Source organism: Suncus etruscus, chromosome 8 (genome assembly GCF_024139225.1).
Source record: "Suncus etruscus isolate mSunEtr1 chromosome 8, mSunEtr1.pri.cur, whole genome shotgun sequence".
Lineage (NCBI taxonomy): Eukaryota > Metazoa > Chordata > Mammalia > Eulipotyphla > Soricidae > Suncus > Suncus etruscus.
Window position 1 is genome coordinate 70,809,532 of NC_064855.1, and position 288,358 is coordinate 71,097,889.

The 288,358-nt window shown below is 39.9% G+C and overlaps 4 protein-coding genes and 3 non-coding genes across 7 annotated transcripts; 4 read left to right on the forward strand and 3 right to left on the reverse strand.

The window, feature by feature from the left end:
• Positions 1 to 12,810: 12,810 nt before the first annotated feature.
• WBP4 (WW domain binding protein 4) lies at positions 12,811 to 31,247 on the reverse strand. Its single transcript, XM_049778812.1, has 10 exons — positions 31,149 to 31,247; positions 30,329 to 30,401; positions 26,271 to 26,333; positions 26,063 to 26,186; positions 24,077 to 24,244; positions 21,962 to 22,008; positions 21,046 to 21,121; positions 17,020 to 17,213; positions 14,397 to 14,560; positions 12,811 to 13,033 (listed from the first exon to the last, which is right to left on the reverse strand). Coding segments are annotated over exons 1-10 (1,122 nt in total). The 5' UTR covers positions 31,151 to 31,247; the 3' UTR covers positions 12,811 to 12,822.
• Positions 31,248 to 32,458: 1,211 nt separating this feature from the next.
• On the forward strand, positions 32,459 to 157,929 carry ELF1 (E74 like ETS transcription factor 1). The gene is made up of 9 exons (XM_049778781.1): positions 32,459 to 32,495; positions 92,849 to 93,143; positions 123,799 to 123,988; positions 139,235 to 139,342; positions 144,217 to 144,384; positions 149,434 to 149,517; positions 150,172 to 150,364; positions 154,008 to 154,454; positions 157,300 to 157,929. Exons 2-9 carry the CDS (start codon positions 93,072 to 93,074, stop codon positions 157,904 to 157,906), a joined length of 1,869 nt encoding a protein of 622 aa, XP_049634738.1. The 5' UTR covers positions 32,459 to 32,495; positions 92,849 to 93,071; the 3' UTR covers positions 157,907 to 157,929.
• On the forward strand, positions 32,526 to 32,597 carry TRNAE-UUC (transfer RNA glutamic acid (anticodon UUC)). Its single transcript has one exon. It is a non-coding gene; the product is annotated as a tRNA-Glu (tRNA).
• On the reverse strand, positions 79,205 to 79,310 carry LOC126017068 (U6 spliceosomal RNA). The gene has a single exon (XR_007498744.1). It is a non-coding gene; the product is annotated as a U6 spliceosomal RNA (small nuclear RNA).
• A 10,905-nt stretch (positions 157,930 to 168,834) lies between the features above and the next one.
• Positions 168,835 to 211,427, forward strand: SUGT1 (SGT1 homolog, MIS12 kinetochore complex assembly cochaperone). The gene is made up of 13 exons (XM_049778822.1): positions 168,835 to 168,979; positions 169,090 to 169,147; positions 176,161 to 176,251; positions 176,945 to 177,014; positions 177,515 to 177,585; positions 182,615 to 182,668; positions 183,077 to 183,093; positions 184,862 to 184,896; positions 186,831 to 186,927; positions 188,658 to 188,765; positions 195,320 to 195,410; positions 205,010 to 205,191; positions 211,304 to 211,427. The coding sequence occupies exons 1-13, from the start codon at positions 168,939 to 168,941 to the stop codon at positions 211,403 to 211,405; spliced, it is 1,017 nt and encodes a 338-aa protein (XP_049634779.1). The 5' UTR covers positions 168,835 to 168,938; the 3' UTR covers positions 211,406 to 211,427.
• Positions 185,633 to 185,739, forward strand: LOC126016910 (U6 spliceosomal RNA). Its single transcript, XR_007498595.1, has one exon. It is a non-coding gene; the product is annotated as a U6 spliceosomal RNA (small nuclear RNA).
• Positions 211,428 to 225,402: 13,975 nt separating the features above from the next.
• CNMD (chondromodulin) lies at positions 225,403 to 265,251 on the reverse strand. Its single transcript, XM_049778495.1, has 8 exons — positions 265,099 to 265,251; positions 264,851 to 265,009; positions 264,479 to 264,619; positions 258,228 to 258,368; positions 250,261 to 250,374; positions 238,900 to 239,053; positions 234,606 to 234,772; positions 225,403 to 225,656 (listed from the first exon to the last, which is right to left on the reverse strand). The coding sequence occupies exons 1-8, from the start codon at positions 265,249 to 265,251 to the stop codon at positions 225,441 to 225,443; spliced, it is 1,245 nt and encodes a 414-aa protein (XP_049634452.1). The 3' UTR covers positions 225,403 to 225,440.
• Positions 265,252 to 288,358: the final 23,107 nt, after the last annotated feature.

Consider the following 288,358-nt stretch of genomic DNA (forward strand, 5'->3'; position numbering starts at 1 on the left):
TTTGTAATGTCTTTATTATTTTCTAAATATAGTATTGTGTTATCTGCAAACAGTGAGAGCTTGACATATTTCTTTCCTATCTGGATTTTTTTCCCTAATTGCTATGGCAAGTACTTCAAGTACTATATTGAATAGAAGTGGTGAGAGAAAAAAAAAAAAAAGAAGTGGTGAGAGGAGGCACCTTTGTCTTGTAGTAAATGAGCTTGACTATACTGAGGAAGTTTCCTTCAATTCCCATTTTGTTGAGAGTTTTTATTATGATTGGTGCTGAACCATGTCAAATGCTTCCTCTGCACCTATTGCTATGATCATATGATTTTTTATTGATTTGGTGTATTATATTGATTGACTTGCATTATGTTAAACTATCTGCATCTCTAGGATGACTCCTACTTGATCATGGTTTCTGATATTCTTGTTGAATTGTTGGGTTCTATTTGCTAGCATTTTGTTGAACATCTTTGCATTTGTGTTCTCTCTTTAGTTAGTGGTGTGTGTGTGTGTGTGTGTGTGTGTGTGTGTGTGTGTGTGTGTGTCTGCTTTTGGTATCAGGGTAATGTTAGCTTCATGGAAACTCTTTGGGAGTGTTTTGTTTGTTTCCTGGAAAAGCCTGAAAAAGAATGGAAGTAGGACCTCTTTAAAAGTTTGAAGTAAATCCAGGGGGCCAGAGAGATAGCATGGAGGTAAGGCATTTGCCTTTCATGCAGGAAGTCATCGGTTCGAATCCCGGTGCCCCATATGTCCCCCCATATGGTCCCCAAATTGCCAGGAGCAATTTCTGAAGGAATAACCCCTGAGCACTGCTGGGTGTGACCCAAAAACCACCCACCCACACACACACACACACACACACACACACACACACACACACACACACACACACACACACACAAAGTTTGAAATGAATCCATCTGGGCTCAGGCTTTTGTTTTTTGGAAACCATTTGATAGTTCTGTTTAGTCATTACAGATTATCTTGGTTCAAACTCGGGAGGCTATAGGAGTCCAAGAATTTACCCATTTCTTCTAGGTTCTTTCATTCTGTGGCATAAAGATTCTCAAAGTAATCTCTGAGTACCTTTAGAATTTTTGTAGTGACATTTCCCTTTTCATTTCTGATTTAGTTTATAAAGGCTCTCTTTCTTTGTGAATCTTCATAATAATTTATCAATCTCATCTATTTTTTCAAAGAACCAACTCTTGCTTTATTGATATTTTGGATTGCTTTTTGGATATCTAGTTCATGAATTTCTGTTCTGTTTTACTATTTCTTTCTGCCTGCCTGCTTTCAGCTTATTTTAGTTGGTCATTTTCCAATTTCTTAAGCTGTGCCACTTAGTTATTTATGTAGGCCCTTTATCCTTCCTGATGAATGCTTGCAAAGCTATAAACACTTGTGCTGTGTTCCCCAAATTTTTTAATTTAATTTAATTGAAACCATTGTGATTTACAAAGTCCTTCATACTTGGGTTTCAGACATACAATGGGTCCCCCCAAAATTCTAATAATTTGTGTCTTCATTCTCATTTGTTTCCAGGAATCTTTTGGTTTCCTCTTTGACCCACTGGTTTTTAAGTAGCGAGCTGTTTAATTTTCAGATGTTAAAGTTACTTTTCCATTTCTTTTTGTAATTCACTTCTATTTTCAGAGCAGCATGGTCTGAGAAGATAGGTGATACCATTTATATTCACTTGATTTTATGGAGGCAAGTTTTATGCTACCCCCTCTTTTTTTTTTTTTTATTGGAGCCAGGAGTGTTTCAAAGAGTGCTCAGAAGGCATAGGGGACATTTCCTACAATTGCACTGTATGGTTTGATGCTAGAGCCTGGTCATGGAGGATTGCTGAGATCTAGGGGATCCAGGGGCCATTAGGGCTATTCAGCTATGTACCCAGTATTACTCAGGAGTCTCGGGGAATACACTTGGGTTTGTATTCCAGAGCCCATTTTTGTACCTACACTGCCCTACACACCCACCCACTTTGGTTCCTGTGCTATCTCATCTCATTGTCCCTCTCCATAAGTATACCAGACTAGAGCCCACCATGATTAATTCATTTAAGTTTAATTTCTAGGGCTAGAGCAGTAGAATAGTGGGTAGAGCACTTGCCTTGCACATGGCCAATCAAGATTCAATCCCTGACATTCATATGGTCCCCTGAACCTCACCAGGAATGATTCTTAAACACAACCAAGAATAAGTTCTGAGTACCGCTGGGAGTAACCCCAAAAGGAAACAAAAATTAACCTCCTCATTAAGTCTAATCGCCTGCTCGTTTTCCATGGAGTCAACCCCAGTTTTATTACTGGCACTGTATATGGTCACCCAACCCCACCAGCAGTGATCCCTGGGTACAGAGCCATAAGCATCAGAAGATATGCCTCCGGGGCCGGGCGGTGGCGCTGGAGCTAAGGTGCCTGCCTTGCCTGCGCTAGCCTAGGACGGACCGCGGTTCGATCCCCCGGCGTCCCATATGGTCCCCCAAGAAGCCAGGAGCAACTTCTGAGCGCATAGCCAGGAGTAACCCCTGAGCGTCACAGGGTGTGGCCCAAAAACCAAAAAAAAAAAAAAAAAAAAAAAAAAAAGAAGATATGCCTCCAAACTAAGATAAATTAAATTTTTGAGTATTTTTGTCTAACATAAGTAGTTTTTTAATCACCTGTATGATAATTTTTCAGCTTGTAAAGCATAACAGTTTAAGTGTTTATTTTTTATTTTTTATTTTGGCCTTACCTGAGGAGGCAGCTCTGTTCTGGAGAGGGGGTTGGGAAGATGTAGTGGGATTCCTGTATTGGAGATCTTTTATAAAAACCACTTTTTATAAAAATCATTTTATTACAGTGTGCCTTAGTGTCCTATTAGGGATTATTTGGTTTGTAACTAAGTTTCTTTCTTTCCTTTCCTTTTTTTTTTTTTTTTTTTGCAATTTTAAAGTTTTATTTAACTCTAAGTTTCTTGAATCTGGGTACATGACTCCATTTTCACATTATGGAGGTTCTCAGAAATAATTTTCCATTTCAAAATTATTTCCAAACCAAAAAGAAAAGTGGGCCTATTACATTGTCAGGCCAGGGGGCAAAGGATAGTGGTATAGGATGCATTCTGGTTTCATTGGTGAAGGGAAGGGCCCTGACTCACTGTATATTTGAAATTCAACTATGAAGGACTTTGTAGATCACAATGTTTTCAATAAAATAAAATAAGATAATTTTTTCCCATTCTCTTTCCTCTTATGGGACTTCCATAATTCAGCCATTGTTTCTTTTGAAGTTATCCCACAGTTTCTTGATTTTTGTTTGTTTGTTTGTTTTTGGTTCACATCCAGTAGCACTCAAGGGTTAACACTTGGCTTTGTGCTCAGAAATCACTCCTGTCAGGTTTGGGGGACCAAATAGGATGCTGCAGATTGAACTTGGGGAGGCAGCTTGCAAGGCAAACACCCTACCTGCTGTGCTATAGCTCTGGCCCCATTCTTTGTTCTTTTTAGTTTGTTTGTTTGTTTGTTTTGGTTTTGGTTTTTGGGTCACACCTGACAGTGCTCAGGGGTTACTCCTGGCTCAATGCTAAGAAATCACTCCTGGCAGGCTCAGGGGACCATATGGGATGCTGGGATTTGAACCAATGACCTGCATGAAAAGCAAACACCTTACCTCCATGCTATCTCTCCAGCTCCATCATTCTTTGTTCTTAATTGTCAATTCCTTTTTCTTCTTCTGTCATTTAGATTGTTTCATGTGTCTAATACTGATTGTTCCTCAACTTCATCATTCTTTTATTTTGCTCTCCACTGTGCCTTTTTTTCATTTTTATTAATTTTTTATTTTTAATTATGAGAACAAAGATGCAAAGAAAGAGGACAAAGTAAAGTTACAGTGGAAGGACAAACATCCATAAACAGAATTCTCTGTAGTCCCATTGCTGATATCTTAACTTTGAACTTTCAGCCAAAGAACATTAAGAAAAATAAAACAGAACCCATGTACAATTACTTTGTCCCTCAAGTTCCGATATTGTAGTACATAATATTTCTTAGTAGCACACAAAGCAATCTAAAGACATAAAACTTGGGCCCGGAGAGATAGCACAGTGGTGTTTGCCTTGTAAGCAGCCGATCCAGGACCAAAGGTGGTTGGTTCGAATTCCGGTGTCCCATATGGTCCCCCGTGCCTGCCAGGAGCTATTTCTGAGCAGACAGCCAGAAAACCTCCCCCCAAAAGACATAAAACTTATGTAACTCCTTAAACATTGAAGGCAAAGTACTTTTTTACATTTCCATGCACATGCATATTAGTTTAAGTTAACCTCAAAAGTTTAAGTGGGTTGTTTTTCTTAAGGATTAGAGTCAAGGGAGCAAAGTCAAAACGGTGTTAATTTGGGTCATGCCCAGCAGCTTTTAAGGGTTACTCCTGACTCTGAGCTCAGAAATCACTCCTGGCAGGCTCTTGGACCATATGGGATGCTGGGGATCGAACCCTAGTCAGCTCTGTGCAAGATAATGTCTTCTGTGCTATAGCATCAGACCCCTACTGTGACTTTAAAATTCGCTTACTATGCTCTTTAAGTCAGTGGTCTCTGGTTGAAGTCTTCTTAATGAAAGTCCCTCCTTTCTCATTGTTTGTTTGTTGGAATTCTTTGCTGTTTTCCTGAGTTCAGTGGGCACTTTACATTCCAATCAGGCCGATCAGAGTTCTTTTGTGCTTGGGGGGTGCTTCCTGGACTTTTGTTTTCATCTATTAAATCAGAGTGAATCCCTCTACTTCTTCCTAGTGTCTAATGTAGTATGAGTGGTAGTGGTGAGGATCTAGTTTTGCACAGGTCTGGGGAACAATGTGAGATTACGGTTACAGATTCCCCAGAAACTGAGCTGCTTCAAGAAAGCACTGATACTTTTGCTCCATCAGCTGACTGCGTAGTGCTGCCACCTAGTGTTCACATCTGCTGATACTTGCTGCAGCTGTGGATCCTTCTAGGATGACCCCAATTTTATTTTGGTCCTAACATGTGCCCTTGTAACTCCAAGTTGGCTAGTATCCCTTGGGTTGTCTGAGTTTTCCCACTTGCAGCTATCAGTCAAGTAATAGCTGTACTGGGAGTATCCACTTGATGTTCTGGCCTAAGTCTGACTTAGGTACCTGGCCTTAAGCCAAATATTCAGGAATCTATCATGTGCAGGGAGGAACACCAGATACAGGGAGCAACCTCAGGCTTGCTTTACCCTGGCAGACCAGCTATTAGAGTGCACGGTACAAACAAGAAAGGTAATTTGGGGCTTGCTCCACAGTTAACACCCACCCCTTGCCCCCTTCACTCTTACCCTTAAACCAGTGGTGGTTGCATGTACTACCAGATTAGGATAGAAATGGGGGATGGGGAATGAGGGGTGTGTGCTCCACCCTGGGCACTATTAATTTGGAGACTTCAGCTTCTCTCTCATCCCAAACTGCTGGTGTGACAAAGCCAGACATAATGGGAAGGGATACCATGGAGAGAGGAAGCCTGCACTTTGTTGATAAAGTCACACTGCAAATGTGCCTGTTGGGTTTGCCTGTCACTACTACAACCCAGCTTGTAATGCTGGCCTTCAGACTCCATTTTCCATGGCTGGAATTGTCCTATGGTAGTGCACCATAAAAATTCTGTGTCCAGTTCTACTTTTTCTACTTTTTCCCTGTTGTTTGGGGATGGCTCCTCTCACTTCACTCCAAACTCTACTGTTCTGGCTCTATCATTTTCCAGAAAGGAATTTTTTATTAGTTTATTTACTAACATTTTGGTGTCTTTTCTGAAGCCTTTTGTTTTGGGACCACACTCAGCATTGTTTAGGAGTTAATCTGGGTTCTGTGTTTAGGGGACCAGGTAGTACCAGGAATTGAATCCAAATTTCTTGCACACAAAGCATGTTCTCCAAGCCACACAGCTCTCATCTAAACAACTCTTCAGATGAGCTGATATTAAGGTGAACAATTGCAGGATCCAGTAAAGATGGCTGAAATAGGGAGCTGTATCTGCATTGGTCTGTTCTCATAACAAAAATTGACACACGGGTTGGAGTGATAGCAATGCAGGCAGGGTTTTACCTTGACCTTAGTTGACCTGGTTTTGACCCCTGACATCTATATGGTCCCCTGAACCTGCCAGGAGTGATTTCTGAGCACAGAGCCAGGAATAATTCTGAGTGCTGCTGGCTGTGGACTCCAAGCAGACTAACAAAAAAAATTGACACTTAGTTTTGGAAGAACAGAACACATCTGAAATGCTCATGAATGATCCTTTGTAGAAAAGGATAGGAAAAAAACACCCAAAGTGAGTGACAGAGGCACCAACTTGCCACAAATCTGTACTACATCATCTTTGGTGTGACATTTTTATCTGGGAGATTGCAGATTATGGCACATAGCTGGCTAGCCCAATTCTAAAATCATATATACTTAAAGCACTGGGACCGGAGGCAAGAAACCACAGGGTACAAATAGGGTCAGTCACCAACCGATCCCATCTTGCTGAGACACCATGTAGGATCTCATGTGCATAACAAACAGACCCTTAGGGAAAATTCCTTGGATGAGTTCTGCTCCTATCATCCCCAAACTAATGACTGGAGGCGGAGATACTTGATTTCTTAAACCGGCAAAGCCAGTTGTTCCAGTTCATATCTGACTGCTAGAGAGCAGATCACATGCCACAGAATGAAAAAGTTCCCCAAGGGGCCATAGAGATAGCATGAAGGTAGGGCGTTTGCCTTGCATGCAGAAGGACACAGTGGTTCGAGTCCTGGCATCGCATATGGTCCCCCGAGCCTGCCAGGAGCGATTTCTGAGCCTAGAGCCAGGAGTAACCCCTGAGCGCTGCCAGGTGTGACCCAAAAACCAAAAACCAAAAAAAAAAAAAAAAAAAAGTTCCCCAAACAACCAGTTCCCAAGGGGGCGCCACTGCTTGCTGCTTTCAGGTCAGCTCTAGATGACAAGCACTGTGACTGAAGAAGTCCTAGGAGTTTCTTCAGTTCTCCCTTATTCCCCACCCTGTTTCTCAGGCACACCCTGGTCTGTGACCCTGGCAGCCTGGGGAATACTAACTACTGGAGGAGACCTTGAACCCTTGTTTCCACTGTTCCTCTAAATTTTCTTAATTTTACCTCTGGGCACTTGATTTGAAACCCTAGGTTGTTCCTCAACTGTTAAACAATGGTTCATTGCTGACATTGAGCCTTGTGGTTACATCCTTGGTTATTCTCTAGGTCTGCTCAACTTGGTGCCAGTGCCCTGGGCATTCTTTATGTTTGAATTCCTGGTCTCCACTTTTCCAACCTGATGAAACTTGTTCCTGTGACCCTGGAGGACCTGAAATCTTATACCCCAGTTCAAAATTGGCAGAAAGCTGCCACTGGGCACATGTGACATTTAGGCCTGCTCAACTTTGGTGGACAGATAATCTCTAACACTGACCATCTTCAACTCTAGGTTGCAGGCCAGGCTTGCCCAAGCACTGACAAACACTTGCAACCTCACAACACAGAATGCTATCCAGGCCAACTGGGCTTTGGGTGTTCCAGTTGCATCTGCCTTGCTGTCATGAGACAGTGAGTTTTGATTTAAATTTTAGGTGATTGAGGGTTGGAAAGATAGTATAGGTGTAGAGCGCTTGCATTTCACGCAGCCAATCTGGTTTTGAGCCATATACCTATGTGGTATTCTAAGCACTGCCAGGAAGTCTGAGCATAGGGCCAAGAATTAAGCCCTAAGTAGAGTTGGGTGTAGACCCCTCAAAAAAAATTAGGTGATAGGATTAGAAAGATAGTAAAGGGGTAAGGTGCTTGTCTTGTGTGTGGCCAACCCTGGCCCCCTGAACACAGTGAGGGGTTGCTCCTGACCATAGAGCAGAAATAGTATCTGAGCACTGCCTAGAATTATAAACTTTGAATAACTTTAGATAAGTATACCTTACTCTTTTAACTACATCCCCTACCCAGGTGGATTGAGTTTAGTCAATAAAAATCATATGGGGAGGGGCTGGAGAGATATAGCACAGTGGTAAGACATTTGCTTTGCATGCAGCTAACCCAGGACGGACCTGGTTCGATTCCTGGCATTCCATATGGTTCCCCAGTCTTGCCAGAAGCAATTTCTGAGCACAGAGCCAGGAGTAACCCCTGAGTATTGCCGGGTGTGGCTCCCAAACCAATCAATTAATAAATTAAAAAAAATCATATAGGGAGAACAGGGGAGGGCAGTTAGCCAGTCCTCGAGGTTGGAAGCCTTCTGACCCCATGCTGTTCTCTCAAGTATGTCTTGTTTTTCTTAATCCTAAGGACCCCTGCTTTAGACCTGTTCACCTGGGTGGATTACAGTAAGTAGAATTACTACAAGAGATAATGGAGGGATGGAAGAAATAATGTAGGAGCTAAAGTGCATTAGGCAACTTAACATTAGAGCTGAAATCATAAAATACATTGATTAAAAAGACTAGCAATGCTTCAGTGCTCTACAGTATGGCTTCAGGATATATTTAGGGGTTCCACTGGAACATCAAGGAAAACAAAAGCAAAAATAAACAAATGGCTCTATATTTTGTTTGTTTTTGGGTCACACCCAGAAGTGCTCAGGGTTTACTCTTGGCTATACATTCAGAAATTGTTTCTGGAGGCTCAGGGTATCATACGGGATGCTGGGAATTGAACTGGAGTCCGTCCTGTGTTGGCCCCATGCAAAGCAAATGCCCTGCCACGGTGCTATCACTCCAGCTCTGGGTCTATATTAATTAAAAAAAACTTTTAAACAGAAAAAATAGGTACCTGAAAAACTGATTACCAGGGAAATGCAATTCAAAATGACATTAAACTTGTGAGAAGTGCATTTATCAAAAAAAAAAAAAGAAGACCAGAAATAGTGGCTGGAGCATAGCATAGTGGGTAGGACATTTGCCTTGCATATGACCAAACTGGGTTTGATCTTCAGCATCCCGTTTGGTCCCCTGAACCTGCCAGGAGTGGTTTATGAGTGCAGATCCAGGTCTAACCTGAGTGCTGTCAGGTGTGGCCCAAAAAAAAACAAAATGAAACAAAAAGGCCAGAAATAAGCACTCATAGGAGTAAAGAGAAAAAGGAACAGCATACAGTGTTGATGGAAATGTAACTGAAGTTCCCTCTGCATGCTCACCCTCTATGGAAAACAATATGGAGATGTCTCAAAATAGTAAACACAGATCTATCATAGGACCTAACTCTTCCATTGCTACAGATCTTTCTGAAGTACATGAAAACACTTTAGATTGATGAACTCTCAGAAAATTACAGCTCAATTTATAATAGCCATGATATAAAAAAAAAACTAATTTATAGTACTGGGGTTCATGCTTTCCCCTGGTAAAAAAAACAGTGCCCAACGACAGATGAATAAAGAAATTATGGCATGTAACAATGGAATGCTGGGGCCGGCGAGGTGGCACTAGAGGTAAGGTGTCTGCCTTGCAAGCACTAACCAAGGAAGGACCGCAGTTCGATCCCCTGGTGTCCCATATGGTCCCCACAAGCCAAGGGCAATTTCTGAGCGCTTAGCCAGGAGTAACCCCTGAGCATCAAACAGATGTGGCCGGAAAAACCACACACACAACCCCCCCCCCAAAAAAAAAAAAAAAACAAAAAAAAAAAAAACCACAATGAAATGCTACTACTCAGCTACAGGAAAAGATGGAAACTTGCTACAACAACAGCACCCTTGAGCCTGCCAGGAATTAATTCCTGAGCATCACTGGGTGTGGCACCCAAACCAAAAATAAAAAGATGAAATCTTGCCATCTCTCACAGGAAAATATGGAGTTGGAGTATACTATGCTAAATGAAGCTAACTGGCAAGTTGGAAAGAGACAAATTATATGAGTCCACTTAGGTATAAAGGAAAAGACCAAAGAAACAGACAAAACCAAACTAGTCAGCTCGAGGTTCAGAATGAAGAAGAGGATATCAGGGAGCAAAAAGGGGGTCAAAAAGGGTAATGTGGGGAGCCAAAAGAAGAGGGAAGGATTTTGACACTTGTCATATAGGCAATAGTGTGACAACTCAAAAGGTTGTTTTTTTTTGTTTGTTTGTTTTTGTGGGCTGGAGGTAAGCATGGGTTTGTTCCTTGGCAATGGCTGGTCTTGAGCACCACTGGGACGGTCCTCTGAGCATTGAATAGCTATAGCTGTTTGTTGCCTTAAAAAAGAAAAAAAGAAAAAAGCCCAACCTTTCAAAATCCACTGGGGAGGCACCTCCTCCTCTTCCCCATTTAGGATCCAACCTAGCACTGCACACATACAAGTGCTTTCAACTATTGATCTGCAGGCTACAGAAGTTGCAAACCACTGACATAAACTAATGTTACCTCAATTAAAAAGAGAAAAAGAAAGCCAGAGAGATAATACAGTGGAAAGCAAGTACCCTATCTGAGTTCAATCTTGGCACCACATTTGGAGCCGGGCATAGCCAGATGTGTCCCCAAAACCAAAATAAAAAAGCATTAGTTTTAGTTTAAGGAGATTTATCTCCAAACTTTTGCAAATAGTTTCTATTAAGGTAAGGGAAACAATCTAGACATAAGTACTTTATATAATAAGTGATAGTTTTTTTTTTGTTTTGTTTTGGGTCACACCCGGCAGCACTCAGGGGTTATTCCTGGCTCTACACTCAGAAATCGCTCCTGGCAGGCTTGGGGCACCATATGGGATGCTGGGATTTGAACCACTGTCCTTCTGCATGCAAGGCAAACAAACGCCTTATCTCCATTCAATCTCTCCAGCCCCTGTAAGTGATAATTTAAAAAATGCCTTCAATTTTGGATTTGTAGGAGCTAACTGTGGATAAAACAGAGCAGCAAATTATTGGCTTAGTGTTAACTTTTCCTACTAAGGAGAGTCAAGCACCAAAACACAGTTTAGTAGATGACAAATGAATTAATAAGAACTTAAACTATTTCTTCAGAGTGCTATAAATTCATACATATTCAAATTGGCTGAACAAATGCTAAGATGAATCTCTAAATGTTAAGATGAATCTCATCAATACAAGGTTGTCTCAGATGAAATACCAAAAGAAAAAACCAAGATTTAATTTACTTGTAGTTTTTAATAAGCTACCATTTTCTTACAAGTATACTAGCAATCTGAAAAAGATATTTACTATCAAATATTAAATACTGTATGAGTCATAAAAATACAATTTAAAGGATTTGGATAAATAAAGAAGGTACCTAACTGCAAGCAGATTACATAAAAATATCCCATGACAATAGGATAAGGGGAGAAAAATTCCACCACTTCAGAAATTTTGTCAGAAAAAAGGAAATTTCCAATTTGTTTAAAGGGAATATTATAAACTTACTGATGCCAGAACCAATAGTATTTTGGTCCAAGTTTTTATCAAAACATCTTTTAATAAATCCTTTAAAAAGTATCTTCCCGGCCCCGGAGAGATAGCACAGCGGCGTTTGCCTCGCAAGCAGCCGATCTAGGACCAACGGTGGTTGGTTTGAATCCCGGGGTCCCATATGGTCCCCGTGCCTGCCAGGAGCTATTTCTGAGCAGACAGCCAGGAGTAACCCCTGAGCACTGCCGGGTGTGGCCCAAAAACAAACAAACAAAACAAAACAAAAAGTATCTTCCCAGATACAAAAAAAAAAAAAAAAAGTACAGACTAAAAGGAGTACGTGACTGAGGAGGGGGGCGGTAAAAGGATTGTTAGAAAGTGAAGCCATTAAGAATAGGATTATAAGTCCCTAATACAATTATTACATGGCCAAAAAAATAAAAAAATAAAAAAAAAAGAATAGGATTATAAGATTTTGAAATCGAAAGGAGGAAAAAGGCCTTTTCCACAGAAACTGGGGACATTGATAGCAGGAAATGTATACTGGTAATGTGCAGGGTATTATACATTGTATGACGGAAAAACAATCATGAATAACTTTGTAATTGTAAAAAGAAAAACAACAAACCCTTGGGTCAGTGATAGTGAGTAGGGGGATTTGCATGGGATGACCCAGGACTGACCCAAGATTGATCCCGGGCATCCAATGTGGTCCCCTGAGATTGCCAGGAACAATTCTGAGCATAGAGCCAAGAGTAATCCCAGAGCACCAACCACCAGGTGTGGCCTCAAAACCCAAAACAAAAGAAAAGCAAGTGTATTGTGAACAACCTTGTAACCATGATGTTTAAATAGAATTTTTAAAAATAACAGGGTTATAATGTATACAATTATACATTCCTTTCTATTCTAAAGTTTACTTTGAAACTACTTTGCCTTGTTTATAAAGTTTTTTTTTAAAGGGTAAGCAATGGTGCTGCTTTATTTCTACCTTTGGCATCACTTTCCATGTCGAATTTCATAGTAAGTACTACTACCTTTGAAGTACTTGAGTTGTAGACCTTAAACCAACTAAGGAAAGCCAATATGCCCATACTCTTAACAACTACCTAACAGAATTCTAAAAACTTAATAATCACTGTATGTATCCATTATGAGTTGCTGTTGTTTCTTACTATTAATATGCAGAATCTATTCCAGTGCTGCATAAATATGTTCATACAAATAATTCTTAGTTTTACAGATATGTAGCATATTTTTTACATAATTAGCAAATTTTAATCACTGAACATAATAAATATTACAATGCCATGCAGTAGGCTTTCCATTTTAGGAACAAAAATAAGTCTCACATGAAAAAGATTTATTTTAAATTTACATAAAATACATTTAGCATAAATCTAAAATTTTAGCACAGAAGTATTCAGAAACAGGATTTTTAAGATATAGTTTTCATTTTGTTCAAAAACCATAGAGTCCTCTGACAACTATTGATCATCGCCTCGTTGCCTTAAGTTTCTAGATTTCCCATTTTCCAGTCTTCTCTTTTTGAAGACTGGGGCCACTCCATCTGCTATGACTCCAAGGGAAGTGACTGTTTTCTCTTTAAATACTACTCTGGGTTCCTCATCAGCACCAACTTCGAAAGATGACACATAATCATTTTCAGTGGTTGGAAGTTCTAAATCTATTTCTTCCCTAGAAAAGAAAGTAAAAACAAAATCATTTCAAAGGTTCGGAGCTAGAGCCCACCTGAGATAGATAATAGCATCATACCCAAGATGACTGGGTTTGGCCTTGGAGGCCATTGAGCATTTCAAGAGTAGCCCTCGTGATCCCAGGCACCATTGGTTGATCCCAGAAGTTCCACATCCTCAAGCCCGTACACTGGACTGCTGGCTTAGGTGGCCAAATATCACACACTGTGAGTGGCTGCCAGGGCCTCCTGAGCACACTTGGGAACATACACCCAAAATAATTATCGCTTAGAGTAACATCAACTTCTATATCTTCTGAATCCACAAACCCTTAACATCATTTAATGACAGTAAGGAGTTATAAACTCATTATTTTGCTTTTTTTTTTTTAACCACACCTGGCAGTATTCAGGTGTTACTCCTGATTCTGAACTCAGGAATTACTTCTGGAAGTACTTAAGTGGCCATATAGGATGCCAGATATCAAACCCAGCTGGCCATGTGCAAGTACTTGTGTACTAGACTATGGCCTTATAAAGTGATTATTTTAAAATATAAAGATATTTAAAATTACTGACTTTACAGCATTTATAATACTATACACTTGGGGCTGGTGATTTAATTCAATGATAGAGTGCTTGCCTTAATTTTGTAAGGTCCTAGGTTTGATCTCCAGCATCACATACTATTTAAATACTACATGTTTATGTGGAAACGGGGCAATAAGTATCCCACATAACCTTTTATTAATGTCCCATAAAGTGTTTATAAGGAAATGCCTGCTCCTGAATGTGGTTAGCAGTATGTCATATAGTGTACATTACATATATTGATTAGCCATGGACAGACAGACAAGAGCTTGGGGGGGGGGGGTTAAGCAGCACAAGAAAACAAGGCATCAAGTTGTAGAGATGAGTATCTGATTAACAGGAGCTATCCGTTCATGAACTAGCCAGTGAAAAAGCAGATTTGTCATGCTATCTCTGCCAGTCAGTCCCATCCATAAGTTCTTTGTGTATGAATTAAGAAGATTATTATGTTTACCTCTCTAGTGGTTAATAATAAAAACTGTTGGAATCTTATATTTTGTTAGGTAGAGAAAGAAACTATGTAGTAGGATAAAGATGGCATGCAGAGAAAAGTATGGCTAGGAGAAAAAAATCCTTTCAATATTTTAGTTCTGGTTCCAGTAAATTCCTAAAGCCCACACTAGCACTACATGGATCCCAATGTCAAAGGTGTAATCCTGGTAGCTTAGTTACGAGTGGTACTGAGCAGTGTGAGGAGAAGCACAGTGGTGCCTCCAGCACAACTGAGTGTTGCCCCTATTAAAATATGCCCCTACAATACTTTTAGATACTTACTGAGACTCAACTTCTTGTTTAATCTCTTGCCAGTATCCATATGGAGTTGGTTTTTTAGGAACCTTGGGCTTTTCTTCTTTTGAAACTGATGATTTCTGCTCCTGGCTTTTTTTATCTTTTTGTTTTTCGGATTCAGTTCCTTTATCATTACTTTTCTTTTTTATCTGAAAATATTAGTCAAAACTATATAAAACAAAATTTCTTTAATGTTGTCTTACTGCTTTATATTCACTTAATTTAAACTTGCATTTAATAATGGAACAAAGTCCTTGAAAGACTTAATATTTTTATTATATATATAATTTTTTTTTTGAGTTTTTGGGCCACACCCAGCAGTGCTCAGGGGTTACTCCTGGATGTCTGCTCAGAAATAGCTCCTGGCAGGCACGGGGGGCCATATGGGACACCGGGATTCAAACCAACCACCTTAGGTCCTGGATAGCAAACACCACTGTGCTATCTCTCCGGGCCCATTTTATTATATCTTAAATACCATAGTCAAGACTTTAAAATTTCCTCATATACTAATTTTTAAATTTTTATTTTATTTATTTACTGTTTTGGCCACAACTGGTGATGCTCAGGGTTTACTCCTGGCTATGTGCTCAGAAATCACTCCTGGCTTGGGGGACCATATGGGATGTTGGGGATTAAATCATGGTCTCTCCTAGGGTAGCACGTTCAAGGCAGAGGCCCTACCGCTTGCGCCACTAGTCTGGCCATATATTTTTTAAACACTCTGAGACATTGCATCAAAACAACAATTTCATGACACTTTCAAGAACACAGAATTTTCAGACTTCAATAGCAACACATACTCATAATTTAAAGTGAGGAACCCAGATACACACACACACACACACACACACACACACACACACACACACACACACACACACACACATTTTTTTTTTTAGGGGAAGGGTTTAACATGGTGTGGTGCTCAGTGCTTACTCCTTCCTGGCTCTGTAAGAGTAATTTCTCTGGACTCGGGACCATATGGGATGTGTGGGGATAGATCAAACTTGGGCTGGCCACCAGAAGGCAAGCACCCTACTCACTATTCCTTTTTCTTTGCCCATGCTTTACCATTTTTGCCAACAGTTTATTTCAAGACTCAATTTAATAAAATACACTGCATTATTTATTTCCACACTTCCCACTTAATCTCCTTCCAAGTTCTTATCCTCCTTAGTTCTGTTAATCAAAGGCAGCTTTTTAAAATACTGTGTATTATCTTAATGTTCTACAATAAAACCATATATTCTGTCCCTTTTCCTCCTCTCTTCTTCACTTCTTAGTTATATATCCAGTACTGACCTCCTCTTGCCAATGTGCCTCCTCTTCTTTTGGGAGGTGGGAAGGCTTTGGCCATACCCTGTAATGCTTGGGAGCTATTCCCAGTCTGTGCTAAGGAGTTGCTCTAGGCAGTGTTTTGAGGACTATTTGGTCTCAGGGATTGAATTAGTGTTGCTGTATGCAAGGCAAGAAAGAGCCCTAACCTGTTTTTACAATCTCAACTTCATGTCTCTCTTAACTAATTAGCTGTCTTCACATTTAAGGATAGTACCTGAAATCTCAATGGTGTATACAACTGACAACCGTAAGAAATTAGAATGGACACATCCTCAAGGTAGATGGAGCTGCCATAGGAGGCCCTGGCTGAGATAGTGTTTTTATGGAATCTTGTCTACTAGGATAACAAATCTCTAGGCTCCCAGTTCAGCAAGTGGACCATGCATGGGTTTTCAGCTGCTTTGCAAACTGTACAGACCTGAGTAGCAGTTTACTCAAATCTCTGACTGGCCAGTAACTCATTCCTTATGCATTTGTGTTCTAAGACTAGGACTCAATATTTACTCTTTCAGCAATCTTGGTTTTTCGTAGAGGGACACATACATTTTTGTTACCAAAATGAGCTGTATCTCTAGCACTACCCCAATAAAGTGTTCTGTGTATATATAATAAATAAGGTTCTTATTTTATCTAGTAACTTTTCCATCCTAAAGAGATGACACAAACACAAAATAAAATTTAGAGCTCCAAATATTGGTACTTTTTTGTTCAAAGGTTGTCATGATGGTCAAACCAACAGTGAGTTAAGAGTGATAAAGGCAACTGCCTCTGCCTGTGAGGACTACTCTTTCATACATAGTTCCAATGGATCACACTCCCTACAGGCAAGTGTGAGGAGAAGGGTGACAAATTCCTGATAGATTTCTGAACAAGACAAAACATGCAAGAGACAACAGTGAGAGCTGCAGTTCTAATGGTTCCCTCTGAACATTTTGATGATGGCTTTTAGAGTTATATTAATAGATCAATTTCTCACATTCCAAGAGGGTTTAGTTGGCCTATGGGCGATTCTTAGTAATTAGTATCTTCAAACGGATGTCAATATGTTGATGACAACTCATATTAGCTTTTTTGGTTTAGGCACTGAGACTTGCATGTTCAGCCAGAACTCTAAATACCAGAAGCATATCAAATGTAAGGGGGTTTACAAATTATTTTGTACAACCAATTATCTAGTTGTCTTTTATTTCTATCCTCTACAAAAAACTAAAAATATCTGTAGAGTTTTACTGGTAAACTTTCATAAAGAGTTAATTTAAGAACCTACCGTAAACTTTATTTTCGTTTTTTGTGTTTCTATTGAGACATCTCCTTTCTCTGCTTGCTTTTCCTCATCGGAATCACTATGTGAATCTGATGATTTGGAATCTTCTGGGGTGCCAAGTGACTTTTCATTGACCTTGCTAGAAGGCGAACCACCGGACAATGGAATAAAATCCTCAGGCTTTTCCCATCTGGATTCTATTCAACACATTTTAACAATCATGTTATTTAATAAGCAATTCTATTCAGAATTAATTTCCAATACTTCCTACCACATATATAACAACATTTCATTTATTTCAGTTTATGACTTGATCAAGAAGATAATAAAGATATGCAAATATCTTGGTCTTGTATCTTTCAGAAATTGATTTTAAACAAATCTGATTTACAGGTAAACTGATTTACATGTAAAAAATTAGGTCTAGTGTAAAGAAACCAAAGAACTGGGGCAATACTTTGTAAGGTCTCTTACAATTTACCTGATACCAATAGTTTGGAAATAGGTGATAATGAGCATACACTATTTCCTGAAATTTATTTATCACAAAGAATCCCTGATATTTTTATAAAGTGAAAACATCTTGTGAAGACTTGAGTTACTGTAATCTATCATCTTTTCTTATTTCTATTAGAAAAAACATTTCAATGAACTTTACTGCCATCTAGTGGTTTAATTGAATTTTAGTCGAATAATCAAGAATTCTGAATTATCTTATGAATTCTCTATTTCAGTTTAGTAAAAGGGAAAGGCTTTCTAAAGTATATTGTACAACTGGAACAGTAAGGTTAGAAGCAGCACTCAGCTCTGTTAATTATTACCACTGTTCTAGAAACAAGTATTGAGGTATTTTTTTTGTTTGTTTGGATTTTTTTTTTTGTAGAGGAGGCAATATCCAATGATGCTCAAGGGGTCTGGCTTTATACTTTGGTGAGTATATGAGATGCCAGGAACTGAACTAGGGTGGTTGTCTGTGAGGTCAGTACCCATACACCCTGTACTATCTCTTTCTGGCTCAAATGAAAAATGTTGAAAGCAAATCTATATATATGTGTATACACACACATATAAATGTACATAAATGTACATAGAGTTCCTTATTAATAGAGTACTTTTAAACACTAATGAAAAAAGTTTTCCTTATAATCACATTAAGAATTTCCCGGAGAGATAGCACAGCGGTGCTTGCCTTGCAAGCAGCTGATCCAGAACCTAAGGTGGTTGGTTCGAATCCCGGTGTCCCATATGGTCCCCCGTGCCTGCCAGGAGCTACTTCTGAGCAGACAGCCAGGAGTAACCCCTGAGCACCGCCGGGTGTGGCCCAAAAACCAAAAAAAAAAAAAACCAAAAAAAAAAAAAACAAAAAAAAAACAAAAAAAAAAACAAATAAAAAGAATTAGCAGAACACTTTTTAATTAAGCACCTACTATGTACTAGGAACTACTGTGGGCACTTGATCAATACCTGGACTCTACTGAATAACAAACAGCATTTTTTTCATTTAAGAGCATCTGAAGATTCTTTGACACGCCCATAATCATATAATTGGGAATAGAGCAAGCTGTGCACTGAGCTCAGATCTAATTCCAGAGCTAATAATTACATCAGTTATTATTTTATCTTTATGAAAACTGAGTACCCAAATTTTACTAGATAGAAACATTGTTATGGTCAGGCAGTGTCTACTGGGAATTTAGAAGGTCCATTCTTGGGACCGGATTGACAGTACATTTCCCTTGCACATGGCTGACCCAGATTTGATTCCCACCACCCCATGAAGTTCACCAAGCATTACAGGAGTAATTCCTGCATGCAGAGCCAGGAGTAACCATTGAGCGTCGCAAGGTGTGGTCTAAGCTCCCTCCCAACCCCACTCCTCTTAAGCATTTAATGTTCTGTAGAGAGCTCTGGACAGTAGGCAATAGGAAAACATCCTAAACTTCCAAAGTTGTATAGTTGTATAATACTAGAGCTACTTTAGAAATACTTACTGTGGTAGAAACCATACACAAATTTAAAAAGGTTTTAGGATGTTTTATGCAATTTAATAGATATTCAGATAACTATACACATTTGTAAATATATAATGAAACATTAAATAGTAAAAGAAAAACAACCAATTGTCACTTCAAAGTTTTTCTTTGTGCTTTTGAGGGGGCCACACAGCAGTGCTCAGGGTTACTTTTGGCTTTGTAATTAGGAATTACCCCTGGTGGTGCTAGGGGAGCTATATGGGATGCCGGGGATGAACCCAAGTTGGCCACATGGAAGGCAAATGCCCTACTCTATTGCTCTGGCCCTTGTTTTGTTTTTAAAGGAAAAGGTGGTTAAATCTGTGCCCAGATTTGTAGCTCAGTGCTAAAGTGCATCCCCCCAAAAGGTGGGGGCTGGAGAGTGTGTTTAAAGTGCTGGGGACATACTTTGCATATAGAATTTGATCTTCATTGCATGGCACCCAAGCGCCAGGAGGGTGAAGTCAGAACACAAAGCCAAGCATACTCCCTGAGCACTGTTGGTGCTCTGGCTCTGAAAAAAAAAAAAAAAAAAAAAGCGAACAGGTGGGGCTGGGGATACAGCTCAGAGGTAAAATCCTTGCCTTGTGTTTGTGATGTTTGGGTGCTGGGTTTGATTCTTGACACCACAAACAAAAATGTAGTGGTCAAAAAATTACAGGGGTTAAGGTGCTTACTTGGCCTACGGCTAATCCCCAGAACTGTATATGTTCCTTTAAACATAGCCTGGTGTGGCCAAAAAACCCCACACAACTCTCAAGAAAACAAAACAAAACACCATAAATGAAAGCTAAACTGGGTGACCTCTAAATGTCCAAAGTAAAGATTTGTAATACAACTAGGATATACTGGGAAATAAATATAATTATCTTTTTAGGGGCCGGAGCAATAGTACAGCGACATTATTTGTCTTCAGAGGCTGGCCACATGTGGTTCCATCTCTGGCACCCCATATGGTCCCCAAATCCCACCAAGTGTGATCCCTGAGTGCAGAGCCAGAAGTAAGACCTGAGTATTACCAGGCATGATCCCCCCAAAAATAAAGTTATCATTTAAAATTTTGTGAATACAATGGTTTGGGTAATGGCTCAGTGGTCAAAGTGCCTATTATGTAAGCAGAAGCCATGGGTTCTATTTCCAGCCCAACTCAAATATGCTGAGATAGTTCCGTTAGCTCTGAGACTTCTGTCCCTTCGTGTTCCCCCACTTGAGGTCACAACAGAATGGGTCAACTATGATGGAAAGCCAGGTTTGTGCAAATACAACTAAAAGAATTCAAGCACCATGGCTACGTAAATAACACCTACTGAATACACATGTGTACACCACATTGACTCTAGCAAGTAATACAACCAGAGAATGAGTACCACAATTAATGCAACCTCCCAGTCCTCAGCAAATATTTAAGTACAACTGAGATGTGAAACCCCTAGCAAGCACCATAGCCAATCTATGAACACCATAATCAGATGTAGGAACTTCAGTTATTGCAGCAATAAAGGAGATGGGGGTAAACCTTGAAAATGCAGAACTGAGAATAATGTGAGCTTAGTATCTGCAAAAAAAATAAAAATGCTTTCCAGGGTTTTTTTTTTCAGTCACACCTGGGTTACTCCTGGCTCTGTGCTCAGAAATCACTCCTGGCAGGCTCGGGGGACCAAATGGGATGTTGGGGATTGAACCCAGGTTGGCTGCATGCAAGGCAAATGCCCTTCCGCTGTGCTATCACTCCTGCTCCACTTTCCAGTTCTAACTTATTATTATTTTTTGGTTTTGGGCCACACTTAACGGTACTTAGGGATTATTTCTGGCAGGATTCATAAGAGGTATTCAGGAGTTAACGGGTCAGCACATGTAAGGCAAATATCCTGTCTGCTATACTATCTTTCTGGCCCCTTAGTTTTTAAATTATAGAAATATGTCTAGCAATATTTAAAAAAAATTTCAGATGATTCAACAGCAGGCTAGTAATAGTCTCAGTAAAATTTTAAATAGAACAATTAAAGGCAATACATACCTCCTGTTTCTGCATTATAATAATAGGTATGACCATCTTCACTTTCTCCTTCAACCCAAACAGTCTTCAATGCTGTCTAATAAGAGGGGGAAAAAATAGTGCATCAACTAAAGATAAAGTTGTAACTACATATTAAATAACTAAAGGCAGGATCCAGAGCAAAAGCACAGCAGTAAGGCATTTGCCTTGCATGCGGCCAACACAAGACAGACCCTGGTTGGAATCCCGGCATCCCATATGGTCCCTGAGACTGCCAGGGCAACTTCTGAGAGCAGAGCCAGGAGTAACACCTGAGCGCAGCTGGGTGTGACCCAAAGAAACATACAAAAAACCCAACCAAACAAAAATAACTAAAAGCAGAGTCAACCTTTCTATCCTTTCTCTTTGACACCTAGGAATGAAAGTTGTGGTACTGATCATGGCCAGAAAGTCTGATGTGTGTTAATCATGAGAGCTAATTTTCAAGGAGATAGTCACACCTCTGAAAATGATAGCACTGTCCTGTATAAAGCTTATAAAGACATCAGTTTTTCACTCCCCAACTTCTCCACTCCAAACTTCCAGCCAAAGAATTATAGAAAGAAAGAAACAGGGCCTGGAGAGATAGCACAGCGGCGTTTGCCTTGCAAGCAGCTGATCCAGGACCAAAGGTGGTTGGTTCGAATCCCGGGGTCCCATATGGTCCCCCGTGCCTGCCAGGAGCTATTTCTGAGCAGATAGCCAGGAGTGACCCCTGAGCACTGCCGGGTGTGGCCCAAAAACCAAAAAAAAAAAAAAAAAAAAAAAGAAAGAAACAGTAAGTGTTCTGAGGGCCAAGATATAATTCTTATCTGGGAAGTAAATTTGCTTAATGAAACCCTAGAAGTCAATCATTTTAAAGAAACAAAAACACTACTTATTAATGTACTTCCGTTACCTTTTTCAAGCTTCCTTGAAATTCTTCAGGTTTCTCCCACTGAGTTACTTAAAACAAAATACATTGAAATTAAGACATCTTTTGCTTTAAAACATAAACAATAACTTAAAAAAATTAGTTTACTAATGTTCACAAGATAATCAATTTGTACCATACCCACATGTAACTTCTGGGCAGCTCTCATTTCATCTTAATTACATTTCTACTCAAACACTCCAAAATTCCTTCTTGTATTATGAGTTGTTGCCTTCCTTCCTTCCTCCCTCCCTCCTTCCCTTTCTTCTCTCTCTCCCTCCCTCCTTCCTTCCCTTGCTCCCTTCTTTTCTTCTCTCTCTCCCTCCCTCCTTCCTTCCCTTGCTCCCTTCCTTTCTTCTCTCTCCCTCCCTCCTTCTTTTCCTCCCTCCCTCCCTCCCTTCCTTCCTTCCTTCTCTCCCTCCCTCCCTTCCTTTCTTTCTCTCTCCCTCCCTCCCTTCCTTCTCTCTCTCTCCCTCCCTCCCCCTTCCTTTTTCTTTCTTTTCTTTCTATGCTCCAGATGTTTATTTCTGAAACATGTTTCTTTTGGGACCCCCCCTGGTGTTCCACTTTTCTGCTTACTGGCTTTGTACTCAGGAGTCTCTCCTGGCAGGGGTCAGGGACTGTATAGGGTGCCAGGGATCAAACCTGAATTGGCAACATGCAAGGCAATTACCCACTATACTCTAGTGCCCAAGTGTTTGTTTCTGAACAGTAACACTAAATATATTTAAACAAACAAACAAACCCTATTCAGCTAAAAATTCATATGGAATAAAAATTCCAATATATATAGATTTTAAAAGAAAACAACAAGTACTATTAATACCACTGTGTATTCTTTTTTTTTTTTTTTTTTTTTCGTTTTTGGGTCACACCCGGCGGTGCTCAGGGGTTACTCCTGGCTGTCTGCTCAGAAATAGCTCCTGGCAGGCACGGGGGACCATATGGGACACCGGGATTCGAACCAATCACCTTTGGTCCTGGATCGGCTGCTTGCAAGGCAAACGCCACTGTGCTATCTCTATCCACTATGTATTCTATGCTATTAGAAATCAAAATACAAAACATTACTGGGAAGGGAAAAACTTTTACTAAGTTAAACAAGATAACTGTACAAAGAAGATTAAATTAGATTCTGGTAACTGTATAAAGAAGATTAAATTAGATTCTGTTTTCCTTTTTGCTTGAAGAAAACCCAAACTTATTTTATTTTATTTTTTTTCGGTTTTTGGACCACATCTACAGCACTCGGGAATTCCTAGCTTTGTATTCAGAAATTATTCCTGGCCAGCTCAGAGGATCGTATGGGATGCTGAAGATAGAATCTGGGTAAGCTGCAAGCAAGACGAGTAATCCTGAAAAATACCTTCTGTACTTTAAAAATCACTGCAACAGCTTTTTGGCTGGAACTGATGCTGAGGCTTTGGACTTCAGTCTTGTCCACCGAACAAAGCTAATATTTCCACAAAAAAAAAAAAACAAAAAAAAAAAACACTGCAACAGCAGGGGCCGGTGAGGTGGCGCTAAGGTAATGTGTCTGCCTTGCAAGTTCTAGCCAAGGATCAGGACCACGGTTCGATCTCCCGATGTCCCATATGGTCCCCCCAAGCCAGGGGCAATTTATGAGCGCTTAGCCAGGAATAACCCCTGAGCATCAAATGGGAGTGGCCCAAACAAAACAAAACAAAACAAAAATCACTGCAACTTACAAAATAGTTCTTAAAATGCCTTGTTTCTATGTAAAAGGCCTTATTTCCATGCATTTCATACTTAAAGGTGTATTGAGAAAACATAAGACAATAGTTTATCTTTAAAAAGCCTTTTATTAAGGTTTTGACTATGCAGGGCATTGAGTCACTGCAAATATTTTTGTTTGTGCTACAACAGAACCCTTATCCTTGGCATGCAAGGCAAGGAAACTGTATTACTGAGTCACATCTCTGGTTCTGAGAAGGGTAACTTTTTAAATACTGAATTTTCTTACCATTGCAGGTAAAATGTATTTATAGTTTACTATAGTTGGAATGTTTCTTTATTAACTAAAAATTCTAGTACAAAATAGTTATTGTTCTTTACTAGTTCCATGCCTAAATGACTTACCTCCTGTGTTAAGATCATAATAGTAACGGTAACCCTCAGAAGTTAAGCCTTCTACCCATCGATCTTTTGAAGGCTCTTTTTTCTTTTTCTTTTTTTCTTTTGGCTGATCTGATGAAGAGGTAGGTGGTACAGTGCTGGCTACTGGTGGTATGATTTCCTCTGAAATGTCTAAAAAAATTATAAATTAATCTGAGAATCTTTTTAAATGGGGGCACTGAATGTTAAAATTCATTTCAATGGTGCCAGAGGGGTAGCACAGCGGGTACGGCATTTGCCTTGCATAGGGCTGACCCAGGTTCAATCCCTGGGTCAACACCTCATATAGTGCCCCGAGCCTGCCAGGAATAATTTCTTTTTTTTTTTTCCTTTTTGTTTTTTGGGTGACACCCGGCGGTACTCTGGGGTTATTTCTAGCTCTGTGCTCAGAAATCGCACCTGACAGGCTCGGAAAACCATATGGGATACCGGGATTCAAACCACCATCTGTCCTGCTGGAAACTGAGCCCCAGTAATGCAGGCAAATCAAATGTTCCTGCTATACTATTGCTCCAGCCAAAGCCTTACTTTCTGAAACTGAGTTATACTCATCTTTAAATTATCTACCTTCTACAAAGGAAAATTCTCTGTTATTCAACAACATAAATAAACATAGTTTGCTCACATGAGATAAAGTATAAGGTTATTTAACAATTAACTTCCCGGTTCATATCCGGGTGCCCCCCCAAAAGAAAAAAAAGCAAAAAAAAAAAAAAAAGCAAAAAAAAAAAACAAAAACAAAAAACAATTAACTTCCTTTAGTTGACTAATTAGAATACCCCAAATAACCAAGTATTTCTAAAATAAACCACTGACCAGAGACAACTAAGAATAGGTAAATACCAATAAAATATGGTTGTTTCACATGGGGTGTTAAATGATGAAGTTTTAAATTCAAAGCCAGGGGAGAAAAATTTCAAGTCAAGGAACACATGCCTAGTATGTACAAAGCTGAGTTTAATCCCCATCATGGCCCTCTTAGCATCATGATCAAGCCTGTATCAAGCTTAGCTATTAAGCCAAACATAGCCAAGAGTGGCCCATCAATCCCATTTCCATAACATTGCTGGAGGTTGCTTCAATTAAAAATAAAACCAAAACAGGGGCATGAGTGGTGGCGAAAGCGGTAAGGCATCTGCCTTGCCTGCGCTAGCTTAAGATGGACGTGGTTCAATCCCCCAGCATCCCATATGGTCTCCTTAGCCAGGAGTGATTTCTGAGTGCATAGCCAGGAGTAACCCCTGAGTGCCACCAGGTGTGGCTGAAAAATCAAAAAATCAAAAAATAATAAAAATAAAAGCAAAACGGGCTGAAGAGACAGAACAGTATATAAGGTGCTTGCCTTGCCTACAGATAATCTGGGTTCAATCCCTAGCATCTCATATGGTCTTCTGAGCACCATCAGGAGTGATTCCTGAGTGCAGACCCAGGAATAACCTGAGCATTGCTGGGTGTGACACTAAAAGTAAAATAAATAAATTCTGAAGTCCCAGCTTAAATAAGGTTATGATGGGGTAAGGTATAAGGTTTGGTCACATGCTCTCAATGCTAGTTTGATCCCTGGTACCACATGTCCCCTTCCTCAACAAGTATTGCGAGATGTAGGCCTGGAGGCCCCTGAACACCATCAAGTTTTTCTGAGTGGCCCTTGAGTAACATCTAGGTGAATTTAGTGATTTTTGGCATAGTAGGGTCCTCACAGGATGACATCCTTGATAACTGCACTGAATTATGAATCTGGATGGAGAGAACTGCTGGGAGGGGGTCTCCCTAGAGCACTATTCGGGAATCACTCTTCCCTGCCCACCCTAAAATAAATGGGGCTGTGATATATAGAAAAAGAACTAAGATTAGACACTGAGTATAAAAGCCTCTTTGTGAAAACAATGAAAGCTCACTTAGCATGACCTCTGATGTTACTTTTAAAACATGCTGGCTGCTTTTTTTTACCTGACTTTAAGCCAAGCCTTTTCAAATCCTCTTGGTATGCTTTAAGGGCAGCCGCCTCCATTGCAGCAAACTCCTTTGATGCCTTTTCTTCTTCCTTTGCCTTATCCAGGCTTTTCTGTTTAATCTAAGAAAGACACATATAAAAGTAAAAGTTAGATAAAGGAATGACATTTACATCAAAAAAAATTGGCAAAGACAAAGCAATTACCTCACTGATCCTCTTTGCCACATTTTCCTTATGATTCTTTCCTCTTTCATGAAATTCAACACTCTTGGAAAAGAAAACACAAAGGAAAACTACATAAACATAATGTTCACAGTGAAGTAGAAGAGTAAATATGAAGCTGGAATATAACTGAAATTAAAACAAATGACAGAAAAAGATAAAAAATTTTAATGCAAAGATTATTTCATCAAATGATGCCATGGAACTGACTACACTATTATTATACTCTTTGATTTCCTTTGGTGCTTAATATAAACTGTGATGATCACAGAAATGGAAAAAAGTCTTTTGATGTTTTGAAAAGGTACTCTCATGACTAATCTAGCAAATATGATTGCAATGAAACTCGACATGAATCTTGAGCTGAAAGAGGAGTGGGAAAAAAGATCTTAACTTCAAGAAAGGTCTCTCAATATAAAATATAAAAAATGCAATAAGCCTCTAATATTTGAACTACTCTATTTACCATATTGGTTTAAAAGTCAAAGATAATACATAATGATCTTTAGAATCTTTTTCTAAATTGGGAAAACAGATATTTAAAAGTCCCTCTGAAACTGAAAACACACTGTTGGTGGGGGTGAGGATATGGGATGGGTCACACCCAGTGATAATAGAGGTTACTGCTGGTGGTACTTGGCAGGGTGGGTCATATGAGATGGTGAGAATTAAATTTGGGTCAACTCTACTTACTGTACTATCCCTTAGACTCTGTACACATACTTATAAATGTAGCTATGTTACAAATGTAATATTTACAAAATGAATAACTATTATAGAGGTCAATTCAGCTCTATCCTTGCCAAAATTATATATATTTTTACTATATGAACCAGAAAACCCATTTCTGAGAGAGAGTCTACCAAAAAACTTGTGCATATACAAAACAACGTTATATACAAGTTTATTCACTGGAGTACTGCATATAAAAGCGAAACAAATATTGATCTATAAGGGACCAGTCAGTACTAAAATACAAAGAAGCTACCCATATACTATTCTGATGAATTATTAATTTATAAAACAAAAATTAGGTAAAAGACAGTGTATATAGTATGAAAATAATTTACAAATATGGAAAAAAGCTATGAAGGATAAAAATTATATTCAATAGAAACTATGGAAGAGACAAAATAATTAAAATAATGATGACTTACTAGGAACAAAGGTAAAACTGGATAGACAGAGAAAGGTGTGTGAATGAATATTATTACCTATTTAAAAGAGCCAGAAATACCTTTAAAATTGCCGTACACAACAAATTTGGGGCAAATTTTGCAAATTAGTTTTGTCAATTAAATCTTCTATGCTGAAGAAGCTATTCTGAAGTACTACAATGAATTCGTCACCAAAATGTAACTCTCTATCATCTGTTTTTTATTTGCTAGATATCTTAGTTTATTACATTTCAAAAAGCATACTAAATATTAATATAAAATTTTAAAACCATAGATAAGGGCAGGACAGATATAGCAGGTAGGGTGCTTCCCTTGTAGTTGGTTGGCCAGGGTTCGATGCTGGACATGCCATATGGTCCAGGAGCCCTGAGTGCAGTGCCAGAAATAATCCACCACCATCACCCCCAACCACTACCAGGTATGGCCTCAAAACCAAGGTAAAAAAAAAAAAAGAGAACCCAAAACCAAAGATTTAATTAAAGTGTATAGCACTTCAAGGCCATAAAGAAAAATGATTTTGGAAGTAATTTATCCTACGTAATTAATAAAATTCATTTAACTGCCTGGGTACCTTTAAGGTAGGTAGACTGATAATGGTTTGTGTAGGTCAGGGGTCTCAAAGAGGCCCGCGGGTCGTTTGCGGCCCTCCGTACAACATTTTGTGGCCCGTGGCCAGCCTTCAAATATCACACTATTCACGATTATTCGCTTACCGAATAATCACAATAAAAATCACTTTAGTAAGAAAAAAATCGCGGCCGGGCAGTGGCGCTAGAGATAAGGTGTCTGCCTTGCCTGTGCTAGCCTTGGACGGACCGCAGTTCGATCCCTGGGAGTCCCATATGGTCCCCCAAGACAGGAGCGACTTCTGAGTGCATAGCCAGGAGTAACCACTGAGCATCACCGTGTGTGGCCCAAAAACAAACAACAAGAAAAAAATCGCATTAAACATTCGCATACCTCGAGCAGTTCCGTTTGGGGTATGCAAATGTTTAATGCGATTTTTTTTCCTTACTAATGCAATTTTTTTATTGCGAATATTCGGTAAGCGAGATCCTTTATGTAGCCCTGCCTCACCCCGACTTTGCCTCCTGCGGCCCCCAGGGAAATTGAGTTTGAGACCCCTGCTGTAGATTTTAAAATTTGTGACATTTGAAAGGATGAAGTCAAACCAGTCATATACATTAACAACTATAAAAATAATACTCAATAAAAGCATCTCTAAATTCCTCAAAGACAACAGTAAATGTCTCTCAAAATAATGTAACAACATTACTAGGTCCCATGTCCCACCTCCACCCCCCACTAGTACCGGGAATGAGACCCAGAGTCTTAGTATATGTAGAGGCAAGTATTTTGGGGGGGGGGGGGGAGTTGGGGTCATATCCGGTGGCACTCGGGGTTAATCTTGGCTCTGTGCTCAGAAGTTACTCTTAGGAGGCTTGGGGGACCAGATGGGATGCCAGGGGTTGGCTTCATGCAAGGCAAAAGCTCTACCCGCTGTCTGGAGGCAAGTATTCTTAAGTTTGTTTTTTTTTATTTTGTTTTGTTTTGGGGCCACACCCGGCGGTGCTCAGGGGTAATTCCTAGCTCTCTGCGCAGAAATCACTCCGGCCAAGCTTGGGAGACCACATGGGACCTGGGAATTGAACCCAGGTCCATCCCTGGCCAAGTGCAAGGCAAAAGTCCTATGGTTGTGTTACTGCTCAGGCCCTTAAGTGCTGTCTGGGAGGGCAAGTGTTCTTAAGTGTTCTACAGTGAAAGGCCTCATTCCCAGTCCATAGATTATTTTGGACATCCAACTCTAATAATAAAAGTGATATAAACAATATATTTAAAACATACTCTTAGCACTTATAGGGTCTGAAAAACAGTACAGCAGGGTGAGGAGATTGTTTTGAAAGCAGCAGACCAAGTTCGATTAACCTTAACAGGCGTGACCAGACAGCAACACCGAGAGTAAACCCTGAGCACAGCCAGGTGTGGTCCCAAAACAAAAAAATACTAATACAAAAATACTAAAAAACACAATCTCACATATATACATCAGTATATATTTAGTATTATGATATATACATGAGGAAAGAAATCAATGCTTTGTTTTCAAAGCTGAATCTAAACTAAAAGATCAGCAATGAGGAAAAACTACAGTGACTGAAGTATAGAAGGTAGATTTTTGCCTCATTTCGCAAGGAGTCAACCCTGGGATCTAATCCGGGCATCCTATATGGTCCCCTAGCCCTGTAAGTAGTGATCCTACAATGCCCAGCCTCTAGTATCCCTGAGCATGGCCAAGTGTGGCAAAACAAAACAAAACATCAAAACTACACAGAAAAAACACTATTCTTTTGCATATTAGAGCTCTGCTTTTATTTTTCTTTTTATATACTAGTGTTACAAATAATACCATCATAATACATTCTGTTCGTTTCTCTCTTTTTCAGTTTTTGGGTCACACCTGGTGACGCTGCTACTCAGGGATTACTTCTGGCAGTGCTTGGGGAACTATATGTGATCCAAGAGGATCTAACCTGAATTGGGTGTGCAAGGTGAGTCCTTACTTGTCCACTGTACTATCTCTCAAACCCCTAATGTAGGCATTTCCTAAACAGAGATTATTCATTCACTTAGTCCATTTCCTGAATGGGGCTGAAGGCCATAGAAAATTTAGTTCATAATGCAATCAAACTTAGCCTAATGAAAAGGAAGAAGGCTTAATAGTTTTCCTACAAGGAATTAAAAAAAAAACTTTTGATGTTTACATAAGAGCAACTATAAGAAAGCACTTTATGAACTCTGAGTTTAAGTTAAAAAATATCACGTGTATAGTTTAATAGAATCTCTAATATGGAATAATCATACAGGCCTATTGTCCGCTATCCAGCACTTGCAGTAATCACAGAATTTCTTTGGTTGTGACTTCCAGTAGTCTGCCCTGAAAAAAAGGGGAGAACAAGTCTAAGCTTACTTATAATTTTTATAAGTTCAAATTCTGCATGCTTCACATCTCAAGGAACCATAGCTTCTGTTCCCGAATCCTGTTACACACATCCACAACACCGTTTGGCTGTTTGAAGCCGGCAAGCTCATCAAAGCCAATAGAGTAGAAAAGAAAAAGGCCTGCACAGGTTTTTAAAGTCACCTCCAATAAAACCAAGCTTGGAGAAATTCTCCTTGAGGCCTCTCATCGAGGCAAAGCAAGAAACATCTCTTAAGAAGAGGCTCAATTCAGCCTTTTGAGTCCTTTTAGGGCATGGTGGGAGATTGCTAAAGAAACTTGCAAACTCTTGCTCTTTAAAAGCAAGCTTTGGTCCCTCCCAAAAACAAAGCACAAAGCTGTGGTTTCCACCCCGTGACCCGTCAGTGAATTAAATAAAGATTTTGGAGCTGCAGGGCCAAGAGGGAGTGGGTGGAAAAAAAGTCAAATGCACATTGGGGCCGGCCCAAGAGAACAACAGAAAAGTCGTCATCACACTGACCCGCGGGGTCCAGCCCCAAAGTTTCCCACTGCCCCGTTGGTTCGGGGCTCCCCGGCCCCAACTCCAACCCCTCGGCTGATCTCCAGCCCTCAGCGCCGAGCGAGTTAGGAAAGCGACGGTCACGCCCAGGGCCGGGGGGCGGGAGACACCGGCCCCGAGAGCAACAAAGCTCCGTTTGTTTCGGGGCCTGGGACCCGACTCACATGACTGGGCCCGCCTCTGGCTCAGCGCGTCTCCTCCGGGTCCGGTTTTAGGCTCGCATCCAGTCAAAGCCCGAGCCGCCACCAGGCCCAGGCCAAACGGAGGAGCCCGGACACCTCCCTCCTTCCGGGGACCAGGTGGTCCAGGGTTCCCGACTACGGGTGCCTGGACGGCTCAAAGCATGTTGGCAATCTCCTTCCCCGGAGAACGGCTTTTCATGGTTTCCAGCTACGGGTACCCGGACGGCTCAATCCTATTAGCAATCTCCTTCTCCGGAGACCGGCTTTTCACGGGTTTCAACTACGGGTACTCGGATGCTCAAACCAAGTTCGCAAGCTCCTTTCCCGAAGCTCGGCGTTTCACGGGTCCCAATTACGGGTGCCCGAATAATTCAAAAAATGTGTTCGCAATTTCCTTCCCGAGGACCGGGGTTTCACGGGTCCCGACTACGAGTACCCGGACGGCCCAAACCAAGTTCTCAACTCCTTCTCGGGATACCAACGGTTCACGATTCCCTATTACGGGTGCCCGGATGGCTCAAACCGAGTTCGCGAGCTCCTTCCCGGCAGACCGGCGTTTCACGGGTTCCCGACTACGAGTGCCCGGCCGGCTCAAAAGCAAATTCACAATCTCCTTCCCGGGAGACCAGGGTTTCCACAGTTCCCAACTACGGGTGCCCGGATGGCTCAAACCAAGTTGTCAATCTCCTCCACCTCCTCTTCCTCTCTCTCTCTTCCCCTCCCCTCAGGGGCGGCCCTCAGAGGCGGAGGGTGCATATAAAGAGGTTGAGGTCACCACCACCAGAAGGGCCGAAAAGCGCCGGGGGGACTTGAGCTGAAGAGCTGCCACCTCTCTCTCCTTAAGTGCACCCCTTTTGGCATCATTCCCGCCTTGCTTTCAAGCTCTAGACGCTCTCCCCCACCTCAGGATCCAGAACCAACCAAGCACCTCCAGATTCTAGGCTCGCTGGCTCTGGGCCCGGGAGGCTCGCGTCGCGCCTCCGCCCCAAAGCAAACGCCGATCGTTGCACAGCTGTCGCGGGGGAGCGAGGGGAGAGAGACGTCGCCGCGCGCAGCAACTGGGCCGACGCGGCCCGTGCGCACTTTGACCAGCGGGGCCCAGCAGGACCTGTTGGAGGCTGGGAGGGGCAGGAGGCCGTCGGCGAGTTGTTAGAGAAGGAGAAGGACTATAGAAGACTATTAAGGGGTGGTGAAGTCAGCAGCTTGTTTGCAGCCCCGGGAGTTGTTAGGGTTTTCCATCAGAACTTTGGCCCGGTGGCTGAGGGGGACCCCGGCCGGGCTCGAAACCGCCCCCCCCCCCCCCCGCGGAGCAGCGCTTGTCACTGTCAGGTGAGTCCTCGGCGTCGCTCTCGCCGCGCTTCCCATATGGTCTAGCGGTTAGGATTCCTGGTTTTCACCCAGGCGGCCCGGGTTCGACTCCCGGTATGGGAACATAGATCTTTTTGCATATTTTTAAATCACTCTTTCATTTTAACCCAAGTGCATTACAAATCTTTCACAGTTAATACTTTAGATAATAGTGACATTGAATCAGGGGCATTCCCACCACCAAATTTGTCCTCCCTCCACCCACCCACCCCCCTTTATTTTTAAATCCTACTGTAGAGTACAAATTTTTCACAGTTCATAGTGACATTGAATCAGGGGTATTCCCAACACCCATTTTTGTCCTCCCTCCACCCACCCATCTCCCCCCTTTTTAAAAAATCCTATTGTGGGGGAATCTAACTTTATTATATTATAAAGACATTTGATCGTGTTTAGCGGTTCCCTGTTTGTCTTTTACTTATTTATTTTTCTCCTAGTGGGTCTGTAAATTTAAAACAAAACAAAACAAAAAAAACACCCTTGAGTGTGTTCAGGTCGCTGGGTGCTTGCTGATCGCCTCCGGCTCCAGTTGAGTTTCACTTTCCCCGGGGCTGCTCTCCCCCCCCCCCCCCCCGGGTCGTCCTTATTTTTTAATCCAGACGCTGGGGTGAAGATGATTAACTAACACCGGCCTCACCTTATCGCCTCCCAGCTATCCAGCCCTCCTGGGGCCCACACCCTTCCCTTCCGCGCCGTCCCTTCTGACTCGTCCCTAAGTGACGCGGGGCATGTTTGTCTCCTGTCCCCCCAGCACCCCTGCCTGCTGCCTCCTTATCTCAGCGCTCAGAGTTCGCAGGACCCTTCATTCCCTTTCATCCCTCCCTCCCCAGCAAAACAGCCTCCTTGGGGTCGCGGGGTGCAGTGGACGGCTGGGGTGCATCCAGCTAAGTTCCCCCCGTGTCTCCCTGTAGCAGCAGAAAAGCAAGTTCTGAAGTCCCCCCACTTCTTCTTTTTTTTCTTTTTTTGGCTTGTCCATCCCCATTAGACTTTCGGAAGCTGGCCGCAGCTCAGCAAACGCACCCCAGATTTCAAAAGCCTTGGAGAAACCTGGGTGCTTTTGCTGGGAAAGGCCTCGGGGGACGGGAATTCCCTCCACCCCTCCCTTGACCCTCCTCCCTAGTTGCTGCGGAGTAGGAAAAATACCACCACGATGAGATGTCTTTAAAGAAGTCAATAGACTTTCGAAAGAGTCATGCTTGGCGTTGATAGGAGATCATGGGGTGGGTGGCTGGGGTTGGAAGGGGGAGACGGGGCGAAAATTGGCCCGGTCATAGGGAGGGGATGTTTTATAACAGAGTTTTCACTGTGTTTTTAAGTATAGTAGCCCTGTGTTTATGACAAAGAAGAGGCAGCTGTGGCAGCAGCATCGGGAGCTGTCAATGAAACAGAAGCGTTATCTTACATTTGCAAGCTTAAAAAGGAGAAGATGGGCAGAACGATAATGTTTAGTCTATCGGGCTTCTGGAAACAAACTAAAGTTTTAGCAAACGGCGCTCAGGATGGGTTTCTGCTAAAAAGAAGTTGGGTGGTTAGTGCGTGCCTTCCCAAACTGGTAGTCTAAACTGCGCAGCGAGTTTTGCAATCTCTTCAATCTGATAAGTGTGGTTAAGAATGATTACTATGGGTTGTAAATAAGCCTGCAACAGCTAAAACATTTTAAATCTTCTCTATATCTTTGAAGTTACAGTAAACTAAAAGCATGCGTTTGATAGTTACTAAGACACAGGTTCTTCTTGTTAGGAGGATGAGACCAGAAAACTAGATGGAATCAGTCGCATTTAGGCTCTTTCTGTATTTGACCTTGTGTAGGTATTTCACCTCTGTGAACTAGATTTCTCAGGTTTGGAACCTGAAGTTCTTGATAACACTTGTCATCTACAACTTAGCTAAAGTTGCAAAGATTGTTTAGCAAGGATTGGATAGGTAATGGAAACGGAAAGGTTTCTTTGAAGAGTGTCATTATTAAGAAAACACTAAGAAATTGGATCTGAATTTGGAAGACATTCACCCACCCCCACCCCCATTATCTGCTGTGAAGGCTTCATTTCTGACCTTGCACCAGCTAGCTGAGCCTTTGCTGTGTACTTGAGGGTATGCTGAGGGGAGCAGTTTGGTGACTCTACATTGGTGCTGCAGACTCATCATTGACATTGTTGTGTACCCCATGAAACTAGGTAAATAAAGCAACATTTCACAAGTGCTGCAGGAGTACAGAAATGAGAAATTGGTTCACTTAGGGAGGGGAGATGGAACAGAGACATGGAGGGAGGAGAGAGTGTGCAGGGGACCTTGAAGAACTGGTTGGATTTCTCCTTCTGTGCAGTGTGAATCACAAAGCTGAGAGTATGAAGTTAGGACTGGCAAGTAGTCTGGTTAGGCAGAAGCACAGTGCCTGGAGGGAAATCCATGGTAGATGAAGCTGAGACTGCAGAGGAAATTTTAATGTGGTAAATTTTGATTATGTCAATAGAGTATTAAGTTTAAGATTTTTATGACTGAAACCCAAACACAATCATGTATGTAATCAAGGTGTTTAAATAAAAAAAAATTATGCAAAAAAAAAAAAAAAAAAAGATTTGCAGAGATGGGGGCCGGAGAGATAGCATGGAGGTAAGGCATTTGCCTTTCATGCAGGAGGTCATCAGTTCGAATCCCGACGTCCCATATGGTCCCCCGTGCCTGCCAGGAGCGATTTCTGAGCCTGGAGCCAGGAATAACCCCTGAGCACTGCCGGGTGTGACCCAAAAACCACAAAAAAAAAAAAAAAAAAAAAAAGATTTGCAGAGATGAACACCATACAAAAAAAGAAATAAAAGCAATTGAGGTGGGGTTTCCAAGTGGTGCTCAAGGGTCCTAGGACCCCAGGCCAAGTGGGTTAAAATCCATCGAACATGGGCCTGGAGAGATAGCACAGCGGCAAGATGCGGCATTTGCCTTGCAAGCAGCCGATCCAGGACCAAAGGTGGTTGGTTCGAATCCCGGTGTCCCATATGGTCGCCCGTGCCTGCCAGGAGCTATTTCTGAGCAGACAGCCAGGAGTAATCCCTGAGTGTGGCCCAAAAACCAAAAAAAAAAAAAAAATTTATCGAACAGGGGCTGGAGATATAGCATGGAGGTAAGGCATTTGCCTTTGCCTTGCATGCAGAAGGACGGTGGTTCAAATCCCAGCACCCCATATGGTCCCCCGAGCCTGCCGAGGTGCTGCTGAAAAATCCATTGAACCTTCTGTGATCTCTGAAGCCAACTTCCAACTTACTACTTTCTCCTACTTTCTCTGACATTTCATTATATTAATTCCACACTGCTCGTTCTTGTTTTTTGAATAGCCGAGGCTGTTCTTCTCTCAGTTTTATTGCTTTCTATTTTCACTCCCTAAAATACTCCCCATTCAGCTTTTTTGTATTCTGTCAGAATGTTCTCAGAGAAGTCTTTTCAATAACCACTCTACTAAAGACTCCTTTTTATTCTGATTATCTCTGTTTTATATTATTCAATTATTTTTATCTGAGTATTCATTTGTGTCTATTTCTTGTTCAGATTCTAGAATATAAAAGTTCTTTGAAGATACTGGGTTTTGCCTTATGATAGTGTGCACAGGGAATATATTACCCCCAGGCAATGCTGGATATGGCCCAAAATATTGCCCCCATATACAGGTTAAACAGAGTTATGATTATTATTTTTTTATTATTTATTTTTTTGGTTTTTGGGCCACACCCGGTGACGCTCAGGGGTTACTCCTGGCTATGTGCTCAGAAGTCGCTCCTGGCTTGGGGGACCATATGGGACCCCGGGGGATCGAACCGTGGTCCATCCAAGGCTAGCGCAGGCAAGGCAGGCACCTTACCTCTAGCGCCACTGCCTGGCCCCGAGTTATGATTATTTTAAGTCTAGCTGCACATCAAAGAAAAGTTAAAATATAGGTCCACAAACACAAGTTTGTACATGTTAATAGTAGCATTTTCCATAAACTGTAGAAACAACACAAATGTCCATAACTGATAAATGAATATATAAAATGTTCTATCATGCAAGTTTAGCAACAAAACAGAATGAAATACCATATATATATATATATATATACATACATATATAATATATCACAGCACAGAAATCAACCTCAAGAACATGATACTGTGTGCAAAAATTAGGGACAAATATCCATGCTTAACATGAATCATTACTATACTGTCTAGAATAGACACATTTGTAGAGAAAAAGAAATTCATAGTTGTCAAGTATAGGGAGAGACTTGTGAAGGCATGCATATTTGAAGAAAGTTATTGCTGATGTATGTATAAGGGTTCTTTTATAGGTCAGTTTAAATGTCCTAAACTTTGAGACTAGAGAGATACTAAAGGAATGAGACCTTTAACAGTTGACCCAGGTTTGCTCCCAGGCACTGCATATAGTCCCCTGAGCAGAGCCATGAGTAAGCATAAAGTTTTGGATGTGGCCCCCAAAGAGAAAATAAAGCCCTAAAATTAGATGCTAGTGTTGGTATTCAATTCAGTATATGTTTTTTGGGGTCATTTCGGTGGGGATCCAGGGAACTATGTGGTGCTGGGAATTAAAACCAGGCCTGCCACTGCAAAACTTGTGTTCTAGCTCTTCCAATTATGTTCCTTCTGTCATCAATGTACAACTTGTAAGCACAGTAAATAATACTGATTTCTATTCTTCGACCTGATGATGTGTTTTTTGGTGATCATAATGAGGTCTTCCAAAGCAGTGTTCAGTGGGACCTGTGGTACTACAGACAATAAGAGGCCAGTCACTTACAGTGATCTGGCTTTGCAGTGCTGGGGGCTACCAGGCCTATCTATACCTCACACCTGGCAGTGTGATGGTCTTTAAAAGTTAAACTTTTTGCCAATGGAAAAGGTTCGTAATGGGAAACAAGAAGTTAAGAGGAAGCAAGCAAGAGTAGAGATATGTGAGCAGTTGCTAGCATATTTTGGCTGAGTTAAGGATAGGTATGGAAAATAAGACTGCACAAATAGATTAGGCGCAGTGATCCTCAAACTGTGGCCCATGGGCCACATATTGTATTTGTATCTGTTTTGTTTCTTCATTGCAAAATAAGATATATGCAGTGTGCATAAGAATTCGTTCATAAGTCTTGTTTTTATTATAGTCAGACCCTCCAATGGTCTGAGGGACAGTGAACTGGCCCCCTGTTTAAAAAGTTTGAGGACTCCTGGTAGGGTTTGTAGCAGATAATTGTCATGCTAGCAGATGTCTTCTTAGATCTTTATTATGCTCCAAACCCAAGTGTGCTTCCAGGAACTCTTACAAAAACCCTTAATCTGTAGGAAGCTCAAATGCATGCCACTGTACCTTTTTCTTTTTCTTTTATTATACCAACCTAGTACTTGCCCTTTAGTCAGGAGTACCACTTAGAGCAAGGACTTTGACTTGTTTCCTTTTGTACAGTACTAAGCACTCTGAACATTCAAAAATACTTGAAGGAAGGAAGTTGGGGAGTTACTTTTACAAATCATCTTGACTCTTGCAGAGCATTTATGTACACTTTTTTTTGGGGGGGTCACTCCCGTTTGGTGCTCAGGGGTTACTTCTGGCTAAACGCTCAGAAATCGCCCTGGCTTGGGGGGACCATATGGGATGCTGGGGGATTGAACCGTGATCCTTCCTTGGCTAGCACTTGCAAGGCAGACACCTTACCTCTAGCGCCACCTCGCCAGCCCCTTATGTACACTTTCTATGATTCTGATTATAAAGATACTTCAGTTTGGGTGTAAGGTGTTTCCTTAATTAGAAAAAGAATTTCTAATAATTTGGTAAGTGCTTATTAATTTGGCAGCTGTGTGTAGGAAGAATTGAAGAATGAAAAGATTGTCTATGGTGCCTATCTCCGTCTCTTCATACCTTTCCCTACACCCACTCTTCCTAGGTTGGACCTTGACTATGGGTCTTTTGTGACATAGTATCTAACACCTATCCTCATTCTAGGTCTCTTCCTAAATAGCAACAAAAGTGGCACGTTTAAGGAAACATTTAAATGTAATGAAGTAGATACTATTAAAGGAAATATAATACTTAGATTTTTTTTAAGCATGCAGTTAATTTTTGCTCCTGGGAATGGTCAACATATCCTTTTTCTATTCATGTGAGAGCAAATTGCATGATTACATCCTTTCTTATTTATATAATAATATAAAGTGTGAGTCACAACTTACGTGTACATACTGTTAACTACAAATTCACAAATTCCCTGAATTCACAAATTCAGGGAACTCCCCTTTTTCTTGCTGTAAACAATTTGGACCAACATCCTTTAAGTAAATGCTTTTATCTTATGATGCCATGATTTTAATTCCTTGTGATGTTCTTGCTGTACCTGTGCCTGTTACCATATTAAAACTTCTATGACTTTGCTGTACCATCATGGTAGATAAGAAGTCCCAAACCCACAGGTGCTCTGTAGAAGTGCTATTGGAACCCCTGGTCCCTGCCAATTGCTTCAGGTGCTTTGCCTACCTATGTTTCCCAGCCAGCCAGTCAGCCAATGTAAATAACGACCTCCTTGTTTTTCTGCCAATTCTTTTCTTCAAGTGCTTAAGTGAACTTGTGGTACAACAATAACTTGATCTATTCATCTGTAGCAGTGCTTCTCAATCATTTTCTGCCATGCCCCCTTAGGAAGAAGAAAACATTTTTCACACCCCCTGCGTGATTGTAAATAGTATCTTTATTAAAAAAATAAAAAACTTTAACCAGCAAAACAAAAATATATAAAATAATTTGAGCTGATTTTTAAATCAGAGGTGATGTCTCGATTAATGGCTACAGTGAGCACGCTTTGCAATACATAGCTTTTTGAAGTGGGGTTTGAAGCAGGACACAGCAACTCTCAGCTCCAGAGACATACAGAGACATAAACATGGGGCTTAGCTTGTTATGACAGTGTTTGCGGAGGTCAAACGCACCTCCCTTTATGAAGTCTCGTGCCCCAGCAGGTGTGGCCCCAAAACAAAACAACAACAAAAAATAAATTAAACTATATGACATTTAAGGGTTCCTTTCTCATCATCATATTCCCACCAATACTGGCTATTTCCAGACTCTGTTTGGATTTTATTTGAGGCTACAACTGGCAGTGCTCAGTGCTTACTCCTAGTGCTGTTTTTGCTCAGAGATCACCCTTGGCAGGGCTTGAGGGGATCACAGGGAGTGCTGAGGATCAAACCTGCTTCAGCCATATGCAAGACAATTTGATCTGACCCTATTTCCAGACTTTTTGATCTGTTTCATTTTCAGTGGTGTGAGATGATACCATGTTGTTTCAATTTGCATTTCCCTACTAATAAAAGTGACAGTGAGTACTTTTTCATGTGCTTTATAACCATTCAGATGTCTTCTCTGGGGTAGTGTTGGTTTATCTCTCACTGCTTTTGGATGGAATTGTGTGATTTTTGTTGTTGTTGAGCTATGAATGTTAAATGAGTCTTGAATATTAACCCTTTATCTGATATAATATGTGCAAATAATTGTTTAGCCATTCAGCAGTGTCTTTTTAATTTTCATTTGAATTTCTTTTGCCATGCAGAAATTCCTTTATTTGATATAGACCCATTTATTTATTTATTTATTTATTTTTGCTTTGGTTTTCTTTGCATCTGTGGACAGCTCATTGAAGATATCGCTGAGGTCCATTTCTTAAAAAATTCTACTTATGTTTTCTTCAATGTAATTTAATGGATGCTGGTCTGATCTTGAGGTCTAGTCTTTATCTACTTAGAATTAACTTTTGTGAATAGTTCAAGTTACTTTTGTTTTTTGACATCTGGATTTCCAGTTTTCCCTATAATATTTGTTGAATGAGTATACTTCATATACTTAGTTCCTTTGTTGTAGTGTAACTGTCCAGAGGTCTGAGGATTTAACTCAGGATTTCATTGCTTTTGTAAGTTGGTCTTTACTTCAGAACCACACAGTTTTTTATTATTATAGATTTGTAGTACATTTCAAAGTTGGGAAAAGCTATACCTCATTTTATTTTACAATTACTTTGGCCATTCAGAGAGTTTTATGATTGCAAACAAATTATAGTAGTTTTTTCCAAGTCTTTGAAGAAATGATTGGAATTTTAATGGACATTGCATTGAAATTGTACAATGTTTTGAGTAGAAAGGTCATTTTAACAATGTTCTTTCAATCTTGTGAACAAGGAATAATTTATGAACAAATAATTTATGAACACCTGTAATCACTTCCGGGTGATTTATAGTTTTCAATTTAGTTTTTACCTTTTTTGTTGAGTTTCAGAATTTTGGTGTTTTAGAACACTATTTTGAAAGGGATTTTACTTTTATTATTTATTTATTTATTTATTTATTTATTTATTTTGGTTTTTGGGCCACACCTGTTGGTGCCAGGGGTTACTCTTGACTCTGTGCTCAGAAGTCACTCCTGGCAGGCTTGGAGGACCATATTGGATGCCAGGAATCAAACCCAGGTCCGTCCCAGGTTGGCCACATGCAAGGCAAACGCCCTACCACTGTGGTATGGCTCCTTCCCCTAAATTTCTTTTTCTTATTGTTTATTACTTGGATACAGAAATGTCACAGATTTATCTTTTTAGTTTTGTAACTTGCTATCTTGCTGTATTGGTTTGTTGTGTTTAAGAGGTTTTTTTGATGGTACCTTTAGAATTTTCAACGTTTGCTATGTCATCTAGAAATAGTGATAGTCTTTTCCACTTATTTTGTTTGTTTTTGTCAACATTAGGCAATGCTCGGGGGTTACTCTGGGCTCTATACTCAGTAATTACTACTGGCGGTGCTTGGTGGGCCATATAGGAGTGAACGCAGGCTGGCCTACCATGCCTTACATGGTGTACTATCATTTCAGCCCCTCTTTTTCTGTTCTTTTTGTTTTGTTTTGTTTTTGGGTCATACCCGGCAGCACTCAGGGGTTACTCCTTGCTCTATGCGCAGAAATCGCCCCTGGCAGGCATGGGGGACCATATGGGATGCTAGGATTCGAACCACCATCCTTCTGCATGCAAGGCAAACACCCTACCTCCATGATATCTCTCCAGCCACTTGTTTTGTTTTGTTTTGTTTTTTGGGCCACACCCGGCGGTGCTCAGGGGTGACTCCTGGCTGTCTGCTCAGAAATAGCTCCTGGCAGGCACGGGGGACCATATGGGACACCGGGATTCGAACCAACCACCTTTGGTCCTGGATCGGCTGCTTGCAAGGCAAATGCCGCTGTGCTATCTCTCCGGGCCCTTGTTTTGTTTTTTGACTGCAATAGTACCAGTGATTATTGTTGGCTCTGTGCTCAGGAATCAAAGAACCCTATGCTTGAGATCTGAACCCGGAGTGGTTGTGTGAAAGGTTAAGTGTAAGTGCTGTACAAGATATCTCTTTAGCTCCTCCCCTTTTTTGTTTTTTTTTGGGGGGGCACACCCAGTGGTGATCAGGGGTTACTCCTGGCTATGCATTCAGAAATTGCTCCTGGCTTGGGGTACCATATGGGACACCGGGGGATCGAACCTGGATCAGCTGCGTGCAAGGCAAATGCCCTATTTCTGTGCTATTGCTCTGGCCCCCTCAGCTCCCTTTTTTTATTTTTTATTTTTTTAGCTTTTGGTTTTTTGGGTCACACCCGGCAGTGCTCAAGGGTTACTCCTGGCTCTAGGCTTAGAAATCGCTCCTGGCAGGCTCAGGGGACCACATGGGATGCTGGGATTCAAACCACCATCCTTCTGCATGAAAGGTAAATGCCTTACCTCCATGCTCTCTCTCCGGCCCCCTCAGCTCCCTTTTTTTTTTTTTTTATGGAGTTAGTTTTTGTTACACATTCTTAAAGTTTATGAACTACCTTGATTGCATTTATGTACATGATTTATGTTATATTAAGTATTATTTAGAAAAGCAGTCTGCTCACAAATTAAACTGATAAACCAACCTGATCAAAATGAAATCATGATAATGGTAGCAAGTGAGAAAAATAGATGCCTGCCTCAAGACAGGCAGGGGGTTGAGGAGGATGGACATTGGGGGCATTGGTGGCTGGAAGGTTGCACTGGTGAAGGGGGATGTATGTTTTTATGGCTGAAACCCAGTGCAAACATGTCATAATGTTTGTAAACATGGTGCTTAAATAAGTATATTAATCAGAAAAAAATGAAATTGTGATTGTAGAGACTCACTTGTTTTTGCAAGCCAGGAAATGTGTCAGTCTGAGTTCTACAAAATAAAACTTTGTGGGAGATGAGCTCTTTACAGCCTAATACTGCAAATAGCTAACACACTTGTATTTCCTGAAGTGCCAGGAAGGTGGGAAAGCCATTTTGTGTAAAGCAGAAGTGAGCTGAAGCAGCACTCAGGTGTCCTTTCTGAGTGTGATATTCAGGCTAAGGAAGAAAATGGATGAAGTATTTTTTGAACTTTAGTCCCTTAAATTATCTTCAGAGGCTTACATTTTGGTAATTGGAGTAATTTTCAAATGTAATGATGAAGGGCTTTGTGGTTTTTCTAAAAAGCGTTTATCATGAATATGATACTGTAGAAGTTTGGAGTATTTTATTTCTGTGCCTCGAAGGAAACAATGCCCAGGATACAAAGACAGCCCACAGACTGGGAGAAATTATTTGCCCATCACTTATCCAATAAAGGGTTAATATCCAAAGTAGATTAAGATCCAAGGTACACTGGTAGAATTCTGCAGGCAAAAACATCCAACCCTATCAAAAAATGTGGAGGAGAAATGAACGTAACTTTCTGAAAGAAGAAATATTAATGAGTTAAAGGGCATATGAAAAAATACATCCCTAATTTCAGGGGAAAACAACATCTTTTCATACCAGAGAGATTGGCACTTATCAAGAAGCACAACAACCACCAACTGGCAAGGATGTGGTGGGGAAAGGGACTCTCATTCACTACTAGTGGAATGTTTATTGTTTAGCTTTTTTGGAAGACTATTCCTCAAAAAGCTAGGAATTGAACTTCACTACAATATAGCTGTTCTTCTTGTGGGAATATACCCAAGGACTCAAAAGCGAATGCAGAAAAGACATTTGTACTATTATGTTCATTGTAGCAGTATTATAATAGCTAAAATCTGTAAACAGCCCAAATGCTTAAGTACATATGACTGGGTAAAGAAACTATGGAATGTATGTGTTTATGTATGTATATATATTTATGTGATATATGATATATATATACACATAATGAAATGCTACTCTATCATAATGAATAATGAAGTCATGCAATTTGCTGCTACATGGATGGATCTGGAGAGATTCATGTAACATGAAGTCAATAAGGGCTAGAAACACTCATAATGACCTAATATTGGGGATATAAGGACACTTCATAGGGAAATATTGAATACCCAAAGGCAATAGAAACAAAGAACATGAGGACTGGTTTTCAGTGGGAAGCTTACCCTAGAAAGGGTAGGGTGATAAGTTAGGGAAGGGAATACTAGGACAAGGTGGAGGGAGAAATTGCCTGCCACAGATGCAGGCTGAGGGGAGAAAGGGGGAGTGAACACTGGTGAATGAATTGATGTTGGAACATTGTATGCCTGAAACTGAATCACACATATCTAAGTATCCTTGTAATTCATGGTGATTCAGTTTAAAAAAATAGATGAATACATTAAGGCCTTTGTGAAGTTGTCTTGTGGAGTGATACTTTTATTCTCATGAATAGAGTACAAGACCATTTTTAACATTCACTCTATAATTGTACTTTTTTGTCTGTATGCGTGCTTCGAGTGTTAACATCTTTGAACATCTCTTGTATTTGTGTGTGCGTATAGTACTCCATGTTATATTAGTTCATTTTTATATTAGTTTTATATTAGTGTTTGATTACATGAATAATTGTTTTACCCCTTAACACCCCCCATTCCCCTCTACTATTTATTTTACTCCAGCCTGTCCTTGAGATTTTACCATTAACTATATACTTGCTCTAGCACATTTTTCTTAATTGCAGATGATAGTACATTTTCAGCTAAAGACTGTTGCATGCATATCACCAATTATCATTTGGGTATTTCTTTCTTTGATGTAAAATTTACATAAAATGAAGTGCCTGAGTCTTTTTTTTTTTTACCTCCAACATTTTATTTTAATTTAAAATAGAAATCAATATTCATCAGTTAGTCTTTTGGACAGAAAGACCAAGGTTGTGTTTTTTTTGAAAAAGTGTCTACAGTTTCACTTCCAATTTTGTACTGTCTGTCTCAAATGCCCACATCAATACTTCTAAGTTTTTATTAAAGTAGAAGCACTTTATTTTTTATAAAGTATTTTCTGAACTTCAAAAAATATATTTGCCCACTTAGCTCAAATTCAGTATAAGCCTTTGTTTTGTTTTCAGGATTTTCCCCATTCTCCAGGGGTTTCTCAACCACCTGGGATTAAGTTTATGGCTTTGAGCTTTTCCTTGGTGCTTCTAAGTTATTGAAGCCTTCTGGACCCATCTCACCAGGGATTCTGGCATTTCTAAATCAGTGCTGTGGGCAGCACTGGGTATTAACCTTGAGGCTTCAGTGCTTGTCAGGCAATCACTTTAAGCCACCGAACCATCTTCTGATCCCACTTTTTAAGTTTTTCTGGAAGGTTTATATTCCTTCCTCCCCACTTTCCTTCAGTTTGCCTTAGCTTTGGATATGGCACTTGAACATTTTTTTATTTGGATTGGAGATTTAACTCAACAGACTGAGTGCATATGTCACATAAACAAGTTCAGGATTTGTACCTAAAACCACATGATCGATCTTCCATTAGCACCACCAACTGTAAGCACAGAGCCAACAGTACCCGAGTATGGTACAAACATAAATAAACAAATAATTGTTTATATTTAGGGAGCTCTGTAGTGGAGGGCATGTCTTTCATAGCCCAGATCCTGGCACCAAAACTTGTTAAGTTTTTATGTAGGAGTTGTCTTCCTTTTTCTTTTCTTTTCTTTTTTTTTTTTTTTTTTTCGGCCACACTTGGTGATGCTCAGGGGTTACTCCTGCCTATGCACTCAGAAATCACTCCTGGCTTTTGGGACCATATGGGACGCGGTGGTCCTTCCTAGGCTAGCTCATGCAAGGCAGACACCTTACAGCTTGCACCACCGCTCCGGCCCCGTCTTTCTTTTTCTTATTTGCACCCCCTGCTGATTGTATTATCCACAAAAATACTCTTTACCAAATAGTACATATATGTTTATATTTTCTTCCGACACCTTTTTTTTTTTTTTTTTGTCACCTCGGGTAATTCATGGTGGTGCTTTGGGGATCTACAATCAGTGCTGGAAATTAAACCAGGATTCACTGCATAAAAGAGAAGCTCCTTAACCCCTATCTCTTTGGTCACACTTTTCAGTGATTAGCATTGTTTGAAATTGTGATACTATTGCTAATACAACCTGAGAACCAGTGCTGGAAAAGTGAGTCAAAGGGCTATAGGTCATGCTCCAGTTGGATTCTAGGCACCACCAGAAATAGTCCCCAGCACTACCCAGTGTAGTTCCAAAACTAAAATCCAACAAAACAAAAAACCTTTATTCTGCAATTTTTCACATCCTATTTTTTTAAAAAATACTCTCTTCTTTCTCCCTCCCTCCCTCCCTCCCTCCCTCCCTCCCTCCCTCCCTCCCTCCCTCCCTCCCTCCCTCCCTCCCTCCCTCCCTCCCTCCCTCCCCCCCCCCCCCCCTCTCTCTCTCTCTCTCTCTCTCTCTCTCTCACCTCTCATTTCAGGGATCTGTGAAGGGTTGGGGAGGTGGGAGGCTCAAGCAAATAAAGCAGGGGTGGCGAACAAGTTCAACACAAAGAGCCAAAATTTTTAATTGTGAGAGACAGAGCAGTGACCTGCCAAAACAGACAAACACTCACACAAAAGCATATAATGTTAATGATAATATATTAAACACATATTGCATTTTGCCATTTTGAGTGAGGGTAAAAATCCTGTTCGCCACCCTGAAATAAAGCCTGAACTCCAACCCTTTGCCCTATTCCCCAGTCCACTATCAGATTTCTTTTTTAAAAACATCCTGTTTGTTTCACCTATTCCTTTACTTACTTAAAAATTTATTGTCTGATAGTGATTTTTTTTTTTACAGTTTCCAGGATATATTTTTTTCCCTTTAATTTTATTTTTCACATTGGTTATTGTGATGGGGATGGAGATTTCTGCACACCAGGTTGTGATGCTAATGCACTTCATTTGTCCTCATCTCAGTGCTGTCTGGGCTCGTATATGTGGTTGTGGTTCTCTGAAGATGGTACACCCTTGATGCAGAGCTGGGAGTCAGAAATAATTAGTGTCTGTAGGAATGGCATGTGGGAGTCACAAAGCTGGAGGATTGCAGTCATCCTGCCTTTGAGCCTAACCTGATCTCTCTATACATTAATTCTATCAACATGAATTTTAGCAATTTTGAAAGTAGGAGATAAAGGATAGCTAGGAAATAGCTGCAAAATCAAAGGCAGAGATTGGTCATATTCTAAGATTATGTTTCTCTCATGTATAATTGGAATCTTAATGTGTGAAGTATATATCTATTTTATGATCCTTAATTTTAGGGAAATATCTTTATGGTGGCTTAAAGTAAACTATAAAGTTCAAGAATTTTTGAGGTTTTAAGTTTGTAGGGCCCATAGCCTTGCAAGCAGCTGATTCAGGACCTAAGGTGGTTGGTTCGAATCCCAGCGCCCTATATGGTCCCCCATGCCTGCCAGGAGTTATTTCTGAGCAGATAGCCAGGAGTAACCCCTGAGCGTCACCCGGTGTGGCCCAAAAACCAAAAAAAAAAAAAAGTTTGTAGTAATACTGTATTTCACCATAATCACAGAATATACAGAATATATCAGAGTTGTTTTGTTTTTGTTTTTGTTTTTGTTTTTAAAAAGAGGGTCCAGGGCCAGAGTGATAATACAGTGGGTAGGGTGTTTGTCTTGCACACAACTGATCTGTGTTCGATCACTAGTATCCCATATGGTCCCCTGAGCCTGCTAGGAATGATTTTTGAGTGTAAAGCCAGGAGTAACTCCTGAGCACCACCATATGTGGCCCCCAAAACAAAAACAAACAAAAAAATGGGGTCCTACTGTTATATGTTGGTTTTACATAAAAGTCATTTATTACTAAACTGTCTTTTGTGTAAGATTAGTACACATGGGGGCTGGCGAGGTGGCGCTAGAGGTAAGGTGTCTGCCTTGCAAGCGCTAGCCAAGGATCAGGACCACGGTTTGATCCCCCGGCGCCCCATATGGTTCCCCCAAGCCAGGGGCAATTTCTGAGCACTTAGTCAGGAGTAACCCCTGAGCATCAAACGGGTGTGGCCCGTAAAACCAAAAAAAAAAAAAAAGATTAGTACACATGGAATACTCTTTTTTTTTTTTTTTTTGGGTCACACCCGGCAGTGCTCAGGGGTTACTCCTGGCTCTACACTCAGAAATCGCTCCTGGCAGGCTGGGGGGACCATATGGGATGCCAGGATTCGAACCACCATCCTTCTGCATGAAAGACAAACGCCTCACTTCCATGCTATCTCTCCGGCCCCTCATGGAATACTCTTGATTGTGTTTTACTTAAATTTAGACCAAGGCCGGAGAGATAGTATCATGCGTTAAGGCTCTTGCATTCATGGATCCACTGAACATGGTTCCAAGAAGTTTCCCAGGAGTGACTCCCAAACATTAGAACCAAGATTGAGTTCTAAGTACCGATGGATGTGGCCTCCCAAAACTTTCTTTTCTTAGGTGAAAAGGAGTGGGAGTTTGGTGCCACACCTGACTCTATTCAGGGCATATTCCCAGCTCAATACTCAGGGATCAGTCCTGGTCATACTGAGGGAAACATCTGATGCCAGGGATTAAACCTGGGTTGGTTGTATGCAAGACAAGTACCTCACCCACTGTACTGTCTCTCCAGGTATTAGCTTGTTTTTAATTGGATAAGTTTATAGACAGGGACAAGTACAAGTATGAAGGTGGGGTCAGGGCCAGGGTCAGGGTCAGTAGGTACAATGTATGAAAATTCTGAGTTTGATCCCTGGGAATAATTAATCTAGTGCAGTGTGAACTCCTCTTCTTCTTCCTTCTCCTCTTCTCCTCCTCTTCCTCCTTCTTCTCCTCCTCCTCCCATATTTTAAAACCTTATTTTATTATACTTCATTTTATGAATTATTAAAATATAGACACTAGGACAAATCCAAAAGTTGTTCTTTCTTAATAAATATAGAACTTTATTTATTACTATAGGCTAGATATAACTGGGCTTCCAGACCCAAGTTAACTAGCCAATTCATAGAATTTGGACTATTCAGGTTGCAGAAAGGGGCCTTGCTTTTTTGTAAATTTAGATAATTAGTCAGAAACATTCTGAAAATGGTTTTGAGTATATAAAACTAAAAAATAGCATAATTTAGTCAATATTTAAATTTTTGAATTTTAATTTGTTTTTGTTTTGCAAATAATATCAAGCAGCTTTTGTGGGAATGCTGTCAGGTTGAAATAAATGACCAATAAAAATGAAAAACATCAGGGGCCAAAGCTATATATATAGCACAGCAGGTAGGGCATTTACCTTGCAATGACTAACCAGGGTTTGATCCCTGGCATTCCATATGGTTCACCAAAGACAGAAGAAAGCACCACCGGGTGTGGCCTCCAAAACAACAAAAATTTAAAAAGAAAAGTAAAACATAATAATGAAAGCTTTTCTTCACCAGATATTTCAGGAGAGGCAGGAGAAATTATGAAGCAAATGCATTTACCCTTCTGCACCCAAAATATTTAGAGTGTTTTTATATTGTAGTATTGTAAAATATTTGTCTTAATAGTTAGGCAGTGTGATTCATGCATCCTTTTAGAAGAACATCTACAAAATGCTGTGGGAGGACAAAGAAGGAAGTTACCACTTCTTAAAAATGGAAAAGGAAAAAACTTTACAGGAAGTTCACTGAATGGGTAAGGCCAGTAAAGGTGGAATATGAAAGCCTAATATCTTATAAAATAATAAGAAATCTAGGGAGAGTACAGAAATTAAGGAATTTTTTATGGCATGTGGTTTATTCAGGTTTGTTCCCTAGCACTATCATATATGGTCCAAGCCTCCACTTACTCACCCAAAGCAATTTTGTAAAATGTTTCTCTATTTGCTATGTCTGGTATTTTCTCATCAAAATGGCTGAAGCAAAGCATCTTTTGGCTACTGTGTTTCTTACATTTTACTTTCTTAAGCCTTTGATTTGCAAAGTTCTTTATAATACATTTGTTTCAGGCATACAATGTTCCAACATCAATCCCATTACCAGTATGCCTTTCCCTCTACCAGTGTCCCCAGTTTCATCACCCCTCCATCCCAGCATGCCCTCTTAACAGGCACAAAATAAACTTAATTCATATTGCTTGCTGAAAGAAAACTTAGAGGGAGGAATAGCAAATGAAATTGTCAGAAAATAAATCACTGAGTTAATTTATAATGATTGATTGCTAGATGATTTTTTGTTTTGTTTTGTTTTTTGTTTTTGGGTCACACTCAGGGGTTACTCCTGGCTCTATGCTCAGAAATCGCTCCTGGCAGGCTCAGGGGACCATATGGGAAGCCGGGATTTGAACCAACAACCTTCTGCATATAAGGCAAACGCCTTACCTCCATGCTATCTCTCTGGCCCCAGATGATTTTAATGTATGTAGACAAAGTTAAATTCAGTTCAGTATAAAACTCTCACTTACATAGATAATTTTTCAACACCTCTATTTAAAATATGTTGCATTAATTTTTATTTTGTACTTGGGTCTCATTATGGTAATAGTCATGTATTCCCTGTTATTAATAAAATTTAAAAAGTTCTTTGCTAATGTATTTTAGAGTTTACATGAAGTTGGAAAATCTACAACTCAAATTTAATAAAAGTGAAAAGAAGGGGCCGGAGAGATAGCATGGAGGTGGGGCATTTGCCTTGCATGCAGAAGAATGGTGGTTCGAATCCTGGCATCCCATATGGTCCCCCTAGCCTGCTGGGGGCAATTTCTGAGCATAGAACCAGGAGTAACCCCTGAGCGTTGCCAGGTGTGGCCCAAAAATTGAACAAAAAAGAAAGGAAATATTTAAAAGACTAATAAGACAGCATTTAAATGAGATGTGAATTTATTATTGAAAATGAATAAAATCCCTTAGCAAGCAAGACGTAAACATACCTTAAACTGGTAAAGAGCAGCCACCATGAATGAATGCCATACTCAATGTCAAGTATTGAGAAGTTTGTCCTGTCTTTTACAGAAGCTCCTTTATTTTTTTATTTTTTTTAAAGGAAACTATAAAATCTTTAAGCATCATGATTACAAACATGATCATAATTTGGTTTCAGTCATAAACAGAACACCCCCTTCACTAGTGCAACATTCCCACCACCAATGCCCCCTCCCTCCTTACCCACCCCTGCCTATATTCGAGACAGGCATTCTACTTCTCTCACTCAATAAGAGTGTCATGATAGTTGTTAGTGTAGTTATTTCCCTAACTGCATGCACCACTCTTTGTGATGAGCAGAAGTTCCTTTAATACTTATAAAACTAGTTTCAAGGGAATGAAGCTTCTAAATTGTTGCTTGTCCCTGAAGCTTTTGTTCCTTCAAATATAAATAATCTATCTAGATAGATTATTTCTGGTGACGTGTTCATTTTGTTGAGTTTTTTGTTGTTCTGTTGTTTGTTTTTTGGGCCATACCCAGAAGTGCTCGTGCTCAGGGGTTGTTCCTGGCTCTGAACTCAGAAATCACTCCTGACAGGCTTGGATTATGGGATGCTGGGGATTGAGCCTGGGTAGATCCGAAGTCAGGTATTGAGACTGAGTAGGTCCCAGTTCGACTGTGAGCAAGGTAAACACCCTACAGCCCTGTTATCGCTCAGGCCACATTTTGTTGAGTTTTGTATATATCCTTTCATTCCTTCTAGCTTTTTCGAGTCTCATTTGATCTGTTGTGAATTCTATGGGCTCTCCTTTTATTAAAATTGCTTTTTTTTTTTTTTTTTTTTGGTTTTTGGGCCACACCCGTTTGACGCTCAGGGGTTACTCCTGGCTATGTGCTCAGAAATTGCCCCTGGCTTGGGGGGACCATATGGGACGTCGGGGGATCGAACCGCGGTCCGTCCAAGGCTAGCGCAGGCAAGGCAGGCACCTTACCTCTAGCGCCACCTTCCCGGCCCCTAAAATTGCTTTATTGATCACTATTCTGTCTCTATTAAATTTTTTACTTGGAGTACAATATGTCTTGGAGTTTTCTTAGTTGGGTCCACTTTTTCTGGGATTTTTTTTTTTTTTTGGCTTCTTGGAATTTTTTGGCCTCGGTGACTGTTTTCTTGAGAATGTCACATTTTGAGAACCTTATAGTACATAATCTATTGACATTGGCTTCTTTACTCAACACTGTGTTATTGCGAGTCATCAATTTCTGAGTATGAATATATTGCAAATATGTGTGTTTATACCAATTTTTGGTGATTGGGAACAAATGATGTATTTTGGCACAATAATAAGAACTTTAAATGAATGTTTTATTTCATTTATTGTTTTGAGTTCATACCTAGTAGTGCTCAGGACTTGGCTCTGTGCTCAAAGATCACTCAATATGGAGTGCTGGGGGTCAAACCCAGGTCAGCCACATGCAAAGTTAATGCCTTACCTGCATACTGTCTCTCCAGCCTCTAAATATTTTTTTATTAAACAGGGACTTATATTATTTCTTTTACAGAAGTGAAAGCATTAGCTTAGAGAGTTTAAGTAATCATAGGGCATACAGTTTGTTAATCATGGAGTAGGGAACCCAGCCCATATTAGTTTCATTTCTCTGTTTTGGTAATCAGTATAATTAAAATTATTGTTTCTTTAGTACATTCTAAAATTCTCCTGCTCTTCTCTTTTTATTTGGTCATTTTTATCAAAGAGAAATAAATAAGATAAAAAAATTGGGACGGGGGTTTGGGTCACACCCAGCGACGCTCAGGGGTTACTCTTGGTTCTGCACTCAGAAATCGCTCCTTGCAGGCATGGGGATCATATGGTATGCCGGGAATCTAACCACCATCTCTCCTGGATAAGCTGCGTGCAAGACAATTGCCCTACCACTGTGCTATCTCTCTGGCCCCATAATAAGATAAAATTTTATTAGTTGCTGAGACTAGTTAAAAAACTTAAAGGTGGGGGTCGGGCGGTGGCACTGGAGGTAAGGTGCCTGCCTTGCCTGCGCTAGCCTAGGATGGGCCGCGGTTCGATCCCCCGGCGTCCCATATGGTCCCCCAAGTAGCCAGGAGCAACTTCTGAGCGCATAGCCAGGAGTAACCCCTGAGCGTCACCGGGTGTGGCCCAAAAACCAAAAAAAACAAAAACAAAAACAAAAACAAAACTTATAGGTGAAACCAAGAGAGAGCAGAAGGTCAGGCAGATGGTTTATATGCAGCTGATGGGGATCTAATACCTAGCACCAGAACACGGGTCCTTAAATTCCCTATAGGAAGGATCCCTGAGCACAGAGCCAGGAGTAAACTCTGACGACAACTATGTATATGTCCCCCTCAAAAAAAAATGTTTAAATGCTTGTCTTTTTTTTTTTTTTAAAGAGTATGGAATGTTGGTGTATTTAAGTGAACATTTTTGGACTTGTGCTGAAAATCCATTTATTTAAAATGATCTTTTGCCATAAGATTAAGAGTAAGAAAAAAAAGATTAAGAGTATACCATTTCTTTTTCTTTTGTTTTTTTGGGCCACATCCAACGATGCTCAGGATACTCTTGGTTCTCTGCTCAGAAATTGCTCCTGGCAGGCTTGGGGATCATATGAGATGCAGGGGAATGAACCCCAATTCATCTGGGTCAGCTGCATGCAAGGCAGATGTCCTATCACTATGCTATCACTCCAGCTCCCAAGGATACTATTTCTTAACATTGATTAAATTTTGATTAAAATTATAAACTATAACTAAGTTTTTGAGGATTTCATAAAATGTTCAAGTTATTCTTGATTTTTATGTATGTGATTTTTATGTATCACTTTGAAAACCTATGTTTGATGAACTGACTTCTTTGTAATCATAGCTACAATGTGATTTTTGTTCTCAGTTCCTCAAAAATTATTCAGAGTGTTTGGAGAGATAGTGGAATCAGAAAATCTCAGAATTAAAATGTATGTTAAAACTACCAAATCTCTTGATACCCAATATGTCACATAAAGGGGAAACTAAAATTCCATAATAGTTTTGAAGCGACTTTCCCAGTCACCATTGGTTATAAAAATTGCAGGGTATAGATTCTGCTACCAAGTACTCTCAAGTTACCATCTGGTTTTATTTTCATTTATTTATTTATTTATTTATTTATTTATTTATTTATTTATATATTTATTTATTTGTTTGTTTGTTTGTTTGTTTGTTTGGTTTTGGGGCTACATCCGTGACGTTCAGGGATTACTCCTGGCCATGTGCTCAGAAATTGCTCCTGGCTTGGGGTACCATATGGGACGCAGGGGGAATCGAACCATGGTCTGCTCTAGGCTAGCGCTCGCAAGACCTTATGCCCAACACTACTGCTCCGGCCTCACACCTGCTTTTACTGATTTTTGCATTTTAATGCAAAACTAACTGCAGTACAATATGGAATGTTTTGGACACTAGAAAAGGCAAAGCAATTCTGAAAACCTTTGCTCCCAGACTCCTCTTCATTATTGTTCTTTTCTTTCATAGTAACATTACTTTCTGTGTCTAGTTTCTCACTTCTCATTCTTTCTAATACTCAATTTAGTTGTCCTTTTAAAATTAATGTCTACTACTATTACAGTTCTTTGAAAGTCAGTGGTGAGGTCTATGCTGCTAAGTTCAGCTTTCTCTACTTCCCTAGACTTCAGCTTAATAGATTTGTCATCAGAGTTGAGCACACTTGCTTATAACTTTCTTTTGGAAACATTTTATTTGACTTATAGGCCAGTAAAATATTTGTGGTGTCTTCTTGTCTTGTTTCTGGGTATAATCCTTTTCAGTGGTTTTGCTAGTTCTATCTCACCTTTCTGACTTCTGTACTTCTAGGAATGTCCTGGATGGAGAATTAGTATAGTGGATAGGGCATTTGCCTTGCACATGGCTAACCTGTTTTGACCCAGGTTTGAAACCTAGCATCACAAACAGGTTTCCAAGTCTTATTCCTGACTCTGTGCTCAAGGAGTGATCCCTGAATCAGGAATAAAGCCTTGGACACTGTGATCTCCTCAACCCTCTCCAAAACAAAATATATACATAGGAATTTCCAAAAAAGCATTATTTTTTACCATTAATAGCTGTACCTTTAGTAACGTTCATCCAGATGTATATGTTTATCATATATACACTAATGACTTAAAATTTATCTGCCTCTACTACCAGTTTTAAGATTATGCAGTCAAAACTCAATTTGACATTTCCACAAGGAACATTTCTGACAATATGGTGAAAACTGAATTCCTGATATTTCTCCATACTATCCCTATAGTTATTGTTTCTGATCAATTTGGCACCTATAGCTTTCTAATTGTCAAAAATGGAGTTAGGAGTCTTTCCTTTACTCCCGCTTTTCATCTATTCCAAAATTGTGTTGGACATTTCTCCCTCAACATACCCGTGATTGTATTTTCCCTTTTGTTTATACTCTCTATCTTTTTTGGGTGGTTGCATTATCTTCTTCCATCCTTAGGCTTCTGCACTCTCTTTTTGACACAGCAGTTAAATAAATGATTGATTTGCTCCAAACTTTCAGTTAAAATCACTAATGAAGTTCTTCTATAGTTCTAAGTACCCTTCCTCCAATTACACAAAAGAACCATAGTATCTTCTTGCTTTCCTTGAGCCCTTGACAGGGTTCCTGTAGAGTCTTTGCATAGGTTTTATTCCTCCTAAAAACTTTCTTCCTTAAATATGCCTACGTGACTAGAAGTCTTTACTGGAAAAGACGAGTACTTCCTATCTAATCTTTCTAAAATGCTGATCTTCTCTTTGCAATTTTTTTTTATTTTTCCTTCTTTGTTCTTATCATTAACACCAAAATTTTATTTATAATTTTCACACTTATATTTAATTAATTAAGTTTATCTTTTTTTGTTAAAGTATTAGTATCATTTGAGTAGAGATCACTTATCAACAATATATCTTTGTTCACTTCTATATAATAAGGGCCTAGAACTGTGCCTGGCACAGTTCATGGTTAGTAAATACTTGTCAAATTGAAGAATGGATAAATATACTTCAAATCAGGCATTAATTGCATATGCTCAACTTGGTTTCTTTTCCTTTGTTTTTTGTTTGTTTGTTTGTTTTTGAGTCATACCTAGTTGTGCTCAGGTATTATTCCTGACTCTGTGCTCAGGGATCACTCCTGACAGAATCTCTGGACCATATGGGGTCCTGGGGAACAACCCAGAACAGTTACACCTACAGCAAGCACACTATGTGCTGTACTATCACTCTGGCCTCAAATTTAGTTTTTTGATAGACTGTTTCTCTTCTTAAAATGAAGTTGGACTGGATTATTGTGGGGTTTTTGTTTTATTTTGCTTTTCTTTGTCTTCTTTCATTTGGAGGGCACAGGGTGGGCATGAAGGGGTTCTGAAGATCATGCTGTGCTAGGGAACATATGCTTTAGTCCTTTGAGCAACTACCCCATGAGTTCTATTTGATTTATTTAATGCTGCTCACCACAGTGCTCAGGATTGCTTTTTTCCTGTGCTCAGGAGTAACCTCCCAGGCTAGGGATTGAGCTGTCATTAGCCTCATACAAGGTAAACACCTTGCATTCTGCATTATCTCTTTCAAGCCAACGTGAATGAGTTCTAGTTTAAAGCAATAAATTAACCACATATTAAATGTTGTTATTTCATAATTTTATTCATTTGACCTATTTTTTTAGCCAAGTGTTTGTATACAAATGCCAAATATTGGACTAGAGGTATAGTACAGCCATTAGGCACTTGCCTTGCATGTGGCCAACCTGGGTTTGATCCTTGGCACCCATGTGGTCCCTTGAGCTCTGCCAAAAGTGATCCGTGGGCATAAACCAGGATAATCCCTTAGCACCACAGGGTGGGGACCCCTCCAGAAAAATAGTTCAGTGTTTCTACTGGAAACTACAACTTTAGAATGATATATACCTACATGATAAAGCTAATTTTAAATATAATTAATTTTAGAAATAATCATGAACACAGTGTATTTAGATATATTTTATCTACAAATATAAGGTATTATATTTTATTAATATAAATGTTAGAGATTTAAAGTTTATGCACTGAAATGTTTGCTACTTGTTTCTCCCTGTAGCATAATAAAACTTACATTTTTGAATTACTTGCTAAGTTCTCAGTACTATCTTCTGCATTTTATGCAAATGAAGTGTACTTCTTTTATGACTTACATTTATTGAGGTATATTTTATATATAGTGCAACTGGCTCTAGTCATATAGCATGTGTCTTATTAAACATTTAACTGAATTTGGTAGTTGTTTAAAAATAAATTTTATTTATGATTTATTATCAGTAAATATTTGACTTAATGATATCCCCTAGGAACTACAAAAAATTACAAAAGTGCCCTCTGCACTTTTATGTTCATCATAGAACTATTTACAATAGCCAGAATCTGGAAGCAACCCAGGTGCCTGACAACAGATAAGTGACTAAAGAAACTTGTACATCTACACAATGGAATACTACGTAGCCGTTAGGGGAAAAATTAAGTAATGAAATTTGCTCATACATGGATGGACACGGAGAGTATTATGCTGAGTTAAATGCATCAGAGGAAAAGGGATAAACAGAATAATCTCACTCATCTACGGGATATAAGGAAAATAAAAGGCAGAGTGTGAATGATATCCAAAGACAATAGAGATGAGGATTAGTAGAACCAGTTCATGGTAGGAAGTTTGCCACAAAGAGCTGAGAGTGCAGTGAGAGTTAGAGTAGGGTCTAATATGAAAGGAATATTTATGACACCGCTTCATTAGCAGTAGTGCAAACCACAATGTCAAAGAAGAAAAGAGAGAGAGGGAGGAGAGAGAGGGGGTGAAAGGAAGAGAAAGAGAGGGAGGGATGGAGAGCAGAGAGAGGAGGGAAGGAAGGGAAAGGAGAGAGAGAAAGAGAGAGAGAAGTAAAATACTTAACCAGAAGCAGGTGGGAAGGAATGGGTGGGAGGGAAGAGGGCATCAAGGATGGTGAAAGAGAACATGTTGACACTGGAAATGTGCACTGGTGAAGGTTGTTATACATTGTATGGCTGTAACTCAGTCATGATCAACTACTACTAACATGTAGTATGAACAACCTTTTAACCATGATGTTTAAATTGGAAAAAAATGTTTCTACTCTTATAGGTAATAAAATAATACTAAAATGAATATCTCTCACCAGAGGTCAATCTTTTTATCTTAACAGTAACTCTGGGATTTCCTTCTTAGGAATAGCTGAAATATTGGCTTCTCTTGAAGAATAACTGCAGTTATCCTCTCTTACCTTATTTAACTTGTGACCAAATTCCTTTAAATCTTTTAAATTGCAAAATCACAGGCCTGGGGATATCTCAGGGGCAGAGGGCTGCCTTGCAGGCATGATGCTACAAGTTCTATCCCAGTCCTGCCCCATGAGTTGAGAACCTTCCTAGTAACATGGCCATGTATGACCCACAGTGCCCCAACAAAGTGCACAATCACCAATACATCACAGTGACGTGTTCAAGCATAACAACTTAAATGTTTGAGCTTCACAACCAAGTGTGTGACCCTGTCACAAATGGGAGGAGAAAATAAATTACAAAATCCAAAATCTTCTTTGAAATCATATTCTAAAATCTGTCATTATTGTTGTGAACTTTAATACAAATGGATTTTCTCAATACCAGAAGCTTATCTGTTTATGTATACATACTTACTAAAAACATATTTTACTATTGGGAAGAAACTGAAGAGCTGAGCTTCATGCCTGGCATGCAGAAGGCCAGGACTGCACATGGTCCCTTGAATACTAGTGTCATGGGTGTAGCCAATGAATACTGTTGGATGTGACCCCAAAATAAAAAACAGGGGCCGGGCGGTGGCGCTGGAGGTAAGGTGCCTGCCTTGCCTGCGCTAGCCTAGGACGGACCGAGGTTCGATCCCCCGGCGTCCCATATGGTCCCCCAAGAAGCCAGGAGCAACTTCTGAGCGCATAGCCAGGAGTAACCCCTGAGCATCACAGGGTGTGGCCCAAAAACCAAAAAAAAAAAAAAGAAAAAAAAACAAAAACAATAAAACTCTACACACTAACTTTATCTTTTAAAAACCTTTATCAGAAATAATATTGACTTGAGGCAGTTTATCCTGATATATTTAGGGATTATATAAACTATTTTGACATAATATGGCTTCAGATCCCCTTTAAAGCTTTATTTATAGGGGCCAGAGAGATAGCATGGAGGTAAGGGATTTGCCTTTCATGCAGAAGGTCAGTGGTTCGAATTCCAGCATCCCATATGGTTCCCTGAGCCTGCCAGGAGTAACCCCTGAGCGCTGCTGGTTGTGACCCCCCAAAAAAAGCTTTATTTATAGTTTTATAGTTGTTTTGATCTTAACTTACCTGTCACTTGTTTATTTTTATATCATCCTTTCACTTTTTTTTTCTTTTACCCCTTGTGATTTCTATTTCTTTTTGCAAGGTGGTTGGGGTTGTGGTGGGTGATCATACCCGGCTTGCTCAGGTCAGAGCTTACTCCTGGCTCTATACTCAGGTATTACTCCTGAGTGACCAGGCTCAGAGGACCAATATTGGGTACCCAGGATCAAATCTAGGTTGGCCACCTGCAAGGCCAAAGCTTCCTACCCCCTGTACTATTTATTGCTCCAGCTCTGCAATTTCTATTTCTGATTAGCTAAAAGATAGTGAAATTATTAGACTCCTGGTACTAATTCTGGGAAAGTGCTAGAGGTTTTTCAGTAAACATATCCTGTGACTGTTCAGCAGATCTGTTTTCTTAGTTTTGTGTTGTTACTAGTCATTCTAGATAAACACACTTAAAGCTAAATTTGATATTTAGCCATAGGGAAAAAGACATCAAAAGCATTTTTAAATGATAAGTCATTAAACAGTGGATATTATTTTTAAATAATAGTAAGTGATAGTATAATAACTATCAAGGGTTGAAATTAATAGGTGCTTCATGAACTGAAAGGTGGTTTATAATTATGTTTTGAAGGAGTTTGTAAAATTCTTAATCAGTGATAGTCTACCTGTACTATAATAAGATAGAATGATTATCTTTTGGTTGTTGGGCCACACCCAGTGGTGCTCAGGGGTTTCTCCAGCTCTGCACTCAGAAATCACTCCTTGTGGCTCAGGAGACCATATGGGATGCTGAGTATTGAACCTGGGTCGGTGGCATGCAAGGCAAATGCTCTACCTGCTGTGCTATGGCTCTAGCCCTAGGATAATTTTTTTCAAATCATTCATTTAAGGAAGAATGCTTGCTATTTGTATTTTCCTTTTGTAAAATATTGGGATAAAGGTTAGGTAGCGTTTGCACTTGATTTAAAGCATTTTTTAACGTTTTTAAAATTTACTTTTAAATAAATACATTTATAACTTAAAGCATTATTGGAGGTGCTCTCATTTATGGCTATTTTTCAGTTCATGTTCTTAGAATAATATTTATCCACTGAGAGGCCAAGGTTAATAGTGATAAATATGTTTCAACTGCTTAGGTACTTTTTCAGAGGTAAGATAATTTAGTAAGACTTACTACAGTTTTTTGTTGATATTCTTAGGCTTTTAGTGGGATTACTGACACAGGCAAAGCTTTGATTTGCGGAAATTTTTGTTTGAAAAGTAAAGAAAACAGTGACTTGCTTGGATGTTAGAATTATGAACCTATTTGCATTGATAATTTTTTAAATAAATTTTTATAAAGCTTACAATTATATTTAAAATATTTTTTGCTATGTCAGATTTTAGTTTCTAAGCCTTAAGTTTTATTTATTTATTTATTTTTAATTTTAAAAACCAGATTAATGCATACTTACTTTGGCACTGAACTTTGAATTTTAAGTGGATTTTATCTGTTTAGTAAACTTAGAAATCTGCATCTGTTATTGCACTTTGCTAGCTTTTTTAGATTACATAGCAATATACCTCCTTCATATAAGGGTTAATGAGTAGCCAGGTTAGACTTGCCAGTCCATTGTTAAATTAAAAGCCAGAAAGTTTGCTGTCTCCTTTTCAATCCTTCCCTTACATTTTTATTTTCATACTTAAATTAACTCAGTGCTAAAATAATTTTTTAAATTGGGGATTTTAAGCTCAGCATGATTTTTAATTTTTCTTTGCTATAGATTGTTTTATTGTTATATTTATTTAAATTATGTAATTAATGTACTGGTTAATGGTTTAATCAAGGTAGATTTTGATCCTTGGCTCTGCCTCTCTACTTTTCCTATCCCTCTCTCTGTTTTTTTTTACCTGTAGATTTGCATGTTTGACCTAGCAGAATAATTGGGTTCACAGCAACATGGGCGTGCCTCCCTTAGAAACACTTAGTTTCACGTATGACTCATAAGCTGAAGCACAGACACCACTTCCCCAATCTACAGGAGCCATTTTAACAGCATAAAACTTGCCGGATTGCTTTTTTATTTTCGAGCTCAAGGACAGTATCTAAAGAGGAGACTATTTGAAGGTAACTTGCTGTGATTTTTTTGTTTGCTTCTGGCTATTTTCTGAGCTGATAAACTGAGGGTGGCTCTTACCTGTCGAAGAACATGGCTGAATGTGTTCTTTAACTCTGAAAAAATGTGCAGTCAGTCACATGCTTGATTACACTTAACTACTTGAACAAAGCATTCAAACTCTGGAAAGTTAGGTCTTCTTAATAAAACATCATTAATAATTTGTGTAATTTCCTCCCTTTTCTCTTTATGATAAGAATGAAAGAGGTTTTATTTTGTTTCTTTAACTATGTCAGATTTTATTTTTTAAAAATCCAATTGTAGTTATGAAGGTAGCTAGGATTTTACTATAGTATATTTATGGGTAAGTAGGGTGCTAAGAGAAAAATTTAGAGGGCCACGACTTTGATTTTGCTAAATTAGCTAAGAGCAAGTTTTGGGACAATTGGGTTATAGGTGTGTTACTCACTGACTTTCTTTTGAGTGAAAGGAATGATTCTGAACATTCAGTTTAAAAAATGGAACTTTTAAATAGAATTGTTAAGTGAAAGGAATGGTTCTAAGTAAAGGAGGTTATTAAGTAAAGAATAAAAGACTAGAAAGATTAATTTACAATTAGAAAAATTGTTATGCAATTCACACTGAATCGAAAGTAAATTTGGGTATACAGTAATTACAAATATTTTGTTTTGGAAATAAACTTTCCAAATTATTTATGAACTGATGATATTAGGTAGTTCTTTGGTAACTAGTAACTTTCTAAGTGCTTGAAAGGCTGTTTAGGTGAAAGGTAAGACTTACAAAAACAGTTATTACTATTTCTTGTTTTTTCAAAGAAATGTTGCTCTTAACAGAGATCAGTTTTGTGGGTTTACAGTAAAGACAGCAGACATTTTACCAGTTCAGTCCTGAGCCAGTTGCAAGCATCTTTGCATATTGTTCTTTTAGTCAAGCTATTTGAGAACACTGAGGCTATATTTACTTCTAAACTGATCTGTATGAGGAAGCTAGTGAAACTTATCTGCCCCTTTTCGTGTATAAGACAGCAATCAAGGGATACACAAATAAGGGGAATCAAAGAATTTAGTTTCCTAAAATTAAGACACTGGTAAATTTTAAATAAAGTACATATTGGCAACGCATATCTGTGGGTTTAGATCCTGTGACTTGCTCAAGGTTGTACAGTGCTTAATGGCGGGGTTTCCAGTCTGAAGCTGCTCTGGCTAGTCCACCCCAACAATTGGCGCTTTGTTTGAAATGAACCGTAGTTTCTAAAGAGTAAATAAGACCTTAATTAAGTTGTTTAATGATAAGATGCAACAAAATGAATTCATAGTTTTGAAAAAGTATTCAAAATAGTTTCCTTTTTTTATTGTAGATGTATTTGTTCAGTTTCTGTTGCTTTCACTATTATAACTTTTTCATTGTTTGAAGCATTGTGACATTAAAATGAGCATGGGTATATGGAAAACAAGGAGTTGGGAATTTGTATACAAAAACATGTTTATTTTTGCTTTAGTTTTACCTCATATTTTAGGAGGGTAAATACTGCTTAATGTGATGCCTTATATTAAAATATGTTATGCAGGGCCCGGAGAGATAGCCCAGCGGCATTTGCCTTGCAAGCAGCCGATCCAGGACCAAAGGTGGTTGGTTCGAATCCCAGTGTCCCATATGGTCCCCCGTGCCTGCCAGGAGCTATTTCTGAGCAGACAGCCAGGAGTAACCCCTGAGCACCGCCGGTGTGGCCCAAAAACCAAAAAAAAAAAAAAAAAAAAGAAACTTTGTGTATGAATTTTTTACATTCAGAGACTATAGTTATCTTAAATTTAACTTTTTCTTTTTTTTAAATTTAACTTTTTCATAATTAATAAATTTTTTGCATTTGACTTTTTGTTTTTGAGCCACACCCTGCATGATCATGAGTTACTCCTGGCTTTGTGCTCAAAAATTGCTCCTAGCAGGCTTTGGGGACCATATGGGAATTGAACCCGGGTTCATTCTGGGTCGGCCGCCCTGGATCGGCTGCATGCAAGGCAAATGCTCTACTGCTGTGCTATCTCTCTGACCCCCAACATTTGACTTTTTTTTTTTAAAGTCAGTATATACTATATTACAAGTACTATTATATTACTATATATACAAGTACTATTCTTTCAATTTAGTCTTCGGTTTACTTCACCCAGTATTGTTTGGGCTCATCTTGTTGCTGCTTGGGAGACTAAATGCTTAAGGAAATTAACTTTAGCTCTTTAAGTCATCTCTCTGGCCATATTCATTTTTTAGTGTGTTTTATTGAGATGGCTAAATTTTACTTAAGATCTACTGTTCTTCAGGTTTGAAATTTGGATTCTCCCAGCCTCATCAACTCTCCTAGATTTTTTAGTTTTTTAGTTTTTAGTTTTTTTAGTTTCAGTTTTTGGCCACACCAGTGGTGTTCAGGGTTTACTCCTGGGCTCTGCACTACCCCTAGTAGGCTTGGGGAACCATATCAGATGATGGGGATGCAACCCAGGTCAGTCATGCTAAGACATCTAAAGCAACCACCCTACTCACTCTACTATTGCTCCTGCCTCAAATCTCCTAGATTTCTATGTCTCCTCACACAATTCAAAATTAGATCCTCTAAAGTTGGTCATCTTTGCCCTAGGCAGGAAAACATACACTGTTTTCTCAGAATCTGAGATCTTCCTGGGAAATGGGCTATGGTAATCTAGATTAAATAAATCATTAAATAGTAAAATTTAGGTTCAGACTGCTTAGAACGCAAAAGTGACTGAAACCTTTAACATTCAGGGAAGTTCATGGATCTTTAGTATTTATTATTTGGGAAAATGAATATTGTTTGTCTAGGTTATTTTCTTTGGGCCACACAGCACTCAGGGTTACTCCTGGCTCTGCGCTGAGAAATCTCTCCTGGTAGGCTCAGGGGCATATGGGATGCCAGAATCAAACCTGGGTCCGTCCTGGGTCTGCCATTCCAGATTGGCCGCATGCAAAGCAAATGCCCTACTACTGTGCATCTCTCTGGCCCCCTGTGTTGGTTATTTTCACCAAGGTTGGAGAGATGATGCAGCTGGTAGAATGCTTGCCTTGTACACAACCATCAGGGTTTGATCCCAGGCATCATGTGTGATTGCTTGAGTACCACCTGGTTTGACCAAAACAAGAACAACAAAAGAGTAGGTTCTCCAATAAGATATAATATAATTGAAATTAGAGATAATTTATCTTATTTCTTCTGCATTTTTCAAGTTCTGGTATCTAAGTACCAAGAAATTGAGTAGGCTGCTTTTAAGAGTGCTGATTTTTTTTTTTTTTTTTTGCTTTAGTTTGGGCCACAGCCAGTGCTGCTCAGGGTTAGTCCTGGCTCTTTGCTCAGAAATCACTTTTGGCAGGCTCAGGGGACCATAATTGGGATGCCAGGGATTGAACTGGACCCAGGTCAGCTGCATGCAAGGCAAGTGGCCTACCCACTATGCTGCTGCTCTGACCCATGGGTACTAAACTTTTTAAAGGCCTGTGACCATTGGCTTAATCTGTTTGATGAGCCAGTTTCCAAATTCAGGAATGACTTGTCTTTTTCCTTATGAAAAAGGGATTGTCCTTGGTCATTCCTAGAAACTGCTGAGAGAAGCCATGTAAAGCTTCTCTTCCCCAGTAATACTCTTTAGTTTATAATAAGCTTAACTCATAAACCCAGTGAGATTTGCATTATAGGAACCTGGGCAATGATCTGAGTTTCTTTAAAGCAGGCTTTGGGAAGCATATGGATCTGGTTTTAAGTGTCACAAAAGTTCTGAGAGAGGAGCATTAAAGAACCAGAATTCTTGGGGCCAGAGAGCACAGCGTTAGGGCGTTTTCCTTGCACACAGCCGATCCAGGACAGACAGTGGTTCGAATCCTGGCATTCCTTATGGTCCCCTGAGCCTGCCAGGAGCGATTTCTGAGCACAGAGCCAGGAGTAACCCCTGAGCACTGCTGGGTGTATCCCAAAAACCAATCCCTTCCCCCCAATAAAAAGAACCAGAGTTCTCCAGGGCCCCATCTGACCACCACTCCAGCTGAGGGATTCTTATGAATAGATTGAACTGCCCCCACAATGGTTTGTGAACTGCTATCCTGGGTGTTGCATTTAAATTCCAATATATATTTCATAGTGTAAAAATTTATATTATAATGTATCTTAATTTTCAGAAATGGAAGTTCCATAAGAACCCTTTAAAAACAAATCTGACTGGTATCTGTACACTGTAACCATTAATGGAAAAAATTAATACTTTCACAGTAGTATTTCATTAAAGCAGTAATTTCAACCTTTGTTATAACAGTATTTTTTGGGGAGATCATACCTGACAGCGCTCAGGGGTTACTTCTGGCTCTATGCTCAGAAATCGCTCCTGATAGGCTCGGGGGACCATGTGGGATGCCGGGATTCGAACCACCATCCTTTTGCATGCAAGGCAAATGCCCTACCTCCATGCTATCTCTCTGGCCCCTGTTATGACAGTATTAACTGACTTCACTCAGATTATGATTCATCATGATGTAGGTTTGGCTATCAGTCCTCATTGAATAAGGCCATAGATGATCGTGATTCAAATATTTATTGTGATTCAGATACTCATTGTCCTTCAGAAATGGAGATTACAGGTGTAAGAGCTCATATTTAGTAGATTAATATTTGAATTTTAAAGCAACAACAATACTTTGAAGTCCATTGTCTCTATAATAAAATAGAAGTAATTTATTTTCAGTGTTAGAATTTCTTTAGCCTTTTCTTCCGTATTCCTTTATCTGTTATCTTTGATCTTGTGTATTACTCTTTTATTTTGCTCTTTCAACCTATTGACAATGGCCACAAAAAACTAACTAATTAATTTATCATATTTGATTAATGTGCTCTTTATCTTTCAAAGGATCATATTCTATATTAGCTTTTTGTTTTGTGTTTAGTTTTGCAGATCAAACTTATTCCCTTATATTCTTATTCATTGAGACGAGGAAGGTGGGTTTTTGTTGTTGTTGTTGTTGTTGTTGTTCTTTGGGGTCACCCGGTGGCACTCAGGGGTTACTCTTGGCTCTGTGCTCAGAAGTTGCCACTGGCAGGCCCAAAATACTATATGGGATGCCAAGATTCAAACCACCATCTGTCCTGGGTTGGCTGTGTGTAAGGCAAGTGCCCTACTGCTGTGTTATCTCTCTGGCCCAAGGATAGTGTTTTTAAAAACAAATTTTGGGATCATATTCACATTGCTCATGGATTTATACCTGGCTATGTACTTTCATTTTTTTTAATTCCACAAACAACTTCTTTATTCCTTTTTTTCTAATTTTATAAGAACTTTTTATGTATACTTTTTATTGATTATTTTATTTAAACACAATGGATATGAGGTATTTAATAATACAGAAGTTCTTTTTCACAAATGCAAAGTTATTCATGATTGAGTTTCAGTCATGCAGCACCCATCACCAGTGCACAATCCCTTCCACCAATGTCCCCAGTTTCTCTCCCTCCCTCCCCCCTGCCTGCCCAAGGGGCAGTTTTCTTCTCTCTCTCTCTCTCTCTTTCTCTCTCTCTCTCTGTCTCTCTGTCTGTCACTCTCTCTCTCTTTCTCTCTCTCACTTCCTTCCCCCTCTTTAAATACTATGGTTTGCAATTTTCTTAGTGATGGGTATTGTGCCTATCACTTTATCACCTTTCAGCATCCAATTCTTGTCCAGAGTTATCAAGTGGGACCCTTTCTGATGGGACTCTGGTGATCATTGTGATGCTGGGAATCGAACTAGGGTTGGCAGCATGCATGAAAAATGCCTTACCTCTTCTACTCTCTCTAGCTCCTGGCTTATTTTTTACTACCAGATGCTGAATATTATTTTTGAGATTTCATTCTTATGAGAAATATACTTCTGAGTCCAGAGCAGATAGAACACTTGCTTTGCATGTGACTGACCTGAGTTTGGTCCTTGGCATCACATAGCTTGCACCATTAGGAGTGTTCTGTGAATACAAACCCAGGAGTACGGTCTGAACACTGGAGTGTGGCCCTCAAACAACAATAAAATAAAATAAAAAAAAGAAATAGACTTCACTTCCAGCTTTTCTGGTATGCAGGCATCAAACTGAGGACCTCACACTTATGAGCCATATACTTGACCATTGAACCACATTTTTAGCACTGTTTTTTTTTAGAAAATTTTTTACATTAAATTACTTCATAAACTACTTGTTTATAGTCTTTGCTTTATGTTCCATCTAACACACATAGTGTTTAACAAATTTTTGTAAGAATGGGAAAAAGAATATCATTGGTTGAATTGTTTAAAATGAATGTTTTTTCATTTGGTTATACATTATTTTACTTCTTTGTTTGGAGCTGCTTCAAGAGATACTGGAAATTAATAATGCCACTTAGCTTGATTATGGAAATTTTTAACTAGCTGAGCAAAGTATTGATCTATATTACACATATTAAGGTACCCCACACTTCATGAAAAAATAATAGATGATGATTGCTTTGTTGGAATAAAGTTAAGAATTATGCTGCTTGATTTTGTTTGTACAGATTTCTGTGCAGGACATTTTTATTTTTATTTTTTGTTTTGTATTTGGGCTACCCAGATCCATCCGGGTTGGCTGCATACAAGGCAAACACCCTGTTACTGTGCTATTGCTCTGGCTCCTGTGCAGAACATTTTATTTATTTTTTCATTTATAAATGTGCATGGAAGAAGAAAGAAAAAGAAGGAAGGAAGGAAGGAAGGAAGGAAGGAAGGAAGGAAGGAAGGAAGGAAGGAAGGAAGGAAGGAAGGAAGGAAGGAAGGAAGGAAAAGAAAGAAGTGAAAGAAAGAAAAGGAAAGATTTTTCATTTGCCATTTAACTGCAGTAGGGTTATCAATTCTCTTTTATGTCCATATTTTAATCTCCTAAAATTATTTTATCTAAATAAGATCTACAAAACTAGAGGTATAGATCAAAGATCTAGAGCTCATGTTTTACATGTGGAGACCTTGGGTTCAATCCTGAGACACTAAATTGCGAGTGATCTCCAAGAACTATTGGGTGTGGCCCCAAAATGAAAGCACCATGTTTTAGGGTTAGTTTTACACATTTTAAATGTACTCACAGTACTTCATCCACCAAAATTATTACTTCTCTAGCAGAGTCCATTATACCCCTACCTCCATTTTTTCAACTCCTTTCCCCTTCTCTCAATTATAGGGCCAGACTCTTGGGTTTATTTTCATTTGTCTTTGTTGTTTTCTTGAAATGATATTTTAATATCCCACATATGAGTAAGATTATTTGGCTTTTGCATTCTGACTTTGTTCCTTGGTATGAACATCATTTAACTTCACACACATTGTCACAAAGGGCAGTGCTTATCTTTTCTTATAGCAGAGTTATATTACATTATGTAAATATACCACATCACCATTTTGTTGTTGGGTTATACCTGTTGTTGCTCAAGATTTACTCCTAGCTCTTTGTTTGAAGGTTGCTCCTACAATGTTCGGGGTCCATGAGATGCAGGAGATTTAAATGGTGCCTCCCAAATGCATAATATACTCTCAGCCTGTTGAGCTATCTTTCTAGAGTCTAGAACCTATAGTACAACTTTTTTACCCTCTTCTTTGACATTACACCACTATAGTAAGAATAAATATATACATCTTTGTGTGTGTGTGTGTGTGTGTGTGTGTGTGTGTATGCGTGTGTGTCTTTGGGCAACACCTTACTCTGGCTCTGGATCACTTTTAATTTAACAGATAATTCTTTTTTTTTTTTTTTTTTTTTGGTTTTTGGGCCACACCCGGTAACGCTCAGGGGTTACTCCTGGCTATGCGCTCAGAAGTTGCTCCTGGCTTGGGGGACCATATGGGACACCGGGGGATCGAACCGCGGTCCATCCAAGGATAGCGCAGGCAAGGCAGGCACCTTACCTTTAGCGCCACCGCCCGGCCCCAACAGATAATTCTTAACTTTCTTCCAACAAAGAAATAAACACATTTTATTATTATTTTTGAATTGTAGAGTGCCATATATAATGCCAAGGATCAAACTCAGATCAGTCACGTTGTTGGGGATCATGTGGAGTGCCAAGGATTGAACCTGAGTCAGCTGTATGCAAAGCAAAATCCTGCTCTACCTGCTGTACTGCACTATAGTTCCTACCCCAATATGTTAGTTTATAATGCAATTTCACACTTCTGTGTGTGCATAAACTTCACTGCACCCAAGTTTAATGCCATTGTCATAATTAGATTTATCCATTGAATATTTTAGTTTTGTTTTTGAGACACATTCAGCAATGCTCAGGGGTTATTCCTGGCTCTGCACTCATGGATTACTCCTGGCAGTTCTCAAGGGATGATATGGGATGCCAGGGATTGAACCCAGGTTGGCTGAGTGCAAGGCAGACTTCCTATGCCTGCTGTACAACCTCTCAATATCCTCCCCCACTGTACCCTTTTTTCTGCCTCCTCTCCTCAGCCACATATTTTCCCCTTAGTCTTAGAATTTTTTTGTTGTAATTGCTTTGGTTATTTATATTCCTCATGTGAGTGAAACCATCTGGTGATTGTTTTTAAGATTATGACTTAGGCTTAGCATTATTATCTCAAATTTTATCCATGTTACACCAAAAGGCTTGATTTCTTTTGCTCCAGCAGTGGATTGGGGTGGATTGTGGGCATACCCAGCAGTGCTCAGTAATTACTCCTGACTATACTCAGGGATCACTTGGCAATGCTCTGGAACCATTTGTGGTACTGGGAATGAACCCAGGGTTGACAGTAGGAAAACCTTAATCTTTGTACTGTTTGGTCAAAAAAATTTTTTGTTGTTGTTGTTTTGGTTTGCTTTTGGGCCACAGCTGACAGTGCTCAGAGGTTGCTCCAGCACAGCACTCAGAATTTAATATGGTTTGGAGACCATATGGAATGCTGGGGATTGAACCTGGGTCAACCACATGCAAAGCAAGTACCATACCTACTGTACTGTCACTCCAGCCAATGATTTCATACTTTTAAACATTAGAATATTTTATTTCACTCCATATATAAACTTCAACTTCTTTATCTAGTCATTTGTGAGTGCATATATGTTATTTCCATGTCTTGACTACTATGGATAATGGTGCTATGAACATAGGGTGTATATATATTTTCAAATTAGTGTTTTCATATTCTTGGATAAATACCTAGTGTTAGTATTTCTAACCTAGTGTTAGTATTTCTACTATTACTAACCTAATGTTAGTATTTCTGCATCGTGTTATTTCTTTCCTTTCCTTTGTTTTTTGGGCTATACCTGGTGATGCTCAGGGGTTACTCTTGGCTATGCTCTCAGAAATCGCTCCTAACTTGGGGGACTATATGAGTCACAGGGATCGAACCAAGGTCAGTCCTAGATAGACTGCATGCAAGGCAAATGCCCTTCCGCTATGCTATCTCTCTGGCCCTCTTCTCCATTTTTTATTGGGTAGTTTGTATTTTTGTTATATGAGTTTATTATTTAAAAATATATTAATTCTGGGGCCAGAGAGATAGCACAGCGGTAAGGCATTTGCCTTGCATGCAGGAAGGTGGTTTGAATCCCAGCATCCCATATGGTCCACCCCCCCACCCACTCCGAGTCTGCTGGGGGTGATTTCTGAGCATAGAGCCAGGAGCCAGGAGTAACCCCTGAGCGCTGCTGGGTGTGAACCAAACAAAACAAAACAAACAAAACTATATATATATATATATATATATATATAAATTCTTTGATCTTAGATCTTCTTCCAGTCAGTAGATTTTTCTGTTGTGAGTTCTTTCACTATGTAAAATCCTTTAAGAAAAATATAATAAAAAATATAATGGAGCCAGAGTGATAGCACAGTACCTTGGGTTGGATTCCCTGGCACCCTATATGGTCCCCCAAGCACAACCAGGAATAATCCCTGAGTACAGCCAGGTGTAAGTCTGAGCACAGCTGGGTATGGCTTCCTAAAAAAGAAAAATATAAATACATAGTCCCTTTTAGGTATTAATTCTACATTTTACATTTATTTTTGTTTTGTTTCCCTTGCCTTTCTTTGGAGTCAAGCCCCCAGTGGTATCTTTGGGGCTGATTGACCATAAATATATCACCTGTGTTTTTTTTTTTTTTTCTCCTTTGGTGGTAGTGAGGCACATCTGCTGGCACTCAGGGGTTATTCCTGAATCTGTGTTCAGAAATTGGTTCTGGCAGGCTTAGGGAACCATATGGGATGCCTGGAATCAAACATGGGTTTGCAATGTGCAAAGGCAAATACCTTCTGCACTGTGGTATTGCTCAGGATCTCTGTGTTTTTCCTTTGTACTTTATGGTTTCAGTTGTTGTCTCCAAAGTTCATTCTGTTATTTGTTTTTGAATTTATTACTAAATGATATGATGTATATCAATCTATGTAATAAATTGACATGAAATAACAATCTAGTTGAGAAGAGAGAAAGAGAAGAAGAGTAGCTGTCCATATTTTCCTTTACTATTTTATTGAAGAGGGGTTCCTTACTTTTTTATTAAAACATAGTTATATATGATTGGGCTTAATTCTGGACTTTCAGGTTTTTTTTTTTTTATTGATCTGTGCGTCTATTTTTATTTTAATACACTATTTTAATTATTATAGTGTAGTTTGAAGTTTAGGATAGAACCTCCATTTTCATTGGGAGGGGAGCCATACCTAGTGGTGTTCAGGGAATTATATATGACATGCTTAGAGATGGCTTCTGACAGTACTCAAGAAACCAGAGTATCCGGGATGAAACCTGATGATCCCTTCTGCAAAGCAAGTACTGAAGCCCAATGTGCTATCTCCCCAGTGTTTGCTTCCATATTTTTCTTCTTCCCCTTCTCTCCTCAGGATAGTTTTGGGTGTTATTTGCTGTGGATTGCGTGGTCTTTTTGGTTTTGGTTATTTTTGTTGTTTGTTTGTTTGTTTTAGCAATGCGATATCAGCATTGCTTAGTGACTATTCTCAGCTTGGTGCTTAGGGTTATTATTCCTGGCACTGCTTTCAGGATCATGTAGGGCCAGCAATTGAACTCTGATCCCCTACAGTCAAAACTTGCACCCCACCCATTGTGCTATCTCTTTGATCCAATGTAACTAATTTTCTCCTAGTTTATGAACACTGAATGTATTTACATTTCTTTGCCACCATTTTATTTCATTTTTAGCAGTGTCTTGTCAGTATATAGTCTTTTACAAAACTCCTTTTAGTTATGCTTAGTTATGTTTCCAGACATTTTGTTTTTGATTGACTATAGATTATAGATTCTTTTTTTCTACCTAATTGTTTCTGGACAATAGCCTCTTGTAAATAATTTGTATATTGGCAAATATATACTTGTTTGTTGATTTTTTTTAAAGCCTCTGCTTTTTTATTAAATTTATTTTGAGTATTGAAGGGAATTGACAATGAAATAGGACTACGTGATTACAACTCTGTTGTTTATATACCATTCTTAGAGATGGATCTTTTAAATTTTGTTTTTGAGCCATACCTGACAGTACTCAGGGGTTTACTGCTGGCTCTGCCCCCGGAAATTACTCCTGACAGGCTCTGGGGACCATATAGACCATATATAGACTTGGGTTGGCTGAGTGCAAGGCAAATCCACTGTACTATCACTCTGGCACCCAGAGTTAAATCTTTTTTTCTGGTCTTAGCTTGATGTTTATTTCTTAATACATCATTTTTTGTATCCTTCCAAGTTTTTTCTATAAAAGAAAAATTCACTAAAACTGGGGGGAAGATATTCAGTTATTATATTTCTATTAACATATTAAACTCGGTAGTAACTGAATGCATATTAAATGGGAAATGTTTTATTATTTATCTACTACAGAAGTAAATAAGGGTTAGTGACTGCTATTAGAATGTGCATGTAGATAGACTGCTTAAACAAACTTCTCATTTTATTACTTAGGTTACTGTCAAAATGACTTTGAGATCCTTCCTGTAAGCTTTTTATTCTTTGTGGCATTAAAATTGGTTGGTCTTACACTTTAAATACATTTTTCTGATTTTTGTAGTCATTCATTGCTTATTTATATTTTAGATGTTGACATCATTTTTTTTGTCTTGTTTTGTTTTTTGGGACACACCCAACAGTGCACAGGGGTTACTCCTGGCTCTATGCTCAGAAATTGCTCCTGGCAGGCTCAGGGGACCATATGGGATGCCGGAATTTGAACCACCGTCCTTCTGCATGAAAGGCAAATGTCTTACCTCCATGCTATCTCTCCAGCCCCGTGTTTTTTTTTTTTTAATGCCTGAAACTGAACTTCATGCCTTACTTTTGCCTAGGCATTGCTTCTGCTTTGCCACTGAGCCATGTAAATCCCTGGCCCCTTGATGTTTGATTCAAGATAGGCCCTAGCAGTTATTTATTTTTCACATGGTATAAAAAGGCAAGTAATTCATTAGTATTTTTGAGAAAGTAGTTGTGGATTTATGAATTCCCTGAAAGAATTTGTGGGTCTGAGGATTGCATTTTGAGAATCACTGTGAGAAAGCAGCATTGGAAATAATTCACGTGTCCAAAAACAGATTGATTTAATTATGGTATATACAATTATGTAGTAGAACAAAGTTTATGTTAAATGTTTGTTATATGGTATTTTCCCATTTTGATCTTCTAATGAAGATATTGACATTTCTCAAGGAAAGTGAAAATGTCCTTTCTGAACTTTAGCCTCTCTGTAATTGGGGACCCTGTGATTGAAAGGAAACGAAGAGAAGAAAACTAAGAAGACAGGTCATTACTGTGCCCCTTCCAGTGTAAGGAATTTCTCTGTATTGATTATAAGTTTACTTTCTTGCAGTAATGGGAATTGGCAGTGATCACACTTAAATTCTAATCCAGCCATTTACAAACTGTACTTAAGACTATTCATTCTCTGGGCTAGAGTTGTGATGCAGAGGTAGGCTTTTGCCTTACACGAGGCTGACCTAGGGCAGACCTCATTTCGATCCCCTGGTGTCCCATATGGTCCTCAGGCCAGGAGTAATTTCTGAGCACATAGCCAGAAGTAACCCTGAGCATCACTGGGTGTGGCCCAAAAAAAAAAAAAAAAAGACTATTAATTCTCTACAAACTTCCTTTCAGCATCTTAAAAGTTGTACCTAAGATTTGATTTTACTTTATAAAGTGCTTTAAAATTTTTGTTTCTGGGCCACACCCTTTGGTGCTCAGGGCTTACTCGTAGCTCTGCAATCAGGCAGACTTGGGGGAACCATATGTGGGGTGCCAGAGATCAAACCCAGGTCAGTTGCATGCAAGGCAAGCATCCTACCCTCTCCTCTATACTATTGCTTCAATCTTGGCTTTTTAAAAATATTTTAAAAGTCATAAAGAATCTTGATATATCAAAAAAGTTTAAATACTAAAAGTCTGATCACATAATTAAAGCCTATCATTTTGTATTGAATATTCATCTCAAATGAAAATTTGAATGTGAATCTTTTGTGCCAGTAAAAATACAAAAGTAATAAAATGAACTATGTAAAAAATTACATTTTCTATAGCAAACACCTCTTTAGAATCCACATTATATATTTTATATAAAATTAGTTTGCATAAATACTTAGAATCAATGAGTGCCATAATTTCAATAAAACAAGCTTTATGCTCGACTAGTCTCTCTAATGGGAAATTAAAGAAGTAATTGTACATCTGTGTCTCTGTTCCTCTCATCGTGGTTTAACTGACAGGAAGCAGAGAACAAGATATGGCACACAAATGTCAAGTATTTCCTGCCTTCTCTGCGACATCTTCATATTGTTTTATAAATAGCCCAATTATTTATGTAAAAACATATCTAAGTATGGTGTCAGAAAGACTATATACAATGGGAAGAGTGTTTGTGAAAACAACAAATAAGATATTTAAGTTGAAACCAAATATTATGCATACAAACATTTATAGTTATCTGAAGTATTTTTAGGAGTAAACACTTTTACTATTAAGGCTTGAAAACCACAATGACAGAGAAAAAAAAATCTAATGTTTAAAAGATAGAACAGTCCTCAAACTATTTTAACCTGCTGGATAGATAAGTCAACTTGAGCTCTTAGATTATAACCCACTCTCCATGCTGGCCCTAACCTCTCAAAAAAAAAAAAAATAACTACCATAGCAAATAAAATTAACCTTTAAGAATCTCGCTCAAAACAAAGGACAAAAACCATGCCTTTTAGATCTCAGTCCTTTTATCATAGCTTCTTATCAGCACTCTCCCAGACTGTAAGTTCTGTCCCATAATATCAGCACTTCCTTGCTCATTTCTCTATAGTAATATCTTGACTTCCATTATTTAATTATTATCAATTATTAACTATACACAAAGCAAACAGAACTCTTTCCTTCTTTTTATTTTTTTGTGGGGTGGGGTACTGAATCCAGGGCCTTACATATGCAAGGCAAGCACTCTTATACTTAATTACATCCTAGCCCTACAAACCAATGTGGATAGGTGAATCCTTAAGCAAACTTCCAATTAATTGAAATTCTAAATTATGGTGCTAACAATTTCCCCTAATTTACCACTCATATTTCTACAAGTGATAGAAATCATAGCTACAATACATTAATTTTCTCCATTCATAATGGTCATTATTATCTAAACTGTAAACTACCATAACTATAATTAACCAATATTTAATGCTCTTACTCTAGGTCAATGTCTAAAATGACTCAATACTTTACTGCACATAAATATAACCTGAACTTTTTGTGATGTCTCTGTCCTAAATATAATTTAATATATGCTAAGAATCACCATTATGTATGACACCATACTACTAAAGTAATGTTACTTAATCCTGGGAAGAAAATGTCATTTTACCTAGTATTTTTCAACAAAGAATCTAGCTCTTCACGCTTTTAGAAGATATAAAAAGAGGGCTGGGGTGATAGTATAGTGGTTAAAACACATGCCTAGCACATTGCCTACTTGGTTTTAATCCCCAGCACCCCATTTAGTTCTCCAAGCCTGCCAGGAGTGATCCCTGAGCACAGAGCCAGGAATAAATTCTGAGCACCCTGGAGTGTGGTTGTCCCTCAAAAAAAATATGCAAAAGGAAAGTAGTCTATACTAAGTTCCCCCAAGTTCTTTTCCTGTCTCTTCTGCTTTCCAATAAACCTTTATATTTCAAAAATAAATAAAAAGTGGAAAAGTCAGTAGTGTCTTTTAACTTAAAGTGAAACATATATCTTCAGTATTATGTCTGGTCTTACTTGTAAATGTAGTACTCTCAATTGTTTCTAAAGTCTAGGAAATATATGTTGCCAGAAAGCTGAGAAAAATGTACTTTTCCACACACACATCCTTCCCACATTGCCTACTTGGTTTTAATCCCCAGCACCCCATTTAGTTCTCCAAGCCTGCCAGGAGTGATCAAGCCAAGATTGAAGCAATAGTATAGAGGAGAGGGTAGGATGCTTGCTTGTTGTAGAAATAAATGCAAACCTGATAGTTCTTTTTCTCATTCCAGAATCAGTCAGCTAATTAAATAGTTATAATTTTCTTTATGATTTATATGTAAGAAAATTATTACAAGTTTTCTTAGCTGTTTTTTCCTGTCTCTATTTGTGTTAATCTTTTACTGAAATTACGTTTCTTAGTGAAATTATCTGTTTCCATCCCTGTTAAAAATGTGATGGTTAATGCTTAAATTAAGGGGAAAAAGTGTTGTCTATAAGGACCAGAGCACTAATACAGCAGTTAAGGTGCTTGCCTTGCATGCGGCCAATCCGGTTCCATCCCCAGAATTACATTGGGTCCCCTGAATATTGCCAGGAATGATTCCTGAGTGCAGAGCCAGGAGTAACCCCTGAGCAGAACCACTGAGTAATCTCTGTTTTGATTAAAAAACAAACAAAATAAAGTGTTGGTAATTTATTAGTCCTCTAAAAAACATGGCTGAGAATACTTTCATTATCTTAAATTGCAGAGCATAAGAAATCGTTTGTTTTTGTCTTAGATTAATTTGGAGAAAATGTCTGTTGCTTCATTGAAGTTCTCTAGATTTCTCCACTGAGTGGAAAGGATGATTTCGTGTACAACTATTTGCTTCTCTCCAATTTTTCTAGTGTAATCATCAGTGATTTTTGACTTGTAAATTATAGTTTGAGGGCAATTAGTATATTCTAGTAGTATATTATAAATCCTATTGACAGTTTCTCCATAAAAATACAAATAGGTAATTATCTTTTAACATCAAATTTACATGATTAAACAAAAAACAAAGTCAGATTGAAGAATTCAGATCTACTTTTAAGGGATTGAAGGAAAAACTATAAAACTAAACCAGGTTAAAATAATGGGGGGGCAGGCACACTTGACAGTGATTAGGACTTATTTCTGGTTCTATACTCAAAGTTACTCCTACCAGGTCTTGAGACCACATGGGGTGCCAGTGATCAAACCCAGGTTGGCTGCATGCAACCCTACTCACTGTACTATTGCTCTGGTCCCATAAATCAATTTTATTTTTAAGAATTTTATAAGAACCAATGGAATAATTATTTAGTAAAAACCAATTTAGGCCAAACACCTGTATAATAAATTAGGCATTTGTAGAGTATAGCCTATGTAGGGATTCCTGTGTTAGTGAGATTTATTGTTGGTTGTGTGCTTCTGGAATTCAATCAGAATATACACATATATAGCCTACTATCAGTTGTTTCTGGCAAACAAGTACATCTTGTAATTTAATAAAATGGTAAAAGAAAGACATGAGGGCCCGGAGAGATAGCACAGTGGCGTTTGCCTTGCAAGCAGCCGATCCAGGACCAAAGGTGGTTGGTTCGAATCCCGGTGTCCTATATGGTCCCCCGTGCCTGCCAGGAGCTATTTCTGAGCAGACAGCCAGGAGTAACCCCTGAGCACCGCCGGGTGTGGCCCAAAAAAACCAAAACCAAAAAAAAAAAAATTAATAGGCATGGGAGTGTTAATATTAAGCAGCTTTTTGTGCGTGTGTGGTGGATATTGGTGAATGAAACTTTATATATTCCTGACCTTATGGGCACCATACATAGGGCCTCCATGCATGCCTGGCTCTCCTTTACTGTTTCATTCACATTTGTATTTTTTTTTTAGGAGTCTCTTAAGCAATGCCCAGGTGACCCAAGGGAAGTTGCTGATTGTGGTCAGTGTTTGACCTGCTAGGGCCACACCTGATAGTACTTGGGTGGTCTTAAGGTACATGTAGAACTTGGGACCTTCTACCTGCAAGATAGAAGCACTTCAGTCCTTTGAGATTCCTCCTTTTACCATTTAATTTACTTGTAATTTATTATAGTTAAGATAATGTGTTTGTTGCAGTTACCTCAACTTTTTAAAAGTTTTGGTTAGGGACTGAAATGATAGTATAGCAGATAGGGCATTTGCCTTGCATGCTGCTGACCTGGGTTTGATTCCCCAGCATCCCATTTGGTTTCCCAAGCACCATCTGGAGAAATTCCTGAGTGCAGAGCCAGGAGTAACCTCTTAGTGCTGCTAGGTGTGATCCCAAAACAAAAAGTTTGTTTTGAGGGTGAAGGTGAGATCAGTTAACCATGGGGTACTTGAGATTCATTCATGAAAAGCATGCATGTTAGACCTTTGTGTTATCTCCCTTGCCCAAGTTTTAAGGGGTTTTGTTTTGTTTTGTTTTGGTTTGGTTTTGCTTTGCTTTGCTAGGGGTTAAACCCAACTCCTCACCTATGCAAGGCAAGTGGTCTATGACTGAGTATATTTATAATTTTTGTTTGCTTGTTTTTGGGTCACACCTGGCAGCTCTCAGGGGTTACTCCTGGCTCTATGCTCAGAAATCACTCCTGGCAAGCTTGGAGGACCATATGGGATGCTGAGATTCGTACCACCATCCTTCTGCATGCAAGGCAAACGTCCCACCTCCATGCTATCTTTCTGGCTCTACTTCTTCTATAATTTTTTTAAATATGAATGCTTCACAAATTTATGTGTCATCCTTGTGCAGGGACCATTCTAATCTTCTCTGTATAATTCCAATTTATTATATGTGCTGCTGAAGCAAGCACTTCTTTTATAATTTTAAGGAATAACTTTATTAAGTATTTTTAGTTAACAAAAGAAAATTTTCTTGATCTAATGAACTAATTTGATTTTTTAATACAATGTACTGTGAATAGTAATTTTAATTAATGCACTTAATAAAAATAAATATAAAATATTTTTGTATTTTAGTAGCTTATAATCTTATGCATTTAGTAATTATGGAATAACATCTGGAATGACTTTGTATCTACTTTCATATCATTTGCAATAATGTAATATCTTAATTGATAGATTGTGATTGTCCCATCTGAAAAATTCTTATTGAGGGATTGGGAAATAAAATAATATAGAGAGTACTGGTATGATTTCTGAAAGCCACCAAGTACACAGTATTGGACAATACAGGTATATTTTTATTTTATTTTATTTTTTTGCTTTTTGGACCACACCCAGTGATGCTCAGGGGTTACTCCTGGCTATGCGCTCAGAAGTTGCTCCTGGATTGGGGGACCATATGGAATGCCAGGGGATTAAATCGCTAGGTCAGTGCATGCAAGGCAAATGCCCTACTGCTTGTATCACCACATTAGCCCCTAATTTTTTTTTTGTTTTTGTTTTTTTGTTTTTGGGGTCACACCCATTTGATGCTCAGGGGTTACTCCTGGCTAAGTGATCAGAAATTGCCCCTGGCTTGGGGGACCCTATGGGACGCCGGGGGATCGAACCGAGGTCCTTCCTTGGCTAGCGCTTGCAAGGCAGACACCTTACCTCTAGTGCCAGTAAACAATGAGTGTTTTTTTAAAAAATAGCAACCAAATTATTGTAGTGCTAGAGATGAGCATTTACCATTGAATCACACCTCTAAGCCCAGTTGTTAAATATTAATTCATTAAAAGTCAAATAAAAAATTCAAGTAGGGGCCAGGTGGTGGTGCTAGAGGTAAGGTGCCTGCCTTGCCTGCGCTAGCCTTGGATGGACTGCGGTTCGATCCCCGGGCATCCCATATGGTCCCCCAAGCCAGGAGCAACTTCTGAACGCATAGCCAGGAGTAACCCCTGAGTGTTACCGGGTGTGGCCCAAAAAACAAAAAAGAAAAGAAAAATTAAAGTAAAATGGAGGCCCCCAAGCATCACAAGGAGCAACCCTTGAGCACTGAAATAGGAATAGCCTTTATGCATCTCTGGGTATGGCTTTAAGCCTGGCCCCTCCCAAATAAATCAAGGTAAATAAAACTTTAAGCTTTTCTGTGAAAGGGGCCAGAGTGGTGGCACAAGCAGTAAGGCATCTGCCTTACACATGCTAGCTTAGGATGGACTGTGGTTTGATCCCTCAGCGTTCAGTATGGTCCTCCAAGCCAGGAGCGATTTCTGAATGCATAGCCAGGAGTAACCCAAAAACAAAACAAAACAAACAAAAAGATTCTCTGTGAAAGTTAATTAATAAAAAATTTAAGGAGGGTTGGAAGCTAATGATGTCGCAAAGCTGTGGAATGTTTGTTTTAGCTCTCCTCTTTATAGTAAGGGTAGTTACTGGATCCCACAAATATGACTTACACTAAGCTTTGTAAGCATAGGGACTACACTATTACTGAAATGGATTTGAAAACTTCTAGGAACTTTCTACTTCTGAAATCAAACCTAAATCATATTGCCTGACCTTCAAGACTTTCAAAACTTCCCATAATTTTTTGCATATTTTATTTTTTATCTTATTTCACATTATTTTCTATGATCAATTCTTAGCTCTTGTTAAGTCATTAATTTTCTTTAATTTTTGATTAATTAGATTCTCAGTATTTTTGACTTGTCATTAATATCCATGCCTATACATCCACATTCTCACACAAAGTATTTTTTATACTCTACACTGTTTCCATATTCTACATACCCTTCTAAGATTTAAGTTTAGGTCTTTTGTTGTTTTTGCAGTATTCCTTGACATAGGGTTTATCTTGCATACTGTCAAACATGCAAGGTTTGATGTCTGGCATCCCATCAGGTCCATGAGTTGTAGAGCTAGTAGTTCCTATGCACCCAATATTTAGATGAAGGATTATAAAACCAGAAATGGTAGAATTTTTTTTGAAGTGGGAATGAAAAGTAGTCAAATTGTGACAGGTGTAGTTAGAGGGTTTGTCCATAGAATAATCCTGCTCATCTTTCCTGTCCAATAGGTTAAATTCTTTTATAAATATGACTGGATATGAGGTTCTCATACTTCATCCTGCTTTAGGAAAGCCACTTAAACCCTGTTAATAGATTTAAAGTTTTTCCCATGGGTAGTGGAAGCCACCAATGAATGAGTTTTACACTTGATCTTAGCCAAAGGGCCGAGAAGTTATATGAGTGAGGTTTTTTGTTTTGTTTTTGCTTTTGGGTCACATTCGGTGGTGCTCAGGGGTTACGTCTGGCTCTTCACTCAGAAATTGCCCCTGGCTGGCTCGGGGACCAAATGGGTTGATGGGAATTGAACCAAGGTCTGCCAAGATTGGCCACATGGAAAGCAAACACCCTACCACTCTGGAACAATATATGAGTGAATTTTAAGTAGAGAAGTAACTTGATCGTTTTATTTTTGTTGGTTTTCTCTTCTAGCACTGTGAAGAACTACTACAGGTAATCTAGGTAGAGTAAAGTTAGTAAGAACCGTCAAATGAATACATAGAGCAAGTAATACCAAATAAGGCATTCTATGACTGGTAAACTAATTGTATGACCTTTTCAGCTGATATGTCTATTTGACGGAGTGGAGCTTTTTATGACAAAATAGCCTCTTCTAAAATAGTATCGTGTCATGAGGTAATTCAAATGTGGAGGCAAGGAGCTGCAGACACATTTCCTGAAGGGTTTTAAACAAGCTATTGCTGGCTCCCCTATTAATTTATATTGAAGTGAAACATTTCTGTTGGAAACCTATTTTATTGTATTCTTCAATGGGGGAAACACTGTACTAGTGCATGTATTAGTCTAAGACGAAAATATTAACTTACTGTTAAAATTGTGAAAAATTGTTTCCTCACAAATTGACTATTGTTTGTTGCTGATAAATACATTTTAGCATGTTTGTGTTCCCTCAATGCATGTGTTTTTGCCAGATTGTGGATGCCAGAGGATTGTTCCGTTAGTGACTTTTTGCATAATTAAAAAGCACCTATTAAGTGATTACTTTTGAGAAAGGAGTTAAACTTTTTGTTGCTGAAATGATATCTGATTGCTGTTGGACATTTCTCTTTGCTCTAAATTTCTCTTGTTTTAAAAACATTCTGGAGAAGGGTTTAGTTAATCTTAAAACCACAGGTATGGACAGGTCTAGGTATGTGATCTGTTCAGCTGTTTTGCAAGGTGCTGTAAATGCTCCCTGCTTGTAATCTGATACCAAATAGGCCCAAGTGGCCAGTGATGGAAAGTGGAGAACAATGTAAAAGAACCAGAATTTCAGGTCTGGATAGTGAGTAATTGCAACCTGCTCTCAGAGTTCTGGAACCGGTCATCAAGGTGTCAGCAAAAAGGTGAAAGCACAAGAGAAGTCAGCCTCTTTGGTTTGTGCATGTTTACTTTAAAACAAACAAACAAACAAACAAGAAATATCACCTTAGCATAGTTGGAAGCTAAGCTGGGCTTATTGAATTTCTTTGTTCTACTTTGGCTTTATATGTCAGCAGAAGGCTAACACTGGGGCTCACTACACAAAGAAAACATTAAATTATGCTTCTTTCACACAAAAATAAAATTAGACTTTTCAAAACGTTCTAGATACCTGACTTTCTTTTCTCACTCCTTTCCACACCCAAACTGTCTCTCAAAGAAAGATGCCTAAGGCTCAATAGTTACTTAAAGAGTAAATAATACATCTGATAATATATAGGGAGTTTATGTGGATTTCAATACTTTTTTTTTGTGTGTGTGTGTGTGTGTGTGTGTGTGTGTGGTTTTTGGGCCACACCCGGCGGTGCTCAGGGGTTACTCCTGGCTGTCTGCTCAGAAATAGCTCCTGGCAGGCACTGGGGACCATATGGGACACCGGGATTCGAACCAACCACCTTAGGTTGGCTGATTGCAAGGCAAACACTGCTGTGCTATCTCTCCAGGCCCAATGCTTTTTTAAAATTTGGTCAGGGCTTACTTCTGGCTCTGCATTATGGGAGCACTCTGGTCAGGGGACTGTATGGGATGCTTCGAATCAAACTAGGGTGAGCCACATGCAAGGCAAGCACCCAGCTATGGCAATTTTCTATTTCTTTGGCCTCTCAAAATTATTTTTGAAACTTCTGTATTTGATTAATCCCTTGAATGTTTGAAATAATTTAAATGAAAATGGGGTATAGAAGCTTTCTTTTTAAAGTTAATATAGGAGAATGCAGAATACTTTGGGAAACAATTTGTTCTGTGACAAGATTTAGAAATAAAGTCATTAAATTTGCTTATACCTGGATGGACATGGAGATTATGCTGAGTGCAGTGAGCCAGAGGGAAAGGGATAAATATATAGTAATCATAGAATAATCTCATTTATTTGTGGAATATAAGAAAAACAAGAGATAGTACGCTGATAATTTTTAGAGACAATAGAGCTAGGGTCAGGAAGTCCAACTCAGGGACTGAAGGGGAAGAAAGTGACTGTACTCCTCCATTAATAATAGTACACACCATAGTGTCAAAAAGGAGAGAGACAGAAAGAGAGAAAGAGAAAAGAGAGAGAGAGAGAGAAGTGTCTGCCATAGAGACAGCTGGGAAGGTGGGAGGGAAAGAGGAGACATTGTTGGCAGGAAAGATGCAGTGGTGAAGGATGATGTACATTGAATGACTGAAACCCATCAATGAAAATTTTGTAACCATGGTGCTTAAATAAAGCAATTAAAAATAAGATTTAGGGTCGGAGAGATAGCACAGCAATAGGGCACTTGCCTTGCATGCAGCCGACCCAGGACAGACGGTGATTCAAATCCCTGTATCCCATATCGTCCCTCGTGCCTGCCAGGAGTCATTTCTGAGTGCAGAGCCAGGAGTAACCCCTGAGCTCCGCCCGTGTGACCCCTAAAAACAAAACAAACAAAAAAAAAAAAAGAAAAAGATTTCAAGAGTGGCTATATAGCTTGCCTTGCATATAATCAACTAGGGTTTGATCCTGGCACTTCATATGATTCCCTGAGCCCTGCCAGGAACCTGATCACGGTCAAGTGTGGCTCAACTACATCATACCTACCCCCTGCTCCCACTATATATAATAGGATTTCTTACAGAATCCTTTTCAGTAGGGCTAAATTACCTTGTTTGAGGAAGTTTAAATTTGTTCATTTTAACTGTCTTGCTGTTTTTTTTTTCCCAAACCCACATTTGAAAAATGTAGGTGATCATAAGTTTATTCAAAGAATTAGGAAGAAAAAGGTCAGTAAAATTTATCGGAGTATTTTAGTGGGTTATTAAATCCTACAAGACTTTATGAAAAGATTTAATGTTTTCTTTTATTTCCTTTTGGGGCCTCCTCAGCAGTGCTAACATCCACTAGGGCTTCATCCAGAGCAGTTTTGGGAGGGAGAGGCTAGAACTATGGGGGACTGTATTGGGGTGGAAGTGGAGTTGTAATGCCAACCCTTTGAACTATCTCCTCCACTGTTCTTTTTTACTTTGTTTATGTGATTGAAGGAAAAATTAAGATGGCTTATATGATAGGGCTTAGGAATGAATAAATATTATAATATTTAAAGATGTAAGTATGGGGGGCTGGAGTGATAGCACAGTGGTAGGGCATTTGCCTTGCTGCCAACCTGGGATGGACCTGTATTCGATCCCTGGCATCCCATATGGTCCCCGAGCCTGCCAGAAGTGATTTCTGAGCACAGAGCCAGGAGCAGCCCCTGAGAACTGTCAGGTGTGGCACAAACCCAAAAATAAACAAGCAAATGAAGATCTAAATCTGTAATAGAAAAACCTACAAATTCTTATGCTATAGGTAAATATGATTGAAAATTATCTACTGGGTATAAATATATTACATGAAATAATATAGAAACCTTTGCTATAGGTAACTGTAAGGGCTTTGCTCCTTTTCATATATTATGCTAAAGAAAAATTCTTTTTTTTAAAAGAAAAATTCTATTGAAATTTTACTAATGTAGCTGTAGAGGCAAAAGAAGAGAATTGAACTGGGAATCTGAACCTCTCATGTTCTTGTTCTTTCACCCCTCTCCCCACTTAGCTGTTAAATTTGGTTCCTCAAGATTGTTAAATACCCAAATACAACTGTTCAGAGTGCATTGTCTGTCCTAAGTAATCCCTATTGTTTTTTCGCTCCTAAACTTTTCCACTTAGAGAATGGATAGACCTTATTTTGTTACCTGTGTTTAATATTTTCACTTCTTCTGTTTGCTAATATAAGACATTCTACTATAATATAAAATACATGTAAAGGCCAAGTATCTACTCAAGAATTTCAGTCATTGTAGTTTATGGCCTTGTGCCTTGCATTCATTTATAATCTGTGTGACTTATAATCTTTTAATTTCCTTATCCTCTTTTCTTTCATTAATATTTATTTTTTCCAGTATAATTTTTCAAAATATTCTTGTTTTTTATGGTATATGCCTATATGTTGAAGAGTAATTTCTTAAACTATCGTGTAAAGTATAAAAATACATTCTGGTAAAAAAAAAAGTGGGGAGCCAGAGCGATAGCACAGTAGTAAGACATTTGTTTTGCATGCAGCTGACCCAGGATGGAGCCGGAATGGACCAGGGTTTAATTCCTGGCATTCTATATGGTTCCTCAAGCCTGCCAGGAGCGATTTCTGAGCACAGAGTCAGGAATAACCTCTGATCATAGCCAGGTGTGCCCCCCCCCCAAAAAAAAAAAAGTTTTCTGGTAACTGTAGAGTAAATGATAGCAGGTAAGGTTTTTGCTTTGATAATGCTATGGACCCATTTTCAATCCTCAGCACCGCATCCAGGAGTAAGCCCTGAGCACCCCCTCTTTGTGGTCACCTGTCTGTCTGTCTGTCTGTCTGTCTGTCTGTCTGTCTGTCTCTCTCTCTCTCTCTCTCTCTCTCTCTCTCTCTCTCTCTCTCTCTCTCTCTCTCTCTCTCTCCTCACACACACACACACACATACACACACGCACGCACGCACGCACGCACACACCCCACCACCACCATCACCACCACCAAATTACCAACATTTTGTTCAGATATTTGGCACCTGAAGTTATTATAGAAATCTAGATCTTAAGATGCTCCCAACCCTACATAAGTACAAATGTTATCAAATAATTTATTAAGAATACTTATTCAGGGGCCGGGAAGGTGGCGCTAGAGGTTAGGTGTCTACCTTGCAAGCGCTAGCGTAGGAGGGACCACGGTTCGATCCCCCGGTGTCCCATATGGTGCCCCCAAACCAGGGGCGATTTCTGAGCGCATAGCCAGGAGTAACCCCTGAGCGTCAAATGGGTGTGGCCCAAAACAAAAAAAAAATAAAGAATCCTTATTCAGGGGGAGGAGTAATAGCACAGTGCTAAGGTGTTTGCTTGGCACACATGTGGTCTTCTGAGCCTGCCAGGAGCAATTTGTGAGTGCAAAGCCAGGAGTAATTCCTGAGCGCAGATGCTAGCTGTGACCCAAAAGACAAAAAAAAGAAAGAAAGAGAGAGAGAGAGAGAGAGAGAGAGAGAGAGAGAGAGAGAGAGAGAGAGAGAGAGAGAGAGAGAGAGAGAGAGAGAGAGAGAGAAAGAAAGAAAGAAAGAAAGAAAGAAAGAAAGAAAGAAAGAAAGAAAGAAAGAAAGAAAGAAAGAAAGAAAGAAAGAAAGAAGAAAAAGAGAGAGAGAGAATAGTTGTTCAACCACCATATGCTCTAACTTGTGTGTTTTGTCGTCCTTGGGCTAGAATGATCTTTCTAAACCTTGCTTTTCCATTTGATTGGTTTTCTTTGCTAATTTTCTTACTGATTTTAGTATATTGGTACCCTACTAACTTCTAAAGGGTAGCCATGATGTTTTAAAGTACCATTATGTTGGGCTGGAATAATGGGACAGTGAGTAGAGTGCTTGCATTGTATGTGGCTGATCTAGTTTTTATCCCTGGTTTTATGTATGGTCCCCTAAGTCAGTTAGAAGTGATTCTTAAGTCAGTAGAGGTAAGCCCTGAACACTGTGAGATGTGACCCCAAGCAAAACAAAACTCATGATTTTTCGTACTAGAGTAAATTTTTTTTTTTTTTGGTTTTTGGGCCACACCCGTTTGACGCTCAGGGGTTACTCCTGGCTATGTGCTCAGAAATCGCCCCTGGCTTGGGGGGACCATATGGGACGCCGGGGGATCGAACCGCGGTCCATTCCTTGGTAGCGCTTACAAGGCAGACACCTTATCTCCAGCGCCACCTTCCCGGCCCCGTACTAGAGTAAATTTGAGGAATAAAGTAAGTTTTTGTTTTGACAGGTTTGACACATTAACATTGAAGAGCCTTGACAGGGACTTATTTAATGGTTTAGTGAGTGAATTTGGAAGCCAAGAGCTGACTAGAGATGGACTTTTCCAAATTGATTTGTATTGGAAATGTTCTAAACTATTATGAGCATTAAGGGTTTGGGTAGACTTTTCATGATGAGTTTGTGTCAATTGAAGTCATGGATAGAGTTTTGATTTAGAAAATCAGAATTCTAGTTGTAGCTATGTCATGCTGTTACACTGAAACCTTTGACACTGGCATACAATTTATTAATAAAATGGAGTTATTGGTACTCAGTCTCATATGTTACCAAAAAATCAATACCATAAGACTTTGTTATTTGTGTACCTCTAACATATATAGGTGATATCTCTAAATCAGAAATCAGAAAATGTCTTCTTAGGAACCTCTGTAGTGAATGGAGAAATGGCTCAGTGTGTTAGAATGCATGCTTAGTATGTCGGAGACCTAAGTTGTTCCTAGTATGTCAGAGATTCAGGTTGTATCACTCATATGGTTCCTCTAGTAATACTGTATGGTCAAAACATGGAAGCAAAAAGAACTATCTTGGCACCACAACCATTATAAATTTTCATAGAGAGAAATAGGAAGGAATAAAAGAAGGTAGAGAATCAGAAACTGGATTAAGCCAATAAAATAATACAAGAGCTTTACTCACACATTTTCAGTTTCTGAACTTCTACTTGAAATTTAGAAGAAATACTTGTCTGTATCCCGGAGAAGAGGCTTTATGATTACAGGCTGTCATTTAAATTTTGACTAATTACTGTTGATTGCTATAGTGTACTACTACTGTGTAAGATATGGGTATGTGGATTGTTTGTCTCTTTTTAGAACAGAATGGCATTGTGGAAGCACTAGTGAATCAGTACGTAGGAACTGTGGAGAGAGCTCAGTAGGCTAGAGCACATAGTTTGCATGCTGGATGCCTGGGTTCAATCCCTAACACAGCATGGGCCACTAATTAGCATGCTGACCCTCTTCCTTGAAAAAAAAAAGTTATATGATTTCAGTGTAAAGAAATGAAACTTTACATAAATTTGTTCACACTGGTCTTTGTTAGAGTGTCATTTTGTACTTAGAACAAATAGTTCTGGGTGTCTTTTACTTTATGGGCCACACCCAGCAATTTTCTGGAATGCTCAGAGAACCATGGATATAAACCAAGGCCTCCCACATGCAAAGCCTGTCTTCAGCCTGTTGAGTTCTTGCTCCTAGTCATGGAATAGACTTTTGGAAACTAATCTTTTATAGAAAAACTGATATGCCAGCAATACTTAATTCTAGACTTTCTCTCTCTTTTCCTCCCTCCCTTCCTTGCTCCTTTCTCCTTCCCTACTCCTCCCCTCCCTTGATTCCTTCCCTTTCCCTCTCTTTCTTGTTCTTTTTTTTTCTTCAGATCAAAGCAATTTATTAGGGGGTGTGGGGGAATCTTCAGGGGAGATAGGCCAATGTCCTTGGCAAGCCAGGATCTCCAGGCCCTATGGCCACTGAAAACACCCTTTCTTGTTCTTTTCTTTCCTTCCTCTTTTCTTCCCTTTATTTCCCTCTATCTTTTCTCTTTTCTTTCCTCTCCCTCCCTTGGAATGGTCAGGGGACAATATGGTACTTGGGATCAAATACTGGGTCTCTCACATATGAAACAAGTGCTTTACCACTAAGCCACATCTGTGATTTTCAAATTTGGAATAACGACTTTTTTTTTAACCAAAACTATTTATAAATAATATATAGAAATACTTTTGGCATTTAAATATATTATTAATATAATTCTTTTTTGGGGGGCCTATACCCTGTGGTGCTAATAGGCTATATCTTACGAGGTTTTCAGGGGATTTTTTTCTGGTGGTATATTCTTGGTGTGCACAGGTTTGGAAGGTACAGAAGAATTTTTTATTTTTTATTTTTGGGGCCACACCTGGCAATGCTCAGGGGATACTTCTGGCTTTGCACTCATGAATCACTTCAGGCGGAGCTCAGGGATCTTTATAGGATGCTGGATATTTCATCTGGATTGGCAACATGAAAGGGAAGGGTCCTATTGCTCTGACCCAACAAGAACTTTTAGATAATTGTAACTTACCCCAAAAGGATGTGTGTGTGTGTGTGTGTGTGTGTGTGTGTGTGTGTGTTGCTAGTGATAGAATCTAGGAGCTCACATATGCAAGACTTCTCTTCCATTAAGCTATATTCCTGGCCCTAAGCATTATTTGAAAATTACCATAATATGTTCAAAAGGTTTTTGTAATATTGGAGTTGAAGTCATTATTAAAAGAGAAGAGAAACAGAGTATGTAACTGCTGAAGGCGAACTCAAGGAGTAGAAAGATTACCCAAACTGAATTATTTAAAACCTGTTTTCCCTTCTCTTTATGGCCTTTGCTATTTTAATGACTAAAATCACATGTACTTGATTGATGTTTGCACACTGTTCTGGAGTTAGGGATCCCAGAGAGTGGAAGCTCTAGAACTGTGCTTGCTGAAAGTGGACCACATGAGGCTGCCAAGGCAGATGCTTTTAGCCACTGAACCAACTCTTGTCTTTTTTTTTTTTAATTATTATTATTAAAATAAAATCTCCTCCCTTCCTTTTCTTGCTGTTCCTTCCGATGACCAGGAATTGCACACATTTGATTGTGGTGCTCACTGAGGATCACATATTTGGTTGCAGTGTGTCAGAAATCAGACAGCTTCTATGGGTATGGTTCACTGTCAGCAGTGTTTGGGGTTGAAGTCCTGAATTTTATGCCTACAGGGAAGGTACTCTGCCAAAGAGCACATGAAGGCCTGAGCTCTAGGGAAGGTATTCTGCACTGAGGACATCTCTGGGCCAAGGGTTGAATTCTTTTTTTTTTTTTTTTTTTCCGGAAGTGGCTGGTATTCAATGGACCACTCCTGGCAATTTTTGACTAACCAGATCAGTGGGATCAATAGGCCAGAGAGGTTCATGCTGCTCTGACTCCAAAGTGAGTGCTCAGGGCTTCCAGGACTATACCCAAAAATGCTGGAGGGGGTCCATTCCATGTGGTGCCAGGGATCAGATTAGGGTCTGTGTGTACATGATGTGAATCCTAACCTCTATAGTATCTCCCAGTCCTTGGACTAATTCTTAACTCTTACTTTATATTTATACCCAGTAAGGGATCTACAATCATCTATTTTTATTCCTAGAGACTAAAACTCATAGGGAATTGATTTTACTAAAATTTGAGGACTGAGGATGTGATTTGGTTAGCTCATACAAGCAAGATTTAAGTTTTCAAGAAAACTAACTCATGTTTCAGTTTTTGTTTTTCTGTTTTGGCTACCCCCGGTGACACTCAGGGGTTACTTCTGGCTCTGTACTCAGAAATTGCTCCTGGCAGGATCAGGAGACCCTATGGGATGCTGGGGATCGAACCTGGATTTGTTTCAGGTCAGCTGGTGCAAAGCAAATGCCCTACCTCTGTGCTATTGCTCTGGTCCATGTATCAGGTTTTTTTTTTTTTTTGGTTTTTGGTTTTTGGGCCACACTCGGCGGTGCTCAGGGATTACTCCTGGCTATCTGTTCAGAAATAGCCTCTGACAGGCACAGGGGACCATATGGGATGCTAGGATTTGAACCAATGACCTTCTGCATGAAAGGCAAATACCTTACCTCCATGCTATCTCTCCGGCCCCCATGTATCAGTTTTTATTCATGAACTTGTTTCATTAAAATTGTAGCCATAATTATAGCTCAATTGATTTACTACATGGTATGTGTATAGGAAATTCAGGTTCAGCATTATGAGCTTTAAGCATTACTGGTATGTCTATCCTTCCTTGTCCCCTGCAGGTCCCCTCTTAAAACTGTAAATGCTATTCCAAAAAACTAGGTGGTATATAGTTATTTACTATTTAAAAAAAATAAAAATTTTGTAGTTTCAGGAATAGACTCAGGGTGTCACACATTCAAGGTATTCTACCTAACATTCAGCTACATTCCTAGCATTTAAATGATTATTTCTAAATTTTTGTCTTATCATGTCACACTATTAACTATAAACAGGTGTTTCAGTATTTAATAAAACTCTGTATCTGTGTGTGTGTGTGTGTGTGTATTGAGCCATACCAGGTAATGTTCAGGGTTTTCTGCTGACTCTGTGCTCAGGAATTACTTCTTGTATAGCTGGAAGACCACATAAGTTGCTGAGAATCAAACTGGGTTAGCTGTATGCGAGCAAGTGCCTTCCCTATAATGCTACTCTGGCACTTTTTAATAAAACTCTTAACATGGTATGTAAGACACTCTTAAATTTAAGAAAAGTTTCTTTTTCTGACTATTAATAGTGGTATATAAAAAATCATCAAATACCTTTGGTAGGCATTTCTTAAACATCTATCTTTCGACTATGAGATTGTTTTCACTCTTAAGTTGTGTTTCTGTTTTTCTGCTATTGTAAAGTGCAGTTCTTTGCATGTTCTAATTTGCCATGACGTGGTCAAGTGCCGTTTCCTTCCTGTTGCTTACAAGCCTGTGCTAGAGATAAGGTACACTGCAGTGCATTAAAAGAAGCTACTGCAGACATGGTAAAGTGTTCTACTTACCAGAAACCTTTTTAAAAAGAGCTGAAAGGCTGAGCTTAATTTCTGCTGCTTTATTAAATTTCTTAAAATAATATTTGATAAATTTTAAATGTATTAGACAGCTTCTATCTACCTCTCTATCTTTGCATGTATCCTAATAGGGACACTCTCTAATGTTTATATTAATTTTTAAAACATGTGAAATTGTCATGGAGTTCAGTTTCTTAAGTATGATATTGTGTTTGTAGCCTTTATTATAATCAGAAACAAAGTTGATTGATAGGTGGCCTTTTTCTTTTGAAACATTTGGTATATTAACTCTAAGAGTGAAAGAGAACAGCTTTATTTTCTGTAGTGAGAGATTATTTGATCTTATTAATGATTAAAATATGAGAATTATATATATATAACTAAATTTTGTGAAAACCTGTGTTCATTTGTCACATTGATTTCAATTAACAACTGTTACACAAAAAAATACCTTAGAGTCACTGTACTAGGTATTGTTATATTCTAAATTGCTATGATTGCCTTTCTTTATAACTAAAATTTTTGCTTTTCAGGTCAAAAGTCCTAGAGAAGAAAACTTTCAGAAGAAGTTCCTTAGTGTGATTGAATAGAATTATCAGTGGACTGAGAAAATTTAAACACCTTTCCTAAAGAAAACCCGGACATACAGTAACTTCACAGACGGAACTGGGGATTTTACCCTTATTTATCTTTGGGCTTTGATACTTGAACCTATTTGGAATTTTTCTCATGTGGATCTAAGAGGAATGCTTTATTATGGCTGCTGTTGTCCAACAGAACGACCTACTATTTGAATTTGCTAGTAACGTCATGGAGGATGAACAACAGGTATGAGAATAAAAAATAACATTTTAATAAGTTTTTATGATTTATTCATTTGTATAAAAATAAATTACTTCAAAAGACAGTTATATACACTCTGTAAAAGTTTGGGGGTAATGTGATTTTATATTTTAGTTTATTAAAAATCTTATCCATAGCCTTGATTTGGTAAAAAGAGATTAAACTACTTTTTTCTGTAAAATGAAACTTCATAGTGAATACTTTAATTATTTCAGAGTACTTTGAAAAGTTAGAAGACATTCTAACTAGGCATATGATTTTTGTGGAGGGGACACACCCAGCAGTGCTCAGGGGTTACTCCTCACTCTCCACTCAGGAATTACGCCTGGCAGTGCTCAAAGGACCATATATGGGATGCCAGGGATCAAACCAGGGTCAGCTATTTGCAAAACAAATGCCCTGTCTGCTGTAGTATCGATTCAGCCATAATATAACGAAATTTTTATATTTGTTTTCATAATAGTTTTTTGCACTTATGCCATTTTAATGTATGTGTTTGTTTAGTATTTATAATCCTAGGGTTTTTTTTTAAGCAAATAAAAATGTTAACTGTCACTCAGTCATATATTTCAGTGTAAAACATGTGATTCTGAGGAAGTTACTTAACTTCTCTACAAAAAAAGTCATCATTTGTTGTATGAGACGATTGAACAGAAGCATTTTTCTAAATAGCTTTTATTGAATTTGCACAAAATGGGAAAATTTCTCTTTCTAAAGATTCAAGAGATATTGGGGGAAAGGTCTAAATTTATTCTAGCCTCCCCTCACTTTTAGAGAAGACTAGAGTTTGGGGGAACTATATAGTTTAAGAGGTCATAATCTAAAAGTTTCTGTAAACAATAAAATTGTTTATTGCTTTTGGTAGGGTGTTATACATAATTCCTTTGCTCTTCCCATTGTCTTTTTTTTTTTTTTAAAGGCAACAGAATAAAAAGAATCTACAAGACTAAAAAAAATGAATGTTTTTTATTCGGGGGGCAGGTATTTGGTTCACACCCAGCAGTGCTCAGGGGTTACTCCTGGCTTCACACTCAGAAAACACTCCTAGCATGCTCGAGGGACCATATGGGATGCCGGGATGCCAGGATTCAAAACAATGACCTTCTGCATGAAAGGCAAATGCCTTACCTCCATGCTATCTCTCCAGCCCCAAATGAGTGTTTTTTTGTTTTGTTTTGTTTTTTTTTTTGTTTTTGTTTTGGGTCACACCCGGCGATGCTCAGGGGTTACTCCTGGCTGTCTGCTCAGAAATAGCTCCTGGCAGGCACAGGGGACCATATGGGACACCGGGATTCGAACCAACCACCTTTGGTCCTGGATCGGCTGCTTGCAAGGCAAACGCCGCTGTGCTATCTCTCCGGGCCCAAATGAGTGGTTTTTAATTGGGCTCTTCTCAGTACTGCTAAATTCAGGAGGTCCCGGCAGTTCTGGGGCTACAAGGGCAAGCTTGGGGAAGGCTTCAAAAATAAGAGGAAGGGCACATGCCCTTTGAGCTATCTCCTAATCCCTAAAAGATGAGAGTTTGGATTAAGGTGATTTATTATCAAGATAAACTTTGGCTAGGAAAGAAAAAGGTTTTAAAGACAAGACTATTTGATATCTAAATAGCTTTAACCTAAAGACTTTATTAAATTTTAGGAGGAGAAAGTGTTTTTAAAACATGTTTCTGTATATTTTAAGACTTGAAAATAGTGTATTACATAGCTCTCTTAGATGAAAGATTCAAGCTTACTGTGGTGAGATTTGTGTTCAGGATGTGGCCCCAGAAGACAGAGCTCTCAGCCACTCTGCTATGCTTTGGGACAATGGTGTTGACTTTCTTTTGACCAAGAAAAATCCAATTCATACTATAGTTCAATAGTGATAGATGTGTCTACAGAACCTTAAAAGAAGTTACATAAAGCATTGCTTATCTTTACTACAAATGAAGCACTTTGTTTTCCTATGAGAGGTTATTAATGCCTTTGGGTAGGAGATGGTACCCTGAGCTTTACATTAAAATATACCTATGTATTTTCTTATTATTTATACTTCTCTAGTAAAATGAATTGTAAAATGAATATGTATTGGTTTTATAAGGCCTTTACAAATATATATCCTCTGAAGCAAATACTTTTATCCCTATTTTATCTGCGGGGGAGGGAAGAAGCACCCATGAATGCCCCCTTGTACTATCTCTTTGGATTCAATTATCTCCATCTTATAGTGATGAAATTTAATTAGAATCAGAAAGAGGGTGATAATAGAGCTGCAGTTTGAACCTAACTACTTTGACTTTCACTATTTATTGATAGTATTGATTTCTCTTATAAGGGTGTGTGCCAGTCTTATTTTAAGTACCGTCAAAATGTTTGCAACAATTGGCCACATATAGAGTTCTTTAATCTGTGATCATGGGCATAGCAAATTGTATTGGTTGACATGAGTGTAACTGTTTTTAATAGTCATTCTTCTTATCTAATCTGTGGCTCTACTTCATTATTGTTAAATTTTTTAACTTAAATTTAAATTATTTATTTTGGAGTTTTGGAACACCAGGGTTTCTCAGAGGTTATTCCTGGATCTCTTCTTAGGAGTGACCCCTGGAGGTGCTCATACCTTATGTGGTATGATATGTTTACTGTACAGAAATATTACAGTAGATTTATATTTTCTTCTAAACCAAACCAAGTAGGTAACTCATGTTCTCAAGTAGAAATAACAGGTATTTTTTAAACTTGGAACTTAACAAAAAGCATTAGATTGATTATACAAGTGTCTGTATATATGTGTATGTATATATATCTTTATTTTAATTTTACTAGACTAAAACAATTGATGGAGCAAAAACAAAAACAAAGCCACCTAATATAGAAATATTTAAAAGTCTCTTTTCTTCTTTGTTCCCTAATTCTATTCTCTCCAGAAATTAACAGTATTAACCATATGGTGAGTGATTTTTTTAGACAGAAGAGTAAATGTACCAAAAAGGGCTTACATGCAAATATTACTTTTAAGATACAAATGATTATGTTTCATCTTTTTGTGACTTGTTTTCACTTGACGTAACATATATTTCTGTGTATCGGTTCAATACAACTGATTTCCACATTGATAAATTAATCATTTATTTTACCAGTCTTAGATCAGGACAATTGACTATTACCACTAATTTTCTTAAATTAATGGCATTAAATAAATGACATTGCTGTGAACATTTTTATTTGGAAGGCAGGGTACCTATAATGGTTAAGACCTCATACGGCCAGAGATATATAGAGGATGGAATATTTGCCTGCCTTTCCATAAGGGTGGCCTAGGTTCCTTCTTTGGCACCTTAGATCTCCTGAGCCCTTCCAGGAGTGATCCTTGAGTCTAGAATCAGTAGTAAGCCCTAAGTATAGCCAAGTGTGGCCCCAAACAAAAACAAATTAATGAAAAGCTCAGATACAGGAATCAAAACATTTGTATTTGCATCCTACTCCATTACTTGATAAACTTATAGCCCTGGGCAAGGAATAAAGGACTAAGACCATTATAAGACTAGAATTCTATATTTTAGGGTTGTCTTTAGTATTAAATGAGTTAGGGAATTGAAATCTATAGGGCCATATATGGAGTATAGCTAGAAACTTAGCATTGTCATTTCATTATTGGATCAGTATACATAGTATATCTCTGTACATGTGTATAGGCAAGTACTATTAACTTTATAAAATTGGATTATTGGAATTACTAAAATCATAAAAATCATAACACCAAATCATTATTCAAAGAGGCCATGTCAAATTTTGCTATTGCCAACACTCATATTCCTTGCCTCCCCTCCCCTCCCCTGTCTTCTCTCCCTTTTTTTTCCCTTCCTTCCCTCCCAGATTCTCCCCTTGTTCCTTTTTTTCTCCCTTTAATTTTAGGCCATACCTGGCAGCTCAGGGGCTACTGTGACTTTGTGCTCAAGGTTATTTCCATGTAGTGCTGGAGATTGAACCAGGCCTCCTGCATTTGAAGCTTAGGCAACAATTCATTGTTGAGCTATCTCTCTATTTCACTGCTGTATTTTTCACAATAAGTACTAGAGATTACTTTTCCCTTTTTTTGGGTAAAATTATATTTTGCTATTTTAATTTGCATTTCCTAATGATTAGTTATAAGGATGTTGATTTATTTTATGTATTGTTCATTGAATTATTTAAATTACTTATATTCTTTCCTCCAATAGGAGTTCTTTATATATTAAGGAAATTGCATCAGTATCATTGCCTACTAATTAATTTAAAGTTAATGAAAAATTCTTTTTGTAACACATTCTTTTTGTACACACTGCTCAGAATCTCTAGTATTAATCTTTTAACAATATAATAAAATTTACCAATATTGGTATATGTGAAATAGTACAGGGAGTAAGGTGCTTGCCTTGCATGTACCTGATTTAATCCTTTGGTCTCCTGAACACCACCAAAAAATGACCAGCGACCACAGAGCCAAGAATAGTCCTCAAGCACCTCTGGGTATGTGCCCACTCAAAACAACTAATAAAATTTACCTTTTTTAATTTTGGTTTCTGCTTAAGATAGTGTTTATCCCTTAAAATACTTCTATTTTGGGACATGATACTATAGCAAGTAGGGCACTTGCTTTTTATGTAGTTTATCTTTGTTTAATCTCTAATACCACATATAGCCCCCTGAACATTCCCAGGAGTGATCTCTGAGCACCCCTCGGTGTGACCTCAGAACAAAAGCAAATCTTATTTTTTTTATTTTTATATATTTAATTACTCGTTTAAACAAAATTATTTTTGTAGAGTATGAGATAGTAGTGATGAGACCACTCCCACAAAATGGAATTATGTCTTTTCACCATTTATTGACTGTTTCATGGATTCCACACTAAGAATGTTACCTCTACTATATACTAAATTAAATTCTGTACCGCTGTAAAGAATAATTGAAATTATTAATAGTATTGCTCCTAAGTAAAATTTGGGGGGAAAACAAAGATAGACAGACATTAGTTTTGAAATTACTTGTATATCTTGTTGCATTTAACGGTTTCTGATTATGTTAATGGCATATTGCTTTTATTAGTTTCACTTTATAAATTTGATATCTGATAGGATCTTCTTTTTGCCTTCAAATAGAAAAAAGGGTGTATATTTTTTAAGGGTGTATATATTTTTTTTTTTTTTTGGTTTTTAGGCCACACCCTGTGACGCTCAGGGGTTACTCCTGGCTATGCGCTCAGAGGTTGCTCCTGGCTTCTTGGGGGACCATATGGGACGCCGGGGGATCGAACTGCTGTCCGTCCTAGGCTAGCGCAGGCAAGGCAGGCACCTTACCTCCAGCGCCACCGCCCGGCCCCAAGGGTGTATATTTTTAAATGAATTATAGAATTAGTTTGTTTAGTTATATTATAAAAATTGAAATGCTAACTTTTCAAAATTAAAAAGTATTTGTATTTTAAGGTGATTCTGTATTATAATTCTTAGTTGGTTTGACAGACTCATACAATCAGAGTTTAAAGCTACCAGTTTTACCTGTATTTATTGTTATCTGTAGTTATGATATAGTTGTCTAAAGTAACTGACAACATTTGTTTCTGGTTGCTATCACTTTGATAATTTCCTTTAAATTGATTCATATACTTATAATAACTCTTATATTTGTGATATTCAGATATTTGTAATAACTCTCTTGGGTAAGGATGGAGGTGGCAGTGTAAGGAAAATAACAACTTTGTTGTCCCTGCCTCTTGTCACATTTACAAGTCTTTTCTTGTTGTCACTTCCAAACTGGGAATACCTGTAGGTAAGAGTGAGATGACTGGGATAGAGAAAGAGCAGTGGGCTGGGACTTATGTTTTGTATGCAGAAAACCTGGGTTTGATTCTTGAGAACATATGGTCCCCCAAACAAACAAAAAAAAAACAAAACAAAATATGATGCATCTATAGGAATGTTCTAATCACCTTTCAAGATCTAAGGTTCTCTCTCTCTCTCTCTCTCTCTCTCTCTCTCTCTCTCTCTCTCTCTCTGCTTTTTATTGATCAGAGGTAATAACAGTTGACCCTCCCAGCTGTTGTTTTTCTTTTCTTGTTTTTCATCCCTCTCTCAAATCTGATTGACAGACTTGTAGGGAAGAGGACTTTTGACTGAATGTTCTTTTCATTCAGTATTTTGTATATACTTATCTACTCCCCTCTTGCATGTAGAATTTTATTTGAGAAATTTGATGTGAATTTATTTTACTTCTCCTGTATTTCAGACTTTGTTTTAAAGTCTCTTTGGTTCTTGCCAGTTTGATTATTGTGTATCCTGGTGTTCTGTTTGGGTTTGTTTTGTTGGACAATCTTTGAGTCACCTAGATCAGTGCTCATGTTACCCTCCTCAGAATGGTAATTTTCTCAGCTGTTTCTTTTCCACTAGCCATTATTTGCTAGCTGCCTCTCTTGAAGTTTATTTCTCTTGTTATTGTCCATTAAGTATCTTAAATTATTTTTATTTTATTTTATTATTTTGGTTTTTGGGTCACACCCAGCAGCGCTTAGGGATTACTCCTGGCTCTATGCTCAGAAATCGCTCCTGGCAGGCTCGGGGGACCATATGGGATGCTGGGATTTGAACCACCATCCGTCTGCATGCAAGGCAAACACTCTACCTTCATGCTATCTCTCTGGCCCTATTTTTATTTTATTTTTAAGTACTTTATTCAAATGCCTTAGTTTACAAAGTCGTTCATAATATAGTTGTTTCTGAGCTAGAGCAATAAAACAGCTGGGAAAGCACTTGCCCTGTATGCATCTTGTCCTGGTTCAATCCCCAGCATCCCATATAGACCCTCCAATCCTTCCAGGAATGATCCATAAGCTTGAGCACAGAGCAGGTATAGATCAAAAGCAAAAAGCCAAACATCATACAGTCGTTTGTCATTCAGTGTTCCAAAACCAGTGTAACATTCTCTCTACCTTTGTCCCAGTTTCCCACCACCTCCAAGATTGACCCCTTGGCATACGCAGAATGATTTATTTTCTATTGTTCATTGCAACTAAATGACTAATGGAATTATTTTTTTAAAATATTTTAGTAAAAGAAAAATTATGGAAATTGATTTATCTTACAATAGGATCATTAAGTCATTATGAGGGTTTATTAAATGACTAAAGAAATTATAAAAAAACTCTTCAGTAGAAGAAAATTTGTGGAAATTTGTTTATTTCACAGTAGGATCATTAAGTCATTATGAGGGTTTACAAAACTGAACATTCTGGGCTGGAGAGATAGCACAGGTGTTTGTCTTGCATGCAGCCAATCCAGGACAGACGGTGGTTAGAATCCCGGCATCTTGGTGGTGTCACCTGTGTGGGCTATATAGTAGGGCAGGGATTTGGACTGCCCCTCTACTAAGAACAATTCAGAGTTCTCAGTAGGAAGAGCAGTGTACCTGTGAATTTTAGTGGCCTGGCTTCTGAGAATAGTCCTCAATCTGTGAAACTGGGCTGATGATGAGTTTACATGATGGTTGCTATGGGATGTGAGTGTGTGGCCAAATTTTTATCATTTAGAAAAAAAAAATCTCTTCAGTTTCCTCTGATAATTTATGTGCTTTGTCTTTAAGCTTACTGATTTGATTTTCTTTCATGCTCAATCCAAAGTCTCATACAAGCAAGACTAGTATTCTACTACTAAGCTATATCCCCCCAATTATATTTATTTTTAAGCACAGTAACCAAAATTCTCCATGTTAAGACACTTTTTAATAGAAGTGTCCTATTATTTTGTAATGATAAGTAGTGCATTTATGAACTCTTTTGCATGATCTGTTCCCACTTGACAATATTCAATAAAGGAATGCAGAAGGATTGGACAAGATCGAGGAAGTTAGCTTGGAATTGTATTGTCTGGTTAGGAAGGAGATTTTTTTTTTCTCCTTAAAGCTAATGGGTTTGGGGTCTGAGCAATAAATAGCATAGCGGGTAAGGCTTTTAGGTGGCCAACTTGGGTTCATTCCCTGGCTTCCTGTATGGTCCCCCAAGCACTGCTAGGAGTAATTCTTTTTTTTTTGGGGGGGGGGCACACCTGGTAACACTCAGGGGTTACTCCTGGCTATGAGCTCAGAAATTGCTCCTGGCTTAGGGGATCATATGGGACACAGGTAATTGAACCGTGGTCCATCCTAGTTTATTGCATGCAAGGCAAACACCCTACCACTTGCGCCACTGCTACGGCCCCTAGGAGTAATTCTTGAGCATGGAGTCAGGAGTAACCCTGAGCGCTGCCAGGTGTGGCCCCCAAATAAAACAAAATGAAAAACAGGTGATAGGGTTTTGGGGGGGATGTGGGGTAAACAACTGTCTATTCAGAGATGCTCCTGGGTGGGGCTTGGAAAACCATTTGTGGTTCTGGGGAGCAAACCTGCACTGGTCATTGAAAGGTAAACGCTGACCCCTACACTTTCTCTCTGGCTGCTGAAAGGTGATGCTTTAAGGTTTTTGTTTATTTTGTTTTTTGTTTTGGGACCACCTCTGGCTATGCTCAGGGGTTACTCCTGGCTCTACATACAGGAATCACTCTTAGTAGTGCTCAGGGGACCATATAGGCCAGGTATCAAATCCTATTCAGCAATGTGCAAGTCAAGTGCCCTACCTCCTGTACTATCTCTCAGGCTCCTCTTTCTAGTTATTGATTTGTCATTTTTTTGTGTAACATTTGCACTTCTTTTTTTTGTTTGTTTGTTTGTTTGGGGACTATACCTATCATTGCACAGGGGTTACTCCTGGCTCTGCGCTCAGGTACCACTTTTGGTAGGTTCAGGGATCATATGGGATGCCAGGGATCAAACCAAATTTGGCTACATGCAGGGCAAGCACCTACCCACAGTACTATAACTCTGGCCCCACATTTGCAATTCTTTTATTCTCTTCTACTCCTTGTTCATAGAAAAATTTAAAGAAGACCTCTCTATTTATGAAAGCATCTTTTGGATAGCTCAAATAACAGGTTCCTCTTTTTCTTTCCCTGTTCCAAATAAAATAAGCACATTCAGAACAATGTAAAATTAATAATTACATGGAGGATTTTTTTGGTTTTGTGTTTTGGTGTTTGGGGTGGAGTGCAATGATATTTAGACCACACGCAGTGTTTCTCAGAGGCTAGGTATTTTGGAAATCACTCCCAGTGTTCAGGGGACCATACAGTTTCAGGATTGAACCCAGAGCTATATCTCTAGCCTGGGAGATGGATATTTTGTTGGATCACACACGCAGAGGTGCTCAATTACTACTACTGTGCTCATTGATCATTCCCACTGTTGTTCAGAGGACTATACGTGATGTTGGGGATCAAACTGACGTTGACCCAAGTGCCTTAAATCATATTTTTTGTTAGTTAAGAACCAGGAGTCTGGCTCAGTGGTAGAGCCATATATCTTGCATAGGTGATGCCCTAAGTTTGATACCTAGTAGCACATATCAGAAGTGAGTGATCGGTAATGAGGCATCATGAGTATCAGCTTGGTAATTAGGTTCCTTCACTTACTAGTTGTGTGACTTTTGGCAAGTCTAATTTCATTGCACTATTGGAATAAAATAATACCATTAAGTAACTCAGACTTTTAAAATATGGTATAATTTGGACTTTAAAAATGTGGTATATTTGTTATGTAGAGGAATACTTTCCTTAATATGGTACAATTTTATTGTGACATAATTTGATCTGCAGTTGTTTAGTTTTGGGGGGGTAATTGATTTCAACAACTGTTGTTTATGATCAGTCAGTCTTTGTTGCAACTAAACTGTCTATATTCTGTAAAGCTATGTCTCTTTGTTTAATATCATGTAAGATTATTGTCAATGTACATTTTTAGTAATTGACCTTTATGTTATTTTGAGTTACATAATATCCACATGTTTACAACATTTCTTAATCTGATAGTGACTTCTGCTTATATTTACTCAGTTTGTAACTAGACATTTAAAACTAGTTAAATTGTACTTCACCTCTCAAAGCACTTTTATTAGATTTTTGTTTGTTTTGTTTCATATTTTGGTCACACCTGACTATGCTTGGAATTGAACTGGTGATTTCTGGGACACCATATAGTTTTAGGGATCTATTTTGGGCCTGCTGCATGCAAAGCATGAGTTCCAGTTCTTTGAGCTGTATCCTTAACAAATATGCCTTTTTTTTGGTAACTTTATAAACTGCTTCTGTTTACATTTAATCAGTGAGACATACACACTCTACTTCTATTTTAAAGTTTTATTTAAAATTAAGAAAACTGAGGGGCTGGAGAGATAGCATGGAGGTAAGGCATTTACCTTTCATGCAGAAGGACGGTGGTTCAAATCCTGGCATCCCATATGATCCCCTGTCCTGACGGGCAATTTCTGAGCATAGAGCCAGGAGTAACCTCTGAGCGCTGCCAGGTGTGACCCAAAAACCAAAAACCAAAAAAAAAAAAAAAAAAAAAAAAGAAGAAGAAAAAGAAAAAAAAAGAAAACCGAGGTTGGTTTGAAGTACAACAGGTAGGGCACTTGCCTTGCCTGTGGCTTATCCATGTTTGATCCCCTGTATCCCTTGTTGTCCCCCAAGCCTGATAGGAGTGATCCCTGAGCTAAGACATGAGCTAAGACCTGAGCACCAGTAGGTGTGGCTCAAGAAACAAAAAGAAAACAGATTGTATTGAGTAACTATTTTACTTTTTTTTTTTTATGGTCAAGTTGTAATTTATCCAGGCTTAAAAGAAAGGAAAATCTGAGCGGAGTTAAAGAAGGCTAGTTACTATGAATGTCCTAAACTAGCATTGGATTTGGCTAAATAAACTCCACAGGGATTTACAATGGAATTTCAAACATTATCTTGGGGAAGTTTGGAGAAAGGACCATTTTACGTAGACCTTTTTGTTTTTGTTGTATTGTGCAAGAGAGAATTAAGCTAGATGTTTCTTCAGAAGCACTTATCTCTGTTGGAGCCAACAGACATTAAAAACACTTTCCCAGCTATAGCTCTATTCTTCAGTGTTCATGAAGAATATATATGTATGGTGACTAAACTTGTGGACTTGAATCATTTTACATTCAAATTTTATCTCTTCCTCTTCCTTACTGGCAGACCCGTATAAACAAAATAGCATCATATTATGGGAGTTAATTGGGATATCCCATATGAAATACTCCATTCCTTCATCACAACTACATTAAAGTATCAGTTGATTTTTTTATTTTAATTGTTCATTGTATTAGGAACTCTCAAAGAGGTTGGGTTCATGTTTTACATGGCAATGTAGTGAAATTAAGGAAGTACTTTATGTTCTCAGAGATTTGAATAATTTTCCCTTTGAATAAGTGGATTTTTTGTTTTTGTTGTTTTGTTTTTGTTTTTTGGGTCACACCTGGCAGAGCTCAGGGGTTACTCTGGCTTCACACTCAGAAATCGCTCCTAGCAGGCTCAGGGGACCATATGGGATGCCGGGATTGGAACCAGTGCCCTTCTGCATGAAAGGCAAATGCCTTACCTCCATGCTATCTCTCCAGCCCCTGAACAAGTGGTTTTAATAAAACATTTACATCATGATATTTATTTATGATCCATAAATCTTAGAATATTGGAAAAAAGAGCCATTAGTAAATGAGGGTACAAATAGAAAAATACTACATTTTGTGCTCTGATGTTGCTTTATGATGTTAACTTTTGTGGGGACTAGGGTATTGTGGGTAAGGTTCTTGCCTTGCTCTGGCTGACCTGGGTTTGATTCTCCAGCACCACATATGTTCCCCTGAGCCTGCCAAGAGTGTTTCTGAGTGCAAGAGTAAGGTCTGAACACCACCAGGTATAGCTCCAAAACAAATGAACAAATGTTAACTTTTGTGTCAAGAAAACATTAAACATTACCTGCTGCAATCTTGGGAATTCCTAATCATTTACTAAGTTTTCTCCACATACTTATTTTTCTCCCCTACTCTGCCCTTTTATTATAGCTGCTGTTGCTTCTGCTGGGTTTGCACAATTGACCACAGTGTACTGAAGATAACATACTTGTTATGTCAAGATTCCTAACAGTAGTGCTGCTACAATGATATTTGATGATGTGGAGCATTGCAAGGGATGAAACTCTGAGTTTCATGTGGATTTTCTGATGAAACTCCACAAGGCAGATATTTTTACCATTGACTACATCTCAGGGCCCTCCACTCATTTGATTCACACAGATCACCCAGTGTCAGAGATAGTATTATTATTATTATTATTATTATTATTATTATTATTATTATTATTTGCTTTTTGGGCCACACCCAATGACACTCAGGGATTACTCCTGGCTATGTGCTCAGAAATCACTCCTGGCTTGGGGGACCATATGGGATGCCAAGGGATGGAACCCCGCCCCGTCCTAGGTTAGCATGTGCAAGGCAAATGCCCTGCCTCTTGCGCTACCACTCCGGCCTCAGTATTCCTATTTTTAATAGTAGAGTGTTATATTGAATTTACTAGAACTATAAGACCCACTGTTGAACCCTACAACAATTTTTAGGAGCCAGAGAGGTGGTGCAGCAGGCTGGGCTCTTTCCTTGTATGTAGCCAATGCAAGTTCGATCCCTGGCACCACCTGAACCTACCAGATGTGACCTCAAATCCAAAAAGTTAAAAACCTACAAATTCTAGGATGATAGAGTTACAAAGACATTTTTTTCCATTTTTCCTATTTATTTACCTAGTTAATTACTAAAGGCACTTGGATTTTGAGCCAGAACCCGAAATAGTATATGGTCAACCCAAGCTCGATCTCTGGCATCACTGTAGTTCCTCAGAATTGCTAAAAGTAATCCCCAAATGCAGAACCAGGGGTAATCCCTGTGAACAAAATTGATTATGGCCCAAAACCAAACAAAAAAAGACAATTGGATTCCAATTCTGATTTAGTGTCATTTTTTTAGAGCAGGGGTCTCAAATGCGCGGCCTGCGGGCCGTTTGCGGCCCTCCGTACAACATTTTGTGGCCCGCGGCTGGCCTTCAAATATTGCAGTATTCACGATTATTCGCTTACTGAATAATCGCAATAAAAATTGCATTAGTAAGAAAACAATCGCATTAAACATTCGCATACCCCGAGCAGTTCCGTTGAGGTATGCAAATGTTTAATGCGATTTTCTGTGATTTTTTTCTTACTAATGCGATTTTTTATTGCGAATATTCGGTAAGCAAAATCCCTTATGCGGCCCTGCCTCACCCCGACTTTGCCTCCTGCGGCAAAGACCCCTGTTTTAGAGTATCTGTTCGTGGAACCAGAAAGATAGTATAGGGATTAAGGTAATTGCCCTTTACTCACTGACCTCAGTTAGATCCTTGGCATTGTAAGTGGTACCCACGAACTGCCAGGAGCAATACCTTCCACAGAGTCAGGAGTAAGTTCTGAGCACAGCCAAATGTGGCTCAATTTCTCTTCTTCCTATGAATAATAGAATATTGATTAGAAGATAATTTTCTGTATGCTTATTTTCTCATGAATTTTCTTGATTTGTTGGTTTACATTTCTATTAAGAAATGATGCTGATAAGTGTTATGGTTTAATATATCAAAGATAATGATTTGTAATATTTTTGCTTTAACTTTAATAAATCACTTAAATATTTTCAGTGCAGGGAGATTTTCTAAGTTTTTGTTTGCTTGTTTGTTTCTGAGCCCACCCAACTATTCTCAGGAGTTGCTCCTGGATCTGTGTTCAGGAATTACTCCTAGCAGTGCTCAGCGGACCATATAGGATGCCAGGGATGAAATCTAGTTTAGCCATGTTACAAGGCAAATGCTATACTTGCTGTTCTATTTCTCTGGACCATCCTAATTTATTTTTACGAAGCTAGCATAACATATATCTAAATCTGAGAGATCTGTGTATGTATAGGTGTGAAAACTAGCAGGCTAATTTGAAAATAGATTATGTGTTTATGTATTTAAAAATAGACTCAAGATTTAATGAAAATCTAAACATTTCAGTTGGAGTGAGTTTTGTTCAAGATGGATTTTTTTTTAAATACTAAGTAAGAGCTAATGTTTAGGAACCTAGATGTAACCTGGTTTAGGTTGCCTGTGAGGGGAGGAGTCAGATGGAGAAGCTTTGATAGGTCTTGTAAGTTATATGCGTTTTCTCTTCTGATCTTTATAATAACTCTGCACAGTACGGTCATTCTTATTTTCCTCAATATTTGAATAAGAAAAATCTGTGTAAACCAAAAAGACATCTCAGAAAGATTAAACGAAGGAGTGAATGTTGCTCACGAACATAGCTTTGACTCAAAAAGTTCAAACTCTTCAACTTTATGTCTTGTAAGACTATAAGAGATAAAAGGAACCTTGAAAGAAATAAGAGAATCTGGAAGAATATTAAATAAATTGTCTTTTATAATGATTTTGACTGAATTATGTAGTATTTTCACTTTGTACCAAATATACTCATCTATTAATAAAATTAAAATTTGTATAACTACTATGTTTTAAAAGGTAATTGGACATGTTCTATGATGATGTAGACTATTTTGCCCTATAACTAAAACTGCTTTTCATTTTAAAATAAGGATCATATGGAATATGTTTCTATAAGAAGTTTGAGTTAATCAAGAAGCTCACTTTAATTTGCAAATAATGAAGATATTTTAATGACCAATTAGACAAGTTTTTTTTTTAACTCATGTGTGATAGAGTTAAATAGTTGTTGATAGTTGAGTTTTGGTTGTACAGCATTTCAACATCCATTTCTTCACCAGTGTTCATTCCTGCCACTAATTTTTCCAGCTATATTTCCTTCCCCCAAACCCAGGCTTACCTGTATGGCAGTCTCTCTCTCTCTCTCTCTCTCTCTCTCTCTCTCTCTCTCTCTCTCTCTCTCTCTCTCTCTCTCTCTCTCTCTCTCTCTCTCTCTCCTCTATCTCTCTCTCCTCTCTCTCTCTCTCCTCTCTCCTCTCTCCTCTCTCCTCTCTCTCTCTCTCTCTCTCTCTCTCTTGCCGTACTGTTACTGAAGGGGTATCATACATATCACATTATTTCCTTTCAAGTTCCAATACTTAGACCAATTTTTTTTTTTTTTTGGTTTTTGGGCCACACCATTGACGCTCAGGGGTTACTCCTGGCTATGCGCTCAGAAGTCGCTCCTGGCTTGGGGGACCATATGGGACACCGGGGGATCGAACCGCAGTCCGTCCTAGGCTAGCACAGGCAAGGCAGGCACCTTACCTCTAGCGCCACCGCCCGGCCCCAGACCAATTTTTTTAAGAATGCAGATAATAGACTGAAGAATCCTTCACAAAGGACTATGTTGAACCTGAGATTAGACATCTATTCACAGCTCTAGCTTGTATAGTACTATATCATCATCCTTTAGACCTCCTTTTAAGTTGTTTGTTTTCCTGTGGGGTTAAGACTTCCAAGCACTGTCCAGACAATATTCTGACAACTGGGCTGAATAGTTCAGTGCTAGGTCCCCTGCTTGGAGAATGCTGCTTTGTCTAATGATTCTTTGTTTTGAGGCGAAGGTCACTAGGACCACACCCAGGTATGCTTAGTGGAGCCTCTAGGCTACATAATGGCACCTATATGGTTTGAGGTGGGATGTGCTCTACTGGGAATCAAACTGGGTCCTGACCATGCAAACCATTTGTCCCTGATCTCTGTGCTATATCTAGTTCTAGATTTTTCTTTTAATTTTTGGTTCATGTGAGATAATAAAGGAATATTGTTGTAATATTTAATCTGATTCCAATTTTCTCATCTCAATTTATGATTTTCATCCTACCCAAGAATAAATCCCACAGTTGAGAGCCCCAGGGTGATTATGAACTAAAGTTATTTTGAAGTTTTCTGCTCTCCTCAGATGGACTTCTGCTTTCTAAACTTTTTATTAAAGTTTAACCTAACATATACAGATTGTATGTATACAGTCTTCACAAAGTGAACACATGTATGTGGCCAACTTTTGCTTTTAGCTGAAAAAAAAAAAAGAAGGCTACTGATTAGCTGTAAATGATTAAGTTTTTATTCACCAGTTTTCTGAAAGGGCTATTCTCATTGAAAACAAAACCATGCCTGTCAATGAAAGATTGTTGTATGCCAAGTTCACCCCCCAGTTTTGTTGAGCTATAATGGTCACATTGTTTAAGATACACACTGTGATGATTCTGTATAGAATTAGAAAGCCAAGTTTTAAGTGTTTTTATCTAAATCAAATATTAAATAACTTGCATCCAAGTATTTTATTGAATAATTATTATATGCCATGCATTATAACAAATGATATGTTACATGTTATTTACTTCTTATAAGTCTGGAAGCTATTTCAATTTTTAATTTTACTGGAAACTCTTTCAATTTTAATTTTAGATGGATATGAACATTAAAGACACCCATTTCATAGAGCTGAGGGAATCCTAAACCTCACCATTCTAATTCCAGAATCTAGGCATTTACTATTTGTTCTAATCTTTTTTTTTTTTTACAACATGCATACATAATATATTTGCTCAATGGTAAATACTGCCAGAGTGTTCCTGCTAGTGTAAGGTGCTGGCCCTTTTTTTCTTTATATCAAAGAGTAAGGAAATCAGTTCAAATATGAATAGAGGATCTGGGTTGTTTTTTTTTTGTTTTGTTTTGTTTTGTTTTGGGGCCATACCTGGTGGCACTTGGGTTACTTTTGGCTCAGCGCTCAGAAATCATTCCAGGCATGCTCAGGAGACTATATGGGATGCGAGGAACAAACCTGGGTTGGCCACATGCTGGGCAAACACCCAATCCACTATGCTATCGCTCGGGCCCCTGATTTGGTATTTTTTTTATTGGAAGAGAGGGCCAAGAGTTTATAGCAACAATTGCAGTGTTTAGTTTATTTAGTGAAGTCACCTCGAATGAAAAGGTGAGTTGTTGAAGACTCTGGAAGAAAAGTAAGGTTCTTACCCACTCTGTTACTTACTGTCCCTTACACATACCACACTACATTCTCTGCTCTGGTGCCTGAGATTGGACCCGTCTTGTGTCTGCAAGGCATGTGCTTTACTGCTGAGCCATATTGCCAGTCTCTACTACCTTTTCTTGAGAAATAGAGATGGTATAAACTACTCGAAAGTGTTCTTATTTGCACCTATATTTAAAAAAGATTATCTGCACTGTTTCTCCCTCTCATGTGTGTAATTATTCATTCCTCCACAGTATTCATATAACCTTGAACCTTCTACTTTTTTATTTTTACTTTTTTAGATTATATTGCAGTTTCCATTGGTTCTGTTTTAGATCTACAGTGATGGGACTAGAGAGATATGAGCATATATTTTGCATGAAGGAGTTGAAAGTTTGGTCCCTGACACTACATGGAACTCTGAATACGAAAGTATTCTTATTCTTTATGAACATTCATAATTTTTATCATTCTTGAAATGAATTTAGCATTATTAAAGTGATCTAGCCTTAAAAGAAAATCCCAAAATTTGAGCTGCTACATATGTTGAGGGTAATTTTTAAATCTTCCTCTTCCCCCTTCCTTTTGTTGTTGGTGGTTGTGATGACTGATGGTTGCTCACACAAGTGCAGATGTGTTCCTTTACTAGTGGTACTTGCTCTACAGGGTCAAAGCATACAAGTTATATCTTGTACACCAGGGGTTGGACACTGTGATATACTTGTGATAGAGTTTACACTTTTTTTTTTCTTCTTGGCCATACCTGGAGGTGCTCAGGACCAACTCCTGGCTCTGCGCTCTTAGATAACTCCTGAGGGGATTCTAGGGATCATATAGGGTATGATCTAGGTATCATATAGGTCAAGCCTGGGCAGGCTGGTCATGTGTGTAGAAGGCAAGCATTTTATAGGCTATATATACTACCACTGACCCATACACATATTTTTATTTGTAGTACTCAACTGGAGTACATCTATTTTTTTTTGTTTTGCTTGTTTGTTTGTTTTTGGGTCACACCTAGCAGCTCTCAGGGGTTACTCCTGGCTCTACACTCAGAAATCGCTCCTGGCAGGCTCCGGGGACCATAGGGATCCCGGGATTCGAACCACCGTTCTTTTGACAGGCTTACAGGTAACACAAGTGGGGCACTTGTGACTGTATGTTTGCACAGCAGATACTCTAATCCCCTGCAGTTTAGTTTAGGGAGTGTGGGTTGGACACTCACAAGTGGTGTTCAGAAGGTCCTGGGTTCCATCAGAAGCTCTCAGCATACCAAGTTGGTTACTAAATGCTGGAGGATGCAATACTGCTCTGACCCCGTGGTGTTAGAGGGCCACCCTGGGCCACCCTGGTGTGCTGGAATCTCAAGCACCACACCCAACTATGGTCAGAGACCTCCAAGTCTGCACCCAGCAATGCTCGGACCATGTGGTCTCAAGACTCATATCCAAGTCAGGCACATGCTTGGCCTGGAATCTGACTTCTGTACTATTTCTTTGTCTAGGGAAAACTTTTTTTTTTTCATTCTTCTTTTACACCTGGCACTGTGCTCAGAAATCACTCCTGACAGGCTCCAGGGAACCTTATGGGATGCCAGTGATTGAACCTGGGTCACCATGTGCAAGGCAAAATGCCCTACCTGCTGTGCTATTGCTCCAATCCAAGGGGAAATAAAAAAAAAAAACAAAAAAACAAAAAAAAACCCAAACTTCTGAATCTGATTTATTTTAGGAAAATATTTGATAATTATTTAACTTTAACTGTGTCATAGATGATCTTAACTGGGTGTTTCACAACAACTTAAGTACCAGAGTGAGCTATGATAGAGAAGCTTGGCAACATTTATTTTGAAAATTCTTAAGCTTTTTTTTTTTTTTTATTTATATCTCTTGTATTACACAAACTTTTATGGCCCTTGGACAACCATAGAAGGGGTCTGTCTTTTTAAGGGCAGATAAATCAGTTAAAAAGGACCCCCTGGTAACTAGCATTTAAAGGCAGGTATGTGTAGAGAGGGGATATAAACCCCAAACTGAGTGTGGTGGTTAGGGGGAGTGGCTGTTTCTCCTGGCTATTTCTCCCTGACACTGCCTGAATTTCCCTGATGACTTTACTGGAAAAACTGTTGGCTGTATTCACTGTTTCTGCTACCCTGTAGAAACTGTGCCTTTCTGTCTCTTTTGGTCCTCTCTCTGACTGACTCCTTGCCCTGTTCCCTCTCCCTCTCCCTCTCTCTCCCTCCCGCTCTCTCCCTCTTTTCTTATCTCTCTCTCTCTCTGCCTAGGGGTCAGCTGTATGGTTCTTGGCTTACTTATACCCTGCCTGTTTCCCTATTAAACCTTGTTCCAGAAAAAACCTTTCTTGTCAGATTTGTGCCTGCTCGGGCAGTTGGACACTGGCAGCGGGAGCCCAGAGTCTGGTAAAAAGTTTCTCCAGAAATTCAGCAAAGACTATCCAGCAGGATCAATCTGGCAGGGGAAACAGCAGCAGAGTCTCCTAGCTCCCCCTAGCACTTCAGCCCAGAGCTTTATATATTTCCTGGGCCAACTACCATCCTGCAGCAGTTACAAACAGCCACTTGAATTTGTGTAACCCAAGAAATATCTAACTACCTGTTGAGTACATTTACTTAATAGAGTTGGTCTAATGATCTCTATCTTCTTAAACATCCTCCTAGGGCTTAGGTTGATGGTATACTGAGGAAACAAACAAGCCTACTCACTCCAGTAATATAATATACTTATTTCAGATTCCTTCCTCCCTCCCTCCTTCCCTCCCTCCATCCCTCCCTCCTTTCCTCCCTCCCTTCTTCCCTCCCTCCCTCCCTCCCTTCCTCCCTCCTTCCCTCCCTCCCTCCCTCCCTCCCTCCCTCCCTCCCTCCCTCCCTCCCTCCCTCCCTCCCTCCCTCCCTTCCTTCCTTCCTTCCTTCCTTCCTTCCTTCCTTCCTTCCTTCCTTCCTTCCTTCCTTCCTTCCTTCCTTCCTTCCTCCCTTCCTTCCATATATGGAAACAACCCAAGTGTCTTAGAACAGATAAATATATAAAATAAATAATGGTACATCTACACAATGGAATATTATGCAGCTGTTAGGAAGAATGAAGTAATGGAATTTTATTATATGGATATGGATAGTATTATGCTGAACAAAATGAGTCAAAGAGAAGGATAGACATAGAATGATTGAACTCATTTGTGGGAAATTAAAAACATAGTATGATAATAATAATAATAATAATACCCAAGATAATAGATATGAGGACCCAGTACAGTTAGAGCAAAGAAAGAACCATTATGACAAAAATAGTTGGGAATGGTCACTCTGAATAAAAACTGAAAGGTGCAGAAATGAGGTAAGGTGCTGAAATGGGGTATGGTGATATGCATGATACTCTTTCAATAAACCATATTGCAAACCAAATTTTAAAATAGAAGAGAGAGCATGTGTGTGTGGGGTGTGTGTGTGTGTGTGTGTGTGTGTGTGAGAGAGAGAGAGAGAGAGAGAGAGAGAGAGAGAGAGAGAGAGAGAGAGAGAAGTGTCTGCCATGGAGGCAGGCATAGGGAAAGGCCAGGGGAGAGGATGGGAAGCAAATTGAGGACACCAGTAGTGGGAAATGTGCACTGGTGAAGGGACAGTTGTTGAACAATGTAACTGAAATTCAGTCATGACCAACTTTGTGACTATCTCTGTAATTCAAAATAAATCTAAAAATAAAGATCTCTAAAAATAAAGATTATAATTTATGACTTATTTTGGTTCTGTTCCAAAAACAAATCTGCAAGTTCCAAAACAGAAAGACCTTATAATCATATAACGTTTTTTCTTTGAATTACTAGTGTCTCAGTCTAGTATTGGCATCTTTGGAATTGAAGTAATTTAGGGAATATAGCTTTAGTTTATGCAATTCTTATTTTTTGAACTAAAAATAATTATTTTGAGGAGTCTCCCAAGTGGTTCTGGGGAGGTTGGAGGCTCCTCCCATTGAGATTAGGCCAAGGGACTTATTGCTAGAGGTTACACCCAATATTTTCATGGAAGCATGTGGTGTCATGCAGCTTAACCTCTGTACTATTCCTCTCTACTATTTCACTGACCTCAATCTTGTCATTTTTTAGAACAATGGTCTGAGCCCTGCATATACACTATTGATAAGATGTATTCATTTGCTTTGGTCAAATATGGAAAGCAAGCACTGAGATCTGACACCTTAATAGCCTTTATTGTTTTGTTTTTCAGCCACACCAGGTGACTCTCAGGGGTTACTCCTGGCTATGAACTCAGAAATCGCTCCTGGCTTGGGGGGACCATATGGGATGTGGGAGGATCGAATTGCGGTCCATCCTAGGCTAGTGGGAGCAAGGCAGATGCCTTACTGCTTGCACCACTGCTCTGGCCCCTGACACCTTAATATCTTAAAAGGGGTGGTTAACAGGGCCAGAAAGATAGTACAGTTCAACCCAGGTCCCATCCCTGGTATCTTATAAATTCCCCCAGCCCTAATAGCAGTGATCTCTAAGTTTGGGACACCAAGCTTGGGACACTGAGCTGGGAGTAAGCCCTGAGCATCTACAGGTGTGGCCCCATCCTCTAAAAAGGAGACAATAACAGATCTAATCACTTATTATTAAGAAGGTAGCCATTTGATGCATAACTCTTTTTTTGTGTGTGTGTGTGTGTGTGTGTGTGTGTGGTTTTTGGGTCACACCCAGCAGTGCTCAGTGGTTATTCATGGCTCCAGGCTCAGAAATTGCTCCTGGCAGGCATGGGGGACCATATGGGGCGCCGGGATTCGAACCGATGACCTTCTGCATGAAAGGCAAACGCCTTACCTCCATGCTATCTCTCCGGCCCCCTCATGCATAACTCTTAACTCTTCTTTTAATTATATATTTGGAAGGGGCCTGGTTGAAATTATGTAGGAAAAAATGATATTGGTAGAATTTGATTTGTCTTCAAGCAAAAGAGTTGAAGAAGAATGTATAATCTCAATTTATTTATTTATTTTGAATAGTTTTTATTATGACCAAAAGTGAATAACAAATCTTTCACAGTAATGTTTAAGGTACATAGTGACAATGAATCAGGGCCATTCCCACCACCAGGGTTGTATCTCAATTTAGAAATAGTAACTGTCAGATGACACTCAACTAATATAATATTTAAAAAAGGGCCCGGAGAGATAGCACAGTGGTGTTTGCCTTGCAAGCAGCCGATCCAGTACCAAAGGTGGTTGGTTCGAATTCCGGTGTCCCATATGGTCCCCCGTGCTGCCAGGAGCTATTTCTGAGCAGACAGCCAGGAGTAACCCCTGAGCACTGCCGGGTTGACCCAAAAACCAAAAAAAAAAAGTCAGTTTGGGCTTGGCACTCAGGACACCATGGGGGAGAAGCCACAAGAAGCCATTGACTCCTTGACTTTCCTGACTGGCTTGGTGTATTATTTCTTTGCTGCTGTCCTGCTTTTTCAGACCTGTCCACTTAAGGGGTTAGAAACACGGTTTGTGGGGCAAGCTCACAACTTGTAGATTTTTATTTTACAAGTAATGCACACATATATTCACAATAAATAATCAATTTTTATGCTACATATGTCTTTTGGTCACATCTCGTGATACTCCTGGCTCTGTGCTTGGGTGTTACTCTTAGCAGTATTTGGGGGATTCTGTGCCAGGAGTTGAATGTAGGTCTTCTGCTTATAAAGTATGTACTAAGTTCATTGAACTGTTTCTTTAGTGTATCTTTGTGTTGACTGTCATGCCATAAAGTTATGTATAGAAATTATTTAGGACAGAGAGACCCAGTTCTCAAATGGTAGACTAAAGCTAAATGAAATTGAGTACTGTTGTGGTTAGATTCCATTCTCAGCTCAATGTCCCCTGCTTACTAAATGTTTAAGTATATCAAAATGTCACATTATTTGGGGATATTGTTATTGTAAATGTAATTGATTTTAGCTGATAGCTAGTCAATCACTTTTAAAGGCAGGATTTTATTATAAGCCCAAACTGGTTATTGTAATGTCTGAAGTGTATGTTTTTCTAACAATCGTAGTTATAGAGGGGGGACTCTCCAGTGACCTGAGGTGTTTTTGACATATATTTTGTACATACAGATTCAAATGTGTTCTAGGAGTCAGAGTTGACAGTAGGCTGAAGCATATACATAGCATGTGGGAAGTACAGTTGTTTTTGCTGTTATTTTGGTTACAACTGGCAGAGCTCAAAGCTTACTCCTGGCTCTGTGTGAAGGACCACTCCTGGTAGTGCTCAGGAGACCATGTGTGGTTCTGGGAACTGAACCTGAGTCAGCTATGAGCAAAGTAAGTGCATCACTCTACTATATCTCCAGCCAATGCAACACAGGTTTGATATCCTGAACCAGTTGGTTCCTGAGCACTGCCAAGAGTAATCACTCTGATCACAGAACGGGCAATAGTCCAAATATTGAGAAGGGAGTGAGAGGTAAAGAAAATGAGAGAAAGGAGAGAAGAAAGTATCAGAATTGGTCTGTTTCTTATATTTGAATTATTAGCACTATGGATAATTTAAAGATGAATATATTTGAAATTATATCTTCATTTCAGTGGGCTTAGCAATGTAAGAACAAGCACCTTAGTATAGGAAGAACAAGCACCTTAAAAAAACAAGTGGTTAGCAAAATTGGAAAGCTGTGATGAACAAGAGAAACAGGTAGTGATCATGAGAAAGTTTATAATAGAGTCTAGTAGGCTCAGATTGAAGAAATCTCACAAAAGATATTTAAATTTTTTTTTATTAAAATCATTGTTATTTACAAAGTTCTTCATAGTTGGGTTTCAGACATACAATATTTCAGGGCCAATCCCACCACCAGTGTCAACTTCCCTTTACCAATGTTCTGAGAGACCATCCCATGTTCCCCAGCATGCCAGCATAACAGGCCCGTTTTAAACTTTGATTATTTGGGTCTCATGATTTCATTGTTGTTGACTCTGGTTTGGATATTTAGTTCTGTCCTTTCTTTTTTTTTTTTTATTTGGTTTTTGGGCCACACCCAGTAACGCTCAGGAGTTACTCCTGGCTATGCGCTCAGAAGTTGCTCCTGGCTTGGGGGACCATATGGGACACCGGGGGATCGAACCGAGGTCCGTCCAAGGTAGCGCAGGCAAGGCAGGCACCTTACCTTTAGCGCCACCGCCCGGCCCCAGTTCTGTCCTTTCTTAACACCACCAATGTACTTGAGTCCTCTTGGCCCCTGTCCCCATCCTTTCATATTTGTGCTTCTCCTCCACTCAATTTCTTTCCTTTTCTCCTCACTATACACTGGGGCTGTGTGTTCTAGACAACTCCCATTTAAACAATTGCTTTTCTTCATGCAGTTATTCTAAATACCACATATAAGTAATTTCATTCTGTATTTATCCTTCTTCTGACTTACCTCATTTAACATAATACGTTCTAGTGCCATCAATGTCACAGCAAATTCCATGATTGTATCATTCCTTACAGCTAGGTAAGGAGTATATTTAGGTATATATTCCATTGTATACATTTATCACATCTTCATGATTCATTTGTCTGTTGTTGGACATCTAGGTTGATTCCAAGTCATCGCTATTGTACTGTGTGCTGCAATGAATAGCAGTGAAAATATATTATTAAACCATACTTCATGTGCAACTTTTTACCTATTATTTATTTTCTAAACAAGGCAGCTAAATGAGTCAACAACAACAAAAAATATTAGAACCAGATTGCTCTTCAAGCTTGTGTTCCTCACTAAACATTCATCTTGTTTGCTTTTCTCTGTCTTTTTCTACTCTGGAGAAGCTGTGTTCTCTCTTAAATACATACTTCCTCATTCTCTCCCTTGCATCTTTCTAAGTAAGTTTTATTCTATAAAAATAGAATATTTTTGCTTCATTAAAATTTTTTTGTTTTATTAAAAATAAAAAAATCAGAACCTTATTTAAGGCTTACTATATATAATAGTACAGGTTATGAACAAGATCAATGAAAATACAAATTTTACCACAAACTAGCTCTATGATTTAGTTTAAGTTTTTCTTCCCTTGGAACCTCCTTGCCTCCCTTTCCCACCACACATATATGAGATGATAAGTCAGTGTTTTGACCTTATAGGTTTTGTGGTGAATAAATAAGATTATCATCCATGCAAAATAATAAATAGGATGGCTGGTACCCGTAGAGTTAATAGATGTTAACTTGTAGCTAGTATATGCATATCCAATACTAAATTATATATGCATATGCAATACTATACTATATGCAAAGGCTGTAGCTATGTAGGTACTATATGCATACTACTTCCTTGCCCAAATTTACTCCATATAAATACATAATAATTTCTATTGTGATGTGATGAGCTCAGATTTATGATCCTTAGAGTGTCCTTCCAGGATCTGATACCCTTGGACTTCCTTTTTGTTTTTGGTGTTTGTACTACATCCTAGTTCAGTGCTGAGTGATTGTTACTGGTGGAGCTCTAGTCCATTTGATGCTAAGAATTGCACCCTGGGTCTCCTAAGGCTTGCACACCCATTGACTTATCTCTTTTTTCCATTGCTCCCTCTCTCTTTTTTCTTTTTTTGCTACTCGTGGCAGTGCTCAGGGGTTACTGCTGGCTTTGAGCTCAGAAATTACTCCTGGTAGGCTCAAAGGAGCATATGGATACTAGGGATTGAACCCCAGTCAGCCATGTGCAAGATAAACACCCTACCTTCTGTGCTATTGCTCAGATTCCATCTATTGCTTTTCCTTTGAGAAACTCACAACAGTAGAATTGAAAAAGAGCCTGGATCTCTTGTGTCTTTAATTTTTGTATGTTTCCTTCTAAATCATAGAATCATATGTACCTTTTCACTTTGGATCAAACATTTTTTCCAAGGGAATTTTTTTTCTCCTCTATTGGTTTGAATTTTTACTTATTAAAAGCTTTAAAACTATTAAAAATCTAACTGAAATTAGAAGCAATTGTTTAAAGCAAATTAGAATACACATAGGCTGTGTATTACTTCTTGATTACTCATAGACAATGAATTGGTTAACTGGTTGTGGAGGTGGGGAAACTGGAGTAGTAGTTACAGTTTAAAATTATTTGTGGCTTTGGAAACCCTTGAAGTTCTATAGAATAATCAGTTCCTGTAACTCTACTACAGGTTGGTAGAATAGAACAAGGAAGAAAAAGGCAAGTAAGCGTCTGTGAGTACTGAAACCTGCTAATTAAATTCAGATAAAAGTTTGGAGATTCCCACTCACTTTCTGAAGTAAAATAGATTTGCATAGATAGTTTCTTTTGTTCCATTTGGTTGAGGAGTGCTCTTATGTATTGTCATATGCTTCTGTTTCTAGTTTATGGGTGACCCTGAATAAAATGGTGACCCTGAATAAAATTTTTAATCCAGTTCCTCTTTGTGATGTAAATTAGTAGCCCTGTCATTATCTAGTGTGTTAGATTTTTGCATCATAAAGTGAAATCATGTGAAACTTAATCCAGTTCTGAACTCATCAGGGCTTAAAGACTATTTGCTTAACAAATTGTAGCATTTACCTCTCAAAGAAAGAGGGGTTATGGAGGCCAAGCGATAGCACAATGAGTAGGGTGCTTGTCTTGCATGTGGCCAACCTGGGTTCAATCCTAGGCACCCTGTATGGTACCCTGAGCACCTCCAGGTATATTCCTGGGCTCAGGGCCAGAAGTAACCTCTGAGCATGCTGGGTATGGCTCCTCCCCCAAAAAAGGGGGTGAGTTGGAGCTGGAGTGATAATTTAGCTGGCCTTACACACTGCAACCCAACTTCAGTTCTCAGCACCTCATATGATTCTCTAAGCACCACGGGAATGATCCCTGGGCACAGAATTATGTACACAGCCAGCTGTACCCCCCCCCAAATAAAGGGGAATTGGGTAATAACTATATTTTGACCAGTTTATATGTTTTTTGTCTCTGTAGTATATGAGTTACAAGGTACTTTTTGAACTTTCTGGGATTCTTTTTATTTGTTTTGTTTTGTTTTGGGGACACACTCAGTGATGCTCAGGGGTTACTCCTGGCTATGTGCTCAGAAATTGCTCCTGGCTTGGGGAACCATATGGGACACCAGGGATTGAACTGAGGTTCTTCCTTAGTCAACCATGTACAAGGCAAACACCCTACCACTTGTGCTATCGGTCTGGCCACTCTACTTTCTGTTTTATAACTTTATTTTGTAAACTCAGTTACAATTTTTCCCAAATAAAATCATTTTGAAATAAGATGTTTCAAATGTCTTTGAAGACATGAATTTTGTTTAGCATTTATTATATATCTAATTTATATAATTAAGTTTTTATATTAGAAGTAGTACTTATGATCTTGGGGCCGGGCGGTGGCGCTAAAGGTAAGGTGCCTGCCTTACCTGCGCTAGCCTAGGACGGACCGCGGTTCGATCCCCTGGCGTCCCATATGGTCCCCCAAGCCAGGAGCGACTTCTGAGCGCATAGCCAGGAGTAACCCCTGAGCGTCACCGGGTGTGGCCCAAAAACCAAAAAAAAAAAAAAAAAAAAAAAGAAGTAGTACTTAACCTCAGTGGCATATTATAGACATTAATTTTAAAAGATTGATACAGATTGAAATAGCTTAGTTGTAATGAAACTATTATCTATTATTATTATCATGATACCTCCTATCATGATAGCTGACTAACTCATGGAAAATAATAGTATCTGATATTACAGGCAGTGACATTTTTTGTATTTTATTTTTGTATATTTTAGATAGTATTTAAGGTATTTTTGTTTAATAAGCAGTAGATATAGGCTGGAGTGAGAGAATGCACAGGTGAAAGCACTTACCTTGCATGCAAGCTAAAGTCACATTTCAAATCATGATTCCACATATGATCTACTGAACACAACCAACTTTGACTCCTACTCATAGAACTTGGAATGGTCCTAGAGCATAATTAAGTGTGGGCCTCTAAAACAAACCCAATATATCTACAATTCAGGGGTCTCAAACTTGCGGCCTGGGGGCCGTTTGTGGCTCTCTGTATATTTTGTGGCCCTGCCCTAGAGGAATCTTTTTTTTGTCTGCTCAGAAATAGCTCCTGGCAGGCACGGGGGACCATCTGGGACACCGGGATTTGAACCAACCACCTTTGGTCCTGGATCAGCTGCTTGGCCACTGTGTTATCTCTTTGGGCCCTAGAGGAATCTTTTTTTGTTTTGTTTTGTTTTAGTTGTTTGGGTCACACCCCCCAATGTTCAAGGCTTACTACTAACTTTGCACTCAAGGATAACCCCGACTTTGCCTCCTGTGGCCCCCAGGTAAATTGAGTTTGAGACCCCTAATCTACATAGTTCAACTCTCTTCCCTTAAGATTCTTATTATTAACAAAAGAAAAAAATATCAAGGTCTTTAATCCATTTGGATTTTACCTTCGTACATGATGTTAACTGGGGGTCTTTGTTCGTTTTTTTGCAAGTGGCTAACCAGTTCTGCCAGCACCACTTGTTGAAGAGATTTTCCCTGCTCCACTTAGGATTTCTTGCTTCTTTGTCAAAAATTAGGTAATTGTATATCTGGGGGACAATGTCTGAGAACTCAAGCCTATTCCACTGATCTCAGGGTCTGTCTTTATTCCAATACCATGCTGTTTTGATAACTATTGCTTTGTAGTACAATTTAAAGTTGGGGAAAGTAATGCCTCCCATACTCCTTTTCCCTAGGAGTGCTTTAGCTATTCGAGGGTGTTTATTGTTCCAGGTGAACTTCATAAGTGTTTGATCCACTTTTTTTAAGAATGTCATGGGTGTCTTTAGAGGGATCGCAATAAATCTGTATAATAGTTTGGGGAGTATTGTCATTTTAATTATGTTAATCCTGCCAATCCATGAGCAGGGTATGTGTTTCCATTTCCGTGTGTCCTCTCTTATTTCTTGGAGCAGGGCTTTATAGTTTTCTTTGTATAGGTCCTTCATGTCTTTGGTCAAGTTGACTCCAAGATATTTGAGTTTGTGTGGCACTATTGTGAATGGGATTGCCTTCCTGACGTCCATAAGGTATATAGAACAACATGTTGGTAAAACACTTCATGACATTGAGACTAAAGGCATCTTCAAGGAGGAAACTGCACTTTCCAAACAAATGGAAGCAGAGATCAACAGATGGGAATACATTGAACTGAGAAGCTTCTGCACCTCAAAAGAAATAGTGCCCAGGATACAAGAGTCACCCACCGAGTGGGAGAAATAATTCACCCAACACCCATCAGATAAGGGGCTAATATCCAAAATATACAGGGCACTGACAGAACTTTACAAGAAAAAAACATCAAATCCCATCAAAAAATGGGGAGAAGAAATGAACAGACACTTTGATAAAAAAGAAATACAAATGGCCAAAAGGCACATGAAAAAATGCTCCTCATCACTAATCATCAGGGAGATGCAAATCAAAACAACAATGAGATACCACCTCACACCACAGAGACTGGCGCACATCACAAAGAATGAGAACAATCAGTGCTGGCAAGGATGTGGAGAGAAAGGAACTCTTATCCACTGCTGGTGGGAATGCCGTCTAGTCCAACCTCTTTGGAAAGCAATATGGAGATTCCTCCAAAATCTGGAAATTGAGCTCCCATTCAACCCAGCTATTCCAATCCTAGGGATATACCCTAAGAACACAAAATTACAATACAAAAACCCCTTCCTCACACCTATATTTATTGCAGCACTATTCACAATAGCCAGGCTCTGGAAACAACCAAGATGCCCTTCAACAGATGAATGACTAAAGAAACTGTGGTACATATACACAATGGAATATTATGCAGTCATCAGGAGAGATGAAGTCATGAAATTTTCCTATACATGGATGTACATGGAATCTATCATGCTGAGTGAAATAAGTCAGAGGGCGAGAGAGAGAGAGATGCAGAATAGTCTCACTCATCTATGGGTTTTAAGAAAAATAAAAGTCATTTTTGCAACAATCCTCAGAGACAATGAGAGGAGGGCTTGAACACCAGCTCACTTCATGAAGCTCACCACAAAGAGTGGTGAGTGCAGCTATAGAAATAACTACTCAGAGAACTACCATAATCATGTGAATGAATGAGGGAACTGGAAAGCCTGTCTGGAGTACGGGTGGGGGTGGAGTGGGATGGAGGGAGATTTGGGACATTGGTGGTGGGAATGTTGCACTGGTGAAGGGGGTGTTCTTTACATGACTTAAACCTAATCACAATCATTTATGTAATCAAGATGTTTAAATAAAGAAAAAATCTTAAAAAAAAAAAAAAGAAAAAAGTAACCATTGTGGAGAAACCTGATAAATGCCACCTTAAATCAATGCTACCTTCTTATTTTTATACTGTTATCATATGAAAATTATTTGTATATTAAATAAATTTACACTTTAGGGTTAAAGAAGTATGCCTGCCACTTTCAAACAAGAGAAAAATATATAGACAACATGCAAATAGAGTGATACATGATTATGTATTTAAATGGAATATGGATGAAAGTTGTATGCAAATATTTGTTATTTTTGAAACATTCCTAAGTGTGAATTTTTTTAATGGTAAAGGTAACAGTAGTGAGAGGTGGAATTGTAGGTCAGTGGTAAACTACTTGCCTTGTATGTCAGAAATACAGGTGTGATCCCTGACACTATAAATATTAGTAACGTAAGTATATGTATTTCTACTATGTCACAACTTAATTTTTCCCTTTTGTCCTTCCTAGCTTGGTGATCCAGCTGTTTTTCCTGCTGTAATTGTGGAACATGTTCCTGGTGCTGATATTCTCAATAGTTATGCGGGTCTGGCTTGTGTGGAAGAACCCAGCGACATGATTACTGAGAGCTCCCTAGACGTTGCTGAAGAAGAAATCATAGATGATGATGATGATGATGATGATGATATTACCCTCACAGGTATGCTATCCCTACATGTGTGCTCCCAATAGCAGATCATTTTCATATAGTTTTAGTGTATTACACTCCTATTTTTTCTGGAATGTGAACCGAGACTATAAGATATGTAAAAAGATTTTTGGAGACCCAAAAATAATTAAATGGAATTACATCAGAGAAAGAAGTTATGCACCACAGAGGAAATGGTGACGAGAATTAAAAAATACCCTATGCACTAGGAGGAAAAAAATATTGCTTACTACATCTGACAGAAGGCTAGTATCCAAGATATATAAAGCACTTACAATTCTTTTTTTTTTTTTTTTTTTTTTTTTTTTTTTTGGTTTTTGGGTCACACCCGGCGATGCTCAGGGGTTACTCCTGGCTGTCTGCTCAGAAATAGCTCCTGGCAGGCACGGGGGACCATATGGGACACCGGGATTCAAACCAACCACCTTTGATCCTGGATTGGCTGCTTGCAAGGCAAACGCCGCTGTGCTATCTCTCCGGGCCCGCACTTACAATTCTTGATTAAAAAATTTAAGCAACCCCATTACAAAATCGGGGAAAGAGCTAAACAAGCATTTCTTCAGAGAAATACGGATTATCAATAGGTATATGAAAAAGTATGGTTTATAACTAGACAAATACAAATAAAATTAAAATCATAAAACTGAGAACTGGTCTTCAGTGGGATGATCATCATGGTGGAGTTGAATGTGAAGAAGGTAGGAAAGGGAACACTGGAACAATGGTGGAAGGAAGTGGGCACTCTGGTGAAGAATGTGATGCTGTTATAATTTATACAAGAAATAATATTGTCAACCATGATGCCTAAAATAAAAAAAAAGTGTAAAAAAAAAGATTGGGGGTCAGAGCAATAATACAGAGATTAGGGTGTTCTCCTTGTACATGACTGACCCTTGGTATCCCAGAAGGTCCCCTGAACCTGCCAAGAGTGATACCTGAATGAAGAGCCAGCTGTTGTGTGGCCCCCAAACAGAAAAGGATAAAAGGAAAAAGAGAGAGATCCTCTTATACCTGTGAGAATGACATATATCAAAAAGAATAGAAACAGTGTTGGTATAGATGGAATATAAAGGAGTCCTCTTCCACTGCTAGGAACATCATCAGATTCAGCCTCTAGAAAACAGAATAGAGACTTAGAAGTGGGATTTAGACTTGGGAGTGGGGTGAGGCAACTCTTCTGCCCTGCTGAAGCCTGAAGTCTCATCAGCTGCACACACATCCCACAATAGAAACCACACCATTGGCACAACTTCAGTGCTTTTCTACTAATCTCTGCAGAGATACCTAACTACCAAAACTTTTAGGTATGCATTTTTGGGGTCTGATATCTCTGGGGTCATTTTGGAGTCAGGGTGGGTGGCCTCACTCCCCCTCTCCACACAATACCCTAGAAGCCACAACCATGACCTACAGCCCCCATGTCAGCTCATTGTCCCAATTCTACTGATCCTTGAAGTCCTGGAGCTTGTATGGCCATGCAACACCTCCATGTTTTTCAATATTGGCATCTCAGTAGGAATATACTGAATTAGATGTAAAATGATCACAGAAGCCACCTTAGCTCAACAAACAAAACCAAAAATAGAATGCTCAATTAGCAATGAACAGTTTAGTAAACCTTCACACAATGACTTAATAACCCCATTGTGAGAAGCTACAATTTCCCCAAATTTTCTTTTAAACAAGTTTTTTTTTCAATAATTTTATTACTATTTATTTGTAACAAGCAGTACTAAGTAAATTATATCTGACATGGGGCGGTCTTGGCGAAGTGTGGGAAACTGGTGACAGATGTGGAGGAAATGTTACAGTGGTGGTGGGATTGGTGATGGAACATTGAAAATCCAAAATAGGAGCCAGAGAGATAGCACAGCAATAGGTCATTTGCTTTGCATGTGGCCTACCCAGGACTGATGGTGGTTCTATTCCCAGCATCCCATATGGTCTCCTGAGTCTGCCAGGAGTGATTTCTGAGCACAGAGCTAGGAGTAATCCCTGAGTTCTGCCAGGTGAACCAGGTATTTAAATAAGGAAATTAAAGAAAATTTAAAGTTGTATTTCGATAGGACCTACCAATTCTTGACATTTTCCCCAATAGATCAGTAAAGTTATTTTGAAATATCTGAAAAGATATTTTTACTCCTATGTTCATTGTAGCACTATTTATGGTGTCAAGTTCTTGAGCCAGAGAAACAGTAGAATTAGCAAGACACTTATTTTATACCATAACAACCAGTGTTTGATCTCTGGCACCAGATATGGACCCTAATGCCATCAGCAGTGATCCCAGAGCACAGAGCTAGGAGTAAGCCCTGACTACTGCTTGGTGGCCCCAAAAGCAAAATAAATAAATAACTTTAAAAAAAATTATCAAGATCTGGAAGCAACCCAAGTACCCAAGAACAAATGAGTGGATAAAGAAATTGTGTATATACACAGTAAAATACTATTAATCTATAAGAAAACTAAAGCCATACAATTTCTGCTTTGCCATCCAATACCTCTTTGTTGTTAAATGTAGCCCATTGATGTCAGCAAGATTACTGAGATGAAGGAATTTTGTGTGAATCATGAGGTGAAAGTTGTCTTGCCTTTTAAACAGGCCATTTTATAGACTTGAAAATCTGGTTTCAGAGTTGTGAACTTAATCTGTTGCTTATCATGAAACTTTCTGTCATTCCTTTGATTAACCAGCCTTGCTAGATATGATATTCTTTTTATAATGTTTGTTTTTATAGAGCTTATTTGCTATGTCCACCCATTCTCTTTGATACTGTCAGAAATCTTGTGGGAGATTCCTTATATGTTTCTTTTTTTTTTATTCCTGTTGCTCTCAGAATTCTTTCTTTGACTTTTATCATTATTTTTTCTTTTTATTTTTGGTTTTTGGGTCACACCAGGTGATGCTCAGGGGTTACTCCTGGCTTTGAGCTCAGAAATCGCTTCTGGCTTGGATAACCATATGGGATGCTAAGGGGATCAAACCGTGGTTTGCCCGAGGTTAGCTCGGGCAAGGCAGATGCCTTACCCCTTGCACCACCACTCCTGCCCCAGACTTTTGTCATTTTAATTACAGTATTTTGGAGTTTTCTTGTTTAGGTTTATTTTAACTGGAACTATTTTTGAACTTCTTGAATCTGGGTGTATGACTCAATCTTCAACTCTGGGAAAATCTGGGATACAATTTCTATGACCAACAGTCCTTCCTCCACCTTGCCTTCCTGTTCCTTAGGGACTTCAATGAGTTTTTTATTGTTCCTCTTGAACTCTTCCCATAATTCTGATATATTCTTCATTTCTTTTTGGACATTTCTCTATCCTCTGTTATTTATTGATGATTTCTTGCATTTTGTCTTTGCTCTCACTGTTTGTTTCTCAGTTTCTCTCACTGTGCCTTCCAATGAGTTTTTGATTTCACCTACCATGCTTTTCAGCTCTGTCACTTCTATTATTTTCTCATGTTTTTTCTCCTACCTTCTTTTTTTTATTGGAGGTCTGTACTATTATTTCTTTCATTTCATTAGACAGCTTCCTCTGAAGTTGTCATTAAAGGCTAGAGAGCTATTGGGTGCTAGGGGACCAAAATTATCGCCACTCACTAATCTTGGTAGACTTCTGTGTTTCTTCATTAGATCTACTGAGCACAAGAGCTCTGCATGAGGATCTGGTGTTGTGTAGACCTGAGTAGCAATCTATAGCTCATGTTTGCCAGTTTTGCCTGAAGCCTGTGTTGCTGTTTTTATGGTGAGTCCAGCTGCTAAGGAAGGAGTTTCAGTTACAGGAATCTGTGCTTTCTTCTTTTATATTAAGTTCCCAGTGACTCACCCTGGTCCTTTGGCTGCAGTTCTTGGGTTTTGATTGCAGGCACTCCAGCATCCGAAGTTCTTCATCCCCCCTCCCCAATCACTCTGACTCAACTTATTCTGTAATTAAGTTGATGAATTTCTAAAGATGGAGTTGTGGGGGTAAGATACTTTCTTTTGTTTTTGTCAGATGTTATTTAGGGTCAGAAGACCCTGCCTGAAGTGCTGGTGTATGCTTCTGTGCTGTGGCTGCAAAAGTGCATACACTCCTTTTGCCTAGGAGACTCTTGGGCATTGAACCAGCTTCCAAGGCTGGGATTAGCTAGAGATCTAAAAGATTTATGCATTTGCAACCTACAAATTTCATTGTACTCACAGTGCCACCATGGTTATTCTTGGCAGATTCCTCTCTGAAATTTTTATTTACAGGATCTAGTAGATTACTGTGCCTCAGCTCTTCCTGCTCAAGAACTCTAATATAGATTACAGGGATACTTTCTATACGGGATCACCAAAGAATCATTGGGTTATTCACAGGGCACATTTTCTGACATCTTGGTCCTGCCTCTGCTTAGTTGTTATTTGTTATTCTGTCATCTAGTTTATAACAAGTTTGTTTCTTTCCATGTCTCATAATCTTAATACTTTGAAGGAAATCGCAGGTCAGACATTATAGCATGTCACTAAATTTTAGCTGTGTGCTTTCTCAATTGGGCTGAGATTAAGTATTTTAGCCAAGAATACCACCAAAGGGCTGAAGAAAATAGCTCGGTTGGAGAGCATGTTTTGCATGCAGAATGCCTGAGTTTGATCCCAGGAACTGTAGCACCCAAGCAAGGAGTAGCCCCCAAGCTCTACTGAGTGGCTATTAAACAAAAAAGTCACTGTAATGTGTATCAGCACAATATATATGTATATATATACATATATATACATATATATGTGTATATATATGTAGTGGATAAGGCTAACAATGGATAAGCTGGTCCATATGGCTTGGTTGACCCAAGGTCTGTCCTTGGCACTGCAGATGGTCCCCTGAGTGAGTCAGAAGTGATTCTGAATACAGAACCAAGAGTAAGTCCTGATGAGCCTAGCAGGGTGTGACAAATCCCACCGAACCCCCAAATCACTTGTCAACTTTTTAGTACATATTAATGTGCATTTTAAACTTTTGTTTCTGGGTCACATTAATATGTACTAAAAAGTTGACAAGTGAATACAATCTTGATTGGTATTATTATATTTTTTTGGTATTTAGGTCTGATCATTTTTTATTTCCACTCAATATTTATGCGACTGTTTGCCCCTGATACCATCCACTTTTTTTGTTAATGAAACTTTATTTACTTTTGTTGTGAATAACCTAGAGAAAACTAATTTAGATTTGTTTTCCTTTCTTTATAGAAAAAGAATTATGTTACTTAGTGATGTATACCTTTATTATGTAGCTAGTACATATATATAGTACTATATATGTACTATATATATATATATATATATATATATATAGAGAGAGAGAGAGAGAGAGAGAGAGAGAGAGAAACAGAGAGAGACAGGGATGCACACACATATTTTTTTGCCTGGCTTTAAGACTATACCACCTATGCTCAGGAATCATTCCTGGTTGTGCTCAGGGTACCATATGTGATGCCAGAAATTGAACCCAGATCAGCCATATGCAAAGTAAATGCTTTTCCTGATGTACTGTCTCTGTGGCCCCACTAGTGAGGTGTTTGCTGTGAAAACTTGCAACATTCTATTGGAGGATAGCCAACATCTTTTCCCTGAGGTATTTTCATTGATTTTAGTCATCAGTGAAAAAATAAACTAGGAAAGCAGATCTGGGATCTTAAAGAGAAGGAATTGCTTCTACCTTTCAGTGCTTTATTTTCTTGATCTTCAACTTGAAGGAAGGCAGACAGGCTCCTTTATTCCAGAAAAATATAAGTGGGTACAGAAAGCAAGTTATGTCTTGAAAGTCAGATTTGCTAATTGGCTATTTCTTCTCCTGCCTCTTATTGTCCACCCCCCCGATTTTATTTTCTCTTCCATACAATGCCATGAGAAAGGAAAAAATCTTTTTTAATTTAAAGTGGAGGAGGGAGAATACCACTCTTTGAGAAACAAAAGAAGAGATAGAATTGTATATATATTGGATTGCTTACAAGGTTTTATTTGTTTTTTTTTCCTATTAATTGTTTTAATCACTTGACTATTAACTCTTATCTATGTGGTTATTCTGTTGCCAGTCTTTGAGGATGAAAGTGAAATTGCTGTGGGCCAGAGATCTGACTGAAGTGGTAGAACACATGCTGTGCATGTGCTAGGCACTGATTTTTATCCTTAGTATATGGCCCCTAGCACTCCAAGCACCACAGTGGTGCCCAACCCACAACACTGTTGGCTATGATTCCTACAACTAACAACCAGAAAAGTGAGTTCTTTCTTTGTATTGTCTGTGTATGGAGTGAGTCAGGAGGGGATGACCAAGCTGCACTCTGGACTGAGGTCCCATTCCCACTGATTTTTCAGCCAACCAGATGGCTCAATGCTAAATAAGAGGTTGCAGTACTATGTGACAGATTGAATTATAGGTATAAAAAATTTATTATTAAAACAAGTCTCAAAAAACTTATATGCAACTTTTGTTAAGTATTTAATGAAGAATCAGTAATTAAAAAAACAACTAGATATTGCTTTTAGGTTGTCTTTTTTTTTTTTTTTTTTTTTTGCTTTTTGGGCCACACCCTCAGTCATGCTCAGGGGTTACTCCTGGCTATTCACTCAGAAATATCTCCTGGCTTGGGGGACCATATGGGATACTGGGGGATCGAATGGGATGCCGGGAGATTGAACTGCCGTCCGTCCTAGGTTAGCGCATGCAAAGCAAACACCCCCTACTGCTTGTGCCACTGCTCTGGCCCCTGTCTTCTTGTTTTATGTAGCACCACCAATTTATTTTGTGTTTACGTACCAAAACTCAACTGAATGGAATAAATAGGTTTTACAAAGCAGATAATTAATATTAAATGTGATTAAATTGTCTCACATGTTTGAAATTCAGAAGATAAAAACCAAGGTGATATATCAGATGGTAGAACACATGCCTAACACTTGGGAGAACCCTGAGTTCTATCCTGGCAATACATAACCCTGAGTGCATGATCTCTGGATATAAAGATGAATGGATTCCACTGCTCTCTCTCTGTTTGGTTCAACCAGTGATGCTCTGCTGCCATTCCTACCATGGTGCTTGCTGGGGCTGGAGGCAGGGAAGTACTCCCAGATCATATAGTGCCTAGAACTGAATCTAGAGCTCTTGCATGCAAAGCTGTGTCCAGCCCTTTGAGCTGACTCATTGGCCCAATTCCATTGTATCAGAAAAGCAGGGGCAAGCTAGTGTGGGTAGTTAGCTACATTTTATTCAAAGTAAAATTTCATTTAAGATATAAATGATGGTGTTTGCTTATAAAGAAGGAGGGGAAACAAATGAATGATAACATTCATCGAATATATTTGTTTTATATTTTTTGCTTTGGAACCATATAAAGGTTTTTTTTACCAATTATAAAACAGTAATAATCCAAAAAATAGTCGTTTCTAAAAATTGAAGTACAGTGATCATAGTGTAACATCATCCTAGTTATCCTACTGTTAGATAATCATACAAAAAATTTCTTAGGGAGGTTGTTTTATTTTGGGGCTGCACACCTGGCAGTGTTTGGGATTTACTTCTGATGGTGCTCAGAAATCATATGGGATGCCAGAGATCAAATCCAAGTCATGCAAGACAGTTTCCCTATCTGTGGTGGTTCTATCTCTACAGGCCCAAATTATTTAATTCATAAATAATTAATTTTTAAACTGGAGGAAAGCTAAGAGAACCAAAGCATATGTTTTCATGCAGGTAGCCTGAGATTCACAGCTCTACATGGGCTCCAGAGGCCACCTCTGGGAGCAACTCCTAGAGCACTTCAATGGTGGTGGCTGAGTTCCTGCTTGCCCCCAGCCAACATTGATAGGTGTGATCTAACAATAAATGACAACAGTTAATTTTAAAACAACAAAAATGACTCACACTGGGGCCTGAGCAGTAGCACCGCAGATAGTGTGTTGGCCTTTCACACAGCCAACCTGGGTTTGATCTTCAGAATAACATATGGTCCCCCCAGTCTGCCAGGAGTGTTATTGGAACACAGAGTCAGGAGTAACCCTTGAGTGCTGCCAGGTGTGCCCCCAAAGCAAAAAAAAAAAAAAAACAAACAAAAAGGACTCAAAAATCAAGGTGGTTGGTGGTTGTGGTTATCAGAGGAAAATGGGAATGAGTGAGTAAAGAAGTAGAGGAATGGTATGTTTTCTTGAAGCCAGAGCCTCACATATGCAAGGCATTTGCTGCCTTCTGTCATTGTTAATTGGAAATTTGTGTGAATATGTGTATTTAAGAAAGATATTAATGTAAGATAAAATAAAATAATCAAGCTTATGCCATAAGAATTTAAGATTTAGGGTTCGGAGATAGCTCAAAGTCAGAATCCTGCCTTGCCACATAAAAAATTCTTCACATCACTAATCTCAGGAAGATGCGAATCAAAACAATACTGAGTTATCATCTCACACCACAGAGACTGGCACACATCAAGAAGAACAAGAGCAACCAGTGCTGGCACAGATATGGTAAGATAGGGGCTGTCATTCGCTGCAGGTGGGAATGTAGACTGGTCCAGCCTTTTTGGAAAACAATATGGATATTCTTCAAAAAACTAGAAATTGTTTTTATATGATCCAACAATATAACTCCTAGGGATATACCCTAGTAACCCAAGGCACCATACAGAAAAGCACTCTGCATTTTTCTGTTAGTCACACACAGTTTACAATAGCCAGTATCTGGAAACAACCCAAATGTCCTAGAACAGATAAGTGGTAAAAGAAACTGTCATATATCTACACAATGAAATACTACACAACTGTTAGGAAAAATAAAGTAATGAAATTTGTTTATACATGGATGGATATGGAGATTATTATGCTGAGCAAAATTAATCAGGGAGAGGAATAAACAAGGAAAGTCTCACTCATTTGGGGGATATAAGAAAAATAAAAGTTAGTATGGTAATAATATCCAGAGACAATGGAGATGAGGATCAGGAGGACCAGTCCATGTAGGCTTGCCACAAAGAGTGATGAATGCAGTTAAGGTAGTACATAGTCCACTGTGCCAATGATAGTTGGAACTGATCACTCTGGACAAGAACTGGGTACTGAAAGGGATAAAATGACATGCATGGTACTCCTTCATTAGCAATAGTACAAACCACAGTATCAAAAAAGAAAAGAGATTAAGAAAGATAAGTAAAATGTCTGCCCTAGAGGGAAAGAGTGGGAAGGAGGGAAACTGGGGACATTGATGGTTAAAAATGTGCACTGGTGAAGGATGGTGTACATTCTATGACTGAGAGTCAACCATGAACATTTTTTTAATATTCAGAAACAAAGCAACACAAAATCAGCAATAAATCACTTAGAAAAATTCTAATAAAATTCTAACAGTGCTTAAGTTAAAAATTTAAAAACAAAAAAAGGTAAAAAGAGCTGAAAAGATAGTACAGGAGGAAAGGTTTTTGCCTCATACATTACCACTTCTGCTGACCCTTATTTGATCCCTAGCTTGTACAACATATGTTCCTCCAACTGCCAGAGGACACTCTTGACATTGAGCTAGGAATACTCCTGAACATAGTCAGGTGTGAATAAATATATGGTCTTAAAAAAAAAAAAGACCTTTCTTGATTACTTGAGATGACGGAATTCAGTCTCTGACACCACCCTACAGGCTCTGATCATTATCCCAGCAGCAGGACATTTGGAATCTTTGAAGCCACAATAAGGCATGCAATATCTGGCCCACATAGATAATGTGTGGTAAGGCATGCTGGTATTTGGCCTGATGTCACCAAGACTTCTTTGCAGTGAGTGTAGGCAACCCCCTTCTCTCTCCTTCTCCTACTTCCTGAAGGCCTGGCTGCTGAAAACAAGCCACACAAAACCCACAATATCAGCTATAGAGTTTGGATTCCTGAATTAAGCAGCCTCAACAACTCCAAATATTTTCAATACTGTCATGCCAGTAGGAGCACATTAATTTAGATGTCAACGTGAATTCAAAGTCATATAATGTTCAGAAACAAAGCAAATAACAAAATCAACAATAAATCACTTAGCAAACCTTCTAACAATGACTTGATTGTAAGATACATTTTCACAAATTCTCTTGTTACTGTACTTTTAAAAATAATTTCATTACCACTTACCTGTAAATAAGCAATATATAAAATATATTATTTTGTGCCTGCCAAGGGGGTAGACTTTGGAATGAGTCATTATCTGAGGATAATAGTGGAGGGAATTTTACTTTGGTGGTGGGATTGGTCTTGGAACAGATGTATTATAAGCAATTATGTAATATATTATTTTTAAATGAAATAATAAAAAATATGTGACATGGCACTAAGAAAATGGAAATCCTCACCACCTAACCTGCAAAAAAGTAGCAAAAAGAAAACCTTTATAAGGTTTAGAACCACATAATTAATCTACCTTCCTTATTGAACTATATCACTGAATAACTAAAATTTTAAATTAATAGTTTCTTTTTTTTTTCTTTTTAGTTTTTGGGTCACACCTGGCAGCGCTCAGGGGTTACTTCTGGCTCTGTGCTCAGAAATCAGTCCTGGCAGGCTCGATGGACCATATGGGATGCTGGGATTCAAACCACTGTCCTTCTGCATGCAAGGCAGATGCCTTACTTCCATGCCATCTCTCTGGCCCCTCTAATTTCTTTATTTACAATAAAAACATACATGAAGGTGATGAAGAAATGAAAAATAAACTTAAGAAATATATCATTCAGGTCTGAAGAGAGAGAATAGAATGTAAAGTTCTTGCCTTGCATGTAGCTGAGTGCTAACCATAAAAATACACCTTGACCTTCTTCAAAAGATAAAAATAAAAAAGACAATCTTTGCAGTGAGAAAGTATGTTTGAATTTTGAATCAAACAAAAACTATTAACTATAATTTGAGTACCTTTTGATATTAAAGGAATAATATTTCTGAATGTGTGAAAAGTGATCCCTAAGCACCACTGGGCATGCTGTATTTCCTTGCTGCATACCCTCCCCCCCAAAAAAAAGAAGTGGTTTGTAATTCTTGGCTTTTTATCAATTGATATGTAAATAAATTGACAGACACATTAATTTTACCATTTATACAGCAGACTTTTTTTTTCCTTTCTCCAATACTGGGAATAAAAATCAAGTTCTCACATTAGCAAAGAAAATACTCTAGGGGCCAGAGAGATAGCACAGCGATAGGGCATTTACCTTGCATGCGGCCCACGCAGAAGTGACACCATTTGATTCCCAGCATCCCAGATGGTCCCCCAGCCTGCCAGGGGCGATTTCTGAGTGCAGAGCCAGGAGTAACCCCTGAGCACTGGGTGTGGCCCAACAACCAACCAACCAATCAATAAATAAATAAAGTTTAAAAATAAAAAACAAAATATCTCCTACTGAGCTACATTCTACCTATAAACATTGAATACTTTGAAAGTTTTGCTTCTGGGTCTTGAGATAAAGCTCAAAATTGAACTTCTGATTCTACATCAATGCCCTGCAATCCCACATGTTAAGTTCTGTGAATTAAAAATAACTAACTAACTAACTAAATAAACAATAAATAAATAAATAAATAAAAGTGTAAATACTGGTCCAATACATGGTGCTTTTACTTAGTTTGTTTCTAACATAAAATCAGTTGCATTTTTTCCTGGAATATCTTGGAACCAGTAACATATAAGGAAAAAGATCACATATTTTATTTTCCATGTTTCCTAGAATTGCATGTGAATTTATGTGTGTATGGGGGTGCCTCTCACATGTAGAGCATAGCCCTACTCCAATGGTTAAAAAGTGATCAGCATTGAATATATTATTCCTAATTTGGAACTTGGAGTCAATTAAGAATTTTGTAGGATGGCAATTTTTAATGCTGAATGCCTAGGATTAAAAATGTATACAACACCAGGAACTAAGCTCCCGTTGGGAGATTTACTTGTGCCAGTATTAATATGACAATGAGGACAGCGAGGAAATGACAACTTGACCTAAGACCAGGAGGTCCTATCACATCACCTAACACTAAGTGGAAATCAGAAGATGTATTGTCCTTTGAAATATGAAAAATAAGAGCACTAACTACAGAAAACTGACTTTGACAACCGTGACTGGGTAGAACTTACTTTGAGACCAATAAGGAAAACCCTACCCTAGGCTGTAGCCCAGGACTCTTACAAAAATCAAGATTTCTTAGTACAGAGGCCCAATTTTGACAACAGAGATGAGCAGAACCTTCGGAACCATAATTTCCTAGACTTCAGCTTAGGGACCAAGCAAAAACATGGAGCACGTGATGCAGAAGACTGAACACACCAACAATGATGGAACAAAACCTCTAGAACCGTAAAGACTCTATCCTAGACCTTGTCCTAGGACCTGCACAAATACAAAGATTGCTAGCTACAGTGGCCTGATTTTCTCATCCACAACTGAGAGGAAAGTTTCCTGACAACACACACACACACACACACACACACACACACACACACACACACACACACACACACACACACACAAAACAAACAAACAGAAAAAACAACCTGGGATATGGCAATGAGTATGTATGGAGCCAGTGATTGTTCCCATGACAGTATGCTTCAAGAGCGGAGAAACCCTGAATCTCTTAGGCCACGGGAATTTCCTTCCTTCCCCAATACTTACTGTGCCTATGCAAAAAAAAAAAAAAAAAGTGGGGTGGGGGGACACCAAACCCTGCCACTCCAGCATTCCTTTTTCTTGTTTCGTTTGTTTTAGTTTGGTTTGGTTTGGTTTTGATTTTTTTTTTTTTGGTTTTTGGGCCACACCTGGTGGTGCTCAGGGGTTACTCCTGGCTGTCTGCTCAGAAATAGCTCCTGGCAGGCACGGGGGACCATATGGGACACCGGGATTCGAACCAACCACCTTTGGTCCTGGATCGGCTGCTTGCAAGGCAAACGCCGCTGTGCTATCTCTCCGGGCCCGGTTTTGATATTTTTATTCTCTTTTTTCTTCTACTTTTTTCTTTCTTTTTCACTCTTGTGGATATTATTTGGTGAATTTTTTTTTTTAGTAGTTAATACCAATTTTTTATTCTCTTTTTCTTAACCTTTTTATCTCCAACAGAATCGCATAACTTGAATCATTCAGCCTCATAAATTGAGAGGGGAAAATGATGATACCAGGACCAGTCATATGAACATGTAGTGAAAATAAAAAATGATCAGACTGGAACACCAAACCCAAAGTCAATGACAACAGAATAGATACCCAAGCTACAACAAGCTGTAAAGTGGAGACCAGTTACACTAGTATTCTTGTGGGGGGGAGGGTTAAAGAAGGGAGATATGGGAGACATGCTGAGAACAGGAGTGGAGGGAGGACAACATTGGTGGTGGGAATGCCCTTCATTCATTGTCACTATGTACCGTAAATTATTCTGTGTAATGAACTTCAGTCACAATAGAACTTTAAAAAAAATCAGGAAAAAATGTTGTTGTATAATGTTATTTCAATAAAAATATTTAAGAAAACAAAATACCTACAAATTAAAAATACAATTTAAAAATGAGAGGAATAACCATAAAAATTTTTATATGTTCTTGGAACTCTTTATTTTACAGAGAATATAAATTTTAAACATTAAATGTAAACAATTTAAAGAGAATATTCTGAAAATATTTAGGATAATAGGAACTTCGCTAATTTCAAAAAACTAATTCTTGATAATCTGGTTATAGTCCTAATAATGAATAGTAAATAATTTTATTATACATGTTTGGGGTTGAAGGCCACCAGGACCACTCTAAGAGAGCTGAAGTGAGGGCAGGAGCAGAATCACTGTAGGACTATGTAGTGTATGAGTACTTGCAAGGCATGTACTTTGTCTAATAGCCACATACTCAATCTCTATGTTCCTTTTCTTTGTTTTTTTGGGCCACACTCAGTGACACTCAGGATTTACTCTTGGCTCTGTGCTGAGAAATTGCTCCTGGCTTGGGGAACCATACGGGATGCCAGGGATCGAACCCAGGTCTGTCCTGTGTCAGCTGCGTGCAAGGCAAATCCCTACTGCTGTGCTATCACTCCAGCCCCTCTATGTTCCTTTTTTAAAGACAAATAGGAGTGGATAAAAAGGACATTGTAGAATGATCTCTTTATTAATTTCAAGATTTCTTTATTGGGAAAAAGTTTTTTTTGTTTATTGTTGTTGTTGTTTGTTTGTTTTTTGGCCATATCTAGCAGTGCTCATGAGTTACTCTTGGCTCTGTGCCCAGAGATCACTTCTGGAGGGCTTGAAGAATTCTGTGGGGTACTGAATTTAAACCAAGGTTGAGCCAGAGAGATAGCACAGCTGTAGGGCATTTGCCTTGCACGCAGCTGATCCAGGACGACAGAGGTTCGAATCCTGTCATTTCTTATGGTCTCCCGAGCCTGTCAGGAGAGATTTCTGAGCACAGAGTCAGGAGTAACCCCTGAGCACTGCCAGGTATGACCCCAAAACAAACAAACAGAAAAACCTGAGGTTGACCCACATATAAGATAAGTATTCTGCCTGCTGTAAAATCTTTCAGGTTCTCATTTTAATTGAATCCGTATGATTTGCTATACTTGGAGGTGCTCAGGGTTTCTCCTGACTCTGCTCAGGGATAACTCTTGGTGGTGCTCAGGGATCATACGGGGCACTGGAGATTGAACCCAGGTAGGCCACTGCAATACATGCACCTTGCCAACTGTGCTATCTCTCCAGTCCCATTTTTTGTATAAAATTAAAATACTTACACTTGTTAATTTATATTCTATCAACCCAATCCTGAGTCTAAAATATATCCTGAATCATAATTATATTTATTATATATTTATATTTGTGTATATGTGTATATATATATATATATAATTTTTAAAATTTATACTGAGCCTTTGGGGCAGGGGTGATAACTCAGGAGTTGAGTGCTTACTTTGCATGAGGGAGACATAGGTTTGATCCCTCCTCTCCACATGGTCCCTTGACTTTTTATATGTTGGTATCAAAAGTACTACATATATTAGACCAGAGTATGGAAGACATGCTAGAGATCTGGATTTGATACCTGGAACTGAATGGTTCCCTGAACAATGCTAAGTATTGTCTCCAAGCCAAAAAGTAATAATAATAAAATAAATTAAAAGTATGTATATAAGGTAAGTATTAAGGGATGCATTATGGTTTAAACTACCAGAATGTGTTTCAGAGAAATATGTCTTATAGCTAAGCCCTATTTTTCTCTTAATATGTTCTAGTTGAAGCTTCTTGTCAAAATGGTGATGAAACCATTGAAACTATTGAAGCTGCTGAAGCTCTCCTCAATATGGATTCTCCTGACCCAATGCTGGATGAAAAACGGCTAAGTGAGTGGTGAATTTTTGATTTTTTTATGATTTTTAATGATTATATACTTTGGAAGTCAGTTTTACCTTCTTTTTTGTTTTTGGTTTTGGTTTTGGTTTTGGTTTTTGGGTCACACCTGGCAGTGCTCAAGGGCTACTCCTGGCTCCACACTCAGAAATCGTTCCTGGCAGGCTCGGGAGACCATATGGGACGCCGGGATTCGAACCAATGACCGTCTGCATGAAAGGCAAACGCCTTACCTCCATGCCATCTCTCCGGCCCTTTATCTTCTTTTTCTATAGATTATATATGTTAAGAGACAATTGGAAGGGGTCAGATAGATAGTAAAGTGGGTAAGGCGCTTACCTGAATTTGATCCCTTACCCACGTATGGTCCCCTGAACATTGTGACTTAAAAAAAAAAACACAACAAAATAAAACAAATAGGGAGACCATGGGTCTGGAGAGATAGTATGAGAGATAAGGTTTTTTTTTTTATTTTAATTATGACAACAAAGATGTAAAGAAGAGGACAGGGTAAAGTTACAGTGGAAGCCCAATCACCCATAAACAGAATTCTCGGTAGTCCCATCGATGATGTCCCAGCCTTGAACTTTCAGCCAAAGAGCATTTAGAAAAACAAAACTGAACCCATGTACAGTACAATTACTTGTCCCTCAGATCCCCAGTTGTAGTACATACTATTTCTTAGCAGCACACAATATAATCTAAAGACATTATACTTATGTAGCTCCTTAAACATTGAGGGCAAAGTACATTTCTCTAGTTCCATGCACATACTAACTAGTTTAAGTTAACCTCAAAAGTTTTAGTGACTTGTTTTTCTTAAGGGTTGGAGTCAAGAGAACATAGTAAAAAATGGTATTCAAGTGGCATTTGTTTGCATAGGCCCACCAAAACATAAGGGACATGGAAAGACAAATTATGGTCTAAATACAAGGAGACCCTAACCCTGAGGTTTCCTGGCACAGGATTGACTCTAGGCTCCAGGCAAATTAGTTTGTTCAATTCAAGTCATCCTTTGTAGTGGCAATACACCTCCATTCCTCACATAGTCTCTGTTGTTGGTATCATGCTTCTGTATTAAAGATCCTGGAGTCTGCATGTCCCATATTGCAGTCAGGATGGTGCATGGCATCCTCTCGTTTCACCTCCCACTTAAGGGGCACTAGAGAGAACCATGTCCTGTAGAGCAGGTCATTGTTGCTGTCAAGTCTTCTCGGTAGAAACGGAAGTCTCTTTATAAGAGGTCGATGTCAGACCCTTGGTAGTGTCTTTCCTGGTAGAGGACTGCTTCCCGCTGTTGCTCTAAAAGACCTTGGATGTTTCGTAGATAGCTTGCCTGGTTCCGGCGTGTATGGAGGATGCCCATTCTTCTGAAGCCTGTGCCAGTTCATTATATCAATGTTCAGGGTGTAAGGTACATTGTACTGAGATTTATTAGATAAGAACTTATCTGTATGTATTTTTTTCCCATTTTAATGTGTCTATGCAAACAAGGATCAATGCCATGGGGCATTATTGGTGCATCTGAAGGCAATAGGGACAAGACCAGAAATTTCCATGACATAGTTCAATCATAGGCATCAAACTGAGGGACAGTTCCACCAACAATCCTTACTTAACAGCTTACAAAGAAAAGATAAGATGAAAAGTGAATAGAAACATCATGGTAGAAGAATATATACAGAGTTACATCAGTTAAAGAAAATACCCATAAAATATTCAAAAGATATGTGTTCAATTTGTGTCCTTCTAAATAGTTCTGGGATTTGTTAGATATACTGTATGTCTTAGGTTAGAGATAAGAACTATGTGTTACTGAAGTTAAAGAAGGGTATGTCGGGGGTACTGAAGGTTGGAAGGATCAAATGTTCGCGCGGGGGCACTAGCCCCCGCGCGGTTTGCAAAATGTAGACTGGTATGAGATTACCAGTGACAAACTGAGTATAGCTGAGCCGCTCTCTGCCACCCACCAGATCCAGCTCCACCCCCTAAGCCCAAACCTAGGCCAGTGTCCCGGTCCGGCCTGGGGGTGGGGAAAAACCCAGAGTGCCCCGTCAGCTCCTCCCAGAAACCCACCTGGAGATCCGGAGGAATGGGGGAGAGGGAGGTCGTGTGACCCAATTGCGGGCCCCCCTGACCCTGGGCTGGACTTAAAGGCCGCTGGCCCATGAGGGGCCTGCCAGCTGGCCGTCCATGCCGGCTAAAATCTTGCTCCGGGAAGGGAGAGAGACCTCCCAAGCCCGAAGTTCAGGGACTGGAGCCCCCCCCCCCCCCCCCCCCGCCAGTGTCCCGGTCTGGCCTGGGGGTGGGGATAAACCCAGAGTGCCCCGTCAGCTCCTCCCAGAAACCCACCTGGAGATCCGGAGGAATGGAGGTAAGGTTTTTTTTACTTGTATGTGACTGACCCTGCTTCATGTCCCCAAAAAGCACTAGGAGTGACCACAGATCAAAGAACCAGGAATAACCCTTGAGTACCACCAAGTGTTTTGCCTATTTACCCTTCATGAATATACTTATAGTAGTAGCTAATGTGCCTTTGCTAAAGTATTTTGTTTAAATATCTTTTACAAAATCTGAGGAAGCTTTTGCAAATAAAGTAATTTAGTTGTCAAATGCCAGTTATACAGTATTTCTCCTATAAATCTCATTTTAGGATGTGTATGACCCACACTGTTAGAATTTAATAATTTTATAATTTCTAGCACTTTGTATACAATTTATTGTCACATTTTGGATCTGTTTATAGTTTAATTTTGCTGGAGGTTTAGCTAGGCCTCATACATTCTAAACCTGGAGTCCATCAGCTATTCTGAGCTATGTTCCAATCCATATTGTTCTTTTAAAAAATTTTAGTATTATGTGTATATGTGTGTGTGTTTGTGTGTGTATCACAAGTAAGTATTCAGGGTCTCCCACATGCCTTATCAGGGAAGTCCTTTACTACTAAGCTATAGCCCCAGACCTTTGTTCTGCTTTTTATTTTAGTTTGTTTCATATTTATTTATTTATTTGGCATTGTATTTTTTTTCTGCACCCGGTGGTATCAGGTACTACCTTTGGCTCAGTGGTCAGAGATCATTTCCAGAGGTACTCAGTAGTGTCAGGGATTGAACCTGGGTCTCCCTCATGCAAAGCATAGCCTTCGATTCATTAAGCCATCTCTGGCCCTTGTATGCTTTAAAGTCTATGTTCTCAAAGCCAAAGCAATAGTATAGTGGGTGGGGCGATTGCTTTGTACATAACCAACTAAGGTTCAATCCCCAGAACCATATATATCGTCCCCCTAGCTCTGCCAGGAATGATCCATGCACAGGTAGGGCCTTTCTTTGTATGCAGCCAACCCCACTTCAATCTGGTCCCCCCAACCCCCAGAAGGAGTTATTTCTGAGTACTGCCTGTCATGACCAAAAAAATAAAAAATAAAAAAAAGAGAGTGTAAAGAAAATCGTCAAACTCCTAAAAATTATTACTAAGCCAATTAAAGGTATTATTTTTTACAGTAATGCATTAATAATAATGTGATGTACTAATGAATAGATAATGTCTGTTTAAGCTTATAATAAGTTTGAAGGAAGTATTTTGTGAATAACTTTAAAATGACAAATAAAGGTCATGAATATGCAACATTATCTGAACATAGAGATCATTTTAGTTGATAATATTCTTGGGCATAGAGAATATTCCAATTGAGATAGACTTTTCAAGGGAGAGTATTCAGAGTGGGCTATAAATGACAGTAGCTCTTTATAAGAGAGGAATCTAGAAAGGGCATTTAAGATTGACAGGATGGAACTGAGCCAAAGATCACAGGCCTGTGGGTGGAAAAATTAAGTGTTTAAAGTGGGTGTAGCCAAAGTGATAGTGTGTTTAAGGGTTAAGACACAGACCAGTTAAAACATACAGCCAGTTCATAGAGAGACTGGTTCAGTCCCTGGCACCACATACAGCTCCTGAATGCTGCGAGGAGTGACCCCATAGCTCAGAGCCTCTAAGCAAAATCAGGTGTAGCCCAACCTGGTGAAATATGATTTTTGGTTTGTTTTTGAGGCCACACCTGGCAGGCAATGATCACCATCCAATCCTGGTTTTGTGCTCAGTGATCACTCTTTGTGGGATTCAGGGGACCATTTGGGATTGAATCAGAATTCACCATGTACAAGCAAGTGTCCTACCCACTGTACCACCTTTCCAGCCTCCTGAATTGTAAGACTCTCAAAGGTTAGGAGATGAAATTGAAAAGGAAAAGATAAGTTTGATTTAGACTGTGTAAACTTAAATGGCTGTGGATTTTGGATTCTTAACTATCCACTCCACCACATATACAAACTATGAAAAGATTTGCCAATTTTATTTTTCCATTTTCCATTTAAAGCATTTTTTATTTGGTTTTTGATTTGGGGGACTTACCCAATGATGCTCAGGGAGTACACTTCTGGCTATGCACTCAGGAATTATCCTGGTGGTACTGGGAAACATATGAGATGTCAGGGAGGGAGCACAAGGCGGCCATGTGCAAGGCAAGTGCTTTATTTGTTATACTATGGTTCTGGCCACCCAGGTTTCAATCTAAAGTTTATATAGAACATGATCTAATCATAAATAGAATCAAAGAATAAATAGCAAAGTCAAGAAAGGTAAGAGGAGGTAAGACTGTTTTATGTTTTAGTCAGTCAAGTAAAGATGACATTGGAATTATCCAATGAAATCTGGACTAATTTAGGATACCTGATTAGGACTAAAGAAAATAAAAGACAGGGATTAGATTTCAGGATTTCATTTCTACTTTATGTAGAATCCAAAAATTATTTTATGAAATTTTATTTATAAAACACAGTTGATTATAATTAGTTGATTTTATTTCCATTAGATAATAATATATTTAGTTCATCTGAAGATGACATTATTGTTGCCCCAATCACCCATGTATCCGTCACAGTAGATGGAATTCCTGAAGTCATGGAAACTCAGCAGATTCAAGAGACATATGCACATTCACCAGGAGCTTCATCACCAGAACAGCCAAAGAGGAAAAAAGGTGGGTGGTGAATTTGTTTAGGGTATACAATCAAATCTTAGTGTATAATTAATTACAGCTTTTATTCAAAGGTATTTATTTGCCAGTTGAAACACAAGTAAGAGGAAAGAAAGCATAAAGTATAAACATAAGAGGTATTTCTTTGTATATGAATTTTTAAAAAAAAAGTTTATTGTTTGTTTTTGTCTTTTTGGTTTTTGGGTCACACCCGGCAGCGCTCAGGTTACTCCTGACTCTACACTCAGAAATCGCTCCTGGCAGGCTTGGGGGACCATATGGGATGCTGGGATTCGAACCACCGTCTTTCTGCATGCAAGGCCTTACCTCCATGCCATCTCTTCAGCCCCAAATATTTTTTAAAATTTTATAAGTTTAAATATTTTATCATTCTCATAGAAAAAAGATGTATTTTGCGGGGGCAGAGCAGTAGCACAAGCTGTAAAACATTTCAAGTGCTAGCCTAGGACAGACTGCGGTTCCATCCCCCGGCGTCCCATATGGTCCCCCCAAGCCAGAGCGATTTCTGAGCACATATCCAGGAATAACCCTTGAGCGTCAATGGGTGTGGCCCCAAACCAAACAAACAAAAAACAAAAAAAAGGAAAAAAAAGAAAATTATGTATTTTTTTAAAAACTTCTATAAGGTATTGGTCTTTTTAGCCCTTTTATTCAAGCTAAGAGTTTAGGGTTAAAGCATATCAGCTTTCTTTCTGGAATGCAGTTTTAAAACAAACAACACAGATTTGATCCAAGTTCCTAGTGGAGAAAGTTTGACAAGTTAGAATCAGCAGGTAAGTAGTTTGAGGAAAGTGTTAAAGAGGATTTTTTTTGTTTGTTTGTTTTGTTTTTGGGTCACACCTGGCAGCACTCAGGGGTTACTCCTGGCTCTAAGCTCAGAAATTGCTCCTGGCAGGCTCGGGGGACCATATGGGATGCTGGGATTCAAACCACCGTCCTTCTGCATGCAAGGCAAATGCCCTACCTCCAGCCTATCTCTTCGGCCTCTAAAGGGAATTTTTTAACTTTTCACAAAATTTAGGGAGTTTTTTTTTCTTGAGTGTCACACCCATTTTATTCCATGCTATCCTGAGTCTAATTCAGTTTATTTAATTTTTTTTGTTTCTGTTTTTGTTTTTTGGGGTCACACCAGCAGCACTCAGGGGTTACTCCTGACTCTACACTCAGAAATCATTCCTGGCAGGTTCGGGGGACCATAAGGGATGCCAGGATTCGAACCACCATCCTTCTGCATGCAAGGCAAATGCCCTACCTCCATGCTATCTCTCTGGCCCAAGTTTATTTAATTTTTAGGTGTTTGTCTTAGAAAATGATCTCACAAGTCATCCAGAAACATTCCATGAAAATGAAGAGAAAAATAAAGAGTAACAATATGTGGCTGACACTGTGTTAGAAAGAAGAGTATACCAGTCTTGATATTTAAGGGGCTGTGTTTTATTGTTTGCTCTTAATCTAGTACAAGGTATGGTATTGATCAGAGACCCCAGCATGTAATTGAGATCCTTGAAAGCAGGAGATCCTAGAAAAAAAAGCTCTTCACTTTCTGGCACAGAAAGCTGTCAAGAAAATTTGTATTTCTAATCTGGGGTTCATGAATAGGAAGAAAAATATATTTTTTTGAGAATTCATAAGATTTTTTTGTCTTCACCTGGATGTACAATTAAAGTTTAAATATTCACTGACTTTGGAATTCTTGGTCAAACATTTAACATAAAAATGACCCCAAGGGGCTGGCGAAATAATTCAAAAGGATGAAACATAAGCTTTGCATGTATAATCCCAGGTTTGATTGCTGCGCTACATGGTTTCCTGAGCATCATCGGGAGTGACCCCAAGGATTGGGTGTGGCTCAAAATATATATGCATTGTATATATATGTACATATATGAATGTAAATAGCCCCATAGACTGGGGAGATAGCACAAGAAGTAGTGTACCTTCTAATCATCTGCAAGATCCTGAGTTTGATCCCTGGCATAGTATAACCCTCTGGTTATGTGCTTATGGTATCTGTGTAACATAGGGAGTAGCCCCAAGACCCCTCAATCATCACTGGTGTTAGACATTATAGAAAATAAACTGTTTAGTTAACTCCTAGGCTGGCAGCAACTTTGGGATGCTGGCAGTTAAAGTCATTTAATTTAGGCTGTACTGAAATTTTTTAAATAAAGACTACTAAAGAATAGGGCCAGAGCCATATCACAGTGAGTAGGGTGTTTGCACTTGGCCAACCCAGGATGGACCCCGGCTTGATTCCTGGCATCCCATATGGTCCCTTGAACCTGCCAGGAATGATTTCTGAGTGCAGAGCCAGGAGTAACCACTGAACGCAGCCGGGTGTGACCCAAAAACCAAATAAAAAAGAAAAAGAAAAAATAATAGCAAAAACTACAAAAGATGTATAATGACAAAATGTGTGTAGTTTGTTACCTGTGTGCTCTGCAGCTTAGAGAATATGTGACATAAGGATTATGAATAAGTGGAAAGTATTTTTAGGGGGGTACATATGTAGTGGAAGTTTCACATATATCAGAATTTATTACATTGTAAATCTCACATATGTAGTTGTTGTATGTCAACTATATTTTGAGCTGTTTATTTTTTTGAGGGGTGGGCCACAACCAGCAGTGCCTGGAGCATACTCCTGACTCAGTGTTCAGAGACCACTGCTGGCATTGCTTGGGGAACCATATGTGGTACTGAGCATCAAACTGGGGTTAGCTGCATGTAAGGCATATACCTTTACCCCATTCTATCTTTCCTTGACACAAGAGTGATCTTTTCGACTCTCTTCACTAAGACTTTTTTTTCACCCAAATAACTTCAGAAGTATTTTCTTATTCACTTTGTCAGGAATGAATAGGTTGTTAACTAAGTTACTGTCCTATATTATATTAATCCTGAATTGACCCTTATACAATCCTCAAGAATGTATGAGTGCAGGCTAGAGCAATAGTACATTGATAGGGCATTTGTCTTGCAAATAACTGACCCAGGTTCGATCCCCGACATCCCATATGGTCCCCCTGAGCCCGCCAGGAGTGATGCTTGAGTATAGAACCAGAAGTAACCCCTGAGTATTGCCAGGTGTGGCCCAAATACAAAACAAAACAAAACAAACAAACCCCAAACCAACAAAAAATAATATATGAGTATTACTTGGGTTTATGAAGTATGGATTGTAATAACCTTTCATTCTTAATTTCTATTATTTCTCATTACAGAGTGGTATTCTGTTCAGCCTACATGACTTTCTCAACCCATAGGACAGACGAATTGCCCCTGAATTGTGACTCTAGTTGTATGTCAAAAACAGATCACAGCTCTTACTCATGGAGTAAGGCTAAATATAGCACAATTTCACACTGTTGAAAGGAATGTTAGTAATTCCATTATGGAGAAAAATGATTTTTGTTTTTTGTGTCAATCACAAGTTTGCCTCATTGATTTTCTATATCTTTAGGGTTTTGAAATTTTAATATTAAAAATTGCAGAGATGTATTCAGAAGAGAGAAAAGCTAACATTCACTTTTCTTACCTTATACAACAACATATAACAGATTAACAGACAAACCTAAAAAGTTTTTATTGTTTGGTTTTTGGGTCACAGCTGGCTGTGCGCAGGGCTTACTCCTAGTTCTGTACTCAGAAAAATCCCTCCTAGCAGGCTCAGGGGACTTTATGGATGTTGGGGATAAAATATAGGTTGGCTGAGTGCAGGGCAAGTACCTGCCAGGGGTCTCAAACTCAATTTACCTGGGGACCGTAGGAGGCAAAGACGGGGTGATCCTTGAGTGCAAAGTCAGTAGTAAGCCTTGAACATTGGGGGTGTGACCCAAACAACTAAAACAAAACAAAACAAAAAAAGATTCTTCTAGGGCAGGGCCACAAAATGTTGTACGGAGGGCCACAAATGGCCTGCGGGCCGTGAGTTTGAGACCCCTCACTCCAGTCCCAACATTAATTTTTGAGCCCAGGTTTTATCATTGTCAACAATATTTTTGCGGGGGCCAGAGAAATAGTATAGTAGGTAGGACACTTGCTTTGCATATCCCAACCTGTGTTTGATCCCCAGCACTCCATATAGTTGGTTCCCTAAGTTTGTTACTGAAATAAAACTTAGATGTATACGATAAATTATAATATTTTAAACAGCCTCACTTTACAAATCAACATCATTTATTTCAGAGATGATGTAGTAGGGGCTGTAGTGACAGTACAGTGAGTAGGGTGCTTAATTTGCACTTGGTCAACCCGGGTTCGATAGTCCTGAGCACTTTGGCTACATTAACAGGTGTAGCCAAAAATAAATAAATAATAAAGAAAGAAGTGTATTTGTGATCACACCTATATTATTGTTATTTTTTTTCTTGAGAGGTTGCACCTCTTTAGGATAAAATTAAAAAGTTTTTCTTTCTTGAGGCTAGAGTAGAGTGGTGGCATGGAGCAGTAAGGTGTCTGCCTTGAACTGCGCCTAGGATGGACTGTGGTTCGATCCCCCGGTGTTCCTTATGGACACCCAAGCCATATGTCCCTCAAGCCAGGAGCAATTTCTGAGAACATAGCCAGAAGTAACCCCTAAGCATCACTGCTGTGGCCCAAAAAAACAAAACAAAACCAAAAGTTTTTCCTTCTTTTTTTTTTTTTTTTTTTTTTTTTTTGGTTTTTGGGCCACACCCTGTGACGCTCAGGGGTTACTCCTGGCTATGCGCTCAGAAGTTGCTCCTGGCTTCTTGGGGGACCATATGGGACGCCGGGGGATCAAACCGCGGTCCGTCCTAGGCTAGCGCAGGCAAGGCAGGCACCTTACCTCCAGTGCCACCGCCCGGCCCCCAAAAGTTTTTCCTTCTTATTTTTTTTCAGTATTAGCATTTTAGAAACATTGTATATGGTCCTATGTGTAAAATATTTAACATCTGAATTTAGAGTTAATAAAAGAATAGCATTTATAAATAACTAATTTGTCCACTCTGATTTTTTTCAATCATATTTTTGAGAATAACTATTTATGTAGAGGCGTTCTCATTTCAGGAAGAAAAACTAAACCATCACGACCAGATTCCCCAGCCACAACTCCAAACATATCTGTGAAGAAGAAAAGCAAAGATGGGAAAGGTAAATAATACTATAATTTATCTACATTACTTAAATGCCAAGTAACATTCAAATTGCTTTGAAATACTGTGGTTTATAAGTAGAACTTACCATCTTTCTTAACACATTGAAGTGAATCTAACTGCTACCTTAAGATTCCAAGATAGAGTTGCTTCTTTCCATAAGAAAACTGATAAATAAACTAAAGAACATTTTATTTTCTTGTAAAACAACTTCTTTTTCCCTTCTTTCAAAATGGGTCTTTTGAAATTTTGAATTCAGGTAGGCTGGGTTTTTAGTTCAAATGTATCTTATTGTTATGGAGTTATAGAATTTTATAACTGCTCCCAAGACTGAAGAATGTTGTTTTATAATCTGGGTCTCATATTTTCACTGTTCTATCACATTGCTCAAAGAAACAAAGAAGAAAAAGTGATCTCAGAGTACTTTATTACTAAGCTACCAAAAATCAAACTGGCAAGATTGTTTTGATGAGGCATCTATAGTACTAAGAAAAAAGATCTATATTAGTTCCTGCAATGTATAACTGTATGTAAGCAATACTAATATAATTGTATAAAGTTTTTGTATTATTTTGGATTAAACGGAAGGATTTTAATGTATTTTATTGTATTATTCCAAATAAATTTTACTTAAAAATTTACTTTGTTTTAGGAAATACAATTTATCTGTGGGAGTTTTTGCTGGCATTGCTTCAAGACAAAGCTACTTGTCCTAAATATATCAAATGGACCCAGAAAGAAAAAGGCATTTTTAAATTGGTAGATTCCAAAGCAGTATCCAAGTTGTGGGGGAAGCATAAAAACAAACCTGATATGAATTATGAGACCATGGGAAGAGCTCTCAGGTATGTGAAGTTGCATAGTGAAAGTTAAATATATCTTTTCTGAGGCAGGGTGATAACTCAGAGGTGTAGTGTGCAGACTTTGCATTTACCGTACTTGCCGGCGTATAAGACGACCCCCTAATTTTGCAGTTAAAACATAGGTTTAGGCCTATATTCGCTGTATCAGACAGAAAGTTCCTTGCTGCATGTGCTGCATGTGTCCCTGTGCTCATGTACCACAGTGAGCCAATCACAACAAGCAAAGGTTCAAAGGTTATACTATAATAGACTTCCTCTCTGACTCTGGCCAATCTGAGCAGGCTTTTTACAGTGTAGATTCTTGTCCAGAACATTGTCTAATTTGCATGCATAAAAAGCCTGCTTGGTGACTGAGTTAGAGAGGCGGTCTGAGCAGCCTTGCAATGATTGGTGCAGGATTGAGTTGGAAAATTCGTTTTGTGGCAACCCCTGATTTTCGGTTGACTTTTGTTTTGTTTCAAAAGTCATCTTATACACCGGAAAATACGGTAGGAGTCCTGGTTAGATTGGCATTTTATGGTTTTCCCTCTTACCTGGAGGTTTGATAAAATCCCTCCCCAAACATGGAACTGGGATTGACCTCTGAGGACTGTAGAGGGAGTCCAAAAATAAACAATAGCAACAACAAAACAATTCTTAAATACTTTAAAAAATATTTTAAAATATTTAAAACCATTTAAAAATATTTTAAATGCTTTAAAATTTGAGAAATTTTAGGGCCAAAGTGATAGCACATCGAGGGAAGGCAGATGCCTTGCACACAACCAACCTCGGTTTGATCCCTAGCATATAAGGTCTTCTATGCTTGACAGGAGTAATCTCTGAGCACAGAGCTTTCTGGGTATAGCCCAAAAACCAAAAGAATATTTATTTTTTATTTTAAAATTAGGAAAAGTTTTAAATAAAAAATGTAATGAATTAAATAAATGGTGAGTTTTATCTTAAATGCTAAACAGCACTAAAGAAAATCTCTTATTTTGGAGGATATGGGCTTGAGGTCACACCTCCTATGCTCAGGGTGTCAGTCCTGGTGGTATCTAGGGAAGTGAACCTTGATTGGCCATGTGCAAGGCAAGCTCTTTATCTGCTTATTCTGCTCTATCAGTACTCACTTAAATTGAAATCCTTGTCTAATCAGGAAATGTTTTACTCCCAGAATAAAACAATGCAAACAGATGTCATTTTTTTGTTTGTTTGTTTTGTTTTGTTTTTGGGTCACACCTGGCAGCGCTTGGGAGTTACTCCTGGCTCTATTCTCAGAAATCACTTCTGGCAGGCTCAGGATCATATGGGATGCTGGGATTCGAACCACTAACCTTCTGCATGAAAGGCAAATGCCTTACATCCATGCTATCTCTCCGGCCCCCAGATGTCATTTATAAAGGAATCAGAAAATGTTAAGTCATACCAGGATTAGAAATTGATCACAAGGTTTCTGTTTTGGGCTGTTTAACATAAAATTCACAGTGAAATATTTAATAAGGTTTATAGGAAAGAGAGTTTAAATATAAATGTGATAAATTTGTGGGGTTGGTTTTTTGGGGGGATTGGTTGTGTTTTGGTTGGTTGGTTTTTGGGCCACACCTATCGGCATTTAGGTGTTACTCCTGGTTATGCACTCAGAAATCACTCCTGGCAAGGACAGGGGGTCATATGGGATACCATGGATCCTACTCAGATTAGCCACTTTCAAGGCAAACATCCTATCTACCTGCTATTGCTATTTTTTGTTATTGTATATGTGATATGTTAATGCCTTGGAAAGTTTAACATTGTAGGGTTTTTTGTTTGTTTGTTGGTATACTATTTCCCAAGCATTACTAAAGGGGCTAAAATACTCAGCCAGATCTCCACCACCAGCCATCAATAATTGATTCTCAGGGCTATATGCTCAGTTCAAACTATCTCCCTGCCTTCTTCCCCATATTAGTTTTGGAGTGTTGGGTTACACCCCGCATTGCTCAGGGGTTACTTCTGGATCTACACTCAGAAATTGCTCCTGGCAGGCTCGGAGTACCATATGGGATGCTGGGGACTGAACCTGGGTCAGTTGCATGAAGGGCAAACACCCTACTGTTATGCTATCTCCCTGGCTCCTCCCCATAATATTCTTTTTTTTTTTTTTTGGATTTTGGGCCCCACCCAGTGATGCTCAGGGGTTACTCCTGGCTATGCGCTCCTGGCTTGGGGGAACCATATGGGATGCCGGGGGATCGAACTGCAGTCTGTCCTAGGGTGGTGCTTGCAAGGCAGACATCTCACCTCTAGCACCACCACTCCAGCCCCTCCCCATAATATTCTTAAACTGACTTTTGGTTTCTTTTCTGTAATACCCTTTTTGTCACAGTGTTCAAGTATTTGAGAAAGATTGATTAACAGAACTATGATCTCATAATTTGTTAACCTAAAACTAGAACCAGTTATAACTTGTATTGGGGCTTAAAGATCTTTATAAAAGACTTTATAAAAGTTAATTAAAATTATCGACAAAAAGGGGCCGGGTAGGTGGCGCTGGAGGTAAGGTGTCTGCCTTGCAAGCGCTAGCCAAGGAAGGACCGCAGTTCGATCCCCCGGAGTCCCATATGGTCCACCCAAGCCAGGGGCGATTTCTGAGCACATAGCCAGGAGTAACCCCTGAGCGTCAAACGGGTGTGGCCCAAAAACCAAAAAAAAAAAAAAAAAAAAAAAAAATTATCGACAAAAATGTAATCACTTTTATTTGCACATCATTTAATTTTATGCAAAAGTAAATTAGGTTTATTTACTATTTATAATTTATCCCATTGGGATAAACCTAATAAATGAAGTTTATTTACTAAGTTTATTTACTATTATCAAAGGGTTATTTTGGAAAAAGTAGGCCAGTGGTTGGTGTATCAGTTCAAGGAATTACTAGGAATTAAATTTTAAAAATTGGCAGATATGTATGAAAGATCAGACACGATAGGTAGGACATTTGTCTTCCATGTGGCTGACCTGGGGTTCAATCCCTGGCATATTATCCCCCACCTTCCAGGAGTAATCCCTGAGCACAACTGGGTATGCTAAAATTGTCAGGGACAAGATAGAAAAGCAAGAACATAAATTGTTGAAATTTGTAATTGATTTGATTATTTCAGAAATTTAACAGAAGGGCATAGAAAATGGAATAAAAAAAGGCAAGAATAATTCTTTATTTTATTTTTTTATTTTTTAAATTGGTTTTTGGGTCATACCTGGCAGTGCTCAGGGGTTACTCCTGGCTCTATGCTCAGAAATCGCCCCCCCCCCGCAGGCACGGGGGGTAGGGGACCATATGGGATGCCGGGATTTGAACCAACGTCTTCTGCATGCAAGGCAAATGCCCTACCTCCATGCTATCTCCCCGACCCCAAGAATAATTCTTATGCTTTCTCAGAGATTCCCTAATCAGAGTTAATTTTAGGTTGATTTGGTAATAAGGAGCTTTACCTGTGAATAACTGTATATATTCAGATATTTAGAAAAGAACTTTTAAAACTATGTTCTTATGTATTATCTTGCTTTTAAATTTTTTCATGAATTTATAATTTTAACCTGTGACCAACATTTTTTGACTATATTTACATTTAATGGGATAAACTAAGAAAGTGTTTGCTTTGACTAGGTACTATTACCAAAGGGGTATTTTGGCAAAAGTAGAAGGTCAGCGGTTGGTGTATCAGTTCAAGGAAATGCCAAAAGACGTTATTTACATTGATGATGAGGATCCTAGTTCCAGCGTAGCGTCTCCAGATTCTTCACTGTCTTCCACAACCACTTCAAATAGAAACCAACAAAATCGATCAAGAGGATCTTCAAGTCCGGCAATTAAAGGAGTCACTGCAGTCCTAAAACCTGGGAATTCTAAAGTTGCAAAATCCAAAGATCCTGGGGAAGTGACACAGACACCAGAAATTCTGAGGACAGTGCAGCCCACACAGTCTTCATTTCCTACCCAGCTGTTTCGAACTATTCACGTAGTACAACCAGTACAAGCTGTTCCAGAAGGAGAAGCAACCGGAACCAATAATGTGCAGGATGAAACATTAAATTCTTCCGTTCAGAGTATTAGGTGAGAAAATTAAAGTTACCAATGCATATCATTATGGGATATTTTTATTAGAGCTTTTGTTAAGTGATTCAAATTTAGAAATGAAAATACAGGTTTCAAGCTAGAACTCTTTATCAACCAATTGTTTCAGCTACAATATATTTAGTATTTATCTTCTTGTATTAAAAGTTCGCATTTCTTTTTTTCTTTTTTTTGTGGTTTTTGGGTCACACCCGGCAGTGCTCAGGGGTTACTCCTGGCCCCATGCTCAGAAATTGCTCCTGGCAGGCACGGGGGACCATATGGGACGCCGGGATTCGAACCGATGACCTTCTGCATGAAAGGCAAACGCCTTACCTCGATGCTATCTCTCCAGCCCCAAAAGTTCGCATTTCTTATTTTTAAACTTTACTTAATTTTAACCTATTGGGCCCGGAGAGATAGCACAGCGGCGTTTGCCTTGCAAGCAGCCGATCCAGGACCAAAGGTGGTTGGTTCGAATCCCAGTGTCCCATATGGTCCCCCGTGCCTGCCAGGAGCAATTTCTGAGCAGATAGCCAGTAGTAACCCCTGAGCACCGCTGGGTGTGACCCAAAAACAAAATAAAACAAAATTTTAACCTATCAATTTATCTAGTCCACTATACTTTGTGCTTATGTACCAGTATATCCTCATAGATCCAAGGTACACACTGTTCTACTGAGCCACATCCTGGACCTATTCCACTATTCTTTTAAAATTTAATTAATTTATAAAAGAGGTTATAGTGAATTTACATGTAAGAAAATTTTAGATATTTTTTAAACCAGGTGATAAACTGTACATTTAGTATAATTGAGTCATAATGACCTTTTAGGATACAGTGAGGTCTAGGAACAAAGTACTCTCAAACTCAAGTAGAAGGGAAAATTTCTTTAAGGCTTTTAAGAGTTATAACAAATGATAAAATCTGCTAGTATCCTAACATCCTGCTATAGACTGATCTTTGCTTTAGTGATTTGGGTGACAGTTTGAACATTGGTATCAATATTCTATATGAATGGGTAGACTCTCGTCATGTCATGTTTTCCCAGTTCCTTTGTTGTACTGAGCCTTCTTCTTTTTTTTTTTCCTTAAGGGAAGGTGGGTTAAAGAATGTTTAATAAAAACTATATTTTATATTTTATGACTTTCCCTTTCACTTCACTGTTATTACGAGGAGATTGCATTGCACACACTTGGTTGTTGGGGATTGCACATTTCAATTATGTTATGTAAGCCATTTGGTTTATTGGACTCATATGTTGTCCATTTGAAGTAGAAATTATCTAACTTTTATAAAATAACATTACAGAATTCAGAAAAAACAAAGTAGAAATGAAGTTGCTGTTTTTCAACTACATGTGTTGTCTATTAACATTAGGCAAAAGGACTGGAACCAGAATACAGTGGTAGGACATTTGCCATTTACAAGGTGCCTTAAGTCCTAGCAGGAGTGATCCCTGAGTGCAGAGCCAAGAGTGAGCCCTCAGCATTTGGTGTGGCCAAAACACATACACACAACAGAACAGAACAACAATAAATAGTCAATAGGCAGTAACTATAAATTCCATGTCAGAGTGATAGTATGGCAGGTAGGGCATTGGCCTTGCATGGGTATGATCCCATCCCATTATGGCATCCCATATGGCCATCTGAGTGCAGAACCAGAAGTAACTCCTGAGCACCACTGGGAATACCTTCCCAATAAAAGATTTATTCATGCTATCATTATGAATATCTTCAATAAATAGAATAATAAATAATAAAATAAATTATAATAACCAATAAATAAGAAAATGAAATTTACATGAAGCAATTTTATGTTAATTGTAACTTTATGTAAATTTTGTGCTTGAGTGTATTTTTTCCTAAAATTGCTCATAAGAAATTTCATGAAATAAATATATTTTTGACGTTTTAGATAATATGCTATGAACTGTGTGAACTATGAGTACTTGACTTGTATGTTTTAGGTCCTGAGTAGAATCGCTGCACAACAAAAGTGATAAAATTTTTAAGATTCTATCACATGCACATTTAATCTGCGGTAGCTTTGTTTTGTTTTTGTTTGTTTTGTGTTGGGACTATGACTGATAGAGTTCAGGGCTACTTCAGGCTTGGTGTTCAGGGCCTTCTTTCTGTGGTGCCATAGGGATCATGTGCTGAGGAGGGTCCCAAGGGCTCTCACGTGTAAATCATGTACATCTGCGCTTTGAGCTATTTCTCTGCTCTGAACAGGCCTTTATATTAAATTATTGAACTTTTTTCCCCTCTCATTATAGAGAATGGTTAAAGATAATGACAAGTATACTGAATTTTGGTAACTGTATATGAGCAAATTGATGATAGCATTTCTAAAATATTAAAGTGATAAGTGTGAATCAGATACATTTTCTTTAAAATATAGCCTCCTCCTTCCCCTTTCCCATTTGTATTAATGTGGTAATTGGAATAGACTTTTTGGGGGGTTGTGTTTTTGTTTGTTAGTTTGTCTGTCCCCAGCTATGCATGGGGACCACTGTCAGATCTGTGCTCGTGGGTCTCCAAGTGGTGCTCAGGATATGATGTGGTGTTAGAGATTGAACCCGGGTTTTTTTGCCTGCAGTGCATAGGGTCAGGTCACTGAGTTCTGTATCTGATTCCCAGAAATTTTTTCCACCAGATTATATAGTTTAATTTCCTAAGAGTTTTATATAGAAAATCTTTATGTACAGTAGTTAATAAGGATTTTATAACTATTGTTATGTTGAAAATATAAAAGGTAACATGAGATGTGTAATTCATATTTTGTCAAACTGGCTTGTAAGTATGCTAATTTTCCACTTTTATTTTGTCATCTCAATAGGACCATACAAGCTCCAACCCAAGTCCCAGTTGTTGTATCTCCTGCGAACCAGCAGTTACATACAGTAACACTCCAAACAGTGCCAATCACAACAGTGATAGCCAGTAGAGATCCATCTTCAGGTGCTGGGTCTCAGAAATTTATTTTACAAGCCATTCCATCATCACAACCTTTGACTGTACTGAAAGAAAATGTCATGATACAGTCACAGAAAGCTGGTTCTCCCCCGATTGTCTTTAGTCCTGCCCAAGTTCAGCAGGTTCTTACTAGCAATGTCCAGTCCATTTGTAATGGAACTGTCAGTATGACTTCATCTCCATCCTTCAATGCTACAACACCTACAACACCAGTAGTGACCTTTTCTCCTCAAAGTTCACAAGTTGCTCACCCACCTGGCACTGTAATCACTTCAGTTATCAAAGCACAAGAAACAAAAACTTTAACACAAGAAGTAGAGAAAAAGGAGATTGAAGATAATTTGAAAGAAGACACTGAGAAAACTGAGCAACAGCCACAGCCTTATGTGATGGTGGTGTCCAGTTCTAATGGATTTACCTCTCAGGTAGCTGTGCAACAAAATGAACTGCTGGAACCAAACTCTTTTTAATTAGCATACCAAAGAAATTGTCTTTTTTTCCCTTTTTTAGTTATTTTCAGTTCACAAATTAACTGATTCTAAATTCTCTGGCCTTTTAATTTTGTAGTTAATTGTAAAAAATAATTTAGAGTTAATTTAGATTTTGTAAGATGGTAGGTAAAACCAAGTTTTTCTCTTTGTTTTTCAAGAAAAGGCTTTTTATACTATGAAGCTATTCTGTTGAGATTTTTTTCCAGTTGCTATATCATAAGCTTTTTTAGTTTTTGTTTTGTTTTGGGGCCCCACCTGATGAAGATCTGGAGCTGTTCTCCTCTCAGTACTTAGAGGTTGCACCTGGTGGTGCTCAGGGGACCATGTGGTGCTGGGGATTAAATCCAGGCCTCCTGCATGTGAAGCATGCACACCAGCCTGTTGAGCTGTCTCTAGACCCTCATGTGCGTTTGAACTATTTTTCCTTTCTAGAAATTTACCATTGTATTACTTTTTTGAATATTTTGTGGATACTTAAATATATGACAACAGGAAATTTACATAGGGACTACTTTCATTCCATTTAAGTCTTGACTCCTTCAAGTACAAAATAGCTATTAAAATTAGGGTTTCATCTAGATTGACTTTAGTTGACTGCACTATATATTAAGCAATGAATATATAAAATATAACATTTAAATTAAAACCTACCCATGAAGTGGCTAAAACTGTTCTCGGAAGCAAGATAATGTTACGGCATCAGCCTGAAAGTGACTTTCCTACTAACTCAGTAAATGGGAATGCCATTTGATCTCTTGGGTGTCAATTCTCTCTAAAAACAAAGGGATGCATTGAGACTAGATGATATCCTTTCTTTTTCTAATTTGTATTATTCTAACTGCTATATTTATATCAATTAAGACATTATGAGCTTATTTTCTAATGTAAATATAACACATATTTTACAGAAAATTATCTACAAAATTTATTCTTTCACTATCCATATATTTACATTGAATCTGAATTTTCCTACATAGTTCATGAATTTTCTAGACCACTAGAATGTGGTTTATTAATAATTGTTGAGGGCTAAATAATATAATGCTGTTCTGAAAATGCTAAGCCTGCTTTTACAGGCTCAGAATGCAAACAAGCTTTGGTCCAATCTGGCTGAGCAGTCAGTTGCTGTCAAATGTATAATTGTTCTATATTTTGGATCATTTTGTATTGGGGTTGAGGGGGGAAATTGCCTATAAAGAATATATATATATATATTCAAATTTCTGAAATAAATTTTAGATTAATTTTTCAACTGTAAATAATGTACATTTAATTTCACAGGGAAAATTGTTTTCTGCAAATTTTCTAGTATAGAAAAGAAATTTTTGTAGATCAAAAAATTATGTTTAGAGTCTAATGTATGTTTTCATATTACAGAGTAAATTTGTATTTAAACAAAAATTTTAATTTTGGAATCCTAAACTTTTTGTATCTTTAATTGGTTTATTATTAAATAAATCATGTAAAATTCTCTGTATATTTTTGAATTTATATTATTTTGAGTATAGTATACAGAAAACACTGAAAGTATATCTGGTGTTATTAAGTGATTATATAATAAGCTTCATGAGTGAGATTAGAATTACAGAGTTTCACTCAGGTATAAGAAAAGATGAAATCATGCAATTTGTTTTGTAGGTAGGCCTGGAGGGGATCATGCTGAGTGAAGTTAGAAGGAGAGAGACATATACAGAATATCCCTCATATCTGGGATATAAAGAAATATACAGAGACATGCTTAGGGCAATAGAAGCTGACAGCTGGTCTATAAAGAAGCATAGGATGGCACTGCAGGAGAGAATGGGAGGGTGGACATTGGAAAAATGGTCTCAAAGGGCAGCTGGCACTGGTGGAAAGTGTGTGTTTTTGGAATATTATGCATGAAACCATGCCATTATCAATATTATAATAGTGCCTTAAATATTTTTCAGAATTTCATCTTCTGTTTTTCTTTTTTTTGTTTGTTTTTAAAATTTAGACAAATGCTTTATTTGTCGAAGCTCAGGTTCAATCCCGAGTACTGCAAGGATCTCCCAGCACTCCTGGGCCCCATTACAATAACAAGATGGGAGTAGCACCTGAAATCACTTGCTATAACCAAAAGCAAAACAAAAAAACTTGGAAAACACAGATACACAAAAATATAAACAAAAATCTTGGGTCAGAAGATGCCTTGCCTATGGTTAACCCTATTTCAGTCCTCGGCACTACATGGTCCTCCCAAGTACCAATGGTAATGACCCAAACCCTTCAAAAAATAAATAAATAAAAATAAAAATTAATTTAAAATGTAATCCAATACTTTCTCCACCTTCCTCCATTCTTGGGGGCCAAACCCAGCAGTGTCAGAAGCTATTTCCGGATCTATGGTTGGAGGTCTCTCCCAGCATAGGGAGCCAGACCTAACCAAGAAAGGCCTCACCATTCCTCTAACAGGGGTCTCAAACTCAATTTACCTGTGGGCCGCAGGAGGCAAAGTCGGGGTGATCCTTGAGTGCAAAGTCAGTAGTAAGCCTTGAACATTGGGGAATGTGACTCAAACAACTAAAACAAACAAAACAAAGATTCCTCTAGGGCAGAGCCACAAAATGTTGTAAGAGGGCCGTTTGCGGCCCACGGGCTATGAGTTTGAGACTTTAATTAATTTTATATAAAAACACACTTTCTATTGGGCAAGTTTTTGTAGTTTTTTCTTTTTCTTTTTTTTTTTTTCAGGCCACACCCGTTTGATGCTCAGGGGTTACTCCTGGCTAAGTGCTCAGAAATTGCCCCTGGCTTGGGACCATATGGGACGCCGGGTGATCGAACCGTGGTCCTTCCTTGGCTAGCGCTTGCAAGGCAGACACCTTACCTCTAGCGCCACCTCGAGGGCCCCAAGTTTTTGTAGTTTTTTGTGTTTTTTTTTGTTTGTTTTGTTTTGGTTTTTGGGTCACACCCGGCGGTGCTCAGGGGTTATTCCTGGCTCCATGCTCAGAAATTGCTCCTGGCAGGCACGGGGGACCATATGGGACACCGGGATTTGAACTGATGACCTTCTGCATGAAAGGCAAACGCCTTACCTCCATGCTATCTCTCCGGCCCCGTTTTTGTAGTTTTTTAATGCACTTGTAAGTAATGTAAGTGAATGTATATCTTTGTGTGTGTGTGTGTGTGTGTGTGTGTGTGTGTTGCTGGGGATTGAACCTAAAGCTTCTCACATGTAGGGCCAATGAGCCCTTTTTTTACTTAATGAGGTCTAACATTCTCTTGAACACATAAGTATTGTTTTTTAATTGTTACTTATTCAGGGGTGTTTGGGCCACACCTAGCAATACTCAAAGGTTTCTCCTGTCTCTGTTTCCATAAATTACTCCTGATGGTGCTTAAGGATGCTAGGGTTTGAACCCAGGTTGGTCACCTGCAAGGTAAGCACTTTACCTATGATACTATTTGGTTCTGCCCATACATTTTTTTGTTTGTTTGTCTTCTGGTCCACCCCCAGCGGTGCTCAGGAGTTACTCCTGGCTTTGCACTAAGAAATAGTCCCTGGAAGTCTAGGGGGACCATATGGGATGCCAGGGATCAAACCCAGGTCTGTGTGCAAGGCAACTGTGCTATCACTCCAGCCCTGCCCATACATTTTAAAGAAGCTCTTATTCACGGTTTCTGGAATGTCACATACAATTACCATAACACTATTGTTCAAAAGATAAAATAAGCCTAAATTTTGAATCATAAATTTTTAAAGCTTAATAAAATGAAATCTTGATTAAAACTATCAGTTACTAAGATCTCTAGCTTTCTTTTCCCTACTTTTCATGTTTATTGCCATAGTTTTAATTTTTTTTTTTTTTGTATTTGAGCCACTTCTGGCTCTCTGTGCTCAGGTTTCATTCCTGGAGGTGCTCAGGGGCCATATGGGATATCGGTGATTGAACCATGTTGGCCATATGCAAGGCAAATGCCCTAACTGCTTTGTTACTGCTCTAGTCCTATGTTTTAATTCTTTTTTTTTTTTTTTTTTTGGTTTTTGGGTCACACCTGGCAGTGCTCAGGGGTTATTCCTGGCTCCAGGCTCAGAAATTGCTCCTGGCAGGCACAGGGGACCATATGGGGTGCCGGGATTCGAACCGATGACCTCCTGCATGAAAGGCAAACGCCTTACCTCCATGCTATCTCTCCGGCCCCCTATGTTTTAATTCTTAAGCTGTTTCTGTCTGGGTTTTTCTGTTTTGTCTTCGTGGTGCTAGCATTTGAACCCAGGTGTCATACATGCAAGGCAAATACTTTTTTTTAGGTCATATCCCTGGCCCTTGTATTTTGCTGTTTCTGACACAATTAATTTACTAAAATTTTGAGGCATTGTTCTTGGCTGTGTGAGAGTTATAAGTTCCTACCTTCAGGCTGCTATGATAGCATAGTGCATAGAACACTTGCCTTGAATGTGACCAATCCAATTTTTTCAATATTTGACATCCCATTTTTCCTGAGTACAGCCAGGAGTAAGCCCTGAGCACTACCAGGAATGGCCCAACATCCCCTACCTGCCCACACACAAATGTTCCTACCCTATTAGTTATATTTTGAAATCAACCATAGCCTCCTCAGAGACTTAGCATTCAAATTCCTCCAGCAAATGAGATTCTTAGGACATTTACTGCATAATAATTTTTGTTTTGTTTTTTGAGCCTCACCTGGTGGTGCTCTGAGACTATGTGGTGCTAGGATTGAAACCTGACCATCTTGCATGGAAAGCATGCTCTCAGTCATTAGAGCTAACTTTCTAGTCCCAAATTGAATATTAAGCCAGAGTGATAGCACAGCGGTAGGGCATTTGCCTTGCATGCAGACAACCTGGGATGGACCCATATGGTTCAGGAATGATTTCCGAGTGCAGAGCCAGGAGTAACCCCTAAGCGCTGCTGGGGTTGGCCCCAAAACAAAATACGCACTCAAACACACACACACACACACACACACACACACACACACACACACACACACACACACACACACACACTTTAAAGTACAAATTTCTGAAGCTGGAGTGGAGTGGTAGTGTTTTTGCCTTGCATTCAGTTGTCCCAGGTTTGATCCCTGGCACACCAGATAGGTCTCCCAGAGCACTGTCACATGTGCCCCCAAAAGCAAAAATTTTGGTCCCATTATTTACCTCCAGACTTTGTATCATGGGAAAGGTCTATAAGTTTGCATTTTTAATCAGTATCATGTGATTCTTGTTCTTCAAACTAGTCTCAGACAAGCCACTACAGATCTATAAGAACTTAGTAGAAATTCAGAATTTCAGACCCACTCAGATTCACATGTAAATTCAGGATTAAGAACTCCTTGTGGACCACGGCCACAAATGCAGTCACCATGATATGTGCATTTGAACAGCATCACAGACTCACTCTGTCTTCGAAAGAGATGTATAATGAATAGTGAAAAATCATTGGTTTACTGGCCCACAGCTGAGAACGGCAGTCTCAGGAGGGCAGACCAATGAATGCCACAGCAGCTGCATCCACCACCCACAATCATCACTTTGCCAATAGCCCAGCTTCACCCTCAACCATGTAGCTTTGCAGAGTTGACAAACTGACCAAAATTCCAGGTATGCCGTGTTTGGGCTGACATCGCCAAGACTGTTTTTGAGTTAGTACAGGCAACACACCCTCCCTGCCTTCTGCTACTTCCTGAAGGCCTGGCAGCCAAAATCATGCCCACAAAATTCTACAATCTTAGCCACATCTTGGAAATTCCTGGAGCATGAGGCTGATCTAAAAGTTTTTTTAGTATTGTCATTCCAATAGAAACACATCAATTTAGACATCAACAAGAATTTGAAGCCACCTAATGTTCAGAAACGAAATAAAAAATAGAAAATCAATCAGCAGCAAATTGGTTAGCCAGCTTTCTGACAATGATTTTATTCCTCACTGTAAGATACATTAACTTTCACAAAAAATTTATTGTGCTACTTAAAGAATTTTATTACAACTGCTTATCAAATGAGATACAATGTATTATTTCCTGCCTGCCTAGGAAGTGGGCATGGGAATGGGTGGAAATCTGGGGAAAATGGTGGAGGGAATTTTACACTGGTGATGTGATTGGACTTGGAACAAATGTATTATGAGCAACTATGTAATACATGATCTTTAAAGTAAGTTTTTTAAAACCCCAGGGTATTTTAATAAACACTTGCAAATACTGATCTAGCTAATTGCCCTTTTAAATCCCTTTAGTAGCTCAATATTGTTCTGAATTCACTCAAGTAAAATATAACGCTAGAAAGATAGTATAGCAGGTAGAACTCTTGCCTTGCATGCAGGGTTTGATCCCTGGCATCCCATATGGTCGCTGAGCACTATCCTTAGTGCATAGCCAGGAGTCACCCTTAGCATCATTCAGTGTGGCACCGCCCCTGCAAAGTATTGGGTAGAATATCAATCATAGCAAGACATAGTCTTTGAATTTATTAACCTAAAGCTTAATGAACATACCATTTAACCCTGAGCTACCCAAGAGGCTGCTCACAGTTGTAAGTAATGAGATAGTTCTCATCAACCATGAGAACCAAAGAAGAATTGTGGATCATTTTTGCTACAACCCATTCATGGAATTTGATTAAGAGAGCTTTGCCTCGTGTTCTGGTATTTTTCAAAAAATTATTCTAGTTTTCTCTCTCTCTCTCTCTTTCTCTCTCTCTCTCTTCTCTGTCTCTGTCTCCCCTCTCTGTCTCTCTCTGTTTCTCTGTGTCCATCTCTGTCTCTCTCCTCTCTCTCTCTCTCACCCCCCAGCCCCATTTGGGTACACAACTTCTGTGCTCAGGGCTACTGCCACATCTGTGGATTCTGTATTTGGAGGGTTGCTCCCAGCTGTGCAGTGAGGACTTTTAGTTCTGAGTTCCTAACAACAAAGTACACATATTACCCCCTTTGGGTATCTCTTATGGACCCACCTTTGATAATTTAAATCTGTGGTTTAGTCACATTTGACATTCATGTAAAATAATCATGCAATCTAGGTAATTTTTCTCCTAAAAAGTCCTTTTAGACTTGGAATGATTATTCTGAAGGTTGGAGTGCATGCTTTGAACACAGAAGCCCTATGTTTAATAACTGGCACCAAATGTTCACCAAGTACAGCATAGCATTAAACATGGCTCCCAAGCAAAATATCCCACTCCATCTTCTTGATTCTACCCTAGTCTAAGAAATCAATTATCTTTAATGAGAATATTGGTTGATTTATGAATTTTATTCTTGTGTGTGTTGGGGATTTGTGGTCACACAACCATGTCATGCTGAGGTTCAAACTCAAGAGCACCTACATTAAAAAAAAGCAAATGCTCAGCATTCTGAACTCTCTAGTCCTTCATCTGTCTATAACTAACTTCTACTATTTTGTTTTGGGGCCAAACCAGCAGTTAACTCTTCTATGGGTGATTTCTGGTAATGTACAAGAGACTGAGCCCTTACCTCTAGGCATGCAAAATCTATGTACACTCCAGCTCATTGAACTATCTCTTCAGCTTCAGATGGCAAGTTCAGTGAATTTCTGTAGACTTTATAGATCACTACAGCAGGAACTAACATTTTTAAAATTAGCCTCACAAAAAAGAAGGCCTCAAAAATGGGTAAAAACTCAGAATTGGGGCCCGGAGAGATAGCACAGTGGCTTTTGCCTCGCAAGCAGCCGATCCAAGTCCAAAGGTGGTTAGTTCGAGTCCCAGTGTCCCATATGGTCCCCGTGCCTGCCAGGAGCTATTTCTGAGCAGACAGCCAGGAGTAACCCCTGACCATCGCCAGGTGTGGCCCAAAAACAAACAAAAAAAACCAAAACCAAAACAAAACAAAAAACAAAAAAACCCAGAATTGTTCCTCTTCATAGAATCTGTAATAAAAGGTAAAAGATGTATACAATCTGACAACAAACCAGCATATGGATATTATTTTGAAATATTTTATTTAATTCATACTTTAAGTGAAGTAATGTGAGCTATGGAGTTACAAGTTGCTTAAGATTGAGTTGAGTTTGTCAGACAATGTATAGTACCCTTCACAGTGTACATTTCCCACCACCAATGTCCCCAGTTTACCTCCCACCCACCATCCCCCACCTGCCTCTATGGCAGATATTTTTCTTATCTTTCTTTTTCTTTTAGACACTGTAGTTTGCAGTCTTGCTATTGAAGAGGTATTATAAATATTACTTTATCTCCTTTCAGCACCCAGTTCTTGTCCAGAGGGATTATTTCCAACTATCATGGTCATAGTAATCCCTTCTCAGCCCTTACTGCACTTCCCTGCTATTTGTATCAAGTTTTGTACCAGGTTTACCTGGCCCTCATCGCTATTGTTCAGGATATTATCACAATACTATCTTTTTTTTAATAGCTCACAAATGAGTGCAATCATTCTATCCCTATCCCTCTAACTCATTACTTCAGCATAATGCTCTCCATATCTATCCATGCATAAACAAAATTCATAATTTCATTTTTCCTAACAGCTAAATAGTATTCTATTGTGTAGGTGTACCATAATATCTTTATCCACCCATCTGTTTTGGAGCACTCTGTTCTTTCCAGGTTCTAGCTATTGTAAAAAGTACTACAATGAACATAGGAGTGCAGGGGGCTTTTCTGAATTCTAATTTTGGGTCCATAGGGCATATTCCTAGGAGTGGTATTGCTGGATTATATGGAAGCCTAATTTCTAGTTTTTTGAGGAATGTCCATATTGTTTTCCAAAAAGGCTGGACCTGTAAACATTCCCAACAGCAGTGAATGAGAGTCCCTTTCTCCCCCACATCCATGCTGGCACTGTTGTTCTTATTCTTTTTTTTTTTTTTTTTGGGCCACACCCTGTGACGCTCAGGGGTTACTCCTGGCTATGCGCTCAGAAGTTGCTCCTGGCTTCTTGGGGGACCATATGGGACGCCAGGGGATCGAACCGCGGTCCGTCCTAGGCTAGCGCAGGCAAGGCAGGCACCTTACCTCCAGCGCCACCGCCCGGCCCCGTTCTTATTCTTTTTGATGTGTGCCAGTCTCTGTGGTGTGAGATGTTATCTCATTTTTGTTGTGATTTACATATCCCTGATGATTAATGTGGAACAATTTTTATATGCCTTCTGGCCATATTTTTTCTTCTTTAACAATGTTTCTATTGTTCATATTTTTTTCCTATTTTTGGATATGGTTAGATGTGGTTTTTTTTTTCCCTCTATCAGTGCCTTATATTTCTTAGATATTAACCCTTATCAGATGGATATTGTGTGAATTGTTTCTCCCATTCCATGGGCAGTCTTTGAATCCTAGTCATTGTTTCTTTTGAGGTGCAGAAGCTTCATAATTTAATTTAATCGTATTTATCTTTGCTTTTACTTGTTTGGTCAGTCAGTAGTGTTTCATCCCCAAAGATGCCTTTAGGATTCAATGTCATGGGAAGTTCTACCTGTGTTTTCCTCTATGTACTTCATGGTTTCAGGTCTGATATCAAGGTCTTTAACCCAATTTGACTTGACTTTTGTGCATGGTATTAAAAAGAGGTCTTAGTTCACTTTTTTACATATAGCTGACCAGTTTTTCCAACAGCACTTGTTGAAGAGGCTTTTCTTGCTACACTTCGTATTTCTGACCTTTTTATGAAAGGTGAATTAATCATATACCCGAGGGTCAGTCTCAGGATATTTAAGTCTAATCTATTGATCTGAGGGTCTATATTAGAGTATCATGCTGCTTTTGGTGCCAGAATGATAGCTCAGAGGGTAGGACTTTTGCCTTGCACACGACTGTCCCAGGTTTGATCCCAGCATCCCATATGATCTCCGAGCCTGTCAGGAGTGTTTTAAAAGAATATCATGCTGTTTTAATGACTACTGCTTTATAGTACAGTTTGAAATTAAGCAAAGTGATGCCTCCCATCTTCTTTATCCCAACTATTTCTTTATCAATTGATAGAGATTTATTATGCTATATGACTTTTAGGAGAGTTTGATCTATTTCCTTGAAAAATGTCATGGGTATTCTTATCCTTATTGATCACATCAAATCCCTACAATGCTTTGCTAACTATTGTCATTTTAATGATGTTAATCCTCCCAACCCACAAGCAGGAGATGTGTTTCCATTTCCTGTGTCCTCTTTTGTTTCTTAAATCAGTTAAACGAATACATAAATTTATGTTTTAACTCCATACTTTAGTTCCTTGTCTCCTGACGGTGAGTCCCATACTTTCCCTATCACCCTGGAACATGCTGGAAGATGTAAGAAAACCTCCATAGGATCCAAAGGTGCTATGGAAGAAAATGAGCCTTCTGGACACCGCCCTTTCTCCAGTACTTTGGGCCTAACAGGGTTTTCCTCTTGGGCTATTTACTAAGTCAGGCAGGAAGAGAAGGTGGGCCCAATGTAGCTATGGGGACGGGAACCAACACATCCGGATAGGAACGAAAAAACTATCGTCCTAGTAGTGTCTTCACGGACAAGACGATTTCCGGCCGGGCGGGGGCGGGGGGAAAGAATCCGGGTACCCACATCCTAGTAGTCTAGCAACATCCCACCTTCCGGAACTGCGCTTCCGGAAAAAGAACTCTTGGCCGGAAATACGTCACGGACCACAAAAGGCTTCAGTACCCGCGGTAGTCATGATGCAAACTGTGCAGAGCCCGGAGTTCCATGTGACTGGTGTCATACATACACACAAACGTCCCCCTAGTCCCGAAGGGCTAAGGGCGCGGCCTCAAGGAAGGATTTGGGGGATGCGGCCTTAGTCGGGGCGCAGGCGCAGTCAGTCCCCAGGGCGGGGAGGGGCGGGGCCGGCGCCTCGCGGTCCTCCACAGTCCCAGCTTGCCCCGCGCTCGCCCCTCGCGCCGCTCGCTGCGTGGCTGCTCGCTGGTACTTCCGGGCGGAAGCTCGGTCGGTGTTTCTCTAGAAGTTTCCCCCTAGGGCGGCCCCGGTGCTCAGCCGCAGCTACAGCAACTGCAGGTCCGGCTTGGGCACAGCTGGAAGGCAGGTCGAGGGATGGCCATGGCAGCTGCAGCAGGACCTGCCACAGCCCCCAGGTGCGTGTCGCCCTCCTCGCGCTCGTGTATCGACACCCGCCCCCTCCACTCCCCAACCCCTTTGCCTTGGTGAGGGGTCCCCCTTGCTCAAGGCGTTGTTGTCCTCGCAGGCTCTTCCGAAGCTTCTCGGACGCGCGCATCGACGAGGACCCGCAGGCGGCACTGGAGGTGAGCGACGGGCTCGGCGCCCTTCGCCCTGGGAACGCGGCCGCACGGGCTCTGCTGGCCGGCGGGGCCACGTCGCCTCCGCCCGGGATGGATGGATGGATGGATGATGGGCGATGGATGCACAGATGCATACCTCCCTGTCTGGCATCGCTGTCCTCGGTCTAACGGGACCCCCCTGGACCGCTGGCTCCAGCCTGGTAGTTTCTTAGAAAGTGTGTGTGTGTGTGTGTGTGTGTGTGTGTATGTGTGGTTTCTTAGAAAGTGTGTGTGACCATAACATTTTGTACCAAGAAACTGTGTGTGTGTGTCTTTCATGACATTTTTGACCAGGGTGTGTGTGTGTTTGTGTCTTTCATGACATTTTTGATCAGGGTGTGTGTGTTTGTTTTGACAGGCTTCAAGGGACCAGGGAGTGTTTGTGTACATTTTTTTTTTTACCAGGTTTGTGTGTGTTTGTGTGTGTATTTCATGACATTTTTGATCAGGGTGTATGTGTGTGTTTGTGTGTTTTGACAGGCTCCAAGGGACCAGGGACCAGGGTGTGTGTGTGTACATTTTTGACCAGGTTTGTGTGTATGTTTTCCATGACATTTTTGACCAGGAAATGAATTTCATTTGACAGTCGCTTTTGCCATTATATTTTGACCAGGAAACTGTGGGGTTGTGTGTGTGTGTGTGTGTGTGTGTGTGTGTGTGTGTTTCATGACATTTTTGACCTGGAGAAAGAGCTAAGGTAGGCTTGATAAATTTCATTTGACAGTCACTTTTGCCATTATATGTGTGTGTGTTTTCCATGACATTTTTGACCAGGAAACTGTGGTGTGTGTGTGTGTGTGTGTGTGTGTGTGTGTTATGACATTTGTTTGTGTCTGTGTTTCATGACATTTGTGTGTGTTTCATGACGTTTGTGTGTGTGTTTCATGACATTGTGTGTGTGTGTGTGTGTGTGTGTGTGTGTGTTTCGTGACATTTTTGACCAGGAGAAAGAGCAAAGGTAGGCTTGGTGAATTTCATTTGACAATCACGTTTGCCTACAATGTACTTTTGGTACATTATTGTGTACCAGGCACTGTGCTCTGGAACTTTGCTTGGAAGGAATGAACAAAATCCTTTTTCCGTGTGCTACCAAATATTTGCCGATGTATTCCAGTTGTTGATTACTTTTCTTACCTGTTTGTTCACCAGACATTTGTTTTCTTTTGGAATTGGCGGTGTACAAGTCATTGATCGCTGTGAATTCTAGTTTATTATATAACTCTAGTTTAAAACACCTTGTGGTGCTTGCAGGAAGACTGTAAAACACCAAGAAAGAAATAAAAGGGAAATAGTTAAATACTTAATTAGCAAGTTAAGATCCCATCATGCAGCAGGGCTGATCACAAAATTTGAACAGGTTTGCCTTGTGTTGAAAGTAATTTTTTTTTTTTTTTTTTGCCTGAGAGCAAGAGGACCTTTTCCCCTAGCTATGACTTCTGAGAAAGATTTGCAGTGTGGGTGGAAGTCTCCATGGAAATATGTTTTTGGTTAGTGTTTTGTTTTGGAACCACACCCTGGCAGATCTCAGGGCTGTGTTTAGATTAGAGCTCTGGAGATCATAAGAGGTGCTGGGAATTAAAACTGAGTCTGCCTAAGAAAATTTTAGAGTAAAAGGCATTGATTGAGGACAGAAATTCTGGTAAAAAAGAGCATTTAAGGTAGAAAGAAGAGCCAGGGCAGAAGTCCTGAGGTGGGAACAATATTAACTTTAATGAGGCTGGAGAGATAGTGTGGAGGTAAGGTTTGCCTTTCATGCAGAAGGACGGTGGTTCGAATCCCGGCATCCCATATGGTCCCCTGTGCCTGCCAGGGGCAATTTCTGAGCATGGAGCCAGGAGTAACCCCTGAGCGCTGCCGGGTATGACCCAAAAACCGGGAAAAAAATTAACTTTAATAAGTAACAGCTCAGGGATCATATTGGGTGCTAAGAATTGAACCTAGCATGTGGGTTAGCCACATGCATGTGGGTGAACCTTGCATTTTGGCTAGCCACATGCAAAGCCAATGTCCTACCCTCTGTACTATCACTCCAGCCCTTCTATATCTTGTTTTGCTAAATTTTTTTGTATAGAAATAGTAGAACTCAAGTCGACAACTAAGTTGAATCATGCAGATCAGGATTTTTAGAATGTGTTCTTTAGCAAGCCATCAATTTCTCAAAATATTTTTCTGACTTATCAGGTAATTCCTGTGCTCTCTTATCTCTTAGGATTTTTATTCTTGGATAATCATATAGGAGGGAGAGGGGAGAGGAGGAGGGAGTGGAGAAAAATGTCACAGAAGCAGGCAGGCTGGGGGTGGGGGCGGTGTGGTAGGCAAAGTGGGAACATTGATGATGGCAAGTGTTGCACTGGTGAAGAGTGGTGTACATTGTTTAACTGAAATCCAATCCTGAATAACTTTGTAACATTGGTATTTAAATAATGGAGCTAATTAAAATTTTTCTTTAGGACTTTTGACCTGGAGTGAAAACTCAAGGGCTGAGTACAGGCTTTGCATATGGGAGGCCAATGTTCAATAATACATAACATTGTCCTCTGGGCACTCCAGGAGTGATTCAAACTTCCAAGGCCCAAAAAGTTAGGCATTCCAGTGAAGTTGTGTATAAACTATACTGAGATTGTAGCAGAGTACAGGCTGGAATAGACAAAAAGTTTCACTTTCTTAGAGAAGAAAGTATAGGATTCATGGGATCATAGTGATAGCACAGGGATAAGACATTTACCTTGACCTGGATCAAACCCCCGCATCCCATATGGTCCCCTGAGCCTGCCAGAGCATTTTCTGAGTGCAGAGCCAAGGGTATCCCCTGAGTGCAGCTGGGTGTGGCCCCAAAACAAAACAAAGACAAAAATTATTGGATTCAGTCAAGAGGAGGGGGCAGACATATAATAATATTTATCATGTCTGATAAAAACAATCATATTAGGGAAATAACATGCCCAAAGACCCAGAGACTGAGCCTACTGCTTTTCAGTAGGAAGCTTTCAGGTGATTGAGAGGGTGGGATGTGACGCCTTGTGGATAAAGGACATCTAAACCAGGTCATTTAAACCAGGACATCTAAAATAATACTTAAAATCTTGAGGCCTTATATGAATACTTGTGAAGATCATGGACTCTGAGGTCAAACTAATTGGATCCAGTTCCTAGTTTCATAATTGTAGTCTCAGAAAATTTCCTATAGTACTCGGAATTTTATTTTTTCACTAGGAAAACGGGATCTATGGAAAAAATATTTTTTCTTTTCATAGAGAGAAGTAATTTTCAGAATGAAGTCTATGGAGTGTTTGTGCCTTTTTTGCTCTCTTGAGTACTAGCTACACTTTTTTTTTTTCCTAACTTAAATTTGTGTGTTGAGCCCAGTCCGGTTGGACTTTGGAATTCCTTTGGAATTACAGTTTCTTTTGCCTGAAATGTTTTCTCTTGACATGACTCTTGTATGGAAAGGCTTGCTACCTTAACTTTCAGTTGAAATGTCACCTCTAAAGCTCTATTCTTTCTTTAATCACTCTAATTCAGTCCCTTGTAAGTAAGGTTGAAAAGAGCAGGGATTTTGTGCATTTTACCACTGTGTAGTGGCCCAGCATGCATCGTCATTGAGATTTGTAAATGTTTGCTGCCAGAATTCTTGAAACAATGGTGTGCACTTGCATTTTACTGACAAGGCTGAGGAGAATAACTATATTGATAGGTTTATGTCAGTTTAGAAGTAACACAATTCTGGGTTCAGGCCATCAAGGTTGTTTTCTGTAGAAGTTTGGAATGCATAGTGTAATTTAAAGTTTGTGTGAGGGGTGGATAGAGATAGTATAGGGTATTAAGACTCTTACCTTGAATATAGCACACCCTGGTTTGATCCTCAGCACCACATAAAGTCCTGAGCATAGAGCCAGGAGCAGCCACTGGATGCCATTGATGTGTTGTTTTCCCCTCACCCCTATACACTCAACAATAAATGAAAAGTACTAACTGACTGGGATAGATTTGTTGATAGCATTATTAGCATAAATGTATGATATCATCTCTACATGATTGTGTGATTTAATTCAGTGGAGGTAGGGATTTAGAAAGGTATGAGATGGATTTTTCTTTATCTATAATTGAGCATTAACGGTTGCTAGAAGAAAAGTGGAATCAAGTTGAGATGTCCAGGACTAATCATATAATGATTTTCAGACAGTTGGCCACAACAGTTGCTTTTGTCCGTATCTCTGCAATAAAATTTTAAAAGCTCCAAAAACTTTAAGGACTTTCTTCTTCTTCTTCTTTTTTTTTTTTCTTTGGCGGCACTCGGGTTACTACTGGCTATCTGCTCAGAAATAGCTCCTGGCCCTTCTCCCTAGCCTGGGGAGTGCTGGGATACTTGGCAGGCCCCCAGCCATCCCCCTCTTGCTTTCCTGGACTCCAAGCCTTCCCTGGGCGCTGGTCCAGGTGGACTCTATAGGGGTCATCAGGCTTTTCTCCTTCCTCTCCCTACACTAATGGGAATGTGCTTTGAGGGGAGGACAGGCCGTTCTAGCACTGGTTTATGTTGGGACAGCCACTGGAAATATTTTCTCCTTTTTTCCTATTGATAGTATTGTATGCATATAGTGTATATATGCATAATATCCATCTTGTATTGTGACCTTGATACTGCCCTACAAAGCTCATTTCTAATCTTTTACTGACTCAGTCCCAACCCTTATTTTCCCCCATCTACCCATGTACGTGGAGCTCATGACATGAAGCTCACCACATAGAGTGATGAGTGCAGTTAGAGAAATAACTACACTGAAAACTATCATAACAATGTGAATGAATGAGGGAAATAGAAAGCCTGTCTCGTTTGTGTACAGGTGTGAATGAGGTGGGGAGGAGGGAAATCTGAGGAATTGGTGGTGGGAATCTTGCACTGGTGAAGGGGGTGTTCTTTACATGACTGTAATCATACAACTACAGTCATATTTGTAATCACGGTGTTTAAATAAAAATAATTAAAAAAAGAAAAATGAAAGAAATAGCTCCTGGCAGGCACGGGGGACCTTATGGGATGCCGGGATTCGAACCAACCAGCTTTGGTCCTGAATAGGCTGCTTGCAAGGCAAAGCGCTGTTCTCTCTCTCCGTCCCCGACCTTTTTTTATTTTTTAAATTTTATTGATTGGTTGATTGATGGTTTTTGGGCCACACCTGGTGGTGCTCAGGGGTTACTCTTGGCTCTGCACTCAGAAATTGCCCCTGGCCGGCTGGAGGACCATAAGGGATGTCGGGAATTGAAGGGTTCCCTCACAGGTTGGCCGCATGCAAAAGCAAATGCCCTATTGCTGTGCTGTCTCTCCAGCCCCTGGCTTTATTTTTCTAAGATTCAGGCCTTAAGAAAAATTAATACTTTGAGCAAAGTTTGTCTTCTAATTATCTGAATTATCAGATTACCACTTTCACCAAATTGGTAAAAATTTTCTTGTGCGTGCATTTTATTCACCAGATTACTTTCAAGAAACTTAAATTGCTTGAATTTAACATAATTTTTGTAAGTAATTGTTGAACACATTTACATAATTTTTGTATAGGTCCACACTCAGTAATAGCCTTTGCCATTGAGTTTAAATATTGACATTGAATACTTAGCATTTGTGGTACCATGCTTTAGTCCTTTTCTAGCTTCATAGCCAAAACTGTTGTCACAAAGCATTGCTTTCACTTCACTTTCCTTGTTATATTGTTTATTCTGAATAAACTGTTTTATGGGCTTACATTTTAATGTGTCAAATGTTTAGTTTGTGCTCAACTTTTTGCTAGTAATTTTTTGTGGGGAGTCAAATCACCATAGCAGGTCCTTTGCTGTGGAATGCATTGTTTGGGCGGGAGTCTCCCTTGGTGGTGCTTAGAGACCATATAGGGAGCAATTTAAACAGGGGTAGGGCATGCAAGTACTGGTCCCTTGTTTTAATCAACAAATGGTTATTATCAAGCTTATTAAAGGTATCAAGGATTATCAAAGGTAGGTAATTATCAAGTTTAGTAAACTAATTTATGAGAATCATTATCAGGTTTAAGCAAATGACATGCTTCTTGAAATATTATATTGTATATAGACCAGAAAATAAATGCAGTGTGTGATATTAATAGTGTTTTCTGCTTGCCTACATTTGCTCTCCTCACTAGTACAGCTCTCTCTCAGATCTTTACATACTGTTACTATCCAGGGTAGTAAAAGTTTCAATCTATGCTATATTAACAGTTGGTCTGGTAGTTGAGGTACATGAGGAACATGATCTGAGCTTTCTAGTGAATACTTCTTACCTTTGATAGTTTGCCTTTGATAGAAGAGGGTCAGGTAAGTCAAGCTGTGTATTTATGGATTCTGTTAACTTCCTTGACCTTAGATTTAATTTCTAGATTTTTGTTTTTTCTACTGGGCAGCCTTAGATTTTCTTAGCATATCAAATTCTATACTGAGTCTTTAAATTGGAAGGAGAAAAGTCTGTGATTGTCCATGTATAACAGCTAAACTCTTTGGAATAAATAAGGTGATAATAATGATCATTTATTGAGGTGCTACTATAGGCTAAGAATAAAAACTAAATGCTTTACACAAATAACAGTTGGTGAGCATTTGTGTTAAGAATGGAGGAGAGGGGCCGGAGAGATAGCACAGCGGCATTTGCCTTGCAAACAGCCAATCCAGGACCTAAGATGGTTGGTTCGAATCCTGGTGTCCCATATGGTCCCCCGTGCCTGCCAGGAGCTATTTCTGAGCAGACAGCCGGGGGTGGCCCAAAAAACAAAAACCAAAAACCAAAAAAAAAAAAAAAAAAAGAGGAGAAAGGGATATATGAATACTAAAAGTTTGAAACTCGAAGTTCTGGCATATTTCCTTTCATTTTCCTCCACTTGGCTTATGAGAATGAGTTTAATTTGATCAAAAAATCACTTAATTAAAATTAAATGACTTAATGCACATTTGCCGACACTTTATGTTTGTTTTTATAGGAGCTGACTAAGGCTTTGGAACAGAAACCAGATGATGATCAATATTATTGTCAAAGAGCTTATTGTTACATTCTTCTTGGAAAATACTGTGGTAACTTTTTTAAAAAAATTATATAATTTTCCCCTTTATGTTATTTACACTTTTAATCCTAAAGGTACTGTGAGCCAGAGATTTCTTTGACTGGAAAATTGTTCTTGGGTAGGGGAGATAGTTTGAAGGATTGGACCATATATTTTGCATATGGGAGAGCCAGGTTCAGTCCTTGGTATACTATAATTGCCTAACATATAGCTGAGAGTAAACCCTGATCACCATCAGATAAGGCCCTCAGGTCTGCACTCAGGAATTATTCCTGGCAGTGCTTGAGGGATCAGATTGGATCAAACTCAGGAGGGTTGCATGGCCTTCCCGTGTCCTATCATTTTGGCCCCCATATTTTAATTTTCCAATGTCACCTTTGTAATTAATTTAGATAAAGTGTAGGGAAGAAAAAATTACATATAAGAAGTCAAATTATGTAAGTGATTAATGAGACTATAAGATAAACTTTGTGATATAATGCTTTATATTGGCTCAGATTTAAGAAGAAACCTCAATATCAAGGTACAAGGTACAAGGTATTATTTATTTGAATTATATCTTAGGTTAATTTTTGCTAATATAAAACAGTTTGCTCATTCTCTAAGCTTGAAGTATTTAGATATAAGACTGAGTTTAAATGTTCTCTTAATATTTGTTAGGAATGATAACTGAATAAAAATACTTATGTTTTTTCATATGCAGATGCCATTATTGATGCAAAAAAATCTCTTGAACTTAATCCAAATAATGCCTCTGCTCTGCTGAGAAAAGGGTATGAATAACTACTGTTTGATTGTTGGGTCTGTACTATAGATAATAGGATTCTTTTTTTAATAGATAATAGGATTCTTTTAATAAAATTACTGTATTGTAAGCTTTATGTAAATAAGTGTTTTTGCATTTTATAGATAAGATGGGATTTAATTTGAAATATTTATTTTTTTGTGATGAAAGATCCATGAGTTAGTGTGTTAAAATAGAGAAGTTTTTCTTTTTTGAGCATTACTTAGTAGTGCTCAGGGGCTCTTTAGTTCTGTCAGTGCTCAGGTTGGTGGAGGTTGAAGGATCATGTGCAAAGAATTGAATCCTGGGCGCCTCTATGCATAGTAAGCTGTCAGCCATTGACTGATCTCACTGGCTTACTACTTTTTGACAATCTATTTTTTGCTATCTTACTCTATTGACAGATTACTCGTAATTTTTATCTAGAAAAGCTTTGTATTATCACCTCGTGTTGTGTACTTGATATTTGTTTTTAATTTGCTTATGCAGGATTTGTGAATACCATGAAAAAAACTATGCTGCTGCTCTAGAAACTTTCTCAGAAGGACAAAAATTAGATAGTAAGTATTAGGACTTTATATTAATAAGTTAATTAAGTTAATGCGTTGTTTCCATTTATTTTTTGTTTTTGAGCTGCAACCGGTGATGCTTAAGGATTGCTCTTGGTTCTCTGCTCAGGAATTAGCCCTTTCAGTGCTGGGGGAATTATAGGAGTTGCCAAGTTGGCTGTGTGCAGTTACTCTACCCATTGTACTATCACTACTGTCCTTAATCCGTTATTTCTCTGGATCTGAATGCCATCACTCAATTTTTTTACGTACAGCTTTAAGTTTTATTATAGAAACTCAACACCTCTTTTTTCTAACCTTAATGACATTTTGTGTTGATTGCCAAAGGTGAATTTAATTAAGTGATTAAATTGGCCTTTAACATTCAAATCACAGATAAAATTGATCATTTGAAGATTAAAGTATGAACACTCAGTGTTCTCGCTTTGGTGTGACTTATTTTTTAATGGAAAATTAAGTGTATTTCCTCATTTTCATGAGTATTTTTATTAAGATTGTTAAGATTGTTGAGATAGGAAATCTTTTTGGGTGGTGGTTCCCAGGGTTTACTACTGAGCTTCAGAAGTAGGAAATAAAAAGGGTTTTATTGGGGCTGGAGAGATAGCATGGAGGTAAGGCGTTTGCCTCACATGCAGAAGGACGGTGGTTTGAATCTCGGCATCCCACATGGTCCGCCAAGCCTGCCAGGAGCAATTTCTGAGCATAGATCCAGGAATAACCCCTGAGTGCTGCCAGGTGTGACTCCCCCCCGCCCCCGGGCAAAAAAAAAAAAAGGGATTTTATTGAAGTGAAATGTAAGTTTTGGTAAATTATGAGTGGATAAAGAAGTACAAAAGCATGGAGCTGTAAGAGTATTGAATGTTTGGTTCATTTTTGTTTGGGGCACCACATGTGGCAGTACTCAGGGCTTATTCCTGGTTCTGTACTAATCGATTACTCCTGGCAGGGTTTAGAGAACCACGGGGGGGGGGGGGGATCAAATTTGAGTCAGTTGCATGCAAAGCAAACATCCTATGACTTCCCTGTGAGAATATTTCTTTTCTTGTTTGTTTTTGTTTTTGGGTCACACCTACCAGAGTTTACTCCTGGCTCTGCATTGAGAAATCACTCTTGGCAGGCTTGGGGGACCATATGGGATTCCAGGAATTGAATCACCATCCCTCCAGGGTTGGCTTTGTGCAAGACAAATGCCCTACCGCTGTGCTATCTCTCTGGCCCTGAAAATATTTCTTTTTTTTCGTTTGTTTGTTTGTTTTTTGAGTCACACCTGGCAGCGCTCAGGGGTTACTCCTGGCCCTATGCTCAGAAATCACTCCTGGCAGGCTCAGGGGACCATATGGGATGCTGGATTATAACCATCCATCCTTCAGCATGTAAGGCAAACACCCTGCCTCCATGCTATCTCTCCAGCCCTATTTCATTTTTTTGTTTTTGTTTTTGTTTTTGGGTCACACCCGGCAGTGCTCAGGGTTACTCCTGGCTCTACGCTCAGAAATCGCTCCTGGCAGGCTCAGGGGACCATATGGGATGCCGGGATTCGAACCACCGTCCTTCTGCATGAAAGGCAAATGCCTTACCTCCATGCTGTCTCTCCGGCCCCATATTTCATTTTTAATGTCATCTTTTGAGAGATCTAGAAGAAAAATATCACAGCAATGTGGATACCTAGGTACATAATATAAAAATGGAAATAATCAAGAATAAAATTTGCAAGATACTGAAAGAAATCATAATCAGTCTCATAGATAAAACTGTGCTACAAATATATATATTTTTTGTTTGGTTTTTGGGCCACACCTGGCGGTGCTCAGGGGTTACTTCTGGCTGTCTGCTCAGAAATAGCTCCTGGCAGGCACGGGGGACCATATGGGACACTGGGATTTGAACCAACCACCTTTGGTCCTGGATTGGCTGCTTGCAAGGCAAATGCCACTGTGCTATTTCTCCGGGCCCCTGTGCTACATTTTTTTTTTTTTGTTTGTTTGTTTTTTGGGCCACACCCGGTAACGCTCAGGGGTTACTCCTGGCTATGTGCTCAGAAGTTGCTCCTGGCTTGGGGGACCATATGGGACACCGGGGGATCGAACCGAGGTCCGTCCGAGGCTAGAGCAGGCAAGGCAGGCACCTTTCCTCTAGCGCCACCGCCCGGCCCCTGTGCTACATATTTTGCCTCAGCTCTCCTCTTTGTTGTTGTGATGGCATGATTACTTATACCCCTGGCTGTAGTGTCATTGTCGTGTTATTGGGAATTATCTGTGTCAGTGGGAATTGCACCTCTTTTTCAAGCTTGTACACTCAATGGCTTTGGTCTAGCTGAAAAATCACTTGTAGTGATAAGGATCATAGACTTGAAGGCTACCAGGCACAAACAGCAGAGCTGTCAGAGGCAAGCTTTAGAAACCCTGGCTTTCTGCTTCGAGAGCTTGTGGAATAGACGCTAAGTCACTGGCTGAACTACCTCTGGGGCTCTGTTTACTCTATTTTTTATCTTTGCTGATCAAGTTCTTAGTTTATGGTTTATAGTTCTTTAAAGCAGCGGTTCTTAACTGGGCATGAGAATTTATTGATCACTGGTGGATTGGGGCAGGTGGTGGGGGTTATATTACTGACATCTGGTGAATAGAGGCCAGGATGCTGCTGAACATCTCTAGAGCTCAGAGCTCCATAATAAAGAGCTTTCTAGTTCACAGTGACTGCAGTGCCTGAAATATAGCCATATATAGTCCCCAAACAAAGCCAGTTATGACTTCTTTGCTTAAGAATATATGCTTTTTTGGGGCCCAGAGAGATAGCACAGCGGTATTTGCCTTGCAAGCAGCTGATCTAGGACCAAAGGTGGTTGGTTCGAATCCCGGTGTCCCATATGGTCCCCTGTGCCTGCCAGGAGCTATTTCTGAGCAGACAGCCAGGAGTAACCCCTGAGCATCGCCGGGTGTGGCCCAAAAACCAAAAAAAAAAAAAAAAAAGAATATATGCTTTTCTGCGTTTACCTACCTACAACTTTGCATGTGGAACCTAGAAATTAGGAAAAGAAATCTAGATGATAAAAGCTATTTTCAGCCTGGTTAATCAAATTCTGGTACATGTGTGATTCTAGTACTTATGATTCTTTAGATATTCTGAGCCTCGGAAGTAAATAATTTGCTTACATATGTGTTTACGTTGGTACTTGTTAGTAGATAATTCTATATAAAAACCTGGTTGATAATGCTATTCAAAAATAAATATGACACCTTTACAAAGTGTGAAGATGCTTCTTGGTATTTGTAGGAAAAGTATGATCACAAGTAGAGCCGTTTAGGGAATAGAATGAGTAGCTAGCTGCTTTGGAGAAAACTTGGGCTAGAATGGACTTACAGACCTCAAATTGTGGTTAAGAAAGACTTATGGACCAAACTTTCATGTATAGAACCAAACTTCCACTGCATTCTAATTAGTGTGTTGGGAATCTGACTCAAGTTTGGGGTGGGAAGGGAGAAATCTAGACTACTTGCATTTAGGAACTGTAGATTTGGATGTAGTTAAAACTTCTTGTAGGGGTGCATAGTCCCTTATCACACCCATCAATGCTCTGGGGTTACTCCTGGCTCTGCATTCAGGAATCATTCCTAATGGTGCTTGGAGAACTGTATGGGATGCCTGAGATTGAACCTGGCTTGGCCATGTGCAAAGTAAGTGCTATACTTGCTCTACCACCTCTCTGCCCCTTATATTTTTGTATTTAAATTGGGCATTTTTAATTTTTGCTCACCTCTGCTGGGGGCCAGAAGATTTGTTGTTTGAGCCTTGCAGTGCTGGTGATTATCCAACCACCCTGTTAGTGCTGGGGGGCAGGGGAAACAGAAACGTTAAGGGCTCTACCCTGCTTTGCTTGTAGTAGGTGGAATGTGTTGCTAGGGACCAAACTAGCTCGTGGGATGATACTATATTGTCCCTAATATATATATAAATTTTTTTTGTTTTGGGGTCACACCTGGCAGCGCTCAGGGGTTTCCTGGCTCTATGCTCAGAAATCGCTCCTGGCAGGCTCTGGGGACCATATGGGATGCCGGGATTCGAACCACCATCCTTCTGCGTCTAAGGCAAATGCCTTACCGCTGTGCTAGCTCTCCGGCCTCCCTGCAAAATCTTTATTTTGGTTTTTGGGCCACACCCGTTTGATGCTCAGGGGTTACTCCAGGCTAAGCGCTCAGAAATTGCCCCTGGCTTGGGGGGACCATATGGGACGCCTGGGGATCGAACCGCGGTCCTTCCTTGGCTAGGGCTTGCAAGGAAGATACCTTACCTCTAGCGCCACCTCTCCGGCCCTCTACAAAATCTTTAATGATTAAACCAACTGGCATAATTATAGCAAAATTAAGATGCAGGCTATAACTAATTTTGTTGGGACAGTATTTTTTGTTTGTTTTTTGGGCCACACCTAGCTCATCACTCATGACTTAATCCTGGTGGGCTCAGGGGACCTTATAGGATGTTAGGAACCGAATACAGGTTGACTACTTGGAAGGCAAGTGCCCTACCTACTCTACTGCCTGTCAACAGTATTTTCTCAGTAGTGCTCAGGCGCAACTCATGGCTCAGGGCTCAGGAATTACTCCTGGTAGGCTTAGGGAACCATTTGGGATGCTGGGGATCAAATCTGGGTCAGCCACATGCAAGGCAAATAGCCTACCTACTGTGCTATCACTCTGGCCCCTATAAACAATTTTTTTTTGGTCACATTTGGCAGTGCTCAGGTTATTCCTGGCTCTGTGCTCAGAATCTGCTTCTGACAGGCACAGGGAACCATATGGGATACTGGGATTCAAACCGCCATCCGTCCTGGGTTGGTCGCATGCAAAGCAAATGCTCTACTGCTGTGCTATCTCTCCAGCCCCAATCCACAGTATTTTTATCTGTTTAATTCACTATTCAATCTCCAGAGCCTATAGAAGTATTTGAAACACAGTAGATAATCAGTAAGTACTTCTTAAATGGACATGTTCTTTTGTGTAGTGATTATAATAATTTTATTCTCTAGGTGCAGATACTGATTTTATTGTTTGGATTAAAAGGTGTCAGGAAGCTCAGAATGGTGAGGATATTTTTTTTCATATCATTTTTAAATTAAAAAAATGTTTTGCATGGGTTGGTTTTAAACAAATTTATTTGTTATAAGACTTATAGTTTAAGAAACATATTTCCTCTGGATAAAGATTTCCATAAGTATTCTATTTTTATTGAGGTAACGTGATTCCAGAGGTATGTTGATATTTTGTCTAGTTTAATTGGAGATTTGGACAGATTTTTTTTTTTTTTTTAAATAGTATTATTGGGAAGAAGTTACAAAGGGTTCTAAAATGACTCCAGGAACCTTTTGTTTTTCAGATTATATGGTTTACTTATTATTTACCTTTATTTTTATGTTTATTATGGAAATCATGTAATTTTGCCTGTGAATGTACTTGTTATCTGATAATGCTTTCTTTTTATGTTTTTTTAGGATCACAATCTGAGGTGGTAAGTCTAAAGTTTTTTCTTTTTTCTTTTTGTTTTTGCCACACCGAGTGGTGCTTAGGTCTTCTGTATTGCAGATTGACTTGTTTTCTTTCTCTGATTCTCATATAGAGACAAAACAGGGCAAGTTCTTAATATTTTTTTATTCCTGTCACACAGATCACATCAGAGTTTAGGATGTGCTTTGAGGTCATGGTTAAGCATGAAGGTTATATTGTATTACAACAGTGTTTTTTCAGGGATGCATGACTGAAAATGTTGGAGTGCATGCCTTCAATGCAGGAACCAAAGTTTAATTCCTGTCACCATATTGTCCCTTGAGCACTTCTCAGCGTTACTCCTAAGCATGTGCTAAAAAAAGCCTTTTAACCTGTGTGTGCATGATTCTGTCCATCCTAGCCACAATACCCACTAGAAAAGAAATTATTGATGTGAGAATAACTTTCAGTTTAGTGTGTATTGTAAAAGTCATATAAAGTTAGAAAATAAACTAGTTTGTGCCTGCTAAGGGGTAGGAGTGGTGGATAATGTGGAGCGGACAACGTTTGTGGAGGGAAAGTCATACTTGTGACTTTTGGAAAGATGTTTTTAATATTGAATCTTAAGAGCTTGTAATCTAATTTGAAGGTGTGATTGGTCTTAGAACATTGAATTTTTGAAAGAGTTGAAAATACGAACAATGTATATATATCATAGTGTTTGAATAAAGTTCTTTTTAAAAAAATAAAACCTGTTAGGGGCTGGTGAGGTGGCGCTAGAGATAAGGTGTCTGCCTTGCAAGCGCTAGCCAAGGAAGGACCGTGGTTTGATCCCCCAGCGCCCCATATGTTCCCCCCAAGCCAGGGGCAATTTCTGAGCGCTTAGCCAGGAGTAACCCCTGAGTTACAGGTGTGACTTGAAAAAACAAAACAAAACAAAACAAAACAAAAACCTGTTACCATCACTGTGTATACTACACTTCTCCCAAAAATTGGTTTTAGTTTGTTTGTTTTCTCCAGCAAAAACTTTAAAAAAAAAAAACCTGAATGTGAGGGAATATGGCTGGAATTATATACAGTGGATAGGGCTCTTGCCTTGCATGCAGCCAACCAGGGTTCAATCCTTGATATCCCATATGGTTCCCTGAGCAAAACCAAAAAAAAAAAAAGGGAAGGAGGGAGGTTAGGGAAGGGAAGAGGTGGGATGGAGAGAGGTGAATGGAGAGAAAGAGGAATAGATGTTTTGAGATGAACCATTGCCTTTTCCAGAGTAGAAAAGGCCCATCCCTTCCAAAATGTTTTTCAATGCTTTTTCAGTCTTGACAGAACTGTTTTTTCTTTTTCTTTCTTTTTTTTTTTTTGATTTTGAGTCACACCCAGCGTTCAGAAATTGCTCCTGGCAGGCTCCAGGGACCAAATGGGATGCCGGGAATTGAACCAAGGTTCATTCTTGGTTGGCCATGTGCAAGGCAAATGCTGGCCCAAGAACTAGGTTTTTTAAATGTATATAATCTTTTCCATTGATGTATTTGATAGTATTCTGTTTTTTATGCTATTGCTTTAGACAGTCAAAGTTGAAACTAATGCATTTTTTAAAATGATGAATATTCCAGCTTTGGTGAAGATTAGCTATTTAGTACTTTCCCATGCTTTGTCTTTTAAGAAATTTTTCATGTTACATTCTATAGAAAAGTAACTACTAGCATTAAGTAAATAATAGATTCATTTTAATTTTAATTTATGGCTGATAAACTAACTTGTAAATATCTTTCTCCTTCAATTTGTTGAAATAGTCTGCACCCCAGCAGACTCACCAGTCAAAAATCAAGTAAGTGTTTTTCTAAAACAGTATTTTTCTTTTTACATGATTAAGAGACTTTGGGGAGATATGGGACCTTGTTTAATAGTAAGTCATTATGCTGTTCTGTTTCATAGTTAAACACTTTTGTTGTAAGGCTGTTTACTGACTGGCATATATGTTTTTATTTTTTACTAGCATTTATTTTAAGGTTAAATTTAAATGACTTCTCCACTAATACTAGTCCCATTTGGTTCCAATTATGTTACCTTTCCAGCTACTAAGGGGAGCTTTTAGGTTAAGTTATTACCCCAGTTGATTAATAGTAGGCTTGATAGAATTGTAACTTTACCGGACTCTTTGGTCAAACCCAGCTATGTTCAAGTGCTTCTCCCAGTATGCTGCTTGGGAGACTGTGGTTTTGAGAATGGAATCCAGGCTTCCTGCATGCAAGGCATGTACTAATCTCTTGAGTTCTTTCTGTAGACCTAGAATAAATGTTTCATAGAATAATTTTGTAAGAGTTGGAAATGACAATTGCTGAGGGCAGCAGTTATATAATGAAGAAACATTTAGCAAGTATTTGAATTTTAAATTATTCATTAGCTATGTGTACAACTTGGAATGGTAAGAGAAATACATTTGTATATAGCTCTTCATCTTCACTAAGTTTCAAAGGAAAACTGTGAAGCTTTTAAAATTGATTTCTTTAATGAAAATACTTTTGGACATGATTACCTACAATAGCTTAGAAATACTGAAATATGTGCTCGCTTCGGCAGCACATATACTAAAATTGGAACGATACAGAGAAGATTAGCATGGCCCCTGCGCAAGGATGACACGCAAATTCGTGAAGTGTTCCATATTAAAAAAAAAATACTGAAATATTTTCTTGTTCTTACTGTAGATAAACAGGATAGCTTTGAAAGCACCTGTAGACAAAAACATTTTTGATTAGCATGGTGGCATCACCAGAGGAGGGGCAGGACAAAATAAACATTAAATAATGTTTGAAGCATGAAGTAAAACATTGATTTAATAAATACACTGTGTTTGAGAACTCTACTTTGTCTTAGAAAAGCAACTATAGCAGAATGGATAAATAGCTAAGAGTTTGTAATCTAATTTGAAGGCAAGTGAATTCCTACCTTTTGAAAGCTTTCAGTGAGAAAGATATACTAGGCCCATAAGTTTTTCTACATACCTTGCGATTTTGAAAAGATGTATTTAATATTTAGTTTTAAGTTTAAATTACTATACTTCTGCTTCCATTGTGAATGCTCCCTGAGCTATGGATGTTTATGTTCATCTGTTAGATTTAGGAGTTAATGGTCTGAGGAGATAGCTTAAAGGTCTAGTGTATGCTTTGCATGCTGGAAACTCAGATTCACTGGAACCACATGGTCCCCAGACACCCAAGCCAGGAGTAGCCCCTGGTAAGACTCCCCCACTCCAAACCCAGAAATGAACAGATCTTATAGTCACTCCAGTTCTACCTGCTGACCTGAGTCCAATGTAAATAAATACCTGCCCTATAGCTTCTGTGCTTTAGGGTTTTTCCATCTGCAAAATAGAATAGATGTATAAAAATGGCTAAGTGTGAAAATTATAAAGATGAAATGAGTTTAAACTATTGGTGCTGTCTTATTAATTTAAACTATATTTTTCAACATCAGCCCAAGTGTAAAACTTTATTAGGGATATATATCAGAATCCAGAAAATTATGTAAGTATTTACAGACACTAGGTAGGCATTATCTGCCTCCTGTAACTTATAGTTTTCTTTCATAGCACAGATAAGATTTGATTCTCATAAAATTATATCTGCCAGTCAACAACTGCTTTGCTGTGTTTTTCCTCAAGGTGGCGCTCTGGTGTTTTTTTGTTTTAATTTTGATAAAATAAAGTAGCAAAGTGTCTAAGAATTAAACATAGATATTTTCTCTCTTTTTTTTAAATAGGTATGATTGGTATCAAACAGATTCTCAAGTAATCATAACACTTATGATCAAGAATGTTCAGAAGAATGATGTAAACGTGGAATTTTCAGAAAGAGAGGTCATTATAAACTTTAAACTGTTTTGTGTTGATTAATTGACTTTTTTAGATTTTTTTTGATTAATTGATTTTATTTGCAAATGTAGTATATTATACAAAAGTCTTTGGGAGAGTTGGGTCATAACCATTGGTGCATGGCACTCTGGGAACTTTTGGCACTACTTGGGATAACCATAATGTGGTGCCAGGGATTGAATAGAATGGGATTTGCGATAGGGCAAGGGCCTTAACTGCTGTACTGCCTCTCTGGACTCTGTCTTATTTATTGAAAAAAAAAAATTTTTTTTTTTTGCTTTTGTACTATATATTGCTCTATTAAGGGCTTACTCTGGCTCGATGCTCAGGAATCACACTCATAACAGTGCTCAGGGAACTGTATAGGATATTGAGGATCAAACCCTCATCAGCCACATGTAAAACAAGTGCCTACCTATTATACTGTCTTTCTGACCCCAGGACCCTGCCTCTTCTAGCAGATTGTCAGATTCCATTATGAAATAATACGGGAAATGCTACTGAAATTCTGAGAAATTGATTATTATGTATCTGGATATGCACTTTTAATTATGAATTACATTTGAATTAAAAATGAAACAGGAGCTGGAGAAATAGTTAACAAAGGTTAAGGCACACTTCTTGTATCTAACACCTCAATTCAGGGAAAACCAGATACTCTGAGCATCACTGGGTGCAGCCCCGGAGGACTCCTCATTGCCCCCTGCTGAGCACCTTTAGGATGGCTTTGCTAATCCCAAACATTGCAAAGCTCAAGGAGCACTGGAGAACCACAGGTCCAGACAGATGAGAAGCCAGGAAGGACTCCTGAGCACTGCTTGGGAGAGCCCTTCAAAAAAAAAGAACCCACACACACACACACACACACACACACACACACACACACGGATTGATGATTATAGTAGACAAAATAATGTTTTATTTATATGCGATTCTTAGTGAAAAAGATGTATTATGTGATTTAGAATTTCCTGACATTAAATGAGTAGGACTTTAATAATTTGATATCTAGTAGAAAACCTTATGAAATATTTTTTAAGAGAGTAGTGACAGAACTAGATTTGCATTTGAATACTTTTCAGTATATACAATGTCTTTTGTTATTTTATATTGAGGGACTTTGATATTTAGACAAGTGTTCTTCAACATTTTGTGTCTGCAGACCAACACTTGTCCTGCTTAGTGGTCCACAAACTAGCAGTTCACAACCAAGGCAGTAGACCAGTGGTTTTTAGCCTTTCTATGCCCATAGACCAACACTGGTCCATGGACCTATGGTTAAAGACAATTTAGATCTTAAATATATATTTTGAAGCATACTGTTTTCTGCTATTATGTATATGAGTGTGTGAAAGCTTTTAGATTAAAAGGATTATTTTAATCTTTGATGCATTGAGGTGTTTTAAATTTTTGCAATATTGAAGTTCTGTTATTTTATTTTATTTTATTTTATTTTGGTTTTTGGTTTTTGGGCCACACCCATTTGATGCTCAGGGGTTACTTCTGGCTATGCGCTCAGAAATCGCCCCTGGCTTGGGGGGACCATATGGGACGCCGGGGGATCGAACCGCGGTCCGTCCTACACTAGCGCTTGCAAGGCAGACACCTTACCTCTAGCGCCACCTTCCTGGCCCCTAAGTTCTGTTATTTTAGCTTTGAGTATTTTATCTGTTATACAAATTTATAAAATGTACTCCTAATTTTGTGTTCATTAGTTGTCTGCTTTGGTGAAGCTGCCTTCTGGAGAGGATTACAATTTGAAACTGACATTACTTCATCCTATAGTTCCAGAACATAGCACATTTAGAGTACTTTCAACAAAGGTAAGATATTTGAAGGGATTATATATAAAAAACCACTATGTATGACCCATAATACCATTCCTGGTTTAAGGACCATACATACTGGTGCTCAGGGTTTACTTTTGGCTCTGCTCAGTAATTTCTGGCAGAGCTTAGAGGACCATATCCAGTGCTGGGGATTGACTTAGAGTTGTTGCATGCAAGTCAAGCACCTCAACTCTTGTGCTTCCTTTCTAGTGTCCAATAATATTTTCACAATTTAGAAATGTGGCTCACTTCTCTCATGTATTTCTAAACTAATAAAATTTTACTTTTTTTCTTTTGGGGGTGCAAGAGCTACTCCTGGCTCTGCACTCAGGAATTACTCCTGGCAGTGCATGGGGGTCTGATGGTCCTCAGGGTTATTCCCTGCACTGTGGAGGTAGATGCTCTGGTGTGTCATCTGGCAGTACTTGGGAAGCTAGGTAGTACTAAGAATCAAACCCAGGCTTCCTGCATGTAAGTATGCACTCAAACCTTTTGTGCTGTCTCCCTGGTTCAACTTGATAACTTTTTGAATTTTTATTTTATTTTAATTTTTTGATTTCAGGGTCACACTCAATGATGCTTGAGTTAGTCCTGACTTTGCTCTCCAGTATCACTTCTAACAGAGCTCAGGGTATCATAGTGATCTGCTTGTGTGTGAGGGTTTTTTTTTTTTGTTTGTTTGTTTGTTTTTTTGGGGGGGTCACACCACGCAGCGCTCAGGAGTTACTCCTAGCTCTACGCTCAGAAATCGCTCCTGGCAGGCTCAGGGGACCATATGGGATGCCAGGATTTGAACCATTGTCCTTCTGCATGCAAGACAAATGCCCTACCTCCACGCTATCTCTCCGGCCCCCTGCTTGTGTGTATAACTTAGATCTGCCCCGTGCAAGTCAAGTACCTTCACTGTCCTATTTTCCTGACCCATCAGTGTGATAACTTTTGAAAACAGTTTTTCTTCCCCAACGTTTAGGTCACTGTAGTCTAGAAATATAAACCTCAGTGGTGTTTGTATACTTAGGTGCACATACAGTTTTTCAAGAGATGTAATTGTTCTTCCTTTAACACTCAACACTGACAGTTTAGTTTTGAATTAGTCAATCTGACTACTTTTGATATACAGATTTTTTGTTTGTTTTTTTTGAGCCACACTTTTGACACTCGGGTTCTGCGCTCAGAAATTGCTCCTGGCTTGGGGGACCGTAATGAATGCTTGGGTTTGTCCTAGGTTAGCTGTGTACAGGAAAATGCCCTACCACTTGCACCACCCCTCCGGGCCCCAACAGATTTTTTTTTTACATATAAAAATAGAAACTATTGTAAAGATGAATCTGCTATTTTTAGTTATGTTGAATTTTAGCTTACTTGATTTTGAAATATTAACTAAATAATTTAAATTTAAACCCATCTCCCAGAAAGAAGAATCAGGGCCAACTGTGTCATGAGTAATAGTAACTTTGGCAAAAAAAAAAAAAAAAAAAAAAATAAGACTAACTTTGCAGGGGTATAAGGCCATGTATTTAAAGAAAACAAAGAACAAAACTTTGTTAGTGATTAGGTAGTGATCGGATGATAGAAAACAAGGAAAGAGATGAAATCTTTTTTTTTTCTCTTTTCTTTTTTTTCGGCCACACCCGTTTGATGCTCAGGGTTACTCCTGGCTAAGCACTCAGAAATTGCCCCTGGCTTGTGGGGGACCATATGGGACACCGGGGGATCGAACCACGGTCCTTCCTTGGCTGGCGCTTGCAAGGCAGACACCTTACCTCTAGCGCCACCTCACCGGCCCCAAGAGATGAAATCTTAACCTATTTTAGGATAAAACTATTGAGATAATATAGAATTTGTTTAATATGTGGTTATTGATTGTGTAAACCAGCACAGAATTGTAAGTCGATTTGGGAGGGAAACAAGTCAGAAAATTGTTTTGCATTTTGCTCACATTTCTTTTAAGTTGTCAATGTATTTACTTTGGAAGTAATTTTATGGGAACAGATTGTAAATGGCTTGTGTTACTAAACCTCCCCAAATACTAAGAATGTAGTGTATGTCGGTTGGAAAATGACTCACAGGGTTGGAATGTATGCCTCACATGTGGGAACGCCAGGTTTCATAGCCACTACTGCATCCCCCTCTGCACCTCCCAGCACTCCTGGGTATGACTGTAAAAGAATAATGTGGGGAGGCCGGAGTAGTGGCACAAGCAGTAGGGCATTTGCCTTGTACATGCTAACCTAGGATAGACTGTGGTTCAATCCCCTGGCATTCCATGAGGCCCCCGAGCCAGGAATGATTTCTGAGCACATAGCCAGGTTACCCCTGAGCGTCACTGGGTGTGACCCAAAATCCAAAAAAGAATAATGTGGGGCTGGAGCAGTGGCACAAGCGGTAAGGAGTTTGCCTTGCACGAACTAACCTAGGATAGACTGTGGTTCGATTCTCCCAGCATCCCATACATTTCCCCAAGCCAGGAGCAATTTCTGAGCGCATAGCCAGGAGTTAGCCCTGAGTGTCACCAGGTGTGGCCCAAAAAAGAAAGAAAAAAAAGAATAATGTCTGATAAATTCATAAAACTAGAATTGAAGGCGTCACTAACCATTTTCATTCCTTATTCTTTGGTATCCTTGTATCCTTTAAGTCTTGTGAATACTAGTTAATTTTTTTTTTTTTTTTTGGATTTTGGTTTTTGGGTCACACCCGGCAGCGCTCAGAGGTAACTCCTGGCTCTACGCTCAGAAATCGCTCCTGGCAGGCTCAGGAGACCATATGGGATGCCAGGATTCGAACCACCATCCTTCTGCATGAAAGGCAAATGGCTTACCTCCATGCTATCTCTTTGGCCCTGATGAATACTAGTTAATTCTTACCATTTCCCAGGACTCCTTACTATAGTCCTTTTTGCTCCTTTTCCTCTTTCTTTAAATATTACAATTTTTTTCTTGTATTTTATGTGTGCATTTCCTTTGCCTTTTAGTCCTTTGAATGGGGGCGGGCACACTCAGTGGTGCTCAGGTGTCATTCCCATGAGTGCTCAGGGGTCAAACCTAGATCTGTCCCGTGTAAAGCAGGGCTTCCCTGTATTTTATCTCTAGCCCAGCTTTGAGTTTGAGACTAAGAATGTCATGCTTGTCTTTGTACTTAAACATAGGGTTGTCAGATGAAAGTGTAGAGGATTCCCACCTAGTTCAAAACAATTTTTTAGTATATGTAGATTTCATTTGCTAAATTTGGCAATGTTAGCACTATATATTATAATGAATAGTTAGTAATTATTCAGTGAGTGAATTTAAGTTGAATATTGATGTTAACTCAATAACATTGGCAGAGGATATATTTTCATACTTAGCTTTACTTGCAAAAAGAAATACGTTCACGGACTTAAAATGCTTTCCCCAGGCTTACCCATTTATTGTTAATCCTGCCTCAGGAGAAATACTTTGATCTCAATAAAACTAGTGCTGCTTTGGTTTTTTTCTCATTTTGGGTTAAAGAATTTGTCATCTGAGGATGGTAACTTATTTTTCTTTCCCTAACCCAAAGTAGTGTTTTGTTAAATGACAAAATCTTAAGCTGTATTTTATGAGAAGCAAAGACTTATACTTGAGTATATCTATGAAAATGAAAAATTTTAATCTTTTTTTATACAGTAGGGGGAGATAATAAAATCTGTGAGTTGCTGTGGCTTATTTAGTGATAACACTAACAATAGTAAAGTAAATTAATATATATTAAACATCATAAATACATGAATTGAGTGAACGATTTTTTTTCTAGAGAACTTGCTTAAAATGCGAGGTAAAGGGGGACTAAAGCACTAGCACAGCGGGTAGTCACTTGCTCAGGTGCAATCCTCAGCATCTTCTCTGGTCCCTTGAGCCCACCCGAAGTGATTCCTAAACACAGAGCCGGGAGTAATCCTTGAGCACTGCTGGGTATGGTCCAATAACAAAAATGTGAAGTAAAACCAAGAACTTAGAAGGACTATTTTTTGCTTTTCAGAACACTATGTTGTCCACCTTCAAAATTGAATAATGTTGTATCTTTGTTTGTAACCAACCCCTGATTAAGTATTTTTTTTTAAGTCTTAATGCAAAAATAACCTATAACAAAAATTAGAAATAGGACCCTACACTTAACGAAATAGTAGATTCCCCCCCCCACCCCACGCCCCCCCCCCCCTCCGTTACATAAAACTACTAACATATTTTAGAAAATAGTCCACTTAAATCTAGCTTGTTTAAAGCTGAAACAGGTATAAAAGTTGGTTGATGGGCTGGAGTCATAACACTGCTTTAGGGCATTTGCCTTGCATGCTGCCGATCTGGATGGACTTGCTGGGTTTGATCCCCAGCATCCCATATGGTCCCCGAGCCTGCCAAGAGTGATTTCTGAGCGCAGAGCCAGGAGTACCCCCTGAGCACCACCAGGTGTGGCCCCAAAACCAAAAAAAAAAAAACCAGATCTCCTAAATTTCCTAATATTCAGGGTGGAGCACAAGGAATTGGTCAGAACCAATTGAAATGCTCAGTAGCTACTCAATACTCAAGGCTTTGTGCTCAGCAGTTTTGTCCTGCATTACTGGGGGCGGGGGAGGGTGGAGGAGATTATACCTTGTTTTACCAAAACAGAGATCATCCTGATTTCTTTGTATCTATTTACTTACAACTTGGCTCCACCCAAAACAATGATCATCCCTGATTTCCTTGTATCTGCTTGTTAAACAACTTGTTTAACCCAAAACAGAGATCTACTTACAGGTCTTACAGGTAAACCTGGGCAGGACTGGCTCAAGGTAGCCTCAGATATCTGTCCTTACTCCCCAGGGTGGTCTCTGTACCCAATAAAAATGACAGCTCTGGCAGGTAGCTCACTCTTGATAGGAGGTAGAAGATTTTCAGACTGTATATGTTTTACCCTCAGCCTGGTTCGAATTATTTCATGCAGTGACTCTGCTTCAGACCTACTCACTTGGGGTTGGAAATACGGTTCTTGGGGTGATTTTACAGTGTGGTACCCTACATTGAATTGAACTAGATTTGGTTGCCTGAAAAGCAGGTATTTTAACCCCTGTATTATTATCTAGTCTTTTTTTCTCCCCCCACCCTCTACCTTCCTCTCCCTCCCTCTCCCCCCTCTCTCGTTGACCAAGTGCAGGGCAAACATCCTGATCGCCCTGCTGTCACTTTTCTTGCCTCCTGATATCTCACACTTTGGGTTAGGCAGGACCAAACTTGGGGTCATGTGCACCAATGTAGATTAAGCTCATGGAATCATTCCTGCCTTGAACACCTAAGCTATGAACCATTCTATAAAGCTGTCAGGTCCATTTCGCCACTTGTGGACAGCAACAGCATTTGAACTCAAGGCCTTGGTTGCACCTACCAGGCAAATGCTTTTGATCTATTGAGTCATCTTCTGGACCGTGAATGTGAACTTTTTTCCCCTCCCTTTTAAATAACTAATACCTAGTAAGTCTTATATAAAAAGACTTAAAAAGTCTTATATAAAAAGATCTCTTCAACCTGTACCAGTAAGTGGGACCTACACTGCGAATTAAGAAGGTGTTACTTAGCATAATCATTTAGGTTATCTTTAAATCTTGAATTCCTTTCTTTGGGAAAAAAAAATCAAACTCTTATGGCAAGCTATGAGCTATGTAGAGAATATTGAAGACTTAGAGCATACTACAGAATCTTAGTAACCTTAGTAACCCAACCCCCCCCCCCCCCCCCCGCGCGCGCGCGCGCGCCAGGAAACTTACCTTTTTGGGGCGGGGGAGGATGACCATACCGGGCAGCGCTCAGGGGTTACCCCTGGCTTCTTGCTCAGAAATTATTTATTTGGTTTTTGGGTTATACCCAGCTGTGCTCAGGAGTTACTTCTGACTCTGTGCTCAGAAGTCACTCCTTGCAGGCACGGGGGAACATATAGGATTTAAACCAGCATTTGTCCTGTGTTGGCCGCATGCAAGGCGAACACCCCACTGCTGTGCTATCGCTCTGGCCCTTGCTCAGAAATTATTACTGTCAGGCTCAAATGGGTTGTTGCAGATTGAACCCAGGTCAACTGCATGCAAGGCAAGCCTTATTGGAATCTACCTTTTTTATTTGTCTCTTGGATTTTTTTGGTCACACCCAGCAACATTCAGGGGTTACTCTTTGGCTCTGCACTCAGAAATATCTCCTGACAGGGGGACCATATGGGATCCTGGATTCAAACCACTGTCCTGGGTTGGCTGTGTGCAAGGCAAACACCTTACCGCTGTGCTCTCTCTCCAGCCCTGGAATCTACCTTTTTTATGAACAAACAATAGTCAAATTGCACCAGAGATTAGATTGTTTTAGTGCCCAAATGGTGGTTATGAAACATTGGTATATATGTGTGTTTGAATGATAGCATGTAAGTATAAATGTTTCAAAGCTTTTCATATTCTTGTATCATTAGGAAAGTTGTCTTAAGGACAAAATTCTAATAATTCACGGGAAATTTGCAGATTTTCACTATGTGTGCATTTTACATTGAATAATGAATTTTATTTGGTGTTTCCTCAGATTGAAATTAAAATGAAAAAGCCAGAGGCTGTGAGATGGGAAAAACTAGAGGGGCAAGGAGAAGTGCCTAAGCCGAAACAGTTCATAGCAGGTTTGTTTCTGGCATCTTTTGAGTTTTAAATTCATGTTGTTTCATGTAGTTAACATTCAATAGTAATATGTATCTACTTACTACTTACATTATTTTTAAGAACTTTTAAGATCTGTTCTTTTTTTTTTTTTTTTTTTTTTGGTTTTTGGGCCACACCCGGCGTGCTCAGGAGTTACTCCTGGCTGTCTGCTCAGAAACAGCTCCTGGCAGGCACGGGGGACCATATGGGATACCGGGATTCGAACCAACCACCTTAGGTCCTGGATCGGCTGCTTGCAAGGCAATTAAGATCTGTTTTGTTGTAGATAGTAAGTGTGTGATGGAAACAGAAATTATAAAATTTCATGGAGGATCATCATGTTGTTAGCATTCATTTATACACATTCATGTGTATCTACTTGCATTATTTATGTTTCCAATATCTGATACATTGATGATAGTATGTGATGGAAACAAAGTAGCTTTATAAAATTTCGGGTGAGTGAGTAAGTTTTGCTAGGGTTTGCCTATATAAGTTTTGCTAGTTTTGCTTGGCTACTTGGATGGAAAAGGTTGAAGAGATTAAGCAGGTGAGGCATTTGCCTTGTACAGGCCTGGGCTTGATTCCTAGCACCCCATATGGTTTCCCTAAATCCTGCCTGGAGTGGTCTCTGAGCCCTACTGGGTGTGGCCCTTGTCTCCTTGCCCCACCCTTCAAGAAAAATAAATAGAATAGGATTTAATGACAACAAAAGCCCAGTATTTGGGATTTATTCCTTGGCTTGTATGTTTATGACACTGGTTGGAAGTTGTTCTTGTGTCTTGGTTTTATTGCTTCTTGTAGGTGGTAAGTTTTGCTGCCTTGTTTTCTTAACTATCTTTTTTTCCTACGATAATGTCATCTCTAATTTCCTAGATTTTCGGAGTTTTACAATAAAATTTTTAACTAGGTTTTAATTTAGATGTGGACACAGAAACAGGTAATGAAAATTTAGGAAGAGGACTAGCAAATTAGGGTTATTTAAACCTAGGAGACAGACAACTTTGTCAATGCTATATATATACATATATATATATACACACATATACATACATACATATATACATATACACATATACATACATATATATGCTATATAGTCAGGTAATTTGGTCACACCTGACTTTGGGAGTAGGGAATGCCAGGGGGTTGTCACTCCCTTAAGGGCTGGGGAGACTGTATGTGGTGTCTAGGTTTCAACTGTTCTCAGCTAAGCTTGCAAGGCAAGTACCATAACCTCTGTACTCTCTCTTCAGTTCAGGCAAGTTATTTTTTGGTTTGGGGCAATATCCAACAGTTGTGATTACTTCTGGCTCAGTACTCAAGGATCACACCCAGCTCTTTGATCAGGGTGCTGAGTCTGAACCCACGTAGGCTGCATGCAAGGCAAGTACCCTATTTACTACCCACTATGGACTACCATTATAACTTCAAGGCAGGTTATCTTCTTTAGCAGATTAATTGAGCTGAGGAGTTCTAGAACTATCACCTAAGATTCTTACAGCAAGGACCTCATTAACAAGAAAAGAGAAAGTTCTTTTTTATTGCAGTTAATGCTATGATTGATTATATAAACGAGATGCTGTGTTTCAGTTGCTTTTATGTTTTTTTTTTTTTTTTTTTTTGGTTTTTGGGCCACACCTGGTAATGCTCAGGGGTTACTCCTGGCTATGCGCTCAGAAGTTGCTCCTGGCTTGGGGGACCATATGGGACACCGGGGGATCGAACCGCGGTCCGTCCAAGGCTAGCGCAGGCAAGGCAGGCGCACCTTACCTTTAGCGCCACCGCCCGGCCCCTGCTTTTATGTTTTTCATTTCTATTTCGGTTATAGAAAGCACATTTCTTGAGGAAATACTGAAAATGGTCAGTAGATCACTCATATTTGTTCTTCTTTTGAAATAATTTTCCAAAAGTTATGAAAATAGAGTTCACCTGTACCCTTCACCGAACTTGCCTATATAATACTATAGTATTATAGTAATATGTAATATAATTAGCAAAGCTAGAAATATTACTCCAACAGGTAATTTCATAGATTGGAATATCGGTTTTGGGGGTTGGTGGATTTTTGTTTGCCCACCCAGTGATTCCCCAGGGTTACTCCTGCTGCTGACCTCAGAATTACTCCTGGTAGTATTTGGGGACTCTGGAAATCTGGGAATAAACCTGAGTTAACTGCATGCAAGGCAAATGCCCTACTCACTCTACTATCACACCATTCCCTGTTATTTTTCTGTGGTTATGAATATCTGCAGTTATTTGATCTTACTGTGAAAGCAGAGTAATTAACCCATCTTAAAGTAGTTCTACCATTTATGGGGATTAGTTTTCTGAGATAAACATTATTTGGTGTTATAGTTTGAAACTCAAAACTCAGTGCCTTGGATATTAAAGATGCTATTCCTCTCTCCTTTACTTAGTATTCGTGTTAGGTTCCTTTGTGTTACAAGCTGGAAACTTACAGATAAAGGCAGGTTGTTTAACTTATTTGGGCTACTTCTCTAATCTGTAAAATGGAGATTAGAATCTTTATACTCTTCCTTCAGAGGAGTCAGCATTAGGATTAATTAAACTGTATTTTCTAGTCTCTTTTTTTTTTTTTTTTTGTTTTGCAGGTTAAAGTTTTTTTTTTTTTTAATTTTTTTTTATTTAAACACCTTGATTACATACATGATTGTGTTTGGGTTTCAGTCATAAAAGGAACGCCACCCATCACCAGTGCAACATTCCCATCACCCAAGTCCCAAATCTCCGTCCTCCCCACCCAACCCCCGCCTGTACCCTAAACAGGCTCTACATTTCCCTCATACATTCTCAATATTAGGACAGTTCAAAATGTAGTTATTTCTCTAACTAAACTCATCACTCTTTGTGGTGAGCTTCCTGAGGTGAGCTGGAACTTCCAGCTTTTTTCTCTGAAAATTATTATTACAAGGGTGTCTTTCATTTTTCTTAAAACCCATAGATGAGTGAGACCATTCTGCGTTTTTCTCTCTCTCTTTGACTTATTTCACTCAGCATAATAGATTCCATGTACATCCATGTATAGGAAAATTTCATGACTTCATCTCTCCTGACAGCTGCATAATATTCCATTGTGTATATGTACCACAGTTTCTTTAGCCATTCGTCTGTTGAAGGGCATCTTGGTTGTTTCCAGAGTCTTGCTATGGTAAATAGAGCTGCAATGAATATAGGTGTAAGGAAGGGGTTTTTGTATTGTATTTTTGTGTTCCTAGGGTATATTCCTAGGAGTGGTATAGCTGGATCGTATGGGAGCTCGATTTCCAGTTTTTGGAGGAATCTCCATATCGCTTTCCATAAAGGTTGAACTAGACAGCATTCCCACCAGCAGTGGATAAGAGTTCCTTTCTCTCCACATCCCCGCCAACACTGTTTATTCTCATTCTTTGTGATGTGTGCCATTCTCTGGGGTGTGAGGTGGTATCTCATCGTTGTTTTGATTTGCATCTCCCTGATGATTAGTGATGTGGAACATTTTTTTCATGTGTCTTTTGGCCATGCGTATTTCTTCTTTGTCAAAGTGTCTGTTCATTTCTTCTCCCCATTTTTTGATGGGGTTAGATGTTTTTTTCTTGTAAAGTTCTGTCAGTGCCTTGTATATTTTGGAGATTAGCCCCTGATGGGTATTGGGTGAATAGTTTCTCCCACTCAGTGGGTGGCTCTTGTATCCTGGGCACTATTTCCTTTGAGGTGCAGAAGCTTCTCAGCTTAATATATTCCCATCTGTTAATCTCTGCTTTCACTTGCTTGGAGAGGGGAGTTTCCTCCTTGAAGATGCCTGTAATGTCCTGTAGTGTTTTGCCTATGTGCTGTTCTATATATCTTATGGTTTTGGGGCTGATATCGAGGTCTTTAATCCATTTGGATTTTACCTTTGTACATGATGTTAGCTGGGGGTCTAAGTTTAATTTTTTGCAAGTGGCTATCCAATTGTGCCAACACCACTTGTTGAAGAGGCTTTCCCTGCTCCATTTAGGATTTCCTGCTCCTTTATCAAAAATTAGATGGTTGTATCTCTGGGGAACATTTTCTGAGTATTCAAGCCTATTCCACTGATCTGAGGACCTATCCTTATTCCAATACCATGCTGTTTTGATAACTGTTGCTTTGTAGTACAGTTTAAAGTTGGGAAAAGTAATTCCTCCCATATTCTTTTTCCCAATGATTGCTTTAGCTATTCGAGGGTGTTTATTGTTCCAAATGAATTTCAAAAGTGTCTGATCCACTTCTTTGAAGAATGTCATGGGTATCTTTAGAGGGATGGCATTAAATCTGTATAATGCCTTGGGGAGTATTGACATTTTGATGATGTTAATCCTGCCAATCCATGAGCAGGGTATGTGTTTCCATTTCCGTGTGTCCTCTCTTATTTCTTGGAGCAGAGTTTTATAGTTTTCTTTGTATAGGTCCTTCACATATTTAGTCAAGTTGATTCCAAGATATTTGAGTTTGTGTGGTACTATTGTGAATGGGGTTGTTTTCTTAATGTCCATTTCATCCTTATTACTATTGGTATATAGAAAGGCCATTGATTTTTGTGTGTTAATTTTGTAGCCTGCCACCTTGCTATATGAGTCTATTGTTTCTAGAAGCTTTTTGATAGAGTCTTTAGGGTTTTCTAAGTAGAGTATCATGTCATCTGCAAACAGTGAGAGCTTGACTTCTTCCTTTCCTATCTGGATTCCCTTGATATCCTTTTCTTGCCTAATCGCTATAGCAAGTACTTCCAGTGCTATGTTGAATAGGAGTGGTGAGAGAGGACAGCCTTGTCTTGTGCCAGAATTTAGAGGGAAGGCTTTCAGTTTTTTCTCCATTGAGGATAATATTTGCCACTGGCTTGTGGTAGATGGCCTTCACTATATTGAGAAAGGTTCCCTCCATTCCCATCTTGCTGAGAGTTTTGATCAAGAATGGGTGTTGGACCTTATCAAATGCTTTCTCTGCATCTATTGATATGATCATGTGGTTTTTATTTTTCTTGTTATTGATGTTGTGTATTATGTTGATAGATTTACGGATGTTAAACCAGCCTTGCATTCCTGGGATGAAACCTACTTGATCGTAGTGGATGATCTTCTTAACGAGGCATTGAATCCTATTTGCCAGGATTTTGTTGAGGATCTTTGCATCTGCATTCATCAGTGATATTGGTCTGTAATTTTCTTTTTTGGTAGCGTCTCTGTCTGGTTTAGGTATCAAGGTGATGTTGGCTTCATAAAAGCTATTTGGAAGTGTTTCTGTTTGTTCAATTTCATGAAAGAGTCTTGCCAAGATTGGCAGTAGTTCCTCTTGGAAAGTTTGATAGAATTCATTAGTGAATCCATCTGGACCTGGGCTTTTGTTTTTCGGCAGACATTTGATTACTGTTTTAATTTCATCAATGGTGATGGGGGTGTTTAGATATGCTACATCCTCTTCCTTCAACCGTGGAAGATTATAAGAGTCCAAGAATTTATCCATTTCTTCCAGGTTCTCATTTTTAGTGGCGTAGAGTTTTTCAAAGTAGTTTCTGATTACCCTTTGAATCTCTGTCATATCAGTAGTGATCTCTCCTTTTTCATTCCTGATACGAGTTATCAAGTTTCTCTCTCTCTCTTTCTTTGTTAGGTTTGCCAGTGGTCTATCAATCTTGTTTATTTTTTCAAAGAACCAACTTCTGCTTTCGTTGATCTTTCGGATTGTTTTTTGAGTTTCCACTTCGTTGATTTCTGCTCTCAGCTTTGTTATTTCCTTCTGTCTTCCTATTCTTGGGTCCTTTTGTTGAGCATTTTCTAGTTCTATTAGCTGTGTCATTAAGCTACTCAGGTAAGCTCCTTCTTCCTTCCTGATGTGTGCTTGCAAAGCTATAAATTTTCCTCTCAGTACTGCTTTTGCTGTGTCCCATAAGTTCTGAGAGTTTGTGTCTTTATTGTCATTTGTTTCCAGGAACCTTTTTATTTCCTCCTTGATTTCATCTCGGACCCACTGGTTATTGAGCATGAGGCTGTTTAACTTCCAGGTGTTAAAGTGTTTCTTCTGAGTCCCTTTGGAGTTCACAAATAATTTCAGAGCCTTGTGGTCAGCGAAGGTAGTCTGCAAAATTTCTATCCTCTTGATCTTATGGAGGTATGTTTTATGTGCCAGCATGTAGTCTATCCTGGAGAATGTCCCATGTACATTGGAGAAGAATGTGTATCCAGGTTTCTGGGGATGGAGTGTCCTATATATATCCACTAGGCCTCTTTCTTCCATTTCTCTCCTCAGGTCTAGTATATTCTTGTTGGGTTTCAGTCTGGTTGACCTGTCCAGTGTTGACAAAGCCGTGTTAAGGTCCCCCACAATTATTGTGTTGTTGTTGATATTATTTTTCAGATTTGTCAACAGTTGTATTAAATATTTTGCTGGCCCCTCATTCGGTGCATATATGTTTAGGAGAGTGAATTCTTCCTGCTCTACGTACCCCTTGATTAATATAAAATGTCCGTCTTTGTCCCTTACAACCTTCCTGAGTATAAAGTTTGCATTATCTGATATTAGTATGGCCACTCCAGCTTTTTTATGGGTGTTGTTTGCTTGGATAACTTTTCTCCAGCCTTTTATTTTGAGTCTATGTTTGTTCTGACTATTCAGGTGCGTTTCTTGTAGGCAGCAGAAGGTTGGATTGAGTTTTTTGATCCATTTAGCCACTCTGTGTCTCTTAACTGGTGCATTTAGTCCATTGACGTTGAGAGAAAGAATTGTCCTGGGATTTAACGCCATCTTTATTTCAAAATTTGGTGTGTCTTTTGGGTAGTCTTGTCTTAGATTAGGTCTTTCAGTTTTTCTCTTAAGACTGGTTTTGTGTCTGTGAAGTTTCTGAGCTGTTTTTTGTCTGTGAAACCATGTATTCTTCCATCAAACCGGAAAGTGAGTTTTGCTGGGTATAGTATTCTGGGTGAAGCATTCATTTCATTCAGTCTTGTCACAATATCCCACCACTGCTTTCTGGCATTGAGCGTTTCTGGTGACAGGTCTGCTGTAAATCTCAGGGAAGCTTGCTTGAACATGATTTCCCCTTTTGATCTTGCTGTTTTCAGAATTCTGTCTCTATCTGTGGGATTTGTCATTGTGACTAGGATGTGTCTTGGGGTGGTTTTTCTGGGGTCTCTTTTGGTTGGTACTCTTCGGGCATGCAGGATTTGATCACATATATTCTTTAGCTCTGGAAGTTTCTCTTTAATGATGTTCTTGACCATTGATTCTTCCTGGAAATTTTCTTCCTGGGTCTCTGGGACTCCAATGATTCTTAAGTTGTTTCTGTTGATCTTATCATAGACTTCTATTTTCGTCTGTTCCCATTCTTTGACTAATTTTTCCATTGTCTGCTCATTTGCTTTAAGTTTTTTGTCCAATCTCTCCTGCTGTATGGAATTGTTATGTATCTCATCTTCCACAGCACCAAGTCTATTCTCAGCTTCTGATACCCTGTCCCAGAGCTTATCCATTTTGTCATTCACTTCGTTTACTGAATTTTTCAGTCCTGTTAGTTGACATGTTATTTCAGTTTGGAGTTTTGTCATTTCTGCCTTCATATTTTCTTGGTTCTTATTAGTGTTCTGTTCAACTCGATCCATGGTTTCTTGGAGTCTGTTGAGCACCTTCCATATTGCTAGTCTAAAGTCCTTATCTGAGAGGTTGATTAGTTGTTCAGTCATTATCTGGTCCTCAGAATTGTCATCTTCATTCTCTATGTCTGATGCTGGCCTGCGTTGTTTCCCCATTGTCACACTTGTATTGTGGGTTTTTCTACGTGTTGTAGTGGTATTCATTGTCTATATGATGTAGGCAGCACACTCCTCTGGCTCCTCCCTTTCTGGATGGGCTGACTTGCCTCTAAGGGAGGGGAGTCCTCCGTGGATGAAGCCTCACACTGGGTCAAAATCTTAGGCCCGAGCATGCAACAGAGAAGACAGTCCAGAGAGAAATGTTTGCTTCTGTGATATAGCGCCGTTCTTAGTGTGATTTTTCCTTCTTGTTGCAATGGAGTTCTTTCCTTAGAAAGAGTGCACGGCCGCGTAGCGAGCGGAGCGGCCGTGCTCCTCTGAGCCTCTTTTTGCCCCACTCGCAAGAGTTTCACGCAAGAGGACAGTAGACAGACATAGACAGGTCACACTCACAGTCTTTCACAGCTGAGCCCCACTGGGCCGGTGTACTTTCGCGGATTTTCCCTGCCTGGTGTCACACACAGGGAGCCAGCTTTTGCAAAGGTTAGCCGGTTTTTATGCTCTGAAGTCCCTCCCTGAAAATGGCGTCTGGGCGAGCGAGGTTTCTGGAGGCTCTTTTTGCCCCACTCGCAAGAGTTTCACGCAAGAGGACAGTAGACAGACATGGACAGGTCACACTCACAGTCTTTCACAGCTGAGCCCCACTGGGCCGGTGTACTTTCGCGGATTTTCCCCGCCTGGTGTCACACACAGGGAGCCAGCTTTTGCAAAGGTTAGCCGGTTTTTATCGCCTGAGAAATTTTGAATAATTCCATCCACTTCTCCATTTAGTTCTTCCAAGGAATAAGACGCTCAAAAGACGTCTGTGTATTTGGATGTCCGTAGGCCTGCATTAAGCCCGCGCTCGGCTCGGCCGCGCAGCCGCCGCCACCGCCCTAGTCTCTTTTTTTTTTTTCTCCCCTCCGCCCCCCATTTTCTAGTCTCTTAATTTACCATTGCACTCTTTTTTTTTTTTTTTTTGCATTGGAGGGAGGGGAGAGTCTCTCAAGTGGTGCACAGGAGGCCTTTGGGGTGAGGGTGGGTGGAATCCCACTGGAATTTTTGGCTGAGTACCTCAAAAAATCATATTTTTAAACATTTTATAAAATCTTGAGTTTATGGGACTAGAGAGATAGTGTCACAGGTAGGATGCTTGTCCTGTCTTCAGCCAACCAAGTTCATCCTTGGTGCCACATATGGTCCCCATGCCCTGCCAGGAGTCATCTCTGAGCAGAGTCAGGAGAGAACGCTGAATACCACTGGCTGTGGTCCAAAATCAAAAAATAAATAGACAAAATCTTGAATTTGTAAGAGAACATTTTTAGGAAGCATCTTTTTAAAATACCTTTAAATTTTAAATATTGATTATAATGTGTTTGCAGTTTCTCTGAAAATTAAAGTTCCTCTTTGGTTTTTTGCCAGTTTTTCTCTTTATTAAAATAATCTGTTTTTTTTTGGGGGGGCCATATGGTCTCCCCAAGCCAGGGGCGATTTCTGAGCTCATAGCCAGGAGTAACCCCTGAGCATCAAATGGGTGTGGCCCAAAAACAAAAAAAAAAATCTGTTTTTAATACGATTTTGCATTATGTACCAAAGGTTTATATATTCAGTTGTTTTGCTCAGAGGACATTTCCAGATTTTACATTATGTAAACTGATTCAGTTTTTAGAAGTAAAAATCAAATTACTGATGTATATGCCAGAAAGACATTTATCGTAAATATAAAATTCAGTGATCTGAATTATTTGCCGAGATGTTCTTACACAATATGACTGTAGTGTTTGCATATTCTTGACATATGTTGATTAATCACTTCTCTCTGTTTCACTCCATAGATGTAAAGAACCTATATCCATCATCATCTCATTATACAAAAAATTGGGATAAATTGGTTGGTGAGATTAAAGAAGAAGAAAAAAATGAGAAATTGGAGGGGGATGCTGCTCTAAACAAATTATTTCAGCAAATCTATTCAGATGGTTCTGATGAAGTGAAACGTGCCATGAACAAATCATTTGTAAGAACATTAAACTTTAAAAATAAATATTATGATATTAAATTTCAAAAATAAAAAGAATTTAACAAATTGATAACCAAAAAATCACAGACAGTAGTTGGGGGCTCTTTTTCCGTAGGTTTTGTTGTATGGCTTTTTCTTGCTTTATAGAGGATATGCTGAAGTTGGAGATTTGAGAAGATAAGAAATGAGCTGTTTAGTTTTATTTTGAGGTCCTCATCAGAAGATCTCATCATTGATACTCAGGAGATTTCTAGTTAGTTGTGTGCTTAGGAGAGACAGACCCCTGACTGCAGTGCTTGCATGAACTCTCCTTGGATCAAACTCAGGTTCATTGAATACAAGGCAAGCACCTTACCCATTAGATACTATAATGGTATTATCTCTGCAGCCCTAAATTACTATCTTTTTATAAAGTTGAGAACTATATGATATGATCATTTGATTTTGACCATAAAGTCCATATCCACTTTAGGGCATTTGTGTTTATTGTAGTTATTTAAAACTTAATATTTAATAATTAGATTTGGGGCCAAAGTTCAGGCTGGAGAACATGCTTTGCATGTAGGCAGCCTGGGTTCCAACTCTGTGACCACATTTTCCCCCAAAATCCAAAATTAGGAGCAGTCACTGAGCACTGATGGGCTATTAACCAAAACCCCAAATAATAATTAGGATAAAGGTAAATGTGTGTGTGTGTTTTTAAGTAAAACTGATTTAAGAAGCTGCTTCTAATACAGTTGTTTCAGACATTAAATGGTCCAACACCAATCCGTCCATAGTGTAACCATTCCTTCATTAGTGTTTCCATTTTCCTACCAACTGCCCTAGCCTGTACCCAGTCAGGCATAAACAAATCTACTTCGTATTGTTTGTTACAGCACAAAGGCAAATGGATTTATCAAAACTTAGATCGATGTGGGTTGATTTATAATAATCGTTATCTGTCTCCATTGTGTTACTAATGTCAGTGTCTTAAGGATTTACTGGGCTGTGGTTGGTTCTAGTTGAGCCTTCTGAGTTACTGTTTAAGGCTCACCGAGCTTGGTAGATTTCTGTGTAGCTTTTCCACCAGATTTCCTATGATACTATTGGGCTGACACTACTAGTAAATTTTGAGGTGTCCAGGAACTATATCTGGAAACAAATATGGTGAATTGGTAGTTTGATACAAATAAATTGTGGGGTACAGCGGGAGAGTCCCATTTCTAGCTATGATCAGGGTGTAGAATTGGGCCCAATAGTATATATGTCTGCTGGGGTCACACCTAGAAGTTCTGAGGATTAGTGTGATTGGCAATGAAACCCAGGACCTTGCTTATATGCCTGGTCCCTAAAATGAAAGATATTTTAAATTTATTTTTGAAATTATTACAAGTTGACATGAAGTTGTAAAAAGTGATGCAGAGAGACTACAGAATATCATCACAGAGTATTCACCTGTGGAAACATTTTGAAAAACTAGAGTGTAATATCACAACCATCATATTGACAGCTAAGATAGAGAACATTTTTATTTCTGGAACTGAATCCTTTTCCGTTGGAATAAAATGCACATTAATCCTTTGTTGTTGTAATGTTTTAGCCATACCGACTTCCTTTCCATCTGGAAAGTACTTGTTTGGTCTGTATTTTGAAGCAGTTTCTTCCAGTTAACATTTTTTTCTCTTAAGTTCAGTGCTGGTGATTTTCTCTGCTAGTAAAGCATTCTAACTGAACCATGTCCCTGCCTGTTTACCCTTTTATATTTATATTTGGGGGCTGGCTTATACCTGGCAGCGCCTGGAAGATACTTCCTGTTTTGCTGGGGATTGAACAATTTTCTCCTATTTTTGTCTTTTAGAATAACTTAAGTTCATTAAAATTATTGTTTTGGTGAACCAAAGTAATTTTTATTGGCTGTAATTTGCTTTAGATGTAAGGAAAAAGGGGAAATATGTTCAAGAAAAAACACAGGTTTCTATAAAGTCCAGTAAGCAAACAAAGAAACTAGTGACATGAAACTAATGATCCATTTTGAGAATTTTGTTTGGTTTGATTTTGGGACCTTACCAGCTGTGCTCAGGGGTCACTCCTGGCGGTTGTTGGGTACTCCAAAGAATAAACCTGGATTGACTGCAAAGCAAATGCCCTACCTGCTGTGCTATTGCTCTGGCCCCTCCAAAAATTTTTATACTAGTTTTATTGTCATTCTGTGAAACAAAAAATAGGATATTTTGTATGTGTTTACAAGCCTCTTACTAGGAATTTTGCTGAACTTATCATTTTGGGGAGATTGATACTTTTTTGTTATTGTATATTAATCTATTTAGATCATTTCTGATTTTTTTTGAGCATTTTGCAGTTTCAGCATATAAATTCTGTAAGTTTTGCTGAATATGCTCATGTATTGAAATTTCTTACTGTTTTAGGCTTAAGCTAGTTGGTTTCTGGTGTTTCTTCTAGCTTTTCATAGGGACCATATGGTGCTGGGGATCCAACCTGGACCTCAAATTGATCACATTGGAGCAAAGCATGTGCTCCTTTCTGTTGAGCTATCTCCTGAGCCCCAGAACTTTTTTGTTTTGCTTTGTTTTGGGCAGCACCTAGCTTGATTTCTGTTGAGCTATCTCCTGAGCCCCAGAACTTTTTTGTTTTGCTTTGTTTTGGGCAGCACCTAGCTTGATTTGGGCTTACCGCTGGCTCTACACTCAGGGATGACTACTGGTTTGTGTTCTGGGATCCATATGGAGTGCTAGGGATCAAACCCATATCAGCTGTATGTAAATGCTTGACCCGCTGATTTTTTAAAGTGTTGTAAATGGTACTGCACATTTAGTTTTGGTTTTCATATTTTTGATAGAAAATTAAATGCAATAGAACCTTGTTAATATGACCCTGTTTTATTTGATATGATCTTGTTGAACTTTTTTGTTTTGGGGCCACATCCAATGGGGCTCAGGGGTTACTCCTGGCTCTGAATGCCAGGGATCAAACCAGGTCGGCCATGTGCGAGGCAAATGCCCTACTTGCTGTGCTGTTGTTCTGTCCCCCTTTTGAACTTTTTTTTTTTTTGGTTTTTGGGCCACACCTGGCATTGCTCAGGGGTTACTCCTGGCTGTCTGCTCAGAAATAGCTCCTGGCAGGCACAAGGGACCATATGGGACACTGGGATTCGAACCAACCACCTTTGGTCCTGGATCAGCTGCTTGCAAGGCAAACGCTGCTGTGCTATCTCTCCGCCCCCCCCCCCCCTTTGAACTTTTTAATTCTAGGAAAATTTTTGGTAGATGCCATGTGATGTTTGATGCAATTACACTATTTTCATGGGAACAGGTTTTCCGGTGTCCCATATGGTCCCCCCAAGCCAGGGGCGATTTCTGAGCACTTAGCCAGGAGTAACCCCTGAGCATTAAATGGGTGTGGCCCAAAAAAACAAACAAAAAAAACTTCATTAAAATTACTCTGTAGACCTATTTTTCTGAGCTTATTGTCATCAGTAATTGTTGACTTAATTTAAATGCTTCCCCTCTGCATTGATTAGTACAATTTGCAATTTTTTGACTATTAAACTTGCATCTCTGGATAAACTCCCCATTTGACCATTGTTATTAGGATTTTTAAATATATTGTTTAATTCTGTTTTTAGGTATTTAAGTATTTTTGTGTCTACTAAGAGAGATTGGTTTGTATTTATTTTTAATAAAATATTTATTTTCAGAAGATAGCATCTGACATCTGTTAAGTAAATATTCTTTATCAGTCTTAAAATTCACATCATTGACAAGTCAAATTTCTGAGATTTAGCAAACATTCCTGTCACATTTTAGAAAATTGAATTTAATTATATTTAATTGCATTTAATTATAAAGAAATTAAAAAATTGTCCATTGCTTTCTTTTCTTTTTTTTTGGGGGGGGGGAGCACACCCTGCAGCCACTCAAGTTACTCCTGGCTCTGTGCTCAGAAATTACTCTTGGCTTGGGGGATTAGTATGTAATTGGGATGCTGGGGATCAAACCTGCATCCGTCCTCGATCAGCTGCATGCAAGGCAAATGCCCTACTGCTGTGCTACCTCTCCAGCCCCCATGGCTTTCTTTTCTTTTCTTTTTCATTTTTTCTTTTTTTTTTTTTGTTTTTGGGCCACACCCGGCGGTGCTTAGGGATTACTCCTGGCTGTCTGCTTAGAAATAGCTCCTGGCAGGCACAGGGGACCATATGGGACACCGGGATTCGAACCAACCACCTTTGGTCCTGGATTGGCTGCTTGCAAGGCAAACACCGCTGTGCTATCTCTTCGGGCACGCTTTCTTTTCTTAGTTCCGTATTTTCCAGCGTATAAGACGACTTTTGAAACAAAAAAGACAACCGAAAATTGGGGCTCGTCTTATACACCGAGTATATCCCGAAAAATGTTTCAGTATGCCGCTAAACGAAAATTGTCTGAATATTGCCACAAAACGAATTTTCCAACTCGATCCTTCACGAATCACTGCAATGCTGCTCGGACTGCCTCTCTAACTCAGCCAATCCAAGCAGGCTTTTTATGCATGCAAATTAGACAATGTTCTGGACCCGAATCTACACTGTAAAAACCCTGCTCAGATTGGCCAGAGTCAGAGAGGAAGTCTATTACAGTATAACCTTTGAATCTTTGCTTGTTGTGATTGGCTCACTGTGGTACATACAGTTGCAGCACAGGAACGTTCTGTCTGATACAGCGAATATAGGCCTAAACCTATGTTTTAACTGCAAAATTAGGGGGTCGTCTTATACGCTGGAAAATACTATGTTTTGGGGGGTTGATATTGGGGCCACATGTAGCTAAACTGAGAGCTTACTCATAGATCTGTGCTCTGAGTTTGTATTATTTTTAATATTGTTTTGGCATCAGGGTTAGTACTCGTTTAATAAATTGGGAAAGTACTTAATGTTCATCTAAGTTTTGGATGAAATAATGTAGAATTGTTAACTTTTTCTTGAAACTTTTATTTTTGCTTGTGTTTTTGTGTTTGGCCACACGGCGGTGCCCAAGGGTCACTCCTGACTGCTTGTGCTTTACTCCTGGTTGTGCTGGAGGGACTAAGACATATATCAAGACTGGAGAAATTGGTATAGGGCTTAATGGCTTATTTCCTGCCTGTACCCAACCTGATTCAATCCCTGACACCACATGGATCCCCTGAGCTTAGCCTTGGTGGTCTGGGTAATCCCCAGCACCCAATCAGTACTGTGCCCTTGGACTCTTGTATTGAACCACCTGCATAGTTTTCTGGGAATCAGAAGAAGGGGTCACCAGTTCCCCTGAGAACTACTTGGGATTTCCCCTTCTCCCTCCCCTAATAAAAGGCAACCCAGGCAAACACTGCCAGAAACACATTGGATTCATAATGCAGCTGTGAATTTGTTTTTTGGCCATTGCACATTAAGAAATCTTTAATTGGGGCCAGAGCAATAGCACAGCGGTAGAGCATTTACAGGTTCAACTCCCTGCATCCCGCATGGTCACCCAGCCTGCCAGAAGCGATTTCTGAGCACAGAGCCAGGAGTAATCCTTGAACACCGCCGGGTGTGGCTCAAAATCTAAGTTAAAAAAAAAAAGCTTTAATTGTGCCGAAATTTTCATAACCCTCTCACATCTCAACTGTTAACTTACATGGGCTCACTTGCGTAATATGACAATTCATAGATTTTTAAAAAGCTAAGCTTTGGGGCCGGAGCTAGAGGTAAGGCATTTGCCGTGCCCACGCTAGCCTAGGATGGACTGAGGTTCGATTCCCTAGCGTCCCATATGGCTTCCTCAAGCCAGGAGTAATTTCTGAGTGCATAGCCAGGAGCAACCCCTGAGTGTCAAGCAGGTTTGCCCCCCCCCCCCAAGAAAAAGAAAAACAAACAAAAAAAAGAAGCTAAGCTTTATTGACATGTGAATCTGATGCTCCTGTCTATTCACTTTAGATGGTTCAGAACAAAGAAATGTCTCTAAAAAGTAAAAATTTAAATTAAAATGTCTTAAGTTTATATTGACTCAATGTTAACTTAATTTGTAGCTCAGTACTTGTGATATATTTTAGAAAAGCATTTTGTTTTGATTGCATAGTTGAAGAGTTAATCTATTTTTATTTTTTATTGCAGATGGAGTCTGGTGGTACAGTTTTGAGTACCAACTGGTCTGATGTAGGTAAAAGGAAAGTTGAAATCAATCCTCCTGATGATATGGAATGGAAAAAATACTAAATAAATTAATTTGATATCACTGTATTGCATACATTTACCTAATGCCCATTGTGTATTAATATTGCATTCTTGAATTTTGAACACTGAATATTTTTTTGAAAGAATACAACTCTTTACCTCTGTGGCTTAGAAATTATTTTCATTCAATTAAGAGTAATGAAGAATGAAGATCTTATTTTATCACTTTGTCTATGAGGGTTAATACAACATGCTGAAATGGAATGAAGTAATATTTGCTACTAGATAGACTAGTCCTACCTAGTTGTTGTGGGAGTAGCGATCAAAAATGGAATATCTTGGGTTATTGATTTACTTTGGGTGCACTATTCTGTTAATAACTATTTTTTAGACTTGGCAACTGTGAGTGATCATAGAATTGTTCTGTGTCAGTGGGAATTATTATTTTTTATTTTTGCTCTTAAAAACTGCTTTTGAATGGAGTTGGAAATACAGTGTTTTTAATCAAGAAGTTTGTTTTATTTACCATTTTCTTACATTTCTAATGAGAACTTAGATAAATTATCACAAAATTCTCATTTGGCTCTTTTTATGGGAAATATATGCAGTTACCTGAAGATTTGGATCCCTAACTCCAGACTCCTATATAGAACAGAGAAGATTAATCTGAGAAACTGGTGCAGGAGTAATGGGTTTGGAGATTTCAAGTCCACTTTTTGTACTTCTTACCATAGCTAGGGTTCTTTAGGAAAAAAGCAGACACTGGTAGTTTAGTAGTTTAGTTTGATTTGGTTTAGTTTTCATTTTGTCGAATTTTTTATTACTGGAAAAGTTCTCACATTTCCATAATTGCTTCAGTTTTCCTTTGAAGGGTGCAGCTGAAAAGAGTAAACATGTATATATTTAGTATCTATAATAGATACCATGGGATACAAAGACGCCAAGACTTCAGCATTAACTTCAAAGAGCTTATTCACTAGCAGAGCAAGTCAATATCCACAGAGGAATTTTGCAGTGGTTAAATGCTCAACTCATTTCCTGGTTTAAAACCAAAGAAAAAGGTTTTTCTTGGTTAAAATTCTTTTCATCTAAGCTGTTGATTATAAAGCATTGGCCATGGATGGCCTATAGTTCTGGTTTTATTTTCTTATCATAATTCTGATTACAATGTCCTAGAGCCAGCCATATAGCCCCCTCTATGATAACCCCCACCCCCAGGATATCCCTAGGGAACCAAAAGCTAGTATAGGTGTGGAAGACACAGGAAGGAAGCAAGGTGAGAGGGCTTTTTTATTTCCCCCCTCACTTTTGTGAGAAGGAAGACAAGTGCTGCTGTTAGATATTAGGGTTCTTGGTCGCAGTTTTTGTGGCAACGCAATCCACTCTGCCCTCCTAGTTGAAGATGTGTCAATGGGCAGTCAAATGAGTAACCATTCCCCCCCCCCCCCCAGAGCAGGAATTCAACCCTATCTGGTCATTTGTGTATAAGGGTTTTCAATAAGAAAAATGAGGGTTTAACAGATCATATACAAACCTATTATTAAAATTTGTTTAAACAGTGGGTGTGTGTGTGAGAGGGTTACATTGACCTCACAAAGCCACTTTATGGGTTACTTTGTTTTGGACTTTGGAGGTGGTTGCTACTCCTGGCAATAATTTAGGAGTCATCAGGGTTACTTAGAGATAAATTATGGATCTGTAATATCATACAAGATAAAAGAATATTTTTGTGGAGTTCGGGCCACATCAGACAACGCTCAGGATCTACACCTGGCTCTCTGCTCCGGTGTCACTTCCTGCAGTGAAGAGACTAATGCCAGGAATTAAACCAACCCTGTAAATTAAAAACAATTTTTTTAAGGGGCTGGAGCGATGATAATAGCACATAGGGCATGGGTGCCTTGCTTGCATCCAACCTGGGTTTGATACTTATCATCTCAGATGGCCCCTCTAGCACTGCCAAGAGGAATTTGAGTGCAAAGCCAGGAGTAACCACTGACATTAGATGTAGCCCCCAAACAAATAAAAATATATGGCCATATTTGGCAATTCTCCGGGCACTCCTGCTGGACTTCAGGGACCAAATGTGCTGGGGATGGAATCTGGGCCAGTCGTTTGCAAGAGAAGTGTCTTGCCCATTGTACTATTGCTCTGGCCTCATTTATCCTGTATTTATATTAAATGTAGCGCTATTTTTTTTGTTCTGGATTACTCCTGGTTGTGAACTTGGAGATTACTTCTAGTGGCTCAGGGCAACATATTGGATGCCTGGGGCTGAATCCAGATCAGCTATGTGTATGGCAAATGTCCTACCTGCTATACTGTCACTCTGGCACCAGATAATTTTTTTAATGTTGTAGAATTCAGGATTTTGCTGAGCCCAAATGAAGTTCCTAGTGTATTGGACTATAAAATCAAGCTGGTATAGGTATAATTTATGGGTGAGGGAATTTCAAGATTAGATTATGACCATTCTAGATAATTTCTTGCCTAAAACTCCAGAGGGCTAGTGCATAGTTTTGCATGCAGGAGGCTTAGACTTGATACCTTGCACCACATGGTCCCCTGAGCTGCCAGAGAGCACTAGGCTAAGAGTAGTGCTTGAGTACTGCCAGGTGTCACCCCAAACAAAAACTTAAGGACCTGGAGAGATAGCTTAAGTGGTAGTATGCACCTTGCCTTGTTCCTGACTGGCTCAGAGTTCAATCTCTGTTACCAAATGCTATCCTCTTGCAGCTATTTGGTTTGGTCTCATGGACCCTGGTTAAAAAGGGGATGGCATAATTGAAAATGCATTGGGTTGGGTGCTTGCATGTATATTTGCTCTCCATCATTCTATATGGTCCCCTGAACTCAGAGCTAGATATAGTAGATCCTGAGCACCATCAGGTAGGTTTCCTTGCATACAGCATCCCAAATGGTCTCCCCAAGCCCCACCATGTCACTGAGAACAGCCAAACTTGCCCTTCACCTCCGAAAGAAAAGCAACTAATAGCCTCTTTTGGGGGTGTCTGATGAAGGTTTAACACACAGCAGGTAGTGCTTGGGTCACTCCTGGTTGTGCATTCAGGAATCACTTTTGGCAGTGCTTATGAATATTGGGGATTGAATCTGGGTTAATAACATGCAAGGGAAATACCTTACTCACTGTACTGTCACTCTGACCTCCAAACAGCCTCAACACATTTTTTCCCTTCTATTGTAATTGGTCTTTCTGTGTGGGTTGAGACTTTTGTTTGTTTTGCAGTGTGTGGAGTTACCCGCCAACTTTGTTTTAGACCTACTCAGATGGGTTTTCAGTAGTTAATTTTGGTGGTATTAAGGACCATGTGATGCCATGGGTCCAATCCTGACTTCCCTCATGAAATGCATGTGCCTTAACCCTTTGAGGTATTTATCTACCCAGCCTTCTTTATTTTTTTTTATATTTTCATTTCTCAAATATTTATTGTAGCACTCTAGATAATCTTTGTATATTCAGAATATGTATCTTACCCTCAGCTTTTGGACTACACCTGTGCTCAAAGGTCACTCCTGACAGTCTGCTGGAAGGCTAAGGGGGCTATGTGGGGTGCCAGGGATCAAATCTGGGTAGGTTGTGTTCAAGGCAAGTGCTCTACCCACTGTACAACCCTCTGGCTCAGCTCCTCTCCCTTTTATAAATGCTGGAGATCCAGGCATACCTGGTGAAACTGATGATTTAGTGCCCAGGCTAAAAGTCGGAATTTCAGTTTCATGCTTGGAACATTCAATCACATGCTCGATGCCTTTGAGCTGTCTTGAAGACCCCTCTTAAAAAGTATCCTTTCTAAGATTTAGTCCTGGGATACCTTTAAAATTTTTTTCAATTAGGGACTGGAGCGATAGCACAGCAGTAGGGCATTTGCCTTGCACACAGCTGATCCAGGATGGACCTGGGTTCAATCCCTGGTGTCCCATATGGTCCCCAAGCCAGAAGAGATTTCTGAGCACATAGCTAGGAGTAACCCCTGAGTTGTCACCAAGTGTGACCCAAAAACAAAACAAAAAATTTGTAACTAAGTCACAGTGAAATACAGGATTAAAGAGTTGATAGTTCAATTTCAGTCATATAATGTTCCAACACCCATTTCTTCACCAGTGTTCATTTCCCACAACCAAATTCCCCTCTTACCTTCCTGCCTTCCTGCCCCCATCTCCAGCCTAGTTTATAACAGATATACCCTTCCTCCCCCTTTTCCTTTCTCCCTGGTTTGCACCATAATTTGCAATACTGTTACTGAAGGGGTATCATGCATATCACTTTACTTTATTTCAATTCTCAGGTCTTGTCCAGAGTGATCTTTTCCAAATATTTTTGTTATAGTGGTCCCTTCTCTGTCTTAACTGCATTTCCTTTTTGTTTGTGAGTATTACTCTCATACTATGGGTTGAATTATTTTTTCTGGCCACACCCGGTGACACTCGGGTTATTCCTGGCTATGCGCTCAGAAATCGCTCCTGGCTTGAGGGACCATATGGGACGCTGGGGGATTCAATTGCTGTCCGTCCTAGGCTAGCACGGGTAAGGCAGATGCCTTACAGCCTGTGCCACTGGTCCAGCACCATGGATTTTATTTTTAATATCCCAAAGATGAGTGCAAATATTCTATATCTATCTCTGACTCATTTTGCTCAGCATGATACTCTTCATGTCTATAAGCAAATTTCATGACTTTATTTTTCAGAATAGCTTTTTTAAATTTTAGATTATCTATTTTCCTGATATGTATGGATCTTCTAGAATTCTCTCACTGTCTTCAAAGAATTTTATGAATTTAATAATCTGCTTCTTGAACTTTGCTACCTAATAATCACTTTAGATGACTATACTATACTTTGAGATACCAGGGCCAAATTCAGTAATTTTTTTTCTTATATCCTATTCCCTATTCAGAATTGTTTTGTAAACTTGAGTTCATTCTTCAGTAGGGGCATTTACTAGTCACTTTAAGTGGGTAGGGCATTTACCTTGTATGCAGCTAATCTGCATTTGATTCCTGGCATCTATTACGTTTTCCTGAGCCCACAGGAATAATTCCTGAGCATTGCTAGATGTGGCCCAGGCTGGGCAGATAATTTGAGGAATTGAACACATGCATAGATCTTGGGTCTTTCCATGGCACTGCATTTTATGTCGGGCACTGACACTGGCCCCGGGCTAGTTTTTTGGGGTAGACCCAAAAATAAATTAATTCAAAAGGGAAAGGTTGTTAAGGTGAGAAATTTGACAGTTTCTCCAAGGAGAATTGACCCCACTGATATTCCTTTTTTTTTTTTTTTTTTTTTTAAGTTTTTGGGACATACCCGGTGGTTCTCAGGTGTTACTCCTGGCTCTGTACTTAGAAATCACTCCTGCCAGGCTTGGGGAACCATATGGGATGCTGGGGATCAAATGGGTTGGTCATGTGCAAGGCAGATGCTCTACCTGTTATGCTGTCACTCCAGCCCCAAATTCTAGATACTTATTTACTCATAGCTGTTAACTATTTGAGACTATTCTGAGTGCTTTATGTACATCAACTTGTTAGAACGGCCTTGCAAAATGACCACATGATTGTAGTTGGGTTTCACTCATAAAAAGAACACCCCCTTCACCAGTGCAACCTTCCCACCACCAGTGCCCTTTAAACTTGTAAACATCACCAATTTTATTTTATCACAAGTGTTCATTATATGAACACTAAGATTATTTCAAGGTTTCCCCCTAGATACTTAGATTATGATTAGCAGGTTACTTTAATAAAATAGGAATAATTAAAATGAGCCTCTTCCAGCCATGCTAACATTTTATGAGCATTCTCAATTTTGGCTCTTCTGGTATCTTTTAAATAAGAACATTTGCTGTCTTCAAGTTTGAATTCACTGTTGGAGTTCTGGGGGGAAAGGCCATGACTAAAACCAGTGGAGCTCAAGAGTCATATGGCTAAGTATTAAACCCAGGGCCTCAAACATGGGAAGCTTGTACTTGAACCATATTCTTGGCCCCAAATTTGAAGTTTTGGATGGAGAGAGGCTTACTTTTGTTGATCACAGGATGAGATAGGAGCCTGATAGTTTTGTGCACAGACCCTACCAACTATGCTAGGTGCCACTGAAGCTGTTTCTGTTGTGCTAGGAGATTGAGACTTTTGAGTATCTTTCTAACACCCCAGATCTTTAATTCGTGTTTCAGAGCTGAGTCTTTTTTATATCTGTCATTTTTACTTTAAATGATAGGATTCATATTTATGGAAAGATGCTTCAGAAATACTACTCAGGCAGATTTTAGTTGATTTAAAAGAATGGGACCAGAGAAAGATATACAGATCTTCTAGTGTGGCCATTCGTGCTGCCTGCACACCCTTTGCTACTACTTGTGGTCTTGGTGGCCTCCAATCACAGATGAGAATGGTACCAATTTTTTGGTTTTATGTTTTGTTTTGGGTCACACCCTGTGATGCTTGGGGATTATTCCTGGCTTGGTACTTAGAAATTACTTCTGGCAGTGCTCAGAGGATGATATGAGATACTGGAGATCAAACTCAGGTTGAACCACATGCAAAGCAAATGCCTTTACTTCTTATTCTATCGCCCTGGCCTTCCATTTGTAATATGTCACTGTGTGTTTCTGTTTTTTATTTTTTTGCCACACCCAATGGTGCTCAGGGTTTACATCTGGCTCTGCACTCAAGAATTGCTGCTGGCAGTCTTGGACACCATATAGGATGCGGAGGGTTGAATCTGGGTCAACCAAGTACAAGGCAAATGCCCTATCCACGGTACTATCACTGGCCCTATGTCAGGGATGGCGGACACGCGGCTCTCGAGCCGCATGTGCCCCCGGCCAAAATGAATGCGGCTCTTTGCCCCATCATTATTTTGTATACTGTGGCTCTTTGCCAAGTTTGGATTTTGTTCTGCTGCTTCTGAGGAGAGATCTCCGAGTGTGTAGTCCCGCCCCCAGGCTGCGCCATCTCGTCTCCCATCCCTCGGAAATAACTGCACGGGCTAGCGAGCGGGGACCCATGTGGCACATACTGGGTCACTTCTTGCCGTTAGTTCTTAGTTTGGAGGACGCAGCACACCCTCACCCTCTCTGCAGGATTTTTACCCTCACTCAATATGGCAAAGTGCAATAGGTGTTCAATAGATTATTAAAATTAGATGCTTTTGTGTGAGTGTTTGTCTGTTTTGGCAGGTCACTGCGTGATGTGGCTCTCTGACTCTCACAGTTTCAATTTTGGCTCTTTGTGTCGAACTTGTTCACCACCCCTGCCCTATGTGTTTCTATCTTATCCTGGTTTCACTTTTATCTTTTTTTTTTTTTTTTTTTAATGGAGGATGGGGTGGGGATTGTATCTGGCAGTGCTCAAGGATCACTTTTGGTGCTTGGGGATTATGGAGATTGACCCTGGGTCAGCAGATGCAAGTGCCATATCAGCTATACATCTAGTCCTCTCTCAGTTTCCTGTATATTATGGGTATTCAAATAAAGTTCTGACTGAAAATGTGTGACCATGTTACTTATTTAAAAACCATTTTTGAATCTTAGCCCTCTTGAATAGTGGAATTCCTTATTTCTTTTATTTTCTTTTTTCTTTTGGAAGGAAGGAAGGAAGGAAGAGCGGGAGGGAAGGAGGTTTGGTTCAAATACAGCAGTTTTCAGAAACGGTTCCTTAAAGAAAGGTAATAATTTTGCCTTGTCCTGCTGTTCAACAATTTTCTAATTTAGCTTGAGCCAGTTTTGTAAAACCCTCTCATTGATTCACAAATACCTAAAGTCAGTCAGGCAGGAATAGAGATTGCCAACATTTTTTTTTTGTTTTTGTTTTTGGTTTTTTGGTCACACCTGGCAGCACTCCAGGATTACTCCTGGCAGGCTCAGGGGATATGGCGTGCTAGGATTCAAACCACCGTTCTTCTGCATGCAAGACAAACGCCTTACCTCTATGCTGTCTCTCCAGCCCCACCAACATTTTTGATACTGTATCATTGAACAAATATTTCAGCCTTTTTTGGACCATATAAAGTTTTTTATGTGTTATTTTTATTTTGCATATCTTTGCTCTGAATATCAAACATTTTTTCAGTTTATTTTGGATCACCATGAGCTACAATTATGTTTTCATGATTAAATTTCAGTTATACAATGTCCATCACCTATTCCTTCATCAGTGCACATTTCCCACCTCCCCAGTATCACCAGTTTGCTTCCTGTCCTCCTTCCTACCTGCCTCTGTGGCAAAAATCTCTCTCTCTCTCTCTCTCTCTCTCTCTCTCTCTCTCTCTTTCTCTCTTTCTCTCTCTCCCTCTCCCCCCCTCTCTCTCTCTCCCTCCCTCTCCCCCTCCCCCCCTCCTCTCTCTCTCTCCCTCCCTCTCCCCCTCCCCCCTCCTCTCTCTCTCTCTCTCTCTCCCTCCCTCTCCCCCTCCCCCCTTTTTATCCTTTTAAACAAATCAGTCCTTCTAGTCCTCATCCCTTTAGTCTTTGGGAATTATTGCCATGCTATTTTTTTATACCACAAATGACAAATGACTATGATCATCTATGTATATACTTCTCCCTCTGGCTCATTTTGCTTAGCATAATACTCTGCATCTCTATCCAGATATAAGCAAATGTCATGATTTCATTTTTCCTAACAGCTGCATTGCTTTCCATTGTGTAGATGTACCTCAGTTTCTTTATCCATTTATCTGTTCTTGGATACTTGGGTTATCCAGATTCTGGCTGTTGTGACAGGAATACATATGTCTTTCTGCATTGATTTTTTTTTTTTTTGGGGTCACACCCGGCAGTGCTCAGGGGTTATTCCTGGCTCCAGGCTCAGAAATTGCTCCTGGCAGGCACAGGGGACCATATGGGGCGCCGGGATTCGAACCGATGACCTCCTGCATGAAAGGCAAATGCCTTACCTCCATGCTATCTCTCCGGCCCCCCTTTCTGCATTGTTTTATCACAGATTTCAGTTCTTCATTTACTCACTTGAAAGCTCCAATGTCCTACCCTAACATTGATTTTATATGCCATACCTCTGGTAATTCAATGTTTTTTAGTTTTTTAATTTCATAGGTTTTTTTGTACAAAGCTGACCCAGGTTTGACCCCAGCATCCCATAGGGTCTCTGAGCCAAAAGTAATTCCTGAGCCCTAACCATCACAGGGTATGGCCCAAAAACCAAAATATAAAGTGAGATTAGCAGTAATTTCCTCTTAATGCCTTGGTTTTGGTTACTTGCTGTTTCTCTCATTACATATGAGAAACACTCTGAATAGTTTTGTTACTCTGTCACTAGAACCTTTCTATGTTATTAAAGCCATTAAGTCCATGACTGGAGAGCTTTCTCAAGATCTGGAGCATAGACCCAGGTTAGATCCCTGGGTCACCTGGAGTGACCCCTGAGCATTTCTAGGTGTTACCTAAAAGAAAGTCGTTGATCCTATATAATTATGGGGCTACTTTATGTAATGGATGAAAAAAATATCTCAGTGTGAAACATTGAGAGCATTGAGATGAGTTGCTAGTTTATCACTGCTGAGCTATTACTAAAATTGAACGGAGAATACTAGACTACTCAGTCTTCATGGAGATCCATAGTTTAAGACTGATTTACACACTTTCTTTTTTTAGCAATTGGAATATTCTCTGAAGCTGCATGATTATAAGTAGATGGCTAAGTGAATATTAAATTTGATAATACTGATTGAGCAGATTGATTAGAAAGTGTGTAAAGGGTATTTCCTGTGGAGATTTTTTTTAACCACTTAATTATATAGTTCTATAACTAACAAGCAGGAATATGATTATAATTGAAACCACTGGCCTTTAAATACATCATACCTTTTAAGGGAAAGTTCATGCTTGAATAGTTTATTCCAGGTCCTTGACTATGTCAGCATAAAACTAACTATAAAAATATGGGTAATGGTCTAGGGTAATGGAATGTGGGTGATTGAAAAGAAACTTCAGCAATTAAGTAATCCACATTTGCAAGGCTGAAAGACTGAAGCTGTAGAAATAAGGTTTTTTAAAATGGTAATTGCAAGTGAATTTGTAAACAATGCTATTTTTAAATGTGTAAGCTATTTCTTCCAAGTCATTTCATTATTTACTAAAGATTTTTGTAGTCATAGGGATGAGAAAAAAGGGGTTGAACTTTCTGGGGTTCTGATTTAATTACATGGATTTGGTGTGAAGAGAATTTTTATGATAGATTTTATGGTCTCCATCTACCTTCCTCCTCAGTAAATTGGCTAACTTAATAACAGCCCCCCCCCCCCAACAAAAACAAAAGTCAAACAACAACCCAGAACAACCCTGCCATTCCTAGAAAACCTCATAAGACAATAGCTTACTCAATTTATACCAAAGTAAAACTTACCAGATTTATTTTGTAAGAATGAGACTTGGGCTGGAACAATAGCACAGGCATTGCTTTGCACACTGCTGACCAAGCTGAGTTTGATACCAGCATACCTTATGGTCCCCCAAGCCCACCAGGAGTGATTCCTGAGCAGAAAGGCAGGAAGTACCCTGAGCACCTCTGGGTGTGGCACAAAAGACAAAAAAGAAAAGAATGGAATTTGTATTTCTGTTGAGCCTCTTTTGCTCAGCAGTCAAGGACAGGAGCTTTATGTAGAAGAGCTCAGAGATAGCGGTATCGACACATGATTTGGGCACTACCAGAAACAATAGCCCCCTTCAGTTGTCCCTCCACTCAGCTCCCCCCAAAATACAGGGTATGGGTAAAAACAAATGGAATGGTTGATTATCTTGAATATTTTCTTTTTAATGTTATCAATTGTAGTGGAATGGACATATGAATCTAGAGTCAAAAAGATAGTACAAAGGGAAAGTGCTTACCTTGCATGCAGTTTCAGTGTGAACACTGGTTCTAACCCTGGTATCAGTTCTTGGAACACTGCCTTGTGACCTATCATCTCTGGGCCCTTTTGTTATGGGCTTTTCTTAAGAAAGTTCTTTATTTCTGTCTCTTTTTTTTAGTTCTATATTTCTCAAACTGAATGGGTTCCATATTCCTCTCCCAGCTTCACCGGGAGTGAACCCTGAGCACAAAAGTTAGCAGTATGACCTGACTATTGCCAGCTGTGACCCCAAAAATAAATGTTTGTTTGTTTTGGTTTTGGGGTCACACCCAGCAGCACTCAAGGATTACTCCTGGCTCTATGCTCAGAAATCTTCCCTGGCAGGCTCAAGAGACTAAATGGGATCCTGGGATTCAAATCACCATCCTGCATGCAAGGCAAATGCCCTACCTCCATGCTATCTCTCCAGCCCCAGTTTCTATTTTTTGATGTCTTCTGATAATTAATTTTTTCCTTTGTCCCCTTGTTTCTTCTCATTTATTTATTTTTTTGGGAGGGGGCACACCCAGTGGTGCTCATTGAGGTGACCATATGGGATGCTGGGAACTGAACCCAGGTCCTTCCTCGATTGGCCAAATAAAAGGCAAAACGCCCTATTGCTGTGCACTTACTCTTTCTCCTTGGTGGTTCTCTTTTAAAGTAGACCTGTAATTTTCTTCCAGTTGATTCCTCCCCAGATTTAGTGAGTTTACAATACATTGTTATTAGGAAGTAAGTTTTCCTCCACTGCCTATTTTTGTTTAATTATGTAGCTTTGAAAAGGGACTGAAGCAACAGCACAGTGGGTAGGGTATTTGCCTTGCATGCAGAGGACCTGGGTTTGATCCCTGGCAAACTATGATCTCCAGAGCTTGCCAAGAGTGATTTCTATTGGGGGGGGGGGGTTGGTTCACACCCGGCAGCGTTCAGGGGTTACTCCTGGCTCTATGCTCAAAAATTGCTCCTGGCAGGCTCAGGGGACCATATGGGATGCCAGGATTTGAACCACCATTCTTCTGAATGCAGGGCAAACGCCCTACCTCCATGCTATCTCACCGGCCCGCCAAGAGTGATTTCTTAGTGCAGATCCAGTAGTGACTCCTGAGCACCACTCAGGGTGTGGCCCAAAACCAAAAAGTAGGGTCTATCTCCTCAAGAATCAATCTTGAGTCCTTATGATGTGCAATCCTTGATGTGTCAGCTCACCTCACCTAGAAAATACCACAGTAATCCTTCCATAATGGAAACTTAATATGACCTGAAACCTTTTCCTGGTTTCCAAAACAGATTCAAAATGAAAACACTCTAAAATAAATCCTCTGCTTGTTTTTTTCATTTTGATGTTTACCAACTGAACCTGAGTGCTTTATTTGCCTATTTGTACCATGTAAATTCACACCTGTAGTTTTACTGACAGCAGCTACTTCCTCTTTGATTTCTTTGAAGACCCAGTAAAGTTCTCTTCCTCCAGAACATTTGGGGCTCCTGTCATTATCAAAACCTTGGGCACCAAGGGGCCTGCTAGATAGTACAATGGAGAGGGCTCTTGTCTTGCACGTGGCTGACCTGATACCTGGTATTCCATATGGTCCCCTGAACCCTCTAGGAGTAATTTCTGAACATAGAGCCAGGAGTGAAACCTGAGAACCTCCAGGTGTGGCTCCAAAACTAAAATAAATACATTTTAAAAAACCTCATGAACCCTGGTGTGACTCAAACCCTTCCAAGGGCAACTGTTTGGGGTCAGAGCAACATTACAATGGGTAGAGTGTTTGCCATGCACATTCCGAGCCAGCATCCATCCCTTACAGTCTATATGGGCTTCCAGGCACCACCAGAAATGTTCACAGTGCTGAGCCCTGATATAGCTCAAAATCAAACCTCGAAAAATGACATGCTTTGATGACTAAACATGTAAAATTCATACATGGCTAGAAGTAACTTGTTGCCTGAGAACAGTGTAAACAGTTACAAATAATTCCATGTCTTTTCATCATTGCTTTTTCTTCTTAAAGCGTAATTGTCTTATTCTCTTAAATGCAGACATGTGAATATTCATTTGATAACTAAGTTTTTAAAATTCTTTTTGACTTTTATAAACTTAGGATGGCAACTAGTGAATGTAGAATATGGACCGTGAATGAGGTCATGGTGTCAAGACCATCCTGTCATCTGAGTTGTTTTGTTATGGAAAACTTAACTTCTCTTAAGAAAAATTTTTATCTCTCGAACTGGGATCCAGAACTTAAAAAAAGGAATGCCACAAACTGAAATTGCAGTTATCTTCTTGGTCTAGTATTTCAATTTGTAAAGATAGTACATGTTCCTGGGAGATTTTTGTCTCATTATAAATAAATGAGATGTTCTGTCTCAGAACTATCTACTAAGCAGCACTGTCAGCCCTATTACTGGGTGAAGAGCTTAGTGATAATTGGACTGTAGCAGCAGCCTGATTAGTACTATAAAGGTAGAAATCCTTGCCCTTCTTTGTGCCCTGACCACTTACCAAGAGATTGAAAGGCTGTGAAGGCCTACTTTTGAGAATGTCAATGAAAGACTTTCCCCACGTGTCTGAGTTATCTTCAATACAATTTCCCCTCTTTATCCTAATGCTCTTTTTCTGGAAGTGTCTCTTAAACCGGAGCAGCCACTGTCAATCACATGCAAATGTGTACTAGGGAGAATGTTCCATGAGCCACCACTCAGAGGCCTACAACGTTTACTCACATTATATCTGCTTTTCTTTGTTTTTATCTGGAGACTTGGGATGGCAACAACACATTTATTTGCAAGACTGAGAGGAACAGTAGAGGTTAAGAATAATTGAGGAATACTGTACAAATAACAAAGCAATTATTTCAGTCAGTGACTAAGTTAAAGGGGACAGTTGAGATCTCCTAATAAATTCTAAGTAATTTTTCTTCAAGTTTATTTGAAAATACTTCCATAGTCTTATAAGTAGGTCTTACTGGCAGAGAAAAGCAAATAAAAATAGCAGTAATATGATTACTATGACATTTTTGTATTTAAAGGCACTCTTTCAGGATGTTTGCACATTAGATAACATTCTGTGAAGCAATTGTGAGATTCTGTTAACAGTTTCTCAAACAACATTGACTAGATTGAGTATAAAATGCTTTAGTATCAAGATGCTTCCTGCTACTTTATCTTTTAGTTAATTCTTATTTTGTAGTACCTGTTACATGAAGTGACTTCATACCATGCCCAAGATGCGGGCCACCCACCAGCTACACGGCATGACAACGCTGCAGGCAGACCTGCAGCCTTGGTAATTATATGGCCATGGGTAGTAACCCCCCAGGGGCTCACAGATCTTCTGACAGTGGGTGTAACTCCGCCTACATTCTATACAGCAGATTCCCTCATGATCCAGTCGTGGGTCAAATGTCATTCCTTCCCCTTCCTGCTGCTGTGAAATAAAAGAACATTATTTAGGTTTTCTTCATAATAAATTTATAGCATGTACACTGTTTCAGATAAGATCCTGAATATATTTCACTGCTACAAAAGAAATTTTGTAAATGCTCCAGAGTGTCACTTCTAGTTTTTAATTTTCCCTTTTTGTTGTTGAGGTGACTAGAGATTGCATTATGCTTAGTCTTGGTGCACTGGTTACTGTGCCCGGTGGTGACTGTACATAGTATGTGGGTCAGTTCTGGGGTTGATTTTGTGATTCACTCCTACAGGATAGCCAGCTTTGCCACAGAGACATACCTCTCAGCCCCAGAAATAATTTTTTTTAAGTATTCAATCTTTCACATTATTCCCCATGCAATTTACTGCTGAGCCACACCAGTCACTATAACATTTTAACACAAAGGAATTCAGGGGTGGAAGTATGAATTTGTATGTTGGAAGGCTTGGTTTTATTTGTTTGTTTTCTGGAGGGCCACACCCGGTGGCACTCAGCGGTTACTACTGGCTATGCGCTCAGAAATTGCTCCTGGCTTGGGGATCCATATGGGTCCGTCCTAGGTTAGCGCATGCAAGGCAAACTCCCTACAGCTGTGCCACCGCTTCAGCCCTGGGAGACTTGGTTTTGATTCCTGGCATCATCTGTCCTCCTGAGCAGTTCCAGGAGCTACCCCAAATCACTTCTGGGTGCAGCTCCCCCAAAACAAAATAAACCTTAACATGTAGGAACTTCAACCCCCCTAATCTATTAAAGTTTCTCCATGGCTTTAATGAGCCATTACTACTGAATAATGACATTTAAAATAGGCAAACAACAAAAAGAAAGATGATTCTACAGCATTTCTGCCATTGCTAATTTTAACTTAGTCGTACACAGGTGCCTTCTTGTAGTAAAGGCTTCCAGGGCTCTTGGAAGCATGTTTTAAAATAACTGATCTAGGCTAAAAAAAAGTTGCTCTACTAGTACTGGTTGGGAAAAAAAAATTTAGCTTTTGCCTCTACTTCAATATTAAAATTTTTTTTTTTGGTTTTTGGGTCACACTGGCAATGTTCAGGGGTTACTCCTGGCTCTGCACTCAAAAATCGCTCCTGGCAGGCTTATGGGATTCCGGGAATCAAATTCAGTCTGTCCTATGTTAGCAACGTGCAAGGCAAATGCACTACTGCTGTGCTATCTCTCTGACCCTGAATATTAAAGTTCTTTTTTTTTTTTGGGATCACACCTGGCAGTGCTCAAGGGTTACTTCTGGCTTTAGGCTCAGAAATTGCCCCTGGCAGGCTCGGGAGACCATATGAGGTGTCGGGATTCCAACCACCATCCTTCTGCATGCAAGGCAAACACCTTACCTCCATACTATCATCTCTCCGGTCCCAGAATATTACAATTCTTAAGGGAAAAAATCGCCATAAAATTTGTTAAAGATATAAAATTTCACTAAACTCATTTCTTTTTTAATAGCATTAATAATAAATAGCTTGTGGGGCAGTTTTGGGGGTTGAACTTGTGAGCTTATCCCAGCAGGATAGCCAGCTCTACCATAGAAACATACCTCCCAGCCCCAGAAATCATTTTTTTTAATATTCAATCTTATGCTTTAATCTTACACGTTTGATTTTTGTTGGGCCATAGCTGTCTCTACTGAGGGCTTACTCCTGGCTCTGTGCTCAGGAATCACTCCTGGCAGGATCAGGGATGCCAGAAGATTAAACCTGGGTTGGCTGTGTTCAAGGCAATCACCTTACCCACTATCCTGTCTCTCCAGCCTCTAAACTCCTAGTTGTTGTTGTTGTTGTTGTTGTTTTTCCTTTTTGGGCCACACCCAGTGATGCTCAGGGGTTACTCTCTGAGCTATGCACTCAGAAATCATTCCTGGCTTGGGGGACCATATGGGACGCCAGGGGATCAAGCCGCTGTCTGTCCTAGGTTAGCGTGTGTAAGGCAAATGCCCTACTACTTGCACCACCGCTCCAGCCACTAAACTTCTAGTTTCTGTGTGCTACAATTACTACAAATTTTATTAATATTAATCAAATTAATATTACAAATATTAAAAATTACAAATTGTTACAAAATCATATTAATAGAACCAGATAGCAAACTTCAAGGGCCTTTACATTCTGGAAGACCAGATTTCAAATCTGGCATCACTTGGTTCCTTTAATCATGGCTAGGTGGCCCTAAAATATTAACAAGGTTAAAAAAAATCACAAAAATTTCCCCCACCCCATTTTTTTTTAACTGCTGGAGAGATCACAGAGCTGGAAGAAACTTGACCTGCAGCAAATTTATGTGTTTAGCTTTCCCTTTTATGGTTTTCAAATGTAGATTCTGTAGATTGTATAACATTGCCAAGAGGCCCTATCATTAATGTAAATTCTTGATTCAACTTAGGTCTCCTAGAGGTAGATGAACTTTGGAAGAAGCAGCATTAAATGTAGGTTATGCCTAAGCAAAGCAACCTTAAGCAAACCTTATCACCTTTTCATATGCAAGATTACAATTTTTGGTAGGAGAAAAGTTATTAGGAAAATCTTAAAAGTGGGAAGTGGATAATAGTATACAATGAATATCTAGATTTGATAGTGCTACTTTTTTCTTTATTTTTTGGGTCACCCCATGACACTAAGGGGTTACTCCTGGCTATATGCTCAGAAATCGCTCCTGGCTCCTGGCTTGGGGGACCATACGGGACACCAGGGGATAGAACCGCAGCCTGTCCTAGGTCAGCCACGTGCAAGGCAAATGCCCTACTGCTGCACCACTGCTCAGGCCCCTGACAGTGCTACTTTTTATCAAAAAAAGCTTTTTGTTTTGTTTTTGAGCCATACCTCTTGGTGCTCAGAGCTTACTCCTGACAGTGCCAGGGGCTATATATGTTGTCTGGGCTCAACAGGGCAGATTGACCTTGCACCTTACTGTTGTATTCTCTGAGGCCCAAATGCTTGACTCTTTACTGGAGGTTTTTTTTTTAAGTTGTAAAGTGAAATAATAAAGACATAGTAGCATCCACTCATAAATATATTAGAATACCTCCATAGCTCTACGCAACCATACCAAATAAAAATCCTAAACACCATGTGATAGTTTGTTCAAGTTCTATCATTAAAATACCTTCTTTTGCTAGCACCTTTATTCCATTTAAAATTTTTTTCAGATGTTTTTCCCCCTATTGCTCAAAATAGGTTGGTCTGGAATAATAGAAAGAAAACCACATCATCAATGGTAGCAGACACTTTCTGGGGCCAGGATGGGTGTCAGCTGCCTAGTGACTGAGACATACCCTCATAGGTGCTACAAGAAAGTTTTGGTTTTTTTTTTTTTTGGCTTTTGGGTCACACTTGGCAGTGCTTAGGGTAACTCCTGGCTCTACGCTCAGAAACCACTCTTGGTAGGCTCGGGGACCATATGGGATGCCAGGATTCGAACCACAGTCTGTCCTACTAAATCAGCTGAATGCAAGGCAAACACCCTACCGCTGTGCTATGTTTCCTGCCCCAAGAAAGTTTTGTTAAGATGAACATGTGGGGGCCCGGAGAGATAGCTCAGTGGCGTTTGCCTTGCAAGCAGCCGATCCAGGACCAAAGGTGGTTGGTTCGAATCCCGGTGTCCCATATGGTCCCCCGTGCCTGCCAGGAGCTATTTCTGAGCAGACAGCCAGGAGTAACCCCTGAGCAACGCCGGGGTGGCCCAAAAACCAAAAAAAAGATGAACATGTGGGAGAAATTTTCAGGTTGTTGCCTTAATATAGTTCCTCAAAGGACTATGTAAAGGATGGGGTCTGAGTTCACTGGGGCTTGAGGTGTGCTGGGATGATCCAGAGGGGGACAGTAATAATGTTGGGTAGGGAAGGATTTTGTGTTTGACTAATAAAGGTAGATTTTCCAGGAGGGTGCTGAGTGGTTTGTTTTTACTGTTGTCTTTGTTTTTGTTTTCCTGAAAGTGCACTCAACTAACTAAGTTTGGGAACCTGGGAACCACTGAACTATATCATGAGTGGTATTTGTGCATGAAGTTCCACACCTTAAAAAATGGAATAGGGGGCCCGGAGAGATAGCACAGCGGCGTTTGCCTTGCAAGCAGCCTATCCAGGACCAAAGGTGGTTGGTTCGAATCCCTGGTGTCCCACATGGTCCCCCGTGCCTGCCAGGAGCTATTTCTGAGCAGACAGCCAGGAGTAACCCCTGAGCAACGCCAGGTGTGGCCCAAAAACCAAAAAAAAAAAAAAAAAAAAAAAAAAAGGAATAGGAAAAAAAAATGGAATAGGGAGGCTGGAGAGATAGCACAGTGGTAGGGCATTTGCCTTGCACACAGCCGACCCAGGATGGACAGTGTTTCGAATCCCGCCATCCCATATGGTCCATCGTGCCTGCCAGGAGCGATTTTTGAGCACAAAACCAGGAGTAACCCCTGAGCACTGGCAGGTGGACCCCCCCAAAAAAACAAAACAAAAATAGAGTTTGGTGAGATAGTATGGCAGGTTAGGTACTTGCCTTGCACATGGATGACACGGGTTTGGGCACCTCATTTGGCTCTCTGAGCACTGTCTAGTGACCCCTGAGTACAGAGCCAGGACTAAATCCACTTGTTGTGGCTCAGAAACCAAAAAAAAAAAAAAAAAAAAAAAAAAGAACTAGGAAGTCAGAGAGCTGAGTGGGCTGGAGTACATGCTATGCAGGAGGAGGCCCACACGACCATCTACGGTCCACTGAGGACCGGCCAGAGAGAACCCTGAACAGAGAGCCAGAATTTAACAAATGCTCCACATCACTAGTCATCAGGGAGATGCAAATCAAAACAACTATTAGGTACCACCTCACACCCCAGAGATTGGCACACATCACAAAGATTGAGAACAAGCAGTGTTGGCGGGGATGTGGAGAGAAAGGAACTCTTATCCACTGCTGGTGGGAATGTCATCTAGTTCAACCTTTATGGAAAGCAATGTGGAGATTCCTCCAAAAACTGGAAATCGAGCTCCTATATGACCCAGCTATACCACTCCTAGGAATATACCCTAGGAACACAAAAATACAATACAAAAATTCCTTCCTTACACCTATATTCATTGCAGCACTATTTACCATAGCAAGACTCTGGAAACAGCCAAGATACCCTTCAACAGATTAATGGCTAAAGAAACTGTGGTACATATACACAATGGAATATTATGCAACTGTCAGAAGAGATGAAGTCATGAAATTTTCCTATACATGGATGTACATGGAATCTATTATGCTGAGTGAAATAAGTCACAGAGAGAGAGAAAGAGAGAGAGAAAGAGAGAGAGAGAGAGAGAGAGAGAGAGAGAGGAGAGAGAATGCAGAATAGTCTCACTCGTCTGGGTTTTAAGAAAAATGAAAGATATTCTTGCAATAATAACTTTCAGACACAAAAGAGAAAAGAGCTGGAAGTTACAGCTCACCTCATGAAGCTCACCACAAACAAGGATGAGTTTAGTTAGAGAAATAACTAAGTTTCGAACTATCCTAATAATGAGAATGTACAAGGGAAATAGAAAGCCTGTCTAAAGTACAGGCAGGGGTTGGGTGGGGAGGAGGGAGACTTGGGAAATTAGTGATGGGAATGTTGCACTGGTGATGGGTGGTGTTCTTTACATGACTGAAACCCAAACACAATCATGTATGTAATAAAGTTGTTTAAATTAAAAAAAAAGAAAAGACATATTTTAAATAATACGTAGAGACAATAGAGATGAGGGCTAGAAGTACTGGTCCACGATATGAAGCTTCCCACAAAGAGTGGTGAGTGTAGTTAGAGAAATAACTACACTAACAACTATCATGATAATGGTAGTGAGTAAGAAAAATATAATAGGAGGTCGGGGAGGAGGAATATCAGGGGCAATGGTGTGGGAAGGTTAAACTGGTGAAGGGGGTTGTTCTTTTTTATAACTGAAACCCAAATACAAATGTGTTTGTAATCATAATGCTTAAATAAATATAAAAAATTAAAAAAATAGAATTATTCAAGTTGGAAGAGAGGCAGGCAAGTTGCAGCCCTGCATTCTATAAAGGACTTGATGTCCTCCTCCTTTGAACTAGATTCAGCTAGTTACCCAGGGAATGAACGATATTAAATTTTCTGTTTGCTTATTCAGATTTTTTCTCCACATTTCATTTTCATTCTTTGAGCTTTAGGGAATGAAGTACTGTGGTGTCCTGAATTTTCTGATAAGTTTTGGGTTATTTAAAAATACTTTTACTCTAAATATTTATAAAATACATTGGTCTAAAATGATAAACAAGAAAATATATTTGCAGCTGTATAGGGTAAAATATACAAATGACTTTATCTGTCACACAGTTGTTACAAGCTTTACAGACTACTAGGAGATACAATTTTATACCCAAAAGACTGGAAATATTTTACATTTGATAGCAAGAGTCCTTTGATTACCATCTGAAGACACAGTGCTGTAAGACAATTTGGTACCCACCAAAACATAAAATTCAATTTACTTTGATACAAGAAATCCATGCATCAGTACTTGTGCAAAAAATACACTGTATTCCCACAGGTGTGCAAGAGGTATAAGACTAAACAACACTGATCATGTGGCATAAGTGAGTATTAAACAGCACACTGTGTTCAAGATCATGCCCTGTACTGCCTGTCACTTATCATAACCCTGTGAGGCATGTACAAGATTGTTTACTGTTAAACTACTCAGAGGCTAGGAAGATAGCAAAGAGGTTAGGGAGCATGTGTCTCTGATGCTTGCTCCCCTCAACATTGCTGGGTAAGGCCCTAAAGGCTCCTCTCAGTACCACCAACATGGCTCTGGTCATCTCCAGCACTGTGTGCTCAGGCCCTCACACTGAACAGTTACGACCTGCTGGCAGATTTACTGCTGGGGTCCCCTTGATTCCTGAGCACTGCTTGCAGACACCCTCCTCCAAAAAACAAAATGATTTGTAACTAGACCAGGGTGGTGTGACTCCTGGGTTTCATCTCCAGCACAGAGAGAGACTATTAGCGTCAGCCAAAGATAGAATAATTTACAAGTCTACCAAAGCAGAAGTGGTTAAATACTTGTACATCTTCACTCAATGTTAACTTCAAAGCATGCTTTGGTGTTTTGGGCTTGTTTTCATTTGGGGGCTACATCTAGCAATGCTTGGATGGAGTTCAGCTCCTGGTGGAGCCCAAGGCTGAAGGACCACTCCTGATGGGGCTCTGGAGACCATTTAATTGGCTGGGATATGAGCCCAGGCTAGCTGCATGCAAGGCAAGCTCCTTACTAGCTGTACTATTTTTGGCCCCAACAAGATTGTGAGAATGTGTGTGTGTGTGTGTGTGTGTGTGTGTGTAGAGACAGAGAGAGAGAGAGCTTTGTATGTTCTGTGCCCCAAATGAGCTGAGAGAGAGAGAGAGAGAGAGAGAGAGAGAGAGAGAGAGAGAGAGAGAGAGAGAGAGAGAGAGCTTTGTATGTTCTGTGCTCCAAATGAGCTGGGTTTGTACAGTGTGTGTGTGTGTGTGTGTGTGTGTGTGTGTGTGGAGAGAGAGAGAGAGAGCTTTTTATGCTTCTCTGTGCCCCAAATGAACTGAGTTTGTAGAGTAATTGCTAATAGTTTTCAGTGGGGGAGTTTCTTAGGTAAGAGAGAGATGTGTGTGTGTAGGAGTAGTATCTGGACCACACCTGGCAATGATCAACTCATTTGGATCTATGCTAAGGGATCAATCCTAGTGAATGCTCTGGGAACTATATGCAGTGCTGGGATTGAACTAGAGTCAACTGCATGTAAGGCAAATGTACTTAACCCCTGTACTATCTCTCTGACCCAAGAAATGTGTATAATATTATACTATTCAAAATATATATTACTTCTTTAAAATAAGATACTGGCTACCTCTTTTACACTCAGTGCAAAATATTATAATGCTAAACACGGTAAATTTGAGAATTTATAGCACATGAACATCCTTGCAAACACCATTTGTCAGTATTTAGTCTCTGAGTCTGTCTCCGATTTGGACTGAGCCTGGGGCAGAGTTTCTCAAGATTGACAGTGTGCAGAAGGCCTGCACAGGACAGGCTCTTGACAAATGTCTGTTGATTGTGATGGCATGAATAAAGTGGTGAAAAAGGAAGAAGGGAATCCTTTCTACTGCCTCCAAGGTACTTTTAGATTCATTTAAATGATCCAATTCCTGATGTGAATTCTTCTCTATGGATTTGCCTGTGCTTCAAAAATGGGGACAGACAAAAAGCAAATGGGTACAGAAATCTCCTTTGATTTTTATTTACTTATTTATTTATTGGGGAATGGGGGCCACACCCAGCTGTACATCAGACTTACTCTACCTCTGTACTCAGGGAATCACTCCTGGTGGTCTCTGGGGACCAGAAGAGGTCTTGTCAGCCCTGTCAGCCACATGTAAGAAAGAGCCTACCCAATGTACTATCCCTCAGACTACAGGAAACACCTTTGAATATGATTCAATCAGAATTTCACACTGCAGTGCCTAATTACCCTTCTTATTAACTGTGCAACAAATTAAGATGGAAAATTATGGTATAATTAAGTAAAAAAAAAACCTGCTTACATACACAATGTTTATATGAAATAGTATAGGACTACTAAATATTCTTAACAAAAAAATAAAATATTTAAAATAGAAATATTAGTTGCTTATTTGAAATAGAAAAGAAGTACTGCCAGTTAGCGGTTAGGGTTCATGCACTGCTCTGATAATGCTGAAAAGCCTAAGGGCCGGGCGGTGGCGCTGGAGGTAAGGTGCCTGCCTTGCCTGTGCTAGCCTAGGACGGACCGCGGTTCGATCCCCCGGCGTCCCATATGGTCCCCCAAGCCAGGAGCGACTTCTGAGCGCATAGCCAGGAGTAACCCCTGAGCGTCACAGGGTGTGGCCCAAAAACCAAAAAAAAAAAAAAAAAAAAAAAAAGAAAAGCCTGGTACTCACGTGGTAAGGATTGTCTGGGTTGAAGGGCACTGAGTCCTCTTGAACATTGGGTCTGGACTCATTATTTACTAATCCAGAGCCTGGGTTGCTCCGGGGTCCACCAACTGGTCTTCTTGTGGCGGTTGTAACAATTTTTCTTACCAGTTCTCTTCTTTCTCTCCGGATTTCTGCTGCCCAAATGGCTACGTTAGTTCCTTCACTGAATTTTCAAGGACACTTTGTGCTTATCAAGATACAAAATAAGGAAAATGTGTCCAGACACATATATCACTAGCTGCTGCTGAGGCCAGAGCAGAAGGGCTGGAGAGAACTCAATGGGCTGAGCATCTCCTTTGCAGATGGGAGGCCTAGATTCAATATTCAGCACCAAATGGTTCCCAAGCATCAAATCAAATCAAATAATATGTTACCTGGAAAGTTGTGGCAAAGATGAAATGAGGACAAAGTATAAAGTTCTAGCACAGTGATTGACACACAAAGTGAGGCTCTTGCTCACCTTCTAGCTTTGTTCAGTCAGAATTCACTGTCCCTGACAGTACAGCTCTGTGACATGGGAGTCCTGCCAGGTTAAAGTACCAATAGCACTTTTATCAAAATTGAAGGGTGGTGGGAGGACCAGGGATGTCATGACTGAAGCACCTGCCTTGCAAGTGTGAGGTCCTGGGTTTGAGCCCCATTGTCACCACATGAACCAAGTAAATCAGATTCCTAACAACTCTTGTTTGTGCCTGTGAGCTCTGCTGTTGGCTACCCAGTACCATATACAGGCTCTGCAGCCAGCTGTGTACAAACAGCAAGAATGTGGCCCTCAGTAGCACAAGGATGACAACCCCTGTGGGAACAACGATAATACAACAATTTGTGTGTGCATGTGTGTATAACCACCCATCTTGGTCATTACAACAGTAATATCAACAGAGGGAAGAAACAGAGATGGAGGAATTAATTAGGTGGTGGGAAACCAGGCATCCTCAGGGATTTTTATCTTAGTGATTTTTGTTTTAAAACATGACTATATGAGGTAATGAATAAGATATTCCATTACGGGTATCCAATCCATTGATGCCAATGAAACATCAGGGTACAATGAGCAGTTTCTACATTTCTGTTATATGTGATATGTTATTCTTTGCATGTTGTGATTAAACACTTTAGGGGAAAAAACTAATCTGAGCACCTTAAAGTGTGCATACATTTGGGCTATGAGGGGCCAAGCTGTATCTTGGATGCTGGGAGCAGGATCTTTCCCTGTGTGGGGGCCTTATTTTACCAGGTCTTCTGGCACTGCCAGTGTCACTGTCTTTCCATCCCAACACCTTGCCCTGACCCTCATTTTTTCCCCTAGTATCACACACAGCTTTCATGTCTTATGTCAGTGTTTATATACTATCTTCCCTGGCTGTCACCCCACCCCATCTTCTGCATAACCTTACCTGATGGTTAAGACCAGCCCATTTCTGGGAGGGGTCCTTGGTAGGTAACAAAAGAGTTGCCTGAGGTGCAGAAAGGGAATTCAGCGGGACTCAGCAAGAGAGACAGAGGAAGAAGCAGCACTAGGAGTGCTGGCAGGATGGAGAGTTATGAGACAAGTTTGAATGCAGGGCTGATAATGGATCCAGAGTAAAAGGTTATGATAGAAGCCACACCTGTTGGCTAGGGCCTTGAATAAAGAAAGCTTCATGTCGGGGCCGGTGAGGTGGCGCTAGAGGTAAGGTGTCTACCTTGCAAGTGCTAGCCAAGGAAGGACCGCGGTTCGATCCCCCAGCGTCCCATATGGTCCCCCTAAGCCAGGGGCAATTTCTGAGTGCTTAGCCAGGAGTAACCCCTGAGCATCAAATGGGTGTGGCCCAAAAAACCAAAAAAGAAAAAAAAAAGAAAGCTTCATGTTTCCTGAAAATTGACTGCTTGTGGATGATTTCCTCGCTGCCACCCTAAGACCCACTGGCTCGAAGGAAAGGGTTGGAGGCACATGGCCTGGGCCAGCAGAGAAAAGGCCCCTCTATCCATCTCACCATCATCCACCTCCATCCAGGACTTTTTAATACAACACCTGGCCACAGTGTAAAACTCCTTAAGAGGTTTGGTTCTTGTCTTTCATATTACCAGAACAAGGATGGCAAGAATGGAACAAGGTACTATTTTGGGGCCTCTCTCCGACCCTGCAAGTTGGGTCGAATGGGTTTTCAGGTTGCCTTTGGGTTTTCCTTGCCCCCTTTCAGGAAGCTACCGCTGGTGGATTATCAGTTGCCTCCTATTTGCCTGCCTTGAACTAGGTAGGCATCATCTCCTGTAAACTTTGGAACAGAACAAGGCTTCACTGTAGAAACAAATTCATTCTGGCAGACTCAGAAGTGGAGGTCAAATATACATAAAATTTACTTTTTTTTTGTTTCTTATTTTGGCTTTTTAAGTCACACCCAGTGGTGATAAGGGTTCTGCACTCAGGAATCACACTTCATAGTGCTCAGGGAATTAGATGGGATGCTGGGAATTGAACCCAGGTCAGCTGCATGCAAAGCAAGTGCCCTACCCATTGTGCAATTGCTGTGGTCTCACAAAATTTACCATCTTAACCTATTTTTTGGGAGGGGCTGTTGGGTCACACCCAGCAGAGCTCAGGGGATACTCCTGGCTCTGTGCTCAGAAGTCACTCCTGGCAATCGAACCCGGGGCCTCCTCTGTTGGCTGCATGCAAGGCAAATGCCCTGCTACTGTGCTATTGCTCTGCCCACCATCTTAACTTTTTGTTTGTTTGATTTGACCACACCCAGGATGGTATTGGCATCAAGTGGGTGACCTGTGGTGCTGGGAGGTCAAACTTTCTCCCATATGCAAAGTGTGTGCTCCAGCCCTTCCAACTCTCTCTTGAGCCCCCACTTGGACTTTATCTTTTAGGGGGTGGGGTTTACACCACATCCAGCAATTTTCAGGGGCAACTCCTGAAAAATCTGTAGTCAGCGATCGCGTTTGGTGGTTGCTCTGGGGATCTTATGTGATACCAGGGATAGAGCTGGTGTTTGCTGTATTCAAGACAAGTGCTTTAACCCCTGGGCTATGTCTGGGCCCCAAGGACCATCTTTAAATTTGCTCTTCAGTGGCATTAAGTACATTCACAATACTAGACAACCATCACCTCATCTTTCTTCAGAATGTTTTTCTCCCTCCAAAGCCTAGTAGTTTTAATACTCTGTCTCTGTTCCTTGCTCTCTATTCAATAAATTCATAAAACATAGTCTGTCTTAGCTCTCTTAAAAGAAGCTTTTTTGCACCCTTGTTCCAGAGCAGGCCTTTGGGGTGGGGGCTAGCTGGGTGACTAGTGGAAATGAGAGCATTCCTGGGAACAGAGGAATTCAGGGCAAATAGCTTGCCCTGCAGCTTCCTCTTTGCCCTTTACCCCAGAAATAGCTCAAAGGTATCCCCCAATCTAGTGCAGAACTCCAGGGTCTCCCTCATTTATTTTTACTGTACTTGGAAGCTAAGATTCAGAAGCCCCAAACTTGAGAAATCGTAACCTATGCCTACATCAGCTTTCAGCTGTCTCATAATTTTAGGTTTGAACATAATAAAGATTCGGAAGCATGACAACCTCTTAGTCCCTTGACTCTATGCCTTAGGAGTTAAAAAGAAAAAAAAGTAAAATTGTAAAGTACAAAATGAGATGAAAGGCCAGAGCAGAAATGAGAGGCTCATAAATAAAATCTCTGGGGCTCCTGTCATCCCCCCTACATCCCCCCTCCCCAGTAAACCCAACTGCTCTGGCCTTCCCTCCCTCCCTCCCTTCCTCCTTCCTTCCTTTATTCCTTCCTTCATTCCTCCCTCCCTTCTTTCCTTTCTCTCTTCATTCTTCCCTCCCTTCCTCCCTCCCTCTCTTCCTTCCTCTCTTCCTTTCTCCCTCCCTTCCTTCCTCCCTCCTTCCCTCCCTCCCTCCCTCCCTCCCTCCCTCCCTCCTTCCCTCCCTCCCTCCCTCCCTCCCTCCCTCCCTCCCTCCCTTCCTTCCTTCCTTCCTTCCTTCCTTCCTTCCTTCCTTCCTTCCTTCCTTCCTTCCTTCCTTCCTTCCTTCCTTCCTTCCTTCCTTCCTTCCTCCCTCCCTCCCTCCCTCCCTCTTTCTGTCTGCTCCTCTCTCAGCTCTCCTGACTGCCACCTTCCTCTCTGATTTTTCCATGGGTCACCCAGACACTGATACACTTCCCTTCCCAACTCATCCCCCTCTTTCCAGGAGCAGCCTGAGGATGGCTCACAAGAGCCTCACAGGAACAGGAAGAATCTGACTGAGAAAGAGAATTGAAAATACTACCTTTTGGATATGTGGGTTTAAGCCAGAAAATAGGAAGGTCACCACAGAGCTCCAAGACTTTAGCACTCAGGAAGCTGTTGTCCTTCACAGGCTGGTCTACAGCCACCCAGATTAGAGCGTTTTCTTCATATTTAACTGGCATGATCTTCCCTTCCTAGAGGAAACACAAAGGAAATGCATGTGAAGTTAGGAAATAAAAGACAGTGGAAGGACTGGCTGAATATTGTGATTGATGTGTGGAGCTAAAGAGATAATACAGCAGGGAGAACTCTCGCCTTGCACATGGTTGACCCTGATTCAACCTCCCATTACCCCACCTGGTCCCCTGAGCCCCACCCAGAACGATTCTCGGGCCATAGCCAGGAATAAGACCTGAGCACTGCTGGGTATGCCCACCTCCCACCCCCAAATGATGTGGTATGATTTTGTTTGTGGCCACACTTGGTGGTACTCAGGGGCAGTAACTCCCAATTGGGTGCTTAGAGGTCAATTGGCAGTGCTCAGAGGATCATTCAGAGCTGGGGATCAAACCAGACCTCCCACATGCAAAGCATGTACTCAGTTCTCCCTGCTGTCTGTCCTCACAAGAGCCTATTATATCTTATAAAAATGTCATTGGTTCATTGCTTCCTTCCATATTTTGAATGCTTTTTCTCTCTTCCTTTTTTACTTGTAAAGTTCTGTCCATGATTTATATAGCTTAAATCTTTTTATATATATATGTGTGTGTGTATATATATATATAATATATATATATATGCTTGAATCTTAACCCTTTGATGGTAAGGGTTAATTTCTTCTAAGTAGGATATAAATAAAGAAGCATAGTAGGGTTATAACAGATGCCCAAAGACAACAGAAACTGGGAAACTTAAAGGGGCCAAAGCTGTGGCACAAGTGGTAGGGCATTTGCCTTGCATGTGCTAACCTAGGACAGACCATGGTTCTCTCCCCCATCGTCCCAGATGGTCCTCCAAGCCAGGAGAGATTTCTGAGTGCATAGCCAGTAGTAAACCCTGAGCATCACCAGGTGTGGCCCAAAAAGAAAAAAAGAAAATAAAAGAAACTGGGAAGCTTAAGCTTCGGTTCAGTTGAAAGCTTAAGCCCTATTAAAGGGAAAGGGAGCATAGGATGGGGTTGGGGGCCACTGGGAAGGACAACAGTGGAAGGAAGTGGACCCTCCAGTGGAGTGCAGTGCTGGAAATGTTCTATGCATGAATCCCTATCATTGACAGTACTGTAAATCCTAGTGCCTAAAATAAAACTTTAAAAAATGTCCTTAGTGTCTTTGCAATGTACATCCTCTCCCACCCCCGCAGGAACTTTCTAGTCTCTTCTTTGTTGCTCCTTCCCTCCACACTGCTGTCCCTCCCTCTTGAAGGTCTGCCTTTTGATGGCTGCAATGTGAATATAAGTGTCCTGAGTAGAAGTGAAAATTACTTGATACCAACTTTGAGATTTAGGTTAATCTGATGTTTTTGATCAAAGATGTTTTTGAGAAAAAGCAATTGAATGGACCCTGGACTCCTATAAAGGATGGAGGAACCTTTCATTTGAAGTGAAAATCCTTTGGGGTTTTGTTCTGCAGCTTCCGAACAACAATGGAAAAACAAGTGATTGGTTCTTTAATGTCTTCAGTTCAAAGTATTATTTAACATAAACCATTTCTACATTTCCCAGCTCTCACAAAACATATTTCAGATGTTCCTTGCATCAAGCACACCACTGAGATTTCAAAGCTAAACCCTGGATTTACTTCTACAGTGAGATGCTGAGAACAGTTTGATAACCCAGGAGACAAATTTATTTTGCCAGGTTGTTCCTCTCATGTATTTATTAGTTTGCAATAGGTTGGAGAAATTAAAATGTTTTCTTCTTATTTTTAGCTAAAAGCAGCATTTCATTTATGCTCTCTCCCCCAGGCTTATGGCTGCATTAAAACAACTTAAAAGTTATTGAAGGAAGCTAACATTCAGGTAATCCAGTTATTTACCTTAAATTAAATGGCTCCATCCAGGAAATAAATACTCACTGGGCATAGTAGCTTTTAAAAGTTATCCAAAACTGATGAAAATTTTATGAGAGCAAATAGCGCATAAATCGACCCCATCATAATCTAAAGCTTTGGGTGGGATGGGGGAGGGGGAGATGCCTCTGCCCCCTGTAGTAGGAACTTGTGGTCCAAAGGTGCCTTACCACCCATCCAGTCTCCTTCCTCCCTCCCTTCCCCTGCAACATAACCCAGTTTTTGCTTGAGGCAACTGCACTGCTTTCCCCCAGAGATATACTTGCTTTTTCAGCTTCCTCAGAGAGAGTCTGAGAACAAAGTGCCATTCTAGCCAATGAGAACTGTGCTGAAGTTGACCCCCACCCCCCCAGACCACCATCCCCAAGACTGCTATTTCAGGTAGAGGGGAAGTAACAGTTGGTACCGCTCAACCTTTCCTGGCTTCCTAATTGAATATCTGGTTAATGTTTGGAGCTGGAGGGAAGCCCCAACTCCACCATCACCATCATCAATAACCTAGGTCTAGAGTATATATTGGTTACTGAGCCAATGCCTTTGGCCACCACCCTCTGCTTACTGTAGGGAAAAACATTCCTGTTTGTCGAAGGCATTTTAAAATGCCATTTTCTCCTACTGACAGCAAATACATTCTTAATTCATACAAATATTTCTGAATTTTGTTTTGTTCACCAATGGATTCATCATGCACAGTATAAACAACTTAAATGCAAGAAAAAATGATCTACCTCTCTGAAGTTAGGGTCTAATGCAAAGGATTTAAACAGGCGCCGGGAGATGGCCTGGAAGAACCAAGAGTTTGCATTGCAGGCAGGAGGCCAGGCTTAATTACCTGCACTGCATGGTTCCGCCAGTGCATGCTGGAGCAACCCTAGAGCAGCACCGGGTAGCCCCCAAACAAACAAAAAACCCCAAACAACTACATTTTAAATAGAAAACTATTCATAGTGAACACAATGATTTCAAATGATTAATAATTGATAGTACAAGGGGAAGCCTTGTAAAGTATTTGAGGACAAAAGATTTTAAAATTATAATCATAATGTATCAGAATAATCAACATTTATTTTATTATTTTTTTGTTATTTGGATTTTGTGGGGGAGGGGACTTGAGCCACACTGGGTTGTCCTCAGTGGTTACTCCTTGCTCTATGCTCAGGAATCAGTTCTGGTAAATTTGGGGGACTCTCACATGGGATGCTGTGGACTGAACCCAGGTTGGCTGTGTGCAAGGCAACTACCCTACTTGCTGCACTATCTCTTCAGTCACTAATACTTTGGTTTTGGGGCTACCCTGGAACCTATTCTTGACTCTGGTTGAGGTTTGTTCCCCAGGTTCTTGGGGGACCCTGTGGTGCTAGGGATTGAAGCTGGGGCTTCTGATGCAATGCCTGTGCTCCACTGAGCCATCTCTCTGGCTCCTAATTACATAAAAAATTATTTAAAAGGTGAGTCGCTGACTCTGGTTTGATCCCCAGTATTCTATAATGGTCCCTTGAGCCTGCCAGGAGCAATTTCTGAGCACAGAGTCAGGAATAACCTCTGAGCACTTGCCAGGTGTGGCCCCCAAACAAATGTATAATATATATCTATATATAAATTGTTTTAATTAAATAACATTGAGAGACAGAGAGTTAAAAATTTATGGATAGTTGTTTCTATCATACAATGATCCCACAATCATTCCTTCACCAATATTCATTTCCTGTCACCAGTTTCTCAAGTTATCCTCTAGTTGTCTCACTCTCAGCTTCAGCCTGCCTCTATGGCACACACTTTTCTACTCTCTCTTTTTCCTTTTAGGCACCATGGTGTGCTATACTGTTACTAAAGGGATATCACACATATCACTATACTTTCTTTCAATTCCCAGTTCTTGTCCAGAATGATCATTTCCAACTGTTATTGTCATAATCTACACTTTTCCTAGTCTACACTTTAGAAGCCCTACAGTTAAAAGAAAATAAGGGTATAACAGTATAATCATAATTATAAAATTTCACACATCCCTGTACAGGAAGTAAATTCACTGCAGTCTATTAGCTATCTGTAGATTATGCAATAATGGGTAATTTTTTTCTCTGTTCTTTCAGGTATTGCCCTAATCTTCTATGATAACAAAATCTATTTTTCAAAACTAGAGAAAATTTTATTAAAAAAAAAAAGTAGGGACATAGTGATAGCACAATAGCAGAGTCTTTACCTTACACAGGACTGACCTGGGTTTGATTCCCAGCATCCCATATGGTCCCCTGAACCTGCCAGGAGTAACCCCTGAGTTCTGTCTGGTGTAGTAAAAACAAAACAAAACAAACAAACAAAACAACAACTAAAAGCAGGACAGGAAAAATACAAATAGAGGATTCAATCTGGGTCAGCTATGGTTAGGGGAGGAAAACCAAGGATCACTTTTCATGACAAATAACAACTGAAGCCCTGTGACAAGACAGTAGAAAGGGGCACTGCAAAGGAGGAGGCCAGTATCAGGAAAAGGGTCCTGGTCAGTTCCCCTTCTATGTGCCAGAACAATCATTCTGTAGGAGCAGATGGCAGAAACACATGGGAACAGGAGCTGGGAGACTGAAGCCATGAGACTTGGGAAGACCCTTGACTGAATGGATGTGTTGGGGAGACTGGGAGTAGACAAGAGAAAACAGACCACTATTAAATCATGTAAATTGAGGTAAGGTAGTCTGTTTGAAGAATGTCTTGGATTAAAAAAAAAAAAAACACTTGTTTTTAGCTTTTGTTTTGCTTTGTTTTGAGACACCTCCAATCACTGCTCCTAGGAGGGCAAACATTTGGGCAGTTTCTATGCACTTTTGCTTACCCTTATTTTTCCTCATTGGCCTGGAGGGAGCAGAGATTTGCCTCACCTGCCTCTCTGGGGAATTAGGAGGCTCAAAGGTGATCATAATAAAATTAATCACTGCAGCAGCAGCCATCTATTCATCATCATCCAGCAGTTTCTAGGGCATGGGGTCAATAGATGACAAAATTGATGCTCAAAAGCCACTTCAACACATAACAAATGTCCTAAGATTTGGGTCCAGCTAAAATGATTGCAAAGTCCATTTTTTTCCTCCATAACTTGTCACCATTCAAACAAAATGATAATGAATGTGACCATTAGGCATCAAATGAAAGTTGGGAATTACCTCCAGGTTTGTCTTAGAAATTCTTTTTTTTTTTTTTTTTTTTTGATTTTGGGCCACACCCGGCGGTGCTCAGGGTTTACTTCTGGCCATCTGCTCAGAAATAGCTCCTGGCAGGCACGGGGGACCATATGGGACACCGGGATTCGAACCAGCCACCTTTGGTCCTGGATCGGCTGCTTGCAAGGCAAACACCACTGTGCTATCTCTCCGGGTCCTGTCTTAGAAATTCTTTTTTTTTGGGGGGGGTTACATCCAGCAGTGCTCAGGGGGTTACTCTTGGCTTTGAGCTCAGAAATAGCTCCTGACTAGCTCTGGGGACCATATGGGATGCCAGGATTTGAACTGGGGTCCATCCTGGGTTTGCTGCATGCAAGGCAAACATCCTACCACTGTGCTATCTCTCCAGCCCATGAAATAATTCTTAATATAATTTTAAAAGTTTAATTTTGGATCAGAGAGAGAGAGAGAGTACAAGAGTTAAGGTACTTGTCTTGCACCAGCTGACTTTAGTTTATATCCCTGTCACTACATATGGTTTCCTGAGCCCTATCAAGAATAATTTCTCAGCCATTGGAGGGATAGCATAGCAGGTATGGCATTTGCTTTGCACAAGGCCAACCTGGGTTTGATCTTTGGCATCACATATGGTCCCTTGAGCTAGCTGGAAGTAATTTCTGAGCATAGAGCCAGGAGTGACCCCTGAGCACCATTAGCTGTGGCCCCCAAAACAAAACAAACAAATAAATAAATAATAGAGTGACTTCTAAACGGAGCAGGAGTAAGCGAAGTGTAGTCAAAAAATAAATTAAATATAAAATAAAACAAGAAAGATTAAACTCAAAGGCAACTTATTGATCATAAATAGAAGAATAATATTTGAGAATTTTATTCAGATAAAAAGCACCATTTTAAATTGAACTGAGGTATATGGCCCAGCAGGAGCAACCATGGGCTGTGGTCATAGTTTGGACTAAAAAATTTTGTATTTTGAATTGAACTGCAGTGTGTGAGCCCAGTGGGAGTGGCGAGGCTGTGGGTGAAGTCTGGACTAAAAAGCACCATTTTAAATTGAACTGAGGTGTGTGTACCCAGCCAAGTCTATAGCTGGGTCCATTTTACTCCACTGCTGTGAATTTCTTCTAATCAAGGAACCCCACCACAGCACATAAAAAATAGCACCACACTATAAAGGTCACAATGGGAAAACAATGCAAAACCCCACCACATTTTGTGACTGAAGATGCTAGTCCTTTAAACAACCAATATTAGCCACTTAATAACCTTTCTGATCAGGACTTTAGAGAGGAAATGTTAAGGCTGTTCAAAGAACTTAAAGAAGTCATGGGATGGGCAGCCTATAAGACTCAAGAGGATATGAGAGTAGAAATGAGAAAACTTCAAACAGAAATATCAGGGATAAAAAAACATGGTAAGTGAAATGAAAAAAATTCACTGGAAAGCCACACCAGCAGAATAACAGTTGCTGAGGACAGAATTAGTGAGCTGGAAGATGAGCTTCATAGCACCTCCATTCAAAGGAAGAGACTGGACAAGAGCTTTAAAATAAACAATCATAAAATGTAAAAATATCCTCAAAGAAAGTGAACAGATGACAATAGAACTCTGGGGTAAAATCAATAGAAACAACATAAGAATCATTGGAGTCCTAGAGATCCAGGAGAAAACCCCCATGAAGAATCAATAGTAAAGGACATCATTGCTGAGAAATTCTCAGAATTAAAGAGTGCATTCAACCATATCCTGGATGCCTGAAGAGTATCAAGTAAAAGAGATTCAAAGAAAAGCACCCCAAGGCAATCCTAGTCACAATGATGAAAACCACAGATAGAATACTGAAAGTAGTAAGATCAAAAAGGGAAATTACATACAAAGAAGCATCCATAAGAATTATAGCTAATTTATCACAAGCAACCCTCAAGGCCTGAAGCCAGTGATAGGACAAAACTCAACGAAATTAATACTTCACCCAGCCAGACTTTCATTCTGGTTTGAAGGAAGGATTCACAGTTTCATGGATAAACAACAACTTAGAAACTTTACAGACTCAAGACCAACCGTAAAAGAAAAAAAATAAAGAAAAGCAGGCTCAAAAAACACATCATACTTCTGCAAAATGATGACACTTAATCCCATGACAATCATCTCTCTCAATGTCAATGGACTAAATGTACCAGTTAAGAGACAGGCAAAATGGATCAAAAAATTAAATTCAATTTTTTGCTACCTGCAAGAAATACATCTGAATAGGCATAGCAAACAGACTCAAAGTCACAGATTGGAGGACAATCATTAAGCAAACAGTTCCTTTAAGGAGTTGGAGAGATAGCACAGAGGTGGAGCTTTTGCCTTGCATGTGGCCGACCCGGGACAGACCTGGTTCAGTGTCCTGCATCTCATATGGTCCCCCAGTCTGCCGGGGCAATTTGTGAGTGCAGAGTTAGGAGTAACCCCAGAGCGCCTCTGGATGTGGCCCCCAACCAATCAATCAATAAAGTTTAAAAAAAATAAATAATAACTGGGTGGTCTACTAATATCAGATGACACAGGCTTTAGACTTAAAAAAGTTATGAGACAGAGATGGAGGAGGCTGGAGGGGTGGTGCAATAGTAGGGCATTTGCCTTACATGCTGCTGATCTAGGACAGATCGTGGTTTGATCCCCCGGCATCAATATGGTCTCCCAAGCCAGAGTGATTTCTGAGCATATAGCCAGGAGTTACCCCTGAGCATCACCAGGTATGGCCCCAAAACCAAAATAAATAAATAAATAGATACAGATATGGACATTTTTTAATAATCAAGGAATATATACACCAGGAAGAAATCATAATTCTAAACATATATGCACCCAATGAGGGGCCAGCAAAATATTAATATATTAAAATGGTTGGTGATAGATTTGAAGAAAGATATCAATAGTAACACAAAAAATAACCCTGTGAATTCACTTGCTAATACACAAAAATATACAAAAATAGTTAATATGGTAAATTTTATGCAATGTTTTTACTATACTTCTTCAAACCATAAAATAAATAAAACTGTATTTTATTGAGGGACAACAATTCAATGATTTATTATTAATTCCTCAAATAAAGTAAATGCAAATCAAAAAAAAAAGAAAGATATCAATAGTAACACTATAATAGTGGGAAATTTTAACACTGTCCTCTCAACCCTTGATAGATCAACCAGGCTAAAAATTAACAAGGATAAGGGCCCGAGTGGTGGTGCTAGTGGTAAGGCATCTGCCTTGCAAGTGCTAACCTAGGACGGACCATGGTTCGATCCCCAGCGCACCATATGGTTCCCCAAGCCAGGAGCAATTTCTGAGCACATAGCCAGGAGTAACCCCTGAGTGTCAACAGGTGTGACCCAAAGACAAACAAACAAAAAATTAAAAAGGATATACTTGCTCTGAAGGAAGAAATGAAAGAGAGTGGCTTAGTATATTTATATCTACATTTATATTAGGGTTCACCATCCCCAGAAAGCTAGATATATATTCTTCTCCAATGCACATGAGACATTCTCCAAAATAGAGTGCATGCTGGTTATAAAACATATCTTTATAGAATTAAGAGGATTAGAAATTGTATCAACTATCTTCTCAGATCATAATACACTGAAATTAGAAAAGAATTTCAAACAGACATAGAGAAAAAAATTTAACACCTGGAAATTAAACATCTCACTATTGAATAGCCAGTGGGACAGAGATGAAATCAAAGAGGAAATCAAAAGATTTCTGGAAATAAATGAGAATGAAGACAGGAATCATTAGAATTTGTGAGACATAGCAAAAGGCATATAAGAGGAAAATTTATAATTTTGCATGCATTCAACAGGAAGGAAGAGGCTATATAAATAACTTAATGGTACAACATCTTAAAATATTGAAAAATGATCAACAAACTAAAAAATGCAGACAGAAAGAAATAAAGTTTAGAGCAGAAATTAATTAATTGGAACTCCCTCAAAAGCAAGAGTTGGTTCTTTGGAAAACAAAAACAAAAACAAAAACAAGATAGACAAACTATTAGCAAGACTCATAAAGAAAGAGAAACTTAAAAAACTGAATTATAGGGCCAGAGTAGTGGCATAAGAGGTAGGGCGTTTGCCTTTCATGCACTAACCTAGGACAGACTGCAGTTCCATCCCCGAGTGTCCTATATGATCCCCCAAGTCAGTAGCAATTTCTGAGCACAAAGCCAGGAGTAACCCTTGAGCGTCACTGGGTGTGGCCCAAAAAGCAAAACTAAAAACAAAACAAAACAAAAACAAAAACTGAATTATAAATGAAAAGGGGAAAGTACTACAAAATTTCTAAAGGCAATCAGATTGTTTTGAGAAACTTTATGCCACAACACAAGAGAACCTGGAAGAAACAGATAAATTCTTGGACTCCTATAATCTCTTGAGGTTAAATCAAGATGATCAGGAATAACTGAAAATCTTATCAATACTGAGGCAATTGAAATGGTAATCAAAAGGATTCCCAAAAAGAAATGTCCAGGTTCAGATGGATTTACTAGTGAATCCTTTCAAACCTGTAAAGAGGATCTACTGCCCATCTTTTTCAGGCTTTTTCAGGAAATTGAAGAAACAAAAACATTCCCAAATAGTTTCTATGAAGCTAACATAACCCTGATACCAGATGTAGACAGAGATGAGATTCTCTCTCTCTCTCTTTCTCTCTCTCTCTCTCTCTTTCTCTCTCTCTCTCTCTCTCTCTCTCTCTCTCTCTCTCTCTCTCTCTCTCTCTCTCACACACACACACACACATACACACAACTACTGGCCAATATCCTTGATGAACACATATACAGTGCTCCTCAACAAAATACTAGTAAATTGGATCCAATGGCTCATCAAGAAGGTAATATACCATGACCAAATAGATTCATTACAGAGATGCAAGGATAGTTTAACATGTGCAAGTCAATTTATATAATAAACCATATCAACAAAAGGAAAAATAAAAATGGCAAATATTATACTCATGGCAAATAGAATATACTCAAAGGGGAAAAACTAAAAGCCTTTTCTCTAAGATCTGGCACAAGACAAGGTTGCCCTTTTTTTCCCCTTCTATTCAACATAGTACTGGAAGTACTTGAAATAGCAACCAGGCAAGAAAATGATATCAAGGAAGTCAGATAGGAAAGAAAGAGGTCAAGCTTGCACTGTTTGCAGATGATATAATACTATATTTAGAAAATCCTAAAGACTCTACCACAAAAAAAAAAAGACTCTACCCAAAAGGCTGCTAGAAACAATAGATTTGTATAGTAAAATGGCAGGCTACGAAATTAACATGCAAAAGCCCATGGCTTTTTTTTTTTATGGCTATTTTTAAATATACAAATGCTCGGGGGTTGCTCATGGCTGTGCTTTGGGGGACTATGTTTTGATGGGATCAAACCCAGGCCTCCCACACGCAAAGAGCACATTTTGAATATGTTCCCTCCAAACTCTTAAATATACTATATTATGGCAGTTGGACTTGGACATGCCCCTTGGATGCCCTCACTTGGCAGTTGGACTTAGACACCTTTTGGATACCCCCACTGTAATGACTGCTGAACCTGGACACGTCCCCTAGACACGTCCCCTTGTCATACCTGTATAAAAGGAAAAATGGATCTTTGTGGGGGGCCCAGAATAGTGACCAGAACAGTGTATGCTGGCTCATGGGTGGTGGTGGTGGTGGTGTAGATAAAGCACTGAAGAAATGCTTTCTTTGTATATATTCTTTTTTCTTTTCTTTTATTTCTTCCTGACTTCCTGGCTGGCCAGCGATCACTACATGTTGGTGTCCCTGGGTTTCTTCCTGACTTTCTGGCTGGCCAGCGGTCACTACATGTTGGTGTCCCTGGGTGGGCTCTAGGTTTACCCAGCAGCTGGGCTCCATGGGCCCCTGAGAACCTTGCAGCACCAGATCCTGGCAGCCTTTGAGAATCTGCAGCCTGCAACCGTATAGCCCTGCAGCCCTGGCAGGCTTGGAGCTTCTGCACTGTATCACGTGAGAATAGTCACCTGGAACAAACTAGTATGAACAAAAGAATCTGAACATGCTTGGCACAAAAGAAGCTGATTGTGAGTCTGCGCAGGAGCCAGAGATGTCTGCCAAACCCCTCCTGCATGTGGTACTCACCATTTCGGAGGAGATGCTTTGTTTGGCCACAGTGCCCACCTCAGGAATGCGAGCCTTCACCTGTGCTTTGATGTAGCACTTCTCTCCTCCGGCAAAACGGATTCCAGTGATGCCCTAGAAAATAAAAGCTTATCTATCCAGCTCCTCATTCAATTTTTATAGATGCAATGTATTGAGCAGGCACAGTTCCAAGCATGGAACATGGGGAAGAACAAAGATGAAGTCTCTGCCCCCACGAAGCTTATCTTTTAGCATCATTTATTAATAAGAAAGGAGATAAAAAAATGAAAAGGCTGGAGAGAAAGCTCAATGGTAGGAAATATGCTTTGTATGTAGGAGGTCTGAAATCCATCCCTGCTTCATGAGGTTTCCTCCCACCCCCAGAACTGCTGGGAGCAATCTCCAAGAAATTATTCAAGAGTAGCTCTTAAGGGCCATGATGCATGGTTAAACAAACAACAACAGAGAATGCAAAAGGCATGCCAGTGGTTGGCACTTTAGACCATGTGGTCATGAAAGGTGATCGGGGTAGCATTTTTGTTTTTGTTTTGCTTATGTTCTACTCTAGGTTTGGTGCTTGCGGGGTACTCCTGAAGTGCTCCAAGGGCCATGATGTGTCAGGACTGAACCCTGACTTCAAGCAAGCCCAGCCAAAGCACCCCAGCCTATTGAGTTTTCTCTCTTTCTCTGGCCTGGTGGGGATGGAGGTGTGGTGGTATTCGAGCTGAGATAGAGTGCATGAATTCTACATCCACAAGGCCTGGTGAAATGGTATACTTTTTTTTTTTTTAATAGCAGGTGGGCACACTAACAGCACTCAGTGGCAACTCCCAACTCTGTGCCCAGGTATTATTCCCAGGGGTGCTCAGGGAACCATGAGGTGCTAGAAACTGAACCATGGCTACCTGCATGCAAAGCATTCAGACTCAGCTATCTCCAAAATACCACATTTTCATTGCAGCTTTCTTTGACAGTCTTGGGCCAAGCAGACTATCTTACACTGACTTTCAATAAACCCTCTGGTTTTCTTCCCAAGTCAGCACGGAATTCACACAGCCTGTGTGGCAGGTCCCTGGGACTGTCATTCCCTTTTTACTTATAAGCTCTCAACTGGAATGTTAGCACAGCAGTAAGTTATTTGCCTTGCATGCTGCCAACCCTGGACTGACCTGGGTTCGATCCCTCTTGTCCCATGTAGTCTCCTGAGCCTTTCAGGAGTGATTTCTGAGTGCAGAGCCAGAAGTAACCCCTGAGTGCCACTGGGTGTAGCCCACCCCCCAAAAGAACCCAAAATCAATTAAAAGTGCCATGAGATTGGTATATAAATTTGAGGGGTGGGATTTGGATTGTACCCAATAGTGCCAGGTGGGCTGTACCTGGCTCTCTGAGGGGTGTATAACTCCTGGTGGTATTCGTTACACCTGGCAGTGCTGGGAATTGAACCTGGGTTGGTCACATGCAAGAAAAGCGCCTTAACCACTGTACATCTTTCTGACCCTGACATCTAAATTTTAAAATAAAATGGGCGAGGGACAACTCCACAAATGTATTAAAAGATGCTGCTCCAGTCAATTGATTGCAAGTAGTTCAATTTCTCCTCACTGATTGAGCCCAGAACAGTCAAGCTTTTACTATGACAGTGGTCACAACTAAATTTGTTCCTAAGCTTACCAAGGATTTGAATGTTCTGTTTTGTCCCTTGTGAGATGTAAACAGTGTCTCCTCATATGCCAAGGGATGCGCCTCAAGGGAAAGCTCAGCCACAAGGCACCAGCCCTGGCAGACATCTCAGCACTGATTCTACACGCCGCGTTCAGCAGGGCTAGCAGCAGGCTTTGTCCCTAGAGCATTTACTCCCCCCTGCTGATTAATTTCTGAACTAGCAAGTGACAAAAGAAATTCAGCATTAAAGATCTCACAAATGGTATTCCATAATAATGGAGACACCGCAGAACTTTGCAGCTTGTCATTCTTCTAAGATCCAGAACTTAGAGCAGTGATGTGAAAATGTGGGAGTAGAAAAGTATGTAGAAAGCAAGGAACACCAGTTCAGGATGTAGTCTTAAATGAAGAATGAAGTATGACATGCTGAGGGTCTTATTCAGAGACTATTAGACTGTAGGTCATCTCAGAGCCAGGAGTGATTTTTTATTATTGTTTTGGGGTCTTACCCTATGGTGCTCAGGGCTTACTCCTGGCTCAATGCTCAGGGTTATTCTTAGTGGGGCTCAAGGGAACATAGGTGCCCGGCACATGCAAGACTTACCCCTGAATTATCTCTCTACCCAGGTAGCAAAGTTTTTTAAATGATTGAAACTGGCCACTCAAGACTGTTTTTGTGCTGCTATGTTGGAACAAAACCCTTGAGGTGACAGTATGAGGAAGGAGGCCTCTGATAAGTGATTATACCTTGAGACCTCTCAGGAGTGGGGCCTTACCTCACCTCTTCCGCTAGGTGAGGGCACAGTGAGGCAGGTCCTCACTAGACACCAAATCAGACAGTGCCTTTAACTTTGAACTTCCCAGTTCCCAGAGTGAGGGGCAGAGACTCAAGTCATTAAGCCTCCCAAACTGTGGTGATCAGCTACAGCTTAATGACATGGTCCAAAACACAGGCTCAGGAGCAAGACTCCTTTGGTCCTAAGCTCACACACCTGCTGAAAAATCACTCAGGAGGCTTGTTAGATATAGCACAAAGAATTACACCCCACTCACAGAGCTCCAGGCTCAGCAATTCGGGGGTGAAGCTCCACTTTGTGCTTCCAACAAACTCCCAGGTTAACTGCTGCTTCTCAAAGCCGGATTCTCCCTCCTGGTAAATCTAGGATTTAGGATTTGAAAAAAGAGAAGGTATAGGAGGGAGACTGGCCATTCTTTTTTACTGCCATATGGAATGTTCTCTTAGCTTTGAGCCCTATATCCTCTGCATGGGAGGAACCATCACAGAACATTCCCGTATCCCCCAAGAAGGAAGTGGATTCTATTGAAGGCAGCGCAGCCCCCGGTATGGATCTAGACTGAGTGAGTTCTGACTGTCACCTCGACAGAAGTGAGGCCTCAGGGTTGGTCCCATGGGCAGTGTGTACTTACCACCACGCTGAGCTCCAAATCCACATCAAGCAGCAGAATATATTAAAAAGATGAAAGAGCAATGAAATTCTAAGGACTTGGTTTTGCAAGCAAACAAGGCTTTAGAAGCTACTAGTGATAATGAAGAAATTTGTCCATAAAGAGAAGAAGAGAAAAGTCCGAAGATCTAAAATTCTTTTATCAAGTCTAGTCATCTCATTTTAGTGGCTATTTTTTTCTTTTGAGGTACCCCACTCTTGCTGTGACTTAAACAAGATGCTTCCAAGAAGGGCACAGTGTCCTTTCTCCCAGGAGCACTCTAAAAATCTTGGAGAGAGTTCTGTTAGTATCACAAGGATTGGGGAACATTTCTTTTCTGAACAGACAGACTTTGGGGGAGTCTTGGGATTTGCTGTGTGTAGTCTGAGAACCAGAGCACCATTAATACAGAATCACAAAGTAATTTCTGCATAGACTTAATGGACAATGGATTTCCTAAGAAAACTATTACTACAAAAGTGGAGACTAAATGTTACTTTTTGGGTGAATTCACTGTTGGAGAACATGACCTCCTATTTAACTTGCCTAGACTGTCATTCTGGACTTTAAGAGGTGGCACTGGCAGTGTCCCAACTATAGTGACAAATATATATTCAATGATATTGTGAGTTCTTGGGCTGATCCTTCACATACAGGAAAATTAAAATTGATGATCACTTTCTTTTATTTTCATTTATGCTATTGTTAAGAGTCATATTGATTTTTGAAATAAATAACCTATTCACTTACTAAGTAACCTTTTTATTCCATTTTTTATTTATTTATTTTGGCAAGGAGGGAAGATCAATTGGTCTTGAACCCAGGGCATCCAGATGCAAAGCATGTGCTTTAGCCCTCTGAGCTATCTTTCAGGGACCTCTCATCAGTTTTCTAAATTATAAATTTCAAGTACTAACAAAATTAAAGAATTACATGGTGAACATTTGTGTGTACACATCAATTTATTCTATTTGTTTAATTTTTGGCCCACACTCAGAAATACTCAAGAGTTACTCTTGGCTCTGCACTTAGAAGTAACTCCTTGTGGGACTCAGGGGACCATATTGGGGTGCTAGTGATTGAACCTGGGTTGACTGTATGCAAAGCAAACATCCTACCTGCTGGATCATTTTCTTTATTTTTTTATTTTTGTTGTTGTTCTTTTTAAGGACACATTTCATAATTCATAATCTCTATTCTGGAATTGCTCCTTTTGTTACTCAGAGGACCATGTGATGTGGAAATCCAACTTTAGTCTTCTGCATGCAATATGGTCAGCCTTTGAGCTATTGTTCTGGCCCTCTATCTTAATTTTTTTATTATTTATTTACTTATTTATGTGTTTGTTTGATTTTTCAACCACACCTGAGCAGAAAAATCCTGTAAAGTAAGCTTTGTTTGTTTGTTTGTTTGTTTGTTTTGTTTTTCAAGCCACACCTGCTGGTGCTCAGGGGTTACTCCTGGATCTGTGGTAGGCCATGGGGGCCATATGGGATACCAGAGATTGAACCCGGGTCAGTTCCAGGTCGGCTGCATGAAAGGCAAATGTCTTACTGCTGTCGCTTGGGGCCCCTGTTAAATTTTTGATTTTTTGATTTATTTTTCTTTTATAGTGCTGGGGACTGAACCTAGGGTCTCACAGATGCAAGACAAGTGCTCTATTGCTGAGCAATACTCCCATCCTCTCTGTCAAATAAATTTCACCAAGGATTACTCTCCTTCTTATTATTTTTCTACCTACCAATATCTCTATCCTGTTCGTTGGTTGTCTCAATCCATACCTTAACTTCTTGGAATCAGACTTAAGACCAATCTCTTTATCCTAATGTGAAAAATCTCCTGGAGTATCCCTTTTGAATAAAATCTGCCTTCCCAGGGGCCAAAGAGATAGTACAGTGGGTAGGGTGCTTGCTTTGTATGTGGTTCACCAGAGTTCAATTTCCAGCATCCCATGTGGTCTCCTGAGCCTGCCTGGAGTGATTCCTGAACACAGAGCCAGAAGTAAGTTGTGAGCATTGCAATGATTGGCCCCAAAACAAAAACAAATAAATAAAAGTCATACTTCCCACCTCTCTCTGTGTCACTTATTTTTTATTGGCTTTTGGGCCACATCTGGCTGTGCTCAGGGGTCATTCCTGGCTCTGCACTGAGAAATAACTCCTGGTAGGTTCAGGGGACCATATAGGATGCTGGGGATCGAATCTGTGTCAGTCACATACAAGGCAAATGCTTTACCCACTGTACTATAGCTCTGGCCCTGACTCCCTTCTCTAATAAGCACCAGGAGTAATTTATTTTTAATAGGACAGAGTTTAGAGTTCAGTGCCTTCTCTCCTGCAGTTTTTTCTCCACTAAATTATTGGTAGGCTCCTACATTTAAAGGGCACAGCAGAACCTTTCTGAATCTGATCCCACACTTTCCCTGTGGCCAAGTTCAACCATAGTGCACTACTGAGAACTCCAGACAGGGCCTGTGAGTTTGTGTGTGGGTTTTTTCCCTAGACCTGGTAAACTGTGTTCCCACTTCTTTGCTGCCTGAAATTTTCTTTTGTTATTTTATTTGTCCTTCTGTATGTGACCCCCCCAGTCAGGGTCATACCTGACTGTACTTAGTGGGGATTGGGGTGCCATATGAAGTGCCAGGAATCAAACCTTGGTCGATCACACAAGGCTAATGCTGTACCCATTGTACATGTCTCAAGCCCCAACTGAAATCTTCCTCAAGTCCTGACTCAACTATCACTACCTCTATAAACTTCATTTCATTGCTGGGGTTCAGTGTCTTAACTGCTCTGCACAGCTCACCTGGCAACAGTTCTAGGCAGGGAATGAATGAGCACTGAAGGGCAGTTTGGCATCCCCATATATGTAGCCCCACCTTTCACATACAGTAGGCCTCAACATTTACTTCATGCAATTGACTAATAGCTTAAAACGTGGGAGAAAGTAATGGCATAGGTACTGAAATGACTTGATTGATGTGTTTTCAAAAGTCCAGGCTTGCCTATGCCCATAACAAGTTCTATCCATCAAAGAAAACCATTCTATTTTCTAGTTCTGACTTAGAGAAATGTGGAAGCTATCAAAGAGAATTGATCAGTTTCTAAAATATTTGTGGTCCTGTTGGCCTATGAGAGCAAAATACAATCGATATTGGTATTAGAACTAAAGGATTATAAAATAGAAATATAGGTGTGGGATTAAAATGTTTTTAAGCCTCTATTTCTAATGCATGCTCATCAAGAGAAAGAGGAAGCTTTTCTTCTTCATTTGTGTAGCTGCCTTGGAAAATCTTGATACAAGAGTACATGATGGTACTTACTCCATTTTGTTCTGTTTTAAATGATGTGGGTGTTGGCATCATATTTCTTCATTGTATATGGAGCTGTACAAGAGGGAAAAATTCTTTCCTCTGTCCTGGCACTTGCAGGAAAAGCCTTTCATAGGTACAGAGATGCTATCCAGAGCCACTGACCAGAGCCACTTGCGAAGGATGACTGAATGAAGAACAGCTGGACACTCAGGCAGGCTGGGCTGGGTCTATGCTGAGCACAGCTGGGCTGTGTCATGTCAGAGCTATCTAACATCACCTGCGCTGATGTTAGCATCTGCTTGGCATTCAAAGGGACTTGCAAAGTGTTTCTGTATCAACAAGAGGAGTTCTTTCATTCAAATAAAAACCGTTTTCTCATCCATCAGAGAAAGACAGGTCGATGAGATGTTTGTAGGCCAATATACAACCAGAAGAGACATTACTTTCAAGAGCCTTTTTTCATTATGAAGTCTCACCTACTCTGTCGACAGATATAAAGAACACAAACAGGGATGCTTCTCCCTCGTCTTGGAACATGAAAGGGAATAAGATATTTATGTTGGCCAACAGGAAGGTAGGTCTGAAGTGACACTGTAGTTTGTAGACATACATGGCAGCATCGGTGCAGAGCTTAAATGTTTCAAATAGCCTTGTAAGTTGGATTTCTGAAAGGAAATATGTTTGCCCTTTTCAAAGGAGACAGGCATACTTTATCTATAATAGGTTATGACCAGACAGCATATTCTATCATATGGGAATTTCTCTGGTCTGATTTTATGGAATAAATGGGGAGTGTGAACTAGGAAATACATAACCTTTCCAATGTAGATATGTAAGTATGTAAGATCCCACCTGTTATCCATGAGATTATTATATCTGTAAGAACTCCCTGCTCTTTGTAAATTCAAATCCCAGACCTTGCAACATTCTAGGAAAGTCTGAGCATTTTACTCACCATTTTATACAAGGCTTCTTAGAAACCTACAGTGCTCTCAAGCACCGCAGGTTTAGGGCCTGGTCTTTTGAGCACTGCTGGGTATGGGCCTTCCACACTACAGCAACAAGGGCAACATAAAAGCTCTTTCAAGTTTGTCTGCCAAGAATAATTCCATGAACTTCTTTTCAACATCAAGTTGTTTTTATTTTACAAAAATTTCTTCTTTTCCATTTTATTTGGGGGTGGGAGGGCTATACCCAGTTGTGCTCAGGTCAGGGCTTACTCCTGGGTCTGGACTTATATAGGCACTGGCGAACCTATATGTGGTGTCAGGGATCACACTCAGGTTGGCTGTGTACAAGGCAAGTGCCTTACCTGATGTACTATCTGTCAGGCCCCTGTTCCCTTTATTTTGAAAATTTAAGGGACAATGTATGATCCTTTTCCAGAGAGAAAAAGCTGCCAATGTATGAAGATTCAATAGTACTGGAAGAGCCATAAAGAAGAATTACCATTTGGATGTGTGTAAGAAATGCTGCTTCTCCTGGAATTAGAAAAGTCTCCCAGGCTTGCCTGGTTAAACTCTCTAAATGCATGAAATATACTTACATTCTGGAAATCATTAACTTCAATTGCTTCTTCAGCTCCACTTCCCATTTTAAAGGTCTCCACATTGTTCCTGGCATCTATTTCCATTGACCCATCTTGTAATTTCCCATTGATACTCATGGTGTAATGGACATTGTAAATCTGGAAGGGAATAGAAGAGTTAGTGATGCTTTCCTTTTAGAGCAATTCAAGCCTTATCTTTACACCTGCAGCATACAAGGCAGCTTTCATATTTGTCAGAGATTACTGAAACATCCTTAACAGCAAGATTTATAGACAGGAACTTTCCCCATTTACCAATCACCTAACACAATGCTTTAAAAAAACCCTCAAAGGTAAAGTCCCCAACACTAATTGAATTAGCCCAGTGGTTTGTAATCCTGGCAGCACATAGATACTCTGCAGCTATCAAGCCTGGGCTTTCTCCTTGAATATAAGGAGAAATTGTGGGATGGGCTTGGGAATAGATCATAAAAAACAACAATTAAGGTTATGAAGTGATTATAGTTGAGATCCACTGATAAATAAATCGAAACCAAATACATAAATAAATGGAAATTGAAGAGGCAATAGGGTAGCTGGGTTGTTGACTGCATAAGAAGATACTGACACCTGAATCTAAAAGATTTCTTGTCTGCTGGCATGATTTGGCCCAGTGCATGAGTGGCACTGCAGAAAAAACTGGGTTTAGTTTCCTGCATAGCCTCATTTGTAGACTGCAAGGTCAACGTGCACATCTGTTTCTGCTGGAACTGGAACCTTCTCATGTTAATGACTATGGGACAGGCACATAGTGTTATAGGGCACTTTGTTAGATATGAAGGAAAGGAGAGGGAGTGTGCATGAGCCTGACCCAAGGCTCAGGACATGGATGGTCACACTGATTCTTCCTGGCTCTTGGGAGCTCTTCCAGAATGAAAGTTTTACTGATGTCCTTAGAGCCTTGAGGCTTCACACAGGTGCCTGCTGAGAGGCTGGGGGCTCTTCTGGCCTCAGTACTCCCCCCTAGCTCAACAAGAGTGACATTGTCTTTTACTTGTTCTCTGTGTTGAACTTTTTTTTACTATTTGGTGGGTAAAAACTGTCATTTTAATTGAGGGACTAAAGAGATACTACAGGGGTTGCCTTACACACTGAGTTCCATCCCTGGCACCAAGGTCCTCTGAGCCTGCCAGGAGTGATTCCTGAGCACAGAGACAGGAATAAATTCTAAGCACCACCAGGTGTGGTCCCTAAATAACACACACATAAATTGTTATTAAAAGATATATTATTTTGTTTTTGGGCCACACCCAACAGTATTCTGAGTTTTCTCCTGGCTCTGTGCTCATAGATCACTCCTGGTGGGCTTGGGGAACCATATGGGCTATCAGGGATCGAACCTGGTTGAAGGCATGAAAGGCAAACACCTTCTATTACTCTGGCCCCACAAATTGTTATTACTTTTTTTTAAAGTTTATCATTAAGCCAGAAGATCTGAAGTGTACTCTTAGTGTAGACAATTAGCATAATAAGAATTCACCATATTCTTATGCTATGTGTTGCTCTGCCCTGCTAGAACTTTCTTTGGCTGTAAGGTAATAGATTTCTTTTTTATTTTTCCTTTATTGTCTTAGAGGCATATGTATGGGTGCACGCACACACACACACACACACACACACAATTTATCTAGTGGTGTTGGCAATCAAACCTAGGGCTTCACACATGCAAGGCAAGTGCTCTACCACTGAGGCACATCTTTGCCTCTTTGAAGTATTTCAAGGCAGAGAAACAAGAATTGAAGAGAGACACTTGCTGCCTAGTGTTAGGGCAACAGTCCTAAATATGATCCCACTCAATTCAGGTCTGATTTCCCTCCTCACTTAGAAGAACAAAGATGCATTGAAGAAAGAATCTATTGCTGTTGACTCATCATAGATAAAAATACCCCTCATGATCACCGGGGCATTGTTTATTTTTTTCACAGAAATGTAAAAATGACTTTGCTGACCAGCATCACCTTTTGGTCACAGTTTTCTTCTAGAAGATACAATCTCATCATTAAGGCCAGAGTAATAGTATAGCGGGCAGGGTTTTGCCTTGCACAATCCCTACTTGAGTTTGATCCCTGGCACCCCATTGGATCTCCCCTCTCTAGCACTGCCAGTAGTGATCCCTGAGCACTGCTAAGTGTCCCCCCCAAAAAAACTATAACAAAATCCTACCATCATCCTATTTCAGCTTGGCTTTTTTATCAGAGCCCATCCTTCCCATTGATGGGCATGCATTCTTGCATTCTGAAGTAGATCTTTTGAGCTTGCCTGTGCACAAGAGCCATTCAGGGTGGTTCACATACAGTTGGAGCAGAGCCCTCCAATCTGTTTTTACTTTGCACCTCGGTGGTCCTCACCACCACCAGCTCATTTTGGGAAACCTGTTTGTATTGGCTAAGCTAGTGCTTTCCATAGGCTTAGCAAACAGGCTCTTTTCTGACCCTTTGCTCCTGGAGCTGCCACCATTCACACAGTTAAGAGTAATTGCCAAACAGCATGGCGGCAACATGTGTGCAACTTCCTACTGGCACATGAATTCTTCTCTCATATGACAAGAGGCCGTTTTTCTTTTGAAAGATCTGCGTATATGCCTTTTACTAATAAAGCAATGAGAAACTTAATAAATGTCACTGTTTTCAAATTTTTTGGGTTATTTATTTTTATACTTAGGCCACATCAGGTGGTGCTCAGGGTCTATTCCTGACTATGCACCCAGGAATCACTTCTAGTGAACTTAGAAAATCATATGGGATGCTATGGATCAAACTGGGCCATACACTTTATCCACTGTATTATCTCTCCAGCCCTATCCTATTTTTAAGTTATCATCATAGGCCACAACTGTAAACTGGGGTTTACTCCTGGTTCAATGCTTAGGGATTATTCCTGGGGGACTTGAGCTGGTACCAGGGATCGTCGAAGCTGGTTTGGCCTTATGTAAGGAAAGCTACCTTATCTCTTTCCAGCTCCTGTTTCTAAAATTTTAGCCAGTCTTAAAGAGACAGGACTATAATGCCAGGAGAGAAGTTCTTGGTCCTGATTCACTGCTCTTTTGTACCACAGACCCACACACACACACACAAACCTTCCAACAAAAGTCTCTCCTAAGCAGCACACTGTCAGCAGGGGGCAGCATTGAGCAGTCGGTGTCCTGAAGTGAGGGAGATGAAGGGGAGGTGAGGCCAAAATTATTTCTTAAGTATCTGGGTCTTGAACTCAGAAGGAGCCTGGGCTGGCTGAGCAGTAATCGCGTTATCTTTTCTGAGTTCTTGGAGCGATGGCACTTCAGGCTAATTCTACTCAAATACAGTGGAGTTTTTTTTTATCTGCCAACATTTTGCTCAATATGGTGCTGTTTACAGCCAAGGATATTTGCTAATGAGTTCCTAATACAGCCTCGGTTTCTCTAAGACTCATGCCATGTTTGGGACAATGCCCAGATGAAAGTAGTCTGAGATGAATGGTCTCTAGAAATATTCTCATTTCCTTACCCCACAGGGTAAGCTTGTCAGTCATCTCATATTCTTCATAGGTAGTTCCCATATTTCAATACATTGCTCCATTTACAATAATATGGGTGAAACATGACCTCAACTTTGAGCCCAGTCTAGGATTCTGATGAAATCACTTGAATTCTTTAGACCTCAAATTGACTTTACATTAACCAGCCTGGGAGGTGGGGTGACCCATAGGAAAATTTAGGATAAATTGCAGCTGATTCTCTTCACAAATCAATACTGAGTCACAGACACAGATAATCCCCAGAGTGGGAAATACATCGATTGAACAGGACTTTCTCTCGATAGAGACTTACCTTTCGGATTTTTTTGGTTTCTGCATTTAGATTTGCACTTAGGGGAAGCACTTAGGTACACAGATCTGTGTATCTGCTATGCAAAGGGAGTGCAAAATATTCACAATGTAGTGTTTTGTGATTTGTTTTCCAGACTTTTGGATGAGTAGAGTATATTTGGGGAGAAAAAAAAACTGTCATAAAATTCTTCATACCCCTGTCTATATTGGAAGTAGCAATAACTTTGATTGCTGGCAATAAAATGTGATTCAGTATTTCTCTGTATTCTTAGAATTTAATACTGTTTTCTTGAACCAGACAACCATTTTGTGGCAAAGTAGAAAATATTTTAAAAAGTCATGCTTATTCAATATGAACATTCAATCTTTTTTTTGAGGCCTGCCAGTTAGCTGTTTGTCTTGAATAACTAAATGATAAAAGGCATACATTTGAGTGTACAGCATGTCTAAAACCTTTATTTTCCCCTCAAAGCTATATATATTTTTTATCCCAAGTGTCTTATACCATGATGGTATTGTTATCTAAAAGATTGCATTCACATTCAAACATCATACAATTTCTCATAGGATGACAATGCCAGCCTGGATATTAATGGAGATATGTATAATGAAATATTCTCATGTTCAGATTTGCAGCTTTCAGATATGAGCATCTGGCCCATATTCTACATATAAAATACAAATGCATTAATGCACGTTTTAAATGTACACAAAATAATGTGCAATTCTGATCTTCCAAATCAATGCTAGTAAATTTGATATAGTCTCTAACACAGACTTAGTGCTAAATGGCATGCTTATGTACATTAGGCATTTGACTTTAAAATACAAATTATGTAGTGACTTCAGAAGATGTGATGTATAAAATGGTTGAATTGCTTTCAGCACCATTTTCTCTAAGTACTGGGACTCGTTCATGCTTTGAATTTCATGTGGTTGGGGGGGATAGACGTCTCAGATCCTCTGAGGGTAGTGATTAAGAAATAGCCCTTTGTGTGCACTCTGGACATGGAATTCTTTCCCATTAGCTGAAATAAGCTTAGACCAGGCCTGGCAGTGGCCATCAAGATAAAAATGCCCTCCTTTACACAGGTGAGTAAAATTTAGAGTATTTAGAGAACTTGCTGGAATGCTGCCCAAACAAGGTAGAAGTACTTTTTATACTCCTCTAGAGCCTTTGGAGCTTTAAAATAAGTAATTGCATACAAAGAAAGTAGGGCAGCAGTTAGTGAAATATTTACCATTCAATTACGTGTGACTAGGCCAGAATTGATTTAGAAAGACATTAGTTACCTTTAAGGAAGGTGAATGGAAGACCGCCCTGCTACCCCTTATAGCAAGAAATGTTAACAAACAAAACAAAAACATAAACAACTTCTGAAAGTCTAAATTTCCCTCCAATTATTGAATCTAAAATTTCTTTACCTAGGTTTTTAAATTCACAGCCATTCTTTTTTTCTTTTCTTTTCTTTTTTTTTTCTTTTTAAATTCACAGCCTTTCTCAGCTGGCAGAGCCTTCATCTAGTTTCACCACCAGTCCCCTATTCACCCAAGGATAAGTGACTGAGCCTAGAGGGGTGAGATGCTTTACCAACAGTAACAACACTGCAAATTGGGAGCATTAGGCTGAAATCCATCAAGTTTCCTCGAATCGTCCACTGAATTTTCCAGTAACTGTGTTTTTATATTCTCCCAGAAATCTAGAACTTAATTTTAAAAATACAAAAAACGAAAAACAGCGGTGTCTGGGGCTGGAGAGATAGGTTGGATGTAGTGCGTTTGCCTTGCACGCAGAAGGACGGTGGTTCGAATCCTGACATCCCATATGGTCCCCCCCTGGCCTGCCAGAAGCGATTTCTGAGTACAGAGCCAGGAGTAACCCCTGAAAGCCACTGGGTGTGGCCCCCCCCCAAAATAAGCCAACAACAACAACAAAAAAAACAAAACAGAGGTATTGGGGCCGGAGCGGTGGCGCTAGCGGTAAGGCGTCTTCTGCCTTGCGCGCTAACCTAGGACGGATTGCGGTTTGATCCCCTGGAGTCCCATATGGTCCCCCAAGCCAGGAGCGATTTCTGAGCGCAGAGCCAGGAGTAACCCCTGAGGGTCACTGGGTGTGGCCCAAAATAAATAAGAAACAAAACAGCGGTGTCTATGAGCAGAAGGCTGCGTGCTTAGTGGAGATGTGTGGAAGACTGGATGATGGAGAAGAGAAGATGCACCGGGAGGACCCGGGGTACAGGCTGCAAAAGGGCCCCTTTGAGGATGAGCGCTTGGGCTCCACCTAATGGAAAACAGGCTCTTCACAACGAGGACCCGAACACCCGTCGCGCCCTGTAGTCCCGGGCACCTCCGGGCGCAGATCTCGATTCGGGTCTGCACTGCGCGCGCAGTCCTGGAGCACTTACGTGGCTGTCGCTCTCCTTCCAGAAGTAGAATGCCCCGATGGCCCCAAACAGCAGCAGCACCGCCCCCGAAATAAGCACCACGGCTCCGACCTTGAGCAGCCGCGTGGGGCTGGAGGGCTTCCCCGTCACCGTGGAGTAAGCCTGCGGGCCGGGAGCGCAGAGATTAGGATCAGGTCCCCGCGCAGCGCTCACTCTCCCCACTCACACCCACTGTGCGCCCTGGTCTCCTGCTCATGCACACCAGGCGGGGGTGAGGAGGTGCCACCCCACGCACGCATCTGGGCACCCACCTCTCAAGCCCCGGGCTCACCGATCGAACCCCCACTCCATGCCCCAGTTTGGGGGGATATAGGCATCCCAAGCTGCACTCACCGGGGGGCTGCAAAACTCGACATCATCAGGCCCCACCAGAGCGATGGGCACTTTGTCGGAGCTCTCGGTCAAGGTCATGGCAGCGGCTGCAGGAGAAGACCCGGGTGGACTCGGTGCGCGCCCTGGGCTTTGTCCCGCCGCGCCCCACGACGTGCAGACCTTTCAACGCGGCGCACACACACAAACACACACACATTCCCGGGCCAGCCCAGGCCAGCCCCGCCGTACCTCCCCGCCCAGGGCCTCACCTCTCTCCTGGCTTCCTTCTTTTCGTCCTTCCCAGAGCAGTCCTGGGAGCTCCCCCAACTAACTCTGCATTCCAAGTCGCCCCACTCCTCCCCCTGGGTCCGCAAGCCTAGGTGAACTTGGCAGTGTCTGGTGGGGATCTGTGAATTCTGCATGCGGAGTCCCGGACTCCAAGCAGCTTTGTCATGCCAGCCTCCCTTCTACCATCCTGGGATCTACCATCCTGGCTGAGGACTTTGCAGAGACCCCCGGTTTGAGGCCTGTTTTTTTTTTGCTGCGTGACTATACAGGCGTAACTAGTGGACAGTGTGTAAGGCGGGTGGGGTTGGGGTTATGAACCATGACAACTGAAGCTCTTGCTTGGGGTAACAGGGTCTGGCCTTGTGGAACTGTGTCTGGAATTGTCTCTAGTGTCTGCAGGAAAAGGAGGAAGAGGAGGGAGAGGTGGGGAGGGGAATAAAAGGGATGTGTGTGAGGGGAGACAGCCACAAGCCACTAAAGGGAGCAAAATTGGGGGTGGGAGGTGTTGGGAGACTTGAATAAGGCACGCAGGTGGGTTGACTGGCCAAGCAAATCAAAAGTTAATGAAGCCTGGAGCCCAATGAGGTGTGTGTCACCTCGAAATGGCAGATGGCATTTCCCGAAGTGAAAAATGCTTCGGGAAATGCCATTTAGTTTTATAAGGGGAGAGAGAGCTTTTCAACTTTGGAAAAGCATCTGCCAGCCCCCTTGCTGGGATGTAGGCTTCATTCTTTCATACTGGGTTCTGTATGTATGTGTGTGTGTGTGTGTGTGTGTGTGTGTGTGTGTGTGTGTGTGTGTGTGTATTCGGTTCCCCCCACTGAAGTTGTGTGTGTGTGTGTGTGTAATGAAGAATGCCTACAAGCAGGCAGTGAGAGGCTGAGAAAGACCGAAATTCTAGCAGGGCTCTAATATATATTGCTTTGAAATAATTTTATTTTTTCTAATTTTGTTACTTCGTCATAGCACCTTGGCAATGTTGAGACAAAAAAATACATGAATGTACTCATTTAAACATGTACGAGCATGTTAATATATATATATATTTAATTTTGATTTTTTGAGGCCATATTCTGCAGTGCTCAGGGCTTATTCCTGGCTCTGTGCTCAGGGATCAAGGATCACGCCTGGTGGGGCTCAAGGAACCCAGTGGGGTGCTGCAGATTGAATCTGGATTTTGCTGGATGCAAGGCAATCACCCTACCCATTGTACCGTCTGAGCCCTCACTAGAGAGGTTTTTTAATGCTTGGCTTTTGGCCTATACTCTATGGAGCTCAGAGTTTACTCCTGGATCGGCATTCAGGGATCCCTCCTGGTTGGGCTTGGGAAGCATCTGGGATTTGGTGGGAATGAATACATGTTGACAGCGTGCAAAGCAAATGCTTTACCTATTGCAGTATCTGTCAACCTACATGCAGAAAAATTTTTATGTGACATGGTATAGAAGCATGTCTATAGGTATACACAGCAAACATTTACTGATAACAAACTACAAAGAAATTAATTTGAGAACAAATGTTAAAATATTTTAAACTCCCACAGTTTGTGGCCCATCAAGGTTCTATGGACCAGCATCCAGGGGTGGGAGGAGAAGAGGATTTAGACCTGTAAGGACTGGGAGAGAGGGAAGAAACTGAAAGAGATGGGGAAGCAGAGAGGGACAATTTTGACATTATAGATATGGTCACACTGATTTGCAATATGTTAGGTTTGTTTGTAGATTGAGAAGGAGAGTTGGGGCAATTGAGGGGAGTGCTGGGCTTGTTTTGGCTTTGGAGGAGGTGATGTTGCTGGGAACCTGCTTTCAAGGATCCCAGCAAGGACCAGCCCAGGGCACTTTGGTACCCCCTTGCCCTAGGACACCTATGAGAGAGTTTCAGGAGGAAGAGGAAAGTCACATACTGGTGCAGTGGGACAGCTCACTGCTAGACCCTGGCTAGTATGCATACAGCCAGGAGTTGGATCAGGGATACCCCTGATGATGAGAGTGATTTTATTGTTTTGAAGTCTTCCAGAACCACTATAAAGTATGCCATTTCCTGTGAGCACTGTAACCCAGCTGTGAGTGAAACCACAACTAAATAAAAAATGTGAGCACCACAGCTAAAGTGTATGAGTCGGCAGCAAAAGTTCAGTGCTAGAAACCCAGACCCTGGAGATTAAGATAACTACAACAACAACAACAACAATAAAAGGAGCAGACTGGGATTCAGTAGGAGAGCGGATGTTTGAGATATGTGAATCCCTGGGTTCAACCTTCTAGTACTGCAAGAAAGGAAAAAAAAAAAACAAAACAAAACAAAAACAAAACAGTGGGATGGAGAGATAGCACAGAGGTAGGGCATTTCCCTTGCACATTGCTGACCTGGGAAGAACCCAGGTTCAATTCCTGGCATCTCATATAGTCCCCTGAGCCTGCCAGGAGTGATTTCTGAGTGCAGAGCCAAAAGTAACCCCCTGAGCACTACTGTGTGTGGTCCAAAAGCCAAAAGCCAACACTCCCCAAAAAACTCCCAAAACAAAAACCAGCAAAACAGTTACCAACAAAGATGATAAAAACATTTACACAGACAAGTAAGATATGGACCAAAATAAAAATAATTTAAAACAATAATAATAATAATATTGTTATTATGCCCCAAATCAATAATAAAAAATAAAATATAATTTATTTTTGGTTTATTAGGTCATTCCAAGTGGTGCTGAGAGAGCTACTTAATACCAGCTAGATGTTTTGGGGAACAATACTGTACCAAGGATTGAGCCTGGTACTCTTGCATTCAAGCCTGCACTCCAGCCCTTTGTGCCATCTTCCTGGCTTGCTTTTAAAGAGAAAGTGATTGCCTTTCATGCACCAGACCAGAGTTTAATCCTTATCACTCCATAGGGACCCTCAAGCCTAACCAGGTAATCATAGAACCAGGAGTAAGCCTAGATAGTGGCAGGTGCAGAACTCAAAACACAGTTTAACGGGCCCGGAGAGATAGCACAGCGGCGTTTGCCTTGCAAGCAGCCGATCCAGGACCAAAGGTGGTTGGTTCGAATCCCGGTGTCCCATATGGTCCCCTGTGCCTGTCAGGAGCTATTTCTGAGCAGACAGCCAGGAGTAACCCCTGAGCACTGCCGGGTGTGACCCAAAAACCAAAAACCAAAAACAAACAAACAAAAAAAACACAGTTTAACAAAAACTCACACTCCTTACATGTGTGAGGGCTTTGGTTTCATCCCTGGCCTATTTACTGACAAAACTATTGATGCATTATTGCTTTACAGCATTATATAGATTTTAGATATTCTGTGTTATAACTCATCTCTCTATATGTACATTAAACTGATTTTTCCAAAGTTTTTTTCCTGAAGTTCTAGGAACGGAATTAATGACTTCATATGCTAGACACTGAATCCTAACACTTACAAAATAATTCTTTTCTGAAGTCTATGCACTCATTATTACCATCTTTGACTCCATTGCCTTTGGTCAGGAGCTTCTCTTCCAAACCTCCCCTTCTGCTTTCCTTAACGATTTCTGTCACTCCTTTGAAGCTTTTCCTTCCATCACTTTCCTCCCAGACCTCTGTAACTTCAAAATCCACACTGATTCTGATACTGTGACCTCAATATCCTTAACTCCTAAAAGGTCAATTTAAATCCCCTCCATAATAAGTTCACTCTAGAACATAGTTCTACAAAGACCCAATCTATCTCTGTGACCTTAAATTTGATTTATTGTTTCTCTAAGTAAAACCTCTGGTAGTTTTTTCCCTTTCCTATGTCCCATCCACCTCACCCCAGACTGATCCTTCCATAGACTCCAAATCCTTTCTCATTTCATTTCATTCTCTATTCTCAGTTTTCTCTTTTGTTGAATGCCAAACTTTTTATCATCTCATGTCATCTTCTGCCCCGCAGGATGTTCTGCTACTTTACCAACATATTTTTTGCAATCCCATTCCCACCTGGAAAATACAGTTTTCTTTCCATTTAAATGTCACTTCCTTGGTGCCAGAGAGAGCACAGGGTTTAAATCATTTAACTTGCCTGCAGCCCAACTCTGGTTAGATCTGCAGAACCACAATGTCCCCCAAGCACAGAGCTAAGAGTGACCTAGACACCCCAAAAAACTTAAATTAATTAAATGTCACTTTGTTGGGTGCTTCCCCCTTCCCTGTGCAGTGTAGACGGAGTGCTACATTATCTCAGGTAGTTTGCACTTTTTCCTCAGACTGTTTATCAAACTCAGTGACACCATTATTTTGTGATTATCTGCTCAAAGACCATCTTCCCTATCCCTCCAAAGGCAATTCAAGAGCAGACACCATGGCTCATTCGCCCACAGCTTGGAACAGTGCCTGGCTCAAGATCACAGTACTGAGCAAATAAAACATGGTCTTAAAGTGGATTCTAAGCCCTAGGGAGTCTGACTTTGATTTGGGTCCTCTAGGAGAATGGGTGTGAGAAGACAGGCAAAGGAAGGCACTGGGATCCCCAAATCCATGAGTTTTGCTCCTTGTTGCTGCATTGGTGACTTTTAATCACTCTTAACCATCCTCATGTAACCATATGGTGGTGATGGTGGTGGGGTGTTATGGCATTCCATTACATCTATCTGAGCTCAGGGATTACTCCTGGTAGAACTTGGGGAACCATATGTGGTGCCAGGGATTGAACAAAGTTTAATCTCACATAAGGCAAGTGCCTTATCCCTGTACTATCTCAATGATTATACTATTTTTAAATTGTTGGGAAGACTGGGTAGGACACATTTGTAGGAGACTGGGATGATAGAATGCATTGATCTTGTCCACTTCTTGTTCCCAGTTCTGCTCCCCACATCCGCTGCTCTCTCTCAACTTTTTGAAGCATGTGGACTGCTTATTGTGCATGAATGAGTCTGTGTGTTTCTCTTCTCTCTTTCTCTCACTCACACACACATATAATCACATACTACTTTCCATCTTCCCCAATGTCCCCCCAAAGACTCCTATCATAGCTGTCTTCTCCAGTTCCACTCTCCTTCTCAATGGGAACCCTCCTTGCTTCAGATCACTGCTTTCTTTTCCATTATCTTTCCTACTTACCCTTTAACTCTCAAATACATTTTCATTCCAGGAGTTTTCAGGCACTTCTTTTAATTGGGACCATCCCAGTGGAACCTTGGGACCATGGCCAGTCGTGGTCTCGTTCATTTAGTGATATGAACATGGCCATGCAGTGCTGCCATAGCATACAGTGCTAAGAACGTACTCTATGGGGCCGGATTGATGGCACAGGGATAGGGAATTTTTCTTGCAAGCAGCAGACCCAGGATAGACCTGGGTTCGTGGGTTCAATCCCTGGCATCCTATAGGGTCCCCTGAATCCTGCCAGGGGAGATTTCTTTTTTTCCTTTTTCTTTTTTCTTTCTTTCTTTTTTTTTTTTTTTTTTTTTTTGGGAAGGGGGTCACACCTGGCAGCGCTCAGGGGCTACTCCTGGCTCTATGCTCAGAAAGGCTCGGGGGACCAGATGGGACACTGGGATTCGAACTACCGTCCTTCTGATAGCAAGGCAAGTGCCTTACCACTGTGCTATCTCTCAGACCCCACCAGGAGTGATTTCTGAGCACAAAGCCAGGAGTAGACACTGAGCACCAGGGTATAGCCCAAAAACAAACAAACAAACAAAAAAGAATATACACTAACACCTGAGTTATCTCCTTGGCCCTGATTTATTCTTCAATTCCTCTGACCTACTGGCCTAACACCTTTTCTTGAAATTATTTTACTTCTTTTGAGCTGTCATTTCCTCCCCACTTGCTCACTATTACTGTTTTTGTTAACTTTGTTTTATTTTTAATAGTTAATATGTATTCACAATAGAGAATTGAAAATATTTTAAAAGTACATCAGGAGGCTTCTTCCTCCCATTGGTGTGCCCAGGCTCCACCAGTTTCCTCAGAGAAAAAACACTGCCAGCCTTTTAGATGCCTTTTCAGGAGGTTTTGTGTATTTTCTTCTTCGTACTTTTCATACAAGTGGAGACATCAATGCATATTTCTGGCTTTTGGATTTTTTTATTTAAAATGTCTGAGTGTGGGCTGGAGTGATATATCAATACAGTGAACACATGCAAAGCATATTATATAGGTTTGATTCTCAGTACTATTCCTCTGAGCACTGCCAGAGTAGTTTTTGAGTACTGCTGTGTGTGGCTTTGCAACAAAAAAGGGAATGTAAGTAGGGCTGAAGCAATAGTATAGTTGGTATTGTTCTTCCCTTGCAAGTAGGCAACCTAGGTTTGATTCCTGGTACCACATACAGTTCCCCAAACTTTGCAAGAGCCATCCTTCAGTACAGAGTCAAGAGTAAACCCTGAGCAGCATCAGATATGGCCCCAAATTTTTGAGTTTTCTGCATAAGTGTTTTCAAAACAGTTTCATACTTTTAAATAACTGTCAAGATCCTGTGAAGCCTGGAGCAGAAGGGACTCCATTTTGTCAATCTAAAGTTAAATTTACATTTAAGGCTAACATCTAAGGCTTCTATGCAAGGGCTAAGTTTCTATTCCCTGTTGCTATGTAAATATTTTAGGGGGTTATTATGTTACTGACCCTACCCTGATCGGTGATTGTGCCTTACCCTAGGGTGTGACCTGGCATTCTGCCCCCACCCTAGGGTGGTACCTGATTCTGCTTCCACCATTGGGTGGTATCTGATCCCACCATTGGGTGGTACCTGATTCTGGTGGATAAAAACAAGTATCTGTGGAAGACGAAGGGCTTTTTGGCTGGAACTGAGGCTGAGACTTTGGACTTCAGTCTTGTCCACCGAATAAAGCTAATATTTCCACAAGCCTGACTGTCTGCGAGCTATTTACCTGCCGTTTCACCTCAGAACCGTGGGCTGGACAGGGTGGCAGACACGTGCTCCGAGCTGGAGGGGAAAGACCTCATCCTCCATCCCTCCATCAGGCAGCCTCTTCAGGGGTTGACTTGCAACATTCCCAACAATAATGACACAAACTTTAAGGCTCTATAAACCACAATATACCACTCTAGATATACCACTCCATTTAGCTATGACTTCCTGCTCAAGACTTCCTGCTCCTAGCTCTATATAACCTGGCTTGAGACCCCAGGGCAGGGTCATCTCCTGTGGGATGTGGCCCTGATTGGTCAGTTAGTAGCTTGTTGGTTGCTTTGCTTTATTCAATTCTGCGGTTTTCTCCTTCAGACCTTAACAATCCCTCTGTGAAGATGGACCATAACTTCTGTACTGTGGACAATGAAAAACTTTCTTTAGTCCTTTAGTCTAACAAAATGTGCAATAAGTATCTTTTCATATAAAAGTTTTTCCCTTTTTATAAGCTCATGTATGAGAAAAACTGAGAAATAAAATTTCCTTTTGTACATCGAACTTAAATTGCTCTCTATAAAAGTTGCACCAATTCACCTTCTCCCAGGAATGATTTGGGAGAACTTCATTTCCTCTCATTCTCTCCCATAGGTTTTGTAAACAAGTGTTTTTATTTTTGCTGGTTTGATAGGTAATAAGGAATGGTTTCAATTTGCATTTACTTTATAAGTGTGTCAAGCAGTCTCCTGCTGAAGTTTTTCCTTCTATGGACTGTAGGTCCCTGTCCTTTGCTCACTTTTGTATTACATTATTGGTCTTTTAAAGATACCTCAGAACTCTCTACACAAGAAAACTCACTTCTCATCTGTGCTACTAGTCACAAATATATTTAGTTTCTCTCCAATCCTTTGCAATCTGTCTTTTGTGCCCAATAAAGCAAATGGAACTGCTGTCTTATGGTTCTCAGAGCCTCTTCATGTGACATCCAAGACCTCTCTATGCATGCACGCTTCTGTACATTCGACAATATGGCCCTTCCCCCTGGAAAGCACCCTTTTTTCCTGACCTTTCATTCTGAGTGGTGCTCAGAGCTTACTCCTGACTCTGCACTAAGGAATCACTCCTGGTGGGCTTGGGGGACCATATAAGATGCCAGGATTGAACCCATATTGCAAAGCAAGTGATCTATACACTGTATGTCTCTCTGTCTGTACAAAAACAATTTTTTAAAAATTTGGTTTTGAGGCTACATCTTATGATGCTCAGAGGCATCAGGGGCTACTCCTGGCAGAGCTCAGGGGAGTAGGTGAAGGCAGGCCTCCTGCATGCAAGTATATGCTCAGCCGATTGTGTGCTCTCCACTACTAACTTCCTTTAAAAAAAAAAAAGAAAAGGCAAAAAATTTATACGATCTGAAGAAAGGTCCAGCTCACGATATGAAGCTCACCACAAAGAATAGTGAGTGCAGTTAGAGAAATAACTACACTGAGAACTATCATAACAATGTGAATGAATGAGGGAAGTGGAAAGCCTGTCTTAGAGTACAAGTGGGGGTGGGGTGGGGAGGAGGGAAATTTGGGACATTGGTGGTAGGAATGTTGCACTGGTGAAGGGGGGTGTTCTTTACATGACTGAAACAACTACAATTATATCTGTAATCAAGGTGCTTAAATAAAGATATTAATATAAAAAAAAGAAAAGAAAGGCTTTTGTTTCAAGGCAGAAGTGAGACAAAGTTTGGGATAGACAGTGGGGATGCCCAAACAGCTCTAGCCTTGGAGAATAGTTTGTAGGGGGTCTTCCTCTTTTAGAAAATGGATGCTCGCTAGCTACAGTGGCTTGATTTTCTCACACACAACCGAGAGGAAACTTTCCTGGCATCACAAAAAAGCCTTTGGGATGGGGTAATGAGTATATATGGAGCCAGGGGTTGATCCCATGATGGTATGCTTCAAGGATGGAGAAACCCTGAATCTCTTAGGCCAGGGAATTCCCTTTCTTCCCCAATGCTTACTATGGCTATGCAAAAAAAAAAAAAAAAAAAAATGGCGGGAATGCCATTCCAGCACCCATACTTTTTCTTGTTTTGTTTTGATTTGTCAGTTTTTGACTTTATTTTCCTTCTCTTTTTTCTTCCACTTTTTTCTTTCTTTTTCACTCTTGTGGTTATTATTTAGAGATTTATTTTTATTTGCTGGGTCCATTTATTTTCTTTTTTCTTCCATTTTTCTTTTCTTTCTTTTTTTCTCTCTTCCCTCTTTTTTTGGTAGATATCACTACCAAAAAAACACCCCCCTTCACCAGTGCACCTTTTTTCTTATCCTTTTCATCTCCAATGACGGTGGAATGGATGCTCAATCTACAAGCTGTAAAGTGGAGACCAGTTGCATTAGCATTCTGGGGGGTAAAGGAGGGAAATATGGGATGCATACTGGGAACAGGGGCGGAGAAAGGACAGCACTGGTGGTGGGAATGCCCCTCATTCATTGTCACTATGTACCATAAATGATGCAGTGAAAGTTTTGTAATGCACTTTGGTCACAATAAAAAAAAAAAAAAAAAAAAAAAGAAAAGAAAATGGATGGCAGTGCAACACATAGCTTTCCTGATTAGTGTGGCTGATGGAGCTGCTCTTAGCCATTGTTTTCTGTCCCTGCCACTTTCTGCATGCTTTGGTATGTAGAAAAAGGCAACTTAAGGGCAAGAGATTAAAGACAACAGAAGGGGGTTTTGTGGTGTCACCAACACACAGAGGCAGCTATGCTTCTCTAGAATTTTCTGAAGGTGACAGTAATGTCAACAGCCTTGGGGAACAGAAAGGCCTGGCTGGAGGCTGTCACAGGCAATGAAGCCTTTCTTGCATAGTCCTTCTGCTCACCCACTGGCTCCTGGGTTCTATTTGCTTTTCCTTTCCACTTCCTGCTAGCCAGCCAGTTTGGAGTTGTCAAGGGCATACTTTTCTATCAGCTAGATAAAAAACATTGCATTGATGAAGGATGTATTCCCAAAAAAGGAAAAAATGTTGAGTGCCAATGTTAAATACTAGAGATTGGTTTATTTTCTGACTTTGGGGATAATCTTAGCAGGAATAGTTTTTTTTTTAGCTTAGCCAGTTTTGACTTTTTAAAATTTATGACCATCTACATAGACAGGCTAATTTTCAGTTTTTCTTTTTGCTTTCTTGGACCATACCAGCAGTGCTTTGGAACTTACTTTTGATTCTGAATTTAGGGACCACTCTTGGCAGTGCTTGAGGGATTCACTTGATGTCAGGGATTGAGCCTGATCTCTTCATGTACAAGGTATATACCCTCCAGCCCCTAAAATAATCTTTTAAAACTACTTGTCCATTAGGTGCTCCTTTTTTCCCCTCTTGTTTTGGGTTGTGTGACAGGCTCTGGCCCTATGTCCAGTGGTGCTCAGGGCTTACTCCTGGCTCTGTGCTCAGTGTTCACTCCTGGTGGTGCTCTGGGAAATTGTATGTGGTGCTGGGGATTGAACCTAAGTTGACCATGTGCAAGTCAAGTGCCTTACTCACTGTACTATCTTTCTAGCTCCATAGGATGCTCTTTGTTATGCTTTATTTGTTTGGGGGCCACATCTGGCAATGCTCAGGGTTTACTCCTGGCTCTATGCTCAGAAATTACTCCTGGCAGGCTTGGGGGAATCCTATAGAATGCCAGGGACCAAACGTCAGCCAGATGTGTGCAAAGCAATCACCCTACCCTCTGTGCTATCACTCCAGCCCCATAAGTACTCTTTTTTTCTTCCTCTGAATATGCCAGTTATACAAAAAGTATGAGGAGTAGAGCAAAAGAGAACATTGCTTTTATTTTTGGGATGTACAAGTGATGTTCAGGAGTTATTCCTGGTTCTGCACACAAGAATCATTCCTGGAAGGCTTGGGGCCCCAGATAATTTGTCAGGAATTAAACCCAGGTTGGTCATATGCCAGGCAAGTATCCTATGCACTATAATATCCAAAAGAGAACATTGTAGTGATAACTCATTCCATCCTTGAAGATGGATATTTCTTGGTTCATTGATGATTCTCTCTTTACCTTCCCCTCTTAAGAATAGAAATTCTACTGGTGAAGTTGTATGAGGTGAAGCTGGATCTCTAGGATGTCAGGAGAACTCTGTTCTCTGTCTGCTTCCCTACAGCCTTGTTTTCCTATCTTTCTGCACCATTTCAAGATTAACTTCTCAAATGCAATTCACATTTTTTTACCTCTGTGGAGAGCCCTGCAGTGACTCTCAGTAGTGTCAAGTAAGAGTAAAAGCCAAACTTATTCTCAGTAGAGTCTGGGTCAAACTCCTTCAAAACATATAGTAGGCTCTGGTTGTTTTCTCAACTTTGCCTATATTTTTGCTTTTTCTACCAGTCTGTCCAGTAAGCTTTGGCAGATCAGGACTATACTTTATTTCCTATCATCTAGAGAGATTATGCATAATTCATTAATAAATAAAGCATGCAATGGCCTTTGAAATAGCTTGCCCAAACTCAAGAAATCTTGAGACTAATGCTTGTTAAGAAGTAGTGTTTCGGGCCCGGAGAGATAGCACAGCGGTGTTTGCCTTGCAAGCAGCCGATCCAGGACCAAAGGTGGTTGGTTCAAATCCCCGTGTCCCATATGGTCCCCCGTGCCTGCCAGGAGCTATTTCTGAGCAGATAGCCAGGAGTAACCCCTGAGCACCGCCCGGTGTGACCCAAAAACAAAACAAAACAAAAAAAACAAAAAAAAAAACAAAAAAAAAACAAAACAAAAAAAAAACAAAAAGAAGTAGTGTTTCATGTACATCCATGTATAGGAAAATTTTATGACTTCATCTCTTCTGATGGCTGCATAATATTTCATTGTATTTATGCACCACAATTTCTTTAGCTATTCATCTGTTGAAGGGCATCTTGGTTGTTTCCAGAGTCTGGCTATTGAAAATAGTGCTGCAATGAATATAGGTATAAGGAAGGTATTTTTGAATTGTATCTATTATGCTGAATGAAATAAGTCAGAGGGAGAGAGATAGACAAATAGTCTCACTCATCTATGGGTTTTAAGAAAAATTAAAGACATTATTGTAATGATGCCCAGAGACAATAGAAATGAGGACTGGAAGGACAGGTTCACAAAGAGTAGTGAATACAGTTAGGGAAATAACAACACTAACAACTATCATGACAATCTTAATGAGTGAGAGAAGTAGAATGTCTGTCCTGAATACAGGTAGGTGTTGAGAAGGAGGGAGGGAGGCATTGGTGGTGGAATGTTGCACTGTTTATGACTGAAACCCAACTACAATCATGCTTGTAATTATGGTGCTTAAATAAAGATTATATATTAAAAAATTCAACTGGCAGGGGGAGGGTCGAGTTAGATCTAGGTGGACTTTTACATATTAAAGGGATAGATGAAAATGAAAGAGGAAGAAGGGGGAACACTTTTATTTTGAATATTACCTGGGTGTTCTCTAACAATTTCACCATTTTTTCTATTTATTTTATTTTTTTGGGTTTTTGGGCCACACCCGGCGATGCTCAGGGATTACTCCTGGCTGTCTGCTCAGAAATAGCTCCTGGCAGGCACGGGGGACCATATGGGACACCGGGATTCGAACCAACCACCTTTGGTCCTGGATCGGCTGCTTGCAAGGCAAACGCCGCTGTGCCATCTCTCCGGGCCCCAATTTCACCATTTTTGTTTAAACAAAATTAATTTGAGAAGGGCTTAAAAAAAAAGAGCTAGTAGTTCTTACTTTATGGTAGCTACTCAGTGACCAGCAGGGGATAGTACAGTAGTAAGGCACTACTTGCCTTGCATGCAGTGGATTCTGTTTTGGCCCTTGGAAGTGCACATAATCTCCTGAGCACCAGCAGGCATGATCCTTGAGCACAGAGCCAGGAGTAAGCTATGAATACACTGGGTTTGGTCCCCAAATCAGAACAACAGCAACAAAGCAAAACAAATAAACAAACAAAAAGCCATATACAGAAAAACCCAAAACAAAAAAACAAAAAACCCCAAACAACAACAACAACAACAACAAAAAGTATCCAATTTTGAATCGATGGTTTGAGAGGAGTGCTAGTACTGAGATCGAATCAGCATTGATCTCATGAAAGGTAAGTACCTTAACCCCCGTACTATCTCTCAAGCTACTAAGTTCCTAAGATCACTTATAAAACAGCAAGCTCTGGTTTACTCAGGATTATCCTGTACTTCTCTGAACCCTTCCAACCTTTAGTATGAAGTGTTGAATACTGTACGTCATTGGTAAATGTTTATTGAATGGCTAAATAGGAACTATGTTAGTCATCTCCTTTGGGTCACATATGATTGCTCAGGGGAATAGAGACACAATACTCAAGAACTTCTAGACACTGTACAGGGCAATTACCACCTGCACCCATTCACTGGGATTTACCCCTTGTTCCCCTCAGGAATTGCTTATCCAATTAACAGACAATTCAAATGGCTCTAACTTTCATTTACCTTGCCTTATGACTAAGGTGAGTGGGTCAACCTAATGATTTTCTCTATCTTTTTTTTTTTTTATAAGCTAATAATTTTCAGGTGCCATTTTCCTGGATCTTTGTGGTTTTCTTCATCCGAATTCAGATACTTTCTGCCTGTTGAACGTGGGAAATTCCTTCGGAGAACAGGATTATGGAAATAGATAGGGACAAACCAATTGAATTCTCTGCTGAAAGAAATAAAACTGAGCATGGGAAAGAAATGAAGATGGGGCATTCTGAAGGGTCATTAGGTCTGCCTCCTCTTTATCATTGCTGAATGGCTATTGCGCACCAACCCACAATGGGAGAAGTAAGTGGATAGGATCTCTGCACAGCAAGTTAATCCATATGCAAACACAGTGACCCCAATCGCTTTGCAATAGAGAGCCACATGGCCTGTGCCCTTAAAATACATCATTTGGGCAGCTGCCAGAGGGCTGATTTATCCCAGCTGGCCCAAAACAGCCCTGAGATCATCAGCGCTTTTGTTAATTGGGAGAGAGGGGCAGAAGAATCAAGATATTCCTGGGCACCAAGCATTCATTAGCCACCTGGCCTCCCTAAATTATGATCCTGCCATGATTTTCCCAGTGCTTCGGATGAAATTTTAATGTTTGGAATGTATTAATAACTCGGAACATGTCATTTCCTAAATAAGCAATGCCCTTATGGACTCATTGGGGAAGAGAGCCCAGAGAATGGTTAAATAGCACCGAGCTTGGCATCCCTGCAAAATGAGCAGTGTGGGGGTGACCCTGAAGTTCCATGCACAGCAGCAAATACAAACAGAAGTGATGTATGACTCGACCTCTGGGTTAATGCCCCTGATTTCTATTCATCTGTTCCACCCATACAGTGTCTTAAGCCTCAGGAAAAACAGTGAAACAGAGGATTATTCCACAGCAACTTACTATGCACAGCCACTGTGCCATGTAGATGATATATACCATGCATGCAGCAGAGCAATCCACAGGGTATTATCTCTCCTATGGCAGATAATATGCCTCACGAGGGCAGGGACTTCTCCCTAGAACATAGAACAGTACCTGGTACATGGTGACTTTCAATAAAACATTTGGTGAATGAATGAATCATCAGTTTAGTTGAGGTACCCTAAGCTGTGCAGCTCTGGAAAGTGATAAAGCCAGGATTCATACCCTCATTTCCGGTCCTTTGGCACCTTCTTGATCTTGAGTTCAGAGGCTCCAGCCACTTCCCAATTAGATCTTTTCCTATATAAACCTAGTTCCCACTGCTGTTACAGACCAGATGTTGTGATGCCCACAATTCTTTCTTGTTTGTTTTTGAGGCAGGCCTACTGTTGCTGAGGGCTTACTTCTGGCTTTGTGCTCAGGGATTCCTTCTGGCAGGCTTGAAGGATCATATGGGATGCCAGGGATTTAACCCCAGGTTGGCCACACTTAAGGCAAACTCCTTACCTCTGTACTATTACTCTGCCCCCTCCCCTGATTCTTATGTTGAACCCCTGTACCCGACATAAAAGTGTTTGAAGGTGGGGCAATTGGGAAGAAATAAGTTATGAAATAACTTATGAAGAAATGAAGTTATGAGGGTGAACCCCATGTTGATGTCACTGTCTTTATAAGAAGAAAAGACATCAGTGCTCTTTTTTTTTCCACATGCTGAGGACACAGCAAGGAGGTGATTGTCTATGTGGGAGTAAGAGGATCCTTAGTAGGAACAAGAATTTCCAGCACTGGGGCCAGAGCAGTGGTATAGCAGTAGGGCTTTTGCCTTGCAAGTGGCTGACTTAGGACTGATTGCGTTTTGATCCCCCAGCTTCCAATATGGTCCTCCAAACCAGAAGCGATTTTTGAGTGCATAGCCAGGAATAACCCCTGAGCATCACCAGGTGTGGCCCCAAACCAAATAAATAAATAAATAAATAAAGCATTTATTCTAAATTAAAAAAATTCTAGCATTTAGGTCTTTTTTTAGGGGGTGGGGTTCATACTCTGGGGTTCATACTCTGTGATGCTTGGGAGTTTCTCCCAGAGAACCAAGCATGCATGGGATTGAATCTACAGTTCTTAATGCAAAGTATATGATCCATCCTTTTTTTATTGTTTTGGGTAACCTTGTGGTGCTCAGGGGTTACTTCTGACTCTGTGCTCAGATATTGCTCCTGGCAGGCACAGGGGGTCATATGGGATGCTGGGTTTTGAACCACCATTCGCCCTGAACCAGCTGCATGCAAGGCAAACTCCCTATCTCTGTGCTATCACTCTGGCCCCCAAATCAGATTTTTCAATCATTCAAAGGACAGAGTTAGTTACTGTTCACACTTGAATCTGGAGCAGCATCATTTTAAAATTTATTTTGGGTCATACTTAATGATACTCAGTGCTTACTCCAGGCTCAGGGATCCATATAGGATGTTGGGGATCAAACACAGGTTGGCTGAGTGTGAGGCAATACCCTACCTACGTTATTATTGCTCCAGCCTTGTAGAGATATCATTTTGCTGAAAGTCTTCAAAGGACTTTGAAGCAAGGCAATAGCAAGGGCAATAGTCTGATGCAAACACCTGGTTGAATTATGAGTCCTGACCATTCAAGTCTCAGCACCTGTGTTGGCCCCTTATGATCCACCTGCTCTATCTGCCATTGATGCTTCCTCCCTTGTGATCCTGCCTGAAATCCTGCAGGTCTCTTCCAGTGGGTTTCAGGTAACATACACCTTGCCTGATTGCCTCTCATATGTGCAAAGGGAATTCCTGGTCAGGGAATCTGAAGCCCCAAACTCCTGCTTAAAATGCTGCATCTGGACAAGGCTCTTGAATTACATTGTGAACCACCTGGATTGTCTTTCTGGCACCTCAAAAGGTCCCCTGAGCATAGAGCCAACAGGAAAATAAGCCCTGAAAATAGTTGGTTGTGCCCCCCATCTCACACACACACACACACACACACACACACACGCACACACGCACACACACACACACACGCATGCACACACGCGCGCACACACACACACACACACACACACACACTTCCTGTGCTTGAAAAGTTACAGGAGGCAAATATCACAGACTTAAAGTTAATAAAAATAAGAACATTTTTTAGTCAGGGTGGGGAGGTGTTGACATTTTCCTTCTTTTATTTTTATTTTTACTTTCTCTAGAAAGTAAGCTCACTGGCAGCAGGATTTTTTTTTTATGACACAAAGCTGTTAGATACCTCATAATGAAGTAGTATGGGAAAGAACATCACTCGATGTGAATTCTCTGAAAGATTTGGTTCTTAATTGTTCTTCTCTTTCAGGAGTTACTGATAACTAAATACCAATATAAGATGTTACATCTTTTATTATTACTATTATTCAAATATAACTTATCTATAAACTATATAAAGACTTAAATCTTCATATTTTTTCTTTGAGAGAATATTGGTACACATCATTGTATATATCTCAGGGGTGTCTTTTCACATCTTTTTTTTTGGGGGGGGTCACACCCAGCAGTGCTCAGGGGTTACTCCTAGCTCCATGCTCAGAAATTGCTCTTGGCAGGCACGAAGAACCATATGGGATGCCGGGATTTGAACCAATGACCTTCTGCATGAAAGGCAAATGGCTTACTTCCATGCTATCTCTCCGGCCCCTTTTCACATCTTTTTTAAAGTAAGTTATCATTCCATAGTCCCACTAAGGCGCCAACCTTCCCATTGATTGGATTCCCATCCTCCCTCCCTTTTTGCCATATGCATACTACTCCTTAGACAACTCCTGGTCTGTGATCCAAATCCAGAGGTTGGTTTTGTTTGTTCTTTGGCTTTGTGTCTTTTGCTGTTGTTGTTTTGGGCCACACCCTAAAGTACCCAGGAGTTCTTTTGGCTCTGTGCTCAGAAATTACTCCTGACAACCAAAAAAAAAAAAAAGAAGAAGAAGAAGAAGAAGAAGAAGAAGAAGAAGAAGAAGAAGAAGAAGAAGAAGAAGAAGAAATTACTCCTGGCAGTGCAAGGCAAACGTCCTACCCACTGTGCTATTGCTCTGCTTCAACTATGTGTCTTAATTGTCCTCATGTAATGAGACAGGGACCTTGAATATTTGCTATGCCATATTCTTCTTCTTTTTTTACAGTGCCTGGGAGAGATTCAAGGCTCCACACATGCAAAGCAAGTGCTCTTCTGTTGAGCCACATCACCGGCCCTATGTCACCAAATTTGAAGCTGACTTTATGTTTTTTTTAAAAGAATATTTCAAGTACACTAAGTATTCACTCCAAGGAAATAATCCTAAAGAAGAAAAAATCAATAAAAAGAAAGATGATCATTGTGGAGTCACTTACGGGAAAGAAAAACTAGAAACAACTTATGAGAGAGTAGTTAACTAAATTACGCTGTGTCAATTTGATGGACTCATACAGTCACTAAAAATTATAATTATGCAGACTGTGTAGCAACATAAATGCTTATGATATAATGTTAAGCATGCAAAGCGGAATAGCAAATTACACGTATACTTGATTACAACTCTAAAAAAATCATGTTTACATGTGGGTAAGGACTAGCAGGAAGTAAGAAGAATGAAAACAGATGATTAGTTTGGCTCATATGATTGCAAGGCATTGCTCTTCATCTTGAATTGTGTGTTATATTTTTCATGTTGTTTGTGCATTTTCAAAAGGATGCTGTTCAACCCTTATGGGGACCACTTTCAAGATTGTTGGTCCCAGGAAGGCTTATCAACAGCAACAAGGACTGCAGTTCCTGATTATTCTTGGCTGCTGGGGCTCTCCTGGGTGCTTGTACTACAGGTGGGAATACTCCTGCTCCAACCCTAGGCCTGCAGTTTGCACAATTGTTCCAAATAGTATGTTGCTGCAGAAACCCAACGGCTGTATGGATATTTATGTGTAAATGAATCCTGTTCACAGACAATCACCTTATTTTTCTTTTCTGTTAAATACAACTCAAGGGGGATGGAAAGATAATGGAGTGGGTAGAGTGTTTGCTTTGTATGGTCACTGACTGGGGGTTTGATTCCCAGCACCCTAGATGATCCCCTGAGCACACCAAGAGTGAAAACAGCCAGGAGTAAGGCCTGAGCACAGCAGGATGCCACAAAACAAAACAAATGAAAACTCAAGCACAGGCTGGAAAACTGCTTATCTGGACAGTTGCAGAGGAGTTGCTGTCTGGTGGTGGTGGTGTAAGTTTGAGCAAGAAAGTCTTTTCTTTTAGGGGAGGACACACCTAGCAGTGCTCAAATCTTATCCCTGCTTGTACTCAAGGATAGTTTGGTGCTCAGGGGACCATATATGGTGCTGGGGATTGACTAGCAAAGGCTGGCCAAAAATTGCAAACCAAGTGATCCACTCACTATGTTCTCTCTGATCCATGAACTTGATCCTGAAGACCTCTTCAGTCTGAGTTTCACTCATAATTCGGGTCTATTTATACAAACACGGTTGAGAGTTAAGTTGTGCACAAACTTTCCTTCTCCAAGCAGGTGTGACACAGTACAGATTGGTAAGCATACTGACTGCCAGAGGAAGGCTTGTTCCTGAGGAAGCCTTACAGTCAAATCCCAGCCCTCTCACTGACACCTTTAGTCATTGTAAACAAGTATTTAAAGGCTACTCCTGATTCCCTGCTTAGAGGAGTTTGGAGGACTCTGTGGTGCCTGACATCAAATGAAGGTTATAGTAGCCTGCAAATCAAGTATACCTAACCCCTCTACTACTTCTCCAGTTTTATTTTTGATCTCCCTGCACCTCAGTGCAGTCATCTGTAAAACGGGGCTATCAACACTAACTGATGTGGGTTGAAAGCATGTAGTAAGGGGTTGAATTAAATTGGAATGAGACCGGGAGACAAACTGGAAGCCCACAGTAGCAACACACTGAAGTGAGCTGGGGGTCTGAGGGACTCAAAGGAAGCTGTGAAAAAGATAGCATTTTTAACTAGGGATTTAAAGGAGCATATCAAGTGCAGGAGAAACAGAAAACTGTTGCTAACATATGTTGCAACATAAAGAAAATATGGGAGTTACTGCCAACTTACAGATGGCAAAAATACGGTTTCTCCTGGGAGCAGCTGCTGCAAAAACAAACGTGAGCAATCAAGAGGTTCCTAGCTTTTAATTTAATTGCAAAAATAAATCAAATGCATCACCTGAGAAATTCCATAGGCACCTGCTTTACTGCCTCTATGTCATCACCCGCTCTGTGACAACTAGATCAGCCTTGCAGGCTGCATTTCAAAAGAAAGCTTCCCTAATAAGGAGGCTGCTTAGATTTATGCCAGACTTCTGTATCAGGTGAACACTTTTCTGTTGTAAATCCCCAAACATTCCCTTGGGACCAAGATTTCTAGTGACATTGCTATTCAGTATTAATTCAAAGACTCTCTTCAGAGTTACACAAGAATTAGATCAACCAAAACAGGAGAACTTTCACATTTGCAACCCAATATTAAGTTTTCCCTGTTTTCCTTGCCTATGCCTTCCCTTTGTTTAGGAAAGTAAAAACATTGAAAGAAAGACGTAATGTTTTCATTTTGCATGCGATTGGAAAAGCATTGTGATTTTTCAAAAGTGTACCCAGAAACACACAAGAAATTTTTAACATGTTGGGAATGTGAAAACCAACTCAAGAAGATCACGTCGTGTGTAAAGAGAAACTATGGTCTGCGGCATTTTCAGAATCAACACAAAACCCACTGGGCATTTGTGGCATCTGAAGATTGGTTTTAGGAAACTTACTGAGCCAAGTTTTGTGCAGCAGCCAGCTCTGGATAAGCAGTCGGACAGAAGCACTATTCATAACACTGGGGAATTTGTGTGGAAACAGCCTACAGATTTTCTGACAACCTTGTCTTTCATTCAGATGAATGAAGCGCTATTGTTTGGTCATGAAGAACTTTAATAAAAAAAGGTGTCACCAATGCTGTTTCTCATTGGGTGCAAGTGTGTGGAGATGACAGTTTTAAAATTTTGCTTGAGAAATGAAATAATATTAGACACGGAAATCAATGCCAAAATAAGGTTAACGTTGAATGAGAAAACAAAAATAGCAACAGATCGCCAAGTTCAGACTAATAACTTTGGACTTTGCTAGAAGATACACTCATTAAAAAGTTTTTCCCCCCCTTGGGGAATCCCACCTGACAGAGTGTAGAGGTCTAGGGTCACTCCTGGAGGTGCTTAGGGGACTGTGCAGTGTTGGAGATTAAACCTGGGGCACCATGTGAACATAGCATGTGTACCTTTGAGTCGTTGCCTCAGTCTCAGAGCATCACTTTTATTTTTGTGGTTGGACTCTGGTGCAGGATCCTGTGTTTGGGATATTTAGAGTAAAATGGATATTTTACCAACCACTCCTTGAATATCATATTTGATGCTACTTTAGTGATTACTGTATTGCATTTTAGTATGTTAGCCTGATTCAGGGCTCAGATATGCATAAGTCTTTCTTGCATGGCAATAAATATTGACTTATTATGTGAACATGTTAAGATTTCTAAAGTCTCTAAGGAATACTCTTTTAGGGACTCCCAAGTGGTACCCAAGAGAATTTGGGGGCTACTTCAGGTGATACTTGAATAGCTCAGCTGTGATTCAGAACTAGGCTCCAAGGATGTTGTGCTGCTCAGTCCCTGTGTGTGATATCTGTGATCACCAGGGCCACCCAAGCGATGCTGTGATTTCTAGGGCCACATTGTAATGCTCAAGGGGTTCTTAGGAACCTCCAGGGCTACATCTGGGGATGCTTGGGAGTCCATGTGGGTATGAGGATAGAACTAAGGGTGTACTATCTCCCTGCACCCTCAAAGGCACCTTCTTTTGGGGAAGGGTTGGATCACACCCAGTAATGCTCAGGATTTACTCCTGAACCATCAGAAATCACTCAGAAAGTGCTAATAGGACCATCCAGGATTCTGGGGATCGAATCCAGGTCAGTTGCATGCAGGCAAGTGCCTTACCCACTTTACTATCTCTGATGACCCATCTAAGGGATGGTCTTAATCCAATTTAAGTTGACTGTTGGGTCAAAAGTTGTTCTAGAGCCCACCCTTTGCAAGGATCAATATTCTAAGTTCCTGGATTAACAAGTCTGTTAAGGAGAGTCCATTTGCTTCATGGACCAATGGTATATAAAGAACAATGGTCAGTAAAACTGCACTCTAATTCAAGTCAAAAGAGGGTGAGGTTTGAAATCTGGTACATAAGATGTAACATCTTTTCATCTCTTAGAGTCTCATGTTACTTCTTAGAAATTAGTCTCCTGTAGCCAGCATTAGTTTTATGGGCTTATTATGAGATTCCATAGGTGATGATGTCTACAAAAGTGTTTGTGTCATGTAACCCGAGATACTAATTTACTTATTATTTTTACTCACAGTGAGATCTTGGACTCATCTCTTAACCCAAAACATTTCCTTCTTTGTAACGTGAAGAGAGTTTATTCCATTTAACTCTAAAGGAATTCATATGAAAAAACTGGGTAAATTATAAAATAATATCTTAGAAATTTAATAATTTTTTAAAAAGAAATTTATTTTGGGTAATGGTTTACAGGTGCTCAGAGCTTACTGGGTCTGTGCTCAGAGATTACTCCTGGTGGTGCTCAGGGGATCATATGTGATGCTGGGGTCAGCTGAATGCAAGGAAAGTGTACTAACTCTCCAGCCCCAGAAATTTAATGATCTTAATTAACTTAAAGTGTCCAAGTAAAATGCCTGCAAGTACAGTCACATTTATTAGTTTTCCACCTTTAATTCCCTTTGTTGTTTCTATGATGGCATGGTATTGCACACTTATTTACATGCCCTAAAGATGGTACACTCTGTTGTGGAACCAGAATCCCAAATAGCAGAGGCAGCTGGATTGCAATTATGCATCTGAGACTACTGCATTGGACATTGGACAGTGAGAGGGATCAAACCCAGGTTTCACTGGCCTCAGGCTTTTGAGTGACTGTCTCTGGGCATCATCTTCTCCCCCAGTGCCACTCTTCCCTCACTCAAGTATCCATTTTGAGGTGAGTTAATGATTTCTATACTTTGCTCAGTGTTGCCATTTATTTACAGGTAATTTACAAGATTGGAATAATTCTCTAAGTACTAATATTAAAGGCAAAATCATGAATTGGTGGCGTCAGAAAACAATGTTCTCCATATCTACCTTGGAGAGGGCCCTGTGTTCAGGGATTATGGCTGGCTCTGTGCTCAGGAATTACTCCTGGTGGGGCTCATATGGGATGCTGGAGATTGAACACAGGTCAGCTGCATGCAAGGCAAGCATTCATTGTACTATTGCGTTGGTCCCAAACTGGTCTGATTTTAAATATGAATAAATGAATTGAAGAGAAAGACTCTTTATCTGAGCTGAAAGAGCCACCTTCTCTTTGAAATCTCTGTAGACCAATTTCTCGTTATGCAAGCCTCTTATTCAGACCTTCTGCAACCTTGTCTCATGCTGAAACTGTCTTTTTGAGGTCAGAGGACCTGGTGGACAGCCTTTGGTCAGGTCAGGGGGGGGGTGTCATTTTTTAATGTGACTCAATTCACCTGATGAACTAAAGAGAGTTCCCTTTGCCCAGGGCTCCATTATTCATTCATACAATGAATTTCTGGTGGATAGGTTGCCTTCTACTAGGGTCATCAGAGCTGAATCACTTTGCAAGAGCTGTAAGCGGCTGCTGGGCATTGCAGATAATAGTTTCAAACATGAATGAAGCAAATGGATTCACCAGCAACACCCATATTTCACATGGGGATTGCTCTCAAAATGTTTATATTGAAAGAAATATTTTCTTTAGCCCTAACTGAAAACTCAGATCAGAAAAAATATAAAGTAACAACAACAACAACAATCAAAATTCATAGAGAAGTTTAAGAAAAGGCATAATCAGGGGCCAGAATGATATGAG

Excerpts from the sequence above, each read along its gene's own strand:
- WBP4 (XM_049778812.1), bottom strand. Across the intron at positions 21,122-21,961 it reads TTCAAGGAAGCTTGAAAAAG|ACAGCATTGAAGACTGTTTG; the intron begins GTAACGGAAGTA and ends CCCTCTTATTAG. Across the intron at positions 14,561-17,019 it reads AAACGAAAATAAAGTTTACG|ATAAAAAAGAAAAGTAATGA; the intron begins GTAGGTTCTTAA and ends TAATATTTTCAG.
- CNMD (XM_049778495.1), bottom strand. The coding sequence starts at position 265,251 with ATGCAGAATTCACAGATCCCCACCAGACACTGCCAAGTTCACCTAGGC. Across the intron at positions 258,369-264,478 it reads GGAAGGAGAGCGACAGCCAC|ATTTACAATGTCCATTACAC; the intron begins GTAAGTGCTCCA and ends ATTCCCTTCCAG. Across the intron at positions 239,054-250,260 it reads AAAGCATCTCCTCCGAAATG|GAAGGGAAGATCATGCCAGT; the intron begins GTGAGTACCACA and ends TGTTTCCTCTAG.
- SUGT1 (XM_049778822.1), top strand. The coding sequence starts at position 168,939 with ATGGCCATGGCAGCTGCAGCAGGACCTGCCACAGCCCCCAG. Across the intron at positions 169,148-176,160 it reads ACCCGCAGGCGGCACTGGAG|GAGCTGACTAAGGCTTTGGA; the intron begins GTGAGCGACGGG and ends TTGTTTTTATAG. Across the intron at positions 188,766-195,319 it reads TTAGAGTACTTTCAACAAAG|ATTGAAATTAAAATGAAAAA; the intron begins GTAAGATATTTG and ends GTGTTTCCTCAG.
- ELF1 (XM_049778781.1), top strand. The coding sequence starts at position 93,072 with ATGGCTGCTGTTGTCCAACAGAACGACCTACTATTTGAATTTGCTAGT. Across the intron at positions 123,989-139,234 it reads TGATGATATTACCCTCACAG|TTGAAGCTTCTTGTCAAAAT; the intron begins GTATGCTATCCC and ends AATATGTTCTAG. Across the intron at positions 149,518-150,171 it reads GAAAAGCAAAGATGGGAAAG|GAAATACAATTTATCTGTGG; the intron begins GTAAATAATACT and ends ACTTTGTTTTAG.